Source organism: Lytechinus pictus, chromosome 16, assembly GCF_037042905.1.
Source record: "Lytechinus pictus isolate F3 Inbred chromosome 16, Lp3.0, whole genome shotgun sequence".
Lineage (NCBI taxonomy): Eukaryota > Metazoa > Echinodermata > Echinoidea > Temnopleuroida > Toxopneustidae > Lytechinus > Lytechinus pictus.
In genome coordinates, this window is record NC_087260.1 from 15658838 (window position 1) to 15869950 (window position 211113).

Below are 211113 nucleotides of genomic sequence, written 5' to 3' on the forward strand. Positions count from 1 at the left end.
AACAGATAAAGAAAAAAACAGTGAAAAACAAAAAGCTGAAAATTAGATCAAAATCGGACAGCTGTGATAAGAGCCTCCAGTCACGATCACTTGTATATTTTAAAAAGGTAATATTGACTCTCTGAGAGGGTCGTGGGTTCAAATCCCAACAATTGACGTAGTTTCCTTCAGCGAAAAATCGATCCACTTTGTGCTGCGCTTAACCCAAGTGAGAGGTATAAATGGATATATCTGGCATGAATGAATTCCTTGAAATGCTTGTGTGTTGTAAACGGGTGACGGGCTAAAACCGGGGTAATGATTTCCAAGTCCTTTGGAAGCGCAAATATACATTTTATTATGCACTATATACATATATATATATATATATACACTCTGTTTATTATTGCCGATGCAGACGTGCAATACTGTTTTATTTTTGTGCGGGTTGTAGTATAGATCTACCGATTGTTTATTAGGGAGTTGTATTTAGTGGCTGCAAAAAGAAATGGCAGGCAAAGATATTCCTTCTTTTCATTAGACAGTAGCCGCCACCCCCCCCCCCCCCTGAATCCACCACTGTGCTGCCCCGTGCTGCTGTGGCTTTTCACTCATAGTAGGAAGTTTTGCACCGCGACGCAGAATGAATAAAAAACCCTGTAAATAAATTGAAAATACAAGTCAAATCACAATGAACAGCTGGAAGGTCTTTGTCGAAAATTGGTGTCGGAACAGCAGTAAGTCCTAGGTTCGGAGCTGACGAAAGCTTGCTAATATGTCGTTTTTCCAGAGTTCAGGACGAAACAGCCGTTTTGATTCACCAATTTTATTTTCGACAAAGGCGTTTTGGCTGTGCTTTGTCACGATGAAGGGCATTATACAACACTGTTTCTATGTCTTGAATCCGATGTGCGTCCAGGAGCGAAAACTCCCTATTTAAAAAAAACATAGGTCGGATCTAATAGGAAAATTTGTCTCTTCTTTCTTTCTCTCTTTTTAGATTCAAATAAGCGTTAAAAAACAATCATCGCTTTAAGGGGAAACATTTCCATTATCACATTCAAAAAGGAGAATTCTTTCTAAAAAAATGTTGGTAAAAAGTGGTCATTCGTTCATCGTAACCCCCTCCCGCTCGATCTGCACCTGGAAAGAATGATTACACAGATTATATTTTTTATTACATCTGAATTGTTAGAATTCATCCAAGCCATATGAACAAGGCCAGAAACTAAAAAAGGATCGCGATATCCGGTGAATATTCATTCATTCATCTGCGAGAGAGCGAAGGCCGGGGGACAGCTCATTTTTTAAAGACATGAAGACAGAACCAGCACTTTTCGAATTGGATATATACCCCCCCCCCCACACGCCAATAAAAAGGGAAACTAATATTGTGATTTTAATTGAAATTACATGTAAGAGAATCATTCTTTTATATCAATACAACGCCAAATTGAAAATGGTATACATGAAAATTTCATGTAATTGTTAATTCGCAAATTTTATATTAATTCTGAGATTTCTAATGCGAAATTCTTAAATAGTGATTAAAACTTTTCACAAGGTTTGAAAATTGATAACATTTTCTTTGCTTTATTTGCTTCTTAGATATGTATCGTCTCATTAATTTTTTTTTGCATTTAGGTTGGAAATTTACAAAGTTTTAATATTGGATTTTATCACAAACCAATTGCATGGTTTGAAACCATGCAATTGTGGTGTATTCATGACAAGGAGTACATATTCTTATAAAAAAAGGACTTTGATCACAAGTCATAGAAAAGGGATAATAATTTGGAAATACAAAAGGGAGTACATTCCAAAATATAACATGCTCTTTTCATCGCAATTAGAGAATAGGGAACCTCGGTGTACTTGTATAAGAATGACATCTATACTGTTTGGAATAGCAGGTAATATATATGGTAATAACAATTCCAGAATGCCGAACAGGGTGCTGCATAAATCTGAAAAAGTGGCTATATTCTTGTAATAAAAATACACATTTTAATATTGAAATAAAACTAGGATATCCCCATCATTGGAGCTAATCATCTTAACCATTGCTGTTGTTCATGTTGGTTGGTGGGGCGGTGCCGTGCATTTAGTGGGAAAAGGATGACCTAAAGGTATCTTGCCTTTTTTAAAATAAAAAATACGGGCAATCTGGAACCTAGTCCTCCTTTTCCAAAAGTTTTTCTTCCTCCTTTATCTCATAGGATTCCCTTCTACCCTTTATGAAAAAATATTATTATCAGTTGAAAAACCATTCGAGCCGTCCCCTGGCTCCTGCAGCCCCCCTCCCCCACTCCAGTGCGACACTGCTATTCTTGGTTGGTAGATTGGGTAAATTGTTTAGCAACACGGTATCAAGTTTCTCGCTAGTTTTATGATTTTCCTGCTTTAATAGCTGCCATGGTAATATTTCCTTTTATCTTCTTTCCACATTTTCTGTATGAGCAGAAGCAATCAGCTCTTTTTATTTTTGCAGGTACTATCAAATAAAAGCACAAACTTACTATCTAAAAAAAACATCGAAAGGCGGATGGGGTTGATGAATAAACTGAAAAGTTAAAGGGGTATACTCGAAGCTAAGGCTGGGGCGTTACAGGTGCCTGTTTTCAGGAATGCAGCGAAAGATTTACAGTATGTTTAATCAAATTGTTAAAAATTAGTTATGATCTTTCTTTTTCATGCATTTTCTCACAATGTTTCCCCACACATCTTTTTCTCTCTTATCTCTTGTTTTTTTTTGCCAACCGACGGGGAGGGGCGCACGGAAGACATGTGCCCCCATGGCCCTGGGAAGCGGGGGTGCTGGGGTGAAGCACCCCCACGATTTTTCTGAGGGTGCTGTGTATATGTTATACACCATAGGCATGCATCATCCCCGGGAAATCATGTTGGTATGCTAAAATCTTGAAATTTGATCCAAATTACTTTCAATTCGCCTGCTGAAAACTTTTTTCTTTTACTACCCATTTTTTTCTTTCAAAACTATAGCACCCCTCTTCAAAATCGTTCCCAGGCCCCTGCCACCGTAGTTACGTCACTGTGCCCCATAATAGTATATTCAGCCCCTATAGGTCTATCAACGTGCGAAGTTTGTGACTCCTCACACGGGTAATCTATACCTCACTCGGTGAAAGGTTACTGGTACCCTAAATATAGGCCAATAACTCTGGCATGCGGAAAGGTACTTCACATCAAGGCTTCCGCTACAGATTCAACGTCCAGGATATGCGTCTTGGTGATCGACATCTTAAAAGTCAGTGACATTGACGTGTGTGATCGAACTCAATGTCGAAGAATTACGCTCCCATTTCTCTCGAAATGGGAACGTTTTTTTTTTACTGGGGGTGCTGATGAAAGTTTGAAAAAAATAGGTTTTCCCGACAAAATCGAGGTAAATTTGGCCCCGAGAAATTTGAAAAGCAAATTAAAAAAACAAAACAGAAACAAAACAAAGTTTCACTACACAATGATGGCCATTTTTGGTTACATTTCTCCAGTTTTTCACACCTTCCCAAATTCTAGGGGGTGCTGCCTATGGAGAATAATACACGCAGCACCACCCCCCCCCTCCCCAGGAAATTGGTCGATAGAATCAATCAGAAAAGGGAAAAGTATTATATTTTTGAATAATATGAATTACATATAAGCCTAAAAATTGTTAAAAGTTGGAGGGGTATTAGGGCCCCTTACTTGTTCAACCCTGCCCCCACTTCATCGCCTCCACTTTCGTTCTAGAAAACTTGATTTTCATCTTAGGCAAGTTCCTCTACGAACTTCCTTCTACCTCATGCAGCACAGTCTCCCAATAATTTTCTCTCATTAAAGTATCTGGAAAAAAATGAAGCCAAAAATAGAATTAAAGGGGTATATCCAAAGAAATCGAGCAAACCAGTGAAAACACACAACAACAAATAGGGTAGACCTATATCAGTCATGGAGTTTTTTGTGAATGAATTTTCAAAGTTTTTACTCTGTGACGTCAAATATAATCATCTGCCCATCAGCCCCATGTCATGGAGTTTTATAAATCACAATTTAATTGTTCATCATGTCTAAAATATCATCATAGAAGCATGAATATTATCATAAATCTCACATGTCTGGTCATACATTCCATGCACGTGAAAACCATTTGCAACTATCTATAGGAAAGTTGTATTTTGTTATATCACTGACATACATCACTGCTCGCATTATGACGTCACGAAACAAACATAAATGAATATTCAAAACTCGATTATTGTTAAATGAATTTTCGTCAAATTTGTATAAATTTGGGGGGTTTTGTGTGTTTCTTCTACTAGAAACCAATTTTACGACATGCTGATCTGAATTCTTCCTTAAGGGGAGAGTGTTCATGAATTATACCCCACTCAAAAGCATAAAAATTGCAATAGCTCCATCCACCATCATTCCGAGGCCTAAACATGTGAAAAGGCAAAGCGATCGAGCCTTAGGATTCTTTTACCTCGTAATGTCTCGATAAAAGCTTAATTTTGATGCATTTACCTTTCAAACCGGAAGGTCGCAAAACCCTCTAAATATTAGTGTACTCTTTTTTTAATCTCTTTTGTTTGTTATATTGAAATGACAATGAGCTGAGCAGCGCATTAAATATGAATATTGTGTTCTTGCTTTTAAAATACTAAACAATCCAATACCGACTTGTCTTGAATCAGTGATAATGATATGTATGTAAACCAACCCCAAATTATAGGACCCGCTATTCTGTTAATTGTTCCCTCCAACTTCCCCGGGCAAGGACCGAATTTAAAAGAAAATCTTTTTTCCCATATTGGAACCAGTTTGTGTAATGGATTCCATGTAAATATCCAAAACAGTACATCTCTGTTTAGATTTTAAAAGCTATGTAAAGCTTTTCACAATGATTCATATGAATTTAGTATCATTTAACAGTATTTCCTACCCCTGTATATACTCTAACTTTCGATGTTTTGTTGTTTCATGTTGTAGATATTTTTTTTTTATAAAGTTGGTATTAATTTTGTTTGAAGTTTATGATGTTATGGTCTATTTTCCGATGTTTATATAATTACAGGACGCCTTTGTAAAGCATTTTTCCTTAAAAATTAAACAGGCCTACTCTACAGTATAAGATAGATGAATAAATAAATAAATAAATAAAAGTATAAATAAATAAAAATATAAATAATCAAATATTGATTTATACTTGCTTGTTTGTTTATTTTTTGTTCTTTTTTTGTGCTTCCCGTGATAGTGCCAGCTGGGCACTTACCCCCCCCCCCCCTGTCCCATAGATACACCACTGTATATGAGTTGCCCAGACTACTCCTTATGGGAATAACTTACAGAGGTTCTCATTTCTCGTTTTCTCAAACTGCCCTATACTTTCATGACTTACAAAAATGATTTCAGTTCCCATAAATGCATTAACATATTATAAGTTCAAACGTAAAAACATATTTGTTTAACTGTGATATTTTCATTTAGACAACATACAATTTCTATTCATTTTTTTTAATATTATTTTGTGTATTATCCTCAGCACATATTAATACGCCCATGCAACGGTGCACTGTGCGCGCCATAATCATGGATAAATGATTCTAATGTAATGTTATTAATGTCTGAACCGCGAGGTGAAACCATATGTCAAGCAATAAAAAATATTTTCTATGATCCACGAGTAGAATACCGGCAATTTCATATGGGCATAATTCTAAATTTAAAAGGGGGTACTCAATACGACTGCATCGTGATCTTTCGAGTAAACAAAAATGAGAAAAGGTATATAAATAATAAAAGGACGGCCGGAAGAAAGAACTACCAAAAAGCGACTTAATTATTTTCGTAAAAGTAAAATACCCAGGAAAAATAATGATATCACCTCTTAGTCCTGCAGCCCCCCTTTATTCATTTATTGTAATTCACCCCCTCCCCCTTGGACACCCACCCCTTCTCCATATAAAGCATGATGATTGCTACCACCAAGGCTCATATGCCTACTCTGTAAAACTGCTTCATTTGAGGTGTAAAATATTAAAGAAGTCCTTGAGAGAGAATCCCAATTATGGCCGTATAAGTTAAACTCTATAGAAAATGGCAGGTAATAATCATCAATAATTAAGTTTTAAATTACTATTTCAAAAAATAATGAAATCACCTCCTAGCATCTGTAATACGAAAGAAAAAAAATAATTGTAAAAAACATGAAAACGGGGATATATCAATCTTTCCTTAGCAGACGACGTTACGAATGATCATAACTGCAGTGCAATTATTCATAAATTCATAGATAAATTTAGTATGTTCGGAAAAAGTGTACAAATGTCCCATAGACGGGAAATGAAGTCTTATGATGTTGTTTAATCTCTTACCATTTTACTGTACTTTTTGGGCTTATTTCAATTTTACGTTCAGGAAGAAATCACATCGCTCAAGGGTGGTATCTGACTCAGTGGTGGATCCAGGGGGGGGGGGGCACATCCGGCCCGTGCCCCCCCCCCCCCCTCGAAAGCCATAATCAATATTTTTAATGTACTCTATGCCGTTAATACAAAAGTGTGCCCCTCCCCTTTTGGGAGTCACTGCAGCAAATATATACCCTCTTTTGGAGAAAAAAAACCTTGGATCCACATCTGACTCTTGGACGCATAGTATAATTCAAAATATTGGGGGCCTTTTCCGAATTGCAGCAATTTGGCTTCGTCGACTGCTAGTTAATAGCTCGCCGTGATCATATTGCATCAGAGTACTTTACCGTAATGTAATATATACCGTACCGTCTATACGCTAGTGGCACTAGCTAGATAGATACGAGTATCAAAGATAGAAGTAGGTCTCCTGTGGATCATTATCTGGGCATGCTAGCGAGAGTCATCTCCAAGTCATCTCTTCTTATCTACATTGACACTGCCAAGAATGGATAGACAACTAAATAGGTCTAGTTTTATTATAGTGAGTTCGCACAAACCGACCTAGATTAGGATATAAAGACAGAGGTCAGTGGATAAGACTAGCTAGGTATGTATGAAATAATGTCAGTTCAGTGTATTTTCAAGCACCATTATGAGTTTCGATCTCCCGTAGACGAATCCGGCTACAATGACAATGTACGTTCACTCGAATTGCATGTGCAGAGACAGTCTACAGTTGATATATAGGCGCCGCATCTGTGTGTCGCCGATGCACGTGGCGTTTTGTGTATGTTTGCGCAATGCTTGAGATACTGTTTGAGATGCACTCAAAGCAATGTAATCCTGATCCTGTGACCGACATACACGTTATCGTGTAAGAGCGCAGCGCTTTGTTTTCATGGATTTGGTATGAATTGTGGTGTATGCATGCTAGCGCTAGCTACAAAAGCCTTCTAACACCAATGCTATTCATGGATGTGGGAATGGGAGTTGTCCTATCAAACTTGTAAATTATGTAGTGCTTGCTCAGTATAGCATTTCCATTGCCTGATCATCATCGGGGGGGGGGGGGGATGGGACCGAGGACCCGTACGCCATCTTTTTCCTCGAAATTTTGATTTATTTTGCATGTCCATTTTTTTTTAATCAAGAGCTAGAGGCGTTAAATGGCCTCATCTGGCTTTCAGAAATATGATGCGCGTGTTTAATATAGGCCTATTGCCAGGTGCAGGTTTATTTAATATCCGTTCATTATCCGTACGACAGACACACAGGGGATGTATGAGGCATCCCTTGACGTGATTTTCACTGAAAATTTGCTTTAATAGCCAATCAGATGCAAGTGTTTCCGTAGCTTATAACAATTGCCTCTCAACCACTATTAACGAATTCCTCCACTATACCGAGAAGGAAGATTGACATCAATAAAATGTAGGTCACAACTGTCCTCAAATAAACACACGCATTCATTCCATACTCGCTTGAATCTTGCAACCAATCCATGGGAACATTGCAGGCCTATTAAAAGTATGTTAGATACTTTATTGCAACAGATAAATTAGATTCTACAAACATGTGTAAACAATATTTGATAAGTCATTGCAAAATAAAGTAGAAAACTTTATAGGTTATTTCAACCGCAAGTGAAAACATATATTGAATTACGGTATAATAAAAGAAACAAAACAAAAATATTCTAATTAATATGCGACGGAAGACGGCGAAAGGTTGTAAACAATGATTGCAATCACTGTCGATAGTTCTTGTTTTACATTTTCTCCCTTTTTTTGGGGGGGGGGGTGGTCTAACTCAGAGCGGGGGTATAAACTGACGGAATAGTAATATTATTAATATGTGGGAATGTGAGCTTAGGGGAGGGGATACTTATATTTCCAGATATAATGTGCAGAAATGATATAATTAATTAAAATATTATTTAATGGATAGCTTTTAATCATAATGAAATATTATTGTTAGCATGGGTGTCGATCGGTATTCTTGGTTGGGGGGATGATTGACACAAATGTTCTTGTGGATGGGGATCTTTCAACATTACCCCCACTAAAATCAAAAGTTAGGACATTTGGGAGTGGTTGATATGCATGGTGTTCTTGCAGTGGCGTACCGTGAGTCACGGCATTGGGGGGGGGGGGTACCAGCAAAATTTTGAGTCACTTAGTGAGCGCGCGAAGCGCGCTCAGTTGCCAGGTATACTGACCTAATAGGGACATTTTAAGGACAGTACCATTAAACGGATATGTATCTCACTGCTCAAATAATGCGAGCGCGAAGCGCGAGCTGAAAATTTTTGATATGCAAACCAAAAAAGGACATTATAAGCAAATTTTTGTAATCATGATACATACCTGTCTCGCTAAACAAACAATGCAAGCGCGAAGCGCGAGCTGAAATTTTTGTAAATATTTACCCCAAACAAGGACATGTTAAGGACTATATTTTAGGAATCCATTAAGAGTATACATATCTCACCATAGTCATATAATGCGAGTGCAAAGCGCTTGCTGATTTTGCTACATCTAAACACATGAAGCACTTTTTGTAGTCATTGTAATCATGATAATACGCATCTCACTCATCAAATATTGCGAGCGCGAAGCGCGAGCTGAAAATTTAGGATATTCAGACCTGAAGAGAGGCATTCTCAGGCCTGTTTGTAAGAATTCATTAAGACCATACGATACATATTTAACTAAACAAATGATGCGATCGAAAAATTTTGATATTCAGATCAGAAAAAGGGACATTTTAAGGACTGATTTTAGGAATTCATGAAGAGCAGTCATGTCTCACCAATCTACTAGTGCGAACGTAAGCACGGACAGGAAATGTTTTATATTAACACCTTAAAATGGGGCAATCACTTTAAGTGGTCATGAAAAAGAACCATATGTCACTACATAAAACAATAATAAGTCGAAGTGCGAGGAAATATATTTGGTGTATATTGACTTAAAAACGTTAAACAGACAATGCGAGTACCGGGAACAATGAAGAAATCTAGGCCTGAGCAAAATAAAGTTATGAAAAAAATGTTCTTATGTATTATAACATAACATTATTATAATATAACATTATAATGAACAATAATTTCTTCATTCCCACTACGTTTCTCTTCCTTTCTCCTCTTCCCCGTTTTTTTTTTGGCCAGCCGATTGGGGGGCACGTGCCCCACGCCCCCCCCCCCCCCGTAGTTACGCCACTGTGTTCTTGGAAATTCTTTCATTATTGCAGTGTACTGTACTTATAATTTTTTTTTGAAAATTCAATTTGTGTTACAAGTAAGCCTATTCTAAACTCATACGAAAGAAAAAATGACAAAAATTGTCTGGACCATGATGTACAAAGTGATCTGTTTATTGGACATAATGTATACAACTTCTCTCTTAAATCTAACCCGACTGGCGATATCTTTTTTCTTCTTAATGCATGATGATAAAATGCAGATTCGGACAAATTAAGACTAGCACAAATTGCAAACTGTGTGGCTTCTCGTGCGCCATCGGGCTTACCGTCATTCCTTAGACGATTTTAACCCTGGATTTTAACATGTTTTAAATGCTTTATAAGTGCATAAAACAAAAACAAACATAAAAACAATTAAAACTCAACTGTCATGTTATGATATTTCTCCAACATTTTCTTGAACCATCAGTGTGTAATATCAGCTAATATATGTGTTAAAATGAAATTTACGTACCGCATGAGTGTGCTCATATAGAATGCAAAACTGTCATCCCTTTCCAAACTCAAAAGAGATTTCTTTTTGCCAAAATAAGAAAGAGCCAATCAAGTTTAGTTATTCAAGTCCATAACAATAACAAGAATAACATGGAAAAAAAATCCGATGTTCATATCCGATGATACGCTTTAGAGAGAAATTAATGATTATTCTTTCTGAAACCATTAATTGATTTCACTTATTAAAAAATTGTAAAAATATGATCATATTACCACTGGTGGGATGGAACACCCTATCAACAAAAGTTGTTTTTCGTCGGGGTCCTTTTATGTCATGCGTTAAAAAATATCATATACGTAAACATTTCATTCTTTTTCATCTTGAACCTCCACCCATCTGTTTAAAAGTCCTGGAAAAGAATGTTTTTATTTAATAACAATATACACAAATTGCGAGGGAAACAAACTGATTGATGGCATACTATAATCATCACTATAATCATCATGATCAAACCTTTACATTTTTTAATCATCATTATTATAAATTTTCTACCCTAAATTATTGGGGGGATGATAATACAGGCCATCCCCCCCACTTGAAATATTGGGGGGGGGGGGTATATCCCCCCATCCCCCCCCCCCCGTGATCGACACCCATGATTGTTACCATAATCATGTTGTAATGTAGTGTATTATGTTTATTTCAATGTTGTATTAGCCTGTTTATATATCATGATTATAGTGTGAGCAAATTAATTTATATCATGTTTCAATGGAACAATTTGAAATGACCTGAAGTCGTGTGAAAATCCCTGAAACTGCATTGCCCGGTTCTACTTCCTTTCCTATGCTTTTTTAAAAATCTACATGAGTATCAACTTATATATCACAATAATCGAGGTTCAATAATAAATGACATGATTCTACAACGAGAATAGCCGTATTCAAATTCTTCGATCCTCTTTTTTTCGATTTTATGTGATGTAGGAATTAAGATGAAACCATTATTTTTAAGAGTGGTTGCATAAATGTAATACAAGGCAAAGACAAAAACATCATTCTCAAGGATATACCATCTGGGAATAACAAAGATTAAAATCAGAATCAAAATTAAAAATTGATTTCCACAAAACGAGGTAAGAAATAAACATTAACTAAATATTTATAAACTAAGTACCCATTAACAAAACTTACTACACGAACAATGGAGGGATTTCAAAATTCAGGGGATCTTGGTAAAAGTCATATTGACCCATCAAGGTCAATTCCAAATTACGAAATACATAAAATTGTGATATGAATTTAATAATGGATACTTGAACTTAATAACCATAATCAAGACAAAGATGAATCAATAACAAATAGAAAAAAGACAACAAAACACAATGGGGTAGAGGTAAAATACATACCGGTACCTAAAAGACGAAAGTCGGGGAAAATTTGCATTTCTTTTGAAAGATACGAGTGCGTGAGACTGTTTAAAATCATCATTATTAGGAATTACATAATTTTGAACCGATGTATTGAATATCGTTGCGTGAAAATTTGTATTTGAAATATAGAAATTGGATTCTTTATAGTTCGAGTCAAGTTAGGGGCCTATATCTAACACCACCTTTAAATCTGTCTTCAAAATTAATGAAGAGATCTCATTTCGACCTGGAGGAAATTGCATCGTTTTATCCCGTCTTTCGTCACGTCACATCGACTCTCCCCTGTTCCTAATCTGCCCATGCCCATTGGTTCATTTCCGTTCTGATATTCCAAATTATGATATTCTTGTCGATCAAAAAATGTTATCCTCTCCGTGCAGAGAGGCCGAAAATAACCCTAAAATTGAGGGATTTAGAATTATGTACTTTTTCTTCTTTCATTTCTTAATGTCCATTCTTCGAGTTTTCATTACAGAGACTTTACGCTTTTTAATATTTTTTGGGCCTAATGATGAGGTCAGATATCGGGCCAAGTTGAGGTGCACAAAATTAACATTTAGGTTATAATCTCTTTCTTTACTATCTTTGTGTGTGTGTGTGTCTTCACCTTTATTGTATTGTCGGAATTCCTTTCTTCTCAGTTTGTCTTTTTTTTTTAAACTATAAGTTGGTCATTTATATCGGATAAAAGCACAATAATCTAAAGTTAGATTTGGCAGTGTTTTACAAAATATCATGTATTGAGGAAATATGTCTGTTTTCACTTTTAATTTTTCGATATAAGATTCTCTAGATGAATCCAATTATTGTAATGATGAACACTGATTATGATGGTTAAGAAGTGTAAATTAGATATGGCATTTTATCATTTCAACACAGAAAAAAAAATAGTGCATTGTTTTTTAATAAAGCCTGTCACTCTAACAACAAGTTGTTTAAAGTTTTTTTTTTTTTTTACTTTTTAAACAACTTTAAAGTTGTTTAAAAAGTTTAAACAATAGTTGTTAGAGTGATAGGCTTAAACAATGTGCTTAACATTTTAAACAGCGTTTTTACTGTAAATGCTTAAATGCTTACTTTGTTTCACGTCTTGGTACCCGAACTTTGGTATATATATTTTTTTTTTGTATACGATCCAATTAGATAAGCGTTTTCGGACTGCTTTCCATCAAATCATGTAAGTAGGTTCGGAATTACACTCTGCCTTAAATAAATATTTATTGATCAAGCAAAATTGTTCCTGAAAAAAAAACAGCCGCAGCTGCCACTTCCACGTTTACAGGTTTGTTGGTACAATACATAAATATAATAATAAATACATTATACATTTAGACATGACGGGTCGTGTGGTCCAGTGGTTAGAGCATTGGACTCATAATCGCAAAGTTGTGAGTTCGAATCCCCACTCTGCCATTGTCTCCACTTTGATAAAAAGACTCGAAGGTAATATCTGTCGTCTATACCGCCAGCCACTATTACTGATTAACCTAGACGTTAAATGTTTCCTAGGTAATTGGTTATATAAGTTTACCAGCAAAAGCTGTCCTGTCGAGTTCCTATACCAACGGGAGTTACCATAAACAGAAACAAAAAGCTTGTAATGCAAATGTTAATGTCATTTGTATCTAAAAATTTGTGTATTAATATGTTTTATTTTGACAGATTGACATGACGGCATAAACTATAAATAAGTCGTAGAACTCGATTTTGGAGGACAGATCTGACATGGCGGACAAAACCACTCTTGATGAAGACAAAGTAGAAGTGGCGGAAGTGAATGGAAACCTGAGTGGGGGTCAGCCGGCAATATACAGCGGGGAGGCGCCCCCTCATAAACCGAAATCTGAATCTGAGAACGAGAAAGATCTGAATGGACCAGGACATAGAAGATATTCCTATGGTAAATTGTGACTTCCGACCGTCATTGTTTATAATCTTTGTATTATTATTTATAATCTTTTCAGGGCTTCAAGGCAGGCATATTAAAAATGATCTTTTAACGATTCGGTAGACTAACGTCAGAGGTCAAATTTTTAATATTTCCTGGTCTGTACCGACCCTTCAAAAAATGAATAGCAAGAGTCCCATGTTTTAGGCCTCACCTTTATACTCGGCTTCATATACATTTAAAGCTAACCGTCCACTCCTGAAATTCCGCGACAGGCTTACGAATATCAGAAGCTAAGTCTTGACGGTGTTTCATTTTCTACTCAAATCTCTCTATTTCTATTCAGAAGTCCAAGAAAAATTTAATCCCAGCTGGTCACGAAGTTTTTTATTGTAAGGTCGATAATAATCACGAAGCTTCCTTAAGACATCCTCGGAGACTTTTGGGTGAGGGCGTCCTTTCGATGGGATCATACATCCGAAATCTGGTCTTTCTGGTACTTGTGCACAATAGAGCCCCTTCGTCTGGTTCTTTACAAAGTGTGTTCGCTTATAGAATTTTGGCAATCCAAGGAATTCCTCAACTTTCAACAAAGTTGGGTAAGGGTCTTTCGCAAAGGCGTCACCATCAATGATCAAGAATTGGTCTCTGTGATAAACTTCAAGGAATTTGTTTAAATAAACAACATATTGCCCTAGTTCTGTGATCGTTGAAGAAACGATATAACCATCAGGTCCCATTACTGTCTTTTCGAAGGTTTCCCGGACCCTAACTGTATTGAAAACTATATCGAATGATCGATCTTTGGGAGCGTTTGAATGTGCTACCGTATGTAGGTAGTCCGAGATAGCCCGATCAACGGGATTGCGTAAGATGACAAAAAACTTAACGCTGGATGATAGGTAAGGCTTAAGGTCCGATGGCAAGTTAGATTCAAAGAAACTGGGATTTTCCGTCATTGTTAACTGGTACGGACTACTCAAACGCATCAGTTGGATCCAATTTATGACGGAACTTTTAGTGACTCGTTTCCCTGGGAACGACGTTTCGCTAGTCATTGAGACAGCTGGGTGAAGGTCGAGGAACCTGCTTAGGGTCCCGGTACCACACTTCTTAACCCCTAAGACTAAGGCAACCGGCAGTCTCTTTTGGCAGCGTCTTTTCTGCAACAGGTTCTTGCGAACAGGCAAGCGTTTCTCGCCGTAGATGAAGCAGTTATCAACCTTTTTAGTCCACGTTGGATCTGTCGTATTGATGCGTCCCAGAATTGTTTCGATGCTTTCCAATGCTTTAAAGTTATCAGCATTCTTTCTGTTCACAATGGTAATTGGCCTCTTCCATTTTACTCCAAGGGCTATATTCTTTCCACGGGCAAAACCCTGATCTGCATCACCTGCAAACTTGTGTGAATTCGCGATGGGACCTCGACTAGGCGTCCTTGCCGATTGTGGCTCTCTGTATTTTATGAAAAAAGCTGGAGAAATCATGCTACCACCGAACACACTCAGCGTTACAACAAATGTCACAGAAAGACAAACTACTGGCAGTTTATATTTCATGACAACAATTCACCGAACGCCGAGAATACAAACTTTTACTGATCTCAGTCATGTCGTAACACTGAATGAATTGCCACGTATTTTTTATTACTTCAAGTTTGCCCAGTTGTGAATCCTCGCAGTGGGTGCAGTTAGCAAACAGATAGTAAACACTTCTGCAGTCATTTTGTTTGCAGTGCTCATGGTGCTAAAACCCCCGGTGAAATCACGATCAGTCAAAACCTACCTCTGCACATACAAGTTACAAGTACTACGCGTTTAAATCTGTTTGCATTCTGCATTGTCATTTTGTTTGATCTGGAGTGGAAACTGGTCTGTACTTTGCAGGATTCTAGAGACAGTTATCACACAAGGTATTGTTCATTTCAGACCAAGGGATGACGTAACAATAAAAACTTCTCCTCGTCCATTGTGTCACTTTCTTCAGTCGCAACCGAGTTCGTGTATCTTCCTCTTGTCATTAAGAAAAACATAAATAAAGTTGTACAAATTCAATAACCAGTCGGGTCTTCAAAAATAAATCCAGAAGGGGGGGGGGAATGGATGGTTCTCTAAAATTTAACACGTTTAAAGATAATAAAATCACAAGGAGCAATAAGAAGATCAGTAACAGAACAGCCCAACTAATCTTGCAGGGTAATGAATCAAATTTAGATAAAAAGAATGTATGTGTTTACTCTGAAACTTGGAAGACTGGAGCTTGATTTTCTATTAACAAAGTTAATAAAGAGATTTTTCCAGACTTTTTAAAACTAGAGTGAAAAGATGTACTACTCGTACAGGCTGTGCATGGTAGTATGACAGGGGCCGCGGAAGCGGGGGGGGGGGGGGGGGTCTGAAGCCCCCCTCATTTTTTCCAAAAACGTGAAAATGACCATAAGATTGTAATTTTTTGCATGGTCAGCCCCCCACTTTGAAAACCGTTCTGCAGCAACATGCAAAGGCTCTCTCTTTTTTTCCCTTTTCCATAATTGTCACACCAAACAACTATCTACAGACCAACCAAATCTTTTAAAGTTATTTTCAGTGATAAATCATCGGTTGGTTATTAGGAGTGGGTTTCGTTGGCATGACTGTCGCGCAAGCTGTTGGAAGCTCTTATTGTCCTCATTATACAGTAAAATTCAAGGAAAATAAAATACCCTCTGAAGTTGCCGCGGAATCAATTCACTGAATAAAATTTTACCCCTTCGCAATTATGTCTTTTTGTAACAGCAATTACTATCTCATTACTTCATGATACTATTAAAAAAATACCCTTTTGAAAATTGAAAATCCCGTTAAAATTACTCCTTAGATGAATACTCATTCGGGCATCATACCATATGACTGATCAATTAATTTTCACACAGAAGTTAGTCAATTAGTAAAAATAAAGAAATAAAACAGTCCCGGTTAATTTTTTAATTCAGAACCTCTTCGTTACAAAGAAAAAAAAATTGATTCTGGGAGGGGTGGAGTGTCTAGAATTTTATATAATGGATGATAAGCCTATGCAACTTAAAACTATTTTGTTCGGTTTAGAGAATTTTATTCCTTAATAATTCTCTTGACAGGGGTCTTGGTCTGTAAATTCATAGGCCCGTATTCTGAAGTCGGGTTTAACTTAAACTCAGGTTTAAAGTTGTGGTTTAAGTATGGATAGCCAATTGTAACATAAATCACTAACAGTAGAGATATCATACTTCAGCTCATTCGGCTCTCAAGTCATTCATAATTGTCTAGGAAGTATAAAAAGATTATTGGCTTCACCATCGATGAATCAGGAAACAGCACAGTAAACATACGAAAAATACAACTTAATAAAAAAAAATTGATGTTTTTGGCTTTCCATACTTAAGCCACAACTTTAAACCTGTGTTTAAGTTTGATTGATTGATCGATTTCATTTATTTTCCATTAAAAATATACAAAGTCAAGAATATACAAACAAACATTACAAAGAATAAAAATGAGACATTATACATATGACGTATCATACACATACTTTAAAAAATACACTAAAGTTCATTGTATGTATATATATATATCAGGATAATTGGATGCCCATGAAAGAAGTATGCTTGTTAAGTTGGGTCACCCCAAAAAATATATTAATCGGTAAATGATAGAATACAAATTACAAAATACAGTTATTTGAAATACTGAACGGATAAAACTTCTATCAATGATAAAGATATATTGCATTTATATGATACTTACAACTAATAACCCCCCCCCCCACCCGCCCCCCCCCACCATGCATGTATTTATGTAAGTATGTAAAGAATAGTTATGTACATATTAATAAGCGTCAAGGAGTTGCCTTGTCTTTTTAACTGTTGTTTGAATGAAGATAATAAAGAAGAGTTTCTAACATTCATTGGTAAAGAATGCCATATATGTCTGGACCAGTGTGGCGAATAGACTTACGTGCTGTGGTTGTGATTGGATTTGCTAAATGAAAATTGAGTGAATTTCTTGTGTCATAGGAATGAATATCACGATTTAGTGTAAACATGGTATGAAAATAATTGGGTAGCATATTCTGTGTTAGTTTATACATGAATATTCCGATTTGTAATTTATTAATATCGTGAATCGTTAAACCCGACTTCAGAATACGGGCCATAGTGACGGGTATTTGTTCATATTGTCCTTCATAATAAATCGTTAATGATTTTTAGTTACGGGTTGGAATGACAGGCATATAATCACCTTTTTCGTTCAGGCGATGATTTTGATCAATTTTGATTTTTGATCCATCTCCCCCAACATAGGCGAGGCACTGGACAACCACGACCTGGACACGATGTACGGCGACTCCATTCCCGACGACTTGAAGACACGTCGTGAGATGACCCGCGATGGTCGTAGGGCATCAGCACGGGTACAACGATTAGATTCGATGAAAGTGTTGCTGCCCTATCGACGCAGTGGCCGCAGAAGGTGAAATGTTGAAGACAATCTTGTTGACTTTCACAAAGAAAAATAATGTGAAATGTACTGTTTTATTTATAATCCGTACCATAGATGAAAGAGCATAACAAATTGCGCAGTTCAGGAAGTACATAATGTTGACTGCTTTGAGGGACATAGTTAAAACTATTACCCAAGTTCCTTTGATAACAAAATGTCAAACACAATGGCCCTCATGAATACATTTTATGCGTTATTAAATGCATTCATTAATTTTTTATTTTTTTCATTGTGCCCAAGAATTTTGGGGAAGGCATAATCTATCAAGAGGTGTCTTGAATTTTACAGGAGGGAAATTTAAAGTGACTCTGAAATTATGGCGGACTAATGTACTATTCACTTACGGCCTTGGACACGTATCTCTGGCCCCACTGACAGAACATTGCCCGGTCATTATTTTGTTATATTGCCCGACAGAAATTAGTCATTTTCAACTTCGACCAATCAGAAGCCAAAAAATCTTTTCATCTATATCATATCATATTATTTTTGTCAACAGGGAAACGAGTCCTATAGATTCATCGGGTCTCTTTTCTTCTATGCTTCTTACTTGGATGACGCCATTATTCAGAAAATCTTTCAATGGTCATAATTTGAAGGAGAGTGACCTCATCCACCTAAGGTCACACAAAGAGACTGCCCAGTCAGCATCCATAAGGTTGGTATTATGTCACGGTTTATACACTTGCAATGAAGTATTTTGTTTGGGACATTAATGGAGCACGAAGGTTGGATATTTTATTTGTTTTATTTTCTTCTCCATTTTCATATCGTTGCTGCATGTTTCCTTATCGTATTTTTTAAAAAGTTGTTGCTTTGTAAGAAGTTAAAAGTTGTTGAATGCATTCTTAGAAAAGTAAATTGAAAAGCGCTACATCAGTTTAATCAAATAGAAAAGAATATACAGTTGATGATGATTTTTCTTCAAGTATTTAACCCTATTTTGTTTTATGTGAATGCATATGTGAATGTTTTATATCAGATTTTTGGAGAACGTTAAATGTGTTGACAGAGCTTGATTTTGTCTGTTTTCTATCATCGCTTTACTAATCAGGGAGTTAACCCCCTGCAAATAAACAAAACGAAATAACGAAAGAAAACAAATAATCTACATAAAGAATCCCTTTCATTTTTAACTTCCCATATCATTTTGATTCGACCCGGGAAAAGATCATTTAAAAATTGCCCGTATTTGCTTTCACTTTAGTTTTTCTTTTTTTTCTATTCTCAGTTTAGATTCCGTTCTGTCTTATTTGAATCTTTTTATTAACTCGTTTTTTTAAATTAAATTTTAGGCTCGCGGAGCAGTGGGCCGAAGAATTAAGGGAGAAAGGTCCCGAGAAGGCATCACTTGGTCGGGTTATGATGCGACATCTGAGAACTCGTCTGATTGCTGCTGGCTTCATTGTATTCATCTCATTGTTATCAAACTTTGTTGTAAATGTAAGGAATACGATGACGATGTCAATCCATTTTTTATTGCCGGGTATGCTGGCTCAGTGTATATATATGTATATATATATATATATATATATATATATATATATATATATAGAATGTATGTGGGAGTGTAGCATAATCATATAATAATAAAGTAGTAACATATTTAAATGACCTTTTACAGGGGGTGCTACTCCCTCCAAGTTCTGATTTTTAGCTGACCCACCCTTCCTTTCAATTTCTGTTTCATGGTTATTTGAAAAAAGTGGTAGCTCGAGCTAAAGCCGGGGTAATACCAGCAACGCTTTGTATCCTCGGGCAAAAAACGCTATATAAATCTAGCTATTACTGTTATTATATATTGTACCATGCATGTTTTGTTAACAATTTCATAGGCCTATACGTCATACTACTGTAACATCATATGAAACATTGGATCGAATCTATTTATATTATTGATGTTTATTTTCAGCCTTACCTCATCTACCGCTTGCTCACCCATTTGGACCAGCCCGAGCCATCGGTACGACATGCCTTATTACTAGTCCTTGGATTGACACTCACGTACCTGGTCCGTGCTTTCGGCGTCCATTTTAGTTGGTACCTTAGCGTCCGTACTGCCGGGCGACTGCGCAGTGCAGTCTTGATGCTAATTTACACCAAGATATCGCGACTGCGCAGTACGGCCGAGCTTTCTGTCGGAGAGGTGTGTGTACTTTTATTCAAAGCAATAGCCACTATATTATGACAAATAACGTGATTTCATAAACAACCGAAAGTCGGCAGCATAAAAGGAGGCCACTTATCACATTTTTATACATATATATTTCAATATTGCGTCCCCAACAAACATTTCAGACCTTACATGTAGGAAGGATCTACATCTCAGAAACTGAAATTTTAAAGAAAGCTCTTCAAAATAGGGTGCTCTTTTCAAAAATGGTGCACAGTGTGCATTTCAGGCATAATGAAGAAACGTGCCCCTGACCAATCACCTTGGGTCCTAGCATAGTAGAGTTTGAAATGTTATTTCCCATTTAGAAACAATAGCATTACGTCTACTGAAGATATGAACGTATGCTGTTTCTATGGAGTTAATTGATTGGATGATTGCTTAGTTATTTGATTTAATTATCAATATTGATCGATTGAATGATTGATTGGATGATCGATTTATTGAATTGATAATTGATTGGATGATTGATTGGGTTGAACTTATTTACCAAGCCATCAAAATACAGTGGTAGTTGTGCGTGTGTGTGTATCTATGGATGTATATAAGGATATTAGGATGCGTGGGTGTGTGTGTGTGAGAGAGAGAGGTGTGGGTGTGCGTGCATGTACATAATACATCAGTAACATTTGATGCATTGCAGCTAGAGAAATTGTATATCTCACCCAAACGTATACAGTTTTAAAGATCAGTAAGATTAATGAACTGGATAGCCTAGGACACCTCACAAGTTTATGTCCACTTGGGTACTTGTGTTAAGAAATGGATTATGCCCATAGACAAATTGCATACGAGTATATGAGTGTATACATTTTTTTCTTGGTACATAAAAAGCAGTAAACATGCCCTAATAATCAATAGGTTTTGTTTACTTGGTTTTTTTTAAACTATAATGATGTGTTTTTATCTGTAACAAAATATGCGGTACCGATATTCAGAAGAATCCTTATAAATTTGATGTATACCAAAAAGCGTCGCCAATATGTTCTCTGTCAAATTTGACCATGTGATTCATAACAGACTATAGCGCATTCTCTATGTTTACATTATTTATATAGATTGTAAACATCGCTGTGAATGACTGCACGCGCATCTTCGAAGCCTGTCACACGTCTGCCATGTTCGTGACAATTCCTCTGTTAACTCTTATACTCTTCATCGCCTGTCTCGTTATGGTGGGAGCAAGTGCACTGATTGGAATAGCCTCCATAGTTGCCTTCTACGTTCTGCAGGTAAATGATTAATGATGAATTGGCTCATTGTTGAGGTCTATGACCCGTTTTCTGAAGTCAGGTTTAACATAGACCGCGGTCTAACTCTGTTCTAAAATTATGGGGAGCCAAAAGTTAAAAAATTCTGTTATTTTGTACTATTTGTAGATCTATATTTTTTATATTTAGGTCTACTATTATTTTTGTTTCCTTTTGCTTTCAAGGAAGAAAACTACTTGCTATCATTCCAAGACAATTCGGGTGTCCTGTGAGTTAATAAATTGAATGTGTACTGTTAGCAATATGTGCCCCAATTGGCTCTCCATAGTTAAACCACAACTTTAAACCAGGGTTTAATTTAAAATCGAGTTCAGAATACGGGCCTATGGGTCTATCTGGGGACCATTTTCATGGAAGGACTTTCGGTCCATCCGACAAAATATGTTGTTTTTTCCGACGGTTAGCTTGTAACACTGCTCAGCCAATGAAAATCAAGGAAAGTCGTCAGTTTTGATAATTGTCATACAACAAATGTGCATGAAACGTTCCCCAATTGGTTTGTTTTGGTTTTTTTTTAAAACCATTCCAGAAAGTGATTTACGAAATTTCCTTGATATTGTAAGTGTACAGAAGTTAATATCTAAAAGTGGATTAGCGTTCACATTCAAACGATGATTTAATTTTCATCATTCTGCAATTCCGAATTTCTTTTTACTTTTGCCCGCTTCACTGTGGACTGTGAAGTCGAAGTGTTGGGGCAAGAATAAAAAAAAATATTGCTAAGGAGCATGTAAGGGATGCGGCTCTTGGTTTTGGCCTAATGTTGTTTATCCTGAGATTCATACCTATGATGATTAATATTGGGAAATAAAATCCCCCATGTCGACAAGCGAGATTTATTAACTTTTAAACCCTTTATTCACCAACTTATCCTTTCTGTCTTTTCAATCTCATTTTTGCCTATCCACTTTCTATTCTCTCCCATGTACTTCATATTGTTGCAAGTCTGTCAATCCTACTGTCCAACTCCCATTTTATTTTCATCTCTCTCTCTATCCATTGATAAGACTCTACCTCCAGCTTTATCTCATTTATCTCTCCATCTTCCAGTCTCCTCCGTCTCTTCCCCTACCCCTCTCTCTCTTTCTCTAAATCTATCTATATTCTCTATTCAGAGGAATGAGCATGAACAGCTAGATGTGTCTTGGTTGCTTCTCCTTGCCTACACTCTCATTCCAAATTCCAGTCTTTCATAATAGATGAATCTCTTTAACTTACATGCATATTTGTGTTTATTTATCTATTAAACGTTTAGAAACAATGTGTAATAAGCGCTCTATGAATATTATACATTTTATACATTATTATCAGGCAAAAATATATATATACATATTTATTTTCGGAGGCTACTTTTCACAACTTACTGCCTAAATCGGCAACAATGGAGAAGCTTTCACATTGCAATGAATGTGCCGGGGTTTTTTTATTTTAGTTTCCAGGTCTCTTTTGAACATTTCGGGAGTTAAATCGCCCCAGGGCTTATGTAATTTTTTTTTCTGATTATTATTATTTTTTATACAAAAATTATCTGTCTCCTTCTATACAGATTGGGATAGCCAAACTCACAGCCCACTACAGACAGGTGGGTGTCGTTGCTACGGACAAGAGAGTTCGCCTGATGAATGAGCTTCTAAGCTGCGTTAAGCTCATCAAAATGTACGCCTGGGAAGTGCCCTTTTCCAGAACAATTTCAGGTGAAGATTATTCTTCCAACAGTTTATAATAATACCATCTCCCTGAAATTATTCATTCACTTGAGATAAACATTGAATGTCAATGAAATGCAAAGTGAAAATGCATTACTATGTAACATATAAGTTGCTGTTGAAAGTGAAAGATTTCAAAAAATTTAATGGATATAATTGGAGATATGTCATTATATGAAGTGTAATAGCACCGCCCTTTGGGCTGTCATAAATTTGAATAAAAATGTACCATGAAGATGCAATCCAAGTGATCATGGCTATTTTGGTGGCAGCGGTGGGATCAAAACCAAAACCTTTCAATTGATGGTGTAGTACGCCAATGTTTGTGTTTGGTTTGTTTGAAGCTATCATATGATTATATAAATATTAGCCGGCATGTTCAGCCTAGGCCTTGTTGAATATAAAGGTGTTCATTTTGCATCCCAATCTGATGTGGTAATTTCTCCCTTTTTATTGTCGTGGTGTCAGCGCTAGGTTCGTTCCCTGCCACATAGGAATTTTTAGGCCAAAACTGGGTCACGCATCGACAGTTTAGGACTATTTTATAGCTGTAGTGATTTTTGCAATTTGAACTGGCTGATTCATCGCTCCATCAGCGTTAGCGACACACAGGTAACGCTTTGATAGCCTCACGTATAGTACGATACGATGACGCAGTCAGCGGAAGCGCCCGCACAGTTGCGCAGGTTGAGTCGGTACGAGACTCCCGAATCCTTCCTAGAGTGGAAGCGTAGTTTAATGATGGATTTGTGTTCATATACTGATTTTTGGCCTTTTCTATCGGAGAGTATTTCATGGCAAAGGAAGTCGAAGGCAAATACCGTACGGGGTTTTGTTGACGATTCCTTTGACGTTGCTGGCGGCAAGACAGCCGCTCAGAAAGTTGTGGTTTTGGAACTCATGCTGGGGCAAATTTCAGCTTCTTGCCCGATTATCGCCAGAGGTTCTATTGTAAATAAGTCTACTTCACTTGCAGACATATGGGGTCTTGTTTGCATACATTTTGGTTTCGACAGACAAATACTAACCAATGACAATTATCAATATCATGTCAGTCAAACTCAGAGTCTTGATGGTTGTGAAGATGAGTTGAATGACAATGAATTGAGACATGATGCTGGACGTGAGAAAAATAATGTTAGTGAGTTGAGATGTGATGAAGGAAGTGATGAAAATAAACACGAAGACAATGTCAATGATAATGAGTTCAGATGTAATGATAGAATTAGAAGTGATCAAAATGAACATGAAGTCAATGTGTTCAGATGTGATGAAAATAAACTTGAAGACAATGTCAATGATAATGAGTTGAGATTCGTTGAAGGATGTGATGAAAATAAACACGAAGACAATGATAATGAGTTGAGTTGTGATGTAGGAAGTGATGAAAATAAACATGAAGACAATGTCAATGATAATGATTTGAGATCTGATGAAGGAAGTGATGAAAATAAACGTAAAGACAATGCCAAGGAGTTTAGCTTTGTACATGCAGACGAAGGTGGTATCTCCAGTCGTGAAGTTCGTGAAGTTGATGACATTGCTTTGCGAGAAGATGGAAGAAGTAGTCATGACGTGTTTCATTATGGTTGTAACATTGGAGTGACAGGTGATTGGAGTAGGCCTGTTCACACTAGCGATTCTTCGAGGTTTAGCGTTGAGTTAGATGGGTCTAGAGCTATATCGTCCGGAGATTTAGATTTAACCGACCTTGTAACACAGTCTGTTAATCTTGATGGTTGCGCTGCTGAGTTGTCGGCAATGCATGTAGCTAGTGATGATCATGGGTCTCACAATGATGTGTGTAATCCGGGAATTCCTACCGATGATGATCGTTCATCGGAGCCTGATTGTTTCCAAGGTCATGAACTCACTGTTGGACTGGGATGTGATCCCCCTTCACTTGATATGAATTATCAGGCACTTGCACACTTGGTGCGAGTAAAGATCAGTTGGATTTCTGTGTTGATGTTGATAGCAATGTTCGCTATGTTGGTTCATCAGAGAGAGATGAAACATGCAAAGACTTGTCAGTTATCCTGGGCAGTACTCCTGGTTTCCAGATTGTGCCAACTTCTACTTGCATTGACAGGGCTGATAGGCTCTTGCGCTCTGATACACTGTTTACTCATCACACGCCCAAACAGTGCATGCGCCATTCACATGCAAGCGCTCGTTTTCGATTCGCACATTTGAATGATGGGCTAGCCGTTCTCGATCTCGCTATCGGCCAAACTAACAATACCTCCGTTCGGTTCGCATGTTCGAATGATAGAATAGCCGTTCTCGATCTCGCTATCAGCCAAGCGAGCAGTACCTCCATTGACATGACAACACATCAACTGCGCCTGTATATGCTCGAGCCATCGTCTCGCATTCAGTTATCTCCAGATAACCCAACTCGAGCCATTGATCCAGGTGCTGATCGGAAGTTCACCATGGACTGCTTTGAGCAAAGTACCATCCCTGATCTACGTCAGGATCCACCACATTCTCTTCAGCTTGAGGATGCCCTGGTCCCCCAAGGACACCCCCCAGATGTCCATATTTACCAGCATGGTGTTGTTCACTCCAGCTCTTTTGTGGTTGATGCCATAGCCACCACTGTCCAGGATGAGGAATTCCAATGTCCTCTAGACCGATACCATGATGACTCCACCTACCAGCCTGTGAGGGATACCGCCTCTGATGTGATCCCCAGCCTGGGTACAGTTCTTATGAGTACCAACATCTCGGTTCCCATGGGTCGACCCCCCGACGTCCAACGTGTTCGCGATGTCTCCACTTCATGTACCAGTGGAACTGCCCGAGATTGTCATCACACCACCCTCAAGATGGGCCCTACTACAGGAATTTTGATGTCCTCACTACGTCTCGCCTATGGACTTTCGCGACCTTGGGTCCCCATGTCCGCTGCTCTATATGATCCTCGAGGTAACCCCTCATCGCTACTTGGTCTGCTTCGGAACAACACCTGTTGTCCAGACATAGGTCCAGACATAGGCCCAGACATAGGTCGCTTTGCTAGCTATGCGCCGGATATTACCCCACCTCCCCCGGCCCCTCCACACCCCCAGCCTGTCCCCTGCATCAGTGTTTTTAGTTAGCAGCAGCCGGTCACGTCGCATTCTACGCCGCAAGAATTGTTGGACTATTTTTACTGTTTTCACTTGACCGCTGTTACTCTTTCTTCGAACATTCGCAGTTATTGACTGTATTAATGGTGATTTATTTCTTGTCGATTTTTAATCTTTGTCTTTGTATATTTATGACAGTGTTTTTGTTGGTTTCTTTATCATGTTTAATGTTAATGCCATAACCACATGATCTGTTAGTATCTTAGACATGTTTTAATCTTGTCCATTTTGATATTGTTTTTTATTTTTACCAGTTGGTGGTGCAGTGGGCCTCCAGTTGTACACATATCGTTTAATTTCTGTACAGTTACTTATGTTGGTTATTTTTGTCATACATTTTGTTATTTTTTTTTACAATAGCCAAGGGTACTCATGTAAGTTTTTATTGGACTTAACACTGACCAGTGAAGTTGTGTAAAAAAAAATTAAATATTCCTTGAGTGAGATATTTTTGTTTGTTATGATTGTGCTATTGTTATTTTGGGATACTGATGTAAGCCGTAAGCTTATTACATAATGGAATTTTATGCTATTGTTTTGTTTGATACTGATAGTTTAGATTTTACCTCTTGGTTTTTATTGTTGACAGGTTTATGTACATGTAGGCCTCATTTGTGATATTTCCAGTATATTCGATCGCACCTTTTCGCTCCATGGTGTAGCTGTTTTCATGTGCATAAGTTTTGTTTATGCCTTTTAGATTCGGTTTTACTTGTTTTTTAGCTTGTATACGCCCTGTTACAGGTACCTGTTTTGTATTGTTCCTTACAATTATGATATACAGGTGGCACAACAGTGCATATCATAGTTAAGATGTGTTTAAGCTTGTTTACACGGTTTATCAGTGTAGGTAAAGTGGAAGAGAGAACTGTTTTTCACGACATGCCTGTGAGTGAATTTTACTTTTTTGAATTTTGGTTTATAGTTACTGTGTATAGTTTGTTTTTATTAAGAAGGATAGTAATATGGATCATCATTTTTTTTAACTATTGGAAGGAATAACTTTTGATTTGGATTCATTGGTTGACTATTGTGTTTACCTGTAATGGCACGCTGTTATGGAAACGTGAGTAGATATTGGTCAATTTAGAAATACCTTATAGATGTATTTTTTTTAGCATATGTTTGGCCTTTGTGTAATTTTTTTTGTGGTCATGCACGGTAAGAAGTTGATGGACGAAGAAGCTTTTGTATATTGGTTGTTGTAGGTTTTGTTTGTTCATTTAACGTTAATGAACAGTTTACATGCCTTTAAACTTGCATATTTATATTAGCTATTGCCTTTTGTAGTATACTAGTCTAACTAGAGTTATGCAGATACGTGTATTGTATTTTTTTTTTACTTGATTGTGTAGGTTTGTTGTTTAACATGTTCATGGCCATACATGCAGTGTTGTTACATACTAGTATGTGCTTTTTATGCAGATTTCTAGTGAAATACTTGAACTATTTTAGATACTCGAATCATGTGATTTGTAGGGTTGTTCAGTCCAGAATGTAGTGCTTGTAATTCGGTGCAGCACAGTGTTTAGGTAATTCGCTTTCCATAGATGAAGATGGAAGAAAGAAGATCTATCACGCCAATGTTTGTGTTTGGTTTGTTTGAAGCTACCATATGATTATATAAATATTAGCCGGCATGTTCAGCCTAGGCCTTGTTGAATATAAAGGTGTTCATTTTGCATCCCAATCTGATGTGGTAATTTCTCCCTTTTTATTGTCGGTAAGCTAAATCTATTTCCGCCAATTATTACCTAAAACTACTTTTTATGAGAGAAATTAATACTTGCTGATATTTCCATCATTACCTATATACATATTAAAGATAAATACTCATTGCAAGCTGTATCATCGTCCATTACACATTCTACATTTTGAAACATTGAGTACTATATGTGAATGGATTCATACACATTTATGCACATCATGAAGATAAATGCACCATACAAATGTGGATACATAAGTAATATGCTTATATGTTTCTTATGTATCACCAAGGACATAATTGTATACATACACGTATGAAATCTGAAACTTAAAGGACAAGTCCACCCCCCCCCCCAAAAAAAAAAAGAAGTTAATTTGAATAAAAAGAGAAAACCTATAAAGCATAACACTGAAAATTTCATTAAAATCGGATGTATTTTCGCTTAATTTAACAAAACAGTTATATGCACATCCTGGTCGGTATGCAAATGAGGAGACTGATGAGGTCATCCACTCACTATTTCTTTTGTATTTTATCATAAGGAATGTGAAATATTCTAATTTTCTACTCATTGTCAAGTGAAACCATGATTAATTCCTCCCTGAACATGAGGAATTAGCATTGTTTAATACTAGTTCAGTCAAGTTGGTCCCTATTGTCAAATTTGTAAGAATTGAAATATTGTATAATTCATACGATAAAAAACAAGAAATAGTGAGGGACATCATCAACTGTCTCCTTTGCATGTCACTAAGTTGTGCATATCACTGTTCTGTGAAAAATAAGCGAAACTTAAATATTTCATAACTTTCTTATTTTACATCCGATTTTGATGAAATTTTCAGCGTTATGCTAGTTTGATTTTTCTCTGTTTAATCAAATCAACATTTTCTGTGGTGGACTTGACCTTTAATAAATCAAGAAACCATACAACACTCTGTTGTAGAGCTTAATATTACAATTGAAAGGTTCTGTTACGGTACCCATCTTAAGTCTCAGCTCTTTGTATTTGTAAACTTTATTCTTTAAAAAATTATATATATATATCTGATTTGCAGGTATTCGTAAGTCAGAAGGACGCATGCTCAAGCTTTCAGGATACCTGCAGGCGTTGGCTATATCCATAACTTTCCTCATCTCACCGGCTGCAACCCTGGCTACTGTTGTAGGCCATACACTGTTGGGTCACTCCATTACAGCAGCGGAGGTATGGTACAATGTTCACAGTGTAATAAACAATAGTTCATTCAATTGGTCAGATACAGGCAGTTGGTCTCCTTCTCAGAAAGTCTTATAGAGTATTGAAGTGATGACGTCACATTTTTTTTCTATTTCTGCGTTTTTGATACCATAGTTTGGTAGAGCATGATGAAAAATACCTTCAAAATAAATTTGGAGGGAATCGGTTTGTGGGGGCCTTAGATATGACCTCATGAATACATTATTATTTCCATTGAAGTCAATGTATTATTGGCCTGGTTCCTAACACTTAGAACCAGCCATATAATACATTTATTCTTAACCATGTTATATGACTTTACACCCACAGGCATGGACTCTGATGTGTCTGTATATGGGACTAACTGTATGTCTGTATATGATACCCACCGCCCTCAAACCTACGGTAGAATCCAAGATCGGTGTCCAGCGTATCAAGGTGAGACCAGAGTCTAATCAATCCTTTTCCAGCCCTTCACCCTTTGTCATTGACCAATCTATTCTCCCCCGTTCCTACTAAGCCCCTCAAGGCATCAATACTCATGGACCCCCATTTCATGTAAAATACGAGTTCCATTTTACCCCCATCTGCAGAGGGCTGACAAGTTCTTAGGACCCTCATATCATAGCAACTTCAGTTTATAGGGTCTGGTTTCATCATTTTGGGGCCGCACACCCCTACCCTTCACAAATCCGAGTGCCCCCCCCCCCACCCCCTCCAGATTTATTTTTGTCATGAGGTGCCTCCCTGATTGGATGATTCTTGGAGGTCATTGCCTTTTCCCAAGACAGAGATGGCAATAAAGTGATTAAGGGGGGCATCTTATATTGATCAGTAGTATAAAAAAAAAAGGGGGGGGAATAGGATGAAAAGAAAAAAAAGATTATCATTATTATTATTGAAATGAGAAAAATTCCATAAGAAATTGACCATCCACCAATCACAATTTTTCAGTTATGACAACAGTCACAAAAAAAGGTGATCATGCCTGTAATCCCAACAATGAGGAAGCAGTCATTTATGCCATCACATAGAAAATAGGGGTAGCTCCAAGGGTAGGGGAGGGGGAAGGGGGAGCAGAAATATTTAAATAGATCTATCATATTAGTCTTATTTGTCTTTCAGGCTGTTCTATTGCTGAAGGAAAGTGACGAGCAGGTGGAGCCACCAGACGATCATCACATTGCCATCAAAATGACAGATGCTACACTGTCGTGGGTTGATCCAGAATCGCTCCAATCAGCAACTGAAAGCGAAGCGGGTAAAGAGCGACAGTATATCCCAAATGGTAACTCACACAACTCATCCAGAGGTGAAAATTATGCAGCACGCTTGGAGAGAGATGACACCCAGCAAGGAGATCGGTTGCTTTGGTCTTCGGATGACAAGTCGTTGCCATGTGCACTCCGGAACATTGATTTGACCATTCAGAAGGTATGGCAAAAAGCTGTGAAAACTCCCTTGTTGAGCATAGGTTGTATTTCACTCCAGCAGCATTTCTTATTACGAAGAATTTGATATTGGGGGTTATGTTTCAGTTTCAACTTCAAAATGTGGTCGAGATTGCAAGATTGGCCTTACATCCCAAGTTGACCAATTGCTAATAAAAAAAGATGGAGATGGACCCATGCAGTCTACCAGCAGTTGTTCGACATGTACTTCTCAGAAATTATATATATATATTATATAACAAGGACTAAAACCATTAATGGGGTGTTGCAAGAAACTTGCGATCAATTGCAAGTCAATTTTTGGTCCCTAAATCAATCATATGTCTTGCAGTTAATTGCAAATTAGTGATTGATTGCTGATTTGCTCCTTGAAACAAGAAGTTTAATCTGATTTGCTACAGCTAACATTGATCTATCAGTTGTAAATTTGCAACAGACTATTTGCAATTGATCACAAAAATTTTCTTGCAACACCTCATAAGTCTACAATCAATAAGGTCTACTTTCTGGTCTCGTATCAATCTAATTCCTGCCTCGTCTACACTACACTTTGTCTAATGCTCAGATGGTCAAATTTCCACAATGCTATCTAAGTATTTTGCTTTGCATTTTTGTAAAATTGGTTCATTAACAATTAATATAATCCCATAGACTAGTTAGTGTGAGACTAAGTAGCTAATAATCTAATTGGAAATAAACAATGGCAGTGTTATGAATATTGGCAATCTAGTTGTAGATGAACTACAGGTAGAATCATTATAATCAGATGAACCAGATCTAGACCAATTGGCAATTTACTGTTTTAAAGCCTACTTTTGATGTGCATGACAATTTCACTTCAAAATCCTTTTTTTTTCTTTACAGGGCAAACTCATAGGGATATGCGGGAGCATCGGGAGTGGCAAGAGTTCGCTGCTATCTGCCATTCTCAACCACATGTATACGATAAATGGCAAAATCGAGAGAGCAGGGACCATCGCATACGCTTCCCAACAAGCATGGATAATGAATGCTACTGTCAAACGGAACATCGTCTTCAATCAACCTTTCGATAGCAAACGATATCGCAAAGCAGTATTTGCCTGTTCGCTTCAACCAGACTTTAAGATAATGACCCATGGGGATGGGACGGAAGTAAGTACAATGATAAGACTCAGATAATGTTTTCCTAAGACATGTTTTATAAAAAAATTTTCAACATCATCATTGCAGGTTTTTGTGGTTCAGCACTTTCATCCTCTGGCAAGGCATTCATCTACATTTGCCACTCTCCATCCAGATGTAGTAAATAGGTATACTGTAGGAAGGAATACCTTGAATGATCTAGCACCCGTTGTACAACATTATGCTGCACTTACATGTACAATGTACATAAATGGGTACTGGCAGGAAGTAATCCCTTAAAAAGCTGTGGGCACCAGAATCGTTAGACTAGACTAGTCGGGGTAATATAGGACCCTCTGGAGCACCTAACAAGGTGGATAAGTACAAATACACTACATTAAAATTTAAATGTTGCATCATTATATATCATTATTATTATTACTATTATCATTATTTTATCATTATCATCATTATTATTATTATTATTTATCATCATTATCCACAGATTGGTGAGAGGGGTATCAACCTGAGCGGGGGCCAGAAGCAGAGGATCAGTCTGGCCAGAGTGCTCTATTCCAACCGAGACATCTACTTGCTGGATGATCCCTTGAGTGCCGTAGATGCCCACGTCGGACAGCATATATTCACACACTGCATCAAGGACGCCATGAAAGGAAAGACAACGCTCTTCGTCACGCATCAGTTACAGGTGAGATCATTGATTTTTTATTGATTGAATCTATGAAATACATGGACACTGTACAGTTGTTTGCAATATTTGAATAGTAAGTACTATAATATCTTGGAAAGAGTATGAAATAGTATACAATTAATGCACGTAAGCGCGTACATGCAAGGCCAAATAATGAATGATGTGCGAGAAGAGCTAGTGGATATACCGCACCGAGGTCTGCAGGACCGAGTGCGGTATATCCATCTTGCGAGTCGAGCACAGAGTTCATTATTTAGGTCCTCTATGCAAAAGAACGCGTGCATTGTTTGTTTAAAACAACTCCCCCATGCTACTGAGTTACCCCAAATGCTGTATATTCTAGATCTAGAATTTAGTGCAGACCTCGCACTATCCTGCACTCTGACGTCAGAGTGCAGGATAGTGCATTCGGTATGACGTCAGAGTGCAGGATAGTACATTTGGTATGACGTCAGAGTGTAGGATAGTGCATTTTGGATGCCATAGCGCAATTCGCTGAATATCATGTGATCTGATTTGGACTAATCAGATTACAGAACATTCTTGGGTGTTGTATAATATGAACTATCATCATCATCAACTTCCTCATATCTTATCAATTGATTAAGGCCTCATCAAAACGGCTGACGAACGATACCTAATGGTTAAAGAAACAGGAGCGTACATTTCTTTGACTTCCCTTCGTTGATTTATACATTAATTGTGATAGCATGTTATAAAATTTGGGCATATTCTAATTAAATCCTTGTTCATCAAATGTGTGAAGAAAATTGTGATTGAGCTACATGTATGGTATAAACAGTGTCTACAGATACATGGAGCAGTAAAATTTGAGTTCCTGCAAGAAGTTTTTGGCACATTTTTTTTCATTTGTAAATACAAACGCTAGGATGCTATTTGAAATCATTTCTACATGTACATCATTATCACACACAAAAAAATTAATGATATCAATAATAACAATGACAAGAAAATATTTCTTTGGTATGGTACAAATTTCTACAAAAGCTTTCATTCATTTTTAAAAAACATACATATCAAATCATTACCTGAAGATAATTATTCCATTGCACTGAAACTACTGTATAATTAAGTCCAAAGTCGTGAATATCGACACAAATTCGAGTCAACTTTGCATTTAAGTAAAACCTACAGAACTAACAAAATACATATGTATATGAAATATAAATGGTCTTTATCATTTGTTTTACTTGAAATACGTTTCGAGTTAAATGCAATAATTATATACTTTCTGGATATAGTGTTACACTGTAAGCATACATATTCTGAGTTGAAATTACAGAGTCAAGCCAAATGCTAAGTCCTTATTCAAATTTGCATTTTAAATAAGGATAAATCCAGATCCTTCAGGGGTTTTTTTCTGGACAGTAACTGAAGCTTAAAGAATATTAACAGTAATTTATTAAATTTAGACTCAAAATATCTTGGTTCGATACACATGTAAAATCACATGTCCAAGGTCATTTGGGATTCCCTTGATAATTTACATAGAATATCAAGGCAATTCTGACTAGAGAACCATTAGAGTCACCATATACAGGGCTAGACATTAGCAGTGGCCCGAGGCAACCAAAAATGAGAGTTGGGCCACCAAAGTGCTCATGAATTGTAATGTTTTGTATTATTTTAGGGCCACCAAGGAAAAAAAATTAGTGTGGAGCCTTGCCATATACACACACAACAAACAAAAATTTATTGTACGGCTAATTTTTATGATTGATTTGAATTATTTAAAGAATAAATCATACATCAAATATGCAATCAATAACTGATTTTTTTTATCACAGGGTATAGATGTTTGATTTGATAGCAATTTCAGTACGGTACTGAAAGTATTGCAGATATTTGTGTTGGAATAAATTTAAGAATTCAAGCAACAGCTTTATTGACCACTATAAAAGCATGAACTCCGAGTATTATTACTAAAGTATCCTTTTTGAACAACACAATACACATAAAACCCATGCAGCTGCAATTTATCCGTCATTAACAAACCATCTATACTTGAATATAAAAAAATGATAAACAAAACTGGGATTTACTTTGCAACTCCAGCAATTCATCTGATTCGGATTTTGAAAAAGTCGATGTATTTATAGCCATCGCGTTCAAAAAGCAATCCTAGATACTCGTGATCAATTTGAGCCAGACTGGAATACTCACTTGGTCCCTCGTAGAGCTGTACCGCACCGGGCCACGTCTGGCCGGAATCGAAACTCCACTGCAAGGTCATGTTAACGCGCGAATCCGCGTTGTAGGGATGCGACAGGAAGAGCGTGCCATTCAGTAGGGCAAGTGACCCAAAGACGGATGGATCGACCAACGATTCCTGTATTATGAGGTTCGGGATAGGAAAAGAGTAGCCACCGTCGTAACTAATCGATTGCATTCGGCAATGGCAGTGGAACTTGTTCTCGTTGCGAATACTTACAAAGATGGTTCCATTTGTGAGTTCAATAACCTGGAAGATAAAGGAAAAAAATTCTTCAAACTTTGAACTTTTATCACAGACTATGGGAGAGGGTTACCCTCCCCCCCCCCCCCCCCCTGGACGGACCAAATGTCTCAAGAAATCGCCATGCATGCTGTTGAATAAGGGAAACATATTTAAACATCCTTTGCAAATTAAGAAAAATTATTTACCTCAATATAATAACCACTGCATGAAACCTAACAAAAATTTTAAATAGGTAAGACAATCAAACAATGAAAGGGATACAGTGCTGCAAAAAAAAAAAATTAGTGAACCCCACCAGAAAATTACAATATTTAAAAGTGTTCAGGTTTTGCCTTCTTTTCGATATTTTGTTGTTAAGTCAGGTGATAAAATATTACATTCAATAAAGTTTGTCTGGGCTTGCCGAACATTTTAGTGTTGTTGTCAACATTCAGTATGAAGGAGTGCATTTTCTGGTGGGGTTCACTAACTTTTTAGCACCACTGTACATGTATATGAATGAAACATCCTGAGTGATATAACAGAGCAAGACAGTGATGTCAAGATCTTCTAATTACAAATTGACTTGTATTGATAATGTTCTCATTAACATTTTGATTCTTGATACCCCATTTGTTATGGCTTATGGGGGTTTTAATGCCTCCATCCACCATGTGTTGAGGCCATCCTCAACGACTGTGACCAAGGACAATAACAGAGCATGATATATTTCTATCAGCATTAGAAATAATAAAATGCAACTTGATAAGGTCAACACGAACATTAAAGTTCACTGGATCCAACTTCTGTTTCATAAAATATCAAGAATTACACGTGCAGGTTTTTAATTTTTGAAAAAGTGTCAGGTTTATTGGGAACATTTTTGTTATTGTTTTGGTGGTGCGAGAAAAAAAATTCTATATTTTTTCTAATAAGCACCAAACTCTTCCTGCTATTAAAATGTACAGATTAGAAGCAGAAGGGGATCTGCACAATGGGACAGAGGCGGCAGAAGGTCAGCCTCATACAATGAAAGTTCAGGGGCACCTATTGTTTGGCAGCCAAAAGGTGCCCCTCCACTTTCTTTGTCCGAGCCTGATGTTCCCACTGCCTCTGCAATGGGATTATCAAAAAAAAAATAATAGAGTGGCTGAATCATGCAAGAATTTCTTCAATTATCCCCAATCTTAATCCCAAATCTAATCTTGACCCACATCCTAGAATCATCCTGACACCAGCCACATATATATACAAGGTAGCTTTGTCGAAGTAAAATCTTTTGGGACCATAGAAGATGCATACAAAACGCTTTGCATATTATGGTGTAATAAAATTATTTCGACTTTGACTGGGTGATTATTCATCCCAAGGAAGAACAAATTATGGAAGTTTAACTGTATTAAATACACTTGTAGGAAGCATAATAATGATAATAGTACATTTATATTGCGCAATATCTATATGCACATGTACTTGTAAATACTCAACTGCGCATTAAAATAATATTACCCCGGCTATTGCCATACTGCCTACAGGCACTCTGACATTCAAGGAATTTCTTCCTACAAGGCACCCATTCACCTCACCTGGGTTGAGTGCAGCACAATGTGGGTAAATTTCTTGCTGAAGGAAAACATGCCATGGCTGGGAATCAAACCCACACCCTTTAGACTGAAAGATGAGAGTCATAACCACTAGACCACGATGCCCCCAGTATCAATTTAATGCCCCATTATATTAATACCCATGGTGCTATCATGGATTATAAAGTGCTTTGAAATTAAAAAAATCTTTGTGTATTTACCTGTGTTTCACCAGGGGTGAAGTCACCTACAGCTTGCTTCTGACTATACGGTAAGCCATAGAGAGGAGAGTTCATTTGCCACGTCTTCCCATGATCTGAATGTGGAAAGGAGAGATGAGATTTCATATGAATCTACTTCCATATATTCATGTTTTGCAAAATAAATCAGGGCCATAGCTGACAGGGACAGGGAAGTGTGACACTTTACATTATGTCAGGAGGCTCTTTAGTTTAAAAGAGTTATGTTTTCCAAAATTTATAGATTTCTGCAGTATTTTCTTGGAAACTCAAGAATATCACTCATCTCTCATAAAAGTACACACACAGTTACATCACTTTTTTAAAAGAATTTTTGTACGAATCTTTCAAGTTGTGCATAAAAGGGGTCTGTTGATTGCATATTAATGAAATATGTTTTTTCTTGAGTGTAAATTCCAGTTTTTTTATATTTTGTTTTAAAGTTTTATTTACTTTGGAAAAAATCAGGGGCAGGTTTCACAAGTAGACGTGGAATGTGAAAAATATAAATATTTATGAAGGTAACTTTGTGTTCGCTTGGCAGGGAAAAATGGCAAGAAAACTGCTAAATTGGGTTAAGATTCTTGGTTGCACGATGATCATGACATGGTTACACTTTGAAAAATAATTAAAACACACAGACTTGGCAATACTTACCATCACTGTATATACACTGCATCTGTCTGAATGGAACATCCACACGATGCCCGCATCCGATCAACCTCCCTTTGTTCGGTTCGAGTTCCTTCTGGATTCCGAAGCCTGGACCTGGAGCCCATGTTAGCCCTGCCAATGCTGGATTTGTCTCTTTGACGTTGATCGCTTGGGTCCATGTGTATCCCCAGTCATGACTAACCTTAAAATAGACACCCTTCTCTCTGTAGGGTGATGTACATGGTCCTGGGGTGTGAAGGCAGTATCCAAAGAATACAAACGTATCGTTGGTTACCTTGTCCACCATTGCAGAACCAAGGTTAAGCCCATCCTCGACATCATAGTCATCTTCGATTATCCTAGTAGAGTCCCACTGCAATCCACCGTCTTTCGATCGTCGGATGGCAATGAATTTCGCAGATTTGTCGGAACCGGTAGTTTTGCGGGGTGCAGAGAAGGCTAGTAAGTCACCTGTTGGGAGTTTGAGGAGGATTGGGGTTCTGTACAGGTGCACCTCTGCCTCCATCTCTGACTTCCATAGTTCTTGTCTGTGGATGACTATGGGAGAAAAGGCATGGCAGACATGGCAGAAACATAGAGAAAGGATACCAATCATCCCATGGATAAACTCTGGCGGCTTCATCCTCAAGTATACTTTTTGATGCGGTACTCAATAATTAAAGATGTCACCAATGTAGATCATCCAATAGTTACATGTATGTGAATCACACCATCTGCTGTAAAAAAAAAAAAAAAAAAACATATTTCAACTCATATCTGGATGGATTCTCATTATTATACTCTGTTCTTTGTTCATATTTTATTAGTATTTCACAAGTCCTTGTAGTACGGTATATAGCTGCAAAATTTTATTAGTATCGGTGCTGGTTGATATCTGATTCGATGTTAGTCGATTATCGCCAGCAAAATATTGCTCTTCAAAATAAATCGCCGAGTCTGAAAATTACATGTGTTATGTTCATTATGTGCTGCAATTCTGTGACAACGGGGAAGGGGGGAAATTGAAATAAGACTTTCATTGGTGCTTTTCCATAAAAAGCGGAATTTAGGTACCAATTACTAAATTACTGGTTAAAACTGAAAGCAATACAGAGCATCATTTGCAACGAATAGTGATTAGCACTTCGTAATTGACAATATTTGGGGCATTTAATGTTCCCGCAATATGAAATACATGTAGCATCTATTCATATTGCAAGGGTTTGATGTTATTTCATTTTACAGGCAGGATTGATGCAGATTTTCTTCTATTTTTCATACCATGGTAATGAACTTTTCTGAATAATGAATTGATGGTTTTGAATTGGAATGATCGAATTCCAGTCAAAGTTAAACTTTGTCTGATTCCAATCAGGTGAAAATTTTAATTAGACTAGTTTAGAGAGAGTTTGTATGGTAGGGGGCCCTAAAGCTTTTTTAGAAAATGAGGCACAGGAAATACTATTTTTTTGCATGATAAATCGAGTGTGTAGCTTTAGGATCCCTTAGGCTTAGTTCTACATCGGGCGGCGGAATCAAGAGGTGTTCGGAAAACACGGCGGGATTTTTGTATATATAAGTCAGTTTTGCGATATTTTCTTCTTGGTTGATGTTCTTTAGAATGTTTGCCACAAATTAGTGAAAGATAATTTGTTCAAAAATTAAAATTGACATTGTTTTTATCGTTTTTAAACAAAGTGTGTAGCTTTGCCATGCCATGTTTGCCCCCATCTTTCATATTTGATGTACAATTCCTTCCAGTTCCAGAAAATTATCTAGATCTGCATGATTTATAAACAAATGAAAAGGGTGAAAATATTTCCATCACAGGGGTAAGGTAATGAGAACAAAGTTACATTGTAATTTGATGAGTGGCGCTAACATAACTGTATAACACTAACAGCTAGCAGCTGCTAACAGATTGTGCCTGCATTGCACTTGCAGGCATGGCGGCGCTGTAAGCTGGAGACAAGCGCCAGAGCAGCGGGCAGTCGTCGGCCGGACAGTTCGGCATCTTCGGTGGCGGTGGACAAAAATGGTCATGGCCATTACAAACAATTTACAACATATCCATGGATATATTTCCTTGAAATATCCTTACCATAGCGTTTTCGTGTCTTGGATGGAAGCACGAAAGTGAGAACCGTGTCAATCCTTCGGCGATTTTACAGCATATACTCGTACTTGTTCCTACTTATTTATGAACATATTGTCTACAGCGGTGAAGATCCATCCATTTCATTGTTTACAGATCACATGACCAACGGAGATAAAGCACGCCTACTTTTTTTAGCTAGTCTGAAGACACAGACCACTTTAATTTTATTTAGTCTGTGTAGATATTTTTCGGTCGATTCCTTTAATTCACTCTTTGTCAGGAAAAAAAATAACAAATAACCCACCATGACAGTTTGTTTCGGAAATTCTTTTTTTTTTCTACTGTCATGTATCCCACATAAATGTCCCCTTGATCGTGGGGTCGAACAATAGATGCCCATTTTATCCACAGTACCGGTATGTGGGCTAAAACGGGGCTAAAACATTTCTCTGCGCCTATAGGCCGGTGAGCAATCGAGGGCCTGAGGGGACACAACATTTTGCGATGGGGCAAATTTTTGAAAAAAATGGAAGCCACTCAAAATTTTTACAAAATATATGGACTATGTCATATTTCGTTTTTGTCCCTTTGATTCATTCATGATGTTTTTTTTTTTTTGAGGGGGGGGGGGGTCATGGAATTTTTTTGGTCCAATGCCTCCCCCCCCCCCCCCCAATCTAAACAACGGTGCCTGTGACTATCCATAACCGGTAACAGGTTTGAAACAGAAGTAGGCAAGTGAGATTACAACACATGAATTTTTAAAGGTGCATTTGCTGCAGCTGCATTCTAATTATGTGCACTTTTTGTTAAAATTTGCAACAACAAAAAAGATGGGTTTCCAGATTTTCACAAACCTGTAAGTAAAGAGTGCACCAAATGCAACCATCTAGGAAACGGATGTAGAAGTGTTTTCATTCGAACGTTACTTAATGTCGGAGAAAAAAAATCCAAAATGGAAAGATATCACTTATTAGGTATGCATATAATCATGTGTGGGGGCATTGTGGTCTAGTGCATGGTTATGACTCTCGTCTTGAGGGACGTGGGTTCGATTCCCAGCCATAGCATGTTTTCCTTCAGTAAGAAAATTACCCACATTGTGATGCACTCAACTCAGGTGAGGTGAATGTGTACCTAGCTGGTAAGAAGAAATTCCTCAATTGCTTGATCTTCTAGTCAGCCGAGCTAAAGCCGGGGAATAATGGCAGGGCCTGCTTGGAGAACAGTTTTCGAAAATGAAGTTCCTCCCTGGGTATTTAAAGGACAAGTCCACCCCAACAAAAAGTTGATTTGAATAAAAAGTGAAAATTCAACAAGCATAACACTGAAAATTTCTTCAAAATCGGACTTAAAATCAGAAAGTTATGACATTTGAAAGTTTCGCTTAATTTCATAAAACAGTTATATGCACATCCCAGTCGGTATGCAAATGAGGGAAGTGATGACATCACTATTTCTTTTGTATTTTATTATATGAAATATTCAAAGTTTCTCCTCATTGTCCTGTGAAACAAAGTTTTATTTCTCCCTGAACATGTTGAATTACCATTGCTTGACATTTTATGGTTCAGTCAACGTTGGTCCTTATTGTCAAATCTACAAAAATTGAAATAATGTATTAATTCGAACAATAAAAAACAAAAGAAATAGTGAGGGACATCATCGATTCTCTCATTTGCATGTGACTAAATTGTGCATATAACTACTTTGAGAAAAATAAGCGAAACTTTAAAATGTCATAACTTTCTTATTTTACATCTGATTTTAATGAAATTTTCAGCATTGTGCTTGTCTGATTTTTCTCTATTGATTCAAAACAACATTTTTCTGAGGTGGACTTGACCTTTAAATACTAGTATACCGTTTATTATAGTATTATCATTATTATATCTCGGGAACCAATTCATAACAATTTTGGGCTGCCGAGTGCTGATGTTTTCATGCTTCTCCTAGATATAAATTAGTATAACGATGAAATTCATTTTTATTTTTTTAATTGTGAAGTCATCACCTTGGTTCTCGAAAAGAGTAGTTGGACCTTGAAACAATGATACCTCCCCCTTGAATTTTCTCCAGGCAAAAATAACGGCATTTATTGCATAAAGAAAATCCCCCCTTTACAACCAGGGTTGAATCGGTTTTCAGACATTTCTTCATTATTTGTGATTATAATATCATTCTCTTCTCTCTTTTTAGATAAAACAAACACAAGACTGGTAGATATATTTTCAATGTGAAATTTTATTCGCAAAGGTAAATTACAATATTGCACAATTGAAACTCGACAAAAAATTTTAAGTAAAAATTACTCAAAATCACTGAGAAGAAAAATATTACGTAGGTGACGTGTGATCTGAATAAAATCAATTGGGGCCTGTTTCATGAAGAGTTGCAACTATTGTAACTTTACCATTAATAAAGTATCTACATGTACCATGGTAATATTGATTGTGATATGCTGCTAAACCATGTTAGTGTGGTATTTGCCATAATGGCAAAGTTACAATAGTTGTAAGTATCTATGAAACAGGCCCATGCTCATTTCTAACACAGTTAAATGGTAACTAAGCCTCAAACATTTTTTCAAAGGAAAAAAGGGAATTCAAGAGGACTAAGTGATTTGAATGAAATTGAAAAAACGAACAATATTTTTTATAAACGTGTAAAGTATCTCTTCATGAGATAAAATGTGCATTGAATGAAGATAGAATAAGTACAGAGGGTATAGAAATAAAAAATTACAGAACTAAAAAGAAATAGTAAATTTAGATTAAGTACATGTAGGTTTTTGAGACACTTCTTAAATGTGAAGACAAGATTTCCATGGGGGGGGGGGAGGTGGTCGGTTGCATTGTAAAGGACCCATGTGGATATAAGATTGGCTGCTTACACCCCCCCCTAAAAAAAATGTCCTCTAACATATTTGCTCAAAATTTCATAATTCTCTTATGAGGACATTATAATAATATAACTCCCCAAGAGAAACGGTGTATGGGAAAAAAAATCAATATTCCTGCATATGTATACAATAATTTTTAACACTTGTCATAATCAACTCACAAAGGTTCCAATTCGATATCTAAAATGTACAATCTCTGGGATATCATATTCCTTGAACAACAAAAACTTTGTTACTCCTTATCTGATTAGAACTTTCACCATTTAACCATTTGTTTTGATCTATTTTCTTTCATAAGAAAAAAAATACATGTTTATGTAGTTAACAATTTGTACCAAACAGTGATGAAGAAAATAAAGCATGGGCAACGATAGTCTTTCATGTTGGTTTGAAAATTATGTTGTAGTTGAGACCGACCCCCCCCCCCCATAGAAATACATTACAGGTTCAAACTTCAACAATGAATACATAAATTATTGTCAAAAGTACTCATATAATGTACAGATTTGTCTTCTGGTTGCTAAATAAGTGAACATTACTGAGTAACCTTTTTTTTTACCATACCAATTTATTACCAATGTATACTATACATTTCTAAATTTTTGAATTCTTCAGGTGTAGGTGGTTGACATAAATATACTTTGAAGGAAATTTGTAGTACACCCCTGTACATACTTTACCATCAGTCAAGTGTGCTTCTTTCTCATAATGAAATGGTATTAAAAATATTTCATATTGAAAAACGGATCTGAAAGCCGATTTAAGTTTGAAAATCCCCCTAAAAGTGGCTGCCAAAATGCCACTTAAAAATGTGTGCATAAAAACATTCATGATGATCATAAGGTTTGATCGTGTTCATTTGATAAATTTTGCAATTCTAACTGAAAATCAAATTTGGCCTGGTGCCCAATTACAGTAATATTTGTGCATTATTATTTTTTTTATCAGATATCAAGCATGGAATTGGCTGAAAATTTCAGGATCTACGTGTATAATCTGTGCTTGTTACTTTCTGATATCCAAACACTAAATTTGTAAGAAAGGTGCTCAAATGGCACTTTTTAAAAGTAGTGAAAAACATTACAATTAATAACTTTCATAACATGACAAGAACAATAACAGTACGTATTTCACAATAACAATAACAGCTATGATAAGGAAATGAACATCCCTAGGAAAATTGGTAATATATACCGTGTTAACACGTACATCGGCTTTTGGTTCAGAACCAAAAGCCGATGCAGAATCGGCTTTTGGTTTATTTTGCACCGCGTTTACACGCTGTCACAGCTCACGTTGCAAAAACCTGAAATCATCCGCGCACCAACAATATACGTCATAATAAAGACAACGCTGGCTCCGTGCGCTTCCAAGTACGTCATAATGGTAAAGTAAATGAAATGCGGGTCAATTGTCGATGCAGAATCGACTTTCTGTTTACACGTAGAAAAAAAGCAGATTCTGCACCGAGAGCCGATGCAAGTTAATCACGTTTACACGCAACCAAAAAGCCAATTTTGCATCGGCTCGTGGTTCTGAACCGCAAGCCGATGCAGCATGTAAACACAGTAATAATAAGCTACAATCGGTGAAATCTAGTTAATAGACCTTGCTTACATAGATATCAGCTGCAACTTTTTCCCTACAATCCTGTAAGAAATGGCAATAGCACAAATTACAGAAGCATTCAAAGTCAAATCCATTCAAAAATGGAGGTCATTTTTATTGAATTTCTAATACTTCGAAGTTTGACTCATGGCGTAGTATCCATGTTCACTAGATGGATTAAATCTGTCTGATTCGTCCATCAATCAATATTTTCTTTGGCATTGCAATGTATATTCAACACAACTAAGAATCAGATACTAGTACAACAGGAAATCTGTTTCATGCATTAAATTGGTTGCTCTAAAAACTTGACTTAGGACTAGAGATTAAGCTGGATCCTTACATACGAAATAAACTTTATATCATCTTTTTCATAAACCAGAGCTATGTGATTTTTATCAACATAAGTTAGGCATGAATATCCGCTACCTTTTCCATAAATATTCAAAAGATTTGGATAGGTACTCCCAGCGTCCGTGCTCCAGTGAAGCGTGAGGTTGATCCGAGAAACGATACTGTACGCATTGCTGAAGAATATAAATTGGTCATCATTGAAGTTGAGGATTGACCCACAGACGTCAGGATCGAGTAGTTCTTCTTTCAGTTGAATTGAGGTCGTGGGGAATGACGATCCACCGTCAAAGCTCATCGCTTGGATGCGACACTTGCAGTGATAATTGTAGGTATTCCGCACATTGGCAAGGATCGTCCCATTCTTCAACTCAACAATCTGGATGAGCATAAAGTGACAAAATGGAAAGTCAAAGTCGCAAGACTTTTTTCTGGGTTTGGTAGAAACAAACTAGATTATGGCATCAGTTTGATAAATCAGTATAAAAAGGTCTACACTGTATGTAGCTACTGATCTCAAAACACAATTGCAGGGCCCATTGCCGTGGCCGAGTGGTCTAAGGCGCCCAACTACACCATGGAAGTCCAGGGTTCGATTCTCGGCATGGCCCTTGTCCAAGGCATTTTTTATAATATACATTGCTCTTTTATTTTGATTCAATTAAATGGAAATGCTTTATGCATTATTGAAACTTACGTGTGCACATATATTTTTTAATTAAAAAATATAATATATGAAATATAGCCTAGTGATTGATCATGGGGCTTATTTCTATGATTAATTGCATTGTTTATTGTGCATGCACTGCATGATCATTCTTACAAATTTCCTCACAGTCAAGTGCTAACTAAGCTTTGCGTTATGGAATCCAGGTCATAGAATTCTGCCATGGGCTTAGACCTTCAGCAAGAAATTCATCCACAGAGATCTGCACTCAACAAAGGTGCTCAAGGTAAATGATTATGAGCACCAGCAGAAATCGGTAGCCAAGCTTAACTAGGGCAATAGAGGAGCACCTTGAGCATCTAACAAGGTGGATAACTATGCAATATGAATATTCTATTTTAATATTATTTTCATCGTCATCTTCATTATTATTGCCATTATCATTAGATGAAGCTCTTGGGGCCACATTTCTTTTCTTTAAAGGACTTATTTAAAGGACAAGTCCACCCCAACACAAATTTAATATGAATAAAAAGAGAAAAATCAAACAAGCATAACACTGAAAATTTCCTCAAAATCGGATGTAAAATAAGAAAGTTATGACATTTTGAATTTTCGCCTAATTTCGCAAAATAGTTATATGGGCTATTCCACGGTTACCCACATTACATTTGGAGACACCTTGACTCATACTTGGAGCTGTAACTCCATTATTATTGATAGGAACTAAACATCTCTTTATCACAACATAGTACGCAGTCTGACTATCTTTTGTATAAAAACAAAACTTGGGAAATTTCATTATGCTCCTGGCAAATCTTTAAATGTGTCGGTTACTCATGTTACATGATTTGGACATGCATAAAATGAAAAGTGGACATAAGTGAAAAGTGTCCTCATGCAAGGCTTTTATGAAAGTTGATTATAGCCATTTCAAAGAAGTATATTAGGGAGACAAATTTGTATATAATTAAAAAAATAAAGAACACATGGTTTTTACTAGGGGTGCAGATAAAGTGGTTACTCACGTTACGGTTCAGATGGGCTATATGTACAAAGACACATTGAGCTCATGTCCACCAACCTATGGAATTGCCCATATGCACATTTGGGTCGGTATGCAAATGAGGGAACTGATGACATCGCTCACTCACTATTTCTTTTGTATGTTATTATATGAAATATTCTAATTTTCTCCTCATTGCCCTGTGAAACAAAGTTTTATTTCTCCCCGAACCATTGTTTAGCATTTTATGGTTCAGTCAAGTTGGTCCTTATTGTCAAATCTGTAAAAATTGAAATAGTTTATAATTCAAACAATAAAAAACAAAAGAAATAGTGAGAGACGGACATCATCGATTCTCTCACTCTCAGTTGCATGTGACAAAATTGTGCATATAACTATTTAGTGAAAAATAAACGAAACTTTAAAATGTCGTAATTTTCTTATTTTACTTCTCGTCGCAACCGGATGACATGGGTTCAAATGTCATGTGGTATTTTTTAAAAGTGGAATATAAATCAAGTGTATCTTTTTTACTGTAGCAAATCTACATGTACAAAAATTAGAAGATTTCAAATACATGTTTTACCTGAACTTCACCTGGTACAAAATCTCCAGTTTTCTTTGTCTGACCATATGGAAGACCAGCCAATCCCATACTTATATTCCATATTACACCACCATCTGCAAGTGGAAACACACCAAAACATAGTTCTTTGACACTGAGTCCTTTAAAAAAAATCTAAATCAAATTCCATTCATATTTTGCATAATTTTCAATTTTATAGGTCAAAGGGAAAAAATCCTGTCATTTCATGCACCATTTATTGATCACTGCTTGGGGAAAATAATTGGATTAAAAAAAGCAAATGATGAAACCTTAATGAGGAACCCACGTTTTATCTCTCTCATGAAGGAAGGATCTTGTTGAAAATTTTATTTTTCATTATTTTGAAAATTGAATTGTTGCTCTCAATTTAGAGAAATTTTACAGAAGAACCTTTGCAAAACTTGAATGTGTGAATGCAAACAGCATTTATGCAAATATATTAAAAAATTCATTACGGTTGGCCTAATTAACTTTTTCAAATCAGAGAGAGGAGCTTGCATCGAATATGTCTACTGTACTGACCATCGCTATGAAGGCACAACATTGACCGTTCATCTGCACCGTTTGCACCATCAGCATGTCCACAGGTAATCAGTCTGCCTTTGTGAGGGGGGTGTTGTTTCTGAATCCCATAACCGGGCCCAGGATCGAAATGTAGGTCCATGAGCTTTGGGTTCTTCTCTCCTAAATTCACAGGCTCGGACCAACTGTGACCAAAGTCTGGACTCGTCACCATGAAAACTCCAGATGGCTTTTGCCCAGTGCCATTGCATACTGAATGAACACAGAACGTGTGAATCAACATGGTGTTGTTTGTTATACTGTCAACCAGAACTGTGCCAAGATTCAACCCGTCTGGAACTTTGTAATCGTTGAGAATAAAAACACTCGGTCCCCACGACTGCCCGCTGTTTGATGAGCGGCGCATGGCGATGAACTTCGCCCCGGCATCCGCGGAGCTGTATTTTCGCGCTTCGCTGAAGGCGAGGAGGTCTCCATTTGGCATTTGCTTGATGATGGGAATTCGATAGGTTGAAACTTCGCCTTCGTCCGATGATTCCCAAAGCAGTTGCTCTTCTATCACAAATGGGGTTATCGCATACGTGACTGACAATAAGATTGAGATTATTAAGAACAAATGTCGTAGAGTGTTCAATGCAAGCTTTGCCATGGTTAATTTGATCATGGAGGTAGCCTCCGCAGCGAATACAGAATCATGTGACACTATTCCGCTGTAAACAAAGGTCAGGTGATCATTTACAACAACCTCGTCTCCAAATGCAAGCCTCGACCGGTACGTAGTCTTTATGGACACAGACCCAAATATGATGGTAAATTGCTAATTCGTCTACTGCCAACTCGTCCACTCACCGCATGGTCTACTTTCATTTAGTCTAATGCCACTCCGCCCATCAACATTTTGTCTAACAATCATCTGGTCCATTAACCATTTGGTCTACTGTTAATAGATTATCGTTACACTTAGGCAAAACCGAGAGCATTCTGTTTTGTTCTAAAAGTAATTATAAAACTTCATTTGAATTTGAAGTACGGTATCATACAGTAATAAGATAATTCAGAGGAAAGAATCTGTAAAGTATTTAGGCATTGAGTTGACTAGCTCCCTTTCATTTTCATCTTTAGTATAATCAATCGTGGAAAAAGGCGAATGCCCGTTTGAAATTTCTGTACAGGTATCAAAGTTGTATGGATAAAAAAGCAAGGCGTATTCTCTGTTTTGCTCTTATTCAGAGTTTATTTGACTATGCTAACCCCCATGCTAACCCTGCTTGGTTTAGTGGCATAAGCGAACTCGATAAAAAGAAGTTGAAAATTATACAGAATAAATTGGTTAGATTCATTAACTGTTCTGGTCCCAGAACCCATGTTGGCTACACCGAACTCTCTGGAGCAGGTTTTCTTGAAGTCAACAAAAGATCAAAACAGCTTATTTTGCACCACGTGCATAACATCTATCACAATAGATCGAATCATTACATTGGATCAAACTTTAATCTAGTTACCGAATTACATAACTATAGTACAAGAAACAGCCATTTCAACTTTTGCTGACCAGAAAGGGTAGGTAGTATTGGTAACTCCTATTATTACAATGCTATAAAACATTGGAATTCCCTTCCCAATTAATGATATAAAGGAAATAGGAAACTTTTTGCATTTTAAGAGGAAATTGAAAGAATATCTTTCACTTGAGAGTCAAAGAGAAGATGCAAATTATATGTTATACGGTTGATTTAGCCTGAATACTGATCACGTTCTTTTCTCTTCTCTACCAGGTATTATTATTTATTTTACATAGTTTGATTGAAGCTTTGATATGTCCTTTCTTCTATTCTTTCTATTTCTTTGATCTCTTCCTTCTATTCTCCTCTTCGTGTTATTGTTGTCGCCGTTTTTGCTGTTGTTCTTCTCCTTATTATTTTTCTTCCTCATCCTTTTCTTCCTTCTCCTCCTCCCCTTTCTTCTTCTATTCCTTCTCCTTCTTTTCTTCTTCGTTATATTCTTGTATATATTATCTATATATCTTATTTATTGGTAATAGTAAATTCTGATTTTTTTTTCTTCACTTTTTTAATATGTAAATAGTATAATTTTACCATTTTATTATCTTAATTCTGTATGTCGAGGACCCCACTGGAAATAAGCTTTCGAGCTTTTGTGGGTCATCCTGTGCAAGCCTGTTGTTTTAATGCTACTGTACTATTATGTTATGGTGACTTTCCAAATAAAATCAATAAAATCAATCAATCAATCATCATTTAATTCGTCCCGCATTTCGTCTCATAACCAGTTGGTCTAATCCATTGATCATTTTCATTCATTTTGCACAATTTAACACTTAGTCCAATTAGACCAAATGGTATGACCAACTGGTATATGGACAAAATGGCTATTGGACCAAGTGGTTATAGACGAAATAGCATTGTGGTGAGTGGATGAATTGACGGTAGACCAAATGATAGTAGACGAGTTAATTGGCAATTGGACAAATTGGCATTAGACGAAATTGGAAATAAACCATCATGATTGCGCATCCTTCCGCGAAATTATATTGATTTAATGCATCATCTATCATTAAAAAAAACCTAGATACTAGTAATCCAAAGTGTACGCTCGGCGATATTTCCCTTTATTCATATCCACTAGCTCTTTCTCCCACCCCCCCCCCCCCCCTCTCTCTCTCAACTTCTATCTCTTCCAGCATGCCTCCAATCAGATCGGCGATCACTCCAGCAAAAAAAAAAGACTTTAAACAAGCACTGGTATTAAAGTTATGACATCTTTATGATGTCTTGCTTAAATTATGACATTATGACAGCTATAGTACGCAACACAGTGGCATGCTGAAGGATACCATCTCCCTCAAGTCAGAACCAATTTTTCAAAGAATACTATATTTTATTAAAAGCTTTAAACATTCCTTTCGATTATTTTTAATCATTTTAATATTATATGTTTAAGAGTTCACCAAAACTTTAACTTGGTCGCCCCCCCCCCCTTACCGGTCATGGTGGCTCAGTGGTAGAGCGTCCGCCTCATGAACGGGAGGTCGTGGGTTCGATTCCCGGCCGAGTCATACCAAAGACTTACAAAAATGGGACCTTCTGCCTTCTTGCTAAGCGCTCAGCATTTTAGATTGGAGAAGGGTAATAATGACATTATTATGTTATGCAGGGCCCGCTGGTAGAGCAGTTTCCTAACCCAAGTGGCCATACCCTGGGTAAATAAAACGTTATTATTGGGGTCAACGCTCAACAAGGCAAATTGCTCTTTTTTGTTGACCTCTCATTCGACATAAATTGTTTTCTTTGTTCTCTTTAATGCTATTTTCTATAACCATGTATTTATATGTTCATCATTTTTCACTTGTATGTGGGGTTTTTTTAATGAAGAATGAAATAAAATTAATTTAATTCAAATGAGAGAGTCGATAAGTGCCACTTTTTTTTTAAATTTCATTGCTTAAATTATACATGATATCATCTTGGGGGGCAGATCTGACAATAAACATGCAGACTGACCGTCCTCTTCATCATAATTTTATCAGGCATATGTTACAATCACTGGCGGATCCAGGGGAGGGGGGCAAAGCCGGCCCGTGCCCCCCCCCCCCCCCCCTTGAGAGGCACAATTAAAATTTGTAATGTAAAAATGGCGTTAAAACAGAAGTGTGTGCTTTCCCTTTGAAAGTGCTTTTTTTTTGCTTGTCAAATTTTTCCTCAGGTAAATGTGCCCCCCCCCCCTTTTGGAAAATCCTGGATCTGCCCCTTGTTACAATGATGGCAGTTCCTTCTCGTGTTCAGATCGAGGAATCGAACTTTGTTTCACATAATTTACAGTGAGTGACAAATTACGGGTTCCCGATGTAAGAGTCAGCGTATATTGATTTTTTTTTATACTTTAATTAGCACACAAACACATTTTCCCCCCAGTTATATGCATATATAACATTTTCGTTTATTCTATTCAAGATCAAAAGTGCCATGCAGATAAAATACTTTACTTATTTAGGGCATAAAGCCGTGCCGGTAATTGATTCCCAGACCTTTTCTGGTTAAGTCAAGCACCTTCGACCACGACATGCACATTTTTTTCCTTGTTTGATGTTCTCTTTTTTCAAAGGCTATAATTAAAGACTTCAGACCTCGGACGCCAAGCCGGCCTCAAGGAGTGTATAACCGTACTGCACTGACACAACTTCCCTTTTCATCAAAGAATCCGAAATATTGTGAATTTTTGTAAAGATAATGGTCACAATGATCTCTATTTAAAAAAAACCCAGAGGAATGCCTGGAAGCGCATACTAAAATATATTTTTGACAAAACAATTAAGGTGGCGTGATTTTTTTATTCAAGAAATAAGTTATTCATCTTTGTAGCGAATGCATGTATGTTAATGTTACATCCTGAATATTGATGCTCGTTTGCAATGATTTAGTTTAGGTCTTGAGACGTGAGTGTGGCATATTGGCTTTATTACATGATAAACTACCAGTTCCTATTTGAACGGAGACAAACAAGAACACAAACATATTCAGTATAATGGTGTAACATATCATCATTTATTATTTCAAGGCTGCATTATTTATATAAATAAACAGTTGCAAAGACATGCATTATATAAGAAAGGTGCATAATACACTTGGACAAAAATAATCTACATCTACATGTTTATGAAAATAAAAGTTTGTGTATGATGATCGAAGTATTCCTCAAGCTTATGAACTCCACATTTTATCAATAATGAGTAGCATCGTTATCAGTAATATTTTCCCATGACAGAAAACTAATGCTATGGGAAACATTGAATATAAAAAATACACAAGACTTACAACATCTAAGGTATCACTAAGCCTGCTATTCACTGTATGTAGGAAGCATGGGTGGAGGAGGAGTCAAGAGGATCTCTGGTTTCATCGACAATATGACAAATAATATACATCTATTTATATATATATATATATATATATATATATATATATATATATATATATATATAATAAACACAAGTTCACAAGGTTGACTGGAGGTTCATCAAATATATATATATATATATATAATAAACACAAGTTCACAAGGTTGACTGGAGGTTCATCAAATATATATATATATATTATTATATTATTTGTCATAATGAAACCAGAGATCTTTGGTTCATTCGGGGTTCATTGTGAATATTGTGGTTTACTATATTATGCCCATGGTCTTACCACGAGTCCTATTTTCTTTCCATAATTATTCATTGTTACTAATCACAACTTGGTCAAATGGTCTAGGGTATATGTCAGTTTACATCGAGGAATATAGGGTAATCCGAAAGTCTTCAATCGAAGTAGACAAGTTTACATCTTGATAAAATACAATACTCCTCGAGGAACCTCCCCCATTAGACTACAACCATTCAGAATCACAAGACATTTCGCTCTCAAAATATGCTTTATCATAAAACACAAATAACTTCATTCTCATTCCGCCATTGTCCATATTTGACTACAATATTGTGTACGAAGAGGTTGTAAATTCGTGTAGTTAAAGTTTGCACAGTAAAGTCTGCAAACACAGTCTTATGACTAACGAAGTCTCAAGTTTCAAACACTGCCAAACGCCCCTCTAAAAAAATGATATAATAAAAATGATAATTATACTTATAATAGGCTATGATTAAAAACCAGTATATGGATAATTCAATAAAAATGTCTACATTCCTAGTTATACGATAAACATTCTAAAGAAACAACAGGCAGCATGAATTCTTAAATACCATATTTGCACTCCCCATTGTTAAACACTAATGTCCATTCTGAGCTGCCCCAAGTAAGCGTGTATACAGACTGCAAGTACTTAAATAAAATTGAGGACAAGGACATAAAAATGGAGGTATGATTTGAAAAGAAAATACCCGCTCCATGTCCTTTGTTTGGCGAATCCAGTTTTTTTTAAGGGGGTCGGGCCTAATAGAGGCCCATCCTTTTCTCCAAATATTTCATTTCAATTCGGGGAATCCCCCCTCGCCCCCCCCCCCCCCTCCTCCCCGATGATACTCCATTGCTTTGTCTAATCTTCAAACTATAAACCTTATCAGCAAGCTCCATTATACAAACAACATGTGTGCATTGAAAGCAAATATGTAAGTGCAAATAAAAAAGAGTACCTGATATCATGGAGCTATTAAGCTCTATGCTGATATCACGATATGGTCCGGAACTATTTTTTTAGATACACAAACATATTATAACTGTAGATGACAAGCCCAGCCCCTTATACACATAATTCATCATAATATACAATCATAACAAATAAATATTCAACACCAAACATAATAGACATTTCAAGTCACAACAAGAAATAATTTAGATTTTATTTTAGATTTTATGGAATAATGGAAGGGTAATGAATAACCGGAACCGCCTAATGGTGATTAAGGTGAATATAAAGAAGATATGACCATTTTACATAAAGCCTAACGAGGCATAGAACATGCTATTAAATGTAACAATGTCATAATACGTACCATGGTAACCCGCTGACATGCAGCTAATCAAGATTTCCATGAAAATTACAATAAAAACAGGCAGTAAGTACATAAATTGGTTTTATGCAACTGGCCTATCACGATATATATACAAAACGGTTGTCTATCATCAGGGGCCCATAACACAAAGATCAGCAATCAATCGTAGAAAATATTTTTCAGTCAATTGATTCCATTGACTACAATGTACAATCAATCGTAAAAATCGAGCGTACGATCATTCGCTAACCTTTGGATTTCAGGACCCTGATCTCACACAATGTCAAAAATATATCGAAATTATATTCATATCAATATTTCCTGAATATACATGAACCTTGACTGATATCATAAAGCTTTACACATATAAATACTATGAACAAATTCATTTGGCAATGATTATCAAATAATCCAGAGTTATTTCATCTGTACTGATGATATAGAATTATGAGATAGACAGTGGACATGCATGAATAAAAATTTCAGATAATAATAATTATTATGGATTCAATTGAATTTTCAGGAAAGATATATATCTACAATCATTTTTTTCATAAATTAAACCTATATGATTTTCATCAATCGTTGTCAAACAGGAATAGCCACTGCCCGCGGGGTGAATGCTGAAAAAATGTGGATACGTCTCCCCCGAGTCCGTACTCCAATGAAGGGTTAGGTTTATGCGACTCTTTGCATTGAACGGGTTGCTGAAAATGAGGGTATCGTTGTAGTTGAGTATTGAACCGCAAACCTGCGGGTCTATGAGTTCCTCTTTGAAAGTGACGTGAGGCAAGGGGAAGGTCTTGCCGCCATCGAAGCTCAAAGCCTGGATACGGCAAGTGCAATGAAAGGAGCGCTCGTTGCGTGCGTTGATCAACAGAGTGCCATTCTTCAGTTCGACAACCTAGCCAAAAATTAAAACGAAATAAGGTGATGATCTTTGAGTAATCCTGATGTATTAAAAAGATGGGCCATCAAATTACTTTTCTTTTCTGCCCGGGGGTCGACATAACTATCCAGTCAAAAGGGCTGGCATCTTGTGATATGCCTTTGAATATTTTATAAAAGATGTCATATTGTGGCGCTTATGAGTTTGGGAAAACTACCCTTAAAATGACTTTATATTAGTAAATCAGAACATTCATGTATTTACGATTAAATCTCTAACCATTCTCATTTAGTGTCCTGGCAACAATTAAAGTTAATTGGCAAATTTCCCGCCAGTCCAAGATGAAAATAAAGAAATTACAGACATAAAGATATATAGGCCTACATGTCACCAATTATATTCAGTGATACCTCTTTCACCGTTTCTCTTTCTCACACTTTTTCTTTGCCTGCCACTCATCAAATGAGCAGACTACCGACCCCCATCCCATCGTCATTATCAGATTTAACCACAAACATGACAATTTTCAACATTCGGGGTAAAAAAAATATAAAAAATACTAAAATAAAGGGAATTTGGTTCAGGGGCGGATCCTGGATTTTCCAAAAGCGGGGTACATTTCCCCAAGGAACATTTGACAAGCAAAAAAAGGGTCACTAAAATATGAAGGTCATTTTGTCCCATGTACAATTTGACAAAAAAAAAAGGTCTTCACGTATGAATGACATATTACCATTAGATATATTGACTTTGATTCTCAAAGGGGGGGGGGCACACTTGTGTATGAACGACATGTTTACATTAAAAATATGGAATTTAACTCTCAAAGGGGGGGGGGGGGCACGGGCCAGAAATGCCCCGATCCATCACTGGTTTGATCTGTGTGATTTCAAACTTCTCACCTGCACCTCTCCGGGCTCAAAGTCACCAATTTTCAGCTCTTCTCTGTTTTGTGGCAAGTTAAGGATGCCAGGGGTCATCTGCCAAGTCAACCCAAGATCTTTGGGGGAAAATATGAAACAATTTCACAAGGTTGACGTAAAAAATTACTTTATATTTCTCGATGATTCTCACTACACTGCAGTATCACCGACATGAATTTCTGGGGAAATTTACCCAAACCCTACTTTTTTGTCAGTAAACATGTGAAAAAAGTAAAATAATGACCTTCTCAATGTGATATTTTGTATGATCATCCGGTTTCACGGTTTGGTTGTTGAAAAGCTCCAGCTTGGAACATCATTCAACTTGGAGGAAGTAGAGGTTAGAAAGAGAAGACCATCCTAGTCGAGCTGGAGACTAATCAGTTTAGACACACACACTTTCTAGAACATACTGCAGCCCCTGTCAGATAGTTTATTAGCATTTCCCTAATTATTTGTTCAATAACCTTCATCAAACTGATATGAGGTAATGATAGCAATTATTACACAAGACTCAGTCACTCTCTTGCACTAAGTGTTTTACTCTTCTTGCTCTTAATTATAAGTCTGTGTTGTTTCAGAAAATGTAATATAATGATAAATATTTAAAAGTGTTTTTTTCATACATATACTGATCTTGAAACATAAACCTACCCAGGACCCATAACAGTCATATAAAATATAATCCTGAAAAAAAAATGGTGACATGTCTTGCATATCATCATGAAGATCATTGATGTGTTTGTTATAGCAATCATTGAATGATGAAATGAAGAACATTAAAGACAAAACACGAGTAAACAAAACATACAATACAAGAATGATTCCGGAAACTTAATAATTAGCAAAATAAATATAGCAAAAATAATACATAAAAGAAACAAAAACATTATACCATCACTAGTAAGGCAGAACAAGCTAGTGAGCCCTTGACCACATGACACAAGTCTTCCTTTGTTGGGTTCATACTTCTTTTGGATCCCATATCCGGGTCCAGGATTGTATTGGATTCCTTTCAATGAAGCATCCTTATCCCCAAGATACTCCGGTTTAGACCAAGAATATCCCCAGTCTAAACTGGTCACCATGTAAAGTCCTTTAGGTTTTTCCCCGGTCCCGTTCATACACGAAGGGGTAGAATGAATGCAGAAGGTGTGAATTAGAATCAACTTATTGGTCTCGTGTTCGATGGTTATTGTTCCAAGATTAGTTCCATCCGGGACCGTGTGGTAGTCGTCGAGTATGAACGCGGTCGGGCCCCAGTTGTCCCCGCCGTCGGTCGAGCGACGCATTGCGATAAACTTCGCCCCAGCATCGCCTCCACTGTACTTGCGTGCTTCGCTGAAAGCCAGCAGGTCTCCTGTCGGGACTTGAATGAGAAGAGGGATCCGAAACTCGGCCACCTCACCTGGTTCGTCCCTTTCCCATAATATTTTTTCTTCGATGACTTTGGGACTGAGCGAAGAAACTGACAATATGTAACACAACATCAGAATAACCGGCGAATTGTAGAAAAGTGCTGCCATATCTGCACACCAGTGTTCGTCTGCTTCTCTGTGATGGTATACCCTCTGGTGTCACGCGCGTAAAACATTCCCCATAGACTTGTGTGTTAAAATGGCACTTTTGAAAAATTCATAAAAAATAAATGTGAAATTAGAGGGTGGAATGTTTACTATCAATGGATAGGATATATATCTGACATTCCAAATCTGACCAGGAAAGGGTACCGTAGCCAGCTCATTTTAAAAATAAATCGCCATTTATGAAGATAACTATGAATCGATCGAATTCATCAACTGAAACAGTAAAATAGCCCTAATTATTCCGCCAGTCAAAAAATAGTTCCAAATCACTTATTTATCTTCCCAATTTGGGCGAAGTAAGTTCAGTAGTTACCATTTCTAGAATCAGTGTTAGATTTTGAATCACATTCATACATTTTTGTCAATCAGCAATATCAAATTGACAAAAATTCGAATGGGTTGGGTCGAACGAATATCTTTAGCCCTCCTGATGTAATTAGGCTCGTGGAACCTATATTATGTGACTTATGTATTTTATTTTTTTGAATAGCTACTTTTCTATTCTTTTATATCTGTACACTCACACTAGCACAAAGAAATGCATTGAAAATGCCTATTTTCTATGCAATGACCCATTTTAATGTGTTACCCATACATGTTATTTTCACTATATATATATGGATGTATACAAATCCTACCTGCATATAGCCCAACAGTGAATGCAATGACAATATAGGTCCCTATCCATTGTAATATTAAAGTGTATGTAAATTCTGTGTAGATATGAGGATACCAGAACTGTCCCAAACATAATTACCAAATATACATGAGATTGGATGAGGAAACAATAAAAGAATGAGATACTACTTTAGTATATTTGCATTTGACCTATTCAAAATCTTCCTAGGGCTGTTGCCTCTCAGATGTAAGAAGGAAGAGATACATAGAGAGAGAGAGAGAGAGAGAGAGAGAGAGAGAAAGAAAAATAATTTTATAGATGGCATGGCTTAATAAAGAGGGGGGGGGGGCTATACTAAGATTGCAGCACACAGCCACCCCCCCCCCCTCCCTCCTTAGTTGAGCACTATTAGATACCTTACCTTACTCTGTGCCCCTTTCTAAATACCTTCTTGAAGGCACCACTCTAGTTCTCTTTAGTAAAGTTCTCAAAGTTCTATCTCCTCTCTACCTACCCCCTTCCTAAGAACAATTTTAACATGAGGAATTTCTAAAGGTCTTTCTAATGCTAAGTAGGTGATGTACACTAACACAAAACAATGATAAATCAGAACATAAAGAGGCCTTGACTCTATACATTGACCAATATACATACATTCCTAGGCTACACAGACCTACTAACTTTACCTGATGTAGCCCTGCTAGCCATTAAATCCATTTTTTTTTTGCACCACTTGATGACTAAACATATTGATATCAGTGAGAAATTGTTTGCTACTGAAGAGTTTGGCCAAGTATTCCATCCACTACTAGGGATTTCCCATATTACTTACAGGTGTCACGCGCGTAAAACATTCCCCATAGACTTGTGTGTTAAAATGGCACTTTTGAAAAATTCATAAAAAATAAATGTGAAATTAGAGGGTGGAATGTTTACTATCAATGGATAGGATATATATCTGACATTCCAAATCTGACCAGGAAAGGGTACCGTAGCCAGCTCATTTTAAAAATAAATCGCCATTTATGAAGATAACTATGAATCGATCGAATTCATCAACTGAAACAGTAAAATAGCCCTAATTATTCCGCCAGTCAAAAAATAGTTCCAAATCACTTATTTATCTTCCCAATTTGGGCGAAGTAAGTTCAGTAGTTACCATTTCTAGAATCAGTGTTAGATTTTGAATCACATTCATACATTTTTGTCAATCAGCAATATCAAATTGACAAAAATTCGAATGGGTTGGGTCGAACGAATATCTTTAGCCCTCCTGATGTAATTAGGCTCGTGGAACCCTCTGTGCATGTGATCTGCATGCAGTATATGGGTAAACAAACCAACCTCGTTTCTAAAATAATATTGTTGCCTTGTAACTTTTCTTTACTTTTTTATAATCCTGACTGTTCCGTTTCGATTTACTTTAATCGATCGTATGATAAGCAAAATTCAGAAACATATTGTTGACTTGTAATCTTCATACTCTTTTCTAGTCACATTTTTTTGTAAAATTGCTTGGTTTTTAGCCAAATTAACACAACGCCCCTAAAGTTCATGCATACGGTCTCTTTTTTAAGACTATTACTTTACTTTCCCCGTATCGTATTTTACTTCCGCATTTTGACCCAGTGCATACAGCAGTACACAAGTGCATGTACAGCATGCAGTACAGAACAAGTGCAGTGCTGAGTGCATGCGGTTTATATATATACGGTACATTGCATTTGTACTGCATTGCCGACGTTCGTCACGTTACCTGAACGACACAATTACAACTCAATCATCAAGAGATCAATCTTTTTCGACTTCATTGTTGTTTGTGAGCTTCGAATTGTTTGCTGTTTGATTTTTCTTTATGAGGAGCTAGCACGACACTGTGCTAGCTCACTTACACTCAAGCCTGCAAACACTAAGTTAGTCTTAATCTTGACGGTGGAGACTGGAGTGAGGAAATCAAATGGACGCTTCCTGGGAATCACCAAAACAGTGGAGGGATTACCTAGACTAGAGAGAGAGCTTTTGAAGAGTGAAGTCAAGTCAAATCGCCAGCTTCATCAATTCATGAGTCGCATTGGCCAAATGAATCTAGTCTGTTCACTTTTAGCAGCCTGAATTTCTCCCCTACTATCGGTGTAAACCTTTTAGATTTCGTGTTTCTCTAAATATTCTTGGGCTATTCATAAGCAGAGCTGCATTGAAGTTTGAGTACAACATGTACTATGTAGGCCCTAGTAATAAAATCACAATCAAATTCTCTGGACACATCGCTAAACAGTAAACTCCAATTACTTCCATCATGGCGCTGGCACCGAAAGTGATCATGACCTGGTTCTTCACTCTCCTGTTTCTCATCCTCTTGGCTCTGCGTCTGGACCAGAATACAACCTGGAACTGGTTCATTATCTTCCTTCCCCTGTGGATCTTCGACTTCTTAGTCCTCTGCATTCAGCTCCTGAGGATCGTCACGCACGTCAGGACTGGCCACGACCGCCATCTTGAGATGACCATGTCGACCAAGATTTTCTTCGTCATTGGGATAGGCCTGAAGCTCTTGTTCCAGGTCCTGTTATGTGTGCGGCTGGAGTACAAGCATGATTTGGCCCTGTTCTACGTTTTCATACCTCTGTGGGTGATTCTAATATTTGGAGCTGTCCGTTTGACCCCTTGGATTGTGAAGCAGACATGATCGCTTTCGTGATCAAAAGTCAAGAACAGGCGTTCTCAAAAACTTCTTTGAAAATTGAAATACAGTTTACTGCACTGTTTTGAATCCCAAGTTGGACAATAGCATCTTGGAACAATATCCTATTTCTTTCAGAGTAAACTGCTATCTATATAAGCTACATCTGTGTGTTAATTGTGTGGCCTCTATCCTCTGACATTGAAAAGAGACATACATGTAGGAACATTTCAAACGTTTTCATAAAATGTGCTGGGAAAACATTGGCAGTAATTTATCTCATCATACATGTAGCTAAGTAGCTTAGATATTTTATCTTTGGATGCCTGGATGGAACACAGTGATTTAATTTAAGGCTGTGCCATGTAGCTGAATCTGAAATAAAGTCTTGGATTGAGAATTGAAGTGAACTGTGAACCTGTTATTAAAAATAAATTTAGAAAAAGCTAGACTCCTAGAGCAGGTCGAAAACAACATGAAAACCAAATGTTTTAAGCAAACAAATATTTCACCATGAGAAATATGATCAACGATTTCCTTGGAAGTTTATGAGGTGCTGCAAGTGATGAAGCTAAAACTACATATTAATAGTCAATGTGTTAATGAAATTGAACTGGCAAAGCTGGAGGAGTTTGTTTTCAAGTGACGGGGGAAAGATCTTTTGTGATGTTGATGTTGAAAGAATGTTTGCCTTGGATGCCCCTCAAGTCCTCAACCCAAAATATTCTACTTTTCCCCTGCAATGGATATGGACATCTACAATTACAAAGACTGTATTTAACAGAAGAAAAGAGAAGAAGAAAAATACATCTTAATTAGGTCTGAAGGGTAAATAAGTATTGTTTTAAAATCCATCACATGGAAACCAAAACCCAAGGAGACAATAAATCTTATTGGAAATATGAAAATTAGAGGAGCATTTTGAAAACATGTTTCATTGAAAAGTGACTCATGGAAGTTAGAAAAGTCTTGCAACAGTTTATATAGAGATCCTCAGATTGGCAAAGATACTTCAAAAGTTCAAATTGACCGATTTTTTAAGGATCCCCTTAGAAAACACAAAGCTTTTCAACCTCTCATAACTCTTTATTTTATAACTGATTTTGGTATTTATGTATTGATCCTCTCATTTTACTTAGATTTATTTTCTCGGTGATTTGATTTCCTTTCTTTCACAACTATTAACACGCATAGTCATCAGTGTACCTAGGGGTTTGGGGTAGGTACCTTTGATGCCACTTCCTTGGGGCACAAAAATGGGCAAATATTTGGGTCTTTGAAAGACTTAATGCTTTTTTATTAAGATTTGTGCTGTACTAGGAAAGCTTAATAGAACATTGTCATGGCCCTATTTTTAGCAGAAATACATTGACTTCATCAATTAACTCTTAGAATCTGTAGTCACTCCATTTGTAGAACCCAGGAAAGAAGGATACACATGTCATGTAAGCTCTGTATGTACAGAGAAACCTACCAGCGAAATCAAGTAACCTCTCAAATACATGTACTTGTAACAAAATATAGAATATTAAAGCAGCATATTACTTCTGGTATCCTGATTTACTATCCCTATATTATGGTGGCTGTATCCTTCACTGTTCTTTGACTCAGAGAGATGCTCTAGTATCAAAGAACATACATGTATAAAAACAGAATTCAAACAAATCCGTCTCTCTGTGCTTTACAGTGAGTTGGAGAATACTGAAGGTTACATAGATGTAATTAGTCTATTACCATGACAATCGTGACAAAGGGACTCTTAATAGTTCAGCAAAATATGCATAGAAGAACCAGAGGTGTGTTTCTCAATATAATTTTTCACTGAAAGTGTGATATATATATCCAAAATGAAATTAAATGAACTTGCTTGCCTTGGTTGTGCATTAAACAAATAATGAATTCCAAGTAACTAAGTCATTGCTCTTTGACTAATAATTTTCAAATTTTGCTCTAGTAAATAGTATTTTATTAAGTTTTTCAGGAAAGCATACATGTGAACTATTAATTAAAAGATTTCAATTGGATGAGATCCTTGGGTAAATATGCAATATTATATATATTGCATATTTACCCTTCAAAGATTTCATCAAATTTTAATTTTTTTTACTAGTTCACATCATGATTACATTGTACATGTATTCTCAATTTCTTTCTTTAAATTCTCTTTCCAGTATCTCAAAGACTGCGATCATATACTTCTCATGAAAGATGGGTATATAAGTGAAACAGGCACACATGATGAACTACTGGGTCTGAACGGAGAGTATGCAAGACTAATCCAGACCTACCATCCAGTGGAAGATGAGGAGAAGGAAGATACTCTGATAGAAGATGGAGAGAAGGGTGAAATGAAGCAAGCCCCGCCCACCGGGGAGGAAGATGGAAAGAACAATAGCTTATCCACTCAAGATGAAAAGAACACAGGAGGTAAGTATTGCTCAATGGATGTCATCACCGCAGCAATTGTGTCCTTTTGCAAGGCATTTATTTACATTTTGTCACTCTCCACCCAGGGGTAGTAAATGGGAACATGGTAGAAAGAAATTCCTTGAATGATCCTGTGCTTGATGAGGGTAGCCATACTGAATATGGCACTTTCATTTACTTGGTATTTTGATAATATGAAAAGACAGCTGGTAGTGGCAGGAGACATGAGATGGAGATGAAGGAGGAGGAAAGGAAAAGAAGATGGACAACTTGGAAGAGACAAGAGGAGTAAGAGTGGGAATGGAAAAAAATAATGAGGAAAGGAAAGAGAAGAAGAAGAACAAAGGAGGTTGGATGATTCGTAAAACTTCATTAACCCACGAGTTAGTGATGTGTTCTTGAGCATACAAGATTTCCCTTGACGTTTCTAAAATGTGAGACTGAATTTCAGTGCTCCTAAATATTGACCTTCAAAATAATCTACACCCTGTTAATTTTCCTTGCCTTTTAATGAATATGTCTTAATTTAAAACCTGTTGATTTGAATTACATTTTTCTTTTATTTTCCTACCTTATTTCTACAGGTAAGCTGATAAAGGAAGAGGAAATGGAGTCGGGAATAGTTTCAATGGCAACGTACAAATCCTACGTCCACTATGCTGGCGGCTGGTTCAGGGTCATAGTAGCGGGACTCTCTCTTGTCCTAGCCAATTCATTTCTGGTGGCTACCAACGCATGGTTGGCAATTTGGTTGAGGTCAGCAGATCTGGTAAGATATATCCAACAAGACAAATATTCCATTTTAATGCTTGTACATATATTTAAATAATAGGTCTGAATGGGGTATTGTTTCGGGTTTGCATGAAATGTTAAAGTCCCACATGGAATCATTGTTTGCTGCCTTTGCTGGTTTACCTGTTAAAAGTCTCAATTTCATTCTAAGAATGTAATTTTTTAGTTCGGGAAGCTTTTAGGGGGAAGTCACGCCGGTTATGGTACATGTAGTTAAAGTTAACTTTTTCTTAGTTCTGAGTTGAATCAATTTTAAAATGGGTGTTTGATCAATAAATCAAGCGCCGGTGCAGATTTTGAAAAATCGTTGCATCGATTTTTTAAAAAATACAGTAAAGTGTGATGAAAACAATATGGCGTTTTTGTTTAGCACACAAACTAGACACTTCTTGTCTACCTACTACTAATACTTGGATTACATTTCCCCCAAATTCATTGAAACCTGTTTCCAAAACTTCTCAGAACCTGCTTATTCGCCATTAATTTGAAGTTTGTTTCGATCCCAGGTCGAGTCTTGATCGTCGGCCCATGCTGAGATGATTTATGCATGAGCATGATTGAATTATATTCATGAATGGAAACCATCGTCATCAATCAGGCATGCTAGCTGTTTGTATCTTCCGATCAGATGCTGAAAAAGTTCAATAAAAAAAAAATTATGACAGGATCAAAGTATCATAAATGTTGCTTACAACAACTATGATGACCATAGTGTGACATGTATATAGCTGTTGGATGGATCTTTGCTTTATACTTTCAACCAGCATAAATGAGGCAAAGCAATACAGGATATACAAATAACATACAAGATTTATTGAAGATGACGACTACTTGATGCTGAATAAATGATAACACGGGAGTATTTAAGTCTAATGGGAATGGCACTAATGGACGATTGATCAGAAATCTGCCTTTAACAGATTCAAATTTATAGAGAAGTCTGCACTGGGTGAACCATCGACAGCAACACGTATGAAAGTGGCATCTGCATGGCTTGTCCGTGCAAGCTTTATCACAGACTCTTGTGTTCCACCTGAAGATCTTCCGTGCCTGGAATTCTGAATGACTCGAGGGTTGCATGGACACATGCATCCCCGTTGACCACTTCATTCATTCTTTCATCTTTGACAATGTTCATTGAGCGCTTAAAAGCATACATCAAAGCGAATCCCTCCTCTAGTTTTTAGGCGCACTGCCCGATCTGTCGCCAATATGTGAGAGCATCTTCTGCTCCCCAGTTGACCACCAAATTGATGTCTTCGATATCCACTCCAAGTCCTAGGGCCAGAGTGGTGACTACCATTCTAGTACAACTCCCTCTTATACGAAAATTGTCTATGATATCAGATGATCTGTCATGTGAAATATTGCTGTGGAACATATCCAGAGCTCGATGCTGTGCTGGATAATGGCATCGTAGATCAGCAACTTCTTATTTCCTCCAGTAATACACCTTTTGGCAGATGTTTGTGCTCTTTGTGAAGACAATAATCTTGCACCCATGAAATCCGTATTCTTTGATATGTGTCACGATCCGTAACAAAAGCTTCATGAAATCTTTCGGTTACGTTTTCTATGTGAAGGTAAATGTTTGGTCTGTCAGGGTAGCAGCGATATCACATTGCATTTGGTTCAATCCGAGGAGTCCACAAATATGATAGTCTTTTAAAGTCGCCGAGGCTGTCAATACTCGGGTTGGGACTTCCCCAAACAGCGTCACCACACCACAAGTCTGTTTATATGCTGGTCTGAAATCGCGGCCCCATTTGGGTATGCAGTGACCCACGTCGAAACAGACGAGGCAGATCCTCACTTGCATGTCTGTTCTCATTTTTGTCTGAAAATGCAAAAGGAGACATGCCGCGAGAGATGTGAGCGTAAGTGCCACGTCTTTATTGTCCAGTCGTTCATCAAGTTCAGACTATTTAAGATGTTGAGTAATAGCGCACATATCTATTCTGAGATCTTCATTCCGGATCTGTTGCTCGGCCATTTGTATTTTGTTTCCATACAGGAATGAAAGAAATCGCAATCGAGTGCTGCACATGATGGGAAAATGTTATATCAATTATCATGTCAGGATTAATTCTTGAACGTCATCAATGCAGAAACTCTTCTCAGGATTGTAATATCACCATAGAATATTGGTTTACATGACCATACAGAGAAAAAATATGTTTTGTTTATTCCTATCAATTTGAAGCTCATTTGGGGCCAACTCCATCTAGATTAATTTGAAACCTTTGTAAGTAAACTGAATTCATTAATAAAAAAATCTGCAATCAATCAATATGAATCTAGGGTTAGATTTTAGAATCATGTATTTTTTCTCATTCATGAATGATGGTGCTCTGCAACCGAGTCTAAATTCATGTCGGAATTGATTTTCAAACATCATCATTACATAAACTTTCCTCACAATTGTAATATCACCATATAATATCAATTTACATGACCATGCAGGGAAATTTTGTTTGATATTTTTTTCCATGAAATTGGAGATCTTTTTGGATCTAACAACTTCTCCGGTGAGTTTTGTGCTCTCTGCTAGTATAGTAGTGAATCATATTACCAAAAACTTTTCACAAATTCAATCATATCAAGCATAATATTTTCTCATAATTCATCAAACTTCTCCATTAATACACAAATACCTACAAGAAATAAAAATGTACAATGTTTGCCAAGAATTGTAACCAACATCGTAAAAAAAGATCATCAGAATTATATTTAAACAATAAGGGGGATGAATTTAGTTTGGCCCTCTATGGCAATTTACCCTTTGTTATAATTTATCTTTAAGCTATACTTTGACATATCTTGAATTCACTAGGAATACCAAACGGCAATATACATGAACGAAACCGCCACCATCAACGATACATACACCGACTACTTCTACACACAAACTCCATATGAAGAAACAGATGAGAGCCTCAACCTCGAAGAAAGAATCTACTTTTATGTGGGTGTCTACTTTGGCCTCTTTGGCATCACGATCATCCTGTTCCTGCTGTCGGCAAAAGCCTTTGTCATCGTAAGTATTGGAAATGTAAAGGGCTGCACACGATGGGAAAAACATATTGAAATATCATGACCTGGAAACTTCCAAGTATGTAGGTAATAATGTAATGTCACACTATTCAATGGCGGGGGGGAGGTCGACACAAAAGATCTCTATAACTCTGTACTTCGCCATTAGTATCTACTGATGATTTTTACCAGCATATTAGAAATTAATGTTTATGTTGTTCTTGTCTTTCATTTTTAATGGGGACTTGGAAAGTTTTAAATGGATTGGCACGAAAATATTTTCAAGATATTGTCCTGCCTTTAATACCAGCTCGTAGTCTATGGTGAATTAGTTTTCTCTGTTCCAGCATTTTCACCAATGATTTGACATTAGACTTTGAGAAGTGCTTGTATATCATCATGAGAGACTTTAAAATTTTAACTCAAATTATCGTTTGTAACATCTTAGTTCTTAGCACTATTACACTCATCAAAACTCTTATTCTTCATATTTTTCCCTTGTGCCTTAGAAAAAAATATCTCTAGATAGACTGTGCTTCAAATGTATATAAATGCTTTTTTTTTCCGTAGGTGGTTTTCCGTGCTGGCAACAACCTTCACAATGCCTTGTTCAGACAGGTTATCAAGAGTCCAATGGTGTTCTTCGACACAACTCCTCTGGGCAGGATTCTCAATAGATTCTCCAAAGATATGGACGAAGGTAAGCCAAATTTCATACCCCTTTCATATTGAGCTCTTGTCCGTTACCTGTTTAAGTTTACTTCTTAACTTTGCAAATATGAGCAGCTCAGTGCATGGAATTTTTTTCAAGGCAGTAATGATAATTGGCCTCTGATGTCATTAAGCAACAAAATTTGTATCATCCCAATCATGTTGTATTACATATATTTTTAGTTGGATAATTTGAAGGTCATGTCGCACAAAATTAGAAGAAAGTAATCTTTTTAAATTGCGGAAAAGATGGAAAAATCTTAAATTTGTAGTGCTGGATGAAGTGTAATATAACTAAACACAATCTCATTCTTTTATAGTTGATCTGGACCTTCCAAGTTGCCTACTGCGATTGATCTGCTGCTTGTGTTTCGTCTTCATCGGAGAACTCGGAGTGTGCGTCTTCCTTCCGTGGAATATCCTCCCGTTCCTTGTCTTTGTCCCAGCATGCCTCTTCATCCTTCGGTTCTACCGGTCGGGATTCTGCGACATCAAACGGCTGAACAACGTCTGCAGGTCTCGCCTTGTCTCTCACCTATCAGCTTCCATGCAGGGACATGCAACCATTAAAGCGTACTGCAAGTCTGCTTACTTTATCAGGAGGTAAGAAAAAAATGTTAAGGTCCAATATGATAACTAATTGTCGACCACTCTTGAATTCCTCATTTTTTTCCATCTCTTCTATTCGTTTTCTTCATGATCATTTCTCTCTTTTTTCCTATACTTTGTTTTTAGTCCTTTATACTTTTTAAAATATTTTTTCTTAATTATCAGACTGAAGTCTGAAATCAGATATTTTCAACATATTTTTGAACACAGAAAACACCTTTTTCATGGAGGGTGGGGTCATTCGAGACGATTTTCAGAATTTTTCAGAAAAAAAAAATCTTAGTGATATCTTTGTTTTTCACTTCTCTATCTTTGTCTTCTCTTTTTCTTTATATCTCTTCATTTCATTCAACTAATTTTTTCTTCTTTACCTCAACATTTTTCCTTTTATATTTTCACCCCATCACATTTTTTCAAGTATACTTTCCCAGACGCAATGTGCTCTTTTTCATTCTAATTGAAGTGTGGATTAATCACCAGTCTAAAATGCCCCAATGAATGATTGATTTTTCTCTAGGTTTGAAGCATTACTTGACAGCGACACTCAACTCCTCCAGACCGTACAGATGGCCATACGTTGGGCGGCGGTCAGGCTTGACTCGCTTGCTGCCCTCAACGCCGGCTTGGTGGCAGTCATTGTGATCCTCTGGAGGGATCATATGCCCAATTCAGTCATGGGCTTTGTTCTCTTTGTTGTCTCGAGTGTAAGTTCTATTTTTTTTCTTCCCCCCCCCCTCTTTATTTTCTTTCAGTGGGGAATATGTAAAAGCTAAAGCTTGTACTGTAAAGAGTGTAAGTTTTATTTTTCTTCTTTATCCCCCCCCCTCGTTATTTTCTTTCAGTGGGGAATATGTGAAATCTAAAGCTTGTACTGTAAATTGTAGATTTTGTTTCTTGACAAATTTAGTGATTTGAATGTTTTAATTCAGTAGCAGATGTTTTTTGGTGTTGGTATATAAAACTACATAATATTGTTTAAGGATCAGGTATTTCTCTGAGTAGTGTGCTTAACATAACATTTTTTACTGATTTTCCCAAATCACATTTTAATATATGTAGCAGAATTAGGATGTAAGAAATACTTCTATTCCAGACATGGGCATTTCTTTTTAGCTGTATTAACACTGCAGTACCTTTATTACAAGGTTGCCATCCTTTTCATGGGGATATTGCCTGATAGCTAATATCAATACCTAGTCATCTTAAATATTGTAATATTTTTCATTAAAATAATAATTGTTTTGATGTAAATTTTCTCCTTCCAGTTGTGTATAGGAACGATCCAGACCACATTCATCTCAGCAACAGAGACGGAGAGTAGTTTTATTGCAGTGGAGAGGCTGTTAGAATACATTCAGGTATGTCCATAGGGTGAAGATTATCAAGTTCTGCATGTGCCTAGTTCATTAACATGTACATATATGATTGTTATTAAAGGGATGCTCCAGGCTGAAGATGTTTATATCTCATGTCTTCATGAATATTCATTAGCTGATGATGCCATATCCCCACTTGTTCTTTTGTATTTTACTATATGAAATTAGGTTAATTCAGAATTTTTCTACCAATTTTTCTATTGAATTGACAACTGATTAAGTGCATTAGTTATTTCTTGCTGCAACTTATTTTGTCATAATGGAGACACATAATGTGCACATTTATGAAAAATTAGAACACTTATGATTTCATGTAATAACATGAGAAATAGGAAGTGGAGATGTGACATCATCGGCCCACCTAATGAATATTCATGAGACATGCCTAGAACTGTTTCATCGGAATAATGCAAATCTTTAAAATTCAATAACTTTATTTGTTATCGGATGTTGATGAAATTTTTAGCATTTTTCTCTGTGAATTTTACTCTATATATTCAGCCTGGAGTATCCCTTTAAAGGCCATAGAGGTTACACAAATTGAGGCCATACTGGTTAATAGATGTACACATATCTTACATGAAAATAGAAACATATGTTCAATACCAATTACAACCTAGAAATCTACCCTTTATGGCTTCAGAATATTACATATTCAAAGCTTAAATGAAAAAAAAAGAATGTTTGATATATTCGAAATAAGTCAACACTGCTGATATATTGAATTATGTAATGCAGGAGCAATTGCTATAGGCATTCCACTGATACAAATATGATGGTCATTTGATCTCTATTGAAAAACAGGCTTGTCTCGAGGCGTAATGAAATTAAAGACATGTATTCATTGACATATATTGGACTGATTTCTAAGACAATATATACAAATATATACAAAAAAAACTACAAGGTAGTAGCAGTTGAGTATGATGATGCTTTTCAATCTGTCCAGAGTATGTCACTTCAGCTAAGGAAGGCCCTTGTAACGTTGAACCAGTTGTACAACATGTAAGTGAAAATTAGTCACCCATCGACCTATTGGTAGGTCCTACAGATTTCCAGAAAGTATGTGTCTTTGCCAAATAGCAAATTCCATATATCAAATTACCTGATTGACAAAGTGAATAATGTGCTAGATATGAGGCAATGTAAGTCTCAAGATGTCGCTGTTCAAAGTGACTTTAATTCACTCTTTAACTTGACAGACCACACCACAAGAGGGAGAGGAGACCAAGAAAGAATCACATGACCTTACCAGCTGGCCGTCTGAGGGGCTTGTCCAGTTTACAAGGGTCAAGATGCGCTATCAGCCCCACCTACCGCTGGTCCTCAACGACATCAATCTAGTCTTCGAGGCGCGGGAGAAAGTGGGCATTATTGGGAGAACCGGATCAGGTATGTCCCTGACGCAGCTATGACATTTCTTTTCCCCTTTCATTTATGTGCCTGCCTGTGAGTAGTTTGAAGCATATTTTTCACTTCTAGGAACTGTGAATTTAATACTTGATATGATTAAAATCATTCCGCTTGATGAATAGCATTTATTTTTAGTTTTAAGCTATATTGAGGCCCTTTTTTTCTTATAAGTATATCTTTACTTTTACTTTTCTCAGTGACATGGCCAAAATATTGCTCTCTTGTTTGCTCAAACTATATCCCCACTCATGTATTATGTTATGTTTTATATAAAAATGTTTGTACGTGTGTTATATTGTGTGGACATTTTTTGAAAAAATATGAATGAAATGAAAATGAAATAAACAAACTGAACACAAACACCTCCATGAGGGAAACTGAAGATATGCGAGAATGAAATTTCTCCTATGTCATGTGTTATCTCCAAACTTTTCAAAGAGAACCATTCCCAGGGAATGAATTTGCTTTTCAAACTTGATTAGCATTCTAAAGAGTCCCATGTAAAACTCTGCCGCACAAAATGCTGTTTGTGTAGCAAATTGCGATGCGATACCAGGAAAATAATTGCCTGATTCTATGCTCTTGACAGGTAAATCCTCGCTGGGGGTGGCCCTGTTCAGACTGACAGAGCTTTGTGGTGGGTTCATTCTCATTGACGGGATGGACATCAGTACGCTGGGCCTGGATGATCTACGGAGTAGGCTCTCTATCATTCCTCAAGACCCTGTCCTCTTTATCGGAACCATTAGGTAAGTTCAACTAAAGACCTTGTTCCCATCTTGCAAAGAGTTACGATTGATCCAATCAATCTCATCTGTATGGAAATCCATCCATGCCGTAATATTTTCTACAGGAAATTTGCACTCCTTTGTAAACAAAGAGAATCATACTGAATCTTCAAGAGAACGATGAATGTATGATTATACATCATATCTAAAAAAATATATTTTGAACAAATTTGGATTTTAGATGATTATGTTGCTGGCCATCCGTAGTTATGGTTGATCGGATCAATCGCAACTTTTATGACATGGCCCAGGTGACCAATGGGGTTTCTGTCTTGCCTTCATATCAGAGGTGACGGAAGCATTGTCAACCAAGGTTAAGTTATTGAAATGCCATCATGATTTTGGAAAGTATAAGGACCTATTTTGTGAAATTTGGACCCAAGTGTGATCAAGTGATAATGCGGCATGAGTTTCACATATGATCAATGTCAAAGGTCAATGAACTTTGGCCATGTTTTGGTATCAATATAAAAAAAATAACCAAGGTTTAGATTAAAATTTACATGAATTTAACAAATAAATTTCATAAGAAAAATTATAAGAATCCTAAGTGTCCAAGACTATAATTACTAAGCTTTGATTACAGATTAACAGTCAAATTTATATTTCATTAACTAATTAAAAGGCCTATGCAATATTGTGGGTGACATGCATGCCGACTCTAAGATTGCATGGTAATGGGAAAGATCTGAAGGGGGCAAATAAGCCCCCTCATCATTTCAGGAATTGGGTGCCAACCAGTTACATCACTAAGGGGGTGTTGCAAGAAAATATTTGCAATCAATCGCAAATATTCTGTTGCAATTTTACAGTTGATTGATCACTTTTAACTTTAGCAAATCAGATTACACTCCTTGTTTCATGGAGCAGATTAGCAATCAATCGCAAATTTGCAATTAATTGCACGGCATATGCTTGATTTCGGGAACGAAAATAGACTTGCAATTAATCGCAAGTTTCTTGCAATGCCCCATTAGACTAATGTCATTTAAGATTTTGCAAATGGTTGAAATAAATATTTAGAGAGCAATCCTCAAATTAAGATTAATTGCAACTCTTCATAAGACAACATGTATTAATCTTAATTTGAGGATTGATTTCTAGATATGTAAGATTTATTTCAACCATTTGCAGTATTTGTATGACATTTAAAGTATTTACATGAATTTATTTATTTTCAACCCCAAAACAATTAGTATGACATGATTTACGAGTTGAAAACGCAGCCCCACTAGCATTACCAACTCATGCTGGCGAAAAACGGCCAGCATAAATAGATAATAACAAGGCCAGGATACAGTGAAAAGGTTAGGGGTTAGGCATGTTGTATAGTATTTGTGTTGTACATGGCTGTATGATGATGATGATGTCATGATGTTGGTTACATGTGTCACTGTATCCTGGCCTTGTGCGCTCGGCTGCCTCCAATTGAGGCCTAGGTGAACCTCCCTTATGTACCTGTCAAGAGTAAAGGTGATTTCTTGGCAGTTAGTAAAAGTTGATCACGTCTTGCCTCACTGGTCATCAGGCTATGAATATTCATTAGATATTTGAATTGGACATGACCCTTGACCTGTGAGTCCTTCAGCCTGGTATGCATATTCAGATTCTGGAAAGCTTGTATTATAGCCTATTCACTGATCACAGGTGAATGGAATATCCCGTTACTAGGTCCACTAGAAAGAAGCATTCATGATTTGGAAAAGCTCAGTAAGCCATTTCATTTGAACCTGATATATTTACATCACAATCGGTAATAGTTGTATTGACTGCATTATTCTTGGTATTGGATTTGTCACAATAGTGCACACATGCACAATGAATGAAATGTCAATAGTATTGGCAGAAAATGGGAGTTGATCAATACTAGCTTTCAAATATCAGCATAAAAAAGATGATGTATTTGAAATGACACACCATTTTAGCTCGCTTGAAGTTTGAATATATTTAGAGTGTAATTTAATTGCATATTGCAGGTGATACTACAAAGTGCATTCTACTGTGATTTCCATTGGATATACAAAAGTACGACAAATCAAGGGAGACCCTCAACAAAGCATAGGAATATTAGGCAAGACTTGGACAAAATAAGGCATTTGAGTTGGCAACTGGCACTCAGTAACAGTGTGTGGTCAATGTTAATCTTGGGCTAAGATCCAAGAATTCCATTCCCAAGTTTCTCCATCTGAAATATAATCATTTCTCACTTGTGTATTGATACACATTTTGTTAATTCCTTTATATTGTGTAATGAGATGATTTTTTTTTGGGGGGGGTTATTCTTTTCTTTGTATACCATGTTTTGGGAACTGCAGCTGAACAAGACTCTTGATTTTATTTATGCAGTTGCCCCATTTCAATTTATTATTTGCCTATTAATAATTTAAATTATTTCTGTTTTGTATATTGTATTTAAATTTTCCATCCAGGTATAACATAGATCCATTCAATGAACATCCTTGTGTATTGATACACATTTTGGTTTGTTCCTTTACAGTGGCGTACCTAGGATTTTTCACAGGGGGGGGGGGCAAAACCGTCCGCCAAAAAATTTGACAAGCAAAAAAAAAAAGATCTTCGATCACAAATGAAGGATTTCGTACCAGAAAAAAATTTGACAAGCAAAAAAAAAAAAAAAAGTCTTCAATCACAAGTGAAGGATTTGTACCAGAAAAAAATTTGACAAGCAAAAAAAAAAAAAAAAAAAAGTCTTCAAGTTCGTTAGGGGGGCCAATAAAGGTCTTCAAGTTCGTCAGGGGGGGGGGGGCAAAAAAGGTCTTTCAAGCTCGTCAGGGGGGGCAGGGATACGTCCTTTGCATGGGTTGTGGCTCGTCAGGGGGGGGGGCAGACTGCAGACTGCCCCCCCCCCCCCGTAGGTACGCTAGTGTTCCTTTATATTGTCTCATGAGATGATTTTTTGTTGGTTATCCTTTGTATACCACAATGTTGTGGGAATTGCAGCTGGACAAGAACTCTTAATATGCAGTTCCCCATGTCAATTTACATATCAATAATTTCTTTGTGTTTTGTATATTAAATTTTCCATTCAGGTATAACATAGATCCATTCAATGAACATCCTGATCATGAACTATGGGAAGCACTGGAGAAAACACACATCAAGCAAACGGTAAGGAAGGAAACTAGTGCAAAAATAACAAAATACACGTGACTTTGGCTAATTTGAATCTTTTGGAGCCACAGAAATCTGTTTGAATTGGGAGAAGTTTGACTGACAAGAGGTACATGCAGGGTTCCCACAGAATTCCATGACTTTCCATGACTAAATTGCTGCTTTCCATAACTTCCTGTGACGTCCTGGGAGTTATGTAGAATTTGGGATGTCACAAAACTAGGAAAAATGGAAATCATGAACACTAATTATGATCATAGAGTATGAGAGTTGCGAGACACGACAAACTGGAAGCTGCCATAGCCAAGAGGTAAATGCAATTCCATGACTTTTCGCAAATTTTCCAAATTCCCTGACTTTCCATGACTGTGGGAACCCTGTACATGTACATAGTTTGCATAATCTGGGGAGTGGTTCATCGATATTTCCATCCGACAAGTTGTCAGATCTGACAACTTTCCTTGATTTTGAGTGGCTGAGAAGCACTGTTCCTATGGTAACTGTCGGATAAAACATGACCTTCCGGATAAAAACATTTGACAAAGTCTTTTCATGAAATGCTCCCCTGGTCTGAGATAATTGCCTATAGGGAAGGTTGACCCAAGTTTACTTGTTCCGCAGATATTAAGCAATGCACAAGCTCTTTCAAAATGGATGATTTATACAAATTATATTCAAGTTTAATATCAAGCTAAAATTTCATAAATAATGTATTTGACTAATTAAAAACAATTGGTTTCATGTTTATTATTCATGATTTAGTGTTGCTAAAGATTTCCATCATGAAAAACAATTTAAAAAACTTTATGAATTCATGCACAAACATTGCGATGCTGATTCTTATTTTAGATATATTTAATCCGGATTCCACAAGGGTCTCTGGACATGAAATCTATCGTCGCAACTTATCCATATATTATGTATTTTTGCGATCATGCGAATTTTAGTCAAGATCACACAATCCGCTGCTTTGTATAGCTTGACTAATAGAAATTAATACTCTGGGACTATTGATATTTGTAATTTAATTCTTGTGATTTCCAGATCAGCAACCTAGATGGGAAGCTTGGTGCCCCCGTCCTGGAGAATGGAGAGAATTTCTCGGTCGGTGAGAGGCAGCTCATTTGTATGGCCAGGGCATTGTTACGCAATAGCAAGGTATGTTTCATTCATCCTTCCATGTTCTGCTACAGTCCATGCACCCTTATCAATGTAACTCCTTTGCGTTAATCTCCTGAGAGATTGATCAATAACATGCCTGGTTCTTATAGGAAACCAAAACCCAAGAAGAGAATCAATCTTATTGGAAATAGTAAAACAAGAGGAACAATTTAAAACAAGTTTCATCAAAATCGGTTGTGAAATAAGCAAATTGGCAAACATGCTTCAAAATGGCTGATTTTGTGGACAACCTTCCATTTGTTTTGTACACAAATTTTCAGATTTCCCCCTTTATTTTACATATTTCACATCATTTCCTCCTGACACTGACATATATGTATGTGGTGTGAATTATATTTTCCAATGGCAAGATGTAATTTGAAATAGTGGGGAAAATCTGAAAAATTGTGTACAAACAAATAGAGAGTTGTAGCATGTTTGCCGATTTGAGGATCCCCATATAAAGTACAACAAGACCTTTTAAACGTCCATAACTTGCTTATTTCACAACCGATTTTGATGAAACTTGTTTCTCTTCTTGGGTTTTGGTTTCCTTTAACATTTGGAACCAGGCCAATAATGAATTGACTTTAATAGGGTTAATTAGGCAGTGATGCAGTCATATCTCGAGCCCTGTTGAACCAATTGCAAGCAAAATTGGGCTGTGGATGTTTTTTCTTCATACTCCAAGATATAGAGATATGATAGCTCAGTCATTAGAACTGGTTTTCCGGTGACCACTTGGTATGCTAGTACCCTTGGGTAAAGCATTTGTCCTTAATACGAAGTCCCTCGGAGGGGACCGTATGCCTTCGGTCCTGTAGTTCTTTACTTATTAGCATTCATGCTCTAAAGCAATCGGGTAAAAAATCACCAATATGAAAAGCAAAATCTGTATTGTTATGACATTAGAATTAGGTACTCTATTAGTTTACATGTGTGATCAATCCCTCTATTTATTAAAACTTATTAATGTACATTGTCTCTTGCTTTTATTTTTCTTTGAAGGTTCTGTTGCTAGATGAGGCAACCGCAGCAATAGACACACATACGGACAGCCTTATACAGCAGACTATTAGAGAAGCATTCCAAGATTGTACCATGCTCATCATAGCACACAGACTCAATACAGTACTTGATTGTGATAAAATACTTGTCATGGACCAAGGCCAGGTTAGTGTAGACCGACTGATTAGACCAGATTAGACCAGTTAAATGGGGTTTATAGCAGTACTTGATCGTGATAAAATACTTGTCATGGACCAAGGCCAGGTTAGTTTAGACCAGTTAAATGGGGCTATTACAGTATTTGATTTTAGTAAAATACTTGTTATGGACCAAGTATAGACCATAAGACCAGTTTACTGGGGCCAATAGCTGTACTTGATTGGGATGAAATACTTGCCATGGACCAAGGCCAGGTTAGTATAGGCTTGTTGATTAGACTAGTTGATTGAGGTTATTAGCAGTACTTATGGTTCCAAATTATGGCCTTGATAATTTTCCAATTTGGGGATGATATATATATGCCTACAGAAGATGCATACCGTTTGCTCTAATAGCAAATTTTCGTTATACAAAACTTTTATCAATATGTATGTTCAATAGACTCTGTAAATCAAGAATATTCTCTCATGTAATGTTGAACATTGCTTTTTTATTTTGCTAGGTTGGAGAGTTTGATTCACCACATAACCTTCTAGCCAACCGAAACTCCAGACTGTCGGCCATGTTGGAAGCTACTGGAGACAGGTCCACACCAGCACAGAGCTCAGTGTGATACAGTCAGGCAGAACAGCAAGACTAGATCCAATGTTAGACCTGTACTTGGACCTGTTCTACGGGCATATGCTAGGTCCCATGATAGATATTTGATGGACCTGTTCAAGACGCATGTGCTGGATCCAATGATAGGTCTAGTGTTCTACACTTTGACCTGCTTGAGAGGCATATGCGAGATCCTATTATCGACCTGTGCTTGTACATTTTCTAGAGGAATATGCGAGTTCCAATGATAGACCTGTACTTGGGCCAGTTCTAGTTGGACCCATTACCAAGTCTTAACTTCTGGGATTTGAATCAGAACTTCTTAGCAGACATCGTCAGGACCCTGTTTGAGCTGTAGATATATCCTTGATGTGACACATTTTTTTTGTATTGAAAGATCTTATGCAAATTAATGTCATACAGAAGGGATTTCCCCGCCTTGGTCCTTTTTTAATGAAGATGAATGTTTTCAGTAGCTTTAGACCATTTCTTGTAACAAGTCTATATGAAACAAGAACGGTTCTGGGCCCCGTAACACAAAACTTAGCGATGAATAGCAAATATGTAAGAACACTTCTGATTGGATCCTGGTCAGTATTTGAAGCAAAAAGCTTGTGTAACATTGATCTTGATTGGTCAGTTCATTTAGATTGATCGCTAATCTTTGTGTTACAGAGCCTGCGTGGGTGCTTCATAAAGCTGTTTGTAAGGTTGTGCACAACATGATGCAGTATGAAGTCAGCTACATAGGGATATATCAATTAGCACATGAAACCCATGGTCAAGTGTAAAATCATTTATAACTTACAGCTTTATGAAACACCCACGGGACTTGTTCTGTATGAAACACCCACCGGGATAGTGTGTATTCCTGTAGAGGTTTATCTTTCAAGATATGCTACATCTGTGTGTCATGGTGACAGAGACACAATCTGCAGAACAATCCTTGACTTTGAATGTAGATGCTTACAGAATCCATTATAGGTCTACTTTCTTCTTCATCAGCATCCATGAAAGCAAAGACACATATTTTTCTGGGTAGTGGTAGTGTAATAAACACTTATGATTATTTATGCACAAATTCTACTGTATTCACATCAGGCATGATATTCTCCCTACTAAAATCGGAATTACGTTTTTAGATTCCCCCCTTAAATCCTTTGCCCAATAATATTGTCATGATGTTTTTTACGTCAAATGATAAAGCTATCATGCAGACTCGCCTTGAAAAATCACTTTTGATTTCTTTACAATGCAAGAGCTTGTAACCCCGACCGGGGCGTCTCAGACTTCGGCGTGGACTTAGCCACCCTTGGCTACTTTTCAAATGGGAATATCATGCCTGATTCGCATTTTGGTGGCACCAAAGTCTGCTTATAAATTTTTGTTAACATTTGACGTTTTCCAGAGGCTGAATGGTTTATTAATATTGTTTCTAACAATCTAATTCATAAATTTGACACAGTTAAACATAAATATGTCCATGTTGGATTAAGTTCTTGTTGGAAAATAAGATGGAGGCTTTTAGGAAATTTGGTTAATCAAACAAAATTAGAGTGACATTTTCATGATTAAGGTTTATTTTCCAATGCCAATTCATCCACTATCATCTAGTCTACCATTGATATTAATTTGTCCTATATACCCATTTGGTAGTGTTAATTGGGAAAAATGAATAAAATATTAGACCATCTGATTATGAGACGAACTGGTGAATTGACAAAGTGATGATTAGACGAAATGGCATTAGACTGAATAAAGGTAGAGCATGAGCATGTGGTGAGTGGAAGAATTGGCAATTTACCATGATTAATCATAAAATCAGCCCTGCAATAATTCTCTACACTCTGTGTCACAGGGCCCAGGTTTTGGTTTGTATAAGAGGTGCAAGAAATATAAGGCTGATATTAAGTATGCTTATTTAAATTCAATTGTTATGCTCGTTGTACGGGGGGGGGGGGGGAGCACATGCAGTGAGCTGTAATACCCAACATTGTTTTGCAATTGCAAAATAAAATGCCTGTAGAGTTGATTATTAAATCAACCCACCCCCCCTCAAAAAAAAAATCAATTACCCTGATAGTGTAGAACTTTAAAACCATTTCACCTTTCCACAATTTATTTGTAAATATATCATGCCTGTGCAATTGTCAACAACTTTTTTCACGATATTTCGTATTGCTGCATTAAAATAATATCCATCTCAAAATAAAAGTTTTGGCGATGGAAAGTCAGGGAGAAAGTCTGAGGTAGAATTAAGACTTACGGCTCCCAGCCGTGGCCATTTTGTAAAATTAAAATGTTCTACCTTTGGACTTTGTATGTGTGATTTTTCCTAGGCTTTACGTATAATTTTTTTTTTGTCTTAAGTAATAACGTCATCAACATTTCGTGTATGGCTGCCGTAGGGGAAATGTGACCGAGGTATTAATAATGTAATTTCTAAAGAGATAGAAGATATACAGACATGCACAGGTAAGGTGCCTTCAGAGAATGCCACTTTCATTGCCAATGTAGGTGCCATCTTGTATTGAGTTTGTCATTGATTTTTGCCAATCTAAAGACTGGAAGAAGGCTGAATTCTTCCATTTTTTTCATTCAGAACATAAAAATACAGGTAATTTTCTGAATTATTGTAGTTTTGTAAAACTTGTATTGGTTACAAGCTAAAGCTGTTAGAATTTTGTATTTTTTTCTTAAATATTTTTCAAAATACACAGTATAATGTAACTGTAATTAGCTCCCAAAGGCTTTCCAATCAACTTTTATGTTCATCCATCAGTAATAGCAATAATAAGCAATAATAATTATACATTTGGTAATGCATCATTCGCTCCTTCGCTAATTTCTCTGAAGGTAGTAGGCACTCAAGTTGCCCAAATGGCACACAGATCAAATTCAAACTTGGATCTTTTGTCATTTAGGAGTGATAGTAAATTTGTGCAGATATTTAATGCTATTGTTATTCTAATTAACATAAAATGGAGTAGAAAATGTAACCCTACTTACCTACTAGCATTACCAGATTTATACTGTCTAGCAAAAATGCCAGCATCAATAGATGATAACAATACAGTGAAAAGATTAGGAGTTAGGCATGTTGTATAGCATTGATTTGTACATGGCTGTATGATGATGTCATGTTGGATACATGTGTCACTGTATCCTAGCCTTGCTCGCTCGACTGCTGACAACCTATGCTTAGGTGAACCTCCCTTATATACCTGTCTAGAATATACCATAAATGATTTTGATATCAAACAGTTTGTAGACTCTTGCACCCCTAATGGAAACCATGCATAAAACATCAGCTTGACCAAAGAACCATCTGGCCCTTGAAATTTTAATCTGCATATAAGGGTTAGCTCAGTATGTGTTTGACGTTTTTACAGCATTTATAGTGAACACCTGCACATTTGAAATGTTATCGAAGGCTCTCTATAATCCAGTTTTATATGTTCATGTGAATAGCAAAGTCTGTTCTTAATTATACATTTTGTTCTATTCATTGAGTAAATTGTTTTGTGAAAAGTTATATGCACATCGTCATGAATATTCGTCAGGTTGGCTCATGTCGTTTCTCCTATGAGATTTCATATAATAACATATAGTTATAAATAAATAGAGTAAAATTCACAAACCCCCCAAAGTTATTGAATTTTAAAGATTTGCACTATTCCGGTAAAACAGTTCTAGGCCTGTCTTCATGAATATTCATTAGGTGGTCTGATGGCGTCACATCCCCACTTTAAGTTGCAGCAATAAATAACTAATGCACTTTATCAGTTGTGAATCCAATTGATTTAGTTCTAGGTAGAAAATTATTGAATAAATCTAATTTCATATAATAAAATACAAAACAAGTGGGGATATGACATCAGCCCACCTTATGAATATTCATGAAGATAAACCTAGAAATGTTTCACCGGAATAATGCAAATTTTTAAAATTCAAGTTATTTATTATCCGATTTTGATAGATATAAATATCTTCAGCCTGGTGCATCCCTATAAATCAGTTGCTAATCCAATTTTTCAATCATTGGAGGATGAAATATGAGTGATCATAGTATGTGTGGTTATGACATTAATTTCCTCATTGTTTATTCATGAAGACATGCATAGAACTTTTACAAAGAATTTATTTTTTACAGCCTGAAGTATGTCTTTAAAATTGTTTTCGGTGTTTTTTTGAGGGAGTTTTGTTTAATTTTGCAAAGAAATTGTTTTATTTGTATAATTTTGGTGCATTATGGTACATGTATGTACAGACATGGGTATTCTGACGTATTTCATATCCAATAAAGTTTGAACAAATTTCAAAGTAGTCAACATATTATTTTTGTTTTAGTAGTAAACATCAACTTCCTTCCCACACAACACATAGAGAAAATGCCGTTATTAATAGCTATTTTCATTGATTTGTGTAGCAGTATATACATTCATGCATTCATGGTCCAAGAATTAATTCAAACCTTTACATTGATTCTCTTATGAAATTATTACATACAGCTGCCACAATGGAGCATTTCCCCCTCGACTCCTAATCCTCATTTGGGTGAAATTCAGGATGTAAAATGTTATACTCGAATTACTCGAGTATAGCATGACCCATTTGTTTCCTCATCATACCAAAACATGCAAAAAGTTGGTCTCAAGAGATGCACTTTTAAAACATTGCAATTAAAGCTTTTAGCGTTACATATACTTACAGACTTGTCCTTACTGAAAGAACACAGGTAATCCTAAGATGGCATCAGTAACAACTTTGTTCTAATTGACTAGTCATAAGCTTGTCTTTGTGAGATGGAATCACAAAAGAATCTAAAAACCGTTCCAAACATAGCATGTCAGCTGATCATGTACACAGCTTTGCAGTATTGCAAATAACACAGGATCACAATAACAAGGCCACATACAAAACTCTGACCTTCCAAAGGTTCAAATGTTGACCCCAAGGTCAAGTAACGCTTCAACAATTAAGTCCTCATGGCTCAGTTCCTCTATATCCCATCAAAACATCCTCATGAACTATTATTATCCAATTTCAGGTCGTAAAATTTCGAGAAGGCTGTGTAGCGCCACCGCTTCTCTAGCGAGGCACCGACCCCGAAGAGATCATGCCGGAATATGGTTGGGTAGGAGTTCAGTAGCCCTTCAATCTCCGTGATGGTCACCGATGGGTTGATACGCTGCATGTATGACCATAGGTATTCCGTTGATGCACCGAACGGATGAACGTGAAGAAAGATGCTCAGTAGACCTAGGTGGTGTGAAATAAAGAAACAATTTACAACCGATCTATCACTTTTTGTTCACATGGGTTTAAATTAAATTCTTAAATTCATTTATTTCACATCTCTAAAGAAACATACAAGATACAATACATCGAGATCAATCAAAATGATTCCATAGTAATGGAGTAATGAATATTGTAAAATGACAAATTAACAAAAATAACAAAATACATAGGGTAATGAATGCGATGTGGGGGAATAGCAAAAGCCAAACAAACCTATTTAGGCTACTCCCTGATTAACATTCATTACCGAAGAAAACATCTTGCAATCAATTTATTAGATTGCAAGGAACACACATTTCATTAACTTTATTTCTGCATTCAAATTATACAATACATGAATGTATTTACATATACAAAAATAATCCATAATATCAATTATGAAAAGGAAGAAAAAAACCAACAATGTGAATTATAAGCTTTACATTGCCAGACTATATAGATGTTTAATTTGGGCATTTCACAATTTATGGGCCCCCTTGCCTGTTATTATGAGAAGCTTGTGGGTTGATAATTTTTTCCTAAGATGTACAAATCATGTCCTAATCAAACAAAAATCTTCATAGATCCTTTAAAGATCAGAAAAAAGGGGAGCATTTCATAAAACATTTGGTCAATGATTTTCACTGACTAATTTGCTCTCAGCCAATCAGATGTAAGGATTTCAGTAGCTTATAACAGTAATCACTATCTGTATTATGAAACACTCCTCAGATTTTAAATAATAATCACCTATCATGTCAGCCTTCTTGGGGTCAAGGGTCGAATCTGTGTCCGCTTTCGTAGGCACCGAGTCAATCCTGCTCGATAACTGTGCTTCTACGGACTGCAGACAACAATCATAAATAAACAGATTAGCAAACAGAGGAAACTCGGTATACAGAGATCTTACCCTTAAAAAATGCAGTCAAACCTCCTTTAATGACCACCTGTACAGAGGGACAACCTGTCTATGGAGACCACAAATTTGGTTTCCCTAAAAGTGAATTCCCATTGATAAGAACCTGTTCATGAAAACCACCTGCTCATATCTAGACCATTATTCTTTTCTTCCTTGGACAGTACTTATAGACAGCTTCCACAGTATTGTACAGATAATGCACATTTCCAAAATTATTATTAAGTCAGAATTATGTAGACCTTTGAGGCAAAGCTGTATGCATTTTTGTACCTATTCAAAATTGCTCATGCCCAAAAATAGTACTGTACATTATTTGTTGTATATGATGAAATGGATCTTTTATTTGGTATTATAAAAGTCATTGATTCCCTGCAATGTTGAACATGGTATAGAGCAAAGAAAGAATTTAAGACTCCAAAGACAAAGTTTACACAAATTATTAGGTGCACAATATTCACATTTCTTAATATTCTAAAGGCAATTCCTTCCACAAGACGGCTCTCGTAAAATATACTGAAATATAAAACAAATAATGTAATAGGTCGTAGAGAACAGTGCAGATTGGTATGTGCTGAGTACTCACTTGAAGTCTCTCCTCTGTTTCTTTCCGCATTGATTCTTCCTTCTTCCATTTGTTCTTAGTATCTTGAAGTTGCTGAAGAAACAAAAAAATGATGAAAACTGTCTCAATGAAATGACTAACTAGAATGAACTCTGATTTGGGGCTATACAATTAATTAATATAGAGCTTCTGATTTACAGTCTTTTCTTGTGAATCGTTATAGATATGGCTGTGGACATGGGTATCATCAGTGTGAACTCCTTAAAAAGTTTCTTTAAAAAATACAACAAATTTGATTTTAGCTGAACAATCATACAGACAAAAAGAACAGCAATATGTGCACAATGACAAAATACACCTCGGGCTCAATGCAACTTGATTTAGACATGAAAAGAAGCAGAAAAAATAACCGCAATCCAGAAAAATATTACCAGAAAAATAAATAATATTTTTCAAATTTACCTGTTGCATACTAAGTAGAGAATGTTGGAGTGCTTTGATCTGAGTTTCCATCTCCTCGTTAGCGATCGGCACGGTGGTGGGCGTGGTCCCGGGCGGGGCCAGAATGGTAGATTCATCCTTGGATTTCTGAGACTCCAACTGGTTGCGCAGGACGTTGTTCTGGTGCATCAGCGCCTGGACCTGGAGCTGGAGCTGGTCATCGGGCTGAGCTGGAGGTACCGACAGATTTTTTACAGAGGATGACTCTGTACAAAAGAACAGAATGGTATGTTTATCGAGTGTTATTGCTTGCACGTTTAATCCTGCAAAAAATCAATTAAACATTAATGTTGGATATCATTCTTCGATGAATTTTCACCACAGATTCATTCATATTTCTTTAATTCCCCCCCCCCCCCTTTGACTCAAGACATTGTGAGCATACAACTTTTTTCTTTTTTAATTCAAGCTAAAGATGAGATGACATGCTTTCATGGATAGAGTTACATTTACTCAACAAGAATGTCACTAAGGCGAGCACGTAATACACCTGTCTGTAACGCGGAAAATGGAGTTATTGGTCAAGCAAGAAAAGTGGAAGGTGGCGACTTCACTTTTGACCTTCTGACCTCAAAATCAATAGAATTCCTAGGATCTATGCTAGTATCATACACACCAAATTATATGAGCCTGGGTTACATTAAACTAAAGTTATCGCATTTACAAGGACTTCAGAAGGGTAAGATGACAACATGTCAGTGTGACCTTGACCTTTGACCTCAAAATCGATAGGCTTCTTGGGATACATGCTAGTTACATACACACCAAATTATATGAGCCTAGGTTAAGTCAAACTAAAGTTATCGTGTTTACAAGGAAAAGTTAACGGACGGACACCGAGCGTGATACCATAATACGTCCTGTCTCGGACGGGCGTATAAAAACCCTGAATCCACCCCAAAAATGAATGCATTGCATATCAAAGTGCCCTTTCTCTAATCATAATTCACAGTTTAACATAAGTTTAGAGAAACAATTTATTTTTTTTCAATCTGAATAGAAAATAAAGTCTGCAGTAACAAAAATATCATTTTTAAATATTGGCTCTGATTTTTGGTGATTGGTGGTGATTTTTTTACCTGATTGCTAAGAAAGCATGAATGCTTGTAAGCAAGCAACCAGAGAACCGACGGCTTAAGGTCCTCTCCGAAGGACCTGGTACTGAGGATTAATGCCTTACCAAAGGGCACTAGCGCACCAAGTGGGAATCGAACCCGGGTCACCGGTATACGAGTCCCCCGCTCTACCGACTGAGCTATCGCGCCTCCTTGATTTTTATCTCTTTTTAAAACTTCCAAAGGATGTTACAGTATGAAACTTTCATATTATCATTTTTAAACTACAACTTGCATGTTTATACCATTTTCAGAAAGCAGAATGAGATTTTTTTCAAACCTTTTTTTTTTGTTTGTAAAATAACCATTTTGGGGGCTCAGGAAGGCATTTCATAAAGCTGTTCATAAGTTACAAGCGACTTTATGAACCACCAGTGATCCTCTCTTATGCCACTTTCATACTGACAGCCGAAGTGAAGTTACTCCGGATTCCAGAAGGAGTTACTCCACATTGGAGGGCAGTATGAAAATTTTAGGATTATTTCAATCTGGATTCAAAGCGGAGTACTCAACCCACTTCGAGAAGAGGGTTACAAATGGAGTTAGTCCGCATCGGAAATGCGGTATCGCCTATCTCATTCATTTTCGCATGGGGGAGATTCCGCGTGCCAAAAATAGGGTGCAAATTCGCTTGGAAACCACGGAAACGACTGCGGAGCTTGCCAGTTTAAAAGGGGGTGTAATGTCTGTCCGCAGTACTCCGGAGTAACTCCACTTTGCCTTCAATGTGAAAACGGCATTAGGTGCTAAATCAACATCAATGAAAATTTGGTGCGCATAATTTACCACAAGATCACCAGTCATTTATAAAGATGCTCGTAACTTATGAACAGCTTTAAGAAATACTCATCTAGTCTTATTCATGTCTTTAATCATAAAAAATTCACAGTTTCAACATGACACCCGTTTCTAGAGCCAAATACAAGGTTTCCTAAATTGAACACTTTCTTCTCTCTTCAAACTAAACATGTTAACCAATCACTCTTTCAAGTACCTGAGATAGGAGTGTCTGTCCGTTGGCGTTTTGCCTCGCTGTGAGTCCCACTTTGGTCTTCTTCATCTGACATATCCATCTCTGCCTCCCCCTTCTCACCCAATCCTAGCTCCTCTTGCTGCTGCTGACGCAACTCCTGCAACGGCAAAGAGAAAGAAATATTAGGACAAGCTTAAATTATTTTATGGGTTTGTGACCCACACTTTGCTAATAAAAAACATTTTTCTTATTTTCTTCTGTTGTAATCTTCAAAAGGCTCTGCAGCCTATCTCGAGGATGAATTGGGAGGTTTTTCAATAAAGGCCATTATTCATGAAAGAATTCTAGACAATAGAGGAGATTGAAAGCCCCATTAAAGATTGGACTAAGATTGGACTAACCAATGTTTTTAATAGAAAAGTAAAATCTCGACGGCTTCAAACTTCTAACTTTTAGTGCATTAGAATACATGTGCATTGTAAACAAGGGGGAAGTACATGTACCCACGTGTGCACCTACTCTCAAATTAATAGGATCAGATTCAGTTAGCATACAACATGCTTTCAAATCCTGGGTGAGAGTTGAAAACCAGCAGGGAGCTAGAGAGTTTCTTGTGAATTAGGGCCAAAGTGACACCAAATACGCCAATTTTATCTGTGTATCATCTGCTCAAACAACTATTAGGGCTATGTATTGATTCAGAGTTATGGTAATGCACTATGCAAGTCAGTTAAATGCAACAAGTTGTGATTATTTTATCCTTACTACAAACTACTTACCATTATCATTATGAAAATAAATTCATGTCAAAGAATACAGAATGTTAAAACTTTACACAACACTTCACTTTGAAATATAGGGTATTAACAACCATATAAACAATGAGAAAAGCATATCAGCAAAACTAATAAATATTATTTTTTTCTCACGAATAACCATCTCATTCCTAATCACTGATCCCATATGCCAGATAAATATTCTACCATTTTTTTAATTTCATATTGTCACTGAGGTTTAAAAACTTCACATCTCAATATTTAAACATTTTTGGGGCAGCTCAAGATCAGCTGAATTTTATCAATATGGCAATGATGGCAGCCTCATATTGTCTGAAAAAGTATTACCTAATTCCTGTAGAGAATTCTATCGAGGAAAAAGAGGGTTGCTAGTTCAAGTTATGTCATAACTCTAAAATGAAGCTTTTTCTGAACTGTCCTTGAAATTTTGACAGCCCAAAGACGATATGTATATTCCATTTGAATGAACTAGAAGGCAACATCAAACAGAGTTAATTTCAGTTTATCTCCTCGTCCTACACACATTCTTGTCATTTACATTACATGCAGAATATACGCAGGGGAGCGTTTCATCAACATTTTCGTCCAACAAGTTGTCAGATCTGACAACTTTCCCTGGTTTTGATTGGCTGAAAGCATTGTTACTAACATTGCTTCTCAGCCAATCAAAATCAAGGAAAATTGTCAGATCTGACATGTCAGATGAAAATGTTAATAAAACGTTACCCAGGTTAATGTTTCTAAGATGAATCTCTCTGACAAAATTTGGCTTGAATGTGGTAAAAACATTCTTTGCATATTTTAGTCTGAAAAATTTGCTTCCATTTGGGCAATTATTTGACTTAAACACAAGGTTGACTTCTGCACATTGACTGTGGTAAATTTAAAGGATAGACATGTCCACATTTGCTTAAAAAATCACAAAAAACAACCCAGTCAATTATGATCAAACAAACAGGAAATGAAATATAAGTGGCATCTTCATAAAAATATACAAATACAACAAATATTTTATCTTCAATACAAAATTCAATAATGCAAATTAATGTGGCATATCAAATATTGAAGTACTTTGATAGGAACAATATTTTAAATCCATTATTACACAGTTCTAAGGTAACCCATACAAGGATATTGATTTCATCACTTGTCTCTCAATATAAAATCGATATTCTGGTTATTTAACAAAATACTGGTTTATTACAACTTACCACATACTTGTGTAATACAGATTTTAAAATTTTACTTCCTAAAGCCCCTTTCACGATTGGTGTAGTGACTGCTTACAACCATTGCGATTCTGTGCAACATATATTGTGACCAAATGATCGCAAACGATCGCACAAGCAATTGTGAAAGCCCCTTAAGTCAAAGCCATCAAATTAGGCCTGCCACAAAAGGGAAAATCACTGTCTCATAAAATTTTGTCAACCCTAAAAACATACAAATTTTATATCAGTTCATTTCAGTTTACCATCTGCCATCAATATACATATACCATCAATATAACATGCTAAAACTGCTATCTGATGCAACCGTTTTGCTCTTACAAGGTTAATGAGCATTCAACCTTGCAAGTCTAGCCTGCTTTTCTGAAAAGTGGGCTTGAAAGGACTATTGTAAGACCACATTTCGTATTATATTACCTTACTTGATTGGAACAACAAACCTACAAATAGCTTGAATCCAGGTCATATACTAGTACCTTCCAGTGGTTCTAGCAACTGTTTTAGTACCAACTTTTTTCTTCTTGTGTAAATGACCTCCTCAAGCTTTATCTGTCCAGCAGCTACCGTAATAACATACCATCATTTTTTTTCACTGCAAACTTATTCACACAAACCTGTAGCCTTTGACCTCCAAACTGACCTGAATGTTCCTTTACAGCTGTCCTGCAGAAGGTTTGTTTGTATATCCTTCAAGTAAGCTTGGCTTGTCTGCCTCTACTGTGACCAGTCTACCTTGAAGTCTCTATCCAGAATGAACAATGACAACATGACATGACCTCACTTTACCATTTGACCCATGACCTCTGACTCCGAGTCTCCTCCATTGCTGTGATAGGGTGATTTAAGTTCCTAGAGGGCGCTTCTCTTGTTTGCCTCTTCTGTGATCAGTCTACCTCTTAAATAAATATAGTCTGCATTCATTACCATAACCTGATGACAAGACCCTGCTTTACCCTTTGACCCATGAACCCTTGGCCTCCTCCATTGCTGTGATAGTGTGGTGTTTGTTCTTCATCAGATCCAGGACCCTTCTTTTCTGATCAGTCTACCTATTATGTACCTTGTAGTCTTCATTCATCAATGCGACCTCATGACACGACCTCACTTTACCACTTGACCCTTGACATTGGAGCCTCCTCCATTGCTGAGATAGCATGTTGTCTTCTTCAATAGAGCTTCACCTGTTTGCCTCTACTGTGGGCAGTCTACCTTCATTGAGCCTCCATTCACCACATTGACCTCTTGACCTGACCTCACTTTACCATTTGTCCCAAGACCTCTAAACCCCCTCCATAGATGTGAAGGGCATTATGCGTTCTTGAAGTGAGCTTCAACTGTTTGCCTATACTGTGAAAAGTATACCTTTTATGTAATCTCCATTTATCACCATGATGACATGGCCATACTTTACCCTTTGACATTTCAACTCTGAACCTCTTTCCTGGTTGTTATCATAGGTGTCAATGTCCAGATTCACTGCTTGGCTCTACAACATGTTTCATGAGACCCCATGACCTCACTTTACCGACGTCCGAGCAGCCTTCATTGGTGTGACAAGGTGATGCAAGATCCTATAGGAAGTACTGTGACCTGATGACATGATCCCCACTTTACCTTTTGACCCATGACCTCTATGTCACCTTCATTGCTGTGACAGGATGTTGCATGTTCTTCAAGGTATTCAGGGAGCTTCTCTTGTTTGCCTGTACTATAACCAGTCTACCTTTTATAGAGCCTCCATTCGTCACCACGGTGACATGGCCATACTTTACCCTTTGACCTTTCAACTCTGAACCTCTTTCCTGGTTGTTATCATAGGTGTCAATGTCCAGATTCACTGCTTGGCTCTACAACATCTTTCACTACAAGGCTTTCCAACACACTTTCATTTCTTACGCTTTAAGGTTTCCCATCATCACTTGTCAGAGTAGTGGGCACTTTCGCCTTTGACCTTTGACCTCTGAGTACCACAACAGTGATGATCAATCCATCCAACGATTGTACCGGAGGTTCAATACTACCGGTCCTTGACTCACTTTGTTACAGAATTTTAAGATTATACATTTGCCTGATTTACTTACTCACGATAGACTATGTTAACCACTACAATGTTGACAAAATCTTGAAAGAAAAAAAAAATTAATCACCCATCACCAAGGAGAATAAGGAAATCTTACAAAAGAACAATGAGGGCTGCACGAAAGACACTGAGCAGGGCTTTCATTGTTACATTTTTCCATTGAAGGTTTCAAACTCATTAGAGCTTGATTAGGAATGTCTCGAAATTGAGTATTTACCAGCTGTTCAGAAAAACAGCAATTTTGAAGTTGCATTGTGTTACAAGTTTAACATTACCAATGATAATTTTCCTATAAACAATTTTAAGCACTGAACGGAAGATATTGATGTAATAAGAATGGGCACCATATGTGCAGATTTTTTTTTCTCTTTCTTTTGCTGATCTTGCGTAATCATTAGGGCTCTGCCTCAAAGTTTCCAAGGCAAATCCACAAAATGCGGTTACATGACAGCAAACAATTCAACCAATCAGAAATAAGACTTGAGTACTCAAGACCTGCCCCTGCCTGGCACCTACCTTAGTCTGTTGCTTCCAGCCTTCAATGTTTTTCCGTTGTGCCTTGGTAAAATGATCCCAGACCTTCTGCTTACATGCACTCATTAATACCTGCTCGATCAGCGTGTCTACGCGTCATCACGGACCGACGGCCAAGGAGGAAGAGGTAAAATAGATAACATAGAGTGCCAAAGATATGGCAATATTTTCTATCCTGTCGCTTTTCATGATGTACAGACCATTTAGAAGGTAATAGTCAGAAGTTCAGAGAGACAGTGGTATTGTTTGATCACTTTTCCATGTTTACTTTATCTTTTTAAAGGTCAAGTCCACCCCCCAAAAAATGTTAATTTGAATAAATAGAGAAAAATCAAACTAGCAGACTGCTGAAAATTTCATCAAAATCAGATGTACATGTAAAATAAAAAAGTTATGACACTTAAAAGTTTTGCTTATTTTTCACAAATCAGTGATATGCTCAACTCAAATGAGAAAGTCGATGATGTCCCTCACTCACTATTTCTTTTGTGTTTTATTGTTTGAATTATACAATATTTAATTTTTTATAGATTTGACAATAAGGACCAACTTGACTGAATCATATAGTATTAAACAATGCTGATTCCACATGTTCAGGGAGGAATTAATCATTGTTTAACTTGACAATGAGTAGAAAATTAGAATATTTCACATTTCATATAATAAAATACAAAAGAAATAGTGGGTGGATGACGTCATCAGTCTCCTCATTTGCATACCGACCAGGATGTGCATATAACTGTTTTGTGAAATTAAGCGATAGTTTAAAATGTCATAACTTTTTTATTTTACATGCGATTTTGATGAAATTTTCAGTGTTTTGCTCCTTGAATTTTTCTCTTTTTATTCAAATTAACTTTTAGTTGGGGTGGACTTGTCCTTTAACTAAATATACTGACCAAAATATCACTAAATTGCTAAATTTCTGAATATTCTCTTCTTTTGGCAGCCTTTTAACATCTCTTACCAGAACATAATCTTCTCAAAAGTGCACATCAGAAAGAAAGCTTCATCAAAATAAACTTTAAAATTCCTGAGACTCCTTGCATAGCATTTCCAAGTATTGGCAGCTCCACAGAAAGTTCTGATTTTACTTACTTCTCCGCTCAATTAAGTAAAGCGTTATCGAATAAATGTCATTCCGAATAGAGGACACGGAACGGGGGGGGACTTTATTTCTCCTCCCTGCTTTTTTAAATAAACATGTAAAAAAAACATACAAATTACCATATGGGGGTTGCATGGTCAGCCCCTCACTTTCAAAACAATTCTGTGGACCCAGCCAAACTATCATATAGTAAGTAATTACCATCAAATAAAAAAAAAAGGAATCCAAAAAAAATTATTTCTTACCACGTACACAGCCAGACTTCAAATGCGTAAAAGTGTACAAAAAGAGGTCTAATCAACAAAACTTCAAAATTTAAAGAAAAGCATTTTTTTTAATATTAAATGTGTTTTAATTTTACTAAATAATGATAATTCCATTGTGTCATTTCTTTAAAAAAAATTATGATCATAAAAACTTTACTTTATCAATAAACAATCCTGCAAAAGTAGAACTTGGTTTGATTTTCCTTTCTTTTTTTTTCTTCTACTTATATTTTCTCCTGTCGGTCAATTTGATGCTCTTTTCAAACAATAAAATCACACATTTCGACTGATTTGTGACACAACTTTAATACAATTTATAGTTTGGAAATAATATAAACTTTCTTCTCAAGTACTGTTATACTTACCTTCAACTAAAACTACATATACAGTAACATAAAAACACAATGATACTTCACCTTAAATATTTAATTTCATAGGGACCAGGGGCAGGGAGGGGAGGGAACAATGTGTTAAAATTAGGGTTTCTAATGAGCAATGATTTACTTCACTCAAATTTGATGATCTCCTTGAACTTTCAAGCCACAGACTGTACGTCCAATCACTAATCATTTCTTCCACGATGTAAACTGCTGGATTGATCATGAAGAGGATGATAAAATTTTGTTTTCAGGTGGCAGGGGGGGAGAAGGTAATATCCATGGATGACTCTATACACAGTAGATAAATTGAACTATTGTGGCAGATACGATTGCGCAATATAACATACAAGTGTGACTTACATTGTGTAATGAGGCCAATAACCTGCATCCTGAACTGCTGTTGTATCTGATTGAGGTTCAGGTCACACTGAGCTTTCTCACCGATCAGCCGTCTCACATGCCTGATGAAAACCAAAGAGGGATGAAAAAGTACTATAAGTGTAAATATCATAGATGGAATTTATTTATTTGGCCCATTTCATATAGTAAATTTGCCATTTTGTCAAATCCTATGGTAACAGAGCTCCATGCTCAGCTAATCACAATCATATTTACAAAGTTACGGTAGCTGTACGTCTTAATGATTTTGAATAGTGGAAAAACAGTCTAAAAGTGAGAGTGAAAGGTTTGTTTGTACGCACCATAACATCTGAGGGAGTTTCACAGAACTGAGAGTGAAATGTTTGTTTGTAAGCATCACAACACCTGAGGGAGTTTCACAGATTAAGTCTGACTAAAAGTCGCATCTTATGAGTAGTCTTATTGACTAATATGCAGAAGTGCACATCCCCTGAGAAACTGGTAATTCAAGATCAACTTTAAGTCATGCTATCATCTTTGTTGGGTCATCCAATGCCAATCCACCCCACGAATAGGCAACTTTGCACCTTACCTTCAAGTTCCTGTGAACGGCCAAACGATTTTAACACCACACCCCTCCACCTATCTTTTTGCTTCATTTGCAATACCGCTAAACATGAACAAAACTAGACAACTAATGGCCTAAATCACTGTTAGTAGGCCAATGCACAACAAGTCTTTAATGGATTGAAATTAATTAAAAGCAAACCACTTTTACTCACATGTGTGCCGACTTGACCAAGTTGTAGAACTGAGTTGAATTTCTTTTATCACACTCTCCTCTCTCTAGCCACGTGACGAGCATGTTAGCAGCTTGAGGGAATGTCTCACCATCTGGAAGCAAATATTGATAAATATATCACACCAAGCCAAAAAAATATATATTTTCGGGGCTACTTTTCACGACCTACTGCGTAAATCTGCAACATTGGATAAGCTTTAACATTGTAGTGAATGGGGGTTTTCTGCGACTCTTCTTATTTTTCTCTTTAGATCATTTTAGGGGTTAAATCGCCCCGAGCCCCTCTGTCACTTTTTTTCCTGAATCAAACATATTCCAAATGTCACATTCATTTTCAATGCTTATTATAGGTAGGTTTGCGGTTTAATGCATATCGAGTCAATATCATAATGTAACCCTAATAGCCCAGGGACAGGGGGATTATGCAAAATTTGTCAGTGTATCCTTTCATATTTCATTAATCAATTCCAAATTTAACATATTTTTAGAGGTAGATGGTCTATCAATACATGGACACCAATTCACAGTTGATCAGGAACATTCATGACATGGTTTGCTATCAACTTGGTTTCAATTTATAATTGTACGAGTCATTACATCCTTCATGTTGCAAGCCAAAAGTGTTAAGGATGACTGGACAAGTCCCCAGACTTTAATACAAGAGATCCAGAGTTCAAATCCCACTACGGCACTAATGTCCTTATGCAAGACACTATCTACACTTGCCACTCTCCATCCAGATATTGATGTGTACCCGATATAAGTGCTAATTACTTTGGCAGCTCGTCTATGACCAGAGTAATAATGTCACGCATTAAGAGCATCACGATGTGACAGATACAAGCAGGATAAAAGTGTCTTTTGATCATACCTTTGACTTTTGCAAGCAGGTTGGAGCTCTCGATGTGCGAGTACCTCGGTGTCACGGCCGGTTCTTCCGGTACAACAATGCTTGTTTTATTAGCATGTCTTGCCTCTCTGGCCCTGCGCCGCTGATCACATTCGAACTCGTACTGGTCATCACGATTCTCTGCAAAGTCTAGCCGAAGACGGCCGTTGTTGGGTGGGTCGATGTTTGCACCAATCCGCACTCTATAGCCTGGAAAACAAAAGGGGTTAAATCGTCAGTATCAATCTATAAGAATATTGGTTTGGAGGATCCGGGGCTTGTATTACAAAGATTTAAAAATGTGGTAACCTTGCCATTATTGTAACTATCATGGTAACCTTGATTTTGATTGGCTGCAGAGCCATGTTACCAGGGTAGTTGCCAAAATGGCAAAGTTACATTAGTCGCAACTCTTTATGGCATGTACCCCTGATTTTGACCTTCAACCAGAGTGGCATGGGTACACGTCGTCGCCTTCCCGCACAAAGGCCGTTAGCGCGCACTGTTCACTGCATACTAACAGCCTTTCTGCGGGTAGGTGACGTGCAGTGCGCGCTAACGGCCTTTTTTTCGGTACTGTCCCATTTTTCACCTTAGTTTCTTAAGAATTGTCATATTGATCAGGACAACAATCCTTTATTGCCCACCTGTAATATTATAACAGCTTTCTGAGGCAAAATTGGTACTGATTGAAAGCAATCATGCCAACTCACCTGAAACAAACATGGCCTTGTCTATGGACATCTCTTCCTTGAAGCGAACATGGCAGAAGTTTCTCTTTCCTTGTCGGATGTTGATGACCTCTCCTCCGTGTTTGGTGAAGAGTTCAAGCATCATGTCCACCGTCATGTTCTCAGGCTGACCGCCGACGAAGATGGTCTTGCATCCTAGAGGGCGCTCACCGACTGGCGGTGGACCCTGGTCTGTATGTAGCAATACACAACACTTGCGTTTGAAATAGTTATAACCTTAGTAGGCCCTAGCTCATGTACATGGGGCTGTCTACTGGACTATTACTCATCTCTACAAAACAAACATCACAACATTGCATGTATTGGGGCCTGTTGCTGATAGATGCAAATGCAACATGATATTCAGCCAATGAAACATGCATATTAGGGACTTGCGCTAGATTTCTTGTATTGCATTTAAACGCAACCAAAGACAGTACAAGGGGAAGACTGGTTGGTTGGTTGAGTTTAGTGTGAAGGTGGCGCTATCCATCGATATCCGATGATTTCCGCCAGGCTAAGCGAGAGGGATTCCGCCCTCCCCTGTACAGCTCTAGTCATTCGATTTTGCTATTAATTGCACTGTGTGTGAGATATAGATTCACCGAGGAAAGGCGTTGTGGAATATTCAAATCAAATCTGGACACTTTGGCGATTTTTTTAAACGCTCAATTTCACTCATGGGAAGGCTGCCAACTAGCACTGAGTAAGTAAACCTTCGCATAGCACAAGCGGCTGTGTATGAAACATATGGGGGAACATGAGAAAAACGGTTTGGGAGAGGGCACAAGTGTGGCGCATGGGAATACTTCCACCATCTATTTCCCAGAAACCTCTAGGATATATTGATTTCTAATTTTTTTTTCTTAATTTGAAGAAAAAAAATTTCAAATGTAAATCTTCCAGAGCGTTTCATTATGCGCTCCATTAATTTCACTCATGGGAAGGCTGCCAACTAGCACTGAGTAAGTAAACCTTCGCATAGCACAAGCGACTGTGTATGAAACATATGGGGGAACATGAGAAAGACGGTTTGGGAGAGGGCACAAGTGTGGCGCATGGGAATACTTCCACCATCTATTTCCCAGAAACCTCTAGGATATATTGATTTCTAATTTTATTTTATTTTAATTTGAAGAAAAAAAAAAGTAAAATATAATTCTACCCGAGCGTTTCGTCACGCACTCCATTAATTGTCTAGTCTTCCCCTTGTAGTGTCTTTGAAGCATCTCTTTCTGCAATGGCCACTGGTCATACATCGAATGCACTGGAACATGTTGGTATTCTGTAAATGGGTTTTTCCAGTTGTAGTTTAATTGGCTGAGCCCAAAGGAAGCATCTTTACATAGAAATCTGTATTGCTTCTCACAATGTCTGAAGTCGCCATTTGTTTTCCATGAAATGCCCAGTTAGACCAACTTTGAGGCAGGAATGAGAGGGAATAAAGCAATAAATAGAAAATAGAATGCCACAACAATGGTGAATTGTGACTGGTCTACACACACAATTGGTCTACTTTCCATTTGGTGTCAGGGCCAATGGCCAGATCCGACTTGGTGTACAAACCATCTTGTTTATAACATTTGGTCTAATCGCCATTTAGCCCATTTGCGACTTTGTCTTATTTCCAATTAGGTTATATCCATTTGAACTACTATCCACTTGGTCGAACACATAGTCTAGATCAGGCCTGGTCTAGACGGTTATAAATTTACTCTTTATAAACCAAATTTTCATTTGAAAAAGTAAAACAAAATAAACTGACAAGGTGAAAATTGGATCAGGTGGTTTTAGCCCATGATTTATTTAAACTATATGAGAAGCAGATAAAGTGAACATAAATGAAAGCCATTACTTACGCACGGTCGGTGGAAATAGGGTGAAATCAGCAAAGTGCAGGACCGGTTTCCTGGGCCCATTACCGGACAAGTCCCCCATGCCCATAGGTCCTCCCATGGGCGGTCCCATCAACGATCCTCCCATAGGCATCATGGGTTGGCCCCCCATGGGACCGCCTTGCATGTAGTCCTGTCCCTCCAAGGGGAACGGGTAACCCGCTGCTAGGCCACCAAAATCTGGACCTGGCATTATGGGACTGCCCCCGCTGCCGCCCATCATGAGGGCGCTGTTCATGAGGTTGTCCTGGTAACCCATGGCTCCATCCCCTTCCCACATTTGTCTTTCTGGAGTAGATTTTCTTCTTCTCAAGCGTCCTCCTCCTCGGTCTGACGATTGGATGTCTTGTTCTATAGAGAGAAAATAAAGACTGAAACTGAGCTTATTTTTTGAAAATTAAAGGAGAATGAAACCCTTGAAACCAGCTGAATCCATATCAAAGAGAAAAATCAAAGAAACATATTGTTGAAAGTTTGAGGAAGATTGAATGAATAATAAGAAAGTTATGAGCATTTGAATATTGAGATCACTAATGTAGATCCTCCCATTGGCAATGCGACCAAGATCTGTGATGTCACACACGTACAACTCCCTCATTACTTTAGTACTTATTTCACTTATATTCTCACTTTTATAGAGTCTATCACAAGGTGAGGTGTTCTCTTTATGAGAGGACAAGTACAGAGGTTTCACAACATTATATCATTGATGAATCGTTTGTCATATGATTAGAATGAGCAAAAAGAGATGTTTTGGGGTATATTTTCAGTGTCCAAAAGGGGAGAGTTGTTCATCTGTGACATCATAGATCTTGGTCGCATTGCCAATGGGAGGATCTCCATAGCATTAGTGATCTCGACATTCAAATGCTTATAACTCTTCTATTGCTATTCCTATTTTACTCAAACTTTTGTTGATCTTATTCTTTGATTTTTCTGCTTTCACAAAAGCTAACTTGCTCCAAGAGTTTCATTCTCCTTTAAATATAAAACACTTTAGAGATACTTAGTTACTAATAGGCCCGACTCATTACATTTATTTTGACAAACATTAAATTGCTTTTTCGTAAACTGCCCTTACAGTTAACCAGCAGAGGAGAACAAAAATTCCCAAAAACTTTCTCTTCTATCTTGAAAAAAGTTTATTTTTGAAAATTAATTGGAAAGATTCATAGACATTCTGTCACTACAAGGAATGACTCATTACATTTATTTTCATAAAACGGTAAATTGCTTTTCGTAAACTTGAGCTTATGGTAAACAGGCAGAGGAAACAAATTCTCCAAAGCCTTATTCCCCTCTATCTTGCATTCTGGAAATTTCAGTTAATAGAATACTAGCATCTATGCGTACATGTGGAACAGGATCACATTCTGGTGATGCCAATAAAAACTTGTTTTTAAAGCCATAAAATGTGTTCTATGCCAACTGATTATCCAAGAGCAAATTATAGAATCGTTTATTATGAACTTATTTTTTATGTTGACATATGAGAGCAACACATATGTCAACATAAAAAATAAGTCTATTGTATACATGCTCTTTCTTCTTATTTTGGAAACCCACATTTATGGTCCACATGAGACAAAGACAGTACTTAGAAACCAAACATGTATAGCTCATTACTCATCAAAAACTTTAAAACTCACTTGACATCAGCATTGATTTTTCTCTTTATCAAAACAAACAAGTATTACAAACGCTATTAATTCTGAAAATATTCTCTCCACACTGATTTTCCTCACAAACCTTCATCACGAGAATTCTCTATGACCTTTGGCCCACTTCTGCTGGAGAACTGTAACGGCATGTTGTTCGATCCTGGATCCGAGCCATCTCTACCATCTGTGAAGAAAATGATATTCCAAATAATAATAATGATAATAATATGCTATATTTATATAGGCATTTTGGCAAGGGTTTATCTAAATTTGCCACTCTCCACTCTGGTATAGTACTTTGTTACCTGGTAGGAAGACAATGTTTCTAAGCGCTGCATACTATTTACCCCAGCTTTAGAACGGCTCCTCTGATTGGGCGCTCGAGTTTCAAGGAATTTCTTCCTACCGGGTACCCTTTACCACACCTGGGTTGAGAGTGGCAGATGCAGATAAACGCCTTGCCAAAGGATGCGAGTGCTGTGGTGGGATGTACTAATAACTACCAATCAATATCCCCCTACACGTAGTCTTCACTCATCATCAGACGCTTTAATATTACTCCATACATCGAGACTCAAGAGAAAAACACAGATGGGGAGGGCCATGTTTTTCAGCTATAGGACCAAAGCTGTGGAATCAACTATCTATCCAATCATGCCACCTTTCATCAACAGAAATGTTTAAGTCCCAACTAAAACCATATTTCTTTCCTCTCACATTGATCGATTGTATGCTTTTACTAGTGCATCATGCTGACAATTCATTAAAGAATCTGTGAAATGAAAAATTATTGAAATCGTGAATTCATGTGAATTTCACATTTCATGAATCTTGAATATTTCCCAAATGTCATGCAATTTCATTTACACCATGTTACCACCTCCAAACCCCCCAAAAAGAACATTTTTGACTTGCCACCAACATCGTCTGAGTTCAGAAATTGAAAACATTACTGCACTAGCGTAGAGCGGAAGTGACGTAAATCTGTAGACGACATCCTAAACGTATCCCACAATCCTACGCGTGAACATACATCATTTTCGTGCGATATTGAGTGTTCTAATCCAATAGTTCCAAATAGTTGGAAAATACTTGCCTGAATATAGATTTCACTTGCCCGAAAAAATCCTTCAAAACAAAGTTTTATTGCTTCAAAACAAATTATAGGCTTACGGTTTTACATACCATACCATTGACGGCTTTATTAATATATTTTTCAACATGACTACTGATGTACCTTGTAGTTGTATTTTTTTAATGATTTTTATCTTGTACATCATGACAAAATATATGCTCAATAACATGCTCTTTAATTAATTTCCTAATCTCATATATTTTGGAGGGGACTAGGACACAAAATAAAAAAGGGGAAATTACTGAAAATAACCAGAGGAAACAAAAAATTAAGAGAGGGGGAGAGAATGAAAGAAAAAAATAAGAAAGGCAGAAATGAGGAAGAAGTAAAGGAAGGAAGAAAGAGAGAATGGTTGCGGGGAAGAGAAAGATGGAAAGAAAGAAAGAAAGAAAGAAAGAAAAGAAGAAAGAGGGAAAGAAGGAAGGAAAGAAAAAAGGAAGAAAGAAAAAAAAATAGAGAGAAAAAAACTGAGGGGAAGAGAAAGAAAGGAAAGAAGGAAAGAATAAAGAAAGAAAAAGAAAGAAAAGAGGTAAAAGGAAAGAAAGGAAGGAAGAAAGAAAAGAGAAAAGGGAAAGGATGGATGGAAGGAAGAGAAGGGAAAGAAAGAAAACAAAAGAAAGGAAAGAAGGAAGAAAGAAAATGTAAAAGGATAGATGGAAGGAAGGAAAAAAGGAAAGAAAGACAAGAAAGATAGAAGAGACAGAAAGAAATGAAGGAAGGCAGAAAGAAAAAATAAGGAAGAAAAGAAAGACAGAAATAAAGAAAATCAGAGCGGTGTCTGGATTGCCCGCCGACTGGCGCGGCTCTGCATTCGTGCTGGTACGCTCGTATATCAACAGCAACTGCAGCAGCTTGTTGATCACCCGCACCTCCATTTTCAACGTCAAATTCTCCGATTTCGCCGTCATCGTTGTCGATATCACTGTCGCTTTCGTCACTATCACTACCACTGCTATCTTCATGCAGAATTTCAAAGTTAAAATCGAAAGTAATTTCATCATCTGAAGACATTTTGCTATCACAAATTTTGGCGTTCTCATTCATAAATCATAATAATACATGTAATGCAGCGTTCAAAAATAGCGCGCGCTCATAATACACTGATCGCTCGCTCGCGATCTCTACAGATTGACGTCACAGAATCTTTCAGATGTACTCGTTAGTTTCACAAGGGCCGTGTTTTTATGCCAAAATTACCCCATGTTTGAACTTGAAATTCTCTGACTGCTGATGTCATATGGCTCTGGAAATGACTTGTATTTATTGATAAATATATCCTGTACGGATAAATACCAATTTTAATCGATTTAAACACATTTTTTTTTTATCTCACAGATTCTTTAACTAGAATACCTCCAATTTTATTTCTGATTATTTCAATCAAATGCTAAAGCAATTTATTCTACTTTGAAATTTTACTTCCTTGGTTCACTTGGTGGTAGAGACATGAAGCATAAATCATATGAGCCCATCTTGACAATAATGATGCGATTTGCATATATTGGAGAGGATGGTGATGCCAATTCTTTTCAAGGTGAGATCTAAAACTATTAACAGATAGTGCTTGTACTGCTGCAAATGGTAGCCTGTTCCAATTATTAATGGACTGAAAACAAGGGACCAGCAGCTGTCTAAAATTTGTTTTTAAATGTGCTTTACCAACTTTGAAGATATGACCTCTCGTTCTGCTTTCTTTCATGTCTTTACTCATTGAAAATAAGCTTTCCTGTTGAATATCCTCTCTTCCCCAATAAGTTAACTTTGGTCAGATCTCTGTCTCAGATATTCAGTGTTGGTAGTCTAATTTCATTCAAATAAAAATATTTCCAATCTGTTTTCTAATTCAATCAGACACCTGAATTTGATTTTATATACCGGTACCGGTACCTAGTTTTTGTGTGTCTGGACAATCGATTTTAAACAGCCATTTTGAGAAGTCAACAGGAAAAGTTCAATCAATGTTTAGTATAAACTACTAAGCAATATTATAGAGAACAAAACTGAAGAAGATAACCAAAATGGCGAGCGCGAATTGCGCATGACCCGTGCGCAAATAATTTGCGTTCGCGATCGCCATTTTGGATTCGGCGGTGAATTATTACGTGTGGGGTACTGTGAACCGGCTTCAAATCACCGATTTTGAGATGTTTACAAGAAAGGATAGTAAATTTAGTCACTATAGAGTAAGCTGAATGTATGCTATGATCCATCGCCTGAGGTAATACGCAACACAGACTTTGTCTTTACACTGACCCAGATATTCATTTACACCAACCCAGATATTCATTAAAAATCTGACTCAAAACGATGGAAAAATAATGAATTTGGGGCATTTGAATTCTGATGTGATGGCCTCAAAATGCAGCCTTTCTCATCAAATCCCATAATAATATAAGGAATGTTATTAACTGAAAGATTTTGTGAAATAAAAAGAATTTTTTTAAAATCTGAACTAAATTTGTTAGGTGCCCAGACTTGGGTTGGGGACCACCATCGAAAAGGAAAACTAGCTCGCCTGTAAGTAACCCAGGGAGCTCCGGCCCGCGCAGCGGGCTGGAGCCCAGGGGCTTACCGTGTATTTGACCATACTCACGGGACTAGCGTGATTTATGGTCTAAATATTTCGGTAAGAGTTCCATATGCACCCCCCACTAAAATTGAAAATAAAAACATGGAGAAGGTTCAAAATAATATATCTAGCCCTAATATCGAACATATATGGGAATACCCATATATGATGGGGAAGTGGAAATACATACCAAAACAGAATATGGCTTTATTCCGTCAAATTTCGAGCGAGATCTTGTGCGTGTAATTGTCCATAGACATCGGTTTATTTAGTCAGTAAAGGGTCTGCGGGTCAAGACTAGTCGAACTATCGGCTGATAATCGTAAAAATACTCTTTCCGGTATCAGCGCTTCTCGCTAGCATAGAGGGAAAGGTCTTGACTGCAGATCAAACGAGGTGAGTTCGAGTCCCAACTAAGGTAAGCAACAGTAAAAAAATGATAGAAAAATCTGAAGTGAACGAACCGGAAGTCTCAACAATCTTTTGTTATTTTTGGTGGGGGGTGCATATGGAACTCTTTCCAATATTTCTCCAAATGAATTGTGAAAACAGAAATTATGCACTTACCGCGATTATATGGATGAAGGTCTAACGAGTGGCAATTTCCTGACATCGAGGCACAGACTGCACAGACAGAAAGTTCTCTCCTTCTACATCCGTCTCGATCGGCCATTTTTGTTATGAATCATAACATTAAAATGGCCGATCGAGACTGGGGTAGCCTAGGACTCTTTAGGAGAGAACTTTTCGTTTTTTTGAAGTTCCAGTCTGCCACTCGTTAGAGTTAGACCTTCATCCATATAATCGCGGTAAGTGCATAATTTCTGTTTTCACAATTCATTTGGAGAAATATTTAGACCATAAATCACGCTAGTCCCATGAGTATGGTAAAATACACGGTAAGCCCCTGGGGCCGATTGCACGAAAGGGTCTTTCCAAGGACCGTCTTTCGTGTCGCCCATATTTTATGATACGCCATGTGAAACGCATTTCAAATAAATTATCTGCAAATATATTTTATTTGTCCGTCAAAATAAACAAAATATTTGTATATAAAATGATGTGATATCCCATGAAATTGTATAAAATTTGATTTAAAAGCAAGCTTACGAATTTTATTTGTTTATCATAAATTTCCGAATCGCCCCGCTTATAGCGCATCATAAAAGATGGGCGACACGAAAGACGGTCCTTGGAAAGACCCTTTCGTGCAATCGCCCCCTGGGCTCCGGCCCGCGAAATTATTTTTCCCACCGAGTTCTGGACTAACATATGAATATTCATGACTTGCGTCTTCGGATTGAGAGTACGCATGCGCGTGGACTTGGCCTCGACCAGTGCCGATCGTAAGCATTCACGTTGCTCAGAATGAATTAGCATCGTCAAATTACCGGTACCCTTACATATAGTTACATAGGTCTTATAGGCTTAGATCTATATATATATATATATATCCAATTCTTAAACACTTAATAAACTAGCTGCCATTAATGGCAAGACATGTGCTAGCTTAGGCTAGCGCATTAACTTTACCTCAAATCTGGACCTGTCTAATTATCCCAGAAGGAAAAACCAGTAAGACCAGTAAGAATTTTTACTGGTTTCCAGTAGAATTTTACTGGTTTCCAGTATATTTTTACTGGGCCAGTTGATTTTTAACTGGACCAGTAAAAATCAACTGGAGACCAGTTCCAACAATTGCATTCAAGTTGAAGCAATTAGTAATACCAGTTAAATTGTTTTTCATCAAACTGGTGTTTCTGGTCCAATAAATGGTTTCCAGTAGATTTTTACTGGTTTCCAGTTTATGTTTACTGGACCAGTTGATTTTTAACTGGACCAGTAAAAATTAACTGGAAACCAGTTCAAACAATTGCATTCCAGTTGAAGCAAAGTAGTAATACCAGTTAAATTGTTTTTCATCAAACTGGTGTTACTGGTCCAATAAATAATGACTTTATTTCAAGTCATATCATTTGACGAATTATGGAAAATGAATCTTGCAATTTAGAGAAAGTTATTATCGTTATCATTGTTATCATCATTCTTCTTATAATTATCATAATTATTATTATTATGATTATTATGATCATTGTTGTTATCATTCTTATTACTGTTATCATTGTTATTGATATTGTAATTATTATTATTAATATTATCATAATTATCAAGTATTAACATTATCATTAAAATAATTATTTCCTTTATGATTAAGATCAAAGCAAGATATATTCCTCTGATATAGTCAACTGGTCTAAAGTAATTCATTGTTTGAAATTGAACTGGTCAAGACCAGTAATACCAGTAATTCTGATCATGTGGTTTACCTCATTAGCATAATACCTATTTTAAAAAGAAAAATCAGGATTTAGAATGGAATATCCTTGCAATGGCACTCATTGTTGTTTAAAAAATTTCCAAATAAGTGTGTGAACTAATTCACAATGAAAATATGTAATTTCATATATCACATTTAAAATAACAGCAGAAAGATTAATCTACTAACCATCTTTTCCATCACATTTCACTGACCATGGTATATAACAAACCACATGCATGTAATAAATTGATCCAGTAAGACCCGTACGAGGACCAGTTCGACCAGTTCGAGGACCAGTCAGACCAGTAGAAAATACCAATAAAGACCAGCTTGAATTGGATACCAGTATGAAGACCAGTGAGACCAGTAACAACCACCAGAAACAAAACCAGTATAAAATTCCAGTAATTCAAGACCAGTTTAATTTTTAACTGGACCAGTAAAATTTAACTGGACCAGTATGACCAGTTAGACCAGTAAACCGATGTTCAAATTTCCAGAGTTACCAGTTAAAATTCTACTGGTCTAACTGGTCCAGTGGAACTGGTTTTTCCTTCTGGGATGCCTAGTACTAATCAGTGTTATAATTTATGAAGGTTTCCATGGCGAAGAAGAATAGTGTAGTAGGTTTCACGGTACACCATGTATCTTTCTTGGGCAGATGTTGGTCCTGAAAAGGACCACCCAATCTCGACGTTTCGACAAGTGTGTTCTTGTCGTTTTCTCCTGAGGACGACAAGAACACACTTGTCGAAACGTCGAGATTGGGTGGTCCTTTTCAGGACCAACATCTGCCCACGAAAGATACATGGTGTACCGTGAAACCTACTACACTAATCAGTGTTGTAGTGCCTTGATGCTCGGCCTTGGCCTTAAGGCGCCTTAATGCCTTGCTACTTTTTCAAAGCCTTGGCATCGAGAAGGCCTTGGCCTTGAGGATTTTGAGCCTTGAAATTTTAAGGCATTTTCTTGGCATTTTCAAGGCTTTTTCAAGGCATTTTGTATTTTGTACTTTCATTTGTTTTAAATAAGTAATTATAAATGTTTCAATTGTTTTTTTAATATATATTTAATAACACTAATGGTCAATACTACCAATCACCAGTAACAGTAGCAGCAGCAGTAGTAAGTGTACTAGCAGTGTCATCAATTGTAATTGTCACCATTATCAAGAAATTCAAACAAAGAATACATCAGTTATGAAAAATAGCATTATGTATTGGTAATGTGTTGTAATCATATGATGATAATGACAGTAAATAATAATGGCCATGATCAAGATAATAGTGCTTTGATGACAATAATAATTTTTACATGTGACTGCAATTTTTGACAACAATTTTCATACTTAAAACATAGCTAACTCTAAAGAACGATAACAAGGTTGATTTCTAGTCCATTAGGATTTTCCTTGTATTATTTTCTTTGGCCAACAAGAATGTTTTAAGTCTTAATGATATTCTGAAAAGATTTGGTAAACTTGAACAGTCTCCAATTTTGTCATATCCAAATGGGTTATGTCAATGGCATGATGAGCCAGAAACTTTGAGGGGCCAAGCATGGCATATATAGAGCAAAATTTCTGTCAAAAAAAAAGAAGAAAGCGATTGAAGCGAGCGAGTGAACAAAATTTGTCCCCCTCTTTCTATAAGAAAAGCTAATTTTGCAATAGATTGTTTAAAAAAATAATATCACATTTACTCCATCTTTTCCTTTCCCTTCCCCCCCCCCCCCCTTATCTAAGTGTATTCTTGGTGGTGGAACTTCTTCTTCTCTCTATCTCTCTTCTAAATTTTATATTTGTTTTGGGTCAGATTGACAAAACAAAGGGGAAAAAACGTTTACTTCTTTTTAATCATATATCGTTCAGCATTGAATCTCATTTCTCTACAGTTTCAAGGAAATAAACAACGTATTTGTTTTTGTGTCAATATAGTTTCAAGAAATAATAATTAACAAAAATAATTTAATAATTAATAATTATTCATATTATCAATAAGTATTAATAATTAATGATTAATTAACTGTTTAATAAAAGTGGTTGTAAGCAGAAAAAAATATGAAAACTGACAAGAGTCCTAAAAATGACTCATTTTCAGTTTAAGCATTTGAAAATTTTAGCTTGCGCTTTGTGCTCTCTTGCCCCCCCCCCTCCAAAAAAAAAAATCCTACAAATGAAATATGCCCTTTTTAAAAAAGAAATACCTTCTTTAATAATAAAACATAATACATTTTAGGTTCGAAAATCACAGATTTTGAATCGTGCTTGCATCAATTATTGTTTAGTACAGTACTGCTAATGGTTACAAAAATGTATAGAATGTTGCTTTATGGTTGAAATATCACAAATATTTGGCTCGCTTCCTGCACTCGCATCAATTATTGTACTCGTTCTCTTCCCGTTCACAAAAAAATGCTTAGAATGTCCAGTTTTCAGGTTGGAATATCACAAATTTTTGAGCTCGCGCTTTGCGCTCGCATTATTTTTTATTGGTGAGTTATGTATCTTATTTAAAATGCAGTAATTAACTGCTTAATTAACTGCTTCCTTTACTGGTCAGTATATAAAAAGAATTAGCGAGCGCAAAGTTATTTTTTAGTTAGATACACATCTTTTTCATGATTAAAAAACCAGCTCAGAATAAAATAATTTCCATGTCTTATTACACGACATGTCAAGAAGTTTGAGCTGGTGATTCGCGCTGACAACATCGCGCAAGGAAATTTCAACAATGATTAGCCCCATAATTGACCATAAATCAAGTTTTACAACATCAGAATTGATTTTTTTTTCAAAACCGCTTGCTCGCAATGCTTTCTCGCTGAGAAGTAAAACCTAAAGCAAAATATCTATCTTATAATTGGAGGCGCGATAGCTCAGTCGGTAGAGCGGGGGACTCGTATTCCGGTGACCCGGGTTCGATTCCCACTTGGTGCGCTTAGTGCCCTTTGGTAAGGCATTAATCCTCAGTACCAGGTCCTTCGGAGGGGACCTTAAGCCGTCGGTCCTCTGGTTGCTTGCTTACAAGCATTCATGCTTTCTTAGCAATCAGGTAAAAAAAAAATCACCACCACCAATCAATAATTAAAAATCATTTTAGAAGGCCTTTGCTCAACTTAATTTTTATAAAACACACAATTACTTCACGCAGTTCATAATCTCATTTTGAAAATACATGTATCTGTTTGCACAAAAAAACTCATTTTGATAAATGGGTGCCTTTTTGGCGTTGACCCCCCCCCCATAATAATTTTCTGCTGCCCCTGTCCCAGGGAGTGGAGAAAAACATACGTTGAGAATGCCAGGATCAGATGACCGTGGTAATAATAATTATTGCAATGTAAATCGCCTATAGAAAAATTATGGATTATGTGTACACAGGTAACTATATCATTATTTTAATATGTCTCTATCATGAAATTATTTTTGTTTTAAATGTACAAAGGTTAATTTTTTTCTCGCTCAGTCCCCTCGCTCACATACATTTTACCATGTGTGATGTCTGCCGCCTAAGTATTGTTAGTTCATTGTTCTGTATATCGTAAGTTTGAAATGCCTTGGCCTTGAGGTTTTCAGGCCTTGGCCTTGGGTTTCCATGCCTTGGCCTTTGGTATTGAAGCCTTTGCCTTGGGTATTAAAGCATTGGCCTTGGAGGTTTGAGCCTTGACTACAACACTGAATAGCCGTCTAATGCCGTGGTTAACTTCGAACTGGTTAATTCCGAACTTTACGTTTAATTAGGTTTAGACAAATATTAGCTTATGTGCCATATGGTTTAATATGTCTAGTCCGTATACAAAACCAGTCCTAGATGTAATTTTTTTTTAAATCTTAGTTCTAGTCTAGTCTCTAGATCTAGACTCTGATCTACGCTGTACCAGCATGGAACCACTAGTGTACCAAGGGGGGGGGGGGTAGACTGCCCCTCTGACGAGTCACAACTGATTTAGGGGACGTGTCCCCCCCCCTTTAAGAAGCCAAATAAATACGTTTGTCCCCTCTTTTGAACGTGAAGATCTTATTTTTTTTGCTTGTCAATTTTTTTTCAGCTAAGAAATCCTTAATTTGGGGTGAAGACCCTTTTTTTTTTTGGGGGGGGGGGGCTTGTCACATTTTTTCGCGGACGAAATATCCTCCAAAAAATGTGACCCCCTTTTGGAAAATCCTAGGACTAGGTACGCCAGTGCGTGCATGGAATGTATTCTAACGTCAGGCACAAATTAACGTCAGTGATCTTAATCCCCGTCTTCACCCCAAATTAAGGATTTCTTAGCTGAAAAAAATTGACAAGCAAAAAAAAAAAAAGATCTTCACGTTCAAAAGAGGGGACGTCCCCTGGATCAGTTGTGACTCGTCATGGGGGCAGTCTGTCCCCCCCCCTTGGTATACCTAGTGGTTCCATGCCCCCCCCCCCCTTTGGTATACCTAGTGGTTCCATGCTGATACAGCGTAGATCAGAGTCTAGATCTATAGAGACTAGACTAGAACTAAGATATTTTTTTTTAGATCTACGACTGGTTCTGTATACGGACTAGACATATTAAACCAAGGTAAATAAGCTAATATTGGTCCAAACCTATAATCAAACGTAAAGTTCGGAATTAACCAGTTCGAAGTTAACCATGCCATTAGTCGGCTATTCCTATTATTACTATTAGACATTAGACAGGTCCAGATTTGAGGTAAAGTTAATGCGCTAGCCTAAGCGAGCCCTACCCTAGCACATGTCTTGCCATTAATGGCAGCTAGTTTGATAAGTGTTAAAGAAGTGGATATAGATATACATGTAGATCTAAGCCTAGTATAAGGTCTACGTAACTATGTAAGGGTACCGGTAATTTGACGATGCTAATTCATTCTGAGCAACGTGAATGCTTACGACCGGCACTGGTCGTGGCCAAGTCCACGCGCATGCGTACTCTTAATCCGAAGACGCAAGTCATGAATATTCATATGTTGGTCCAGAACTCGGTGGGAAAAATAATTTCGCCTCCGGCCGGCCCGCAGCTGCGCGGCACGGGCCGGAGCTCCCTGGGCTGGGTTAGCTCGCCTGCTGAACTGCTAACGTTGTCGTAATCTAAAAATAATCATTCCGCATAATCATGATAATCATCAATTTTAAGCTATAATTTTAGACCTATAGACTATATGATCAGCATACTCACACAAATCGGAATTTCTGCGTCCCAAATCCATGTTTCGTGGCCTTAAATCATAGATTTACCAGAGTAGGCCTACGTCGACGCGTTGCAGAGACTCCACTACCGTATCACAACGTCGCACAATGAATGTATTGTATTTGTGAATTTAGCATTTAGCTCCTGTGCAATTCGAATGACTTTATCAGAGAATCATGATAAATCTACTGGATATGCATGCATAAAAATTGCATGCCTCAATGCGTAAACGTTCACGATATTTTCAGCGCATAATACTAGTCATGATCCAGGCTCAGCTAGCTGCACATGTATTATTATCGGGGAGGGGGGGGGGGCAAACGCCGGGCCCAAGTGATAGGACAAATTGACGGTAGACTCCATATCGGAAGAAAAGGAAGAAGAGGGATTGATTGATTGATTGATTGATTGATGGATGGATGGATCATGGATGGATGGATGGATGGACGGACGGGTGGATAGATGGATGGATGGATTGATTGATTGAGCTACAAGAATGACATACAGTATAACATAACATACAACAGGCTTACACAGGATGGCCCACGAAAGCTCGAAAGTTTATTTCTACTAGCTAGGCCTAAAAACTAGGAAGAAGAATACGAATTATTCTTACATTTACATGAATTACAATATTATACATCATGGTACATTAATATACATTAAAATCATTACAAGGTATATACTATTAAATTAAACTACATTACGCTACAACAATGAAAATAGAAAAGTCTTGATAGAAAGCCCGGATAGAAAGAAAGAAAGAAAGAAAGAAAGAAAGAAAGAAAGAAAGAAAGAAAGAAAGAAAGAAAGAAAGAAAGAAAGAAAGAAAGAAAGAAAGAAAGAAAGAAAGAAAGAAAGAAAGAAAGAAAGAAAGAAAGAAAGAAAGAAAGAAAGAAAGAAAGAAAGAAAGAAAGAAAGAAAGAAAGAAAGAAAGAAAGAAGAAAGAAAGAAAGATAGATAGATAGATAGACATATGAATTTGTTACCCCCTATTTTGTTCACCTAATTTGAAGGCTTTATTCAGCTTGTGTCGGCTGTATTTGGCAGTTAAAGGAGAATGAAACCCTTGAAACCAGCTGAATCCATATCAAAGAGAAAAATCAAAGAAACATATTGTTGAAAGTTTGAGGAAGATTGAATGAATAATAAGAAAGTTATGAGCATTTGAATATTGAGATCACTAGTGCCATGTAGATCCTCCCATCGGCAATGCGACCAAGATCTGTGATATCACACACGTACAACTCCCTCATTACTTTAGTACTTATTTCACTTATATTCTCACTTTTATAGAGTCTATCACAAGGTGAGGTGTTCTCTTTATAAGATGACAAGTACAGAGGTTTCACAACATTATATCATTGATGAATCGTTTGTCATATGATTAGAATGAGCAAAAAGAGATGTTTTGGGGTATATTTTCAGTGTCCAAATGGGAGAGTTGTACGTGTGTGACATCACAGATCTTGGTCGCATTGCCAATAGGAGGATCTCCATAGCATTAGTGATCTCGACATTCAAATGCTCATAACTCTTTTATTGCTAGTTTTTTTTTACTCAAAGTTTTGTTGATCTTATTCTTTGATTTTTCTGCTTTCACATAAGCTAACTTGCTCCAAGAGTTTCATTCTCCTTTAATGATACGCTTACCGCCTTGACCGAACTGTGCGAAGTCTGTGTGGACTGTGTGGTAGAGATAGGCCGGGCCGTAAACACTACTTCTTGGGGGTGCATAAATCGCCCTAATTAAGTTTATTAATTATGGCATAATATAAATCACTGTCATTTGTTTATGATATTGACTGTGGTACGACATAAGGATAACGGAGGAGCTTCTGTTTATGTTAAGATATAGACATATAAGGAAATGTTTTTTCTGACCAAAAAGTGACAGTAATTTTCTCTGATTCTGTGCTCCTTCCCTCGATATACTCCCGAGTTCAGGTTCAGTTGTCTTAGCGACGCTTTGTTTACTACTGCGCGCATTGTGTGTGTACGTGATTATTGCATAGAGATGTAATCAGCGTATTCTGTGTGGTGTATACACCGTTCATGCGTTGCACGTATACGTATATGCACCGGTATTCACACATTATTCATCCCTGGATTTGGCTTCTTAAAATGAGACAAGCATGATTTAACGTGAAAATTGACGGAGCTAAATATTAATTAATCAATATGAATTTTATATGTATGAAAAGCTTACATGTTACATATCACTGTCTGGGAACGAGGATTTCCAAATCTAACGCAAAACGCGCTGCTGCCAGGTTGAAAATCGTATATCAAAATCCAATCCAGCACAAAGCGACCAATTAATGGATATTGTGCATGATGAGAACAATAAAGTTAATTGCATTGTAAAGTTTAACCTAAAAGTGACGAAGGCTTTTTTTCAAGAATGGGCATGATTTTATATGTAATGAAAAGAAAATGTTCTCTTCTTCTTATATCTAGGACGAGGATATTGTACCCCCTTTCAATTTTTGATAGGAGAGGAAAGGGTAAAAAGTTGATAGGCATAAAAAAAAGACAGTCGTGCGCAGTGCGACTAATCAACGTAGATGATGCGTGATAAGTACAAAAAAGTTCATTGGATTGTAAAGTTTGACCTGAAAAACACGGCGGTTTTTTTCAACCAATCAGGTTGAACCTTATATCACAAGAAAGAGTTACAACCTGTCTATCTGATAGTATTTGAACTCAGACATTTTGACACGAAAGTCAGACGCTGTAAGAGAAGATCGAGCCCAAAACTGTGCAAAAAGTGCTTCTCTCACACAAAAACAAGAGAAACTGTGTATTTTCAGTCAAAAAAACACGGTTGTTTTTTTAATCAGAATGAAAAATGACAGATATCATGAGATGTAGAACAAGTCTAAGATTAAAAAACCGTTTGAACCCGTGAAAAATCTCGAGCGGTTTTTGAGATATGAGTTAAAGGACAAGTCCACTTCAACAAAAAGTTGATTTGAATAAAAAGAGAAAAATCCAACAAGCATAACACTGAAAATTTCATCAAAATCGGATGTAAAATAAGAAAGTTATGACATTTTAAAGTTTCGCTTAATTTCACAAAACAGTTATATGCACATCCTGGCTGGTATGCGAATGAGGAGACTATGACGTCATCCACTCACTATTTCTTTTGTATTTTATTATATGAAATATGAAATATTATAATTTTCTCCTAATTGTCAAGTGATACAATGATTAATTCCTCCCTGAACATGTGGTATAAGCATTGTTTAATACTATATGGTTCAGTCAAGTTGGTCCTTATTGTCAAATCTATAAAAAATGAAATATTGTATAATTCAAACAATGAAAAACAAAAGAAATAGTGAGTGATGGACATCATCGACTGACTAAACTAGTTGTGCATATCACTGTTTTGTGAAAAATAAGCGAAACTTTAAAATGTCATAACTCTCTTATTTTACATCCGATTTTGATGAAATTTTCAATGTTATGATAATTTAAATTTTCTCTATTTATTCAAGTCAGCATTTTCCTGGGGTGGACTTGACCTTTAAAAGAGCCGAAAATGGGTCTATTTTGTCAAGTTTTTGACGCCGGAATAGGGGATTTGCCACGGTGCGCGTTAAGTGAACACAACAAATTCATATGTAGATAGATAGATAGATAGATAGATAGATAGATAGATAGATAGATAGATAGATAGATAGATAGATAGATAGATAGATAGATAGATAGATAGATAGATAGATAGATAGATAGATAGAAGATGAAGAAGAGGAAGAGACCACTGCACATGAAAAGAATTTACTCTGCAAATCAAGGGCAACAGTCACACAATAAATGCACATTTTGAAATTTATTTATTTGATTTCACAATTAAAAAAAAGATGTAAAGTGAACTTGAATAAAAAAGAGCTGCCAACGAAACAAAATTCTAACTAGATTACTGTAAAAATATAATAAATCATAATCACTGTTTATGGCTGGGTATGACGGCTCATTTCTTATGCTAAATTGTCTTTTGGGTCAATCATGAGCTCCAGGAGGTGGTGTATTTTGAATTTTTGTTCTCAATGGAATAGGCAGGGCCAAAGTTACAAGAGCTCTATATACACATTATGGTCTGTCTTTTAAAATATTTTTCTTTCTTCTATCTTCCCTTTCCCATCTTTTTGTTAAACTACTGAAAAAATCTAGAGGTGGCCGACCCCTATACCCACCTAGAGCACCACTCCTATAATGTTTATATATATATATATATATATTATTATTATTATTTATGCCTCCCATGAATTTAGAAAAGTCACACATTTTTGGCTAATTTTTTTAAAACAAAATTCAACGAAAGTGTTCACAAAATCCTGAGTTTTTTTACTTCAGAAAATGCAAAGCGCCCCATTAACAGCTCGGTCGCTTCACTCCCTCGCTTTTGAGTTTCTTCAAAAAAATTGTACTATATATGTGTCTTCCCCCCCCCCCGGAAAAATATTTGTGTACAGCCATACCCCCTCCAACTGCTGCATGGCGAGAAATATCCCCCCCCCCCCATTTCTCTATATCTCTCCCTCTCTGACTCTATATCTGTCTTTCCCATTCTCTACTTCCTCATCCGCTCTTCCCCCCCCCCCCCCCTCCTCTCCCTCTCTCTCGTTATCCCTATAGGTGCTTTATTCAGTCCAGTTAGATGACGATTTCATTTTCCACTTTGATGGTGCTTAAGAACTGCGGCAGCGACTCTTTATCAACATCCTTGCCGTGGAAGAAGAGGAGCTCGTCCACAGATTTGCCTGAGGAACCGGGGTCGTATGCGAGGAGGTTTCCAAGGGATCCGATCCCGAAACCGAGGGTGAAAATAAACCACTGGATCCGAGCTCGACCCTTAATGCCCTTTTTCCTACAAGATGTGAATAAAATCATATACAGGTCTGTTATTATGAAAGTTGATGTCACATTTGAATACTTTACATTCTTTCTAGCTACATATAATTTTGTATAACATATCTTTAGAAAAGGCACATATAAGTTAGTAGAAGTAGCAGTAGTAGCAGCAGCGAGCAGCGGCAGTAGTATAATAGTAGTAGTAGTAGTAGTAGTAGTAGTAGTAGTAGTAGTAGTAGTAGTAGTAGTAGTATAGTAGCAGGAGTATTACGAAGTGTCGTAGTAGTAGTATATAGTAGTAGTGTAGTAGTAGTAGTAATAATGATGATGATGACGATGATGATGATGATGATGGGTTCCTGTATAGCGCCGGTATCCGCCTCAGCTGGGCGCTCATGGCGCTTGCTCAAAAATAGGAAATATCTCACAAATTTCAATGTCTTTAAACAGTGCTTAGGATCATCATTCAGTTCAAGTACTGTCCTAGTAATGCTAAAATTGAGTTATTCTTGCAATAATGTTGGAGTGGGGAACAGAAAAGTCTTCAGGTAAGACTCAAAAGTTGATTGGGTCTCTGCTCTCCTGATAAATTGAGGAAGGCTATTCCACAGCTTTGGTCCAGAGATGTAGTTCGGCTCTGTCACCCCAAGTTGTGTGGCTGAGAGATTCTGTCAGCAATGCTTGATCTGCTGATCTGAGACTGCGTGTTGGTCTATGCCGAGATAAGAGCTCTGATATGTAGGGTGGAGATTTATCGTTAAGCGCTTTAAATACGAGGACCCCAAGTTTATAGGCTATTCTCTGGTTGACAGGCAGCCAATGTAGGTCACGCAGAATTGGAGTATTGTGGACTCTCTTTCTTTGAAGGGACACAAGACGTGCGGCCATGTTCTGCAGACGCTGAAGTCTGTGCAGTTGATGTTGAGTCAAACCAGTCAAAATTGAGTTGCAAATGTCCAGTCGGGTTGTTACAAAGGCATGAACAAGGAGATCAGCAACTTTCTTAGTTACATGCTTGCGGATCCTTCCAAGATTACGGATAGAGATACAGGCAGCCTTGGAAGTGCCTGTGACATGCTGCTCCATTGTAAGTGAGGAATCAAACACTACTCCAAGATTTCTCACTTGATCAGAAGGCTTGATTAAAGAGTTGCCAATTCTTAGATGGTTTATTGTAACTTTGGCTCGTTGTTGACGAGATCCCACAACAAGGAATTCCGTCTTGTCCTTATTCATCTTAAGATAGTTATTAGACAGCCATTCCTGGAGGTCAGCTACACAGGATTCAATGCGCTGAAGTCCTAAATTGACCTCAGTTTGAGATGAGTTGACGGTACAGTAAATCTGTGTATCATCTGCATATCAGTGATACTGGAGTCCGTGCCTCTTGATGATGTGATATATGGGCGAAGTGCATGTACATGCTGAACAACTGCGGGCCGAGGACAGAGCCTTGAGGAACGCCATACTTCAGCGTTGATGAGTCGGATCTGGCACCGTCAACGGTAACATAGCTCGTCCTTCCTGTCAGGTACGATCGAAACCACTGTAGTGCGACTCCGCTGATTCCATATAGGTCACTAAGTCGATGGAGAAGAATATCATGGTCGACAGTGTCGAACGCTGCTGAAAGATCCAGTAGGACTAGAAGCGATATCTTCTTTTGATCCATGCCGGAAAGTAGATCATTCTGGACTCTGAGGATTGCTGTCTCGACACTATGATTGGCACGATAGGCAGACTGGTAGTAATAGTAAAAGTAGTAGTAAAATAGTACTGTACTAGTAGGAGTGCTAGTTTTTTAATATTTATTTCAAAGGCAAAACTTTGCAGCCACTTAATTTTCGAGGATTTAAAATTTATTTCAATATTGTGTTTTTTATAGAAACGCTGAAATGAAAGCCATGCAGCTTCACATTGGAAGTAATTTGATGAGATTTTATTTAGAATCAACAACTAACCGAGTTCGGAATAAACTATACAGTGTAGGGCAAGATAGACAATTAATGATTAGTTATACAGGCGTAACAGGCACAATTTTGAGTCGTAAAGTGTGTGAAAATGAAATCAACTTACCCTGCTAGATAGTATGCATAAATGGCTTCGGAAACATGGATGGATACAGCCATGTACCATCTAATAATTAAAAAAGAGATAAGTTGAAAGAAACAGAAGACAATTTCGAGAATAGGAAGTTGAAGTCGGAGAGAAAAGATAAAATATAATAATTATCGATTATGCAAGAATACACTTATATTATTTTTTGTTACAAATGGGAGGAATAATGATTAATGCTTAATCTTTACTTATATCATTGTTGGTCTAACACAATGAGATTAGGTTATTTTGACAAATCGCTTTTGAGAGTGGACCATGATAAATCTTACTCTTTAGTTATTCGCCATCCAAACCATGAAATCCTCAATTTTGATTGACTGTTGAGCATCGTTACCATGGTAACCAGCATCGAAATACAAAGATTTTATAATTGTAACGTTTATGCAACTGGGCATCAAACTTACATGGCTTTGATGACTCGGGGTCTCTGGTAAGCCAAATACCAAGCCAGATCACCAATAATTCCTAACCAGTGATAGGGTATCTTCTCGGGAACGTAGACACACATCTTTATATTTTAAAAAAGGAGACAGATATTAAAACATAAAGGGGGAATCCAATTTAGATCATAAAATTATTTCTGTGGCGGGAGAAACGGTAAAAAAACGGAATGGTGAAAGGTGGGTGTTTCATAAAGCTGTTCGTAAGTTAAGAGCGACTTTAAGAACGACTGGTGATCCTTTCTTACGCGCTAAAGCATTGCCAATGAAAATACCATTTACCACAAGAAAGGATTACCAGTTGTTCTTAAAGTCGTTCTTAACTTACGATTAAGGGATGAAAAAAAAAAATTAAAAAAGTAGGGCCTGGCCTATTACGGTGTAGATCACAACTTGTTAAATTGAGATGACTTCTCTCCCTCGAAGTGATAATCAAAATGTGAATATAAAGAAAAGGTATATTGTTATATGTCTCGTATTATAAAGATATAAATGTATGATTTTTATCGGTTGAAACTTAAAAAAGGGGGTATTTTAAAGCGTTTTGTGTACAGGAGCGAATACAGAAATGTTATGTTGCCCTTAGTCTTCAATGACGTCACGTGCCTCGGGGCACTTTGAGGGGCGCAAAAACGAATATACCGTGTGAGTAAAAAAAAACAAAAAAAACTTGACACCTCAGAAATCCCCAATTTTAGGAAAAAATTATGTCATGAACCCATAATTATTATATATGGCCTGAGAGAGTATGTTCTCTCGAATAATTTGATACGATATTTAGGTGATATGTGATCCGGGGGGGGGGGGGGCAGTCAAATGTATTGCTGTACACACGCATAACGCTTGGATGATCAGGAGGTAGGTCTACTCTTTGCAGTGATGTAAATTTGATATGCGCCAAAGTAAGGTATGACTCCCGTATGACTGCAATGAATGAATCCAGAATTCTATGATGTCATAATTCTACAACGGTTTGCATTAACATCCATTTTCAAAGGACCTTTTCAGTAATATACATTAATAAAAGAAACACTTTTTATTATCATTTCTGAAGTTTATATCATTGAAAAGATCACGTTGGATTATGACATTATTGGCATCTGGATGCAGTCATGCCTTACTTGGCTCAAGTAAAAAAAATTACATCACTGCAAAGAAAACCTACTGATTATCCAAGCGTGAAGACATACCACATAGATATTGTATCAAATTATTTTGGAGAACATACTCTTTCCAGTCATATATAATGATTATGCGTTCATGACATATTTTCTTCTTAAAATGGGGATTTGTGAGGTGTCAAGTTATTTTTCTTTACTCACACCTTAATTAGGTGTGTTGTTTTTTACCTCAGAGAGTTGTGTTATTGTCCCGGGGCCCGTTGCAGAAAGAGTTACAATCAATCGCAACTCTAAAAATCATGCGTAACTTGATTTTCAACCAATCAACAGCATGCATTTGGGACTTGCAATTGATTTTTTTGGCCTGCGTTTAAACGCAACTCTTTCTGCAACGGGCCCCAGGTGTCTTTACTGTGTTGCGGTGTATGTCGTATTGTGGTGTGCTGTATACTGTATTGTGCAACACTGTGCTTTGCAACAATGAGTTGCATACCCGGGGTTGCATATCGTTGTGATGCTTTATAATATGGTGTTGTGCTTACCGCAGTCAAAGTCATTCCGAAGGCGATGAGGATCATGACAAAAATATTTGGATATTTGAAGTAATCCGGATCGGGTTTTCGCGCCATTTTGATTTCGTCGTCCACCTCTCGAATATCTTGTACAAGTTTAACCACTAGGCTGACAAGAAATTCATCAAAGCCATCACAAGATCGAGACTTCAGTGTTTACAAATTCCTCTTTCTTGACAAGCATATATAGATCTATTCATAATATTGCTGCTATATTCCACATTACAAGGTATATCAAGCCAAACTGTTGCCGCTGCAGTTGTCAAGTCAAGTCTTAAAGATTTGAAGCAAAGAATAATAAAAACAGAGCATAATATATAGGCCTACAATTTATTTAGGACAATTTCAAAGTTCATTTAGCCTTTCTGAATTGTGAGCGTTGAAAAGGCAAACGATGTCAAACATTCTGTGTCGTCTTGTGTTGGAGGGCGTTTTCATGCATATAAAAATCAATAATGCTTTATTTGCTTTCCGACAAAACTCACAAGAGTGTAGCTGATGGCACAAAGTTCACTCATTTGCCATTACCTTTTGAAAATATTGTATATAACCCAATTATTCCCCCCCCCCCCCGATCCATGTACCCCTCTCCTTTAAGGACGTTCCACAATTAAAGTGAAATCCATGTCATTTTCACCAAACTTTGCACATAGATACTTTAGAACCTTAATATTCGAAATATGCAAAAATTAACATAGGTCCATGTGCTTGATTTTTTGCTATAGAGCTTCAAAGTTCACCCAAATTGATGTTCTTAAGAATTGCGCATTCAAAAGAATTTGGCATTTTTAGACCGCCCAAGATTACTACAATGAGTTTAAACCTTCATTACTCATTCAAAATACATGAAAAAGTCATCAAATTTCACAAGAGAGTTAATAATTGTATCGTTAGAATGGAGAATCTGTTAATAGTGCTATTTGTTTGCAATTTTAAGTTTAACAGCACTGTCAGTTCTTAAAAATGGCGTAAAAGATAACAAAATCCCAATCTGAAAAATGTAAAATTTCAGTAACAAAATACAAACGTACAATAAATGCTGCACTTTATTCAAAATCCATGTCATTTTCACCAAAATTTGCAGAGTTGTAGAGGAAGGTATACCTAAGAGGTAGAAACATTAAAAAATAGGGGTTCATGTGCTTGTTTTTAAACTATCAGCATTTTTATTAGAGCAAATGTGCTTTTTAAAACACCAAAAATGGGCCGAATGCTTAGTATCTATGTGAAGAAAAAATCAAAACCACTCTACCATTTATTCAAACTCGGGCTAATATTCGTGATTCTTGGCAGCACTGCAGAGTAAAGTATTTTGAAATCGTAGAGAATATTTTTTTTGAATGGTCCATGGAATAATTCAATTTTTTAGCTTCATGAAATAACGCATCGGATCTGCAGTTAAAGTGCAGAAGACGAGAAAAATCAGCTCATACCCGCAGCTAATTAATACCTGTTCATCCATTGTGACGTCAGCGCGCAGAGTGTAAACTATGCGCAGATCATAATGCGCACAAATATAACTGTGGAACGTCCTTAATCTATGAATGTTAATCTGTATTTTCATATTTCTACCCCCCACCTCCTCTTCCTTTCTCTCTCTCACTTTGCCCTTCTCCAGTCAGTCAAATCATCCATTCTTTATTGATCTACCCACTTATACAATCTATCCATCTATCTATCTATCTATATCTATCCATCTATCTATTTATCTATCTATCCACCTATCTATCTATCTATATATATCTATCCATCTACCCATCCGTCCATCCATCTATCTATCCATCTACCCACCTATCCATCTATCTATATATCCATCTACCTACCTTTCTTTCTATCAAAATATATTTTCTATCATTCGATCCTCTATTTTCTATCTATATCTCCCCTCCCTTTCCCACTCTCTCTCTCCTCTATATCTCTTTCATACTCTCAACCTCTCTCATTCTTTCACCTCTTTTCTAATATAAAGTATCTGCAAACCACAGAAAATTCAAAGGCAAAGACAAAATTCACAAAATAACATGCTACAAATTCATTCCAGATGCATGTCTCTTCATAATTTTATTGAGACTTGGCAGCTCATAGTTTAGGTATGTATACAAACTTTTCTACAACCCACAATTTCAAACAAAAGCATTTCATGGAGAAAGAAAAAAAAAACATATCTTCATTTTTCTTTCTTGTGTGAGTTTTCAACCAAATCATAATCCCTTTCTCTTGCAAAAGTCCTTTTGCATAAAAAAAGGGGAACACTCACAATAAATACTCATATTTTGCTACAATAAATAATCCCAAAATGCATTGATTCACTATCAGAGGAAAAATGAAAAAAGGAGAGAAAAATAGAGCACAATAGTAGAAGCAGGAAAAAAAATAAACATAAGGGATAGTCCAATTTATCTATGTTGTTACAATCAAATTTGAGCAGCACGCAAAGGATATTTTGATATTAGACATCTTTGTATTTATATTGTTGAAAGTTGATATGACTTTGTTTCTTGTTATAGAAAAAGTTCATAACATGTTGAATTCTTGGATGTATCACAGACATATGAATTGATCTTGGTGGATTAGGAATTAGTAATTTTCTCAAGTTAGGCCCAAGTTTAGTTAAATGTAACCTATTTCAGTTCAAATTGGACTATCCCTTTAGTACAAAACTAAAGTGAGAACCAAGAATAAGTAGACTCTAATTAGAAGGAAAATAATATAATTGAACCAATAAAATTCATCAAATGTACATTCATTACGATTGTATCAAATAGAAAATGAAATATTCTTGTATTTTCCAATGGGTGTTAATCTATCTCTTTGAGACAAACACTCATCTCTCACTGATACAAATTCTTCAAAATAATATGGACCTGTTTACCTGAAACAAGCGCAACATAAATTTAATCAGATTTCAATAATATTAATAGTTCCTGCCTCATGGAATGACATATTACACTAAAAAAGATTTACAAAAGAAAACTCATCAGCGCCAAAAACATAGGCCCAGGTCTGAATCAAGACCTGAAATATTTTTTATCCTAGTATCTTGCTCTAAGATAGCTGAATTCTAGAGGTACTTTTTACTCTAAAATTCAAAATTTTGTCAACATGCCTATGTTGTTTAATAGAAAAAGTATTTGTATTCCCTTCTAAACTCAACATAAAAACTTCTAATGTTTCATTGTTAGGAAAAAACAAACACACTTTTTACAAGTTATTTACAAAATACAAAAGTAGATTTAAGTAACATTGGAACATTCCATGATTTCGGTGAAGTTATTCTACTTCTTTTTTCGTCATATGAAATGTAACCATTTGAAAACAAGAGGTTAATCTACATTTTTATGGAACATTTTAAAAAATTGTTTTACACGATATGTGGTAGTTTAGTTTGGTCACTGTGGTTATACAAAAAAATAGTAACAGATTTAATGGTGTTTTTAACTCAGGGATAGCTGGTCACCAAACAGTCCCACATGTTTAAAATTGTGCACCCCTCAAGAGAGAGTAGCCTACCTTATCCTCATGCATTGCATTCCAAATAATTTCAAATATTCAATGCAGCCATGGATATTCATTGATCGGGTCCCGTAACACAAAGGTTAGCGATTAATCGTATGCTTGATTTTCACGATCAAATGTACATTGTATTCAATCGTAGGAAAATGTTCTAAGATCATTGCTAAGCTTTGTGTTACAAGCCCCAGGATTTATTGAACATGTTTGACGACCAGGGGAGCGTTTCATGAAAGGACTTGCCGGACGTTTTATCCATTGTTGCCATAGTAACAGTGCCTCTCGGCCAATCAGAATCCTGGAAAGTTGTCAAATCAGACAACTTGTTGGATATAAATATTGATGAAATGCTCCCTAGACAGACAATTTTTGGTGAACACAGAAGCCATTTTCCTATTGCTTTTGCACTGGCACCAAGCAGCTATCCCCTTTGTTGTTAAACATAACATAATTAAGACAGACTATCGGTTTACATAATGAATTAATTGAAGAAAAAAAACAAGGGAAGAGTATATACTATAAACAATGGGAGGTTCAAATTCATCTCCCAACGTATTTCAGCACCATTGTTTTGTAGTTACACAAACTTGGCCGACAATGGCCTAAGAAAACAAAAAAGACGACACCCTTGGGGCTATTTTCAGTGGGAGGGGAGGATACAACAGTCGTAAAACCCTAGCCTCTAATCAAGAAACATCCAACAATCATTGACGTCATTCATTCATCGTTCTATTAATTCAGTGAAAACAATGAATATTTCCGACACAACATTCAATCCCAGCGATGAACAGTTAACTCCAAAGCCGTTACAACTGGATATTTTTTTACCCTTTCCAGGTTTTGGAGTAAAATGTTGATTTTCCAATGAGGATGTATGTGGAAAAACTGGTTTGATATTTTTAATTTTCTTGAGAACATGATTCTTGCATTTCATATCTCAAAGTATACAATATTCTCTTGAAATTACTTTTGTAAATATTAAGGTATCCAACAAAGGATTTTATCTGATCAATCAGTCCCTGCAAGAGAATTTCATCAACTAATTTGCTCTCGGCCAATCAAATGCAAGGATTTCAGTAGCTTATAACAGCACTTAATGAAAATCACTATTTATTTCATGAAACATTCCCTGTGTATCATTCATATGGATAACACAAACAGAAGAGCCTTGAGAGCTGCGATTAGGCGAATGAAACGTCTTATCCCACAAAGCAGGATAAACAGACTCTAATTGATGGTCCAGCTTTCCTTCTCAAACTACAAAAGAGATGGAAACCATGAAAAGGGGTAATAATTATTTTGTAATTAACTGTTCAGCTGTTAGTATACGCAATCTCCTTATCTGTGGTAAAACGGAATTCAAATTTGGCATCTTCCCCACAAGACTCCTACATATTTCATCCTCTTCCAGTATTTTCTACAAATAAAACCGTTTTTGGCTTGAAATCACAGATGTATCTTTGAGTTCTAAAAGATATCCTTTCTATAAAAATCTATTACTTTTTCTTATAATTTGTACAGATATATTCCCAACCCGCTACTCCCGTCAGGAAAATAAAAAATGTGAAAATAACGTCTCTTCTCTATAAATGTCACATGATCACTACAAATATGCTTTCTTATATAGATTCAGAGGAATTCATGATTATAGTGATGATGTCGATGATAATAATGATGACAAATGGTGAGGAGATGGTGAGTGATGATGATGATGTTGATGATGACATTGATTATAAAAATCAATGACAGAAATCAGTGATGTGACAATGACGATTATGGTGGTGATAAAATCATGATGATGATGAAGATGATGGTGGCCACGGCCATGCTGGAAATGTTGATAATGGTGACAGATGATGATGACGATGATGAAATACAATTGCTGGATGAGACAATTTCATTTCCATGGCCCTCCCCAACTTTATTCAGGAATGGGTATCGACTTACTACATAGAAAATACTGACAGTTCCTCGTCTTATCATAACTAGATTTCAAGTCATGACCATTGTCACTCACAACCCTCTTTTGGCTCTGTGATACAACAATCTAAGCACTACAAAATCTTGAAGAAAAAAAAGACCTTAAAGCAGCAATGTCAACACAGAACAACATGTCATTTGTTTCAAATTCCCTGAGACAAGCAAGAAATAAAACTAAAGATCACATGACCATCACATGACAATCACATGACTGGGCACTACTACTACACAATAATTGCATCATGTGATCAACCTTTAAATCAAAACGAAAGGTTATCTAACTCACTACATCACCATATCTCTACTATATCTGAATAACAGTCGCTACAGCATACAAGTGGTCATTTTGACTGCAGTAACATTAGTTTTTCCTCGGAAGAGGGTATATCTTTCTCACATAATTTTCTGAACAATTCACGAGAAGATATCACGATAACAGAAAATGGGCGACAGACACACAGGAAATCATGTACAATTACACTTCTTTTACTTCTCTGTACAGCAAAATTGTTTAATCTCGTCCTTATCCAAATTTGTACAAATTACAAAACACGATTAACAGAGATTTCACCCACCACAATCACAAAATAAAATTACAAAAAATTGCACTAAAATTGGTTAACATCGATGCAGGCTTTCCACTTCGGAAAGTACAATCCTACTCTTGTTGCAAGTTTTGTCATGTTATATAAATGAAAAGTAAGCTGCCCTTTTCATTGCAATTGTTCGATGACGAGCCATTCAACCGTCAACAGCTTGCCAGCCCGATTATCCTTTTCTCTTTTATCTTCTCCTCCACCATCTCCTTGAAAACACACAAATCAATAATCTGTTCTCTCGTTAGTTTCTTGACCTCATCAGTATAATTCATCCCAGCAAACATTTGCTGGGTTTTTTTTTTTCAAAGTAAACCATGCCCATCTCCATTTCAAATTCGATCTTTGTGTCTCATGCAAGAATCGTAAACAGCAAACTGCCTAATAAATCTGAAAACACAGACAAGTGACCTTTGACCTGGATATAGGAACTTGTGTATGCTATGCCCTTAAAACAGACAAGATGATTCAACATCCATGCATGAATACTCAATTTTCAATGTTACCTTTTTTTGCCAAGTTCAAAACTTTGAGTGGAATGTGTGTTACATTATTTTTGTTTTCAATATCTCCTCTTTTGTATATAAAAAAAAAACTTTGAGACAACTTTATCCACCTATTGTTGAATTTGGAAGCTGGACCAACTGTATTAATGTTTTGGGTTTGATCAGCCAGGAATATGAATATCATAGACCCATCATTCAGTTGAAAGGCCCAATGGGAGATTTGTGGGAAGTTGGGTGACGGGATATTATGGTCACTAGCCATGCTGCGGAACCATGGCCGAGTCATTGCGACATATTTTTATGGAAAGTTATGAATTTTCCAGACTAATCTTTTCTTTTTAATATCTCGTCTCCAAAATGCCTTAATCATTATATTTGAATCAAAGAGGAGAGTGAATATCATTTTTCATAGAGCAAAAATATTTGGAAGGACAATGGCTTCCTTCGCAAAATGGCATTATTGCTTCTGAATGCAATTCAACAGAAATTCTCTACAGTGCAATGTCCGATTACATGTACTAAAGGGAAATTCCATAAAATTGTGAGGTTAATTGAGTTTATTTCTTTATCAAAATATCATACCAGTCCATATATGGCAGGCCTAAAAAGGCCAATGAGTGATGGACACCAAACATATGACCCCATATATGTGCGACTTTCCTGAAATGATTCTTTTTTGTTTTTCAGTTCATATGAATAACTGTAATGCTCTCAGATTAATCACGGCATGAACAATTAATGAAGTGGAGAACAGAGAAAATGGGGGTCAAATGAAGAAATAGGTCTATTCGTTTATGAAATTACCCCCGGGCATTCCCCCGTCACCAATACTAGTACCGGTAAGTGACACCGTCCCAGATGCAGCACAATGCAGGAAAGCCTTTTTGTAACTAGTAACGTATATTTTATCATCTCAAAATTATTCCATATCATTGAAATTATGATTTTTTAATCTGGAGAGGATTTTTTGATAGTAAACACAACATTTCAATTATCTACTGACATTTTCATTTTTAAATTTTATCAAAACATAAAGTCATAACTCTGTTTTTTTCACAGCTAAAAAAAGAGGGTACAAATAGCCAATCAGATCAACACATCTGTGTATACATTGTCAATAGCTCCTTGCTTCCTGGGTATGATATATAGTGGGAGGTTTGCACCCTATTCACAGATAACACACATTCTGATGCAGCATCTACTGTGTAGTTGTGCCAAGAAAAAGAACCCTTGCCCGCTCCTGGAAAAAGTACAAAACTGAAGATTATGTAGTAAGACATGGCATCAGCTTGCATAGATCAAAGCAATGGCAACTGGTATAAAGAGAGGTGATCTTTCCGATGATACCTGCCTTGAGAATACAGACCTACGACCACACATCAGTATATAAACAAGTATACAAGTAAACAAGTACGCACGCCTGTACTGACGGCAGTGAACGTGTACAGTTTTCACGAGGACAACAGAGTAAAAAGATGGTATAAAAGAACTTGTACCTTATTACATATTAGACCATGTCTTGACCATATACTGATGAGAGGGAAAGGGGAGGGGGTCATCAGACCTTGTTGATAATTAATGGAGTCTAATTACGGAGACTAGGCATCATTCTCATTCCACAAGTTCTGTCCTCTTCATTTCTAATGTCGGAGACAGCATCCAGCAAAAGACGATGCCTGAAGGCTACAGACGAGACGAAACACAGCTATGCAATGGGATGATCTATCCTATTATTGTCACACTCCTGGGTACGGAGAGTAAAAAGGAACACAAATGGAGTTGGGTGAGTTCAAGAACACAGGGTGTCTGGCAGCATGTTGAGTGATTTCTCCTCCATCGTTGAAGACGCTCGTCGAATCTCCCATCAGGCGTGGAGATCGCTAGCGCTCCGGGTGGGTGGGGCAGCTCCCTAGCTGCTCCATTAGTTGTCATGATCTTTGTGATGACTCAGATTCCTAGAGAAGGGAACGAAGACACATTTTCCATTAACTCCTCAGAAAATTGAAATCTAAAATTTAATTGTGCATTCATTATCTCACCATACACATAAGTTCGCAGCTATTCCTTGATTGATTTTTTTTCAAACCTCCAATATTTTTATTAAATTTGTCTGCTTTAATCAAAACACTTTTAGAGCCAGGGTAAACTTCCCTTTTTACTTTTTACAAATCTGCCTTGATATTCAGGTTTGGTAGTCATTTGACCACCATGCAGGGTTATAGAATGCAGTTGTCTTGTCTTGCTGTGTCATTTATGCGGCACGAAAGAATGAGACACTATTTTCAAGAACTGACATTTTTTTTAAAGAATGACCTTACTGGTCCTCTGCCTGCTTCATATAAAGCACTAATTTTCCCCAAAACTGATGAAAAAAATTTCCCCATACCTCTTTGTCATGGAGTTGGAGATTGTCATAGATTTCCATGAGCTCGCTCTGCTTGTACTGCTCCAAAATGACGAAGCCCTCTAGTGACGGACTTGCCTTGCGGGCGCAGTCTTGGCAGTGGACCTCATATTTCTTATCTTTCTCTGTCGTGAACAGAATATCAAACACCTCCACCTAGTAATGAAGAGAGAAAAAGAGATTGATGATATTGTATTTCATCATCATTATCACCACCAGCACCATCATCATCATCACCGTCGTCGTCGTCGCCGCCGCCGTCGTCGTCGTCATCATCATCATCATCATCACAACCACCACCGCCACCGCCGCCATCATCATCATCATCATCATCATCATCATCATCATCATCATCATCATCATCATCATCATCATCATCATCATCATCATCATCATCATCATCATCATCATCATCATCATCATCATCATCATCATCATCATCATCATCATCATCATCATCATCATCATCATCATCATCATCATCATCATCATCATCATCATCATCATCATCATCATCATCATCATCATCATCATCATCATCATCATCATCATCATCATCATCATCATCATCATCATCATCATCATCATCATCATCATCATCATCATCATCATCATCATCATCATCATCATCATCATCATCATCATCATCACCACCACCACCACCACCACCACCACCACCACCACCATCACCATCATCATCATCACCACCACCACCGCCATTGTCATCACCATCATCATCACTATCACCATCATCACAATTACCACCATCATCATCATCACAATATCATTACCTCGCAATTGGTGCAGTAGTGTGCAGCCTCGTTCTTTGCTCTGCCGTGCCAGTGGACCTCTATACCCATGTCCTTCAAATACTCCTTGGTCATCTGTATATACTTGAGTGACCGCAGCAGGCAGTACTTGACCATCTCAAAGTATCGCGGTTCGGAGATGCGGATGTTACGGGCGATGTTCCACGTCAGATGGATCATGGGGACGATGGATTTGTACTGCTGGAGCTTGTTCCACTCGTAGCGCTCCACCGCCATCCGGTACTGGTGCGTCATGAGCGGGCCGACATTCCATGCGATGTTATTGCACCATCCCTGATAAAAAAAAAAAAAAATGGAAAAGCGAATGATGATGTCCAATTTTTTCAAAAAAGAAAACTAACTAATTTGTAGGCCTATCCTGTCCTCTATGTTGAAAGGCAGCTATGAGTTGATAATTTCTTAGAATGTATAACTTCTAGCATTTTGTTAATAAGGAAAGAATATGTATGCACTATATGAAAGTATAAATTTACAATTAAAATGAAATGAACATGAAAAGCCTACTGTATATGCAATAGTCATATTTCAGATGGTATAACAGCTTGACATACATACACTGGCTACAATCATCCAGGGTTGCATGTTGCATAAAGCTTAGCAATTGATCATGGAGCTGACTTCTACGATTGATTCAATTGATTACTATGTATGATCAATTGTAAAAATCAGCCCAAATGTCAATTGCTAAGCTTAATATTGCATGCCCCCTAACCTCCAAGAAAAGCAATGACTTACCACTGCCTGGACCCAATGGACGGTCCCCGAGTTGACCCATACAAGGTCACCGGGTCGCTGGATGAACCGATAGACAGGGATGTCCTCTTCGTACAGGTCCTCAAGGACGGGCCACCATGACCCTTTCAAGAAATTGATGTTAGCCCTGTAAAGAAATTCCAAACAGTCATAGGTGATTTTGTTCCACTTGAACGTGTTTATAGGGTTAAATCTATCAAAGTATGGTCATTTCCAATATCAGCTCTGTAACAACATCCGTACTCATACCAGTTTTTATCAGGCTGAAGTTATCACAGTAGGCAATTATTCCTCATAGCCCCATAATGGAATCAATCAGTTATAAATGATGATAATGATGATAATAATTATTCTTTATATAGGCCCCAATTTACCTCATCTGGATTGAGTGAAGCACAATATTGATATACCGTATTTTCCGGTATATAAACCGCGGCCGTGTATAAACCGCACCCCCAATTTTTGACTCTTGGAAAAAAAAAAAAAAAAATTGAGGAAACCAGAAATAGTGAAATCTGTGTAATATTCTATACATTTGAAGGAATATCTTCATGCATTCTCCGTGATACTGAAGCAATAAAATATACGAAAAGATATTATTTGTTCGATGCAAAGTGTTTTCACTTCGACAATTTTGACGCAATAATCTCGCTCATGCAATACACAGCGATAATGCCTGTACCGTACCGGTACGTGGTGCTGAGTCTACGGGCAGCTGCCGGCTGCCCCGAGCTCTGCCTCTGGTACGTCCAAAGTGATTCGTCCTGACGTATGAATTTTGCATAAATACTCATAAAACAGACTTATTACCTGTTGACGACGAATTGGGATTGTGTTTACTTAAGCAACTCAACACCATCACATGACCAAATAATTTGAGAACGGACTGTTGGCCGAGCGAGACGAGCAGTCACGTCTGCTTTTAACTTTTTTTTTCTGAGCATACATGGAGGGAGCGCATGCGCGTTGCTCGTGAGTCGCCGCAGCCAGGGGGGGGATGGGAAGGGACGATCGGGCATTTCATCTTGCATTGATATTAAGTTTTTTTTTTAAATGAGAAAAATGATGTGATGTGGATGTGGATGAAATACAATTTGTTTTAAAATTGTTTTGTTGTCTTCTTGATATAGTTTTGTTAATGATATCGTATATTATTATTTTGTAATGATATCGTATATCATATTAAGGGAACATTGAATATTTATTTCATATGGGGTATTAAGATTATTCTTTCTTGGAGAATTGGTGGCCCTGAAAAGGGCCCGCCCATATAATTGTTCTCAATTATTTCTATATCCAATTCGAGTCGACGTTGTTCATATGAAATCAATATTTTACTTCAAATTAAAAAATCACTCAAATTCAATGTAAAATTATATTTTCATAAATGCACGAAGAAAATATAAATCTTATCAACTGCAGATAAGGCCTAAAATCATTGCTTCCTTGACTTAATTGGCGACGTTCTCCATTGCTGCAAAAGCAATTAATACCGGTAGATGGCGCTTCAACACGTACAGTCTTCAAGTTTAGTTAGCTGCACATTAGAAAGGCCTCGAGCAAGATTTCTGTTTCTTTCTGGGATTTTTCTTATTTTTGGTTTGGAAAAGCGATAGTAGGCAGCTTTAAAATTTAGTGCCCTACTGTTCAGTATTAGAGGTATGACATTAGCTGTCAATTACACTAGCAGATCGGTCAATCAGAAGAGGGTAAAATCTTAACTACGTCTACGGTACTGCGCGACGCTCCGCCTTCAGTTTCCCTGTCGCTAGGCTGCGGCGCGCCCAGCGTCGGCCAGCCATGCCAGCAGGCACTGGCAGGCGCTACCGAGGAGCGCTCACCGAACATGGATTGGCCGTCCCGAGAACGCCACGACAAAAATCATTAAATTATGAAAAGAGAAAGACAGAGATGATGTAAAGTGAGTTTTATTTCATTCTTTTTACAAGTCCACGTTTCAAACATGTCACACATTCATTATATATGCTAAATTTTCGTCAAGTCAATCAAGTTTCTGAGGTCGGATTTCTCTGTGTTCGTGTATAAACCGCACCCCCCATTTTCGAGGTTTTCCCCGACGGAAAAAGGTGCGGTTAATACACCGGAAAATACGGTATTTCTAACTGAAGGAAATTGACGTCTGGAGTAGAATTTGAACCCAAGATCTTCTGATTAAAGATAATGATTATATTTAACCACTATCACAATTTTTGTATAGCTGAATCAAAGAAGGTAGGAATTTATTCTTCGAAACATAGAGCATATCACAGAAGCTCTGTTAATGGCAGGGTTATCATGCTGTAAACTTTAGAGGGCTACATGCTTATCAGCAAGTGCAATTGTTAACATTTGATACAGCCTGCTTTCCCCCTCTCGAATTCCCCCCCCCCAAAAAAAAAAAGTAAATGAATAAATAAAACATAAGTTAAGAGCAAAAGTTATATGAAATTTGAACATGAATAAAACTTAGAAATGTATAAATAGTATTTACCTTTCACAAAGGTTGTAGATAGAACCCCAGTATGAGGCAGGTGTAGCGAACCATTCACAGTCTCCTGGTCCGATGTTTACATTCACAGAACAGAAGTTATTATTCTCTTGGTGACCTGGGAGACATTAATATGTAATAAAAGTGTATTAGTCATATCATTCTTGTCTATTTACTTTACCCAGCATCATCACACGATGACAGATTGTTGTCATGAAAGTCATTAATGTCTTCATTATCCTGTCGTCTATATCATCAACATCATCATCTCCAACACCACTACCATCATTGTAGTTATCATTGTCGTCGTCATGATCATCGTCTGTTCACAATATGGGCAATGTTTTACTGCGCCATTCATCCTTTTTTTAATTTTTTTTTAAAATCTTTTTTAAAGTTGGCAAAATTGATAAACATATTTTTTGCAGGTCAAATTTGAATTTAAAAAATAGAAAAAAAAATGGCAGGTTTTACTAATGCCAACATTTCAGGATTTTTTTTCCTTACCTGGTGTTCTACTCCCTGGTACTTTCATGTAGAGTTGTACAGTGTTCATGCCTAGGATGGTAAAGTCTATATGACTTAGCATGTTACCTGCTGATACCACCCTCGTGAAGGACGGGAGCTTCGTCAACTCCTGAAGCTGTTTCTTCCATCTACGCAAAGAGCAAATAATGAATATTGAATGAAAATACAGTCTGTGAATAAAAACCACCTAAACGGAGGCAAGCAAAATAATCTTTATGAACATGACTCCATATTACAAAGAGTTGTGATTGATCTAATCAACCACAGCTATGCAAAGCCAGCAACATCAACATCTATTATGGATGTTCAAAATATTTTCTAGCTATGATGTATATTCATACATTCATTGTTTTCATGAATATTCAGTGTGCTTCTCTTTGTTCACAAAGGACATTGTGCAAATTTCCTGAGGAAAAAATTATGACACTGATGGATTCCATAGAGTTGAGGTTGATTGGATCAATCATAACTTTTTGTAAGATGGGGCCCTGATGTTTTCATAGAGTATACTATTAAAGGGAAACCAAGCTTGTGGTCTCTAGACAGATCCACAGAGTAGCTTTAACTATATTTCAGTTTGTTTAGATTTGATTTATTTCCCCACTCATTTATAACATGGGCAATTCAGAACATAAAAAGAAAGCACCAATATTTATGATTAATAGTAATTGTTTGCATATAGCTTATTATAGATACAATCAATTGTATGTTTGATTGTATCTCTTTATATTACAGGACCTGGGATACATGGAAAAAAGGACAAAGACTTACTTCCTCTCATCAGACAGATCGACGTTGGTTCCAAACTTCAACATCTTGAATTCTCTCCCTCCAGAATGCTTCTTTTTTCTGTAGGTTGAATGAAAAAAAATGCAGAGATAAAAAAAAATCAGACATAATGCAATGGTAAGCCGTCTTTTTTTCTTTAAATACGTACTTCATCAGAAAAAAAAAATCTTTTGTGTTTCATAAAAATAGGAGTTTATCTTCATATCATTTAAATATTCAAATCACATTCAGAAATTCGCATCAAGTAAATTATTTTCTGGTAAATAATAGAAATGTTTGCTGGACTAGTGCCCTTTGTGTAAGGCAGTTATCCTCATAACCAGGCCCCTTGGATAAGACATCAAGCTGTCAGTCCTCTGGTTGATTGCTGACTGATGTTTATGCATTTTTAGCAGTCAGGCAAAACAATGACAACCACCATCACCAATAAGTATGAATCTGCATCTCAACTCTACTACTATAAAACATTTATAAATAAACATATGATTGTGATGGACAACTGTCACTTACTTTTTTGACGTACTTGACGAGTCACTATCTGAATTGTACTTCTGGTTTTTCTCTGCCTCTTCCTGCAAAAGAAATGTTAAGGAATTAAAGCTTGATGTACCTGGATATTGAAACATGGATGGTGATCTCAAGTAAAATATTGATCACAAGTAATGCTTTGAAGCAATTGGACCAATATCTTTTGTGGAAGTGTTATGATGTAGTGAATCTAACACTCGTCTTGTAATCAGATGGTCATTTTTTTTTAAATTGTTGAATATTGTTAAGCTTGGTCTTGGTGCGACTTTGAAAGTCGCGCCCCAAAGCATGTTATTTGAGGGATTTTAGGGGCGATTTGAGCTAATGATGAAGGGAAAATCGCCCATTGACCTTATGTGCTTCCTACGCTGGTTCCAATGAATGAAGCACAATATAAACCAGGGCCACGTCTTACGAAGAATTACGATTGGTCCGATCTACCTCAACTGTATAGAAATCCATCAATGTCATATTTTACTCTACAGGAAATCTGCGCAATGTCCTTTGTAAACAAAGAGAAGCTCACCATATTTTCAAGAATGTAAGAATACACAGCATATCTAGAAAATATTTTGAACATACATACATACATTTTATATGTTGACATTGCTGGCTTTCCATAATTGTGGTTGATCGAATCAATCACAAGTCTTTGTAAGACAAGACCCTTATTATCATATTAATCAATAAGATAGATGACTCACCCTGAGAGATTCCTGGAAGGATGAAGCCTGGTATTGGGCATACTTGGAGATGGTGGTGAAGGATCTACTGCTCTCGCAGCGCCAGACCCTCTTCAGACCAAGCGCGTCCCAATTCTCATCGGGCGGCTGCTGCCTCTGTAATAAGTAAGAAAGATAGCAGATTGTGATATAGCAATCGAGACGATAGTGTACACCGGGCATGGAGGCTCAGTGGTAGAGTGCTTGCCTCATGTACGGGAGGTTGTGGGTTCAATGCAAAGGACTAGTTAAAAGGGGACCTTATGCCCAATGACTAGGCCACTCAACATTTAGATTTGACAAGGAAAAGTTGACATATGCAGGGCCTGCTGGAAGAGCAGTTTTCTAACTGAAGTGACTACCGTGAGTAAATAAATCCTTATTATCATCATTATTAGTCAACAAATCATGTCGTTCATCATCTCTACACAAATACCACCTGGCCGTTAAGAAAGAGTCGACTCAAAACCAAGGTTAGGATTGAGTTGGCATTACTGAGTTGTAAGGTTGGCATTCTCCAATATTTTCTTGAATCTGCTGGAATCTTGCCATCATTCATTATCAGAATTGATGATTTGGATCTTAATCAAGTAATTGGCTGAAATCCATCACATGACCAGTCTTTTGTTACAGCTAACAGAGAAATCTGATTGGTACTAATGATAATAATAACTAGTGCTATTGACAAGTCATGGTTTTAGGAAGAGGACGGTTTATTAACGAACAAGGTTCCACATCAGTATTTCATACAATATATAATACACATCATTTTGCTTGGACATTACAATCATTGCAAACTTCTTATATTACAGTGTAAATGTAATCAGCTATGCCTTGGGCATGTTAGAACTTTTCCAAAGGTACCTCTTGCATATAATTCTTACTAATGCCCTCAGTGATGTGTTATGTTATACACGAATGCCTAAAATGATGTGTATTATTTTATACTATCGCACTGAGACGTACCTGTGACCTGACCTCTACAGGATGGTCGCCGTGCGTCTCCACCAGAGTCTTGGTAGAGAAGAGTCCCAAGTCCAGCTTGAGTGCGGCGGCCAGTCCCCGGATGACCGTGATGGGTTGATCTGCCGACATGCAGTAGTCTGCCAGGGCTTGTGAGTAGGCCTCGGTCTTGTTTTGGACCTGCAGAAAGATAAGATGGTACAAATTATTGATTTCCAGTAATTTGTATCTGCTGAAATCGTAGGTAGGACTAGGTGATAGAAGCCAATCATTGTTCCGCTTGCAATACAATGAATTTGCCTCATTTGAAAGTCGTTTGTGCTAAGAAGCATTAATTACCCCTTGGAGAGTTACATTTTGGGGATTTTTTCAAAGTACTGCATGCAAAACCCCTAAAAATCATACTGTTTGACAGCTCTGCATATGGTTACTCAAGAAAAAATATAAGCTTTACAAAGATTCTTATGACTGCGTAAAGTATCTAGTGGTTAGATCATTTTTTGACGGAAATAAATATTAATTCTTCAGACCACAAAAACAGAAAAATTGATTATTTAATGATCAGTAAAGATAATTTTTTTTTTAAGAATAGAGAACCAAATGAAAATATAAACTATAAAACTGACTTTTACTCACATAAACACTTGGTGTCGGCGGGTTCAGTTGATCCTTGGGGAGGGGCGGATAGGGCACTTGGGGTGGGGCCGGTGGAGGCATCTTCTCCATCCAGATACTGCTGTTAGCAAGGCCGTTGCGTCCCTTCAGCTTGCGGCATTCTTCCAGGATCTTGGCTGAGTTGACGTAAATGGAGAGGGAGGAGGGGGAAGGGGCGGACGTCAGGGACTTCACCGTGGAAGAGTTGAGAGAGGTATTCACACTCAGAACCTGTCAATGGCAAACACTAGGTTGTCAAGAGGGTGGCAAAATGTTTTTTTTAACAGAAAAGGTTAACCTGTTGTTGTAATATCTCACCATATTTGTAAGCAGCATGGCCATACCCCAACTTTGTAAGATTTCTCTTTTAAAAAATGCTGCCTCTCAACGGCAAATACTGCAGCATTTACACCAGCAAATACAGTAATTGAAAAAATGCACAATCCTAACGCTCAACCTACTGTTCCTATCTTGCTGTCATAATCATTTCTTGATTGAATAAATTCATTCACATTTGTCATCCAACAATAAATCGATCTTAACTGAACAAATACCCTCAGAAAACATAGCACTGAAAGAAGAAATTGATCACAGCACTACCTACCTGATCAAAGTTCCTTGAAGAAGCATTGTCCGAGACATGGTTCTGTTGCATAGCCTCCGTATCATTGGCTTGTTGCCTGTTACCCTGTGTTGCTTGGAGATCACTGGACAACTTTGATGAACTCTGAAGTCCATCCATCAAGGACGTGCTATTCGTCGTCCCCGTTGCCACTTGCTTCTCAGCAAGAGCCGACTGGAATGGTGATTGAAACTGGTTGGGCGTGGAAACGGGAAGTGGCGTCTTAAACACAGTGTCTTTCGCACCGTCCGCATTCGTCGACAGCGCGCTAGCCGCACCACCCACAACACAAGGCATATCTAGGTTTGTCCTGTTTGGAGTATGACTCGGTAAAGAAGAATGAGCAGTCCGGTGTGTCGGGGATGACCCGTACGCGGAAGAGGTCGCAGGTTTGCTGGCGGGATCCCCCTGCGAGAGCTGGGCAAGCATGTTGTCCGCAATTTCCTGCGGCGACATGAGGTTCGGTCTGAGTTCCGAAGCACCAGTTCTAGATTTGAATTCTTTCAGTTTATGACTCATATCAAGGTTCTGTGGGGCAACCACATTGGGAGCAGGAAAATCCAGCGAGGTTGGGGTACTACCCATGTGACGAGGGCTCATTGCATTGGATGACACAGGAGAAAGTAAACCCTTTGGAGTATGCAGAGGGGAGGGTACTCCCCCTGGTATAGACGCCTGTGATACCCCTGAATGCATGGGGCTGTTGAGGAGCTGATTATTGAACAATCCCTGCGTCATCTCCTGAGGTTGGGACTTCTGCAGTTGGAAGAAGTCGGGCGAGACGGACTGCAAAACATTGACGTCCTGGTGGGGCTGGGCAAGCGCATTGAGGCCCTGACTTCCACCTTGTTGCTGCTGTTGTTGCTGATGCTGCTGCAAAAGACTGGCAACCGTGCTGGAGGCGTTCCCAGGCTGCGTAGTCATGTTAGGGATTCCGTTACCCATGGAATTCACTGAACCCGGCAAGGTGTTGATACTCTGCAATTGAAAAAATTTAAGAAACAATTATTACTCTTGACAAAAGCTGAAGTATAATTTAAGACATGTGTGTGTACAATGGTATAGTCATCAACCATTGGATTTTCCATTATCAAAATCGACCTGACATTTGCTCCTGCTCCTATTGCTCTTAGCTTAATTTCTTAGAAGACCATGGGTGAGGATTGCAATCGTGATGAAGTTTTAGCTTCAAAGTATTCTGGGGATAAGGGTAAGGTTTCATATTTTCTTTAATGTGCTGATTTTCCTTTGGGCTAATGATCACTGGAGCCTATGTCACAAATAATTATCAACAAAATCTCATCAGCTGCATCTTAGGGAATATCTGGATGCAATTTAGACTTACAGTTTGGCTGATAAGGCTACTAATGGATTGGGCTGATGTGTTGTGGGGATCCCCTGGTGTCAGCCCCTGCAGCATTGTTGAAGAGGGTGTACTAGCGGGGGTACCCTGGTGGGGCAACGAGGGAGACTGGGAGAGCGGTAGCTGCTGCCTCTGAAGCTGTTGAATCTTCAGCATCTAGGAAGGGAACAAGACAGTATCATCTTGGTTGGTTTGTATCTAACTGAGAGCCATTTTACCAAAAAGTTTAATTTGACTCTACTTTCTCTAAAACATTCATACTACAATACTCTACCAACAGACAAAAGTGAGACAGAAGGAAGGCTTTTGAATATTTGGGCATTCTAAGAAAGATCCATTGACCATCATATGGCTTTACTAAAATTCAATTGTTTGAAAAGGTTTATAAATCAAGACTATCAATACAGCACATATGCTTATTGCAGGACATCAACTTGAGTATTCATACCTGCTGCTGGTGTTGCTGCATCATCCAGAAGTTATGTTGGAACTGCTGCAGGACAACCTGCTGCTCCGGAGTGAGGCTTCCCTGGTTCTGCTGCAACTGATGCATCAGCTGGACCTGTTGCGCCGTCAGGTAGAAGGAAGGTGTCGAGACCTGCTGCTGCTGCTGCTGATTTGACGTTGGCTGATGCATCCCACTGCTGCCACCGACAGCGATTGGCTCAGGTGTGCTCCCTGCGCTGTTGGGCAGGCCAGGAAGGGTTCCTTGACCTGTTGACTGCAGTGGCTGCGGTTGCTGAGGGGTTGCCAGGCCGCCTGCTTGTTGCTGCTGTTGCTGTTGCTGCTCTCTCTGCTGCTGCTGCAGTTGCTGCTGTTGCAGCAGTTCAGCAACAGAGGTGGAAGACTGTTGTATATCGACCAGAAATGCAAGGGGAAGAAGGTTCATATTATTCCACATATACCTACCAATTGTAAATTCAAAGTAATGTCAAAGCGAGTAGTATCCTCAATATGTGAATGTATTTGATATTCATCTCAATGAACAAAAAAAAAGGGAATTCTGTGACTGACCACCAGTCGGTGCTAAGCCGAAACATAATTTCAGAACATACATTATATCAGCCCAAACTTTCTGATATTCATTCATACTTTAGAAACTGACAATACACTAAAAAAAAATTGAGGTTGATCAGATCAGAGTAGCATTGAGGAATGATCCAGGAAGAAACAACTTTCCACATGCATCAATAGCACAAAGAAAAAGACTACATACCCGAGGTTTTTTCTTGCTGTTTGAGTTTTTCCTGCGCTTGGCTGGGTTGCCTGGCTGGGCATTGACCTGAGCTTGGGAGGATGGGGTGCTGTTGGGTTGGCCAGTGGCACCAGCAGTGGCACCAAACTGGCTGTTAGCAACATGGCCCGGGTAAGGGGGAGGGGGCATCATCTTGGTGCCTCCGGCTGGGTGCAGCAGACGGGCCTGCACCAAAAAATATCAAGAAAACATTCTTACTTTCTTCTTATATGCACATCCAATGCTTAAAGAATTTAAAAGTACATACACAGAATGCAGTCAAGGTAATAGTCTCAGAGTACTATTCATAAAAAAATACATATAAAATGCATTGTCTATGTAGAACTAGTAAAGAGAATTCACACCATGTCTAGTAAGCAAACAATTGACAGAACAGTCATGATGCAATCATTCTGCAAGTGATTTGTATAACTTCAGAAACAGTAAGCATTATCCTCATCTTCCTGCAGAAATCACAGATTAGAGTGACACCTTACACCAACCCTGTTGGGTGGCCTTTGAAATTACAACCATCGTATAATGCTAAATACTGATTATACCTTAGATAACTGAGTTAGCAATAAATCTGGGGCCCGTTTCATAAGGGACTTGCAACTGTTGTAACTTTGCCATTGTGGCAACTACCATGGTAACCTTGATTATGATTTGCTGCTGAGCCCTGTTACCATGGTAGTTGCCATTATGGCAAAGTTACGACAGTTGCAAATCCTTTATGAAACGGGCCCCTGATTTAAATTTAAGAGACTTTCTCTCTAAACCATTGCTCACTGCAATGGTTTGAAAACCATGTAAATGAATTGAATTAGTTAATGCCTTTGTGCCTCTAGATAGTGTACTTGTTGGAGCCTTACCTGCTGAATTGCAAGGTTGCCTTGTCTAGAGGTAAGCTCAGCAGGAATAGGAAGACTCCATGCCTCCTCAATACTGGGCAGTGTCTTACTCCTGGAAAAAAACAGAGAGATGAGTGAGACATATTTATCATGGGTAGATGGGGGAGAAAGTTGTAAATGATATATTTACAAACGCATCTATAGACGCAGATAAACTTACTCCCCAAACAGCAATGATTGAGACATATTTATCATGGGTAGATGGGGGGGGGGGGGTAGTTGTAAATGATATATTTACAAACGCATCTATAGACGCAGATAAACTTACTCCCCAAACAGAGATGATTGAGACATATTTATCATGGGTAGATGGGGGGGAGTAGTTGTAAATGATATATTTACAAACGCATCTTTAGACGCAGATAAACTTACTCCCCAAACAGAGATGATTGAGACATATTTATCATGGGTAGATGGGGGGGGGGGGGGGTAGTTGTAAATGATATATTTACAAACGCATCTATAGATGCAGATAAACTTACTCCCCAAACAGCGATGATTGAGACATATTTATCATGGGTAGATGGGGGGGGGGGGGGGGTAGTTGTAAATGATATATTTACAAACGCATCTATAGATGCAGATAAACTTACTCCCCAAACAGCGATGATTGAGACATATTTATTATGGGTAGATGGGGGGGGGGGGTAGTTGTAAATGATATATTTACAAACGCATCTATAGACGCAGATAAACTTACTCCCCAAACAGCGATGATTGAGACACATTTATCATGGGTAGATGGGGGGGGGGGGTAGTTGTAAATGATATATTTACAAACGCATCTATAGACGCAGATAAACTTACTCCACAAACAGAGCTGATTGAGACATATTTATCATGGGTAGATGGGGGAAGTTGTAAATGAAATGTTTACAAACACATCTATAGACACAATATGAACTTACTCCCCATGAAAGAGGGGGGGGGGAATAAAGTGAGACAATGAGACAGATGAAGGTGGACAAGTGACAGACAGACAGAGAGAGAGTGGAAGGGAAATAGAAAGAGAGCAACAAAGAGAGAGAGACAAAGAAAAAGAAAGAGAAGAGGAAGAGAAATTGAAATGAAAGAGAAAGAAGAGAAAGGGAAAGATACAAAGACAGAGAAAGAAAAAGAGATACAAAATGAAAAATAGAGATACAAAATGAAAAATAGAAAGAAAAAGAGAAAGATACAAAGAAAAAAAATTGAAAAAGAAAGAGAAAGAAAATAAGAGAGAAAAAAGAAAATGACAAAGAGCAATGGAGCAAGAAAGAGAGAATATGAAAAAGAGAGAAAAGATATAAGCAGCACTACAATAGATGGCGTTACTTACTTGTTTTGCATATTGGGATGATGCATGGTATTGACCTGAGCCTGCAGGAGTTTAATCCGCTTGGAGAGCGCTGATGCCACCGCCACCTTGGAGCTCTTTGATGCGTTGATGTAACACGTCAGCGCATCCCTGAAAAGGCAGAGGAGCGGGCCAGACAATGTAATTGTATTGTTTCATTGATTTATATGTATGTCTACAATGTCATATTATGAATAAAATATAGTGCCCCTAGGAATTATTTGTACAATATTATTTAACAACACTGTAAAAGGAGAAGATTAGTCGCATATTGAGATCAGTCATACATGAATACTGATTAATAATTGAATGTGATGATGCATATATTCATACCTTTCCATGATCATTGAAATATAACTTGCAATGCTTTGATGATCATGTCTTATTTCTTATTTTGCAGAAAGAAAAGATGACAGCCTTTCATCTAATATAAAACTCTGATACTAAATTTGTTGATATCATTCATTCCAACGGGAAAAGAAATACACGTATGAAACTTGAATATAATTGCAACCCCTGTACAAAAGTCAATGAGGCAACAGCAGTCAGAAATTCATTCATCCAAAAACGCAAGCAAAGTGGGTTATTGCCCACTGAAATTGGTTACCTAGGTTGATTGCAGGCCTCGTAAAGGATGCCAAGGTCGGTCCACGCTGCTGTGTGGGACTTGTCTAGCTGCACGGCACAGATGTAGGCCTGCAGCGCATCCATAGGCTGGTTCTGTTGCTGGTATAAGACACTGAGAGATAAAGGAAACAGAAAAAATAAAAATGAAAGCAAATACAGTCACAGACTTAAAATACATCAAGTGGTTGGAAGTGATGAGATCGTCTCCAATACCCATGTTGAATGGAAACAGTCCTCTTCTCCAGCATGAAATCACAATTAGCACCAGGAAAGAATTTCATGAACATTAGTCGTCTGGTGACTAACATGAATTTGACAGGCTGAGAAGCACAAGTGTCTGAATTTACCTATGGTAAATGACTGACAAAACAGACTTTTGTCGGATAAAACATCTGACTAGTCCTGTTATTACTGAACACTCTCCTGGGGGCTGTTACAGAAAGAGTTACGATCAAATGCAACTCTTAAAAATCAAACTAAAGTAAATTTTCAACCAATGGAACACTCCTATCAGGGACTTGCGCTTCATTTCTTGATTTGTGGTAATGACACCATCGTGTCCACATTTCCTTTGATTCAACTATGGAGTAGCAGTAGGAAACAAATGCATCCTTCAACTTCCTCTTCTGGGGTTTATCAGATACCAAAACATACCCCCTCCCCCTCACCTCCCCCAGCCATGTTTCCCCCATATCATACCTACCCTATCCCGTTCTCTTCTCTGGAATCAAAGGTACATACCCTATTGAGCACCAGGGGAGCATTATGAAATGACACGTCCCATTTTATCAGCCAGTTACCATAGTTACAGTGCTCCTCAGCCAATCACAATCAAGGAAAGATGTTAAATCTGACAACTTGGTTGACAAAAATGTTGATGAAGCAGTCCTCGAGTGTCTGCATTGGCCTCTGACTTGTCTATGGAGTTGCGGTAGGAGACAAAGGCATCATGTGTCTTACAATTCTTGGGTTTGGTAAAACCACAGAATATTCCCCTCATATTCAAACCTACCCTATCATATCCCCTTCTCTTCTCTTCTCTCTCTCTAAAAGAAAAAGGTACGTACCCTATCGAGCACCAGGTGTCTGCATTGGCCTCCGACTTGTCTATGGAGTGGCGGTACGAGACAAAGGCATCATGCACCTTGCCGATGTTGGAGTAGCAACGACCCAGGAGGTACCAGGATTGGCCGCTGTTGGGCTCGACTTCCAGCGACTTGAGGAGGTTCTGAATGGCCAGGGTTTCCCTGGAAGTCTTGTCACCGAGCTGGTCGGAGCTGTGGTACAGCCAGCCTGCAGAGGACATCAATTCAATCATATCACAGTGTAAGGTGTAAGAGAACCAGTTAGAATTCTTTGAAATCACCCGCAACTCCAGAAGAAAAAAAATTTGGTCCACAGATGATATTGTTAATAACAGTCTCTTGTTTTGGAGAGATAGAATGACTCAAAAAAGGCCGTCATGGACCAAACAAGCAGTGAAACTAAAATTCAAAGAATGACTAATCCACTCATATGACAGAGACAACATATTCTTAAAAATTGAATCAACCTTTTTCTAAATGCATCTCCATTTCATCTTAGAAATGAATCTATTTTCTTTACAATCAATATATGGAAAAGAAACAAGCTATAGAGTATGAATTCCATCAGGGTAGATACAATGTAGGTAAGACATAAAAGATTAACAGAAAATAAGAATTAAGAATGCTTTCAGATTAGGTACCTATACAGTAAAATAATAAGAATACTTTCACTTCAATCATATATCTGACACACTTGTATCATCCCCAGACATGGATGCATTTTCTCCTTACTTGTCTTGTTTTCCATTAAAGTAAAGTTTTTTATATCGTTAATCTTAAACATTAAAGAATTTTCATTCATGAGACTGATGCTACACTACAGAGTGAGTTACAGAGGTTTTTTAATCTCAGCATTTATTACTGAAAAGCATGATTTTAGTTTTCCTTTCCAAGCAAAGAGCAACCTTACCAGACCTGCCAACCTCTAGGAATGAAAAACTGTATTCTGTGATTAAAAAAACTGTATTTTTCCCCAAAAAAGTGTATTTCATAATAAAATGCTTGACGCACTCGCTCATCGCAGCGCTCAAGCTGCACGCAAGCTAAAATGCGCACTGCTCTTGCAGATGAAAAAAAAAACATTAAAACATGAGTATATCTTCACACTGGTTTTAACAAAATGATTGAAAAAAAAAGGTACCTGAAATTACATTGATCTATTAACCATATTTGTGTAAGTTTTATGAAATAGAGACATATAGAGATTATTTTTCTCAATAAATTACGATTTTTTTTTTATTTTTTACAAAAAACGTATTTTTCAAAGAAAAAACGTACTGCCGTATTTTGGTTGCAAAAACGTACTAAATACGGCTAAAACGTACTGGTTGGCAGGTCTGCCTTACATGTATATACACCAGCATACATTTCTAGATGAACAACAACCAATAGAATCAAGGACCTACACACACTCATCTATTCATAATGGTAATTTATGACGACTCAAAGGGGGTACGACGTCAAACATCCCATCTCTTCAGCAAATATTCTGTTCATTTGCAATTCTTATTCGCACACTTCCAACAAGAAAAGAAAATTATTCGAGATTCATAGTCACAAATCTTGATTTTTCTGATGACAGTAGTGATAATATTTTGTTCATATACTTGCTTGTTTGGTTCTAATATCTGCAATCAAATATGTCTCAGTCTAATTATGTACTCCAATAAATTTGGTAAACATATTTGCACACTTCAGGAGAAAATACGTAATCTTTAAGGATTTAACTTATCAAATATGATATTTGATCTCACGAAAGTTTAGATAATATTTCTTCATATACTTGCTTGCGTAGCTTCATTCTAACAGGTCTTTAGGATTTACCGTTGACAAATTTGATTTCTGATCAGAGTTAAAATGTCTATTCGTGCACATCTGCAATCATATATATCTTACATTACTAAGTCTAAATTTGTATCAAAATAAATTACACTGAATGATAGCTTCATAACATTCTTTATACTTCTAATTACCGGTATATCAAGAGTTACTTACCAAGTTGTCTGAAAGTTGTAGCTTTCAGGCCTTCGGGTAAGGGATCTTGAAGAAGGATAGCTTCATAAGATTCCTTGGCGTTTTTATGTTTATTCTGCTGTACGAAACACAACACCAAAAGAATTAAGTCAAGGTGTTTATAGGTGTAAATTTGGCGTCAGCTTTGAGAGACTTGACACTGTTTAGCACCATGGTGTAAAATACTGCACCAGTTAGCACCTTTTAGTGTGTGAAATATCTGAAACTTTGGTTCATTATCTGTTTGGAGTAATGATAATACCTCAGTCACATTTCCCATTCGGCGGCCATATGGCGAGAAGAAAACCGCAGTTTTAACATTTTTTGTACTACATGTAGCTACATATAGGTGGTTTGAATAAAAATGAATAAAATGGCTGTATCGACTCACTGTACGGCTGACGTAGGGGAAATGTGACTGAGGTATAATTTATGCTTACATGTGATGCCCTTCTAGCTTGAAATGAATCTCTTTCCGACAAACTTCATTTGTGAAAATTACATAACATACATGTACACACAGATTGTGCCAAAAAGATCTTATTTCATAACAAAAGTATGACATCTATTGTAACATGGTATGGGCTTGAGCAAATACTTCATAAAATTATATAAAAGTACTTCATTCAAGTATTTTAAGAATGAAAAAGGAAAAAAAAGGAAATAAAAAAACAAGACACTTACCTGTACTTCATTCAAGTGTGCTATATGAAATTTAACTGAAAAATGAGAAAACATAAAAAGAGAAAAATAAAATTGTGCTTATAACAAGTTTCCAATCACATATTGAGAAAGTTCCAATGATTTATATGGGTTCACTTTGTATTTGGATAGAGCAGTAATGCACTTTGGTAATGACCTTTGGCCCTTGCCTTCAAATGTCTGAACTTTAACCTTTAATCTTGGACTTACTTTCTGTACACATGATCAAATCCATCAAATTTACAGTCAAAAATATCCTTAACAGCACCAAATTTTCCCAGTTAGATATGTATCCCGCCTTCTAGAAGAACACTGGCAGTATGAGATCAACCTGATCAATCACAATAGTTTAGTTCATTGATAGAATTGTCGATAGAAAGCTGAAGCTGGATTATCACATGAATTAATAGCTCATGGGCTAAAAATAACTGTAATACAAGAACTGTAACTCTGCGCTGGTTCGGAACAATATCAGCGTCACTTCCACCCCATTTCCTTGTCCGATGGAAATAAATTATTGAATATTTGCCTATTCATAAACTCCTATCTCTCCACCCACCATACGTGCACTGATATCATATACCATAAGAGTATGAAGTATTTGGAATGATAGTCTCGTGCACTTTAGACCCTTTCACACCAGACTTGTAAATCATATCAAAACAGATTACAAGATTTTAGTATTTAACATAGAGCTTGCATAATCACGTTGTCTCTTCTTGTGTAAAGAAATCTCACTGACCAATGCAAGACAAAAACAAAGTTGTTATGCATCGTCAATTGTATCGAGCATTGAACTCAAGTCTGAAATTATAGACTAACATACACCCATCAAGGCCAACAGTCAGGGTCGAAGGGGGAATTCAGGGAATTCCCCTATGGAGAGTTGGGCATGGGTGTTCCTCAGAACGTTTTCATGGTACTGTATATTCAAGCTTTTCACACACAAACACAAACAATGGTTCCTTCAATAATCTAACACAAAATACAAATAAAATTGTTATGATTTTCAAACATGATATCATCTACCATTTTAGGAATACGACATTAATGCATACCAAAGAGATGATGTTATTTTTAGTAGACTTGTTAACTGCAAAAAAAGGGGTGAACGCTGCATTTTTTAGTACAAATGTCCCACTTGGCACAAATGTTCCTTGAGTCAAAAGAAAAGGATTCATCCAAAGAGACACGCTGTATCTATGCAAATAAGCAAGTAATTTGCATAAATTTGCATATTATGTCGATATAGTAAAAACAAGTATTTAAGAATATATTTTTAACCAGAACTGCCCTAAAATTGGAAATAAAGACTTAGGGTAAGAAAGGGAAGAAAATTGTCATAAAAGAATTGGGATATCCTTGTTTATTATTACCTAATTTACATAAATTATGCAAATTATAATTTAAAACAAAGTATTTTTTCATGAATCCTGAACTGTTTTATAAATAACAGCAATAAATACACAATGTCAACATTCTACATGGAAGAGAATATATTAGCGAAAACATCGATATGCTTCATGACAGTATTAGTGTCTTAATTTGCTTAGAAAGAGGGCAAATATGTCAAAATGTATGACGTGATATTGCGCTAAAACGAGACCAAAACAACCTCTATGTCACAGTCACACTCACGAATCGGACAATAAAGCGATCAATGGTATGTCATTCGAGATAACACAATCTCAACACAATAGCTTCCATCGGCTTCTCGTATCGCTTGTGTTGGTGTGTCTGCCACACCGTAATCTATGGTATATACGGGCAAAATGCATTTCGGTATCGGTAAAACACTATTTATTTTGTTTTATTTGTTTCTAATTTGTTTCTCTTGGAAAATTTACAGGAGACATTGCTTTGCAGGTTACTGCTTTAATGAAGCTCTGGCACATGAATCATGACGAATGTACCCCACCTCAATCCATATTTTAACTTTATTAGAATATATATCTTTTGGAGACCCCGAAGTGGCAAAACTGCATTCCCCGCGGCATTCTCGCTACTTTACAAAACCAGTTTGACTTGTATTATCGACTTGGAAAAGACGGATGTATGAGACATCTGTCAACATGTTTCCAGAAGATAGTTTTTTTTTTATTTAAGCCTACGTCCATGGGAGCCCTCCGAATTTACCCCATTCCCTTTCTGTATTTCGACACTAAATAAAAAAAAATATCGTGTTTTAAAGCAACCGGCAAGGCAAATTGCGTTTTTGGTATAATAAAGCAACTTTTATATCTATATTTCATATTTATCTATATTAATATTATTATTATCATCAATATTATTATTATTATTATTGTTATCATTATTGTTGTTCTTTTGCAGTTTGTAATAATGCTCTAGCACAGTAAAGGCTATAACCCAACAGGAGCATGCCTAGGATACCCTTTCCCCTTTTGGTTTTATGTATTCAAAAATAGTTTCTTGTCTTTATTTTTTATTTTTATTTATTTATTTATAAGTCTTTTTTTAGTAGGGTGGCTCCATCAGTAATTGATATACTTTTGTCCTTGGAGGCCCTACAACAAAAATACAAACATATAACAAACATGGGTATAAAAAGTGTACAATGTAAGTTGAAACGAACAAACTGTAAATAAAAGAACAACACAAAGGGCCAGTTTATAAATTAAGACTATTATAACGCCAAAATAAAAGACTAAATGAGGATTCGGATTGAGCATTTCTCATTTCTTTAGAACTCATATCTTGGAATAGATTGAGGTGAAAATACTCTACAACTGACATGTAGAAGAGCTGTGGTACATTGAAGAAAAGCCACACGTAAGCTCTAAAATACCCCTTTATTGATTCCACTCTATGTTAAATTTAAATATTTTTAGAGTCCATTCGGAAGAAAGATACATTTCTACTACACACAGTAAAGCCTCTTTACTTTCTCCTCTTGAAAAAAAAAACATAGAAGGCATTGTTTTATATCGCATAAAATAAGTTCGTGTACATGACGGTGGCCTGTCGAAGTTGCCCAACCCTTTATTTTGTTTTGACAATATATATTTAGAATATCGTCTAAATGAAGCCCTCATCTGGAAAAGGGCACTTATTAAAGGCAGCATCTACATTATATAGAGGAGGCCCTGGTACTTGGAAGCGGGGGCTGAAGCACCCGCAAGATTTTTCTGAAGGTGGGGGGGGGGGGGCTGTGCTGCGTGTGTTATTCTCCATAGACTGCACCCCCTGGAATTCCGGCAGATGTGACAAAACGAAAAAAAGAAACGTTACCAAAAAAACCCCTTCATTTTGTAGTGCAATCCATTTTGTTTATTTGCTTGTTAAATTTCTTAAAGTAAATTTGAAAAGCAAAAAAGTTTCAATGTAAAATTTTGGTCCGAAGAAATTTAACAAGCTTCAGCCCCCTCTTCCCAGTGCCAGGGCCTCCTATATATAATGTAGATGCTGCCTTTAATAAGTGCCCTTTTCCAGATGAGGGCTTCATTTAGACGATATTCTAAATATATATTGTCGAAACAAAATAAACGGTTGGGCAACTTCGACAGGCCACCGTCACGTACACGAACTTATTTTATGAGATATAAAACAATGCCTTTTATGTTTTTTTTTTTTTTCATGAGGAGAATGCAAAGAGGCTTTACTTTGTGTAGTAGAAATGCATCTTTTTTCCGATTGGGCTCTAAAAATATTTAAATTTAACATAGAGTGGAATCAATAAAGGGCTGTGTGGCTGTTCTTCAATGTACCACAGCTCCTCTACATGTCAGTTGTAGAGTATTTTCTCCTCAATCTATTCCAAGATATCAATACAAACAAAAGTAATCTTTTAAGAGTTCTAAAGACAATAAACTATTTTTTAATACATAAAACCAAAAAGGGAGAGGGTATCCTATAGGCATGCTCCTGTTGGGTTATAGCCTTTACTGTGCTAGAGCACTATTACAAATGGCAGAACAATAATAATAATAATAATAATAATGATAACAGTAATAATAATAATAATAATAATATTAATAATAATTATAATAATATCAATAATGATGAATGTAAATATAAAAATATAGATATAAAAGTTGCTTTATTATACCAAAAAACGCAATTTGCCTTGCCGATGGTTTTAAAACACGATATTTTTTTATTTAAAGTCGAAATACGGAGAGGGGATGGGGTAAATTCGGAGGGCTCCCGTGGGCGTAGGCTTAAATAAAAAATAAAAAAATTTCTTCAGGAAACATGTTGACTGATGTCTCATACATCTGTCTTTTCCAAGTCGATTATACAAGTCAAACTGGTTTTGTAAAGTGGCGTGAATGCAGGGGGATGCAGTTTTGCCACCTCGGGGTCTCCAAAAAGATATATATTTTAATAAAGTTAAAATATGGATTGAGGTGGGGTACATTCGTCATGATTCATGTGCCAGAGCTTCATTAAAGCAGTAACCTGCAAAGCAATGTCTCCTGTAAATTTTCCAAGAGAAACAAATTAGAAACAAATAAAACAAAATTAATAGTGTTTTACCGATACCGAAATGCATTTTGTCCGTATGTATCATAGATTACGATGTGGCAGACACACCAACAAAAGCGATACGAGAAGCCGATGGAAGCTATTGTGTTGAGATTGTGTTATCTCGAATGACATACCATTGATCGCTTTATTGTCCGATTCGTGAGTGTGACTGTGACATAGAGGTTGTTTGGGTCTCGTTTTAGCGCAATATCACGTCATACATTTTGACATATTTGCCCTCTTTCTAAGCAAATTAAGACACTAATACTGTCATGAAGCATATCGATGTTTTCGCTAATATATTCTCTTTCATGTAGAATGTTGACATTGTGTATTAGTTGCTGATTTTAAAAGCAGTTCAGGATTCATGAAAAAATACTCTGTTTTAAATCATAATTTGCATAATTTATGTAAATTAGGTAATAATAAACAAGGATATCCCAATTATTTTATGACAATTTTCTTCCCTTTCTTACCCTAAGTCTTTATTTCCAATTTTAGGGCAGTTCTGGTTAAATATATATTCTGAAATACTTGTTTTTACTATATCGACATAATATGCAAATTTATGCAAATTACTTGCTTATTTGCATAGATACAGCGTGTCTCTTTGGATGAATCTTTTTCTTTTGACTCAAGGAACATTTGTGCCAAGTGGGACATTTGTACTAAAAAATGCAGCGTTCAACCTCTTAACAAGTCTACTATTTACCAGTACAAGATTTTTTACATTATTAATATCATAATTTTTTTTTTCCAGTAAATTTTTCATTTCTTTTTTTATATATCAAATTTCTATTCCTTTTGGGATTGTTCCACTAACCATCATTACCATCATCACAATTACTGTTGCCATTTCCAAAACCATTCATAGCATAATCATTATTATTCATCACCTAATAAGTAGTACTCTTTTAATACTGAAAAAAAAAATGAAGACCTTCTTTGGCCATGTCGTTTACAAGGAATACTCCTCAATGTTTTCCTCTTCTTCTAACCATCCCATTTTAGCTGACAAAACAATGTGAAACAAGGGGGGGGGGGGATTTCATGAATGAGACAAATAGTGCAGAGTTTTAATGTCTCATGGGCCTCATCCACAATTATAAGTAGTTGCTTATTTTTAGAAGTCATGGATCAGTATTTTTACGTCTCTGAGACTATAAATACCTTTGATGTTGATTTTTATAATGTTGTCGGATAAACTCGTTTTCATTCAATTCAATATAATGCTATAATTCAATTCAAGCTACTGAGATCCTTGTATCTGAATGGCTAAGAGCTAAATCATCAGTGAAAATCATATTTGTTTCATGAAATGGTTCCCACATGTAACAAAAACTTGAAAAATGTAAGTATAGATACCTTAAAATACCTTTAAAAAAGTTAGAAAGTGACTTACTTTGGGGTTTTGAGAGAGTACAAGGGCTGTTGTCGATCAGAGCCAACTGGTAATGCTTGAGACTTGAATCAAAGTCAGAGTTCACCTTGAACATGTGACCAAGGCGAAGGTGGACCTCATTGGCTCGGCTGAACCCCGGATCGATATACAAGACCTGCTGGAAAGCTCGTACCGCCCTAAAAAGAAAAAAGGAAAATATTCACATTTACTATAGAGTAAACAGATTGGATTTCAACTTTTGTTGAAATGATGAACTGATAGCCGAGTTCATGATCAGTATTTTGCTACTGTTGTTATTATCTATTATATCACTTAACCCAGTGCCTACCAAACTCCCTAATTCCTGTAGGCTTTTACCATGGGAACACTACATCTCTGAGAACTGTAAGGGGTTAAAATCCACCCCCTTCACCACTCCTGTTTACACAGAAGGGATAAAATGCAGAGATAAGCATCAATGCTCATAGGGACAAAATATTTGCTCTTTTTTTTTTTAAGTTGAAGGTACATCACCATTAAAACAGCATTTTCTTCTAAAACCAGAAATGCAAGCCATAAAACAAAAAAAACATTAAAACATTCATTGATGCAAAATAGATTAACAATCAAATGGTCAAAAATGACGTCAGGGGTTGGTGACTACAGTGGTGTAGATGTGCTTCATATGCACTTGAAATTTAATTATCTTTCTCTTTCTCTCTTCTCCTTCCCATAATCTTCCTCCCCTTCTCCCTTTATATCACTCTCTCACTCCTCCTATCTTTCTCCCGTCTCTCCCTGTCCCTTCCTATCCCCTCTTCCCTCCTAGAATCCATCCATCTCTTTCCATCATTCTTTCAGCATCGATTACAAACTTTGGCTGTACTCCAAACAAAGCCGAAGCTACGTGCAACCTTCTCAGTTTCAAAAAGGAAAAAAACAACACTTATTCCACTGTCACATGTCAAAGGCTCGTAAAAAAAAAGCACCAAGAATGACGTCACTGGCCGGAAGGACATCATACATGCCAGCGTTCCATTTGCTTTCCCATCCAGCTCGCCAGAACATTACAAGCACGTTAGCGAGCACCATGCGTTCATGTCTCAAAGTCCTTAATATAGACGTCACTCTCTGAATGAGTTTCTATTTTTGTCCCTTTAACAGAATCAAGTACAGTACTCTGCCAAAAGCAGTGACAATTTTACACTGGCATGTTTTCAACTATGGTTTTGAGCGTGGGCTGGAGCGTTAATGGCCAACTAGTCTTTCTTCCTTAACGGCAACAGCCGAGTTAGCATTGTAAATTAGATTTCTCCTTGTTTATTATGATGGTTGATAAAATCAATTACAAGTCATTAGTCATATCACATGCTATTTTTCTCTAGTCTCTTCGGACTATTGATATTCTAGTTTTCAATCTATATTCTGCTTCCCTATTTGAATCATTACATCAATACACTCAAATCAACCACAAATAAATCATTCAAAAACCCTTGAATACATGCATGTACATGTATAATACTTCAGCATTGCAATTAAAAACATTACTGGCGGGAGCATTTACATTGTATAAGCACAAGTGCGTACAAGTTTTATTACTCTCATTTTTTCTTCCTTTTCCATATAAAGATGGATTTCCTTTATCACTCAAGTATCAATCTAAAAAAAAAATTCATTTATATACTAAAAATAATAATAAAATCATAGTGTAATGCTCATCTTTACAATTTAGGTAAGATTAGCAAATATTAACTTCCTTCTTCTTTTCCCTTTTGTCAATGGCACCATTACAAAGGACCCTGTTTAACAAAGAGTTGTGACTGATATACTAATCTCAACTTAATGACTATGGAAAACCAGTGTGAACAATACTATCACTCTGAACTACAGTACATCTATGGAAAGCCTGTGAAAACACCACCTAGTGCCGATGCCCAATCAAACTACATGTACATTCATTTCATGCACAGATCATAATCGTTTTGACAAACCATCATCATTCAATCTCCACAATTATGCCTCTTGTTTTTAAGATTCACAGAAAATACACATCCTGTATGTGGGCCACTGAACTCTTGGAAAAACGGTGTCTGCTTACAACCTTTCCCCCTCGCACTCGGAGTGGGAGTAAGACCTGCAGTAACGACTATGCAGTGGGCGACCTGCCTACGACAGGGAAATCCCCTACATGAGTCATGTCAAATGTGCAAAACCCATGACCAAAACTCCTATGGATAAAGCAATATTTGTTCTGTCAGCATATCCATAACTACTGATTTATGATCACTATTTATTTTTGCTGTCTCATAGAGAACAGAAATTATATGGACAAGATGCTATTGGAAAAATCTGTTGGATAGAAGTTTCAAGATTCCTACAAGTATGTACATTTTTACTTCATGGTGTACAGTTTTTTTGTATCATGTCTGCCCTTCGCACATTAATACCTCAGTCACATTTGCTCTACAGCAGCCATACGGTGAGTGGAAAACAGCCGTTTTATTCATTTTTATTCAAACCACCTATTATACATGCAGCTACATGTACCACAAAAAACGTTAAAAACGGCTATTTTGGACTCGCATTACGGCCACCGCAGATCAAATGTGACTGAGGTATTAACAAAACATGTGACTTCACACACAAAAACATACACAATTCAGTATTGCATGCGAATATAATGGGGAAAAATTTGTAGTTCTTGGGGTGTTCCTTTAAAAGCCCACTTTTCCTCATCCTATGCGAAATCCCAGAGTACGCATTATCCATTTTCAATATGACCTACTTCAAAAGCCTGGAAAATTCATACCTTCAGTAATTCACTCTTTCACCTCCATCAGCGAAATTGCAAACATGTATTGCATTTCGCTGATACAAGTCAACAACGCCCAACACTACAACTGGTTGTTGACTTCCGCCCAGCTTTTGCAGAAGCAGCGAATGCTACCGCAGGCAAGCTTTTGTTACTCGATCCCTGGAGAGAGAGGAAAGCTTTTCCGTGAACTACCTTTCCGTCAACCTGACGCTTACATCCATTCTTCATCATCTTAAGATGCGACTTCCGGATGGAGTCCCCCCCCCCCCCTCCAACATTGCACAGTGCCCCAAAACATGTTCTGAATCTTTAAAAAAATCAGGTTGTAGAAAGGTTTTCCCTCATAATTTCTGAGAGGGAATAAAATCTGTGTCACTATCTTGCATCCCCTCATTGCCTCATTCTCTCTCAATCTCTGTCTCTCACTGCAATGCTACTTTTTAATGATTTTCTAAACATGTTTTTGCCTTGAAGAAGAACATTCACTTCCTGTCTCTTGACTACATTTACCCTTCTCCATCAGCAAAAAACAATCTTATCTGTCCTTCAATCAATGTGCATTTCTTCCCATTTGTTTAAATAGATCCTTGCCCCCCCCCCCCACAACTCTCTCACTATCTCTCTCTTTCTCTCACTGTCTTCTGTCCCTCCCCCTCTCTCACTCTCTTTATCTCTTATTCTGACTCTCTCATAAAAATTTTACTTTACCTCTTTGTACACAAATTCTTAATGTATTAGTTACTGAGATTTAGAGTGGGTCACTTCTACTTGAAATATCTGAATAAATTAATTAAGTATAGTAAAGTACACCCCTAAAGAAGCGAATACACTCAATCATCCTCATAAAAACACACCATCCAACAGTAAAAATACTAGCAACCCATAAATAAAAAATCAGCATCATGACATTCGATAAGTAACCATAGCAACGGCATCACAGAGAATACATCAGTACACCAAGATTGCATGATCCTAGTGTACCCAGTATCATAAATGTATCGCTAGAAAAATGGTATTGCAGGCTTAGTTTGAATCATAATCAAGAAAATCTAATGTTCAGTGAGATGATATGAAACAATACCCGTAAAAAAGATGGATGGTTAGTTGAGTGGTACAGGTACATATGCTTCTAACGTATTTAGGGAATCTGGAAAAGATACCCTCTCCGTATTTTATTTCATAAATGGTCATATCATTCTAAAAAAACAATCCAACATTAAACTTGTTATTAGAATATTATCTTGCTAGACTACAGCATAATAGCTTCGCTGAAATTTACCCCCAAAATACCTGCATAGAATATTCTCTTAACTCTCTTTTTAGCTGTCATTATCTTATCAACCTCACCTGTCATCGTCTTCGGAGTCGTAGCACTCGGACGAAGAGTCCTGGTGCTCCGACGATGACTCCCCTGACAGACCATCCTCTCCAAAAGGAAAGTCAGCATGAACCCAACTATAGCTGTCATCCTCCTCCTCGACTGAAGAAGCTCTTCGCTTCATTCTCAGCTTCTCAACTCAGATCCCAGCGACAAAACAAAACAAAAAATCCTCAACTTTTGGAGGAACAAGTCTTTAAGGTGCTCCAAAGTCTTTCAAAGATTCTTAGATAGATGACAGAATGGGGATTTCAAAATGATTCGAGACCCATGACGGTACGACTTGAAGAAACGGTTTAGTCTTTGAATTCTTTCAAAATGCACTTGAGTGAGATAGACATAAAAAGACGCACACGACCATCACAATGAGCCATATAAACAAAGGGGAGGCGTGAGAGATAGTACCGGTACACGTGGAACGAACGACAAACTTTGCGTTGGAACTGGAATGCCGGTAGGTAGCAACAGACAACGCTCAGCTGTTCTGCTGAAGATTCAGAATGGTTTATGGACAAGAGACAGCCAAGCAGTGACTAATATACCACACCGGTTGCTGGCTGTCAGCGTTCCAAGCCAACACACGAGTATACAGTACACCCATCCACAAGTGCACACACAGATTCAGGCACATGCTTGGAATGCACACACTCTGATGGAGAATATCACACGTGCGGTGAAGGCTCGTGAGGTTGATCAAGAGGACAAGAGTATGAGAGGAAGAGAGAGTAAGAGAGAGAAAGAAAGAGAGGATGATGGCTGGAGAAACAAGAAGACAGAACTATACACTCCTCCACGTGAGTGCTTGGCTCATAAATTATCTGTGACGTCGTTAGCTATGCTGTCACTGAGCGAGAGAACGTCATTCTCTCTGTACATAGTAGCGGAGCGTACGTGACTAGCTGGCTTTACTAAACAAAGATAGCCTGCCCAAGACAATGCCAATTTCTCCGCGGAAAAAGGGAATCCCTCCTAAAAACTTATGAAAATGTTTTTTTTTTTTTTTTCTCTGAACCAATGTTTATTCAATGACTTTCTCCTTATCCTTGGCTTTCTTACTCACCAAGAATCTAGTACAAAAAAAGATAACTTGATTCATAAAAGAAAAGAATGAATATTTAAAAATTGGACATGGCTCATGAATAATTCTCTATTCTTAATAATACCTTACGAAGCTTGTATATCAAATCTCTACAAAAAGTTGATGGTATTTGACATGATCTAATAATCTAAAATAAAACTTGACATCATACCAAGCTACATGTACATATAAAAGTTACCAAATAAAGTCTTAAAAAGCCATGTTTTATAACAGAAGATTACGGAAGTAAAGTATCTGCATACTGATGGACATATTAATTAATCCTTTATCCTTCAAGAAACCCTCCAAAAGATTGAAAGCACAAGAAATGACTAAATAATCTAAAATTAAATTGAAACCATTTCAAAAACGATGAAGAAACAAGAATTCCTACAAAAAGGCTATGGTATCATGACTACATGTAGGCCTTCATGACATTCAGGCCCTCAAATTAAAGATCTGTGATGGATTGCTAATATAAAAGAACGATTCTGATTGGTTCCTGGTCAGTGCTTTGAACAAAATTTGTATGCAACAACGATTCCGATTGGTAGTAAGCACTGACAGTGATTGCAAACCATGGAGAGCTCTGTGGTTAGACCACTTGTTGGGCATCATCTAATCTTACATGTGAAGCTATCCAACTCTGTACACAGAGTGAAAGGTAAAGACACCAACTGACCAGACTGACCTTGTCCCCAGTCAGTGGTCATTCTCTCTGATTGACCAGTGGCCTAACTGTGACCTCGTGCAAGGTCAGATAGGGTAAGAAACAGGTGGATGCAATAACCCAATTTTTTTTTTCTACCCTGGAGCAGGCCAGTGAGGCTGGCTAGACATTCCTATTACACACAGTCCAGTAATCTCTGGTTCTGGGAGTAGTCTCCCTTCCGCAGACACTGTTTTACAGCTATCTGTAAACAGCTGTACAGAACAGGGGCACCATTTCATAAAGGACTTGCAACTGTTGTACCTTTGTCATTATGGCAACTACCATGGTAACCTTGATTTTGATTGGCTGCTGAGCCCTGTTGCCATGGTAGTTGCCATAATGGCAAAGTTACAACAGTTGCATTTATGAAACGGCCCCAGATGTGGATTGGTCTATTCAGTCATCTAATAAATCATGCAGCAAATAATTAACTTAATTCCCACTAATCCCCACACATGAAGAATCAGCCATCATCAGCACAAAAGAAATTGAAAGATTGACCAAGCAGCTGAGTGTAAATGTAAAAGTACAATCAGACAGGCCTACTGTAGTTAGAAGAAAGTAAGTCTTCATGTACTCATAAAAAAAATAGATGGAATTTTGAATTCAAAGTGAATTTCAACATTTACATGTAGCTCAGTTATAAATAATAGTGCATACATGTATGACTGGTTTTCAAGGGAGGGCTGAGTGGGATTATGACATTATGATGATTCTTATTTCCATATTCAGAAAGAGCAAACTGATTCCTTGAGAATCCTTTGGGCCCGTATTCTGAAGTCATGTTTAACTTATTAATAGACCAAAGTCTAACTCTCTGCCAAAAATTCAAAATTCTGTTTCTCTTACGTTTACTTTTTTTTTCCAGTTGCTTTCATAACAAAGTAAATTACTTCAATTATCATTCCCAGACAATTATGAACAATTTGAGTGTCAAATGAGTTAATAAATTGGATGTGTACTGTTAGGGATTGTACCCGAATTGGCTCTCCATAGTTAAACCACAACTTTAAACCAGAGTTTAATTTAAACCCGAGTTCAGAATACGGGCCTTTGTGTTCTACCAAAACAAACTTGCAAGCTCTACAAAGATTTGTTTTTTATCAGTTACACTTTAACTGATAATAGACACTATAAGACTGTATAAACTATGACTAATTCAGTCAGTGTCAATAACAAATAGTTTGGAAATGAGTTACGCCTACATGAATGTATTTTTGTAGTTTATGGTGTGGTGTACACAGACCCATCAGCTTACTTGCTCAAAGAAATATCAATATCTAGCAAATTCCTGATCAATATTCACACAAGAGATACCACTATTGCACTTGAAAAAGCCTACATGTATGTTGTATTAACAAACTATTTTGTTAAAAATGGACAGAACTTGAGCTTACTTGCTCAATGAAAGATCAATATCTACATACATGTATGTTATTGTTGCTAGCAAATTCCTGATCACAATACACAGAAGAGATACCAATATTGTACATGAAAAAGCCTACATGCATGTTATAACAAACTAATTTGTTAAAAATGGACAGAACTAGCACAAAAGGCATGAACATTATATTATGTCTTACATGTATCAAATACATGCCCAAGCGCTCACAGCACTATTATACAGCCTATAAAAAATTGTCAGGTACCGGAGTACTGAAAACTATAGGCCTAACTCTTAATACACACTTCTGGAGAACTTGATGCGCCCCTTCAGTGAAATGAATATATAATCCAGCGCAAAAGTGTGGGTGAATCGGTAGATAGAACTTGACCAAGTTTCAAAGTTTGAGCACAAAGAAGTTTGGAGACTAGTAGTAGGTTCTACAACTCTATTTACCCCACATGTACATGTAGTAGCAGTGTATGCCTCCTGTAAAGCCGGAAAGGCATGAACACTGAAACGAAGATTGTACACAATAACCACGTGCAGATGGCAAGAGACCCAAACAGATCAAACTCCCCCTATACAGTACATACCTAGTTATTCTAGTAACTCCTGACTCCCAAATGTAGCATAAAGTCCAGATATCTTTCCAAGATCACTCCACAGAAACAAGTTACTGTCCAATATATATTTCCAATACACCTGGGTCAACAGGAAGTGGTAGAGGGGTGTAAAAACGCACCCCTTGCATGTGCACTCTTCTGGTATGGGTGCGTAATTAGCCCCCCTTTCTGACTTGAATGTGTACCCCCTATTGATCCCCTTGTGGTCTGCCAAGCCTGTTGTTTGAGATGGGTCACTCTACAAAAAAGGCACTGCAACAATAGAATGGAATTCAGACCCGCTAGTCTACTCTTTTAGACCCTGGTGGGTGTTTCATAAAGCTGTTCGTAAGATACGAATGACTTTACGCACGACTGGTTTTCCTTTCTTGTGCGATGTCATATCCCTATGTAATTGAGTTATGACCTAAGAACATGTTCCAGTCATGCGTAAAGTCGTTCGTAACTTTACGAACAGCTTTATGAAACACCCACCAGGGTTGTTTATGATTTGGATAGGAGTAATACATGTACGGTGTATCAACTGCATCATTATGGAGGCTGGATTCCATGGTTGGCTTTCAAATTTCAACCTACATACAAAACACATTCAATCTGTTTTATGTGAGGGATCAAATGCTTATATGAAACAAGCAGGCAAAAATAAATACAAATATAATGACAAACGACTTATCTATAGCTTTTCACGTACGCAATATCTTATCATTCACTTTCATATCCTTAAAATACATCTTAGTCAGATGAGTCAAGGGTTAAATTGTGAATTCGACTTCGCCAGATTCATCTCTTCTCTGAAGAAGAAAAAAAGGTTCAATAACAATTATTGAATTGACTCAAACATTGTTTATATACCAAATATGACTAAATACTAGAAATTGAAATTAAATGTCATTTTTTTAATGCTATCTCAATTTTCAAGCACCCCATGCCCCCTTCTTTACCCCCTTCCCGTCTTTATTGGAGATAACAAAAGCTATACATAGGACTTGTGATTCAGGGCATTGGCCTTTCCGTAGTTATGAACTTAAAATGAACCCAGCGACATTTTATTTAGTTTTGTCCTATGTGATACAATCAATAGACCACTTAGCTGAGAATCAATACATAGTACAACATTAGATTTAGTTCACCTTTCCAAAATCAATAACAAAAGGTCATAAGTGACACAATGAAAGACAACAGGAAACAAAATACTACAACCCAATGCCTCATAGATGATTGGTTGAGAAATCGAAGGGCGGTGACCAACTTGACCCACATATTTGAATATATGGTCACAACTGACATGCAAAAGAATGTACATTAGATTGCTAGTTCTTTACATGCATTTTTCATGAATATGAGCAAAACTTTGAAAATCCAATTTCGATGAAATGTTCAGCATGACGCTTATTTGTTTTAGTTTGTTACTTTGTTTTAACGTCCAAATTTACTTTTTGCAAGGGAATACTTCTTCAATTGAAGGTTTTGTATCTTTGGATTGGGAGAGGGAAAGCATTCATTGAATTCATATGGGAAAAATTTAACCTTTTTATTATTTTTTTTGTGTGTGTGTTGACTGTTGACCAAAAGTTTACAACAAACAAATGTTTATTTCCAATTGTACAAATAAGTACGAGAGAAACTGATTCTTCATTCCACATAAGATTACAAGACATCACACTGAAAATGGCCAGTAGAATACTCAAATTCCTGACTTTCATTTCAAGCTGGAAAACAGAAAGAATGTATGAAATAGACTAGCCACTTCATCTTCTCCTCAGTGGTCAATATCCTCAGAGCAAGAGGGACTGACGCTCAAAGTCCTTCTGCATCTTAGCAGTCTATGACCCCTGTTACATCTGAAAGTTTCCTACCCGAGACCCGACCGAGTCCACTTGCAACCTTGACTGGATTATTGGTGGATTAGCTTCGCGAACAGACTGAGTCCGAAATGTGGTCTGTTTACATCACAGCGTTCATTCCATCCCCTATCGGTACGGTTTCGAGCAGTATCCGATTGCTGACACCAAAGGGCGCTCTCGATCTATAGGCTCTGAATAATTTGCGCGCGCTAATTGAAGTTGTTTACATTTCGTTACACTCGTCGGCTGCTACACAGAAATGACAGGGTGGGACGTGTGCCGATCATTTCCAGAGAGAGTCGAAACGACTCTTTACCTTTACCCGAGATTTAGGAAGAATGCTGATGATCCCAGCAGTCGTTGAAGATATGATCGACTTGAAAAGGATACGTTTAAAATGCTTCCTTCTTTCCACTCAAATCAAAGACTTTATCAATCACAATTCACATGTCGCATGCCGCAAAACATTTGAAGAACGACGGGGCTGGGGAGAGGATAGCGCGCGCTATGACGTAATTTGACAGCTGGCGAACGGACCGAGATAGGTTCGAAAGCTTGTGTGCGTTTACATCTACGAATCGGTGGACCGGGGCCGGCCCGATACCTACCCGAGACTACCTCTGGATGTGGTCTCGGGTAGGTTCGCTAAAAGGTGGCCCGAGGTAGGTTTGGGATGTTTACATCTGATTTCTTTCCGACCCGAGGTAGGCCCCGGGCCGGCCCGAGGTAGGGAATCTCTCAGATGTAACAGGGGTCTAAGTAGTGGACAAATAAGGAATAAACCACAAGATGTACACAGTAGCTGACATCTTTGTAGTCTCGGCTTGTTGAAAATGAAACTACACATTCCTAACGAAACCTGGATTGAATGGAGAGCAAGCTGTGAGCTATTTGCTTTTCCTACACAAAGCAAATGGCCATCAACATACCAGTCCCTTTAATCAGGACTGTGTTCACCTATGAGATTCAAAATATAAAATTAAGAGAATATATATACATCTTTTAGTATCACTATTCTGCATTTGAACAGCACTGTAACATGTTGACCATCCACAGCATGCAGGAAAAACAATACCAAAAGTCCAAAATACATTTGTTTTGTTGATATAACTAATTTTTTTTGTAGAGGGACTTGACCGTTGTAAAGAAGGGTAAAGATTAATATCGAAAGTTGTCTTTTTTAGTGTGGTGTAGTATTTGGCTATAAAGGTCAAGTGTGTATATTGAAAATATCACTATTCACTGTTCATTCATCTAATCATGTATTATTGATTCATTCATTTATATATTCATCAATTTATTTATTGATTCTGTCTTACTTTCTTTTAATTTATGCATGCATTCATTCATCCATCCATTAGTTGTCTATCTGTACATTCATTTAAGAATCTTACTAATTAATGATCTATTTCTATCTATCTATCCATCCATCCATCTATTGATTTGAATACCTTGTTATCTTTCTATTTTTCTACAGTCCATCTCAGTATAGAGTCAAATGGATATGAACTATTCTAGCTGAAGCATTTTGAAATGGTAGCACACTACTTTTATTTTAATGCCTTTTCAATAAAATTCTGCACTGTTTCATACAATCACCAGTTCACATGGAACAGGCACGGTCCACTTTACGAAAAGATTCAACTCGGCCTACGAGACATTAGTGAAAGGTGATTCAGACAGCGAAACAAGGCTCAAAAGCAAGAAGAATGCACCTTGATGTATGAGAATTAATATCTGCATCATTAACGTCAAAGAACAAAATCTAGAAGCATTAGAAAGTACATGTAAAGGTGGGCTTTTAAAGCATCAACAATGAAATCAAGACGGCAAAGACTGGATGAATTTTTGATGGTTTAAATACGTGGGAAGAATAATTTATTGATGCTATCTTTTATTTTTCTTCTCATTCATTCATAATGCGTAAAACTATTTTCAGATATGAGGTAAATCAAAGAGAAAAAAAAAGATTTTTGCCTCAATAAATAATGATTTAATGGCATTTCTTTTTTTATTTGTTAATATTAGTGGGGTACTTTATGAGCTTGTTAAAAAATTGTGATTATCATTTTCTTTGGGTGTGTGTGATTAGTATCAGAATTTTCAACAATAACAAAAGCAATCAATATGAGAGATTCTGGCAAAGGGGTTCATTCTTTACCACACTTATATAATTGTGAAAGATTTATACATTGCTCTGTAAATCCCATTTTCACCATCTCCAATACCTACATTTTGTTTAAAAAAAAAAGATTCAAGCATGCAGCCAATAGCAGTATTGTATACGAATCTAATATTTTATCATGCTTTTATTCAATGCAATCACAATCATGATCCTGTGATGAGGCTTTTCGCAGTTCATATAAGAACTGTGTACATCAGGCGAAACATAATTTTTATTTTCATTTTCGGGGGCTACTTTTTCACACCTTACTGCCTAAATCTGCAATGTTGGATAAGCTTTAACATTGCAATGAATGGGGATTTCCTGGGCTCCTTTATTTTAGTTTCAAGGGCTGTTCTGAGTATTTAGGGGGCTAAATCGCCCCTAGCCCCCATGTAATTTTTTCCCCTGGTGTACACTCAAGTTGATCTGCACTGTGGTTAGGCTTGTATATAAACTGGCCTGCATTGACTATATTGTGTAGGCCTATGCCTTTTCATTTTCAATTCAAGTTTGTGATTTTACTAGGGTGTTTTTAATGCACCCCAAAACCCCTAAACGTGATTTATCAGTGGTTAAATTTACTTTAAGTTTCTACCAGTTGATTACAGGGGCTACAGAAGGAGTGGACCCTCCTCCCCCCACATTTTTTTTCTACAATGTTCATAACCATGAAAATTACAATTACTTGTTGCTTTTTCTTCTTGGTCAGGCCCGCCCCCCCCCCCCCCCCACCCCCAACTTTCAAGATCGCTCAGCGACCCCTGCATTAGTAATACGCAAGCAAAGAGTGTTGGCCTACATGTTTGTGTTGGATGTTGGAAGGGGGGGTGCCCACCAACTGACCTGACCTTGGATTTCAACAGGGGGTCAGCGAGTAGAAGCTTGACCCCTGCATCCCTAGTAACAAACAAACGAGTATCCATGTTAGTCTTTAAAACCCAGACCCAAATCAAAAATACTGCAACGGCGACATTCTACTTTCTACGCACCTAGACCTAGTTTGTGAAAGAAACTACATGTATGAGGAATACTGTAAAACACTATTATGCCTCCAGCATCATCATTTTTATTGCGCCAGCCCATCATTGTTGAGTCAAAAAGATATGAAATACTTCAAGACAACCAAAAGCAAATATGAGAGTGAGAGAGGTGGAGAAAGGAGGAGACAGCCAGAGAAAAATAATGCATAACAATCTAGATGCATCTGTGATATAGCGTCTTTTTAATGTGATGCAGCCAACGCTCGTCAGTGGTTCCCTATTCCAGTTTCTTTTTATATCATTATGGAAATATACATGTACTACACAAAGTAGGCCTATATATAGCCTCCTGATGGAATAAATCTAGCAAGAGTTTAGAAAACCTATCAAATGAAAAATTGCATGAGCCACAAACACAAATCTTCATTCTATTTCTAGTACCTGAAATAGCACTCTAATTCTGTTAGAAGTGACTATGGGTGGCAATTACAATGTATATGATAAGTGTCAATGTTGTGTAAATCATTCAGTATATATATATATAACTTCCGTAGCTTATGTAAATGCTAATGTTATGTAAATGTTATGTAAATCAATAAGCGTTTATATCAAAAGAAGATTAAATGTTTGTAACATTTTAAAGGGAAGGCCATCCCGATAAATTTGCTACATGTAGGCCTATACTTTCAATAAATGATGGAAACAAATGAGAGAGAATTTGAGCAATTTCCAATAAAAATCAGTGATTTTTTTTTTCATTATGAAGTTGTTATAACAAAACAAAAAGTAACAATATCTTAATATGTCATATAGCCATACACCTGTACAGTAAAATGTAAAGTCCTTTTAAACATTGAATATGATACAATTTGGCAATTGATTACATTGACCCTACATTATATCAACTGTTAAAATCAATTACATACATGATCAATCACTACGCTTTGTGATAACTGGATCAAATGATATACAGTACATGTAGTTCATAGTAAATCATTTTGAAGATATAACACAAAGCAAAGTGCTTTAAATTTAACTTCAATTAGGCAGCTGAGATGAGGGTCATTGCACTTTAAATTTCTCCAATAACGCTTCTCATACATGCTTGGCTATGTTGTTCTTTACTATTACATCACATAATACTGTGAATGGAATAGTATTCCAGCAAAAATTCAATACACAATGACTGATGTCAAAGGTCAAATGGGGAGTACTTAAATTATTCATTTCGAAAACCACACACACTCATGTGGTGGCTAGCCATCAATCATCTACTATTAAAAGATTTATTGGGAGTAGTCTATGAAGTCAAACCTCAAAATAATCCTCTTCAATGCCAAACTCAAGTAGTTGCAACCAAGAGTAATAGTGCATTGCAAGAAACTCGCACTGAATTTCAAATCAAACGTACATCCCAAAAATAGAGAAAGTTTGATGAAATACGCATTTGGAGTGGATTTGCGTTCAATCGCAATTCAATTTCCTTGGAACGCCCTAATGCGTTTAATTTGGAGACTTCAACTTGTTTTGCAACTGAACATAACTTATTTTTAATGTCACACTTTTCATTAAAAGAAATGGAGAACTCCAATTTAGAAACACATTTCTATACCAACAATCATAACCATAACATGTTTCCAAAGGCCTATACAAACACATTTATCAAAGGACTGCGTTTATAATCTCATCGCATGGTCAAAATCGGGCCTTGTGTACATACATGAATCAAGCTGTATTATCTTGCCCTCTTTGACCCAATAATGGGGTCCTAAATACCCTCCCCTTTTCTCTCTCTTGTGCTATAGATTGGGTAGTTCTTTTAAAGATTAATTTGATTTCATTGAAACATGTTTTGAAATCATTAATGAAAAAAAAATCAATTTAAACAAAAAATATCTTGAATGAGGGACTGAGCCAGAACTATTCGCTAACTAACCATGTTCTGATTCATTTCCAATAAAAAAGCATTAGGTATTTTTCAAATTGAATGTCACCCCGCATTGAGTGAGGTTACTGAGAAGTCAAATTTATGATATATTAATACAAATCAAACAACGATAGAAATACAAAGTCTTCTTTCTGTATCTTCTTTTGAATCTCTTTTTTTAAGTGGAGAATCATCAGCTGGAGCATTTTCCAGGTGGATCATATTCCAGCTCAAAACAAATTGAACTTTGTCTTGTCCTAGTTGAGGTACATGTTTAAACTAAGAAAGCTAAATTTTTTATACAACGCTGTTTACTATATGAAACTTACAGTAGTTGTTTAAATGGTTTAAACAAATGTTTAAAATCTTAAACAAGGTTTAATATTTGATTAGCATGGTTGTTAACGGCTACTGTAAGGTTTATTTAGTAAAGAGCGTTGTATAAAAACAACATTTTTCCTGGGTACAGTAGAAAAACAAGATTGTAGGCCTGTTGCACCAAGATGAAACATGAAATAATTCAATGAAAGCAAAATGAGGGTATAATTAAATAAAATGAATTGATGTGTGGCATGGTAAATGAACAAGAAGGCCTACGCATCAGTACCCGTTGAATAAGACAGAACAAATGAAGAAAGCAGGGAAAATGAATAATGAACAAATACAGAAAATAAAGAAAAGAATGAATTTAAGAAATAGAACAGATAAATAGTTTTAAAAAATTGTGAATGAAATACTATAAAACAAAGGATAAAATGAACACATCAAATAATACAAATGAATACAACAAAACTACAGATCAAAATGACAAAGAAAATCAAATACAAAATCAAGTAATGCCCCTTGCATAAAAGCATGAAAAAAAATGAGTGAACTAAAAATTTATAGAGAACAAAACTACAGAACAAGTCGGTTACATGACTGAAATAATGAATAAACGAATAAAATAAAACAATGAACAGCTGACTCCATGAGGGTCATCATACAACTTGTATACAAGGTAACAGGGGCATCAATGACGAATGAGCAGCTAATTTCAGTCCTACGTGACCATCTCCTATGCAGCTATGGCCGCACACATCACAGACACAGGCTCAAAAAGGGGTTTTCCAATTTGCCAACTTCTTTTGTTTGCACTGGGTATGTGTGCTCAGACCTTGCACCCAGATAATATTGAATGAACTCCAGTTTTCATGGTAAAAAATACACATTCAAGGACTTTAGGTTGAATATTTGTTCACAGAGGATTAATAGAATTTCATATTATTTGCTTTGTAAAATGTTCCTTCTTCTTGTGTTCGTTTTGGGAAAATTTTGATGTTTTTGTTGTCATTTTTTATGGTGTTGATTAATAGTGCTTTGACAAGCTTGTGTCCTACGCATTAATTGATACATAATCTTACCTAGTTGCTATGGATTCAAATCCATTAAAAAGTTATTAAAAAAAAGAAACCTCTACATCTTATTGATTTAGAAAATAACTAAGCAAAATTTCTTGGTTGTCTTGGTGTTGATACTGATATGACAAATTCATAGAAATAAAAATGATAAATGATACACCAATTAAATAATTTAATGTCGCAGGGCATAAAAGGACCGTAATATATCATACAACATGGGCTTTTTAATAGCTGATGAAGCACTTATTCGCTATGGCAATATAAATCTCTTCAGTCATGTTTTAAAAACATTTTTTTATTCATACCTAACGTTCACCTGAACTGACACACACATAAAAAACAGAGAAAGCACACCCTTTAGAACAAAATTTATATTTTCTATAATTCTAGGCTGCATTGTCATTTGTATGCATAGGCTAGAGATGATCTATATTTACACACAACTCATAACATAACTTGTTCTTGTACTAAAACATGTTCAATAATTAATTTCTTGCACTCGCACACGAACCTTTGATATTCAGATAACCTTTATCCATTGTCTGGAATTCCAGTGATAGGTTTTTCGCAGTCGGAGCGAGAATAGAAAATCAGATATTGTATCATCTTGCCTCGATAACTGCCTAATCTTGCTTCGATTTTGATGAAGAATATCTTTATAATGAGTATAGAGCAAGGACGTAGATCTATGTTCATTTATTAATCATCTATTCAAATACAAGTAGACCGGTTCGAATTGGAGCTCTTCAATCTAGATTATAAGCAAATTACTTTTCAATTTCATACTATTATTGTACTTTCTTACTAATCATTGACACCGTTCTCATTATACTTTCTAAAACTGGTTTACTGGAATCCGGTTCAGGAAGCAAGTTTGGAAGATCACTTTGCAAGCGTTCCCATTTGATCACCGGAAAGTGGTTTTCAAAACCACTTCACGTAAAGCAGTATTGTTACTATGGGAACACTCCCAGTGGGGTGACATGATTTGCGTGAAATATGAAACCGCAGCGTAGGCATTCCACATACAGTGCGTGGAGTCGCGCTGGAAATGTGCGAAGATCGCTAAATTAAATCTGTTGTCCTAAAGCCAACATAAGGTGGTTTCAAACCGCCTCGATCACAAGAATCCCCGTTAAATTACGAGAACATTTTTAGGCTAAAAAATACCCATTAATTATTCCTGCATTCAGACCGCCCCGAAACATACACTTCGGGATAAATTCCTGAAGTTAGGAGCATGCGCAGTATGGTCTAATAAGCAGGCAAGGCGCGAGATTCAAAACTACTAGCCCAGCAGCCACCCAAGGCGCCGCACCCAACGACACGCTGGGCTAAAAGTTCCCGTAATTTGCTTTCACATCGCCAAAATACCTGCGACCTAGGAAAAATCCCCGCGAAAGTTCTCGTAATTTCGCCAAGTACCTACTATTTAGCGGGTATTTTCTTTCGGGGAAATTACGCGTAGTTTGCTTTCACATGACCAAAATACCTGGTATTTTCTGATCGGGGTAAATTTCCCGATCAGAGAATACCTGGAACTGACGAACTTCGAGGCGGTCTGAAACCACCTATAGATATGGGCAAAGATCATGTAAGGAATATAATTCCATGCTCCCCCCCAACCCACTTCTCTTCTAATGGAAATTCAAGAATTCAGTATTCAACAGGTACATGTACATGACTGCACAGAGGATAGGGATGGTCAAGGGTGTCAAATCACACACAGGGTACTGTAGATAGCGTTTCACTTCTTTTACCGTCCTCATGAATATTCATCATCCTATGTGACGAGGAGTGTCACACATATTTTGAGCGTAAAAGCCACTCATTCACCTACCACCCCCTACCCTTTTTCAATCTCTCTCTTCTCTCCCTCTCTCTTTCTTCCTCTCCTCTCTCTTTCCCTCGCCATCAACATGCATAGAAAGCATTTGTGCCCGAAGACGTAATTCATCAAATCAAGAAACACTATGCGTTCGCCCAACTGAAATTACACTCCAACGTCATGCATTTGGGAGGGGAGTAATAAGGCAGAAGCGATGCGGGAAGACAAGAGAGCTCCAGCTTTTATGCTAAGCAGAGAGAAAAGGAGAGAGAGCATGAGAAAGAAAGAAGGAAAAGCAGAGGGAGGGAAAATAGAAGAGCGAGTGGAGGAGAGATTGGAATATCAATGTTGCCTTGGCAGCGCAACGCGCGCTCCCTTGATTCTGCACCGAGGATGAATATTGCCTCTCTCGCTGTCCTGGACGTGTTGGTAAACCCGAAGGTGACTCGTTTCTCTCTCTCTCTTCATTTCAAGTTTCTTAGAAATAATAACAGTAAAATAGCCTTGCTCTGTGCATGAACTTGAAAAATTTACACCTTTTCCTTGCCTATGTCATCTGTTGTGTTTTTTTTATAATAATTCATTGATTTTGATCAAGTTCTCACTCTGTCTTTCTCTCTGTCCCTCCTGTTCTTTTGCTAAATATTTCCAGATGTTTCTTGTTAGAAGCCTATTTTCAGGTTTTGGTAATTTTAATGAATAATGAACAATAATACTTGATAGATAAATATTTCAAAAGGTAAAAAAAATGAATACATGAATCACAAATTTGTCCCAATAAACCTTTATCACTGGTCAATAAAGTCTGTTGTGCAAACCATTCACTCGAGATAAGTGGTCTGAATATGGAGCCTATAATGACTTGTGTACTGAAGGCCCTCTCACTCCTGAAATTGAAACAGCAAGTTTCCTAGTCTTATGTAAAAACCCACTTGTTGATCAAAGTTTCAATCAGGGTCTGTGCCTGCAGACTAGTCAACAAAGGCCTTAAATTTTGTTAATTTAAGGACAGTGTCACTTTTTTCTGTAGGGCACATTTCTATATTACAGCTCCAATAGTGAAAAAATCAGAAGGGTAAAAAAAAATCTCCAATGTCAATTAGAGGGGGACTGAGCCCAATCAACAGGGCATTCATGACAATGACCTTTGGTGACCTTGAATCAATTTAAGATTAATTAAAACCCTGTCAACATGAAAATCAGAAAAATACATGAGAAAACTGAATCTAAATGTCAAGTACATGTACAAGAATCCTGATTAACTTTAAAAGGTAACCCCCCCCCCCACCCCCTTCAAAAAAAGGTAAAATAGGCCAATGAGGAGGTGAATCTTCAGTCAACATGGCAGAGGTAAAGCAATCCTTAAAAATCGCTAGGGTCATTCTGACAAAAACATTGTCAAAACAAATTTGTTTGAATAAAAGGAAGAATGATTTTGCAACAACGCACACTCATCGAATCATCCTAAAAAACGGTGGAGGGTCACGCACAATACATTCAAAAACTTAAAGACAGTATTTAAGTTTTTTGTTTTTACCCTCCAAGTCTTGAACATTATCATCTTATCCTAAAAACATGGAGGGTCATCATAAATACATGACACAACATGAGCAAAGTGAGTGGTATCAGAGTGAATGTGGGTTACGTTATGCAATGCAAGAGTCTCCTCATTGCCTGATCCACCCACACTTGAGAAAGAGGATGATGTGAGTTGGAGATGTTGGATTGTAACAAAGCCTACTTCATCAGGTGACATAACAAAGGAACATACACTAATAACGACATTTGCAGACAGCACCCATAGTTAAACTATTCTTCAGAGTCCCTTCCCCTCAATACACCCACACAAGGATAAAGCTAAAGTTCTCGAGAAGAAAGTGAATAAATGAAACAATAAATATTCCAACTTGAACTTTGACGAGATTTACTGAATAGGCCTGGGACTGGGTCATAGAGAAATTGGATCAAAGATGTAATAAAAATTAAGAAATTTTGAAACAAATATTGATGGAGTTTTCCATAAACTTTCCAGAGGACAGAGTTGCAACTCTAGGAATATGTCAAATTGTGCATGAGGGCAGAGAAATTATTCTTTCAACAAAAAAAAGGGAAAAAAGGATAAAAAAAGATCAACCCCAAATAGCTGCCTGAAAGTAAACTAGAAATGATGCACTTTTAAAAACAAATCAGTTTGATTTAAGGCTCGCCTGAGGGCGACTATCATTTCAGTATAGTTCACTTGTTTCTAGTCATACAGGTATTTGACAGTTTTTTACTAGAACACAGAAATTTCTGACCAGAACATATTAGGCCTAGAATATAATTTATGAAACGTTACTAGATACATACATGAACATCGGCTGCAAGCAGCCAGCTGACCCAGCTGATCTAGTTAATTTTACTGATTTTTATTTAGAGCGTATACAGTGCATGATTTAAATATACAAGCAGTACATCTAACCAAAGGATAATAAAAGAAATCAAATGATTAATCACTTCTTTTTCACAACTTATTGCTACATTGAAATAATGTATTGTACGGTCAGATGGTCTGCTTTGTAGAAACATATCTGTAACAGTGAAATGGCCCACATGGAACTGTATGTGTGGGGCTGAGAGTGCTCCTCCTAAATTTAGAAAATCTACACATCCTGCCCTAAATATGTACCGGTAATTTGACTATTCCTTTTCATATCTATATCGGGCTGGCTGACGATGCTCCATCCCCGCCCTGCACGCTCCTCTCAAGAACTTTCATTTTTCTTTCCTAAAAGAATCCTGACTTTGTCTGAAGCTCTTTTGGTATTCATTCTAATAACTGTGTGTGTGACAATACACGAGTTGGTTGATACTCATGTGAAGTTTTTATTTTAGAATGATATTCTAATGAGCTTGAAGATGACTTTCTCAAGGGGCAACGCAAACAAAATTTACATTCAACTACATATAAATTGTAAGTTCCCAAATCAAGCATAAGTCTATTGATTAAACACAGATATTTAATTGATGTGTTCAATTGCAACTGGACTTCTTGCAATACACCATTACGTTTAATTTTGGGACTTTTGTTGCTATGTGTATGTGTACACACACAAGTACAGATTGTATGTGATAATAATATTTTGTGCGAATTTGAACGGTCCATGTACATATAATTGACACTATCATTTCCTAATAGATCTAAATCAGGGCCGGCGGCCAAATCATAAAATTATGAATGAAATCTACAACAAAGAAAAAATACATTCTCCTTTCACTTCCTCATTTGGCACATACTGAACCGTTCAGACGAAACAAATTTTTACTGAAACATACATGTATTGTAATGTCATCTCATGAAATTTTCATTGTTAAGTCTATTCAGACGTTCACCCATGAGTACAGTTTCTCAAATTGATGTTTTCGCCGCTTGTTGGGCTCATAATGTTCAACCCTTCCTGGTCCCTGTAATATAAAGCTTAGTGATCGATCATGGAGATGATTTTTACAATTGATCATACATAGCAGTCAATGCAATCAATTGTAGAAATCATGATCAATTGCTAGGTTTTATACTACAGAGCCCATGGGGCCGTTTCATAAAGCTGTTCGTAAGTTAAGAGTGACTTTAAGCTTTAAGAACTGGTGATCCTTTCTTGTGGTAAATGGTCTACACAAAAATGTTCACTGGCGATGGTTTAGCATGTAAGAAAGGTTCACCAGTCGTTCTTAAATTCGCTCTTAAATTACGAACAGCTTTAATGAAACACCCACCTGGTTATTACACTCAATACACACATATTAAGCAAAGGTGCTTTGTTGTTGAGTTCTAGCTTGTACGCCCAACTCATATGTCCCAAACAATGGTCTGGTCCAAATTGATATAAACACTTAATTATACATTTCGTTCGATGCTAGTCATTTTTCAGATACATAAACCCATCTTTTAAATGAAACATTCCTTTACATTTTTACATTTATACTGGTTAGTGTGTGATCTAAAATATGCAATGCCAGTTAAAAAGTGGTATGAGGAAATACTGCTATTTCAAGATAAACTGAACAAACATTTTAAAATAGTTTTCAAGGTCAATGTTACAAGTTCTTTGTCTCTACAAAAATTTTACATGATATCATGCGTTTGTTCAGAAATCAATAATTTCCAACAAATACCTCAAGCTTGGAAATCTCTGTTAGGCAGATGAAAAACATGAATAATATCAGGATCTTTAATAAAAACATACCTACATTGTACATGTAAATGTAATAATAATAATAATGATGATAAGGTCTTATTTACCAAAGGTAGCCTCTTTATCTCTTATCTGCACTCCCAGCGGGCCCTGCATATCATGTTTCTTTAACCCTTCTCCAGTCTAAAATACTGAATGCTTTTAAAGAGAAATTCCAGTAGTTGCAGTAAACACTGATTTCATGAGAAAGTCTGTAAAACCAGGCTTAATTGTCAGTATATCATCGAGGATCTAGATCTGGTACAGTTACATAAACTGAACTTTGTGAAATCTTGAAATCTACGCTGAAAAATGTTCAGACTGAACCTCCCCAACACAGATAAGCGCACGTGGGACAGTGTATAATTATTGCTTTGAGCGTCGGGCCCGACGCTCTACCCGAATCCTGTGCTTATTTGCTGATTTCTCAGCAATTACACAATTTCTTCCAGAATCCTTTGGCACATGCGTTTTATTTATACAAACAGACACTTTGGTGGTCATTTCATTGGATTCTGTACGAACTCATTTTGATATCGTTACCAAAACTAGCATTTACCTTTAATTAGCTCACAACTGTTTTGTTGGTTTCTCAACTACTTTTCCGATAATAGCATGACAATCAATTTTCTATTTCAGAGTATAACTGTTTCACTACATTCATTCAGACCTGAAACATTTTTGGCAAATTTACAGTGGTTTTGCACTACGATAACCTTACACCTGTACCAAAATGTTAACTGGTCTGAAAGCATCTTGTCACCACAAAATCATAAGAGGAAAAGGAACAATAGAAACCTATCAATAGTGAAAAAAAAGTTATGCCAGTTACACCAGTGAAACCGGCTCCACAGACTGACCAAATTTCCAATGACATATACCACTGGCCGGTTTGGAGTCAGTTACACTGGTGTGGCTGTAGAATAACAGCAAAAGGAGAATGAAGCTTGATTTCTAAGCAACAAAAGTTTTTGCACTACAGCGAAATGAAAATGAAGGATGAATTCTAAGAAACAAAAGAGTTTGCATTGCAGAAAAATGAAAATAAAGCATGAATTCTGATAAACAAAAGGTTTCTGAAGTTACATTTCCTTATGGCTTATCAAGCAAAAGGAAAAAAGGAAAACAAAGAACAAAGTAACATGAACATGATTTGAAGAAAAAAAAACCAACAGGATCTGATGTGAATCTGAAACAAAGAGTCGAAAAATACCGCCCCCCCCCCCCTCCTCCTCACCCCTCTGCACACAAAGAAAAAGTGGGCTTCTGGTTGTGCCCTTAGCTCATTCTCTGGTCATGATTTTTTTTTTTGGCACAGTGTCAAAGTGTTGTTCCACTACATCATGACAACATGAATGAGGTCACAATGGAATCGCAAGGTGGTATCGTCTGTCCACACGCATGACTATGAATAGTTAGGTGGGATTTACCTATTAAACAAACCACAGTAGTACCACAAAACAAAGAGCAATAATTTTCGTTCATGTGTGGGGGTGGGGGGCCATTCACCTTGAGACTAATATACAACAAAAATATAACTAGGATTCAACGTTTGTTCCTTTGTGTGGGGGTGGGGGCAGACGCCTGAAAATACACAAAGAGCAATAATTTCATTTTTATGTGGGCCTACTTCAAATCATATAAGGTTAATTGGCAGTCTTCCATGTTAGGATATAAGAATTAAGAAAATAAGGCTTAAAAAGTACAAGGGGCTGGCTTCCATGTTTTCTTTTGTTTTCAATAAAACATCAATCTGTAAGAACAATTATTTTTTAAACATATCCAAATCATACAACAACGAAAGATACTACCAGAAATGATCAAAGCAAAATTAAAGATTTGAAAATCTCACAGCTCAAAGCTCAGACCTGCTTTACTTCTGACTGCCGACATAGATCTTCCTGCTTTACAGGTGGAAATGAATAATAAACACAGACAAAACCTCACTTGCTACAGACAGGTCCTTCAGTTACGGACATTGATGGGCACCTATCCAAATCAATGTGGCTATAAGATAAGTTATTAATAATGTCCGGTTGATGGTCGGGGTTAGATCTATGGGTACGCCAACAATGTACCCAGACAAATCCGATCAAGATGGGAAATGAGTAAAACCACTATCAGATTGGCATGCTGTCACTTTAATTGATGTCATCTTTTTTCTGCCAGTGTGACAGTTCTACATTTCTATCAGGTCTACTATTTTTTCATCTACCACATTGAAGCTCTGTGAGGCTTTGCAACCGCAAGTTGCAAACAAATGCTGAGAATGCAAAGAAAATAAATTCTTAATAATAAAGTGCTGCTAATTAAAGCAGCTATTCCATAGAATAATTAAATTGATCCCTTTTGTAAGTTTGACCCCCCCCCCTCCCTCCCTTACACTGCCAAACACCAATAAATTCTAAAGGTTATTATTATTTCCCTCTATTCTTTTCTTTTTTTGGGGGGGGGGGGGGGGAGAGGGATCGTATCCTTACAACAACAGAGCCTGAAGGAAATGAATAAATCATAGAAATATAATGATGGACTGATTATGCAATAATTAGGAAATGTCTGAGTTTAGTGAGTTTAACTTAGTATTTAGTTAAATATTTGGCATGAGGAGAGTATGATGAAATAAGAGGAAAAGTTATGCAAGCTTTTGAATCCACAGTAATTACGACACACAAGATAAAATCAACTTAACACTGGGGACACCTACTCAGATTGGTTTATCAGTTTAAACAGTGTCCATCCTAGAAGCTTCGGATAAATTCTGGAAATACTAGTCTTCATCTTTTATTCATTGTCACCCACTCAGTTCTAGTAAATGTGGGTTCTGCCCGATTATATATTCATCCCTTTGAAGCTGCCTCCGGAAATACTGTCAAGCAACAGGTTCAGTGCCTAAAATAGAGCCGCTGTAAGCCTACGAAATGTGCATCCCAATCTGTTGGAAATCTGAGCAAACTTGAGCACACTGACGCAATCAATTGTCTACATTGTTTTGCATATGAAGTTCATGGACTTGTCTAATTCACTCTTTCCTTTCTTGCCCCCCCCCCCCTGGCCCCCACCTATTCTTTCTCTTTGTCTGTCTGTCTCTCTGTTTCTATATTTGTCTCCCTCTGTTTCTATCTATCTCTGTCTCTATCTCTCTCTATACTCTCTTCCACATTCTCTTTCTGCCCCCCCCCCTCCGGTTACCTCTCAATCCCTCTCAATCTCTCTCTCCCATCCACTCTTTCTATCTCTCCCTCTAACTTCCATGTTTCAATGAGAAACTATCCATTTAGAGGCCACATCTAGAATAGAAGGTCTACAATCATTTTTTAATCCTTGTTTAGAAATTAGTGCCATTATACATTACAAATTTACTGGCTACAGTAGATCAGCCTTCAATGGCATGGCCTACGCTGACATCAGCAGATTCAGATATAATTAACCAGAGTGACAAATTGATTAAATGCAATTCATTACCATACTAATATCTAGCAAGGTTTTTTTCTGCAGCATTCACTTTCCCAAATCTGAGGATTGTATACACACTAAAATGGCACTGGAAAATATTAGGGGGGGGGTTAAAAAATAAGTTCCCTCAAATGTTATCAGATTGTAAATGGAGGCTCATTGATTCCACTTCAGCCCCCCCCCCCCTTACACACACACATACACCCACACCCTCACTCGCAGACACACACTAACTGAAGCTCTTTGAAATAAAAAAGATTGCTATATTGCTTGTTTTCAATGGCCTCCTATAAATATTTGCACTACCTGAAGTGCATGAACAACAAAATCTACACTCTCTACATACAGCGTGTCAATGGAATAATGGAATAAGTATAACAACCAATAAACTGAATTCACAACAAAACATTCAAACATAAGACTTAAGAGGCCTACATAGGCTCATGTTAGTTCACACAAAACATTAGTGATTACCCGGTAGGTCCATCTCTTGCAGTGAATGTTTCAAATAAACAGACTAATAACAGGCTATATGTCTTTGTCTTAAGAGTTATTAAAAAGCTGTGCAACCTCATTAAAATCTGCACTTCATACGATCAAATGCTGATCACGTTAGGCTTGGCTCCAGGCTTTGACGATACATGCTAAACAAATGCAACTAGGGTCTACGCTTTGAGACTAATGCATAATTGTAGTACCTATCAATACTGTGCTGGTGAGTGACCCTTGACTGACCTGGTCAGACAAAAAAGGAGCAAGATCTAGGCTCACACATCAATAGGTTTTATTGAACCAGTCCCAATTGTCAGAAAGCAGGGGATAGTTCGTTATTACATACCCAACAGAGGGCAATAGTGTATGCTATAATCAAACATTAACTGTGAACAGAACAAATTTGTTTTCATGTGCATGCAGGTAATAATACCCAACTTTGATTATTCACAACACATATGCAGCCTACATGCATGCATCGATACTAAGAAATCATGATAATTGATATACATTAATTTTTTTAGAACTAAAATGTGTTATTACTGCACAGAATTTTGTCCAGTTTGAAATTGAATAAATTGTAATTTTTCTCGAACGTGTGAAAAATAAGATTGCTAGATAGAATGCTTTAATTGTTTTTTTTTGTGTACGAGATGGTATGATTTAAAATTTCGGCTAACCTTATATGATGTTTTGGTTAAGTTTTTAATCAAACTTCATATTTTATTTTTATAATTTTCATGTTATCTGCTTCATGTAATATCATGTTCTTGAACAAGTGTGCACTGCAATATATGTAAAATTTCAAATTCTAAAACATACATTCACTCAAAACTCACAGGCCTAAAATTGTCCATGAGAACTTTTTGCCAAAATGTTTTGAGTAAATTAACAAGATATAGGCCAGGCGGGTGTTTCATAAAGCTGTTCATACTAAGTTAAGAGCGACTTTAAGAACGACTGGTGATCCTTTCTTGTGGTAGGCCTAAATGTTATACACCAAAATTTTAATTGGCGATGGTTTAACACATAAGAAAGGTTCACCAGTCATTCTAAAATGCTCTTAACCTACAAACAGCTTTATGAAACACTCACCTGCACTGTAAAACAGAACAATACTAAATGTTGATTTGCCATGATATGTAAAAGACAGTAGTTGCAGCAAACAATTGTTTCATGAAAAAGTCATTTAAATTAAGGTCGATTGTCAAAATATTATCATACATCTAGATCTGGCACATTAATGTTAACTTATCTTTGTAAAATCATGAAATGATAATTCTGATGATCACTAACACAGAAAAGCAAATGTGGGACAGTGTATTAATATTGCTTTGAAAAATACCCGACATTTGATGGAATTCCGTGCTTTTTTGCTCATTTCTCAGCAATTACGTATTTCCTTCCAGAGTCATTTGGCACATGCTTTTATTCATACATACAAACACTTTGGTGTAATTTCATTGGATTCTCTTCGAACTCATTTTTGAGATTGTTACCACAACTTGTATTTATCTTTAAATAATCAGGGCCTGATATGTGGAATAGTTTTACTTTGTCAAAATAAACTTACAGTACTACACAGAATTGCATTGCACAGGTAATCAATGTGGTCAAGCACTAGAATTTTAAGATATATTGTGTTATGCTGTAGGCCAATTCATTTTTATATTAAAAATAATAATAGCCAATTTTTATAAAGCGCTTTTCCCAGAATGGCTCAAAGCGTGTTACAGCATATTATTACCCCGGTTATTGGATTCATTTCAATCCCGCACGAGAAGTGCACAATTTCCACTCCCTGGGGAGCATTCCTTGCATTCATCGCAGCCTCATTATGGCGCTGGCAAAATCAAACATACAATATCTTTCGCATCCTACCGGGTACCCATTTAGCACCTGGGTCGAGAGTGGCAAAGTGTGGATTAACGCCTTGCCAAAGGACGCTAAGCCGCGGTGGGATTCGAACACACGACCCTCTGTTTACAAGGTGAGAGTCAGAACCACTACACCACGGCTCTTCCATATATTCAAAGTTTGTGCCCTTTCTGACCTCTTTGATTGGCCCTGGACAGACCTAAGCCTCCCTTATGCTTCCCCCAAATTTTTGGTCGGACCTCAACCTCCTTTTAAAGGACAAGTCCACCCCAACAAAAAGTTGATTTGAATAAAAAGAGAAAAATCCAGCAAGCATAACACTGAAAATTTCATCAAAATCAGATGTAAAATAAGAAAGTTATGACATTTCAAAGTTTTGCTTAATTTCACACAACAGTTATATGCACATCCTGTCGGGTATGCAAATGAGGAGACTGATGACATCATCCACTCATTATTTCTTTTGTATTTTATCATATGAAATAGGGAGTATTCTATTTTTCTCCTCATTCATTGTCAAGTGAAACAACAATTAATTCCTCCCTGAACATGTGGAATGAGCATTGTCTATATGATTCAGTCAAGTTAGTCCTTATTGTCATATCTATAAAAAATGAACTATTGTATAATTCAAACAATAAAAAACAAAAGGAATAGTGAGTGAGGGACATCATCGACTTTCTCATTTTGAGCTGTGCATATCACTGTTTTGTGAAAAATAAGCAAAACTTAAAGTGTCGTAACTTTCTTATTTTACATCCGATGAAATTTGATGAAATTTTCAGCGTTTTGCTAGTTTGATTTTTCTCTATTTATTCAAATCAACATTTTTCTGGGGTGGACTTGACCATTAAGTTTACAAGACTCTATGGATCATGGGAAAGGGGTAATAGCATTGGTGACATGACATTTGCTCCTGTGACAATTGCTCCCATTTTAATATCTCAGAGGGCATAGGGTTAGAGTTAGGATTGTAATAGAGTTTTGGTTCAGAATAATGTTACAATAAGGATTAGGGTTTATTTAGTTTGGGAGGTTAGGTTTTACATTTGGCTTTAAATTTTAATGTGCAGATTTTCCATCGGAGCAATTGTCGCTGGAGCAAATGTCATGGAAACAACATTATTCCAAGAAGAATGAATTCAAAACATTGAAACATTTAATCTCTTTTAACCCATAAAAGAGAATGCTAACTTCAAAATCAAATGCAGACAATTATGTGTTATGAAATTTGAAAGTTTGCAGCATCATTGAAATAAAGGTATCATGGTTATCGAAATAAAATGAATGCAATAAATCTTTTGATCTCATTTATGACACTTCCTACAATAGATGGCTTCCATAGAACTAATTGTAACTCCTGCGTCAAAGTTGACGTACATGAACATTCATATGAATTCATGACGTCGACATTGTAGAACTGCACAGAATGAATGCTGGATCTTCGTGAGAATCACTGTTGACGAAAAATAGCATTTACAGTTTCCCTCACAAAACATTAGTTAGTGCAAATTTCATTCTGCATTATCATTCATTTAAGTAGTGTAATGAATAAGTCTTTACACTGCTAGTTAATTTGATTTGGAAAAAAAAAACTATTGAAAAACTACAAGCCCTGACGAGCTTTCAAATCATTCTGTTTTAGAAAAAAATTGATGAAATTTCATTTTGAATATTTGGAAAAAGGTAGATATTTTCAACTGTTTCTTTTAAAATCAGCATTCAATTACAAGAGTAATGGACTAACAAAGTTTAAGATATTGGACAGGAGGGGAGCTCCCAGGTCCCAATATTTCCCATGTAGGTTTACATTACATTCAACATGCCTTCTACTTTTAAATCCAACACATACACACAACACACCCCAACGGACTGAACAGTACACATTTCTGACCTAGGCTATAACAAGTCATAAAAAGCCCAAATATAGGCCTTCCCTGTGCAGGGTTAAAGTCATTAATTATAAAGCGTTCCTCAGTAATGGTTGTCCACGCTTTTACCAACGCAACCTTGACTGGATGACCACCCTACATTATACATTCCTATACAGGGGTACCCTTGAAAGCCTATAAAAAGAAATTACAATACAATGATCTTGAACTGAACAAGGATATAGGCCTACATTTAATTTATTGCAATATGCCTTCAAAAACTATCATACTAAATTCACAATCACTGCAATGATCAAAGGCTATGCCATGGATGAATAGAGTACAGTAAACAAGCCTTTTCACAAGTACATATGGCTTCAAGCACTCTGAGTTTGAAGTACATGTACAATATTTCAGTGCTGCTGCAGTAGTTATAATTAAGAATTAAAAAGAAGACTTACCAAAACAAGTTCACTCCTATCTGTCCTAATCTCCAAGACCGAGTCCAAGGTTTTAAATCCGAAACAGACACAAGATCGGATTATCTAATCTGTCACTGGAAATATATGATCCTATATCCACATACAGTAATGATGGTCCACAATTGATGTCAGTGCAGTCTAAAGCTGGTCAGCTTGCCCAATGGCTTGAGCATCAAGGACCCAGTCCACTATACTTATTATGCAAATACCTTGACCACTAAATACCCCACGCTTGACCAATGTATACAATGGGTGGAGAGGCAATCTTGTAGGGTCTATGGGTCATTTTTCTATAAAGAATAAGGAGCTTAGCTTTCTGCCTCTTTCCCTAACCTGATGCATGGGTGCCTTCGGAGCACTGTGCACATTTTACAAGGCCCCTGCCAATGTTTGCATGTACAGGACAATAACAACAGACTTGTTTGGGCAGGAGAGGTGGTTTAATAATAGAACTGCCCAGCAAATGAACCCTGAGCTTGATGGCATGTATCTGATGATAACACTGCCAAAGGCACTCCACGAAAAAGAACATTAACATAAACCAGTGCCAAGCCTACTATCCAGTCCCTAGGTATTCCTACAATACAAAGTCATTATCAAGTACTCAACAAAAGGGGGAGGGGCACTTTGATATCAACCATCAGGGCTCATACAAAGAGGTTTGCATGTTGTTTTTTAACGCTCATCTAAATAGGAGTCTATAAACCAGGGCAGCCACGAGAGTGTCATACAGTACAGAATACCTCGCCACCGGTATAGAACTTCGTGCACTGCTCTTCGGCAAGACCCGACACACACATTGCTACACACAGCTGTCTGGTGTGTAGTCGTAGTAGTGGAGAAATCCCCTCCTACTTTGGCAGCTATCCAATGCAATTCATAGTTTCATACATGCGTCTTCCGTCTCCAATAGCCATGCACATGATATGCTTTCACTTTTGGCTTCGCTCTTTCTTTCTTTCTCCCTCTCTCTGGGTAAAACCCTTGCTAATGTTGTTGATGAATTAAGATTTATGGGATGGCCCAGTTTTCTTTAGTTTTGTTCGATCAGCGCCAGGTTTCCAGGACCAATAAAGAATATCCACAAAGAGACAGGGCAAGTTCCTGTTGACACGTTAAGAATTCCCCATCACAACCACCTGAAATCTATTGCCTTTCTTTAATTGAAGTCATACTATCTTGAGTGCTGTTTACAGTTGCCGTTAGTAAAAACAAAATAGTATGATCCGAATCCTGAATGAAACAACATCATGCGAATTATGGCACCAACTTATTCAAAGAAACTATATTTTATAAAAGAAAAATAAAAGGTGAAGCACTGTTTATTGAGAGCTGTACATGCTATTCAAATGCAGCCCACATATGGATAGCAAGGTAATCTTCATCAGATTTTGGTATTGTGTGTTCACTAAAGTCCAAGTCCAAGAAGCGCAGTCTCTTTCATTTCTAGGGCTCAAAAGCATATTTGTATATCACAATAAATCCAAGTAAATATACCAGAGTCCACGCCAGCTGTGTTTATTTCCAAATAAAAATCCCATGCATGCAGAACTTGCTCGTCTCTCTGAAGCCGTCTCTGGGAGAATAGCCTACTATGTATCCTGGTGATATCAGCCGTGTCAAAGTCAAAGATTGCCCTCAATCTGTTCAATGTACATGGTGCATGTTATTAACCAGGGCGCTGGGTAAATATACCATGCCCAACCTCATGAAAGCTTGAGATCAGCCCTGTCTTTATTCATGCCATACGTGTACATGCAATCCTGTCAGCCAGGCTCATTGAAACAGCCTCTCTAGCTACCAACCATTCTACAGCTTGCTGCAAGCCGGCTTCCTGTAACCTTCTACCAGCAAGACTACCCCTACCCTTCTCTCACATTTCTCTCTAGCTCTCACTCCGTTTTTACCATCTTTCCCTCAGTACACAAACCTCACAAGTACACACACACACACTCACACCACATGTCAGTTGCCTTGCCGTAGTGTGGACACACTCATGAAATTATCCCCGCACCCCCCTTGAGGCTTTGTATGAGAAAACCATACTAATATATTCCAGCTTTGAACACTATATGCTGGACTCTACTGCATGTTTAACCTTGATCTCGCCAACAGACTCACACACAAACAAGCCCGGTGACTGACTGCATGTGAAGAATATGAAATTCATTAGCTGGTATTAATTTTTAGACACACACATGAAAATAAGGTGCCTTCCTTGTACTACTACTACTGCACACAGACTATACACAGACACCCTCAGCTATTTATAGCACTGGGGAAAACGAGGGGTATCCTCAGTATTCACAGCTATGGGCAGCGTACTCATGCATGCATAATGCTGCTTTCTTTGTCCCCCCTTATAATATCAGCAGCATCCACATGCATTCTCGGTGCAGTTTTCCCTCACCGTCCCCAGCCACCCCAGGAAGTTTCCACTGCAGCAGAGCGGGTGATTCCAGCATTCGTGAACTCGGAGGGACAGACTTCAGAAGGTAAATAAATGAGGGTCAGGAATGAACGGTCTGTCGAATACATCACGGAATCACACAAAAATTAGATCAATGAAACGCTGTTGCTACATAAATTTCATAAAAAGGTCAGTGCATTTTGTTGTACCTCTGGGCCTCATGTTCATTAAATCTGGTATAAGCCAGTCACTATTTTGTACTATACCATTGTTTGTTTCATGAATTTGGGCCCTACATGTATTCCACATTGTGCTGCACTCGACCCAGGTGAGGTGAATGGGTACCCGGTGGGATTTATTCCTTGAATGCTTTAGCGCCTATATGGCCGCTCAGCTATATACAGCCGGGGTAATAATAATATACCAAGTATATTTCAGCGCCTTGAGCACATAATCAATGTGGATTTGGCGCTTTAGAAATACTCTATAATATTGATATATATTCAATAAATCATACATTTACCTATCACTCCTTTGCTGTTCAGTTCCTACATTCATTCAAATTAAATCATTCAGCTTACCGTCCATGAAACCTTTAACGCAGAAATTTGCAAACTACCCAGGCACCCTCTTTTCCTCTGTCGTCATAAATGCTAATGTCGTATGGATCAACGCTTAAAATACCACACTATAATTAGGTAAACTCTAGCATGATAAGCCCCCCATGCTATTTAAGGTTCAGACATTTCTATTATTATCCTGCCTTAACGACAAACAGCTCGGAAACAAATACCTGATGAGTGATAAGATTGGTTAAAAGGAGGAAAACAGAGTATTTCTTTACAAAATACTTATGTCAAAATTTGTTTTTTATTTGATAAAACCTATGCAAGCAGCAAGCTATTTAGGTATCATTCTGGAACAAGATATCAACAAAGCACCCGTTGCAACCACCCATATCCAAATGCATGAACATGGATTTGAGCTGGCCGAAAGCTTTGTACCTTTCTCGTCGATCCCTCAGCCATGATTTTATTATCTTCTTCACAAAGGGCTATTTGACTATAAGCGCTGACATCTAACAAAATTTAAATGTAGGATTGAACATCACAAGAGTACAGACACAAGTTATGAAATTTTCAGAAATTTTCTGCCCATGCCATGCTTTGGAAGAGGTTTAGGCATTGGCCCTATATATAAAAAATAGGAATAAATGCAGGGATTCTTCTGTATATTGATTAGAACCAATCCAAACAATTTTTCATGCAAAATTGCTTAGGTTTATTTTCATCCTATAGTGCACTGCATACTCATTCATATACCTAGCAACAAATTGGAACGGTGACATGCTCTTTGAGAGGCTTACCAAAACATTGTAAAGTAGGCTGTTTATGCAGAACAACAATGGGTTTAGATAGATCATGTACACCCTGTAGTTTGACCCAGATGTTATCTACACCTAATCTAAAGTATGAAAGGGCCACAAGCCTTCTCTGCAATACCTATACCATCCCTGCTCTTTAAATTAGTAGAAGGACGCAACATTTGCAGGATTGGTGAAGAGTGTCCCAGGACTGTCCCAGGTACCGAATCAATCTGCAGATGTGTCCAATGGAAAAATACTTTGAACCAAAGCACCATGACCAATAGAGACCAACACCACACCAACATTGGCCCAATGATTGACTAACACAAGATTTACAAATCTTAAGACAGACCAGCAAAACTCACTATCAACAGACTAACGAGTCATCAAACCACAAACTGACAATAGACTTAACCCAGATTAGTAAAAATTGATAATGGGCCAGAAACATTTCGTCAACGGAACAAATCAGATCAACTATTATTAACCAATCCAAAATGGCAATAAATTGACAAAAGGGCCAGCACCAGATTGACAACAAGTCAAAAGGAAACTATAAATGGACGAATCCAGGTAGACAACAAATTCACAATGGACCAGCAACAGGTGAAACAGACCAAAACAGCCTGATAAAAAAATAAACATTGGGCCAGCAACAATTCAACATTAAGGCAAAACAAGACAAACAACGGAACAACCTAAATTGATGACAAATTGATAATGGGCCAGCAACAGGTCAAAAAAGGCCAACAACAGACCAACCATAGAGCTATTAATAGCTCCATGGACCAACCTAGACTGACAACAAATTGACAATGAGCCAGCAACAGATTAACAACATGCTGACTACAGATCAAACATATCTCCAAAGAACCAACCCAATAATGACATCAAATTGACGATGGACCAGCAAGTGGCAGCAACTATGGAAAACAGACCAGCAAAAGAGAATCTACATTATTTACAAAGAGGTTTCAGCATCAATGCCCATTCAAATTGAAAAAAAATGTGTACAGTGTAGAATAGTGATTTATTAAAATAATGTTATCTTTTATTTTCCTTGGCCTAATCAAAGGATCATGTCTAAATACAGACCTTTGGTGGCAAGTAAGATACTTAATGTAATGTCTGGAGAGTGTTTCATTAACACTTTTGTCCAACAAGTTGTCGGATCTAACAACTTTTCTTAAATATGATTGGCTGCAAAGCGCTGTTACTACGGTAACTGGCGAATAAAACAGGACTTGTTAGAGAAAACATCTGACAAGCCCTTTCATATTTGCCTGAAAATGGGATGCCAACATTTGTTTCAAGGGATGGTCCGGGCTGAAATTATGTATGGCTTAATAAATAGAGTAGAATTCACTGAGCAAAATGCCGAAATTTTCATCAAAATCAGATAACAAATAACAAAGTTATTGAATTTTAAAGTTTAGCAATATTTTGTGAAAACAGTCATCATGCATATTCATTAGGTGGGCTGATGATGTCACATCTCCACTTGTTCTTTTGTATTTTATTATATGAAATTAGGTTTATTCAAATTTTTTCCTCCAAGAACTAGAAAAATTGGATTGAAAACTGATTTAGAGCATTAGATATTTATTGCTGCAACTTATTTCATTATAAGGGAGACATATTATTCACACAATATGAAATAATGAAAAAAATTATGATTTTATGTAATAACGTAAGAAAACAGAAAGTGGAGATGTGACATCATCAGCCCACCTAATGAATATTCATGACGACTGTTTTCACAAAATATTGCTAAACTTTAAACTTCAATAACTTTATTATTTGTTATCCGATTTTGATGAAATTTTCGGCATTTTACTCATTGAATTCTACTCTATGTATTAAGATATAAATATTTTCAGCCTGGACCACCCATTTAAGCAAAACGTCCTTGGTAAAAATGCTGCGGAACCAAAGAACCTGTGCTAAAATGTCAATTCCGGAAATGGTACAACTCTCTTCCAGTCTAGCACGTGCCATGATTCACTGACAGTACTACTAGCAAGCGAATGACATTGACAGAGAGACCTCTGTGTGTCCCAACCACATTGCTAGCATTCCTTGGATATTCTGCATTCTACCACATAGGAAATGAAACTCTCTAGACCCTAGTAGGACATTCAGGAATGGATTTGTTTGTAACCCTGATAGTACTACACATAGCTCATTCAGACTGCAGAAAAAGTATAGCTCGAAAGTTGTATTTCATGAACAGGTACCGGGTGGTACTGGGATCACACAATCCATTATTTTGTCATCAAAAAGGCCCCATACGAAAATCCCTGGGTTTGACTGTGATCCCCCCCCCCCCCCAACTTTTACCTTTGTCAGACAGGTAGAATTTGGCACAAACTTGCTCCAGATCCATTCCGGTCAACACCACTGTAGGAGCAGCAAAACTTGGACATGGACTTTTTAACCTGGACAAGGTAGTCAGTAAGTTTCTTCTAAGACTGAGCCTTACAAGAAGGCTAGTACCCCTTTCATACTGCCCTCTTCCTTTTTCACCAGCAAACTTCTCCGCCTCGCATTCCTCACTTCCCCTGCGAAGAAAAAAATGTACCCTTTCGCACTGACATTTCTTCCCCGGCGAAAGTCAACAGGCGATTGCAGAACAAAACAAAAGAAAATTGTAAACATTACTTCTTACCTATTACAAAGAGGTATCAAAAAAATTAATTACAACATATTTTGGAAGTATTACGAGAAAAACAAACAATATCACCTTGTTTTTATATTTTACCGCATTTTATACATGTAAAAAGTGCTTTTTAATAAATATTGTTAGTAAAAAAAATTATGTTCGAGGGTATCTACTTGGCCATAGCATTCAGCTGAGCTTGCAACTTATCACACGCGGAAACTCGGTACAGGGGACTTCGGGAGAGAAAAAAATTGACCTCTGACGTCATTAAAGAGGAGAAGTTCTCCGGCGAAGTTCTCCACCTCTAGAGGTGGAGAAGTTCGCCGGCGAACTTCACCGGTGAGGTTCTCCTGCATACCTTTCACACTGGACACTTTCCCCTTCGCTGGCGAACTTCGCCGGTGAAAAGCGCAATATGAAAGGGGTATAGGTATTCAACTGCTCTTCCATAAAGGTCAGATGGTGAAGAAGCGGTTATTAGGACAATCTGGGGGGTGTTTCACAAAGATTTAGGTATGACTTAGAGTCGCACTGAAATGCAGAGTTGCATACGGTATGAAAGGCTTGACCGCATTGGTCAGATCGTGTCATGAGGACGCGCACTAATGCGTATCTATGAATAAGATCGCGCGTTACATATCATGTACGCGTCAGCATTTAAGTGCGACTAAAGTCATACTTAAATCTTTGTGAAACACCCCCCTGGTCATCTGAACTGCAGTGTTGATGGTCACCTTACATCCCATCACCATGACAACATGGAAATGAGCCTGAATATATACAATGAACAGACAACCAAGGCATATATTACAGAGCTCTTCATTGCATAAATATCGGGCTTACAGTCAACGTCAGATATTAATTATTATGCAACAAATCATATGTATTTCTACATAATGCACCATTTTATTCCACTCATCGTTTAAATCCTCGCCCCTCCCATACCTCTCTTCCTTCATCACTTCTTCCCCTCCATCTCTCTTTCATTGGAGCCCCCAACCATCTATCTATCTATCTATCTACTTCTCACTCTACATATTAATTTGACCATTTCGTCTGTTGATTTCTTATCCTTTTACCTCTTCATCTCCCTCCCTTACACTTTCTCTCTCTCCATCACTCTATCCCTCTCTCTCTTTCCGTCTCTCTGTTCTCTTTCTCTCTTCCTCTCTTCCCCCTCTCTCTCCTCTTTATATCTATACTGCTCCGTAAGGTACTCCATAAAACCTCTTCTCTCCTCCAGCCTCTCTCTCTCCCTCTCCTGTACGTCACTCCTTAACCTCCCTCATCCTCTGCCTCTATCTATTTCTCACTCTCTCCATCTTCCTCTTTAGCCTCCCTTGGGGATGGTTCACTCCAAGTTCAAATGCACATGTTAAATTAGAGTACAGCCTACGCATCCAGACCTCTCCAATCTTAATGGACGTGCCGAACACGGTCTATCACCGCTATTTGGTTATTTACCCAGGTTCCCGGGTGTGATTTCCTTCGTTTTTAAATGACTTTTGATATTTCTCCCACTTTCAAGTGCTACGATCATGACAGATTTCCTTCGTCTTCCTCTAAATATTTTCCCCCTTTTTCACATTGCAATAGAAAACTTTATAGAATCCAAAACCAAGGGATTTTTTTTTAGCTCTAAAAGTTTTTGGGTAAAACTCAATTCAGCACTCTCCCTTACTTCTCTAACCTTTCTACTATTCCTTGCACATCTTCTCAAACCAGAACTAGCACAAATTATGGAAAACATAGTGTTGTCTGCTAAAAAATTATCTGCACAAATGTAGGTCTACAAGTAGGCCGATATTTTAATCACACAAGCTGAGAGATCTTAATTCTTATAATCACGCAATTCGAGATGTCTTAATCCTTATCGCTTCTTTATACTTACAGACTTTTACATCAGCCTTTGATTATTAGTCCAACTTGAATCTATCACATGTATGTAATACTTGAAATACAGACCCCTGGGGTCCGTAACACAATGCTTAGCAATGATCGTAGAAACATTTTTCTACGATTGATTTCATTGACTACAATACACAATCAATCGTTAAAATCAAGCGTACGATTAATCGCTAACCTTTGTGTTACGGGACCCTGATGTGACAAACCTCTGTAGGCCTATCAAATATGTGGACAAACAAATGCAATAGGCCTATACATCAGTTTCAGATTAGAAAGAAGGGCTTGGATGTAGTGCTTTTAATCATTAAATAAAATATTATATTATTATTATTAATGCATTGATATCTTCTAAATGCGTTGTAGCTTAGTGTTAAGAACTTAAGACAGATATCATTCAGTAAAAAATAAAGAGGTCTGACATCACAGACTAAATTTGTGAAGATAGCCTCGGACAGAATAGAACATCCCAGTATTGTACAAAACAATTCAGGTTCCAGTTTGCATTGTTAACAACAGAAAAGTGATGCAAAACATAAAGAAATATAATAATAGAAAACAATATCAAGCCACTTGTTTATATTTAACAATACTTCATTAACATATTGCTGACAAATGAGAATAAGGTGCAACTTGGATAATAAAACTTGAATTTTGAGGGAATAGGTGGTCAAGTGCCTTTTTATGGATTGGGTAAATAAACGTGGGTTCCTGACTCTATCCACACATTTACATTACAAAAAATCAACAAAGAGGGGCTCTTTCATATTTTCATTTCACATATTACCAAACTACCCAGTTATTAAAGAAAAATACCAGTTGTGGTAACCATCTCAAAATTAGCTCAAACAGAATCCAATAAAATTACCACCAAAGTATTTGTATGCATGAATAGAAAATAACTGCAAAATGGCCCTGGAAGAAAATGCATAATTACTGAGATATGGGCAAGATAATTCCATCAAATGTTGCATATTTTTCCAAGCAATATTAATACACTGTCCCACACATGCTATTCTGTGTTAATGATCATCAGAATTATCAGTTTTGAGCTAGTATTTCATGATTTCACAAAGATAAGTTTACATTAATGTACCAGATCTAGATATATGATAATATGGTGACAATCATAACCTTGATTTAGGAGACCTTCTCATGAAATAATTGTTTCGTGCAACTATTTTCTTTTACCTTTAATTCATTATACACTCACAACATCACAGACATACTAATAGATTGGTTGACAACATATGAGCTAACCTGAGCAGTAGCTTTCAAACAAAACATAAATCAATTTTGGGGCTGCATAAAAATATTTATCTCATTCTATATTGTAGACCATGCAATGCAACATTGTAAAGAAATTCAGTAACATAATGTGAGACAAATGTTTCTTCAATTTCAGAATTGCCATGATTTAAAATCAATAGATTTTCTTCACCATTTTCTGCTGATATGCTTGTTTGTCTGCTCTTTTGCTCACATGAATTTACTAATACTATAACTTTCAAAGAATAAGGTTGGGTAGCCTTTAATAACATGCCTACAGTTACATGAAGGTACATGTACATGTATTGTATGCTCATTACGACCCTGTTCAAAAGCTCCCCAATAGACTGATTTAAACTGGAAAGATCGAACTTTGGGAGGCATTTGCCTCGCAGTGGGTTGAACATGGCTAATGATGATGATGATGATGCTTCCTTGGAGCATTATATGAAGAATTTTGTGGGTGGTTTTCACCCGCAGCTCTTATAACCTCCTGTAAATACTTGAATCTGATTGGCTGAGGGCAAATTAGTCCTTGAAAATCACCGACAAAACTCTTAATGAAATGCTCCCATCCTCATGCCAACCTGTCAAGTCCATGGGAAGAGAAGCAACACAGCAGAAAACTACAGTCAAACCTGAGCTAGTGGCCATCTGTCTATAGTGACCATCTGTCTATAGTGACCACCTGCCTATAGTGACCACTAAAACCGATTTCCATGAAGGAAGATTGTGTATAAGGACCCGTCTATAGCAGCCACCTGCCTATAGTGACCACTAAAACTGATTCCCATGGAGGAAGATTGTGTATAAGGACCTGTCTATAGCAGCCACCTGCCTATAGTGACCACTAAAACTGATTCCCATGGAGGAAGATTGTGTATAAGGACCTGTCTATAGCAGCCACCTGCCTATAGTGACCACTAAAACTGATTCCCATGAAGGAAGATTGTGTATAAAAACCTGTCTATAGCAGCCACCTGCCTATAGTGACCACTAAAACTGATTCCCATGAAGGAAGATTGTGTATAAGGACCTGTCTATAGCAGCCACCTGCCTATAGTGACCACTAAAACTGATTCCCATGAAGGAGGATTGTGTATAAGGACCTGTCTATAGCAGCCACCTGCCTATAGTGACCACTAAAACTGATTCCCATGAAGGAAGATTGTGTATAAGGACCTGTCTATAGCACCCACCTGTCTCTAAAGGCCACATTTTGTGCTTCCCTTGGGTGGTCACTATAGACAGGTTTCACTGTACATATGAAAGTGGTCGTTGGGACTTCCTTGATCACTTCTTGTATGTCACAAGTGCACTGGACCAGTCCTAACTTGATTGGTCAAGCATGGTTCGGACTGGATAAAGAGCTTGTAATGTGAATGGGGTCTCAGATTCATGCAAAGTGATCTGCTGATCTCGTCCACGCCAACCTGGTTCAGCCCAAAGTAAGAGAAGCGACAAGAAGTAAAAACCACATAGCGAAGTTGTCTTTGGGATTTGTTCAGAAGATCACTTCTTCACAAGCCCACTGGTATTGGTATTGTACATGTAGGTGATTGGGTTTTTTTGCACCTGACTGCAATGGAAGCATGAAGGCTTAAACGCAAGCAAACCACAGAACAGAAAGCTGAAGGTCCACTCAGAGGGACCTAGTAACAAGGATAAATGGTACTCGCAGGGCACTCACACACCAAGTGGGATTGAACCTGAGACACCTGGGGCCGTCTTATAAAGAGTTGCAATTGATCCAATCAATCGCAACTTTGGGAAGCCAGCAAGGTCAACATATAAAATGCATGTTTATTCACAAGATTTTCTAGATATGAATGTATATCCATGAATTCATTGATTTCTGGACAATTTGGTGTGTTCTCCTTAGTTTACAAAGGACATTTTGCAAATTTCCTGGAGAAAAAATTATGGCACTGATGGATTTCCATATAGTCATGATTGATTGGATCAAGCATAGCTCTTTGTAAGACACGGCCCTGATTGTGAAACCACCACCCTACTGACTGAGCTGTCATACAGTAAGGACTTGGGACCTGTCCTAATGAAGGAAGGATCAAACTTGGAAAAGACCTCGTGATGTGAACAGGGTCTCCATTTCATGCAAAGTGATGCAGTCAGAAAGGAGGCAAGCTTGCCCATTACCTCTCCGTGGTGGTAGCTCAAGGAGCATGGGGCAGTTGTTTTGAAAGTCAAATCGAGGTCACGCGAGGTCAGCAGAAAGCCATTCTGGAAACAGGAGCTGTATGTGGACTTGTCAATCACCAACTAAAAGTCATCCTAGTCTCTTAATATAGACACTTTGAAAACAATTATGTACGAAGCCCCAAACCGGACATTTTTGACATCAAAAAAAAAAAAAAATTATCACGTACGTACGCAGTATTATTACGTACGTACGTAATATTATTACGTACGTACGCAGTATTATTACGTACGTACGTGATAATTATTACGTACGTACGTGATAATTATTACGTACGTACGCAGTATTATCACGTACGTACGCAGTATTATTACGTACGTACGTGATAATTATTACGTACGTACGCAGTATTATTACGTACGTACGCAGTATTATTACGTACGTACGTGATAATTATTACGTACGTACGCAGTATTATCACATACGTACGCAGTATTTATTACGTACGTACGTAATGTTATCTCCCAAAAGGTCATACATGAATTCAAATACCGGTAGTTACTGAAATCTGATCACGCTAGCGCGAAGCCCGCAGGCTTTAAATTTGTATGTGGGCCTACAATAGGCCTTCTGCTTTGATTGTTCCCGCATAGAATTTCCCTTTAAATACCAGCCTCTTCAAATAGTTTTTCTTTTTTTAAACACCTATACATCTTCACTTAATTTACATCAATTAATACCATATCATATTCAAATTTAAGCAGAGAACGAAGCAATTTCAAAAGGGTGGTAAAATAATAGGGGCTCATCCCAGTGTCGCGTGTGCATGGGTACATTTTTGAAAAAAACTGTCTCGCCAAAACACTAACATAATAGGCCTTTAATTGTCCTTTCCCCAATGTGTTTCTAGCAGTTTCTGAAAGGAATGGTTTAATTGAAAACACAGCCTGATGACGAGAACAAATGAAATGGTTATCATATGAATATTGTGGGTTATATAGCAGGGACCTGGGAACTCGCGGGGATGCTGGGGGTGCTGCGTGTATTATTTTCCATAGGCAGCACCCCCACGAAATCAGGTTCCCTTTGTATTTTTTATATATGTTATAATGTACATAATTATCACATCCGACAATCGCAAATCATACAACGTCTTTCACATATTCCAATAACATCCCTCCTATAACATGTAACGCGACTCAATCAAGCTCCGGCACGCCGATACAGACGTAGTCGCGCGCGATACGTGATAACCATTATAGTTTACACACTACCATGACTACTCGATAGCAGGGAGGGACAAGGGTGTGGTCGAATCAAGTGTGGGCGAGCCCGACCGCCCGTGTTTTGTATAAAGAATTACAATTCAGACAATAAAAAATCAAATTTCAGTCTTTTTCGCCCTGCCCCATGGCCCTGGGAAGCGGGGGTGCTGGGGGTGAAGCACCCCAAAATGTGGGGGTGCTGCATGTGTTATTTTCCATAGGCAACACCTCCTGGAAATCTAGTGGTAAGTTGATGAATGACAGAAATGTAAGGAAAATGAACGACGTTTTGTAGACCCCCACCCCCTTAAGAATTTTCCGACACAGTACTTAAAATAGTGTTTAAATTCACCCTTTTTCAAATCGGAATATCAAATATTTTCTGCTCGTGCTTCGCGCTCGCATTATTGATTTTTATAATAAAAACAAAGTATTTACAACGCCCAGATACTAAAGGGCTAACTCTAAACACGCGCACGCATGTTTATTCAGATACGCAGCTTGTTTTGGGGCTACTCCGGGCTGAAAATATTTATATCAAATACAATTTTATGAAAATCTGATAACAAATAGTTAAGTTATTTAATTCTAAAGTTTAGCAATAGTTTATGAAAATGGTGATATGCATGTCGTCATGAATATTAAATAGGTGGGTTGACATGTGCGGAAATCTCTTACCAAAGGTAGAGGGACCAGGGCCTGCATGGAAAATTTGACAAGCATAAAAAAAAGAAAAAAAAGTTTTTCACCCAAAATGTAAGGTCATTTAGTCCAAAAGCTATTATTTCGATTGTGAAGTGATGTATTTTTCTCCATGAAAGACCAAAAATAGTAGGGGGGCATTTGATATTGTGTCCCCCTACTATTTTTGGTAGGGGGGACACGTCCCCCTGTCCCCTCTGGGATTTCCGCCCTTGCGGGTTGAAGATATCACATCCCCACTATCCTGTTTCTTGTGTTATTACATGGAATCAAAATTGTTTAATTTTTTCATACCAGTGTGAATGATATGTCTCCCTTATAATGAAATAAGTTGCAGCAAAGAATATCTAATAGACTAAATCAGTTGTCAATTCAACTGTTTTTTGGTTCTTGAAGGGAAAATATCAAATAAACCTAATTTTATATAATAAAATACAAAAGAACAATTGGGGATATGACATCATCAGTTTGCTCACTGAATATTAATGAAGACATGCTTAAAACTGTTTCACCGGAATAATGCTAATCTTTAAAATGCAATAACTTTGATATTCCTTGTCGGATTTTGATCAAATCTTTATTCTTATGTTCGCCTGATTTCTCTTTATCTGTTCAAACCATATTGCATTCAGTGTGGAGTTTCAGATCAGAATATCAACAATTTTCTGCTCGCGCTTTGCGCTCACATTATTAATGTAAGAATATATCCAATTACCCATCATTTTCTTGATTTTCAAAACATGAATAGAATGTCCCAATTATAGGTCTGAAATCTCAATTTTGTTTCCGCTCGCTCTTTTCGCTCGCATCAATTGTATAGTTATATACCTATCCTGTTCATGATTAAAAAAGTGCTTAAGATGTCCTGTTTTTAGGTCTGAAATCTCATTTTTAATTCCGCTCGCGCTTCGCGCTCGCATCAATTGTACATTTATATACCTATCCTGTTCTTGATTAGAAAAGTGCTTAGAATGTCTCGTTTTTTGGTCTGAAATCTCAATTTTGTTTCCGCTCGCGCTTCGCGCTCGCATCTTATCCTGTTCATGATTGCAAAAAGTGCTTAGAATGTCCAGTATTTAGGTCGGAATGTCAATTTTTTCAGCTCGCGCTTCGCGCTCGCATTATTTGATTGGTGATATATGAATCGTCTTAATGAGTAACTGCAAACATTCCTTATAACACTTCCCTTTCGATCAGACCAGAGCGTATATAAAAAATATCTGCTCGCACTGATCACGTTCGCAGTTATTATTTGTTACATACGCATCTTGTTCAGGACCACAAACATAGCTCAAAATATTCAATTTTTCAGGACAAAATACATGAATTTCCCCCCCCCCCAAAATAGCTCGCGTTTCGATCGCGCTCGACTTATCTCATTATATATCTATGTTCTTTTATAAGAAGAAAGCTAAGAAGTGACTGTCATATATATGTATATATATATATATATATGTGTGTGGGGGAGGATTGGTTGGTGTGTGTGTGGTGCCCTTAGAGGTGTGTGTGTGTGTGTAATTATGGAAAATTCAATTATTGTGTCCCCCCCCCCCACCTTTGAGGAGAGATTTCAGCACCCCCACTGAAAAAATCGTTCCCAGGTCCCTGTTATATAGGCCCTATAATCGATGAAAAGTCATGATCATCACCAGCATGACTATGGTCCAACCATGGTCCCAGCTAGCAAGCTGACGTTGGTTGGGCCAATGCGGGGTGCCGATGTCGGCCACATTCGGCGAATATCGGATTCCATAGACCAATGAAAATTAGAATACTACGTACGTACGTAATAATACTGCGTACGTACGTAATAATACTGCGTACGTACGTAATAATTATCACGTACGTACGTAATAATACTGCGTACGTACGTGATAATACTGCGTACGTACGTAATAATTATCACGTACGTACGTAATAATAGTGCGTACGTACGTAATAATACTGCGTACGTACGTAATAATTATCACGTACGTACGTAATAATTATCACGTACGTACGTAATAATTATCACGTACGTACGCAATAATACTGCGTACGTACGTAATAATTATCACGTACGTACGTAATAATACTACGTACGTACGTGATATTTTTTTTTTTTTGGTTGTCAAAAATGTCCGGTTTGGGGCTTCGTAATTATGTCTAAATACCAAAAAAAAAAGGAAGGAAAGGAAAGGAAAGAGACCTGATTATTGCAAAATAATCAAAGCACCGAAGACACTGGTCCTGAACAAAAAGTTCCTTCACGAGCCCATAGCAGAAAGATTTAACTAAAAAAAAAACATACACAACAGATTTTCAACCAGTCAAACACACACATTCTGGCTTGAGCTTGACATGTTAGTTTAAAGGAGAATGAAACTCTTGGAGTAAGTTAGCTTTTGTGAAAGCAGAAAAATCAAAGAATAAGATCAACAAAAGTTTGAGTAAAATAGGACTAGCAATAGAAGAGTTATGAGCATTTAAATGTCGAGATCACTAATGCTATGGAGATCCTCCCATTGGCAATGCGACCAAGATCTAAGATGTCACAGATGAACAACTCTCTCCTTTTGGACACTGAAAATATACCCCAAAATATCTCTTTTTGCTCATTCTAATCATATGACAAACGATTCATCAATGATACAATGTTGTGAAACCTCTGTACATGTCCTCTCATAAAGAGAACACCTCACCTTGTGATAGACTCTATAAAAGTGAGAATATAAGTGAAATAAGTATTAAAGTAATGAGGGAGTTGTACGTGTGTGACATCACAGATCTTGGTCGCATTGCCAATAGGAGGATCTACATGGCATTGGTGATCTCAATATTCAAATGCTCATAACTTTCTTATTATTCATTCAATCTTCCTCAAACTTTCAACAATATGTTTCTTTGATTTTTCTCTTTGATATGGATTCAGCTGGTTTCAAGGGTTTCATTCTCCTTTAAAAGCAACTCAGTCTCCTGCTTCAACATGCCCCTGGGGCCCCTTGCATGAACTTGTTAATTTATCTATCGCATATTCATATGGTGTGGATAAGACTATTCAAACGCTATTTAATAGTGATAATTGTTTGGGAATTGGGAGCATTCATATTTCATGGAAAAAAATAAATTTGCGAGTCTCTTCTCCTGTTCGACATTGCGAAATGTTGAAGAATCAACAAAAATTTGGAAAGCATATGTCTTGAATAAGCCTTACATACTTTTATAAATTATGAGAATAATTTATCGCTTCTACAATGTATGTGAAAATAGAATAGTAATAGACAACTTGGGGAGATTTACCAAAACCTATGAGAGGCTCTCAATTTGAAGTACACAAAAAAGCAGAATACAATCATCAAAATTGTTCTTTTAATACTGATTTCTACCCATAATCTTTCACTAATGCTTCATTACTACAAATGTAGGCCTACTCCCAGTATTCAGGAAAGTTCTCATAAGGTGGTTTCAAACCGCCTTGATCATAAGAATCCCCGTTAAATTACGAGAATTTTTTTAGGCTAAAAAATACCCATTAATTATTCCTGCATTCACACCGCCCCGAAACATACCCTTCGGGATAAATTCCCGAAGTTAGGGGCATGCGCAGTATGGTCTGATAAGCAGGCAAGGCGCGAGATTCAAAACCACTAGCTCACCAGCCACTCACGGCGCCCGCGCCCAACTACACGCTGGGCTAAAAGCTCCCGTAAATTGCTTTCACATTGCCAAAATACCTGCGACCTTGGAAAAATCCCCACGAAAGTTCTCGTAATTTTGCCAAGTACCTACTATTTAGTGGGTATTTTCTTTCGGGGATATTACGCGTAATTTGCTTTCACATTGCCAAAATTACCTGGTATTTTCTGATCGGGTATATTTCCCGATCAGAAAATACCTGGAACTGACGAACTTCGAGGCGGTCTGAAACCACCTATAGTTTACCCTGAAAAAAAATTGATGATCACATGTATCAACGACCATGAAAACATAATGCCACTGGCACCGCCAAGGCGGAGGCACACAACCACCATTTCAGTTTCTGATATTTAATGGGGGGTGGGGCTGCACGTTTGCATAAAATTCATATTCTTTGGAGAAAGAAAGCTAGCCTACAAACCCAGCATGAATTGGTGTCATTTGTAAAATCCATATTGCAAGCATTTGGAAAGTATAGAATGAGAATGGAAAAAGAGCTAACACCAGATAAGATTCAGCATCTGATTCTTAACTGGTGTGAAAGAGTTTCTACTGTGAGGTAAAGCTACTGATGTATGCTTGGGGCAAAATTTTGCTCAAATTCATTTTAAAAATAATTACCGGTATTCACACTGGATAATAAAAAAAGATGCACAATTCGATATCATTATCTTTTTTAAATGACTATTATTCATTAGACCGTTCAATACTGCATGATATTGCACAGCAATTTTGAAGAAAAAATTACATGGGGACTTTATCATATTTCAGAACTTCAGGGAATTTTTACACTATTTGACCAACAAATATTTCACCAACAAATCATGCAGATCGCATTACCTGTTTTACTGCACTACAAAAACGTGCAATATTTATTCATTTCAATTGTACTACACAACAAGTGCTACAAAATCACAATGTTAATGAAAGTTTTATGAAGGGGAAGGTAACAGTTGTGCTATTTGAGTGTTTTTTTTTATTTTCTCTCTCTCTCTCTTTCTCCTTTTCTCCCCATCTAAAATCTATACCCATCTGTCATTTTCTCTTTCAGTTGCCCAGCAGTAATGATTTATCGTAATGGCCTGAAAGAGAATTATAGAGTTCAATGACAAGTCAAATGGGCCAATATACTACCTTACACTCTGTTGTTTTGCTGGTAAGCTACCTGCTATAATGGGGTTACCTGCGGTCAGTATCCACCTCATGCACAAATATCCAACTTGAAGACGCTGATGGTTTGTATAGTCTTTGACTTGAACTTCAGTTCTTGTCACGTGAATGGAAAATGTTGATTACAATACACCAAATAATTAGTGAACACAAGCCCTTTTGTTTTGTTAAGGCAACAATGATGCAATTTCCAGTATATCATTGGAAAGCTTGATGTTCAAGCTTCATTTTAAATTCAACCTGTACTTGCCCTAGCTTTCTTGACAATTACATTTGTGTATAAAGTAAAGTTATAGCCCTACATGCAAAAAACAAGGAGATGACGTTCAGAGGGTAATTCCAGTGTTCTTCTAATACTTCCCATGGCTCATAGCCCCCCCCCCCCCATTACAAAGCTTAGTGACAGAACTGAAGACATATTTTTAAGATAGCATGGATGGCATTGTAACATATACAATCAATTGAAGAAATAAAGCACATAATTAAAGTATGTTATGAGATCCCCTGCCAGACAATGTTGAACCTGATGCAATCCTGTATATGCATGCCTTTATAGAAATTTTCTTATACTACTTTTTCTGGATCTCCTAGATGTAGGCCTACGTGTAGGTCTTCATGTAGGTATTTGGGGGAACAAACGTTCAAAGTGCTTCACAAAAGAAAAGAAAAAAAAAATTATGGGAAGAAAATTATTCAAACAATGTCAGGAAGAATACCTTGACTGTCCTGAATGCAAGGCCGCACAATATCCTGTAAAAGGAAATCCAAACATGCTCGTTGCACACATGTAGCATTAAAAATCTATGTCAACTTTAAAGGGGAAGCTCACCCTGACAAAAAGTTTATTGTAAAAATTGCACAAAAAATATTTTAAAAATATTGCCCAAGGTTTTAGGAAAATCCATCATAGAACAAAAAATTTAATAGAATTTTAATTACTTAATTTGAGACATCATATGTGAGCAGCTCTTTACATATCGTATGGTAAAAAATAAATGAAATGCCATTTTCTCAGAAAATGTTTTCTTTATTGTACCTTCAATATGTCAATATACACATCATTTCACATCCATTCCTAAAACAAAAAAATAAAAAAGGTCAAAACGAGCCATCAAAAAATTGAAATTTATGCATTTTATATTACATAACATATGGGGCTGCTGCTCTTATGTGACGTATATAACATTTAAAATTACAATAATTTTCTTACTCTTTAATGGATTTTCCTAATAACTTAACCAATATTTTTTTTTTCTGCTATTTTTCCGACAAACTTTTGTTTAGGGTGAACTTCCCCTTTAATAACAGGGGAAGAAGTGTCATACATTTGCCATCAGGATATAGTAGGCCTAATAGTAATGGGACATACATGTATACCCTGTTTGTTCTGGGTGGGAGGACACCTTTAAACCAAACTCCCTCTCAAGTACTAGTTCTGCCCCTGCATTTCAAATAAAACATCCAAAAATTATCCATATAAAAGGATATTACCTCGTTAACAGACTTGAACTTCTAGGATGTTCAAATGTTCAACTGTTGACAGAAGACTTGATAATGATATAATTCCAATATATATTCCTAGAGCACGTCTCTGAGCACAGCAACGGAGGCAACAGTTCAACCTGAAATCTTGGGTCACAAGTCACCAAGTACCCCTGAGAGAATGAGCAGAGCAACAACAACACCAGTCACAACGCACAATGAGTATATGAGGTAGCAGTGTTACACAAATCACTGGCAAGGCGGATCAAATTAGCAGCTGCCGGGGAAGTCAGTTGCAGAAAAAGTCAGTCCTCTAAAATAGCACAGAGACTTGAAGCATGTGCCTATGACTCCCTTAATCTGCTGAGCAGCATTTAGTTCCTGAGTATAAATGAGATAGGGCCCACATGTATCAGACAATAGTTTGTACATTCACATCAATACAGAGTACTACATGGCACATTCTTATTATCCCACCGCTGCCATCAAAGGTGAAAATGAAGAAATTTTTATCATTTAGTTCAGTGAAAAAGAATATTTTTATTTTTATATATATAAAAAGCGATGATTCTCATGAAAATTGGATAGACATTGGATCGAAATTAAATTCCAACTTGTCCTTTTCCTCAAATTCAAGGTATCACCAAAAGTCCCAGTCCATAATTCAAACGTCTTTTGTTCTCACTGAAATGTTACACTGTTGATCATAAGTGGGGTTGAAAAAAATAGATCAATGAAAGCATAGACGAATGCATCAAATGGAGTCATTCAATATGTTCCACATGTTCAGTTTTCCAAGAATATGATCATGAATTTCACTTTCCACCAATCAGAGCTGCATCTTCTGAGAGCGAGCGAGACACTGAATGAACTCCCACGTACCAGCTTACTCCCACCATTTTTAAATCCCAGATAATGACAGCAGTCGTAGTTGTAGACAGCAGCAAGCGGATCAAAACAAAGACCTGTCAGAAGAGCCAACAGACAGTCCTGTTCAAAGTACATTCAGTATCAACTTCCTCCAGGCTTCTCCAAAGACCTGGTAACCAAGGTCCCTTCAGAGATAGGAAGGAACTCCAACGTCCAGTCCAGACTTGCCCTCCCCGACTGATTAGGGAGACCTCGCTGCCTAGCCTGGCTGATTTTATGAAATGTTGAGCATGGCAAAAAGAAATAAATTGCCCTGAGAAAATTGCTGCTGGGGAAGTATGCAATAACCCAGGCTGCATATCCATCCAGCATGCACTACCAAAGAATTTAAACCCCCATGGAGCTAGCACCAAAACATCATTTCTGAGCTAGCAGGGGTTTGATTTGGGCTTGCGTGTGAGGAGTGTGTGTGGGGGAGCCCTGATTGAGAGTGTGTGTGTTTTCTGTATGTGTGCCTTGGTATTTTGTTTGTGTTTGTGTGCGAGCCTATGTGTGTTGTGTAGCGTGTATATATTAAGCAGGCAGCATCTGTCCTTTAGCTCTATCAATACGAAGTCGCTAGACAGGACAGAAAGGTTACGGCTGGAGCCTCACCGGTGTTGACGTGAACTGTGGATGAACCCGGTTCTCTTTCCCCTCTGCACGGAGCCCTTCGCGATGCCTCACTCGGCTTCCTCTGTTTATTCCATCCCACCCTCACTCTAATAATTTATCCCGCTCACTTTCTCTCTCCTTTTCCTCTTTCCAAAATGAATCGCCACCAGCCTAATACTTCTTGTATTGTTTCTCTGCAGGTTATATCTCTCTTCTCTCTCTCTATATAAGCCTACACATATATTTTTCTTTCTCTTGCTCCCCCCCCCCCCCTGCAAAATTCTGAGCCTGTATATTGCATCAAAACCATCTCTCATTATCTCCAGTATCAACACGTTACATCAGCTAATTTTCTCTTTTTTTCACATACATGTAACACTTGTGATACAGGCCATAGTGGAACATGTATACTATAAGGCTAGGATGTCTTGTTATAAATGCAAACGAGGATAGAAATGATTTATTATTTTATTGTTCCCAAAATATTACATGGAGGTACATGTATGATATAGGCCAAGTTTGTATGTTCATGAACAAGACCCCATCCCATCAGCAATCAATGATCTGTTTGCTGGCTTATTCCTTCCTTCCTTTGATGTGACATTGTTTTTTTGTTGTTTTTTTACTTTTCTTTGCTCCTGCTTTGCCCATCCTGCTTTGCCCATTGAAAGATCTCTTTGCCCATTCATACTCCCTCCCTCTGTCCCTTCCCCTCCCTCTGGCTCCCTCCCTCCCTCCCCTCTCTTACCCCCCCCCCCTTCATTGGCCACCGGCCACCTTCCTTGGCCACCCCCTCCCCCCGGCTCCTTCCTTCCAGCTCTCTCTGCCAATATCAAGTCATATAAATGTGAAATGCTACCCCTTGCTGGCAATTGTCTCTTCTCTTGGGTAATAATGCGGTCATGTTGTGGTTCAGCCAAGAGCTAAAACCATGGAGCTATTATAGCTCCATGCTGAAACCATGGTGTCCTGTCTTATAACTGTATCGAGTAGTCACCAAGGATGTCTTCACTATTCCTACAAATCATGACCAATCAACATATGAATTACGGCAACAATTTTCATTGGGGGGACTTTTTTTCCTTCATTATGGGGCGATTGCTGAATTCGGGGTCCATTCTTCCTTTTGAAGGGCTACTGTTTTCAGCAACAAGCAATTTATGCATATGATATCAATCTGCATCATGTAAAATATTGAATTTCTAAATTGTTTGTGGCAGATCTTGGGATAACTACAAAAGAAAGTTGCCCCAATGCACGACATTTGGGGAATTTTAGGGGCAATTTGAGCTGTCAAAGTGCGAAATCGCTTGTCGCCCTCATTTATTTTTTATGTTTCATGCCACTGTTGTTAAAGAAAAGCATCCACGCAATTTTTCTTCAATAGTGATAATTGCAAATAATGTAGGCCTACAGGTTAAGAAGCTTTTTGTTGTACACTGCATGATACATAAATTGACGAAGTACAATTTGGTAAATGTTTTATTCAGTGTAAAATAAGCCACTACATGGCAATATGATGCTGTTATCATCCTGATTGAATTCTCTGATACAATCAGCCAAGTTAACTACTACAAATTCTAACAGTATCATGTTCCAAAACATTTTATCTGACATCTGTCTTACCTGTCACTGAGTCAATAAAATTCCACAAAACCAAACAATATATTCAACTACAAAAACATTGCTCAAATGTCCATTCTGGGCAGAAAATCACCCCCCCCCCCCCACCTTCTCTCTCTTTTCGTGCAATAATACCTGCCGGAAACTGATATTTCAATACAGTTATCAAATCAAATCTAGATGACTAACAAAATGTACAATAAAAAATCTTTTTTTAAATGTACGCAAGGAGCTGACGGGAAGTAACTGTCCAAACTTATTTCCAACAAAACTGTCATTAGAATTCAGTTGCACTATGCAAGGTCCACTTTACTTCATAAAAGCCCGTTAGTATAATTCTGATGTGCATCAAGAAAAGACCCTTATTGACTGACCCACTTGCAAGTAACCAGCAATATTGACCTACTTGTAGTCCTCCACGTAATATCCACTCCAAACCCAACTGACCAAGAAAACCAAGAAGTCGTGACCCTTTCCATCCAAGACCTCCTTTCTAAAAGTGTGTTCATAAAAAATCACGCTCTGACCTCCATTTCATATTATTACAACACTATATTATTACTAATGCTGCGCTTTTCAAATTAAGCCTAAAGCACTTATTATGAATTTTGAAATGGAATTAAATCATCTTAAAAGTTCAAACTATGATAGCAAATTAGCGATGGGTTTTTAAAGGACAAGTCTACCCCGACAAAAAGTTGATTTTTTAAATAAAAAGAGAAAAATCCAACAATCATAACACTGAAAATTTCATCAAAATCGGATGTAAAATAAGAAAGTTATGACATTTTAAAGTTTTGCTTAATTTCACACAACAGTTATATGCACATCCTGGCCAGTATGCAAATGAGGGGACTGATGACATCAGGCACTCACTATTTCTTTTGTATTTTATTATCTGAAATATGAAATATTCTGATTTTCTCACCCATGTCATTTGAAATCGAGCTTTATTCCTCCCTGAACTTGTGGAATTAACATTGTTTAACATTATGTAGTTCAGTCAAGTTTTACATTATTGTCAATTCTGTATGAATTGAAATATTGTATAATTCAAACAATAAAAACAAAAGAAATAGTGAGTGAGGGACATCATCGACTCTCTCATTTGTGTGTTGCTGAGTTGTGCATATAACAGTTTTGAGAAAAATATGCAAAACTTTAAAATTTCATAACTTTCTTATTTTACATCCGATTCTGATGAAGTTGTCAGCATTATGCTTATTAGATTTTTCTCCATTTATTCAAATCAACATTTTTCTTGGGTGGACTTGACCTTTAATGCCTATCTGAAAATTGCTAGTGATGGAGACTGTCTTATTATATAAGTGGCAAATCATTCCAGTATTTTGAAACTGACACAGTAAAAGATGGAGGAGTTGATAAATATATGTGAGAAAACAAAGAGGGCCAACTTAAGTCATACCCTTTTCCATCCCAACTGCTTTAGACTAATAGAGGCCGTTCTCATTACGCTTTCTAAAACTAGCTTACTACAAACCGGTTCAGGAAACCAGTTTGGATGATCGCTTTGCTAGCGTTCCCACTTGATCACACAAAAGTTGTTTTCAAAATCACTTCACGTAAAGCGATCTTGTTGCTATGGAAACGCTCTCAGTGGGGTGACACGTTTCGCGCGAAATTTAAAACCGCAGCGTACGCATTCTACACTTGTCATGTGGAGTAGAGCGCTCAAAATGTGCGAAGAACGGTTGTGTCCTCACTTACGCTAAAACCAGTTTAACAAGGCAAAGCGATCTTGAAAACTACATCGCAAGGTGGTTTTCTGAACCGGTTTGGATGATCGCTTGGACTGTTCTCACTACATGTTAAACTACTCTCCACTAAACTAGTTTTAGGAAGGTAGTGAGAACAGTGTATTAATGTCTACTACATGTAATGATTTCTCTCACCGCTTGAAATTATGTCCATACAACTGATTGCAGTAATAACAAATAATAAGGATAATCAGTGACAATGGCCAGATGAGCATTTTCAATACCATCATTCAAATACAAAGAGGAGTTATTTTACGAAATCAATTATGAGGGATACACAATTTCCCTGGAAAAAAAAAACTAGGTCACAAGTGTGAATCTCCTTTTGAAGTTAACCCGACCCAGAACTCGTTCTCCCTCGCTGTTACTGCAGGCAACAGAAGAAAATCAAGGAAAAACATATCAAGCGAAAATTCATTAAGCTTTTATAATGGAGGTCAAAGAATTAGTACAATGTAGGCATGCAATAGGCCTGAACTCATCATTTGAATACCACTTCATGTACATGTATCATAATTTACTGTATATAGGGGATTTTCAAGCGTATAGTAAGTTGCTTTCCTTGGAGTAATATTACTTAAAGCTTAACCAATGTGAATTACAATTAAGTGTCTTCTAGCATTCCAGCCTTACAAAAGTGTATTGGCCAATGAATGTTTCATCATTTCGTTTCTATCGCCCTCTATCAGTATTTTTTTCCTTCAAGAAGTGCTTTGATCACTTACATGTATCTTATTCATTTTAATGATTGGACATCAGAAAAATGCAAATATTTTGATTGGGAACCTTGGCCCATACTCCATAAACGAGATAAGCATGCTTAAGTCAACAAGTGGAACGCCTCTGGCAGTTTCGCCTGCATTACGCAAATTTCGATATAGCAGCAGTGCTGCCTTCAAAAACAGCTAATGAATAATTGTTCACAGAAGAAAACACTAATATGATATTATTATGTCCATTGACCCAAAATTACCTTTAACCACGATCATGTGACCTAAGACATGTATAAAACAATCATTCATACTTGATTACCCTTATATCCATGTTTCATTAACTAGATCCATAAAATTTCAAAGTTATGATGACTATTCCTCAAATACCCCCAATATGGCAAAAGTTTGCTGACCCTAAGTGACCTTTGACCTTGGTCATGTGACCTGAAACTCGCATAAGGTATTCAGGGATACATGGTTGCTCTTATGTCCAAGTTTCATGAACTAGATCCATAAACTTTTAAAGTTATGACAATTCCTCAAATAACCCCAACATGGCCAAAGTTTGTTGACCATAAGTGACCTTTGACCTTAATCATGTGACCTGAAACTCAGGCAGGATCTTCAGTCATACACTATTACCCTTATGACATATCTAGGTTTTATGAACTAGGTCCATATACTTTCAAAGTTATGATGACATTTCAAAAACTTAACCTTGGTTAAGATTTCGATATTGAGTCCCCAACATGGTCTAAGTTCATTGACCCTAAATGAACTTTGACCTTGGTCATGTGACCTGAAACTCAGACAGATACAGGATGAATGGCTAAGTAACTTTTCCTAAAACTGCAGAGTCTGTATTCCATAAATACAACATGGCTAAGAATTTTGCCCTAACTTTAAGACAGTTGTGAGTTGTCTTAATTGTTTTAGTTTCAAGGCAATTTCGGCCCACGCCTTTACTTTATCCTGAAACGTGATACATGAATTAAAGTTGGGTCTCAAGATCTTTTCCCTCTCTCTTCTTTCTGCTATTAACATAATTTTCTCTCCTTCAGTGAAATTGGCCTTCCTTTTTTTCTCAGCCTCCATCTTGATATTTGTTATGATGCATTTAACGCATAGACTTTTTTACAGCTGTTACGTTTGCAACAAAAGTTGCCTGAAATTGCAATTTTCTCATGACGTAATTGACAATTTGAGACTTTGGCTTAGCCATATTGTCTGACTTGAAACAAATGTCTTAAAGTTTATTGAATATCGTTAGAGAAGATTTCTAAGACAAGCAAAATGCTAAGACATGCTCAAAATTAAGCAAAAGCTATTTCATATCCTGCACATTATAGAGGCCACAGATTTAAATAGTGAGTAGGATTAGTGAATACATATTTCAAGGGATTTATACCAAAGCTAAAGTCAGGTCTGAAGTTATAGTAAACCCCCCAAAGACTGAATGATATTGTACAACGCCTTCTTAATAGCTTGTTGGGAGACTGAATGCCAAACATTTGTACCGTTGCACACATGACATACCATCCAAATTGTACCATTGCACAGCTTTAGGAGGTGACGTCACAATACGATTCAATTCATTGTGCTCAGTTAAAAATGAAGGTGAAATACACGTATAGCCTGCTGGCTAAATGCGCGGTGCTGCCCGAGGTCATGTGCGCTTGTGGGATTTTGCTTTTCGCTTTCAATATTTTTGCTCCCTTTTCATACATCACTGAAGGGAAAAACTCTTGATTTTTTTATATTTTCACTAAACTCTGAGGCCTTGTACAACACAAATAACGAATATTCTTATTCCTGCAATGGTGCGAGATTTCGCATTCGGTGAAAGAAAGAGACTCTATTCAGGGATGCCAGTGGCAAATGGTCCAGGGCCTGAACTTTTTTGGAAGGTAACTTATGTGCGCGAAGCGCACATGACGAGCGCGAAGCGCGAA

General features: G+C 37.2%; 11 protein-coding genes across 20 annotated transcripts; 3 read left to right on the forward strand and 8 right to left on the reverse strand.

The window, feature by feature from the left end:
• The first annotated feature begins 6839 nt into the window (after positions 1 to 6839).
• On the forward strand, positions 6840 to 32431 carry LOC129278745 (ATP-binding cassette sub-family C member 5-like). The gene is made up of 13 exons (XM_064111023.1): positions 6840 to 6999; positions 13187 to 13424; positions 17731 to 17899; positions 18429 to 18587; positions 19225 to 19372; positions 19842 to 20075; positions 21161 to 21334; positions 22920 to 23067; positions 28983 to 29131; positions 29474 to 29581; positions 30269 to 30577; positions 31459 to 31728; positions 32204 to 32431. The coding sequence occupies exons 2-13, from the start codon at positions 13250 to 13252 to the stop codon at positions 32429 to 32431; spliced, it is 2271 nt and encodes a 756-aa protein (XP_063967093.1). The 5' UTR covers positions 6840 to 6999; positions 13187 to 13249.
• On the reverse strand, positions 9745 to 16391 carry LOC129279693 (heparan sulfate glucosamine 3-O-sulfotransferase 6-like). Its single transcript, XM_064111024.1, has one exon. It carries the CDS (start codon positions 14969 to 14971, stop codon positions 13751 to 13753), a length of 1221 nt encoding a protein of 406 aa, XP_063967094.1. The 5' UTR covers positions 14972 to 16391; the 3' UTR covers positions 9745 to 13750.
• Positions 32402 to 39615, reverse strand: LOC129279355 (sialidase-1-like). Of its 2 annotated transcripts, none has more exons than XM_054915446.2 (4): positions 39446 to 39615; positions 37348 to 38081; positions 36673 to 36767; positions 32402 to 34892 (listed from the first exon to the last, which is right to left on the reverse strand). In XM_054915446.2, the coding sequence occupies exons 2-4, from the start codon at positions 37985 to 37987 to the stop codon at positions 34491 to 34493; spliced, it is 1137 nt and encodes a 378-aa protein (XP_054771421.2). In that variant the 5' UTR covers positions 37988 to 38081; positions 39446 to 39615; the 3' UTR covers positions 32402 to 34490. The 2 variants fall into 2 exon arrangements, with proteins under 2 accessions (XP_054771421.2, XP_054771422.2); XM_054915447.2 differs by having other exon boundaries at positions 37348 to 38078; positions 39446 to 39575.
• Positions 39616 to 41668: 2053 nt separating this feature from the next.
• On the reverse strand, positions 41669 to 49756 carry LOC129279611 (sialidase-1-like). Of its 4 annotated transcripts, XR_010296051.1 has the most exons (5): positions 47106 to 49756; positions 46563 to 46657; positions 43788 to 44682; positions 41950 to 43492; positions 41669 to 41840 (listed from the first exon to the last, which is right to left on the reverse strand). XR_010296051.1 is itself a non-coding variant. In XM_054915710.2 (3 exons), the coding sequence occupies exons 1-3, from the start codon at positions 47767 to 47769 to the stop codon at positions 44272 to 44274; spliced, it is 1170 nt and encodes a 389-aa protein (XP_054771685.2). In that variant the 5' UTR covers positions 47770 to 49756; the 3' UTR covers positions 41669 to 44271. The 4 variants fall into 4 exon arrangements, 1 of the variants encoding a protein (XP_054771685.2); XR_010296050.1 differs by having other exon boundaries at positions 41669 to 43492; XR_010296049.1 differs by having other exon boundaries at positions 41950 to 44682.
• Positions 49757 to 53434: 3678 nt separating this feature from the next.
• LOC129279655 (sialidase-1-like) lies at positions 53435 to 57028 on the reverse strand. The gene is made up of 3 exons (XM_054915758.2): positions 56324 to 57028; positions 55408 to 55505; positions 53435 to 54520 (listed from the first exon to the last, which is right to left on the reverse strand). The coding sequence occupies exons 1-3, from the start codon at positions 56952 to 56954 to the stop codon at positions 54116 to 54118; spliced, it is 1134 nt and encodes a 377-aa protein (XP_054771733.2). The 5' UTR covers positions 56955 to 57028; the 3' UTR covers positions 53435 to 54115.
• A 1912-nt stretch (positions 57029 to 58940) lies between these two features.
• LOC129279370 (ATP-binding cassette sub-family C member 5-like) lies at positions 58941 to 81845 on the forward strand. 3 transcript variants are annotated; one of them, XM_064111372.1, is made up of 14 exons: positions 58941 to 58963; positions 62485 to 62740; positions 63325 to 63509; positions 66366 to 66569; positions 67136 to 67265; positions 67597 to 67879; positions 68403 to 68589; positions 69151 to 69243; positions 70464 to 70653; positions 71264 to 71423; positions 74513 to 74591; positions 75639 to 75752; positions 76764 to 76928; positions 77425 to 81845. In XM_064111372.1, exons 2-14 carry the CDS (start codon positions 62515 to 62517, stop codon positions 77533 to 77535), a joined length of 2127 nt encoding a protein of 708 aa, XP_063967442.1. In that variant the 5' UTR covers positions 58941 to 58963; positions 62485 to 62514; the 3' UTR covers positions 77536 to 81845. The 3 variants fall into 3 exon arrangements, with proteins under 3 accessions (XP_063967442.1, XP_063967439.1, XP_063967441.1); XM_064111369.1 differs by lacking the exon at positions 58941 to 58963 and adding an exon at positions 59276 to 61141; XM_064111371.1 differs by lacking the exon at positions 58941 to 58963 and adding an exon at positions 61108 to 61132.
• LOC129279048 (transmembrane protein 60-like) lies at positions 59930 to 60319 on the forward strand. The gene has a single exon (XM_054915158.2). The coding sequence runs from the start codon at positions 59930 to 59932 to the stop codon at positions 60317 to 60319; it is 390 nt and encodes a 129-aa protein (XP_054771133.2).
• Positions 64716 to 65363, reverse strand: LOC135157067 (uncharacterized). Its single transcript, XM_064111550.1, has 2 exons — positions 65223 to 65363; positions 64716 to 64928 (listed from the first exon to the last, which is right to left on the reverse strand). Exons 1-2 carry the CDS (start codon positions 65361 to 65363, stop codon positions 64716 to 64718), a joined length of 354 nt encoding a protein of 117 aa, XP_063967620.1.
• On the reverse strand, positions 80938 to 111099 carry LOC129279383 (ecto-NOX disulfide-thiol exchanger 2-like). Of its 2 annotated transcripts, XM_064111374.1 has the most exons (14): positions 110795 to 110908; positions 103499 to 103721; positions 99693 to 99788; positions 97908 to 98294; positions 96031 to 96240; positions 95300 to 95527; positions 94409 to 94520; positions 93627 to 93727; positions 91495 to 91601; positions 86894 to 87029; positions 84746 to 84990; positions 84305 to 84376; positions 83553 to 83646; positions 80938 to 82784 (listed from the first exon to the last, which is right to left on the reverse strand). In XM_064111374.1, the coding sequence occupies exons 3-14, from the start codon at positions 99751 to 99753 to the stop codon at positions 82546 to 82548; spliced, it is 1992 nt and encodes a 663-aa protein (XP_063967444.1). In that variant the 5' UTR covers positions 99754 to 99788; positions 103499 to 103721; positions 110795 to 110908; the 3' UTR covers positions 80938 to 82545. The 2 variants fall into 2 exon arrangements, with proteins under 2 accessions (XP_063967444.1, XP_063967443.1); XM_064111373.1 differs by lacking the exon at positions 103499 to 103721 and having other exon boundaries at positions 110795 to 111099.
• Positions 111100 to 115457: 4358 nt separating this feature from the next.
• On the reverse strand, positions 115458 to 120187 carry LOC129279348 (transmembrane protein 254-like). Of its 2 annotated transcripts, XM_054915442.2 has the most exons (4): positions 119891 to 120187; positions 118192 to 118295; positions 117746 to 117805; positions 115458 to 115685 (listed from the first exon to the last, which is right to left on the reverse strand). In XM_054915442.2, the coding sequence occupies exons 1-4, from the start codon at positions 119975 to 119977 to the stop codon at positions 115472 to 115474; spliced, it is 465 nt and encodes a 154-aa protein (XP_054771417.2). In that variant the 5' UTR covers positions 119978 to 120187; the 3' UTR covers positions 115458 to 115471. The 2 variants fall into 2 exon arrangements, 1 of the variants encoding a protein (XP_054771417.2); XR_010295974.1 differs by lacking the exon at positions 118192 to 118295 and having other exon boundaries at positions 115656 to 115685; positions 119891 to 119976.
• A 1768-nt stretch (positions 120188 to 121955) lies between these two features.
• On the reverse strand, positions 121956 to 161138 carry LOC129278744 (lysine-specific demethylase 6A-like). 2 transcript variants are annotated; one of them, XM_064111140.1, is made up of 23 exons: positions 160897 to 161138; positions 152955 to 153130; positions 147047 to 147081; positions 146345 to 146441; positions 144332 to 144557; positions 143245 to 143376; positions 142620 to 142748; positions 141263 to 141353; positions 140373 to 140576; positions 139605 to 140003; positions 139139 to 139312; positions 137776 to 138771; positions 137154 to 137402; positions 136521 to 136697; positions 135537 to 135671; positions 134815 to 134876; positions 134287 to 134364; positions 133495 to 133643; positions 132991 to 133105; positions 130482 to 130626; positions 129708 to 130019; positions 128899 to 129072; positions 121956 to 128467 (listed from the first exon to the last, which is right to left on the reverse strand). In XM_064111140.1, the coding sequence occupies exons 2-23, from the start codon at positions 153046 to 153048 to the stop codon at positions 128441 to 128443; spliced, it is 4200 nt and encodes a 1399-aa protein (XP_063967210.1). In that variant the 5' UTR covers positions 153049 to 153130; positions 160897 to 161138; the 3' UTR covers positions 121956 to 128440. The 2 variants fall into 2 exon arrangements, with proteins under 2 accessions (XP_063967210.1, XP_063967211.1); XM_064111141.1 differs by having other exon boundaries at positions 146345 to 146438; positions 160897 to 161107.
• Positions 161139 to 211113: the final 49975 nt, after the last annotated feature.

Coding starts and splice junctions, on each gene's coding strand:
- LOC129278745 (XM_064111023.1), top strand. CDS start 13,250: ATGGCGGACAAAACCACTCTTGATGAAGACAAAGTAGAAGTGGCGGAA. Junction 21,335..22,919: donor TTGCCTTCTACGTTCTGCAG/GTAAATGATTAA, acceptor CCTTCTATACAG/ATTGGGATAGCCAAACTCAC. Junction 29,582..30,268: donor TCGGTGTCCAGCGTATCAAG/GTGAGACCAGAG, acceptor TTTGTCTTTCAG/GCTGTTCTATTGCTGAAGGA.
- LOC129279693 (XM_064111024.1), bottom strand. CDS start 14,971: ATGAAATATAAACTGCCAGTAGTTTGTCTTTCTGTGACATTTGTTGTA.
- LOC129279355 (XM_054915446.2), bottom strand. CDS start 37,987: ATGAAGCCGCCAGAGTTTATCCATGGGATGATTGGTATCCTTTCTCTA. Junction 36,768..37,347: donor GCAGTGTATATACAGTGATG/GTAAGTATTGCC, acceptor TTCCACATTCAG/ATCATGGGAAGACGTGGCAA. Junction 34,893..36,672: donor TCACCCCTGGTGAAACACAG/GTAAATACACAA, acceptor TTTATCTTCCAG/GTTATTGAACTCACAAATGG.
- LOC129279611 (XM_054915710.2), bottom strand. CDS start 47,769: ATGATCAAATTAACCATGGCAAAGCTTGCATTGAACACTCTACGACAT. Junction 46,658..47,105: donor GTTGTGCCTTCATAGCGATG/GTCAGTACAGTA, acceptor TTCCACTTGCAG/ATGGTGGTGTAATATGGAAT. Junction 44,683..46,562: donor TTGTACCAGGTGAAGTTCAG/GTAAAACATGTA, acceptor ATGCTCATCCAG/ATTGTTGAGTTGAAGAATGG.
- LOC129279655 (XM_054915758.2), bottom strand. CDS start 56,954: ATGGCAGCACTTTTCTACAATTCGCCGGTTATTCTGATGTTGTGTTAC. Junction 55,506..56,323: donor GTTCTGCCTTACTAGTGATG/GTATAATGTTTT, acceptor TTTCCCCCAAAG/ATCTTGGGTTGACTTGGCAG. Junction 54,521..55,407: donor TTGAGCCCGGAGAGGTGCAG/GTGAGAAGTTTG, acceptor ATTTTTGGCTAG/GTTGTCGAACTGAAGAATGG.
- LOC129279048 (XM_054915158.2), top strand. CDS start 59,930: ATGGCGCTGGCACCGAAAGTGATCATGACCTGGTTCTTCACTCTCCTG.
- LOC129279370 (XM_064111372.1), top strand. CDS start 62,515: ATGAAAGATGGGTATATAAGTGAAACAGGCACACATGATGAACTACTG. Junction 67,266..67,596: donor CTCCAAAGATATGGACGAAG/GTAAGCCAAATT, acceptor ATTCTTTTATAG/TTGATCTGGACCTTCCAAGT. Junction 67,880..68,402: donor TCTGCTTACTTTATCAGGAG/GTAAGAAAAAAA, acceptor ATTTTTCTCTAG/GTTTGAAGCATTACTTGACA.
- LOC135157067 (XM_064111550.1), bottom strand. CDS start 65,363: ATGAGAACAGACATGCAAGTGAGGATCTGCCTCGTCTGTTTCGACGTG. Junction 64,929..65,222: donor TTGGGGAAGTCCCAACCCGA/GTATTGACAGCC, acceptor TATCCAGCACAG/CATCGAGCTCTGGATATGTT.
- LOC129279383 (XM_064111373.1), bottom strand. CDS start 110,825: ATGGATTTGGGACGCAGAAATTCCGATTTGT. Junction 95,528..96,030: donor CAAGGCCATGTTTGTTTCAG/GTGAGTTGGCAT, acceptor TTTGTTTTCCAG/GCTATAGAGTGCGGATTGGT. Junction 87,030..91,494: donor GCTGGAAGCAACAGACTAAG/GTAGGTGCCAGG, acceptor TTGCCGTTGCAG/GAGTTGCGTCAGCAGCAGCA.
- LOC129279348 (XM_054915442.2), bottom strand. CDS start 119,977: ATGGCGCGAAAACCCGATCCGGATTACTTCAAATATCCAAATATTTTT. Junction 117,806..118,191: donor CCCCGAGTCATCAAAGCCAT/GTAAGTTTGATG, acceptor TTTAATTATTAG/ATGGTACATGGCTGTATCCA. Junction 115,686..117,745: donor TATGCATACTATCTAGCAGG/GTAAGTTGATTT, acceptor CACATCTTGTAG/GAAAAAGGGCATTAAGGGTC.
- LOC129278744 (XM_064111140.1), bottom strand. CDS start 153,048: ATGTTCAAGGTGAACTCTGACTTTGATTCAAGTCTCAAGCATTACCAG. Junction 135,672..136,520: donor CTGTAGAGGTCAGGTCACAG/GTACGTCTCAGT, acceptor TACTTATTACAG/AGGCAGCAGCCGCCCGATGA. Junction 129,073..129,707: donor ACTACTGCACCAATTGCGAG/GTAATGATATTG, acceptor CTTCATTACTAG/GTGGAGGTGTTTGATATTCT.